The sequence below is a fragment of the Hyperolius riggenbachi genome, chromosome 5, assembly GCF_040937935.1.
Source record: "Hyperolius riggenbachi isolate aHypRig1 chromosome 5, aHypRig1.pri, whole genome shotgun sequence".
NCBI classification, from domain to species: Eukaryota; Metazoa; Chordata; class Amphibia; order Anura; family Hyperoliidae; genus Hyperolius; species Hyperolius riggenbachi.
Genome location: NC_090650.1, coordinates 380,801,479 through 381,027,933, shown reverse-complemented (window position 1 = coordinate 381,027,933; position 226,455 = coordinate 380,801,479). Strand labels below are relative to the sequence as shown.

Here is a 226,455-nt window from a genome sequence, read left to right as displayed (position 1 = left end):
GAATTTCATCCGAATTTGTGAGCATCTCTGCTAGAGTGTTCAAAAACATTTCTATTGATACATTGAAAGTGCAAAAAGAAAGAAAGCAGCCATTCAAAACAGAAACAACCAGTAGTGGCAAAGGTACCACTCTCAGTAACGTGGCGTGGCAACTAAAAAAGAAAAAGGTGTGACTTTAAATTGGGGGGCGGGGCTCAGAGGCCGAGGAAGCATTCAAGAGTCTCACCGCCGTGGGGAAGAAAGTGTCTCTGTGCCTCATTGTCTTGGTGTGGATAGCCCAGAACCTCCGGCCTGATGGGAGCCGATTGAAGAACCGATGGCCTGGATGTGACGGATCCTTTGCAATCATCTTTGCTCTGGATCCAATCCTGGAGTTGTGAATGAGCTCCAGTGGGAGAAGGGGTTTCCCAATTACTTTCTCAGCTGATCTGATGACCCTCTGTAATTCGTACCTGTCACTGGCATAGGCTCCGATGTACCAGACCAGGATGGAGGAGCAGAGGACTGACCCGATAGTAGCAGAGTAGAAGGACTTGAGCAGATCTTGGGCCATGCTAAACTTCTTTAATTGATGCAAGAAGAAAAGTCTCTGCTGGGCCTTTTTTTGGGTTCAGATAGTGTTCGCTTTCCAGCTCAGGTCCTTGGAGATCGTTGTGCCCAGGAGGCTGACCCTGGATACACTTTCAACTTCAGTCCCGTCTATGTAGATAGGACAAGGGGTGGTGCTCTTTCTCCTGAAGTCAATGAGCATCTCAACAGTTTTGGTGGTATTTAGAACCAGCTTGTTCTCCCTGCACCAGTGGCAGATTCTATCCATCTCCTGTCTGTAGGCCTGCTCATCATTTTTGCTTATGAGGTTGACAATAGTGGTGTCGTCAGCAAATTTTATGTCCTTAACAGAGTTTGCCATGGATGTGCAGTTGTTTGTATAGAGTGAGAACAGGAAGGGTGACAGGTCACAGCCTTGAGGGGCACCAGTGTTGGTAGTTCTAGGTCTGGGGTAGATGTTGCCCAGCTTCACAGTTTGGGACCTGTCTGTTAAGAAGTCCGTGATTCAACAGCGGAGGGTGGACATCAAGTTCCTCAAGATTGTCAGACAGTATATGTGGACTGATGGTGTTGAACGCCGAGCTGAAATCCAGGAGAAGCATTCTGGCGTATAAGTTCGGTCTGTCCAGATGGCCCGTGATGTACTCCAGGCAGATATTGATCGCGTCATCAGTGGACCTATTAGATGTTTACGTGAATTGAAACGGATCCAGTCAGTGCAGTGTAGAGTCCTGTGGATTCTGGTAGTAAAGTTCACCATCAGAGAGCGATCTGCGGGTCAATTGAAAAAGAAGGTATTACTCTCACAGGTGGCAGTAACATTAATCAATTTAGAGCTGCCACCGTATTCCTGGTATTCACCTATTACTGTGACATATCATCCTTAATAGTACTCAAAATAAGCAAAAGATGGACATGGGATATGTTATACCAGATAATACAAATTTTATTTTCTAAACTCGATGGCACAAAACAGCTTGATTGCATACAAAAATCAGCTTCGCTTAAAAAGGACCAGTAAAAACTTGCGGATGATCCTATGTTCACATAATGATGCTCTAGAAAACTAGGTAGCACACCTATCTACTCTAAGCCGGCATCATACATGCACTCAAGCTATCACTCCAATGGCGCCCATGCACTCCTAGTCGCCTTAATCCAATAAGAGGTATATTCCTGTTAGCTTGCTCCTCATAGGGGGCAGACAGTCCACCTGCACAGCAGCGATACACCTGGGTTCACACTAAACACAAGTTGCAATTAGGCAGAGGATAGGGCTCTTACTATAAGAGAATTGTCCATCTTACCACCTCCGTTGCAGTTGTTTTCCCATGGGTACCCACTTGGATGTCTGTGCTCCGTGAGATCTCCATGCAACAGGAGCCTCTAAACATACAGGATTTGACCATTCTGCTGTATCAGGCTGTAGGGCCGACCCTCTGTTACTCCCATCCAGGCATGTGCAGATATTTACCAAAGAATAGTGTCATAACGGTTCCATCTATACTGCTATGCAGACCAGGTAACTGCCACTCTCTCACACTCCTCAGAGCAGCTGCAACTTTCAAAGAGAGTGCTTTCAGGACGCCATGAATAGTTCCATCCTCCCAGGCAGCGTGGGCATAACGTCAGTGACACACAGGCACCGATCTGCGAGTCCCCTTGTATCACAGGTGCTGCTACCTGTACAGAACAGTGCTGGATATGAAGACAGAAAGGAGAAAAAGCGCACACTGTGATACTAGGGCTCTAGGCCCTTTAGGAAAGGTTTCACCTGGTTGTCGAGGCTGGAGAAACCTATATAGGTTTGCCAGCTGTCACGCTTGTGTCCCTCTTAGGCCAGGGACCTGGCTTGCATGAATGGTGATCTGGTCAAGATTCCACGGTGGTTATTTGGAATACGCTGCGGTGGGCGTGTAAACGTTTTTCTGCGCTCGGCCGGTACGAGCCTGATTCCCCGCCTATGAGTGTAATAGGAGATAAAAACAGCTAGCAAAGCAAGGCTGTGTTAGCCGCAATGCTATGCAAAGGAAGTGTTTAAAAACTTTATTGCGACACATTTCCCAGGGGAGCACTCTTGCTTAATCAAGCAGAAAAAATGTTGCTTAGTTTTTGTTTTTTTTCTCAATTACATTTTTATTGAGGAGAAGAAGTGTCAGTAAAATACAGACTTTTGAAGTAATTCAGCAAGAAGCATATAACAGATACATATAAGAGGTGATAACATTCTTCATAACTTACGCTGCAGACCAAACTTCAACTATAGCCATAATAACCCAGAGTTTAATTCAAGATTATAAAGTTGTAGCAGAAAGATTGGGAGCAAGGGGCGAATTGAAGAAATTAGTGGTTTTGGTGTAGTACCTCCTGTGTCGAGAGAGGTATGTGCAGCCCAGATGGGAGCGGGAGAGAGAGATGTGAAGAAGAAGGGGAGAAAGAGAGAAAGAAAGGGTAAGAGAAGAGGGAGAGGAAGTAGAGGAGCCTCAGTTCTGTTGGGAGGATTACTCAAGATTGCAGGATAGTTTTGTATTCCTGTGAACATTGGAAGTCAGACCAAGTCGACCAAGTTATGGAGTACTGTTTGTAGATTCACCCTCTCACCACCACTCACCAGGTCAGTAGTCTTGACCTGTCGGCCGGTGCAGGTCCCCAGCAGGTACACCACTCCTGCTAAACCACACTGTAGATCGTTGAAATCAGAGACCGCACTCAGAAGGCTTTTTCAACCACTGTATTCACAGGAAACCAAGCATGACAAAATACACGACATGTTTCGGGCGTCGCCCTTCCTCAAGTGTACCACACCCATTGCCAGTGACACCTATATACCCCACCCACAGGAACAAAAGATAATCACAAAATCTACAAACCAACATTTTTTTAAAAAAAACTTCCAGGGAACTACACATGAGTGTCTAACCCAGCACAAATCACTGAGGTCAGTCCACCCCGGAACATGTATAACACATTAACATTTTTCCTTTTTGTATTTGCACCATATATAACCAATCCAATATTGATTTGTCAACGATACCAATCGTTATATTATGAGTCCCATGTAGAATTTTCATGGCAGCCAAGCAGAGCCTAGGGGAGAAAACACATTACAGAAAGCATTTAAGACTTAAGCATTCATTCAGCCCATTCGGCTGGACACAGTTAAAATACCTAATCCACCTAGCCTCGCGCTGTAAGAGCAATTTTTTTCTGTCACCTCCCCTGGGGGGTGCCATCACATCATCAAGGACAAACCATCTTAACTGTGCAGAGGTATGATGCCTACTCAGAAAATGTCGTGAAACCGAAGTTTCCGACTCCTTCTTGCCTTGCGCAAAATTTGTAATATCTCTCTTGTGCCTCTGTATCCGTTGCTTAACTGGTCGCTCCGTTTTCCCAATGTACACGTACCCACAGGGACACTTAAGCCCATATACAACATATGAGCTCAAGCAGGAATACCTGCCCCTGATGGGCACCTGCACACCAGTCAACGGATGCGACACAGAATTGCCCCTGATGATAGCACTACAGCAATTGCAGCTCAAGCATGGTGTCGTGCCTCTCCTGGAAGCCGGCACCTGATCAACTTGCCTCTTCCTGATGTCGGGTTTGGTTACCCAATTTTTTATCGTCCTGCCCCTGCGATACGCAAAGACCGGCGGATCCATGAACAATTTGCCATATTCTTTGTCTTGGCCCAGGATCGGCCAGAATTTGCGTACCACAGACCGGATTCGCTCAGACAAAGGACAGAAGTCGCAGACAAAGGGCACTCTAGACGAAGTGCGCTTGACCTTCGTTTTCATCAATAATTGCCTATCCATGACTCTTACTTCCCCACTGATCTTTCTTAGCACCTGCTCATCAAAACCTTTTTCCACCATTTTAGAAATCAATTGTTCCGAAGCAGCATCATAATCCTCGACCCGCGACGAAATGCGACGCGCCCGCAAAAATTGTCCTTTGGGAATACCCCTTTTCACTGAAGCCGGATGGAAACTGTCAGTGCGGAGTAAATTATTCCGCTCTGTTGGTTTCTGTCACAGCCGAGTGTTCGAAAGAAAGAATTCATTATCTAGACGTGACGATTTTTGTCGAGAACGGGGAATTGCGGACAAGATTGTTTCAGAAACCAACAGAGCGGAATAATTTACTCCGCACTGACAGTTTCCATCCGGCTTCAGTGAGAAGGGGTATTCCCAAAGGACAATTTTTGCGGGCGCGTCGCATTTCGTCGCGGGTCGAGGATTATGATGCTGCTTCGGAACAATTGATTTCTAAAATGGTGGAAAAAGGTTTTGATGAGCAGGTGCTAAGAAAGATCAGTGGGGAAGTAAGAGTCATGGATAGGCAATTATTGATGAAAACGAAGGTCAAGCGCACTTCGTCTAGAGTGCCCTTTGTCTGCGACTTCTGTCCTTTGTCTGAGCGAATCCGGTCTGTGGTACGCAAATTCTGGCCGATCCTGGGCCAAGACAAAGAATATGGCAAATTGTTCATGGATCCGCCGGTCTTTGCGTATCGCAGGGGCAGGACGATAAAAAATTGGGTAACCAAACCCGACATCAGGAAGAGGCAAGTTGATCAGGTGCCGGCTTCCAGGAGAGGCACGACACCATGCTTGAGCTGCAATTGCTGTAGTGCTATCATCAGGGGCAATTCTGTGTCGCATCCGTTGACTGGTGTGCAGGTGCCTATCAGGGGCAGGTATTCCTGCTTGAGCTCATATGTTGTATATGGGCTTAAGTGTCCCTGTGGGTACGTGTACATTGGGAAAACGGAGCGACCAGTTAAGCAACGGATACAGAGGCACAAGGGAGATATTACAAATTTTGCGCAAGGCAAGAAGGAGTCGGAAACTTCGGTTTCATGACATTTTCTGAGTAGGCATCATACCTCTGCACAGTTAAGATGGTTTGTCCTTGATGATGTGATGGCACCCCCCAGGGGAGGTGACAGAAAAAAATTGCTCTTACAGCGCGAGGCTAGGTGGATTAGGTATTTTAACTGTGTCCAGCCGAATGGGCTGAATGAATGCTTAAGTCTTAAATGCTTTCTGTAATGTGTTTTCTCCCCTAGGCTCTGCTTGGCTGCCATGAAAATTCTACATGGGACTCATAATATAACGATTGGTATCGTTGACAAATCAATATTGGATTGGTTATATATGGTGCAAATACAAAAAGGAAAAATGTTAATGTGTTATACATGTTCCGGGGTGGACTGACCTCAGTGATTTGTGCTGGGTTAGACACTCATGTGTAGTTCCCTGGAAGTTTTTTTTAAAAAAAATGTTGGTTTGTAGATTTTGTGATTAACTTTTGTTCCTGTGGGTGGGGTATATAGGTGTCACTGGCAATGGGTGTGGTACACTTGAGGAAGGGCGACGCCCGAAACATGTCGTGTATTTTGTCATGCTTGGTTTCCTGTGAATACAGTGGTTGAAAAAGCCTTCTGAGTGCGGTCTCTGATTTCAACGATCTAAAGTTATGGAGTACTGGTCATTTTTGTCTTGAGAGAGTAGGATAGATCTCTCCATAGTTTCTATGAAATCTATTCGTACGATCCATGCTTTAATTGAGGGTGGCGATGTTGACTTCCAATTGACAGGGATCAGAGCCCTAGCAGCATTAATCATGTGTATTGTTAATGATTTTTTGTATGTCTTATTTGGTTCTGTAGTGGCATGGAGAAGAAGGGTCTCAGGTGTGAAGTCGAGCTTATCTGATGTAATTTTTTCCATAAGGCGGTGTGTCTGTTTCCAAAAGGGAACAATCAACGGGCATGACCAAAATATATGCATTAATGTGCCTTCCTGTGAGTTGCATCTCCAGCAAAGGTTAGGGAGTGAGGGCAAAATTTTATGAACAGTGGAGCGTGTTCTATACCATCTAGTAATAAGTTTGTATCCCATCTCCTGGGTGTTAGCGCTTTATGATTTATTGTAAAAAATGTTCCCCCATAGATAATTATCTATTTCCCTCCCAAGATCTGTCTCCCATTGAATTTGGTATTTTAGCTTAGTTAGGTCCCTGGACCCAAGGAGCAATTGGTATAGAAGGGAAATCAGATGTTTAGGTTTGGAAATAGTTAAAATGAGATTTTCAAAGACTGTAGGGGTCTTTGTCCAATTAAATTTGTGTCTCAAGGAGTGCAGGTAGTGTCTGATTTGAAAGAATTGCCATCGTGTTAGGGTGGCGTCATCCCGAAGGGCCGACATGTCTGAAAAGGTTTTGACTGCTCCCTGGGATATGAACTCATGAATTCTTGGAGTGCCACCTGACGGCCAAGATTGTAAGAACGGGATGTCCACTGCCGGGGGGAAAGCAGGATTATTAACTAGGGGTGTCATTCTTCCGGGGAAGGACGCCAGACCAAGTGCTGCCAGGCCTTTGCGCATAGCCTTCACTGAGGCTGATATAAGGGGGTTACCCCAAGCCAGCATCTCTTTCTCAGACCTCTCCACCCAACCCAACGTGCCTGAATCCAATCCCACTGAGTTCTGTTCTACCTGTACCCATGCCTTAGGATTCTCTTTGTTAGCCCACTCAACTACACGACAAAGCTGAGAAGCTAAATGGTATTTGTGTAGGTCTGGGAGGGCCATACCTCCTTCATCTTTCGGGAGAATTAGGGGTTGCCTCTTAATTCTAGGGGGTTTGTGGCCCCAAATAAATTTGTTGATATGTTTCTGTAAATCACGGATAAAGGCTGGTGGGAGAGTGACGGGGAGGCATTGACTAACATAAAGAAATCGGGGTAGAAGGTTCATCTTCACCGAGGTCATTCGGCCAAACCAAGACAGACTTGGTTGGCGGCCCCATTTAGTTAAGTCTGATTTTAAGTCTTTACCTATAGCCAGAAAGTTTAGGGTGAATAACTCTTTCAGGTGTTGGGGTATGTTAATACCTAGGTATTTAAGAGAGTCTTTTGCCCAGATAAAGGGGAAGGTTAGTTTGCAATGGTCAACTAGAGAGTCCTCAAGAGAGATATTAAGTGCATTTGATTTGTTGAGGTTCATTTTGAGATTGGAAATAGATCCGAATTCTTTGAATCTTGTTATTAGGTTGGGTAGTGAGGTCAAAGGGTCCTGGAGGTAAAAAAGTAGGTCGTCTGCGAATGCAGAGACTACATGATAGGAAGACTTAATGTGAATTCCCTTGATTGATTTATCCTCTCGTATGGCGTTGAGAAAGGGTTCAAGTGTAAGTATATAGATCAAAGGGGAGAGAGGGCAGCCTTGCCTTGTCCCATTACTAATAGAAAAAGGGTTGGAGAGAAGGCCGTTTGCTTTGACCCGAGCCGATGGGTTCGAGTATAAAAATTCAATCCATCTTCTCATTGATGTACCAAGGCCTAGGCTCGACAAGGTGGCACGCATATAATCCCATGCCACCCTGTCAAAGGCCTTTTCCGCGTCTGTGGAAAGTATAAATGCTTTAGTACCATGTCGCCTAGCATGTGCCATCACCCCCACTGTTCTCATCACGTTATCTTTGGCTTCCCTACTAGGAATAAAACCCGCTTGATCTATACCTTTATGGTTGGGTATAAAGGGAAGAAGTCTGTTTGCCAGCATTTTGGCCAGTAGTTTCACGTCTATATTAAGTAGTGAGATCGGCCTGTAGCTCGGGCAGAGTCTGGCATCCTTCCCCGGTTTGGGTATGACCGATATGTGTGCCTCCAAGAGTTGAGGTGACGGGGTAGTAGATGGTAAGATTTTATTGAATGCGGAGACAAAGGCGGGAGCCAACGTAGATTTAAAAGTCTTGAAGTATTGGGAGGTGAAACCGTCAGGGCCAGGCGCCTTGCCAGGTTTCAGTGATTTTACCGCTACCATGAATTCATCAGTTGATAAAGGGGCCTCAAGATCCTCTCTGTCAGATTGAGATAGATTAAAAGGGTTTGGCATATTTGTGGAGAAAATTAGTAATCTGTTCCTTCCTAGTTGAGGGTGTACAGGAATTGGGGATATTGTACAGGTTTTGATAGTATTTCCGAAATTCCTCTGCGATATCGACTGATCTCGTTAGATTGCGTTGATTATTATCTGTTAAGGAGTGGATATGAGAACGAGTCATTTGTTTCCTGAGAGCTCTCGCTAGATACTTGCCACTCTTGTTACCCAGTTCATAGAATATTTTCTTGCCTGACAGAATCTTCCGTTTAGCTTCTACATAGAGTATATGATTAAGTTTCGTTCTAGCTGAGTTTAAAGCTTCAAGAGTTTGGCTAGCCAATGTTTGTTTGTGGAGTGTCTCTAATTTTAAGATTTCAGCTGTCAGGTTTGAAATGCCTTCTTCTCTTTCCCTTTTGAGTTTAGCCCCCATTCTAATGAAGGAGCCTCTTATCACCGTCTTGTGGGCTTCCCACACTGTCAGGTCTGATACCTCGGGAGTGTTATTTTGCTCAAAGTAGGAGGAAAGAGAATTGGATATCTCCTGGATTCTGCTTTGGTCTGTTAATAGATTAGGATTAAGTTTCCAGGACCAACTTTTCGTAGTGGTCTCGGGGAAGTCCAGGGATAAAAAAATGGGAGCATGGTCTGAGATATTCCTGTGACCAATAGATGTGCTACTAATCAGAGGGAGATCTCGCTGGGACACAAAAAGGTAGTCAATTCGGGAATATTTGTTGTGTATGGGTGAGAAATAGGTATAGTCTTTCTCAGCCGGATGTGCTATTCTCCATGGGTCCATAAGTGTCAACTGTTGTAGGCTCTTTTTGATATATCTAAGGGCTCTGTAGGAAAGGGTCGAGGAACCATTAGAGCAGTCTATCAAAGGGTATAGTGGTATATTGAAATCCCCCCCCCCAGTATTAAAGTACCTTGATAGAAGCCCAACAGCTTGGAGGCCATGGAGGAGACGAAGGAAGGCTGTTTGGTGCATATATCGCTGCCAGTGTAATCTGTTTGGCAGCAATTTTCCCTTTAACAAATATAGATCGACCCTCCTCGTCTCTCTTCACCCCCTCCAGCACGAAGGGTACATCTCTGTGGACAAAGATTGAGACTCCTTTAGTTTTAGTTGTTGGAGAAGTGGAGTGATATGCCCAGGGATATTTGTTGTCAAATTTAGATGGAATGTGTTGAGTTCTTAGATGGGTTTCTTGTAAGAAAGCTATATGGATGTTTTTCTTCCGAAGGAAGTCAAAAACTATTGTTCTCTTTTCTGGGGTGTTTAAGCCATTAACGTTCAACGACATGAAATTCCAGCGAAGTGGAGTGTGGTAGGAATGGTGCATTGTGAATGAGCAATCAGTTGATATTGGGAGCAAAGGGCTGCTTGAGCGTCCAATATAATAGGGGTGAGACAGAAAGAGGACAGGGGAGAAGAGAAAAGAAAAGAAGGTAAGTAGAAACCAGTAAAGAGGAGTCGGTCGACACAGGAGGCGAACCATACACTGAGATACAATCATAAGCGTGTAAAGTGTGCAGAACCCACGTGAGTACGTCGTGGGAGGACGCACTCTCCTACGACGTGGGAAAACTATTCAGTATACAAAAATATACTGTGTGGGGGAAGAGGATGACGTGCGATCAAAAGTAAATAAAAAACACAAAGTATTATTTACTAGAAGGAAACTGTTTCAGATATTGATCTCCTGGTATTCCCCGTCATATGGTGTATGGGGAAGTCCCCAGGCGGGATTTTAACTAGGAGGTTGTGCAACTGAATTGTGAGTGGGCCCGATGGGTTTCTCACAAATGCTTGTCGTCCAGAAGGGGAAAGAGGGGAGAGGAGGGGTAGGAGGGGGGAGGGCAGCCTAGCTGTTTGCTAATGTAAAGTGAAGCATCGGGTGGAAGCTATGTAAGCGTATGAGGGTGTAACGATTGCGGAACTTTCTCCGTGATCAGCGCACAACGCGTGCGCTGACACGGCGGAAATCCTCCACAAGCGTGTAATTGCAGGCACCCAGCAAAAGGTGCTACGCACCTGTAGAGGGAAATTCCTGTCGGCAGATGGCGCTGGGGAGTGCAGAGGAACCAATCCTCTGTACCTCCACAAATGCCAGACAGGAATTGTACGAAGCGCAGAACGCAATCGCAAGACAGGAGATTGCGAATAAGAATGAGCAAAGGGACAGGTTGTATGTGTGTGCGCCAATCCAGTCGCCGCCCCGCGACCGCGCACACACAACAGCAGATATGAAATAGGAACGCGATCGCGAGAGGTGCGATCGCCAGACGTGACACAAGGCAGATCAGAACAGAATACGAGGGTAGCAAAGGCACAGCAAACAATACAATGAGAAGATGCGGAAAAAAACAAACGCTAGCTAACCGCGAACACCGCACTCATTCGCAACAGTGCACGCGGTTATGCGCGGTCTCCACGTGATAAGCACAATAGAGACAAGCACGCCTAACTAACCATCGACAGGCTAACATGAAACAGAGGACGCGAACGCTTGCTTAACGGCTACCTCACCGAGCCTCCAGCAAGCGGTCGTAGCAGACAAGACAGACACACAAAAACAGGGACAAGCGAGAGATAGGATCCACAGCACTAGCGGAAAGTGGCTAGCGCGATCCCAGGAGACAGAACAGAAGGATCCACAGCGCTAGCGAAAAGTGGCTAGCGCGATCCCAGGAGACAGAACAGAAGAGATAGCTGGTAGCAACCGCTGCACCAGCTATACTCCAAGAACAGAGATCAGAACCATTTCCTGTCGACCATCGCTGGGACAGGACAACAGCAACAGAACAAACAACAGATAAACAATCCTAACTGCACTATGGAATCTGCCTAGCAGAGTTTCCAGGAATCACTCTAAGCTGATCTTCAAACCAAGAGCATGGCTGACACTCTCCAGAGTGTTTCACAGGAAGACTCCTTATGAACAGCAAAGCATTGTGGGACACACATAGTACTTATAGTACACGCCTCCAATGAATGTGGCCAGGCAATTTGCATGACAACGTATGCAAATTCCTCAGCAAGCACAAGCTGCAAAACTGACAGAAGCTCTTCTTTCCAGAGTCCTGCAGCATGCAAACCTACACAATGGTCAAAAAGCTACCTGCCTGCACAGGCAGCTGAGCAAATCATCAGCTGAGCAGACACCCCCGTCTAGGATTAGGACTAGGATTGGGACTGGGAGACAAGTAGGTATAGCGTTAACATCCTTTCCTGAGCAAGTCACTGATAAATACTTATAGTATATTCTAACATAGAAAAGTATGAACTTTAATAATAAAAGAATCCCTCAAATACCCCCCCCCCCCCCCTCCCCACCCCCCGCATGGAAAAGGGCAACAAGCTGTAAAACAACAGACTAACATTTTACCATAAATGCAATCTAATCGTCATCAGGATTTGGTTAGCCGATTTGAACATTCGGGTCTAAGTGCAGCCTCCAAAAACAGACAATATGGCATGCGGAGAGAAGAGAATAAGACTACTGCAAAAATCCGGGTAGTTAGGTCATAACGAGGAGTCACCAAACTGGCAAAGGCAAACAGTGCTGTATTAGGGAATATTGAAAGAAACCTCAGTTAGGTCACAGTTATTTTTAAGTGCAGGTGGGTTATATCAGGATCGAAGTCTTGAGAGGACTCCTGGTGTTGGTACATATAACTGTCCGAGGTGTGAGAGTATGCAACAGCAAAGTATAAACTTTTTAAAGAGGAAGTACGAACCGTCTGATGTCTAGGCGAGGTTCCACAGTCCAGGCCTGATAGGGAACCTTAGGATGGAGCCAGAAATTCAGTCTTCATCAGAAGAAGTATGAGTGTCCCAAGAGGCTGAAGGCTTGTCCCCCAAGGAAGGATCCGGGATGGGTATAGTACGATCCCCTTCTCCGTTATTATCCATCTGTTTCCTCGTTTTCGGCGGCCTAGAGAAGTAATTACTGGATGAGGGTTTGCCATCCCAGTCAGGGATGGATGGGGGTGAGATGCCCAGGTCCGTACAAAAGTCTCCCAGGCCTTTGCGATTGCGTAGGGAGAAAATCTTTCCATCTTGATGCACGGTCAGGGCAAACGGAAAGCGCCATCTATATGAAAGGCCTTTTTCTTTTAGCAGTTTTAGCAATGGTTTCAGGGCCCTTCGCTTCGTTAAAGTTATAGCTTAGAGGTCCTGATAAAGTTGGATCGGTGCCTCATTGAAAAGGATGGCGTCTTGTGTTCTGGCAGCTTTCATTATCTCCTCTTTCAGAGGGAAAGAATTCAAGCAACAAATAACATCTCTTGGAAGGTCAGTGTCAGAACCTTTTGGTTTAAGGGCTCTGTGCGCTCTTTCAAAGGTGATCGGTGTATCAGCGGGCCGCTCTAGCAAGTCATTGAATATGGCTGATAAAGCGTGTGTCAGGCGGTCAGGGACTACAGATTCCGGAAGGCCCTTTATTCTTATGTTATTTCTGCATCCGCGATTATCTAGATCTTCTAACTGCCGTGTATGGTCGGTCAGCCAGCCAGTATGGTCAGCGGTAGTGTGGCGCAGATACTGGATTTGTGAAGTACGTTTTGCATCTGCTGCTTCCAGGGAGTGTAGTTTGACACCTAAGGCCGCCACATCGTTTCTAACTGTTGCTATTGCGGAGTGGAATGAATTTTTAATATCTTCGGCCATAGCATGCATGTCCGCTAGTGTGGGGGCAATTTGCCTGGTGTCACTGACCTTCTGCGTGGTTAGCGAGGAATCGACCGGCTGGGCCTGTGCAGGCTGTGTTTCCTTAGTCGGCGCCATCTTGGGGATCTGTGTGCGTAGCTGCTGAGACTGGAATAGCTCCGGTACAGTTTTCCCAATTCGGTTTTTGGAGGATTTCTGCTCGTTGGTGGTAGGTGACTGACGTCGGGAGCTCTTCGTAGCCATAAAAAAGGTGTTGGGGAGTGCTGGATCAGTCGCTTCAGACGGGTGGTAAGCAGGAGCTCTGGATTAGGCAGCCATCTCGTAGCAGCGTCAAGCCACGCCCCCTGTTGCTTAGTTTTTATGCTTGATAAAGCATGGGCGCTCCCCTGGGAAACGTGTTACAATAAAGTTTTTAAACACTGCTTTTGCATATCATTGCGGCTAACACCACCTTGCTTTGCTAGCTGTTTCTATCTCGTACTGCACTCATAGGTGGGGAATGAGGCTCGTACTGGCTGACCGCAGAAATATGTTTACACACCCACCGCAGCGTGTTCCAAATAACCACCGTGGAATCCGAACCGGATCGAAGACCGTGAGGATATCTGTGCTGTTAAAGGAAATAACTTACAACATGAGGCTTCTCTAATTCGTGCCAATGAAAATGAAATCTTTATTTACTCAGCTGAGGACCTTTTCATATACCAGCATTTATTAAAAGGAAAAACAGGCTAGCTGCAGCCTGGCCAGTTACAAAAAGGTGGGGGTCTCCTTCATCTGCTGATCTTTATATCCTAGTTAACATGCTAAAATATTCCTCCCTCTGGGCAGTCTGTTCTGGTATGAGTCCAATCAGTTTCATATCAAGGTGACTCAGTCCTCCTTTGTAGGCAGGGTTACTTGTCCTTCAGAAAACTTCCTGTATTTTAGCTTTCACTTTCAGGCTTAACTTTCGTTTCACTGGAAATGAAACAGTGGTGGAGTTTCGTTATGACCTCTAGCCAGTGATCAGCAAAGACAAATCCGCCCATGAAAATCTGGTTCAAACTGCCCTTCCCAAAGAATTCTCTTTGTGCCTGGTAGAGCGGACACGAGGGGGAAGGGAGATCGTTCTGAAATAGAAACACTTACAAGGCAATAACTGTATTCTGAATACACATTAAGTTCAGTTACATTGTATAATTTCTAAAACAATACTATAATCATATTCTTAAAGTGTCACTCTAGCACACTGGCCTGATTACATTAATGCAGTTCTTATAGCCACGTGTGAATATAAAGGATATACCATGAGATTAATTATAAATCTTAAATTCTTTCCACATTTCCATCCTGTTTATAATTAATACTGTGGGTTGTGGCTTGATTATATATGTATATGAAAATATTTACATTCACTTTCTGTGCTTATGCTTGCTTAAGCCTCGGTTATCTGCAAATGTGTCTCCACTACAGGGATTGGATACTCAAGCAAACACAACCTTCTATTCCCCTATACTGCAAATGGGTATGCACTACAGCAAGTCAGGGCATAGAAGTGAAATGACCAAAAAGAAAATCAGGCTCTGGCCGTGAGCTGGAATAATTGTCTCACACGTTGGCCTGGCCATCCCCTTCCAGCATGTCATCATAATCTCCTCCCAGATCACCGTATGATTCTTCATCATGCTGTGCTAAGGCTGCATACATAGTAGTACTCGTGCTTATCTATCAATCTTGCAAAAAATGTTCTCAGCATTGGGAAAATACAGCAGGCTAGCAGGAACAGAACCATAAGAACAGTTAAAAATGCGATACCAAAACTCTGAAAAAATGAGGTCCAGCTTCCAAACCAGTTCTGTAACCAGTCTGTTATTGGGTTTGAACCACCTGAAGTTCGTTTCAGCTCTTCAGATAGGTCTTTTAACTGCTGAAGAGCCACTGTCACTTTTCCATCAGGGGACGTATTATCTGGAATGTAGGTACAACATTGTTCCCCAAAAAATTCACATAAACCCCCTTTTTCTGCCAACAGCATATCTAATGCAATTCTATTCTGCAATGCTGTTAATGATGTTGCTTTCAGTTGCGCTGACAAACCTTCGATAGCATCTCTAGTATAATTAACAAATCTTTGCTGATTGTAGTAAATGTTAGGGCTGCACGGTTTTTCGGTTTTAAATTGAAACCGCGATTCATTAGAAGACGATCTCCTGATCGTCAGTTTTTTGTGAATCGCGGTTTCGCCTGCCCGTACGGCTCTGTCCGCCCGAATGCATTAAATTATGAATGCAGAGAGAGGCTGGGGGCGGATCCACAGCTGTCATGCATAAGATTGCTGCTGATTGGGCAGAAGCTGCGTACAGCTCCGCCTACCGCCTGTTAGCGCATGCTGCGGGTCATGGGGTGACACAAGTGAACTAGGAAGTACGGAGGGAGGACTCTGCTGCTATAGGAAGTACGGAAGCCCCTGAGGACTCTGCCGCTATAGCGGCTGAGATAGCCGCTATAGCGGCAGAGTCCTTAGGGGCTTCCATACTTCCTAGTTCACTTGTGTCACCCCATGACCCACAGCATGTGCTAACAGGCGGTAGGCGGAGCTGTACGCAGCTTCTGCCCAATCAGCAGCAATCTTATGCATGTGTCCGGCGGGATCGTGCTGATGCCTCCCATGATCAAAGAAGGAGATGAAAGGGCCAGCGGGGAGGATAATTACAGCTATCCCACTTGGAACCACCGGCTGGGGATCACGCTGCTGCTGGGCTAATGCCGGTAACCGGGTATGATCAAAGGGCCACATTGTGGATCATTACCGCGGCTATTGCCGCTTGGAGCCACCATGGATCACGCTGCTGCTGCCGCCCCACTGCGCATCTCATTGGGAACATTTGGACCAGCCTGGACCCCCAGACAGCACCCAGCTACTGCCACCGAGGCTGGTGAGATATCATGTAATATAACTGTAGTGGTTAGTTACTGTAGCTGGGAGGGGGAGGGGGTTTTATGTAATGTAATGCATTGTAGCGAAAAAAAATCGATCGTGAAAAAAATCGAAATCGCAATTACTGAGATAAAAATCGCAATTTCAATTTTTACCTAAAATCGTGCAGCCCTAGTAAATGTAATTAATCCAATCCACATTTTTGTTAACTGTTGGCCATAGGAAAATTGACTCAAACCCTGCAGCAATTTGGTTCCTAGCCTAGAACTCATCCGGCACCCCTCTGGGGACCCCTATTGCATCAATATATACATATGGGTCCAAACTCCCTTTTGGTGCCTCCCTTTTACTCCGGTGTACCTTTTTATCCACCAAAATTTTAAAAGACTCATAGGGCAATATAGTGACATGTTCTATCATCCAGACAGGGGCACACAACCCTTTCCATTCTGGTGGCAACAATGATTCTGCTTTGTTAGGTTCACAAGTCCACCAAGTATCTTCTAACTGCCATTTTGTTCCTAGGCTCAACCCTTCATCATTTGTTACCTCCACTATTTCTCCACTTATCATACTCTGTATCATACATTCTAATTCAGACCCACTCGCCACTATTGGTACCAGAGCAATCTGCGGTCTAGCCGGTGCACATACAATACAGTCAGACACATTCATTTGGTTTGCAGTAAAAGTTGCCAAAGTAGTCCAAAGATTCTACCGGTCACTAGAACCTTGTTACTATTCACGTCCATCTTGTTAGTACTGTTCGGTGGGGATGGGTCAGTAGTCTCTTTGTCTATCCTGTCGTTGCTGTTCAATGGAGTTCAGTCAGTCATTGTCATTCCAGGGCTCTTCTTCTTCTTTTCCCTTTAAAATGCTATGGTTTTAACCCAACTTCTCCTATGTAGCCTTTTAGGTATCTGTTCCCCCTTTTTTATCTCCTTTTCACCATGGTTCAAGATAAAGAACTACTCCTGTGCCTTAGGAAGAATCTTCTAATATCTTCCGACAGCCTTTGAGATCGTGGTCGCACTGAGGCTCAAGCAAATGTTCCCGTCGCCTCAGGATCTCAAATTTCCGCCCCTCTTTTCCCTGTGGTGCTAACTATCAAGAACAGATTGGATCTGGCTACTGTTTTAAAAGGAAATGACCGCTAAGCACTCTTCTTGACCGAGACGCAAACAACATTTCTTTTATTTCAAAACCACCGAAGCTTCATGTGAGTGTTCGTAGTAAGCTGGGCTCTTGGCAGAGAACTACAGTCATGCATCCCTCTCCGCAGTTCGTGATTGGACAAAGCATTGTGGTCAAAATATTTCCATCAAAGTCATTTTACTTAACTTCTTCTAACATATCCATAAATTATAAAAAATTTAATCATGTGACAATCAAACAATCAATCAGTCAATGACAATGACCCATATTCCACAGCAATGCAGCAATCAATTGTTCCCAGAAAAAAAAATATCATCATATTTGCTCTTATAACTGAAAGTAATATTTGCTGGGGGGGGGGGGGGGGGGGGGTTATATCCCGCTTTCTGGGTTTCACAAAATATATATATTTCTTTCAAACAAACCTCTTATCTTGCTACATGCATTCTTTCAAATCACTCTGTTCTGCCTGTACACACACACACACACACACACACACACACACACAATCCACCGTCTAGCTGGGATTAGTAGTCCATGAGACTTCTTGCCCCCTCCTCAGAAATGTGGGCGTAACCCATACTTTCATACAGATCCCAGGCAGAAACTCCACTCGAATTTTACAGAATTTAACATTACAAACACATTCCAAGTAACCGACATTCACAGACAGACAATTGCAGGCAGTCTGGAATCACACAAACAACATACAAGGGGCTCTGGTGGTGAGATCTCAGAGCTCCTGTATTCCAGCTTTACATATCTACACCTTAACACTCCATTTTCACATTCTTGTGTCCATCGATAAATTCACTTACACATTTACCTTCTACTAGGGAACTGGTTAGTACCCTTAACCACACTTCGTCACTTAGTAACCTTGGTGTCTGTCAGGACACTGTTGGACTAGATTATCCTTTTTTCCACATAAAAAGCATTCTCCGCGTCGTTTGCGACCTTTATAATCCCTAAATCTGCGCCCTTGTGGGCAAAGTGTATGCCCATTATCATTCATATAACAGTCACTTTCATCATCATTGCAATCATAAACATATGCAGCAGCTTTCTTCCCTTTCTCTTTGATCACACGTTCAGTGTGCCGGGCATACTCTAGAAAGTCAGTCAGTCTGCAAGTTCTATGATTAACCATATACTTTGTCACAAACCTGCCTATACCTTCCTTCAAAGCTCTGTGTATAGCCATTTTAAAGAGTAACTGTCAGGCTGCAGAAGCTAATTTAAACCTCTATTCTCCTGTGTTAAACAGTTTAGAAGGAAGCCAAAAAGGCATTAGTGAAGATAAAAATCTCTCTTACCTTTGATGTGTGCTTATCAGCAAAGCTGTTAGACCCAAGAGGACGCAAGCCGCATACTATACTGCAAAGCATTCTGGGGCCCTCCCCTCGGCTGCTAATGAGACGTTACAGCAGCTTGTAATCAGTCCAGTGCGTAGCACTGATAAATCTCAGGGCAGAGTACACTGCAGGAGTCAGCTATTGTTCCTAGCCACATGGCTCATTAATATTCACTGCACACTGTTATTCAGTACGAGCTTTTCTGTGATCAGGAAGCAGGCATGACATGACGACACAATTGGCTTCATAGAAGACAGAAAAACATGGAACCTGCCATGAGCTGTCAGGAGCATCATTCTCTGCATATACTATATAAAAATTCTGTGAAGTACAAACGTGGACAGTGAAATGCATATGTAATGTAAGTACAGCCAATCTTTAGCTACTGATATATGTGTTTATTTTCTCTGAGACCTTATACCTAACAGCTCCTCTTTAAGCTTTTGTTCATATGGGGAATCTGCTGTTCTGTCAACAGGGGGAGCTATGCCACTATGTCTGTTGAAAGCCTCCACCATTCTGGCTACTAACTCATCTACTCCCTCCCCATCTTTTTGGGTGATGATGGAAATCTGCCCCCAATCTGGTGACGTCTTATACATCTCCCTAGCCCTGTCAAGTACAGCATCATACCTTTGAACCAGGTCAGCACTGTCCCAGACCAGGGGTTTAGGGAGAACAGGTGGATCTTTTGTTGGATCCCCTGCATCAAAGGGGTTCCAGGTACCAGCTACCATGTGCCAGTCTGTTTGGAACTTCCCTCTAAGGACCCTCTCACATTCCAACCCGTCTAGGCCATAGCTGATATGGAGGTTTTTCATATCCCTTATACATGTAAGTATGTCCTCACGATGTGAGGGTATGCCCTGTAGGGCTTCCTTTACATCATTGTCTGTCCATGGCCTATAAACCCTCACAGCCTCACCTCCCGCAGGATTTGGCATCTGAATCATGGGCATAGTAGTTGCCTCATAGGCAGGGGCTGTAGCTCGCAGGTGCACATATGGCGGGGGAAGTGGAGGATGCACTTGTGAAACATGCACCCCTGCCTCCCCTTTTGCCTTCTATGCACAGAGATATAACAATTCCTGCATTTACAGCGCAAAGATCTTACAATTCCCGCTGAGGCAGCGTGCCTGCACTAAGATAGAAACTTTCCTGCTAAGGCACATCCGGGGGGTGCAGCTGGGGACCTGACCCAACTCCGCGTGTGGAACTTTATGTAGGGGCACACACTCCAAGATACTCTAATTTTGCGCAGCCCTGTGTTTGAAAAGTTACAAAACTAAAAAGTAGTACTTACAATTAAGAAGACAAAGACAAGACAAATAACATTTATATTGCGCTTTTCTCCTTGCGGACTCAAAGCGCCAGAGCAGAGCAGCAGCCACTAGGGCGCGCTCTATTGGCAGTAGCAGTGTAAGGGAGACTTGCCAAAGGTCTCCTACTGAATTAGTGCTGGCTTACTGAACAGGCAGAGCCGAGATTCGAACCCTGGTCTCCTGTGTCAGAGGCAGAGCCCTTAACCATTACACCATCAGCCAACTGCTGTCAGGACACCCGAGAACTTTGTGTAGAATCCTAAGCAGGCGATTTCACCGACCTTGGCTGAAGAAGTCTCACGGTTCGAAATAAACCGTATGTCACAAGGACATGAGACCTAGTTGCGTTTGGCCACCTTTTGGAAGGGAACATTTGCCCCGGTGGACTTTCACTGGCCTGCTATTAGATTGATCGCCAGTCACAAACGCGCTCCTAGGCCTAAATTCTTTGTGACGATAGGTTCCCGGTTCGACTAGGACCAGATGTTAAAGGAAATAACTTACAACATGAGGCTTCTCCAATTCGTGCCAATGAAAATGAAATCTTTATTTACTCAGCTGAGGACCTTTTCATATACCAGCATTTATTAAAAAGAATAACAGGCTAGCTGCAGCCTGGCCAGTTACAAAAAGGTGGGGGTCTCCTTCATCTGCTGATCTTTATATCCTAGTTAACATGCTAAAATATTCCTCCCTCTGGGCAGTCTGTTCTGGTATGAGTCCAATCAGTTTCATATCAAGGTGACTCAGTCCTCCTTTGTAGGCAGGGTTACTTGTCCTTCAGAAAACTTCCTGTATTTTAGCTTTCACTTTCAGGCTTAACTTTCGTTTCACTGGAAATGAAACAGTGGTGGAGTTTCGTTATGACCTCTAGCCAGTGATCAGCAAAGACAAATCCGCTCATGAAAATCTGGTTCAAACTGCCCTTCCCAAAGAATTCTCTTTGTGCCTGGTAGAGCGGACACGAGGGGGAAGGGAGATCGTTCTGAAATAGAAACACTTACAAGGCAATAACTGTATTCTGAAAACACATTAAGTTCAGTTACATTGTATAATTTCTAAAACAATACTATAATCATATTCTTAAAGTGTCACTCTAGCACACTGGCCTGATTACATTAATGCAGTTCTTATAGCCACGTGAGAATATAAAGGATATACCATGAGATTAATTATAAATCTTAAATTCTTTCCACAGTGCATAAGGGGGACACAAGCATGACAGCTGGCAAACCTATATAGGACACTTTATAGAGAATTTATGTGTGCATCAAACCAAGTAACACCTGACAAATCTGGCTTTGCAAAAATTGGCTATTCACGGGACATAGCTCATGCAAATATGCATTTGCTTTCGCATGCCAAAGTTTGCAGGGTTAAAACCAATACCGCAAAGCGTTTGCCCTGCGGGAATTAGTTGTATTAGTTTCCACTCACTAATACAAGTATCATCACAGTCCTACAATACACACTGTTAGCTATGATGCTCCTGGTAGCGCGTGTAGCACAGTACAGGTTACTTTCACTTGTACTGAAGATCAGCGCAAGTATACTTGCTACAAAACTAAGGAGAGTGGAGAGGAGAGTGCCAAGTCCTGCCTGCAGCAGTATTGGAACCACTCTCATTATAGATGTGAGTAGTTTATCATGATGAGAAGCTTTGTGATTGGCTCAAAGGTGACATTAGAAAGTTTTGTAGGACACATGCTGCACGTCCTTATATGTCCATATATGTACACTGCCTGTGAGCTGGGCACAGGGTGAAGCGAAAGATGGCTCACCCAGCTGCCCTCCAAATTCCCAGCATTGTTAAATACTATTCCCGCTCAGAGTTGTAGTAACTTGGAGGAAGAAGTCATTTGGAGTCTGGCGGAACCCCAAATTACCTGCGTGGGCTGCAGACTATAGCGACACCATGGGCATCCGCAGAAAATTTTTGAGGGGTGGGGGCAAGTGGGTGGAAATGAAAAATGGGCGTGGTCATGGACCAGAATGTGAGTGTGGTCACAGGTGGAGCCAAATTTACATGAACTTATCAATGGTGGGACATTAGACTAGGACTATGGTAGGGGTTGAATTGTGAGCGCCTCCAACACAGGTGCTGGTGACAGGTGCCTCCCCAATTTAGGTAGTGACAGGGACGCCCCTAGTTTAGGTGGTGACAAGTGCCCCCCAATTTTAAACAGGCAGCACGGTGGCGTAGTGGTTAGCGCTCTCGCCTTGCAACGTTGGGTCCCTGGTTCGAATCCCAGCCAGGTCAACATCTGCAAGGAGTTTGTATGTTCTCCCTGTGTCTGTGTGGGTTTCCTCCAGGCACTCCGGTTTCCTCCCAAAACATACAGATAAGTTAATTGGCTTCCCCTAAAATTGGCCCTAGACTAAAATATACATGCACTACACAATACATACATAAACATATGACTATGGTAGGGATTAGATTGTGAGCTCCTTTGAGGGACAGTTAGTGACAAGACTATATATACTGCAGAAGAGGTCGGCGCTATAGAAGTATGAAGTAATAATTTTAGGTAGTGCTGGGCTCATTGCCTTGCAGGGCGCTGCCTGCCTATGCTAGTAATCACAGACCTCAGATCAGGGTGACCGAGAGGAAGAGCAGGACACACACTATCCGCCCGGACCCGTACACTTCACATGCGAAAGTGACCAATGACGTCACTTCCGCATTGAAGCATGCACTCTGCTCTGCTTCTCGCTGCCTTGATCTGAGGTCTGTGAGTTGCGACGGGGACAGAGAGTAAATTGTGGCAGCTGGTGATAACAGGTAAGGAAGGAGGGGGTGTTTGACCCCTCTTGCCCTATGCTGCGGATGCCCATGGGCGGCACCCAACTCAGGCGCTATGTGGCCAATGCACAGCACTGAAGCCACCTGCTTCGCTGAAAGAAGCCCCAGGTAAGTTAAACTGTTTTATTCAGTACTGAACTTAATATATTAATACTTCTCTACACAACAGGCTCTCTACCCCTTATGTTGTGGCGTGTCTGCAGGAATAAACTATGGCACAAGTGGAGCTATTCCTCAGGGTAGCCAATCAGGATGAAATGCAATTAGCTGCTCTGAGCAACCGCTCCACACCTTCCCTACAGCCCACTGCCGCCATTCATCCCATCCATACAAGCCTCTCGTCGGGTCATACTGTCTGGCAGGTAGGAAAATACGCCAGGTAGTCTATTTGGAAGGAGCACCGGTTCTTTATCAAACGTGAGAGCTGGTCGTACTAAGTAGTATTGTGTCAGATCGTGCTATTCTGTTTTACCACGCATGCGCAGTGGAAGTCTCAGTCTGCGCCAACAGCGAATCCTGCAATAACTTCCGCCCATGGAGGATGAAGTGCGCACGCGCGCTCTATCTGTCGCTCAGCGATTCGCCGGCAGCCGGCTAGTTTGATTGGCTGGGCGCGGGCGTTTCCGCTGACGTTACAGCAGAAGCTTCTAGGAGACGAGCAGGTGGCGCGCGCCATTGTTGGTCTGAAGAGAATTGGCAGCGCGGTTTATCGGTATTCATCCTTAGGTGCGTCGTGTGGAACGCTTCTGGTAAACGGGGGCGGGATGTGGGGGGAAGGGTGGCTGAAGTATGATGGACGCCAACCTGCTTCTCTGCCGTTACGTCACACTTCCACGTTTGTAGCTTCTGCAGATCTCCATTTCCTTCGGACATTATCCGGCCTTGTCTGTTTAGCGGCTGCAAGGATAGTAGCCGGTACAGGAGCGGGTGGAGGTGGCTGTGTGTTGCAGTTATGGTTAGACAGTCAGGAGCTGATGCAGATTTTATGCACTTGAAAGTAGTTATCAGCCGAAAATAAAAAAACTCACCTGGGGCTTTCTCCAGCCCCTTGCTGCTGACTGTCCCATGCCGACCTCTCCGCTGCTGTTGTTCCAACTAACTAGCATACATTGACAAAACAGCATACATTTAAAGTGAAGATTTCAAACTGCCCTATGAAGTCACCATGGGGCTTGATATAACAGATGGTTACACTGTCTGCTCCTGCATTTCTCTTCAGGGACCTCCAAATCTATAGAAATCTTGAAACTTGAGCTGCAGTCACTTCAGCGTAGGGATGATCCATGAGATGCATTATGCAGAATTGTGCAGTTTTTTTAGTGCAAATATATGCAGTTTACCTTTATTTGGCCCATTTCAAGCTGCATACATTTGTATAAATCTATACAATTTTTGTATGCGTACAATGCTTCAGATTGTTTACATCTCCTTGATCATTCCTACTCTTTGCTTATTATTATTGATGATGATTTCTTTAGCCCCATCATCTTCATTGGCGCTGTACTACATGGTCAATGCGATGCTGGTAATTCTGGCTTGCTTGGAATTGACCCAAGATGCATGTGATTTGCATACAAACTAGAACTAATAGGATCTCACTATCCATCTCTACTCACTAGAGAGTATACATTATTCAGGATACCAACTTTTACAGTCATTTTCCTGGTTTCAGTATCAGAAACACTTAGGCCTCGATTCATAAAGCATTACCTCATGCGGTAATGCTGAAAACGGCAGACTTTACCGAACACTTAGCAAAATGTCAATTCATAAAGGCTGTTACCGCATGAAAAGCTGACATTACCGACCAGGGAGATAAATTACCGACTTGGCTGCAGTTACCGACAACACATGTCAGTAAATTGTCAGCAAATGTCAATTCATAAAGCCTTCAACAAGCGGTAAGCCAGGCGGTAGTTACCGACACCTCTGGTGAGGTCTTAACAAGTTACCGACAGCTCTGATTAATGCAAAGTGCAGAGATCCGAAAGTCTGTTTGATTCATCTGTGGAGAGAGCCGGAGAGCCCTCTGTGTGAATCATTTCAGCAGGCAGGGAAAGACTGTGTGACTCATCTGTCTGAGTCATCAGTGGAAAGAGCCATCTGTGTGAGTAATTTCTGCAGGCAGGGAAAGACTGTGTGACTCATCTGTCTGAGTCATCAGTGGGAGAGCCAGAGAGAGTCGTCTGTGTGATTCATTTCTGCAGGGCAAAGAGGGAATCGGGACTCTGCTCTACTCTACCACTCAATGGGCTGTGGTAATTTACCGACCTCCAAGGGCAGCTGGGGAAATCTTTATGAATTAGCACAGGGACCGGGAAAATACAGAGTGCGGTATTTTCCCGACAAGATTTTTGTTATCGCACTGCTGTTTATGAATCGAGGCCTTTGGCCTCGATTCATAAAGCATTCCCGCATGCGGAAATGCTGAAAACAGCTCACTTTACCGACCACATAGCAAAATCTGTATTCATAAAGGCTTTTTCCGCATGAAAAGCCGACATTCCTGAGAAGAGCGATAAATCACCGCCTTGTGTGGTGATTATCTTAACAAAAGTAACAAAATGTCAATTCATAAAGATTAGAGGAAGCGGTATGCAGACGGGGATTACCGCTACCTCAGATGTGGCGAGAAGCTTGCGGAATACATTGCAGTGAATGGGACATACCTCCCAAGCAGCAGCAGAGAGAATACCGCACGGAGGGACTCGGCCAGCTTCTCCTGTTTCCGCATGCCTACCGACAGCCTAACACTAGCCTACAGCGGAATATCTCCGCACTCCTATCACAACTAGAAACATTTTTGTGAATGACCACCCAGAAGGCTGAAATACCGACAGCGGTGTTTCCCCGCACGGATTTACCTTACCGACAGCACTTTTATGAATCGAGGCCTTTGTAAACCTATGTATTGCTGTATATTTGTGTGTAGTGCTGCTCTCCCAGTGATGTCAGTCACAGCCTATGCTGTTTATGTGGAATTCTCTTCCCTGAGTATTCTGGTAGACCAGGTATATTTTGTACTGGCTTTGGAATTCTTAGTAACTAAATATTCCACGGAGGGAGGGAAAGACAAACATGCCTGAAAGAACAGGGCAAAACAAACGTCAGCTCCTTGCTCTCCTGTGCAGGCTACGACATTAGTGTTAATTGAACACCCAGGTATTCGGGCTCGGGTCGGCTCGGCCGAACTTGGTCCAGATGTTCGGAATATTCGGCCGAACACAAAGCCTAATTGAAGTCAATGGGGACCCGAGCATGCCTGCTTTGCAGGCCTGAAAAACCTTGCAAAATGAGGGAAGCTTCTGCAAAATGGGTTTTTTATGGGCACAACTGTTACCAGCTGGCACTGATAGTACTGAAAGCACAGTGGCTGCTGGCAGTGGTGAGGCTGGGGCACTGTGGCTGCTGCTGGCAGTGGTGAGGCTGGGGCACTGTGGCTGCTGCTGGCAGTGGTGAGGCTGGGGCACTGTGGCTGCTGCTGGCAGTGGTGGTGAGGCTGGGGCACTGTGGCTGCTGCTGGCAGTGGTGGTGAGGCTGGGGCACTGTGGCTGGCCTGGATGGCAGTGCTGTCTCCTACCTACCCCAAGCTAAACCCCAATGCAAATGGCGGAGCCAGCCGCGCGTTCTGGTATTTCTATACCCGAACACGTGACCCGCTCGGCCAATCACAGCTATGGTCATGGCCAGCTAGGCTGTGTGACCATAGCTGTGGAAACCGCATCGTCGCTGCTTGCAAAGGCGCCACTAAGCGAGGGGAGGAGACTGAACAGCGCTGCCGAGCACCATGCTGTGCTCGAACCAAACCCGAACACCCTAATGTTCGGGGAATAACTAATAATAATAATGCTCAGCACATAAATGCAGGGAGGGAAGGATGTTTTAATCCACTCACAAGCTTTGAATACCGCTTCACTGTGCAAGTTTGTGTGGACAAGTTTCTAACATTGTCAGATTGGACAAGATTAGCTGTATGCTTGCTTCTGGTGTGATTCAGACACTACTGCAGCCAAATAAATCAGCAGGTCTGCCAGGCAACTGGTATTGTTTAAAAGGAACAAAAAAATATGGCAGCCTCCATATTCCTCTCACTACAGTTGTCCTTTAAAGGGAAGGTTCAGGGAGGGTGGGCAAAAAATAAAAATCAATTTCCACTTACCTGGGGCTTCCTCCAGCCCGTGGCAGGCAGGAGGTGCCCTCGCCGCCGCTCCGCAGGCTCCCGGTGGTCTCCGGTGACGCGCCCGACCTGGCCAGGCCGGCTGCCAGGTCGGGCTCTTCTGCGCTCCAAGGCCCGGAACTTCTGCGTCCCACGCCGGCGCTCTGACGTCATCGGACGTCCTCCGGGCTCTACTGCGCATGCGCAGAACTACTGCGCCTGCGCAGTACAGCCCGGAGGACGTCCGATGACGTCAGCGCGCCCCCGTGAGGCGCATTTTGAAACGCAGAAGACCCAGGTCGGGTCGGCCACCGGAGGGGACCGGGAGCCTGCGGAGCGGCGCCGAGGGCACGTCCTGGCTGCCCACGGCTGGAGGAAGCCCCAGGTAAGTGGATGGGCATTTTTATTTTTTTAAGAGCCACCCTGAACCTTCCCTTTAAGTCAGAAATAATGCGCCCCTTTTTCTTTGTGAATTTAGTATTTTTGCGGGAATTACCGCCTTTTGCGGACATTTTTCCGTATTATTTCCTGGACTTTTACTGCATTTTTTATGCATGTGGTAAACCATGCATAAAATTTTATGCACTCAGGGAAAAACGTGAGTGTCAAGATGGTCTTATTTCAGTCGGGAATTTACCGCAAGTGCATTTCGGCATTTGGAAAATGATTGTGAATAGAGCCCATTGGTTTGTAAGGCTGGGGCCATTGGACAGGTTTGGCTCATCCATTTCACCCAGTACAATATATGTACCCTTGGTTTTATCTTTTTTTCTACATAAACTGCTTTTGGCAGGATGGTGGATGGCACCCTTGCTTTGCAGTGCTAGATTCCTGGTTGCCAGTTACCTGGCTGTCCTGTTGAGCTCTTTGACTGAAACTAGCATGCAGCTTATCTAGCCAGACTTCAGTCAGAGCACCTGATCGGCATGCTTGGTTGGAATCTATGGCTTCATAGACACAGGTTCAGCAGGATAGCCAGGAAATCTACTAGTTGGCTGATGGTGTAATGGTTAGGGGCTCTGCCTCTGACACAGGAGACCAGGGTTCGAATCCCGGCTCTGCCTGTTCAGTAAGCCAGCACTAATTCAGTAGGAGACCTTTGGCAAGTCTCCCTTACACTGCTACTGCCAATAGAGCGCGCCCTAGTGGCTGCTGCTCTGCTCTGGCGCTTTGAGTCCGCAAGGAGAAAAGCGCAACATAAATGTTATTTGTCTTGTCTTGTCTACTTTGAAAGCCAAATCCTAATAGCCCAGCGCACAAACCGTTCCAATACAGGAAGAATGGATGCACTCCGGAGCTGCTCCCTTAAACTTCTTGGAAAGTGGGGTAGAGCAATCTGTGTGATAAAGGTAGTGCTCTATAGTGTATTAAGAGTAGTTTATTTTGCCGTAAAACATATAAAAACGTACTAATGTCAGATGAGCGTGTAACATTGTAGGCAGGCTCCCCTCCTCCTCACGCTGTCCCCCAGCTCGCTCCATGGCCGATGGTGCAGACATAACAGAGCTTGTGGGCGGGGCTTAGCTTCTGTGTGCCAGCAGCATCCTAGCCTCTGTGCCATCAGCATCCTTACACGTTTCGGCGCGTCTCCGCCTTTGTCGGATTGATCTGACGAAGGTGGAGACGCGCTGAAATGCGTAATGATGCTGGCACGCAGAGGCTAGGCCTCGCCCACAAGCCCTGTCTGTTACTTTCCCTATCCACGGACATCTGGAGCCCGCAGCGCTGGCTACGGAGCAAGCTGGGGGACAGCTTGAGGAGTAGGGGAGCTTGCCTACAATGTTACACGCTTTTATCATATGACATCTAGTAAATTTTTGTTTTACAGAGAAACTACTCTTTTACTGCACTATAGAGCGCTCCCTTTATTACACAGGAAATTTTCGTTGTTGAAAATGAAATATGTTAGACTCCATATCCCTCTCAATTCAGGAGTGCTTAAATTTACAGACCCCATTCTGTTTGCCTGCATTCTCTGTTGTGCAGCTATATATCCACCACCAAGTTCCAGCTTACAGCCTTGGCATCCAAATCACGCCACCATGATTAGGGATCCAAGTGAAAACCTGTCTTCAAACACAAATGTTCTCTAGGCCAGACTTCCCCAACCCTGTCCTCAAGTACCACCAACAGTACATTTTGCAGAAAACCACAAACATGCACAGGTGAGGTAATTAGTGTCTCAGCAGAGCTGATTAACTACCTCTGGATTTCCACAAAACATGCACTGTTGGTGGGCCTTGAGGACAGGGTTGGGGAACACTGCTCTAGGCACTTGGAACAAAAGTACACAACATGAGCAAAGGTTGAGGTAACATCCCTCCTTATGTGGGTTGTTTAATTATAATTTTTGTTTGTTTTTATTTTACAGTTAGCATAAAGAAAACTCAAGAAATTTGAGAAAAACGTGAGTACACATTTGCATGACTGTGGCAAAATTAACCATACTATGACATGCCTTTTTATGTGCGATACACAGTAATATTACTACTGCATTTATTATGGAGGGTTTTAAGTTTTCCTTGTGGGAGTTGGGTAAATGGGGCGCCACCATAATGCGAATTACGGCTATAGCAGTGTTCGGTGAGTAATTTGGGCACCGGCCCAAAAAATGGAGCCCAAATTATGATGAAAACAGCATAATTCGTCTGCCTGCAATAGGAAAATTGCAGTTTTCTTCATCCTACGCCCAAATTTCCTGGCGTCTTTACATGTATGCTTGTGGGTTTACATGTATGCTTCCTTGTAGGATCTCTGTTGTCTCTTTGAAAGTGAATTTACTAACTTTACAGGAATCTGTAGAAATCATGAAGTATGAGGAAAATTGGCACTTCGGAGGTCATTTAGAGGACAGTGCAACAGCCTTAAAGGGAAGGTCCAAGCTCCAAAAACAAAACAAAATCCACTTACCTGGGGCTTCCTCCAGCCTCTTGCAGCTGTCCTGTGCCCTCGCCGCAGCTCCGATGGCTCCCGGTCTTCTCCGCTGCAGAAGCCGACCTTACCGAGTCTGCTTCTTCTGCTCTCCACCGCACTGGTCACGTGGTCCGGCCGACGTCATCAGCATTGTTATGCGTAGTAGTTCTGCGCCTGCGCAGTACAATCCTGATGTCAGCCGGACCATGTGACCCGTGCCGTGGAACACAGAAGAAGCCGACCTGGCGATATTGGCTTTTGCAACGGAGAAGACCGGGAGCTACCAGAGCTGCGGCGAGAGCACAGGACGGCTGCTAGAGGCTTAAGGAAGCCCCAGGTAAGTGTATTTTCTTTTTTTGGGGAGCCTGGATGTAACCTTTAGAGACTCTGTAACTTTAAAAAGATCCCCTGGGGGGTACTCACCTCGGGTGGGGGAAGCCTCCGGATCCTAATGAGGCTTCCCACGCCGTCCTGCATCCCACGGGGGTCTCGCTGCAGCCCTCTGAACAGCCGGCGACAGGCCCGACTGTAATTTCAATATTTACCTTTGCTGGCTCCAGCGGGGGCGCTGTGGCTGCATTCGGCTCGGAAATAGACGGAAATACCCGATCTCCGTCGGGTCCGCTCTACTGAGCAGGCGCCGGAGACTTGCGCCTGCGCAGTAGAGCGGACCCGACGGCGATCGGGTATTTACGCCTACTTCGGAGCCGACAGCCGTCAGAGCGCCTGCGCAGGAGCCAGGAAGGTAAATATTACGTCACCGCTGCACGGAGGGCTGCAGCGAGACCCCTGATGGATGGAGGACGGCGTGGGATGCCTCATTAGGATCCGGAGGCTTCCCCCACCCGAGGTGAGTACCCCCCAGGGGACGTTTTGCCGTTACAGTTCCTCTTTAAAGTGATCTCACACAACCCCAACCCCCCCCCCCCACACCTCAAAGGAACCTCCTCATAAGATGTTTATAAATGGTGTGGGCTGTTGGTGGGGACGTCAAGCATTTCGTTAGCTTTAGAGAGCTGCTTGTGATCCTCGTCAGCTGCAGATGGAACAGGCAGGATGAAGGCCCACATACAGACAGGCTAATTAAATGCTTGAGTTTGTTCGAAATTCCCTCTCAAATTCAATGAATTGTAACCACTTCTGGACCTTGGTAATTAAAATGTATGCCCTGTTTGTGTCTTGTTCCTGCCAGGGTGTAAATTTCAATCACACTTGCCGGGCAGGCCCCTCACTCTTGTCTTTCACGGCACTCTATCGTAGCAGCTCGCTCTACTGGGCAGGGGGCTATAGCGCAGCAGTAGGGAGGCAGAGAGCGGCGGTGGGGGAACACAGGAATGTCATGAGGCAGAGAACATGCCTCTGTGTCCCATCTGCCCCCTCAAGAACAGCCTCTGGTTTTCTTTAAGGGACTGAGACCTGCAGACCAGCAAGTGGTAAATGCCAAGTTTAAAAATTGAAAACTGCACATGAAAAATCATGAGTGAGCTGTAAACTGTCATTATGGCAAAACTATTTTTTGCACAAGTGTGTGCCCAGCCTGAGTTAGAGGTTTTGTGTTGCCGTTAGCATTTCAAAACGTGCTAAGGGGATATTTATTGGATTCTTGGGATGTGACCACTAAGGATGGTAAGTCTTCTACACCCCTGCTAGTCCACCATCTGTTGCCCCTGGCTATGAGTAGACTCATGCTAACTAGGGCCGTGGAGTCGGTACAATAATCATCCGACTCCTCAGTTTATGAAACCTCCGACTCCAGGTACCCAAAATGGCTCTGACTCCTCGACTCCTTAGTTTAATACTTACTAGGGATGTGGGATCAAGTCCCTATCCCGTTGTGCTACAACCATTGTATTTATGTAAATTTGGAATATGTTAAAAACAAAATTAAAATTGCCAGGTCCATTTTAAAAACTCTGTGTTGGTAGCTTATTTTTTCCTCTCTTCAGGTTTCTGTTAACCACTTGAGGACCGCAGGCTTTACCCCCCCCCCCCCCCCCCCCCCAAGGACCAGACCCCACTTTCTGTGCTGACATTTTTCAAATAAAGTAAAATTTCTGTATACATGCAGCACGAAAAATGTGGACAAACATGTTTTTGATTAAAAAAAACCCATTCAGCCTATATTTATTGGTTTGGGTAAAAGTTATAGCGTTTACAAACTGGTGCAAAACGTGAATTTTCCCATTTTAAAGCATCTCTGACTTTTCTGACCACCTGTCATGTTTCATGAGGGGCTAGAATTCCAGGATAGTATAAATACCCCCCAAATGACCCCATTTTGGAAAGAAGTCATCCCAAAGTATTCACTGAGAGGCATAGTGAGTTCATAGAAGATATTATTTTTTGTCACAAGTTAGCGGAAAATGACAGTTTGTGACAAGAAGAAAAAAGTTTCCATTTCTGCTAACTTGCGACAAAAAAATGAAATCTGCCACGGACTCACCATGCCCGTCTCTGAATACCTTGAAGTGTCTACTTTCCATAATGGGGTCATTTGTGGGGTGTGTTTACTGTCCTCGCATTTTGGCTGGTGCTAATTTGTAAGCACCACTGTAAAGCCTAAGGGCCTGTACACACTGAAAAACGCAGGCAAAAACGCAAGCGCATGCGTTTTTAAAGTGCCTGTAGTTTTAAAAACGCATGCGCTTTTGCCTGCGTTTTTTGTGCGTTTGAGTTTTTCTTGTAATTGCTGATTGGCTAAAGAATCCTTTGTTTTTTTTCTAGTTTACATTTCAACAGGAATCAGGAGATTGCAGAGTCTCCTGGGATACTGACTTCTGAAAAACGCAGGCAAAAACGCAAGCGCATGCGTTTTTAATGCGTTTTTCATGCGCTGCGCTTAAAAAAGCGCAGCAGGCACTGCGTTTGCGTTTTTTTAAAAACGCATCGCACCAGTGTGTACAAGTCATCACGATTTTCATTCTTTTTCAAAAGACCTTGCGTTTTTAAAAACGCAACGCAAGCGCAGCAGTGTGTACAGGCCCTAAAGGTGCTCATTGGACTTTGGGCCCCTTAGCGCAGTTAGGCTGCAAAAAAGTGCCACACGTGGTATTGCCGTACTCAGGAGAAGTAGTATAATGTGTTTTGGGGTGTATTTGTACACATATCTATGCTGGGTGGGAGAAATATGACAATCTTTTGATTATTTTTTTTTACACACAATTGTCCATTTACAGAGATATTTTTCCCACCCAGGATGGGTATGTGTAAAAATACATCCCAAAATACATTATACTACTTCTCCCGAGTACGGCAATACCACGTGTGGCACTTTTTTGCACCCTAACTGCGCTAAGGGGCCCAAAGTCCAATGAGTACCTTTAGGATTTCAAGGGTCATTTTGCGGCATTTGGTTTCCTGACTACTCCTCACGGTTTAGGGCCCCTAAAATGCCAGGGCAGTATAGGAACCCTACAAATGACCCCATTTTAAAGACACCCCAAGGTATTCTGTTAGGAGTACGGTGAGTTCATAGAAGATTTTATTTTTTGTCACAAGTTAGCGGAAATTGATTTTTTTTTTTCACAAAGTGTCACTTTCTGCTAACTTGTGACAAAAAATAAAATCTTCTATGAACTCACGTACTCATAACAGAATACCTTGGGGTGTCTTCTTTTTAAAATGGGGTCATTTGTGGGGTTCCTATACTGCCCCATTTTAGGGGCCCTAAACCGTGAGGAGTAGTCTGGAAATCAAATGCCGAAAAATGACCTGGGAATTCCTAAAGGTACTCATTGGACTTTGGGCCCCTTAGCACAGTTAGGGTGCAAAAAAGTGCCACACGTGGTATCGCCGTACTCAGGAGAAGTAGTATGTGTTTTGGGGTGTATTTTTACACATACCCATCCTGGGTGGGAGAAATACCTCTGTAAATAACAACAATCTTTTGATTTTTTTTTTTTACACACAATTGTCCATTTACAGTGGTATTTCTCCCACCCAGCATGGGTATGTGTAAAAATACACCCCAAAACACATTGTACTACTTCTCCCGAGTACGGCGATACCACGTGTGGCACTTTTTTGCACCCTAACTGCGCTAAGGGGCCCAGAGTCCAGTGAGTACCTTTAGGCTTTACAGGGGTGCTCAAAATTTGGCACCCCCCCCCCCCACTTGCCAGGACAGTTAACAAACCCCACAAATGACCCCATTTTGGAAAGAATACACAAGGTATTCCATGAGGGGAATGGTGAGGTCATTGAAAATTTTTATTTTTTGTCACAAGTTAACAGAAAATGACACTTTGTAAAAAAAAAAAAAAAAAAAAAAATTCTGCTAACTTGTGACAAAAATTAAAATCTTCTATGAACTCACCATGCACCTTACAGAATACTTTAGGGTGTCCTCTTTCCAAAATGGGGTCATTTGTGGAGTCCTCGCATTTTAGGGTCTCTGCAATCATTACATGTATTAGGAGTTTCTGCTATATTCCTTATATTGGGTATACGGGTAATGCACTCTGGGCTGAAAGGAAAAATGAACGGCAAACCTACCTTGCTCCACATCAATGGCAGATCTTCCTCCACATCAATGGCAGTGATAACTTCAGGAGAGAGACACACACCGTGCCACCCTGCACTCAGGGTGAGCCACCAACTTATGTGACTAGGCCTCAGAACTTTAGTATACAGCATTATGCCTGTAGTATACAACAAAATGCCTGCCAATATAGATGACTCTGTGTGGCATTAAAGTATCATCATAGGCCCAAAGTAAATCACATATAAACCGGGGGTGTCCACACTCAAGGGAAATTCAAACATGCCGTCTTATATCGCCAACCTAGCACAGATTAGCAATATCAAGCATGGAAACCGATCCTTCTTCTGACTTTTATGCTTACCTGTTTGTTTGGTTTTCAAGCTTACCTCTTCTCCCCCTGGGACAATGTGCGAAATACCACTGAGTGTGTGCCTACTCCTGTGTCTGGAGTTCCCTAGGTTCTAATAGTGTACCTGCTCATGGTACCTCTCAAAACACTCCCCTAGGCATAGGCCAGGCTGGTCAGGACATTTGGTACAATAAAAACTGGTGTCAGACCTTCTTCTAGCACTGCTGCAGACACGACAACGTTTTCTTCGGATGCCTTGACCTGGGGTACTCGGAAGCTGATAGGCATAATGCCTTCCATGCAGTCGGCTAGTTGCATTGGGGGGGCTGGCACCTTCTGGATACAGGAGGTCCAGAACGATCTGTTCCTGAAATTGAAGGAAAGATCCAGTTCTCCCAGCCTTACCGTAGAGAACAAAGCTGTTGTAAACTATACTGCTAGAAAGACACTTTCTTATACCAGCGTCTTTTTTTCTGGGTAATTAAATAGGGCGCTAACCTGGTCATTGAAGTCCACCCCTCCCATGTTAACATTATATTCGTGGACGACAAGGGGCTTTTCAATGACCTCAGTTGCCCGTTGAATTTGGACTGTCGTGTCTGTGTGAATGGTGGACAGAAAGTAAACGTCCCTCTTGTCCCTCCATTTCACCGCGAGCAGGTCGTCAGTACGCAAGGCGGCCCTCTGCCCCCGTTCAAGCCTGGTGGTAACGAGCCGTTGGGGGAAGCCCTGGCTACTAGGTTGCGCAGTGCCACAGCATCGGATTCCTTCTAACTTTAAAGAGACTCCGTAACAAAAATTGCATCCTGTTTTTTATCATCCTACAAGTTCCAAAAGCTATTCTAATGTGTTCTGGCTTACTGCAGCACGTTCTACTATCACCATCTCTGTAATAAATCAACTTATCTCTCTCTTGTCAGACTTGTCAGGCCTGTGTCTGGAAGGCTGCCAAGTTCTTCAGTGTTGTGGTTCTGTGATGCATCTCCCCCATCCAGGCCCCTCTCTGCACACTGCCTGTGTATTATTTAGATTAGAGCAGCTTCTCTCTTCTCTCTTATCTTTTACAAGCTGGATAAATCCTCCTCTGAGCTGGCTGGGCTTTCACATACTGAGGAATTACATACAGGCAGAGCTGTCTGCACTCTGCAGGAAGAAACAGCCTGACACTTCAGTGGAAGATAGCTGCAGGGGGAAAGAAACACACAAATGATCTCTTGAGATTCAAAAGGAAGGGTGTATACAGCCTGCTTGTGTATGGATGTATTTTCTATGTGTGGACATACTGTACATCAATCTACTTCCTGTTTTGGTGGCCATTTTGTTTGTTTATAAACAAACTTTTTAAAACTGTTTTTAACCACTTTTAATGCGGCGGGGAGCGGCGAAATTGTGACAGAGGGGAATAGATGTCCCCTAACACACTGGCATGTTTACTTTTGTGAGATTTTAACAATACAGATTCTCTTTAAGTGCTGATTGAGGGCCACACTTGTGTAATAGTTGTCCACATAAAGATGGTACCCCTTCTGGAACAATGGTGACACCAAGTCCCACAAAACCTTTCCACTGCTCCCCAGGTAGTCAGGGCATCCGACCGGCTCCAATTTTGAGTCTTTTCCCTCATAGACCCTAAAACGACATGTATAGCCTGTGGCCCTTTCACAGAGCTTATACAGTTTCACCCCATACAAGGCGCGCTTGCTTGGGATGTACTGTTTGATGCCAAGGCACCCGGTAAAGCGTAAGAGGGACTCGTCTACGCAGATGTTCTGTTCAGGGGTATAAGCATCTGCAAATGTTGACAGGTAATCTATGAGGGGCCGAATTTTGTGGAGCCGGTCATAAGCAGGGTGGGCCTTTTTTACGACTGGTTTTGTCGTCATTGAAGTGCAGGAAGCGCAGGATGGACTCAAATCGTGTCCTGGACATGGCAGCAGGGTACAAGGGAACATGATGTACTGGGCTCGTAGACCAATACGACCGCAATACATTCTGTTTCATTAGTCCCAAGTGAAGGATAAGGGCCAAAAAGATTTTAAGTTCGGAAACTTGGACTGGTTTCCACCGGAAAGGCTGGGCATAGTTGCTATCCGGGTTCTCGGTGATGAATTGTGTGGCTTTACGGTTGGTCTCAACCACAATTAAGTCCAAGAGAACCTGGGTGATGAACAGCTGCAAAAAGCCTAGGGCCATTCCTAGATGAGCTGTCGCCACCTGGACTCCAGACTGGGCGGTGAAAGGGGGCACTACAGGTGCGGCGGAATCGGGATTGCCAATCTGGATTTGCCAGCACCTCTGGGAGTCTATGGGTACTACGGGCCCATCTTCTTCTTGGTGGCTGCGACAGGGGTACTACTGCACGTGCCACCGTACCAGTTTTAACTTCCATGCTGGCGCTCACCACTTCACCAGGGTCTACGGAAGTACTGGTACTAATTCCAGGAGATGCTGCGCTGCTGGTGCCTGCCTCACCAAGAAAACTCATCAGCGCTAGCACCACCCTGCTGCCCTTGAGGCGGATCCTGCGCCACCTGCGGTCTAACTACATGGGGTCTGGTACGCCTGGCTCTAGCCGGGACCAAAATCTCGTCATCCCTTTCGGTCAGAGAACCACTGCTTTCCACAGATTCAAATTCGGACCCGGATGATTCGTCGGCTGAGTCTTCCCAAACGCTCTCATCCGACTGGTCCATGTACCTGTATACCTCCTCATCGGAAATTCCCCTTCTTGCCATTGTGGACTGCTAAATTTATGGGGTTTTCCTCCGAGACTACCCAGAAAAAAAAGAGCACCTACCTAGCAAAAGGGAGTATTGGAGAGGTAGAAAGCTGTGGTCACTGAGTTTTGATAAAAAAAAAAAATAAAAAAATAAAAATCAAAACTGATCTTTACAGCGCCACAGCTAGTGTACAGTGTTTTTGCAGTGATCAGAAAAAAAAATCTGTCACTACAGTGGGGCGGCTGAATGCAAGTGCGGGCGAACAATCAGGCCTGATCGGGTAAACACTGCGTTTTTAGTGGAGCCTACACTAAGGTGACCCTAATGTACTGCTATAGATCTGTCTGCGATCAGGAATGGGGGGGGGGGGGGGGGCTGGGGTTGGTGGGAAGTGGGGTCTCAGAGGCAATCAAACAATCACGGGACAATCAACGCCGATCACGGGGCAGTCAAATACAATTACAGCACAATCAAATCCAATCACAGCACAAGCAAATCTGATGCACTCGGAAGGTGGTGGTTGGGGGGAGGGTGGGGTTGGGGGTGGCGGGAAGTTGGGTCTCGGAGGCAATCAAACAATCACTGGACAATCGAAGCAGATCACGGGACAGTCAAATACAATGCACTCGGAAGGGTGATTAGGGGGGGGGTCTGAGGGCGATTTGAGGGGGTGGGGGGTTGATCAGGAGTCCGCACGGGGCAGACTGAGTCCTGATCTGATGAGAGGCAGACACGGGGTTACTGATCGAAGATCAGTTAGTGATTGATGGAGAGGTCAGATGTAAACAATGCGCAGGGGATGTAATCAGGAGGGGGGTCTGAGGGCAATCGAGGGTCTGGACAGGTGATCGGTTGCCCCCGCGGGGCAGTTAGGGTCTGCTCTGATGGGTGGGGGTGCTGAGGGGTGATGGACAGGTGATCAGAGGGGGATCAGGGGGTAAGCTAGCTGTATACAGATGTATACAGTATACAGGGGGGGTAGTCTGGGATGGGGTCTGGGGGTGATCTAAAGGTAGGGGGGGATCAGGGGGGATTAGGAGGCAGTTAGGGACCTAATCTAGGGGATAGCGTCGATAGTTAGTGACAGGTGGGGGGGGGGTTAGAGGGGTGCAAGGGTGATGGCAGGGGTCGGCTGGGGTGGGAGATCAGGGGGGCTGTGTAAAAAAAAAAAAAAAAGTGTGGTGTATACTCACTAGTGCTTCCTCCTCGCTGGTGGTCTCTGGAACAATGAGACCACGAGGCGAGGAGGATGCGTGTATAAAGCACTTTGTTTACCTAACAAAGTGCTTTATACACTGTAATTTGGCGAATTTCTGTATTCCACCGCCCGCCGGTGCTGCTAATTGGCCGGCAGCTGGAGGCTAAATGACCAGCCATCGATCCCCGGCGGAGGATCCCGTCACGGATGACGCGATCGCTCCGCCCATGCCCCTAAAAGGACCACCGCCTCTGTGCGTATGCTGGTCCTTAGGGCTTCCACTTTCCGACCGCCCCTGTGCAGTGGGTGGTCGTTAAGTGGTTAACTATAGTGCTATCCAGTTTGCTAATTAGCACAATCTGTTCGACTACTACACTAAATTCAGTCATTCTTTAGATCTTGCTTGGAATCTCCATCCTACTAATAGCAGTAAAATGGTTGTATAGGTTTTTCTTTCAGGTGGGTGCACACCATGCAGTGGTGGGTTCATCCAGTCGATCGATGATTTTCATCATGTCTGATGGAGAGAGAGATCAATTTTGTGCAGTGCTGATTTCAAAATTGATTCCTTTGTTGATCAGAAGCAAATTGGACATGCTGGAAATAAACGATCGATCAGTCAATCTGACTGGACAATTGCATGGTGTATATTATTGCCAGTGCACAAAAAATTATTTCTGATATTCCCCATCAATAATGGGACCGATTTTGAGCAGTAATGATCAGGGCTTTGGAGTCGGAGTTGAGGAGTCGGAAAAATTTTGGAGTCGGAGGTTTCAATAAACTGAGGAGTTGGATGATTTTTTTTTTTAACCAAATCCATAGCCTTTGTAAAAATTTAGACTAAGGAGTTGAGGAGTTGGAGCAATTATGGGTACCTGGAGTCAGTGGTTTCATAAACTGAGTCGGATGATTTTTGTACTGACTTCACAGCCCTGGTAGTAATTTTCAGATTTGACATGTCTGATAGTTTCCACCTGTTGCTCTGCTGGGAAGTTGTATTGTGTACCAGCCATTAGCCTTTGAATGTATGATATATTGGCTCTGAGATCCTTTTGTTGTCATTTTAATGTAGTGTATAAGTCTTTAGTACCTTAGTTCATGTTTTTTTTCTATAAGTAATAAGTAGAATGTTATTTTAAAGTTGTTATGGTTTCTTTATGTAGCTTTTGCCAGCAAAAATTGAAAATACCAGCTTTACCGCTTCATATTTCTATTGACTTGGTTACTTACACCCAACAAGTCGGCCTGAAACGCTCCCCCACGAGTACGTGAAGGGTAGGGAGTGCTTGTTCTGTCTGCTTGAAGTCATGCGTCTATTGCCGGCATCTAATGACTTCAGACCAACTGGGAAGGGAAGATGGTGGTCATGAGCAGGAAGTCGATCATTGCTGAAAAAGAAGGGAGGAGTTGTGAATTAGTGGTGCAGGCATTTTCCTTTCTGTTTCGCAAAGACTACTTGCAGCATTTATTTTTAAATAACTTTTATGCAAACTTCATATAAAGCAATGTTAACCTGTGCCCGAAGTGACATGAGATAAACGTGTATGTACAGTGTAAAACATAACCAGGCCGTTTTACTTGTTTTCATTTGCTGCCTGAAAGAGGTACCGTATTTTTCGGACTATAAGACGCTCCGGACCATAAGACGCACCTAGGTTTAGAGGACAAAATTCAAGGGGAAAAATAATTTACTAAACCTGGTGTGTCTATGGTGCATGGGCGTCTTATGGACCTTTTCCCCCCCAATTATTATTTACCTCTTGTACCTTCCTTGAACCTTCTGTGTCCTCTGTCCTCCTAGGTCCCCTGGTGTCCCTGTGTCCTCTTTCCTCCTTTCTCTGTCCCATGTTCTCTGTCCCTCTGTCCCCGTACTCCATCCCCCTGTGTCCTGTTTCCTCTGTCTTCTACCCCTGCGTCCTCCGTGTCCTCTATCCCCTCGTCCCTTCTACCTTCACCATGTCCTCTAGTGTGTTAAATACTTTGTCTGGCATCTCTATCCCTGTGTCCTCTATCCCTCATCTCCCTTCTATTTCCATGTCCCCCTCCTCCATCCTCATGTCCACCAGTGAGTTACATACATACAGTACATGTAGCAGGGCATCTCAATCCCTGTATTCCACTGTGTCCTCCATGTCCCCTGTCACTCATCTGCTGGGCATCTTAATCCCTCTGTTCCTGTGTCCCCATCTCTTTTTTTCTGTTCTATTGCTGATGTCCTCCTCTGTCCCCGTGTCAGCCAGTGCATGTAATACTGTACATACTTGTAGCTATTCCCGTTCTTCATGTCCCCATGTCTTATGTATCGTCTATTGCTGGTGCTCGTCGGTACACCTGGCCGTTGTCCTCCGGCGCCCCACGTGTCATCCAGCGTTTCAGATTCAAATTGGCAGCCGCGCAGCTTCCTCCATTCAAAAGTCACAGGACAGCTTTGCTGATCTATGGGCGGGACAACAGCTCCATCAGTGGGGCCAATCAGTGCACTCCCTGCTACTGAGGGAGTGCCGTGATTGGCTCCAAAGACAGACTGTGCTCCCGCCCTCGGGACTATCGGGTGCTGTTTGATTAGAGCAGAAAACATCAAGCAGCGTGATTGGCTGGCTGGGGCAGCGCCCCCCGCCTGATTGGCTCATAGATCGCAAAGCCGTGCACGTTAATGTGGGGAACTGTGCGCCTTCTAGTTTGTGTCTAAAACGCTGGCAGGCACCGGGATGGAGGAGGACATCGAGATCGGGAAATACGTGATGGGGACACACAGGACACCGCGATCAGGAAATAAGTGATAGGAACATGCAGGACACCGCGATCAGAAAATAAGTCATGGGGGACACGGAGTACACCGCAACACAGCCCAGCTACAAGTATGTACTCGAGCACACTGGTGGACACGGACGGATAAGTAGGACATCGGGGATAGAAGGGAGAGGCGGGAAAGGGGACAAATAGGACACAGGAACACAGGGATTGAGATGTGCGGCTGTCTATGGCGGACACTGACTGAGGCACAGATCCAAATATGTAGTATTCGGACTATAAGACGCACTGACTTTTCTCCTCCACTTTTGGAGGAGAAAAAGTGCGTCTTATAGTCTGAAAAATACGGTAATTTCTAGGCATGGAAGTGACCGCTTCTGTCTTGTTGGTAGCTTGTCCAGAAAATAGTAAACCTCACTGATTAGGAAATTACAGCCATAAAAGTTTTCCTGGCAGAATACAACTTCTAAGAGCAGGGAGATAAAATGCATGAACTATTGACTGGCACTGAGCACAGGCAACAAAACATTCACTCTGTTTTGTAAATGTTTAAATATAAAATAAAACCATGGCAGGGGCGTAACAATAGACCCTGCAAGGGATGCAGCCGCAGGGGGGCCCATAACACACAGGGGGCCCCATCCTGAGAGACTGACAACTAAGGGCAAGGAGAGAATAAACTTTCTGCTCTCTTCACAATTATTCTGACTGACTCTGCTCAGACGCTGATAAGGAATCATACAAAGTTTTGCAGACAAAGATTGTAGATTTGTTTTGGCGGGAGGGGGCCCCATCCAAAGTTTTGCAGGGGGGCCCAATTGTTTCTAGTTACGCCCCTAAACCATGGGATATCTAAAAAAAATTGAGGGGTAGGCACATAAATACAAATGTTTATTTCATCAGTTTATTTTTTTTCCTCGGGTTCACTTTAAATGCATGCAAAAGAATATTCTATTAAGAGTGTAAAAACAAACTGGGTCTGAGCCTTTAAGTATGGGTGCATATGGTTTTTAATACAGGTGTAGATTACAGATATTGTCTTTCTTATGATTTGCTAAATGCAATTGCTTTTTTTTATATTTGCAGGTGCTACTCAGTCACGTAATTGTTTTTTTTTTTTTTTTATATTTGCAGGTGTTACTCATTCAGCATCTAAAGAATGGCAGTAGTAATCCGCTTACATGGCCTTCCAGTTACTGCTGGTTCTAGTGATATTCGCCAGTTCTTCATTGGACTGACTATTCCTGATGGAGGTGTGCATATTGTTGGTGGTAAACTTGGTGAAGCCTTCATTATATTTGCAACGGATGAGGATGCCAGGCGTGCGATGAGTCGTACTGGTATTATCAAGACCTCCCGTATTCAGCTGTTCCTTAGCAGCAAGGCAGAAATGCAAAATACTCTTGAAAAGAGTCGCAAAAGTAACAGAAAACATCCAGCGATACCCCCTGGTAGAGAAGTAGACCAAATGCCTGTGAACATAAAGAGGGGGAACGTACAGAATAAATTTGAAAATAATAATTTGGAACTGAATGCACATCCAGCAAAATATGACCGTAAAGAGATGAAGCCTTCCCAAGATGTCGATGATGTTTATGTGTTTTTGTATGGACTCCCATATAGCGCAACTGAGGAGGACATCAGGAAGTTTTTCAGTGGCCTGGATGTGGTTGACATTGTATTTCATTTACGTCCAAATGGTTTTAAGAATGGAAATGGTCTAGTTAAGTTTGGAAGTAAAAAGGATGCTACTGCAGCAGTGGAGCGCAATAATGAATATATGGGCCATAGATTCATATCTGTAAAGAAAACATCTGAAGAGCAGTGGGTTAATTCTGGTGGCCAGGTAGGCGGAAGCCATTCCAAGCAACAGTTTAGGAAGCAAAGAACCAGGTCCAGATCCCCACTAAGATCCAGGTCCAGATCCCCACAAAATCAGCAGCTTTATTTACACCTGAAGAATTTACCATATAATGTGGATGTGGAAGATTTTAAGATGTTTCTGGGACTTCCTGACCTCCCTAACTCGCAGATAAAATTCCTGCTTGACGGGTACCGACAAAGAACAGGAGAAGGCTTTGTTATGGTAAAAAGTCATTCGGAGTATAGGAAGTGTCTTTCTTTAGACAAACATATCCTTAATGGTCGCCCCATATTCATATTACCAATTGAACGGAAAACAATGTTGGACTTAATAGAGTCCTCCGAAACCCAGAGTCAACCAACACGGGAGCGTTCACCTCACAATCCTCCAACCAGCACCTATTCTAATGCTAAAAGATGTATATATGTGAGAAATTTTCCCTTTGATGTTACTAAAAGTGAAGTTCTGAAGTTCTTTACTGGATTTGCTGTGCGTGAAGAAGATATTTTCTTGCTTTTTGACAGCAAAGGGGTTGGGCTGGGGGAAGCATTGGTGAAGTTCCCCTCTGAGCAACAGGCATTTCTTGCTGAAAGCTTGAATCGACAAAGTTTCTTGGGCACAGAAGTCCTTCTGAGACGCATTTCTGATGATCAGGTGAAAGAATTCGGGGTCTACATTGAAGCTCCAGTGGAAATCATTCTGGCCAATTCACCAGTGTATAGAGAAGATGTCGGTTTACGTGGGCAGTCTTACGGCTTGCCTAATGACATGAAGTATGGACGTGGAGAGTTTAGAGGTTCTCCAGAAAGGTTTCGTGATTCTAACCCAATGAGGATTGGGGGTCAAGAGGAACTTGTTGATAGGTTTGATATGGGAAGTAAACACAGTGCAGATTACCATCATTCTTTACCAGTTCAAGAGAGAGATTTTGAAAAGCCTGCTGGTGGCCTTGTATATATGAAGAATTTACCATACAAAGTTACTACTGCAGAAATTTTAGATTTTTTCTACGGTTATAACATTACTCCTGATTCAGTTGAGGTCAAATTCGACAGAGATGGAATGGCAAGAGGACTTGCCACAGTCTTCTTTGAAAGCTTTGATGATGCAAGGGCTGCTGTTCATGAACTCAACGGAAGGCCTATTGGAGAACGTAAAATCAGTTTGAATTTCGCAAGAGCGTAATTCTCTGTAATGGAAAGTTCTGTTAATTCACTATGTCCCTGTATGGTGTTGTAAAGTAACACTTTTACATTTGAATGGACTTCATAATTGTATTTTTTTTCCTTTTATCAGTCTCTGAAGACTAATGTGTTAACTGGCATTCCTAATTCTCCTAAACTATGTATATATTTAGTGACCTCATTGATTTGGTTGGCTGTATAGTACTCATTTTTTTTGGATTAAAAAGTTTTATCCATAATGAAGTCCGGATGTCTCATTAGACAAATGCTCCATTCTAAAATATATTTATGGTATAACGAAACAGTCAGTGGGTTACGTTTAATTTTGATCTTGCTATGACTGTTGGTTGTAGTTTTGGGACATTTTCGTATACATTTGTAAAGCTGGTACTATGAAGGCTGTACTTTCCCTCTATAATATTGCTTTGACTTGAGATTCCTGCATGGTGCAGACTTGCTGATGTTTCTTCTACTACGGCTGACTAAAGTTTTATTCTCATATGTACAAACGCATCTCAGGCAGTTCAGAATAACTACATGTGAAGTGTCTGCTGGATCACCCACACTATGCTTTTAGGTAAAGCCAATCTCAACCCAACAGCTCAAGGTCTATTGGAAAGTAGAGAGATTACCATGCTATCAAATTGGTTATCACTGTTTACTTCTTTTTCTATGCACTGTCTTTTGGCTCAAAAACTACTCAGGCTCCTCAGCCAGTGTACCTGATGGACCCCTAGGAACAGCCAACAATTTGTATGATCTTTGGCATGTCCCCTGAGCTCTTTGACCTGAAGAAAGGCTTTGGTGCTGTACGACTGTTCCTGAATGGATCTTGTAAAAGCTACTCCCCCATGCCAGAAACACTATCTGGTTTAATGGTGAGACCTAAATATATGACATATTAAAGTGATTGTGCAGCGTTACTGTATACATAAGGTACTCCGTATTGCTTATAGTATAAATCTGTCTTATCTCAAGCAAGTACAACTATTAAGAGATTGTAAGGATGTGATTTGTCTTGTCTACTTTTTGTGTGGTCATATCCTTGGGGCATTTTAATGTTCTGTGAAGTATTTTTTTTTCTTTGATTTTCCTTGTAAGGTTTTGTGTAGCAGTTTTCTATAAGGTCTACAGTCTATTTGAATCTCTAATGTATTAACAGGCAAGGTGTGTTGGACTGTATCATTTTACTAGATTTTTTATATATTTTTTTTGGCTTGTCTTGCGGGTATTCTGAAATAACTGCACCCTGTGAAGGTAAAGGCAATATAGTGTTCAGTAAATGCACTTTAAGGATATATTAAGAGTGGTGTAAAGGCATAAGCTGCATTTGTGATTTAATTGATGTGTTGGCTCAAGATTTTGGAAAGAAGGCTGCATCTGACTGCATGTTCTGGTTCTTAATTATCACACGTTTCATACTTGTTTGTTGGTGATGGAATGTGATAAGGCATAGTGATAGTTTCCTGAATTGAAATTTGTGAATTGGAGTTTTATCTTGAAGGCCTCACTGATGAATGAATTGCAGTTGGAAATTACCATTTGATATAACCTGTGATGAAGAAAAGGCAGTCTCCTTTGCATGGGAGAGGTGCTTGAAGTTATGCTTCATGCTATACTGAATGATCTTAGTCTATATTCCTGGAGATCTGTCTTTCTGCCCTATTCTGCATCCAGCTTTAAGACAGCAAATTCATATTTTTTTTTATGTGTTCTGAGCAACAAGTCTCTTTATAGTGATGGTACCTGACTATACATGTGCAAAAAAATGTGGTCAAGATTATTAGTGGGTTTGTGTTATTTTGGTTTTCTCAATAAGAAAGGAGCAGCTGGCCAATTCAGCCTCTAACAGTAGCATGGCCACAAGTGGTATATTGATGTGTATTGACTTTAAGGGTTTTTTGGTGGTTGTTTTTCAAATTTTCAACTTTTAAAATCTATACTTTTTTGGCCAACAATCGCCATTATTCGACTTTACCAGAGTTCAGCAATGTGTTAGCATGGGGGAATCAACAATTACTCAAGGATCCCCTCTATAATACTTCCCTATTACATTGCTTTTTAGCAAAACCCTGCCCACTAGTTAATAGTATAGACTCCTTTCATCAGACTCACAGGAGAGAGGGGAGGAAAAGTTTTCAGACTAGATGAGTCGAGAGGGGCGTGCCTCTGACTCTCACCATTCTTCTATGCTGCGCAAGCAGAAATGAAGGTCATGGTACCAAATGAGGCAGTTGTACAATACTTTTTGGATTGTAATATCAGGACATAATGAAAGCAATTTATATTTCACATTTCTTAAACTGGAGTTACTCTAGTGCAGAGCGAGGAATGCAAATCCGTTTCCCATCCTTAAGAATGCACAAGTTTGGTGACTGAATTCTACCGATCAGAACCATGATGTGATTTTCTGTGGGCTTGGTAAACCAATTTTTAAAGGATTGGAAAAAGTTGTTCGTTCTGAGGATTATTAGTTTCTGGTGTCTTGTCCTACTGGGAAGGACATGGTGCATGGATCCCACCTATAAGATGTTATCGACTTAGAGGTTGTTTTGTTAATGTATGGGTTCTTTATTTTTCCATACATTCATATCCCTTTGATACAAGTCTATGAAACCAACAACACTGCAGCTATCAGCAGCTTTGACGGACCTTGATAGGATAAAGGTAGCCTTTACCTCGGGCCTCACAGTGCCTTGATCTAGTGAAGCCTATGGAAAAAGTTGGAACATGCTGAACCAGTCTAACTCCCAGCAAATGGTTTGTATTGTTGGCATGGACACAGACCTAGTGTGGGTCCTGAAGTGATCAGAAATATTGGGTAATTTCTTGTTCAAATTGGGAAATTCTAGTCCATGGCCTAGAGGAAGAGAGTTTGAAGAGTTTTCGTGAATTTTCCCCATTACGAAAGCTCAGATTCTCCTGTAAGGATTACTGACTGTTTTTGACCATTTGCAATGATGTTGGCTTTTGGCTACTTCATTGGATCTCTGGGAAAATCTATTTAGAGAGTGATCATATGAAAAGTGTTTTTTTTAGTATGTAGTCTCAAAGTGTGTGTATATAATGCAATTTGTGGCTATTCGGTGATCCTGAGCTGCATATTGGATTTCATTATCTGTTAAATATACGATGACACTTGTCAATGGAAGAAAAAACCCATTCTTGCACTTTTTTTTTTTTTTTTTACACGAAAAATCTGATAACCAGTTCTATGGAGTGTTACATTGCCTTACAAAAAAAAAATCATCACACGTATAGGTGATCAAGACTAGGACGCCACTAGGACGTGTTCTATAGGCAGTAGCAGTGTTAGGGAGGATGAGCCCAAGGTCTACTGAATAGGTGCTGGCTTACTGAACAGGAAGAGCCAAGATTGGAACCCAGGTCTCCTGTTTGAGGCAGAGGCATTATCAGCTACCAATTTTCTATGTGTATTTAGTGTGGATGTGCAAAGAATTTGTCTTGGGATTTTGTGTGCTTGCTGGTATGAATCGGCTGTGGCCGTTTGGTCCTCTGTTCTTCTCTTCTTTCAATTCTTTTCCTGGAAAGGGTTTGCCTGGTGTAGGAGAGGTTGAGCTGAATTAGTGGATGCAGCCAGTTTTTGTCTTGTGCATAGTATTTGCAAGGTTAGCACTCCACACAGCACTGTACTTTTGTACCAGGACCAACTAGGGCGTTTGACTACCATGGTCTCATGCTCAGATTTAGATTGTTTTGCTACATAGCTGGGCATCTCGAGACCGTTCCAAAGAACATTTAACATAACAATCGAAGGGATGGTGCAGAAGACTGAAGAGGAATTTTCAGAGTTAACATACAACTTGGTGAGAGGTAGTTTTTCTAAGGCAAAATAAAAATATTTAAATACTCAATTGTCTCCTTTTCAGCTCATGAGGTTAACAAAATCCAACGATCCTCATGTTTTCAAGGTGGTTGTAATAGTATATATAGTGTATCACTTTTTCCACATTTTATGTTGCATTATTCCAAAATGGGGTAATTTTTTCCCCCCTCAGAATTCTACACACAACACACCCCATGATGACGATGTGAAAAAAGTTTAACGTTTTGTAAAATATATTAAAAATAGAAAAACTAAGCACATGTACAAGTATTCATAGCCTTTGCCATGAAGCTCAAAATTGAGCTCAGGTGCATCCCGCGTCCTCTGATCATCGTTGAGATGTTTCTGCAGCTTAATTGTCCACCTGTGGTAAATTCAGTTGATTAGTCATGATTTGGAACACACACCTGTCTGTCAGGTCCCATAGTTGACAGTTTTTGGAACTGATGATTTTGAAGTTGATGATTTGGAAAGGCACACACCTGTCTATATAAGGTCCCACAGTTGACAGTTCATGTCAGAGCAAAAACCAAGCATGAAGTCAAAGGATTTGTCTGTAGACCTCTGAGACAGGATTGTCTCGAGGCACAAATCTGGGGAAGGTTGCAGAAAAATGTTGCTGCTTTGAAGGTCCTAATGAGCACAGTAGCCTCCATCATCCATAAGTGGAAGAAGTTTAAAATCGCCAAGGCTCTTCCCAGAGCTGGCCGGCCATCTAAGCTGAATGATCAGTGGAGAGCCTTAAAAGGACACAAGCCAAATTTAAAAAATGAGTTTTACTCACCTGGGGCTTCTACCAGCCCCCTGAAGCTGTCTGGCAGCCACTTCCGGCGACAGGAGCCGACAGGCCGGGATCGCGAGTGATTCTTTGCGTTCCTGGCTGTAATAGCGCCCTCTATGCTGTTATAGCATATAACAGCATAGAGGGTGCTATTATGGCCAGGAACGCGAAGAATCACTCGCGTGTCGACGAAACCGGAAGTGGCTGCTGGCGGGGCCAGGAGCATCGGAGCGAGTCCACGTGGGCACCGAATAGCTTCAGGGAGCTGATGGAAGCCCCAGGTGAGTAAAACTCATTTTTTTTAAATTTGGCTTAAAGCGGAATATAACCCTGCATTTCAACTTTGCTCTAAAACATTATTTACAGCATATTATATGCAAAAAGCATTTTTTTTACTAGACCAGCATTGGAAGGGTTAAACACAGAGGTTTAAGGTTCTGGGAGAGATATGCAGAAGTTCAGATTGTTACATTCTATTTAGTTATATGTATCTATTGAGAAATGTTACACTCTTTGGCTGTCCTCCAGCTCCTGAGAGTGAGTCACATTCAACACTTAGATACATTTATGTAAACAAAATGTATCTTTGTCAGCTTCGGATGCGTCTGCAGAAATCTCCAGGAACTTATAAGCTGTGTGTAACCCTTCCAATGCTGGTCTAGTAAAAAAAAAAAATGCTGGTTGCATATAATATACTGTAAATAATGTTTTAGAGCAAAGTTGAAATGCAGGGTTATATTCCGCTTTAAGTGACCCTTTAAGCACTTAAAGGGAAGGTTCAGGGAGGGTGGCTAAAAAATAAAAATCAATTTCCACTTACCTGGGGCTTCCTCCAGCCCGTGGCAGGCAGGAGGGTCCCTCGCCGCCGCTTCGCAGGCTCCCGGTGGCCGACCCGACCTGGCCAGGCCGGCTGCCAGGTTGGGCTCTTCTGCGCTCCACGGCCCGGCACTTCTGCGTCCCAAGCCGGCGCGCTGTCGTCATCGGACGTCCGCCGGGCTGTACTGTGCAGGCGCAGAACTAAAATTGATTTTTATTTTTTAACCACCCTCCCTGAACCTTCCCTTTAAGATCCGGGCTTGTGTGCGCTGATCTGTGCCGCGTGGGCTTTCCAGCCCACAGCACAGATCAGCAGGCAGCCAGGGTGACCAGACTTTCCACCCCCCCCCCTTTTTTCCCCACTAGGGGGATGTCCTGCTGGGGGAGGGGGGGGGGTCCTGATCGCCGCCGGCTATTTTTGTTCAGGGGGGGGGGGCTCCTCAAAGCCCCCCTCCACAGCGAGTTTCCGCCTCATTCCCCTCCCCTCCTTCCTACGAGCGGCACAGGACGGCGATCCGTCCTGCGACGCCTCTGATAGGCTTCAGCCTATCAGATGCCGGCGATTCCTGGCCAATCAGAGGCCAGGGATCGTCAATCTCCTTTACGATGTAAACAGCGTGTGTTTGTTTAGCCTGTGAGCTGCAATTGGAGGCTCGTAGGCTTTTCAGGGAGACTCCCTCCGTGAACTGACATGGAACAGCCGCTCGAACCATGCTAACACCACTTCGACCTGCTGACGCCTATCGGCGTTAGGCGGTCGTTAAGTGGTTAAAGGATAACTGTAACGAGAGAGCTATGGAGGCTGCCATTTATTTCCTTATAAAAAAAAAAATAATTGCCTGGCTATCCTGCTGTTCCTCTGCCTCTAATACTTGTAGCTGTAGACCCTGAACAAGCATGCTGCACATCAAGCTTTCTGACATTGTCAGATTTAAGATTTGCAAGCTTGTTTCTGGTGTGATTTAGACGCTATTGCAGCCAAATAAATCAGCAGGGCTGCTGGGCAATTGGCTTTGTTTAAAGGGAAATAAATATGGCAGCCTCCATATCCCTCTCGTTACAGTTGTCCTTAAAGAACTAGATGGTCATTCTGTCAGAGTTCCAGAGGTCCTCTATGGAGAGGAGAACCTTCCAGGTGGACCACAATCGCTGCAGCAATTCACTGATCAGGCCTGGCAGCCTGCCTGTTTTGGCAAAAAGCACCTGAAGTACTGTTAGACCATGAGAAACAAAATTTTCTGGTTTGATGAGACAAAAATTGAACTCTGGTGTGAATGCGTAGCGCCACATTTGGAGGAAACCAGGCACTGCTCATTACCAGGCCAATGCCATCCCTACAGTTAAACATGGTGGTGGGAGCATCTTGCTGTGGGGATGTTTTCCAGCGGCAGGAACTGGGAGACTAGTCAGGTCAAAGGGAAAGATGACTGCAGCAATGTACAGAGGCGTCTTGGATGAAAAACTGATCTAGAGTGCTCTTGAATATCCATATTTCAGCAGGACAACGACCCTAAGCACACAGCAAAGATATATCAAAGGAGTAGCTTAAAGCGGATCCGAGATGAAACTTGTCTATATATATTCTCTAAAGTTTAGATAGTTTACACAGCAAATCTAGTTGCAAACAGCTTTACTAGAAAATGATTTTCTTCCTGTGATACAATGACAGCAGCCATGTTATTTGTAAACATTACACAAAGGTAGGCTTATCTGTATCTTGAGCAAAAAAAACCTAATCCCCCTCCTCCCCTCTGCCTCTGAAATCAATGGCTAGTAACACCACCTCCTCCTGCCCAGACTGAGCTCCCATGAACCCTTGCTACTGCCAAGGCTCTCTGAAAACCTGTGGGCGTGGTTTTAGTTTATAGGGAATTAAGAGTATTAAAACAAAAACAGAAAAGTGTTTGGTTTGAGGAATGCTCTATAAACAATAAGAAAGGAACACAATTATGCAATGAGTAAAAGTTCACCTCGGATCCACTTGGGCAACTCTGTGAATGTCCTTGAATTGCCCATCCAGAGCCCACACTTGAATCAGATTGAACATTTCTGGAGAGATGTTAAAAAGGCTGTGCACCAAGGCTTCCCATTCAACCTGGTGGAACTTGAGAGGTGCTGCAAAAAGGAATGGGCGTAACTGGGCAAGAATAGGTGTGCAAAGCTTTTGGCATCATATTCAGACTTGAGGCTGTAATTGCTGTCAAAGGTGCATTGACTTAGTATTGAGCAAAGGCTGTAAATATTTATGTACATGTGATTCCTTCTATTTTCAATAAATTTGCCAAAACCTCATGTAAACTTTTTCACATCATCTTGGAAAAAATGAATTTAAGTTTGGAATGAGTCTAACAAAATGTGGAAAAAGTGATGTGCTGTGAATAATTTTCAGATGCACTTTATGGCCTCAGTTCACTAAGCAGCTTAGACTAGTCTACTGATCAGATGCATCAAGAGGGAATTCACTAACAATTACCAAATGTTTTAGTCCTGTTTTTAAAGGTCCGTACACACGCCGGACTGGAGGCAACGACGGGTCCGTCGTCACCTCCCGCTGGGTGGGCGTTCCAACGACAGTCCGGCGTGTGTACGCACTGTCGGCGGACTGATACGGCTGTTTCTGAGCGATCCGCCCGGCGGATCGCTCAGAAACAGCCGTATCAGTCTGCCGACAGTGCGTACACACGCCGGACTGTCGTTGGAACGCCCACCCAGCGGGAGGTGACGACGGACCCGTTGTTGCCTCCAGTCCGGCGTGTGTACGGACCTTTAAAAACAGGACTAAAACATTTGGTAATTAGGTTGGTAAAGCAGGGGAATTGATCAAAAGATGCAATTCACAAAACCAGTAGCTATGACTGACATCTTTCTCCTCTAGCATCTTGCTTCCAGAGTAGGAGGCTATATAATGTTTAATTTCATCAGTAGATTAGATGCAATGAAATAACGAAGTTAAGCAACAATCTATTAAAACAAGGGCATTTTTATTTTTTCCCCACAAATTTTGATTGGTCCATTAGCAAGCTGCATACAAGCTGCAATAATTAGCATCTCATTGACCATGTCTAATTAGAATGCAAAAGGTGTCCAACTGAATGTGCATTTAGAGAAAAGGATTGTCAGCAGATCTGGTATCAGTTTTTAAGCGTACATGAAGTCTAAAGCCTGGTACACATTTTGAATTAGGATTGGCCAATAACTGACCAATTATACCATCTCCATGTAATATGAGGATCAACAGATATTGAATACTATGGGCAGATTGTGTAGGAAAACCTATGATTTGCCAATCCTAATTGAAAGTGTGTATCAGGCTTTAGGCTCTCTTTCAATCTGCTGTCGGCCAGCGCGCAGTTCCTGTCTGAAAGAGGCCTTAAAATAAAAACTAGATACCTCAGAGAAGCCTCTGGACAGTCCAGAGGATTATCACTACTTGGGTATGTATCTAGGTCCCCCCCCCCCCCCCCAAAAAAAAATTCTCCAAGGCCGGGAACACTTGCAGGGGCATTTTTTTCCCCTGCATTTTCCATGTTCATCAGAGCGGTCATGTTCTCTGCCCATGATTTAGGATGCAGCTGAATACATGAGCATTCATACATATTACATCACATACAATACATTGACTTCAATGGCCAGTGCTGCTGTGAACATTTTTTTTTCCCCCAGCTGCGGCAAAACCTGCACAATTTCAGCAAGTGTGTTCCCTGCCTTACAGGTTTGTGTTAAGTTCCTGTTCTCGTCTACGTGAGGGATGGTCAGTGAGATTGTAATAATGAAGATTTTGTTAATTTGTATGCAGCTTGAAATTGGACCAATCAAAATAAAGCAGTTACAGTTTACATCTCATTGACTACTGTGATTTTTGGCTTCCTTAAAAAAAAAAAAAAAAAAAGGTACATACCAAGAGCGCTTCTTAGCGCTACGGTTGCACTTTGAAAAGCACTTGGCTAATGTTTTTGAATGGGATGGATCACACCAGAGCGATGAGCGGTTTTCCCAAATGCAAACTCGGTTCTGCAGCATTTTTGCTGATTTCTGTGGCGATTCAGCCTCAATGTTAAGTATAGAAAAGTGGAAAATCGCTCTGAAAAGCGCTAGATCAGAGCAATTTTCCAAGTATTTTTGTTACAGAAGCTGTTCAGTTACAGCTCTACTGTAGTAAAAAATAAAAAATGCTACACTAAAATGCTCCAAAAGTCACTAGGCATGATTAGAAAATCGCTAGGCACATGCCTAGAATCACCTAGAAAAAAACACTTCAAAAAGCACTCTGCGTTTGAGATTACGTTAATGCTTTTTTGTGTATGCTGGCCCAAATTAGAAATTGTAAATGACATGCAAATAATTCCAGCTTGCATGCACCTTTAAAGGGAACCTGAACTGAGTCAAAATGTTTAAAATAAACACATGATATGGCTGTAAATGAATATTACATACTTTTCCTCGCCATCAGTTATTCTCAGAAGCTCACCATTTTCATCTTGCGATCCCTTCCAGTTCTGACAAAATTTTGTCAGAACTGAAATATACAGTATCAGTTATATATAAGTTGCTGTCAGTTACAGTGGAGGAAATTATTTGACCCCTCACTGATTTTGTAAGTTTGTCCAATGACAAAGAAATGAAAAGTCTCAGAACAGTATCATTTCAATGGTAGGTTTATTTTAACAGTGGCAGATAGCACATCAAAAGGAAAATCGAAAAAATAACCTTAAGTAAAAGATAGCAACTGATTTGCATTTCATTGAGGGAAATAAGTTTTTTTGAACTCTCTAACAATAAAAGACTTAATACTTAGTGGAAAACCCCTTGTTTGCAAGCACAGAGGTCAAACGTTTCTTGTAATTGATGACCAAGTTTGCACACATTTTAGGAGGAATGTTGGTCCACTCCTCTTTGCAGATCATCTCTAAATCCCTAAGGTTTCGAGGCTGTCTCTGTGCAACTCTGAGCTTGAGCTCCCTCCATAGGTTTTCTATTGGATTAAGGTCCGGAGACTGACTAGGCCACTCCATGACCTTAATGTGCTTCTTCTTGAGCCGCTCCTTTGTTGCCTTTGCTGTATGTTTTGGATCATTGTCGTGCTGGAACACCCATCCATGACCCATTTTCAGTTTCCTGGCAGAGGGAAGGAGGTTGTCGTTCAGGATTTCACGATACATGGCTCCGTCCATTTTCCCGTTAATGCGATTAAGTTGTCCTGTGCCCTTAGCAGAAAAACACCCCCAAAGCAAAATGTTTCCACCCCCATGCTTGACGGTGGGGACGGTGTTTTGGGGGTCATAGGCAGCATTTTTCTTCCTCCAAACACAGCGGGTTGAGTTAATGCCAAAGAGCTCTATTTTGGTCTCATCAGACCACAGCACCTTCTCCCAGTCACTCACAGAATCATTCAGGTGTTCATTGGCAAACTTCAGACGGGCCTGCACATGTGCCTTCTTGAGCAGGGGGACCTTGCGAGCCCTGCAGGATTTTAATCCATTGCGGTGTAATGTGTTTCCAATGGTTTTCTTGGTGACTGTGGTCCCTGCTAATTTGAGGTCATTCACTAACTCCTCCCGTGTAGTTCTAGGATGCTTTTTCACCTTTCTCAGAACCATTGACACCCCACGAGGTGAGATCTTGCGTGGAGCCCCAGAGCGAGGTCGATTGATGGTCATTTTGTGCTCCTCCCATTTTCGAACAATCGCACCAACAGTTGTCACCTTCCCTCCCAGCTTCTTGCTAATGGTTTTGTAGCCCATTCCAGCCTTGTGCAGGTCTACAATTTTGACATCCTTGGACAGCTCTTTGGTCTTTCCCATGTTGGAGAGTTTGGAGTCTGCTTGATTGATTCTGTGGACAGGTGTCTTTTATACAGGTGACCTTAATGAGGGTGACTAATTGAGTAGAAGTGTCTAACCACTCTGTGGGAGCCGGAACTCTTAATGGTTGATAGGGGTTCAAAAACTTATTTCCCTCAATGAAATGCAAATCAGTTGCTATCTTTTATTTAAGGTTATTTTTTCGATTTTCCTTTTGATGTGCTATCTGCCACTGTTAAAATAAACCTACCATTGAAATGATGCTGTTCTGAGACTTTTCATTTCTTTGTCATTGGACAAACTTACAAAATCAGTGAGGGGTCAAATAATTATTTCCTCCACTGTATAGCTGTGAGGACAACTGATGATCAAGGTAATGTCCATGTTACAGTTTAGTGTGCTGACCAGGAAGCTGTTATGGGGTAATGATAATGTTTAAAATGGAGGATGGCGAATACCACTGAACAAAGAGGATGCAGGAGAGGAGAAAGAGATGGATGAGTAGACTGCACAGGTGGTAAGTATGATGTATTTGTGTTTTGACTTATAGTTTTCAGTTCAGGTTTTCTTTAATGCAAATTGATGCAGCTTGCAGCTGGGCCAATCAGCACTAAGCACACAAGTTACTTCCAAGCTGGAAATATTTGCATGTCATTTACCATTTCTAATAACCTTAGGCCTTTTCCATGGACGGTTGATAAGCAGTGAGATGCCTCTCAAACGCACACAACTGCTTGTTACTGACTGGTGATTGCTTGCTACTGCCAGATAACTGCTTGCTGAGTACACAGTTCAACTGTCCTTGAAAAAGGGGCCTTACCCAGCTAGACTGAGGATGTAGTAAGGACACCATAGGCACCCAGACAGGACCCATTCAATTGTGCTGTCACACTCTACATGTGCTCTTTGATGGGACAAGTGTAGGAAAATCTCAACAGCCTGTTGATGCTGATAATTGATTATAGGTTGTTATTGATTTGTAAAGCGCCAACATCTTCTGTGGGGCTGTACAAACAAACATGGGGTACATTATAATAAAATGGTGTAAACCAATTATAGACCCTGGTAAAAAAAAAAAAGTGACATGATGAATAAAATTATAACATTGCAAGACAAAATGACAATTTTCTAGACTCAAAAGGGTGAGAGAGACCTGCCTCTGTGAGGTTTTAGTCTTAAGCCCCGTCTACACTATAAGATGTTGCAGCGATCCGGCGCTTGATTAGCCGCCGGATCGCCTCTTCCGCGTCCCCGCTCGCCGCGTGTGCGCCGCATTCGAGTCCCCGCCGGCGCCGCTTACCTTCCGCTCGATTCCCTGCCATTGTCTCCTCGCGGGGAGTGAGCAGGGAATCGGCTGTGCGGAGATCCGTTCTGTCGGATCTTATCAATCGAGCTGCATCAGCGGCTCGATTGATAAGCAGCATCGCGGCCGCATCTACTCATGTAGATGCGGCTTAAAGGTTTAGTCTCTGTGGCCAATCACTGACCAATGTTACCACCTCCATGTCGTATGAGGTTTTACCTGCACAATCTACTCATGGTATTTAATATCTGTTGACCTTCATACTGCATCGAGGTGGTCAGTGATTGGCCAATTATGATTGAAAGTGTATATCAAGCTCTAGATTGACAATTCCTAGTTTGAATGTATATATGTTTGCCATCTGCGGGATTTGTAAGCAATCTCTGGGGATATCTGTACACCTACTACAATGTTCTCCCCAGAATTTTTTCCCAGCTGGGTGGAATGAAAAAGTAGCCGGGTGGGGTGAGATGAAGGCATGCAGGGCCAGTGCTTCTCTGCACATTTCTGCCTACAGCAAAGGTGGAGTTAAGCGGATGACAGCCGGGTTGTAATCAAAACTAGCTGGGTGGAGCACCCGGCTAAAAGCCTGGGGAGAACACTGTACTAGATTATTGGCCAAGATGACCCTGAATAGCTGCCACAGCAGAGTTCCATCTAGCATGTGTATGAAGATTAGGAAACACATCTGAGTGCAAAATTAAAAATCTGTCCTTATAGAAGCTGAATGACTTAAAGGAATACTGTAGGGGGGGTCGGGGGAAAATGAGTTGAACTTACCCGGGGCTTCTAATGGTCCCCCGCAGACATCCTGTGCCTGCACAGCTACTCACCGATGCTTCGGCCCCTCCTCCAGATCACTTCTGGAATTTTCTGACTTTAAAGTCTGAAAACCACTGCGCCTGCGTTTCCGTGTTCTCGATCCTGCTGATGTCACCTGGAGCATACTGCGCAAGCCCAGTATGGTCTGTGCCTGCGCAGTATGCTCCTGGTGACATCAGTGGAATCGAGGACATGGCAACGCAGGCGCAGTGGTTTTCAGACTTTAAAGTCAGAAAATTAAAGAAGTTAACCGGAGGCGGGGCTGGAGCATCGGTGAGTGGCTGCGCAGGCACAGGATGTCTGCGGGGGACCATTAGGAGTCCCGGATAAGTTAAACTCATTTTTCCTGAACACCGCCCCCCCCCCCCCCCCCCCCCTCTACAGTGTCCCTTTAAGTTTTAGGTACATGATTTTTTTTTTTAATTTACATGGGTAGACCTATTTAGGATTAGGGCTATAGAAAAAAAAAAGATTTATTTTCAGTTAATTTAGCTTTGAGGGGGTTGGAACACACTAGGCAGAAATGCTAGTGTTGCGTAAACCATGAAAATACCAGTCTATTACAAATGACTGGGAATACAAAAGCTGTGTTACGTTTATCCACCTACCATTTTCCTGTACTGCATGTGAGCGGAGCCACCATGGACGGACGGATGAAATGGAAAACTATTGGGAGTATTTTTCTTTCTCCTTTGTAAATACACCAGCGTTCATATGTTGTAAGTATGATCAAGTGACAATTTACTGATTGAAGACGCACCATCTAATAGTAAAAATGCAAATGAGGAATGTGCAGAATTGCACTGAAAATGCACCAACCACGAACAACCAAGAAAGCCAAATGAACACACAAGACCACAATTATTATTAATCATAAATCCCATTTTATGAACCAGCTCAGGTCTGACTGTAATTAATCACGCAACACTTGTCTGCCTAAAGCTACGTACACACTTGAAATTTAATGAAAGATCACAGACCAATTTCACCACCTTCCATGTAGTATGAGAGCCATACGTACACAGTCTATTCCATTGAGCTGAACTACCGTCAGATAAAAATCTTTGCAAGATCCTGACTGTACACAAAGATGCTGTACACATGCAACAGATCAGTATCTGCAAAAGATCAGTTAGTGTAAAATGCATTCATAGTCTATATCTGCAGATCTCATACACACCTTGTTTAACAGACATTCATCTGCAGATCCACCAGGATGGATCGTCAGATGATTGTATGATCTGCAGATGAATGTCCATTAATCAAGGTGTGTATGAGATCTGCAGATATCACAGACTTTGAATGCATTTTGCAGGAACTGATCTTTAGATTTTTATCTGATGGGGAGTTCAGCTCAAATAGAATAGACTGTGTAGAAATGCTCTCATACTACATGGAAGGTGGTAAAATTGGTCTGTGATCTTTCAAGTGTGTATGTAGTTTTAGCCTGATGTGTAGTGTTAACCACTTGAGGATCGTAGGCTTTACCCCCCGAAAAGCCGCATCTACACGCGTAGATGCGGCTTCCGATCCGGCGGCTCGATTAGCCGCCGGATCGCCTCTTCCGCGTCCCCGTTCGTGCGTTGGTTTCGATTCCCCGCCGGCGCCGCTTATCTTCCGCTCGATTCCCTGCCATTGTCCCCTCGCAGGGAACGAGCAGGGAATCGGCGGAAGCAAGATCCGTCCTGTCGGATCTTATGATGCGGCTTGATTGATAAGGAGGATCAGAGCCGCATCTACGCGTGTAGATGCGGCTTAAGGACCAGACCCTTTTTTTCCATTCAGACCACTGCAGCTTTCACGGTTTATTGCTCGCTCCTACAACCTACCACCTAAATGAATTTTGGCTCCTTTTCTTGTCACTAATAAAGCTTTCTTTTGGTGCTATTTGATTGCTGCTGCGATTTTTACTTTTTATTATATTCATCAAAAAAACATGAATTTTGACAAAAAAATGATTTTTTTTAACTTTCTGTGCTGACATTTTTCAAATAAAGTAAAATTTCTGTATACACGCAGCACGAAAAATGCGGACAAACGTATTTAATAAAAAAAAAAACCATTCAGCCTATATTGATTGGTTTGGGTAAAAGTTATAGCGTTTACAAACTATGGTGCAAAAAGTGAATTTTCCCATTTTGAAGCATCTTTGACTTTTCTGACCACCTGTCATGTTTCATGAGGGGCTAGAATTCCAGGATAGTATAAATACCCCCCAAATGACCCCATTTTGGAAAGAAGACATTCCAAAGTATTCACTGAGAGGCATGGTGAGTTCATAGAAGATTTTATTTTTTGTCACAAGTTAGCGGAAAATGACACTTTGTGACAAAAAAAGAAAAAAAAAAAGTTTCCATTTCTGCTAACTTGCGATCAAAAAAAAATGAAATCTGCCACGGACTCACTATGCTCCTCTCTGAATACCTTAAAATGTCTACTTTCCAAAATGGGGTCATTTGTGGGGTGTGTTTACTGTCCTGGCATTTTGGGGGGTGCCTAATTGTAAGCACCCCTGTAAAGCCTAAAGGTGCTCATTGGACTTTGGGCCCCTTAGCGCAGTTAGGCTGCAAAAAAGTGCCACATATGTGGTATTGCCATACTCAGGAGAAGTAGTATAATGTGTTTTGGGGTGTATTTTTTCACATACCCATGCTGGGTGGGAGAAATATCTCTGTAAATGACAATTGTTTGATTTTTTTTTTTACACACAATTGTCCATTTACAGAGATATTTCTCCCACTCAGCATGGGTATGTGTAAAAATACACCCCAAAACACATTATACTACTCCTGAGTACGGCGATACCACATGTGGCACTTTTTTGCACCCTAACTGCGCTAAGGGGCCCAAAGTCCAATGAGTACCTTTAGGATTTCACAGGTCATTTTTGTTTCAAGACTACTCCTCATGGTTTAGGGCCCCTAAAATGCCAGGGCAGTATAGGAACCCCACTAATTACCCCATTTTAGAAAGAAGACACCCCCAAGGTATTCCTTTAGGAGTATGGTGAGTTCATAGAAGATTTTATTTTTTGTCACAAATTAGTGAAAAATGACACTGAAAAAAAAACAAAAATCAATTTCCACTAACTTGACAAAAAATAAAATCTATGAACTCGTCATACACCTAACGGAATACCTTTGGGTGTCTTCTTTCTAGAATGGGGTCATTTGTGGGGTTCCTATACTGCCCTGGCATTTTAGGGGCCCTAAACCTTGAGGAGTAGTCTTGAAACCAAATGTCGTAAATGACCTGTGAAATCCTAAAGGTACGCATTGAACTTTGGGCCCCTTAGCGCACTTAGGGTGTAAAAAAGTGCCACACATGTGGTACCGCCGTACTCAGGAGAAGTTGTATGTGTTTTGGGGTGTATTTTTACACATACCCATGCTGGGTGGGAGAAATATCTCTGTAAATGACATTTGATGACAATTGTTTGATTTTTTTTTTTTTTACACACAATTGTCCATTTACAGAGATATTTCTCCCACTCAGCATGGGTATGTGTAAAAATACACCCCAAAACACATTATACTACTTCTCCTGAGTATGGCGATACCACGTGTGACACTTTTTTGCAGCCTAGGTGCGCCAAGGGGCCCAACGTCCTATTCACAGGTCATTTTGAGGCATTTGTTTTCTAGACTACTCCTCACGGTTTAGGGCCCCTACAATGCCAGGGCAGTATAGGAACCCCACAAGTGACCCCATTTTAGAAAGAAGATACCCCAAGGTATTCCGTTAGGTGTATGGTGAGTTCATAGAAGATTTTATTTTTTGTCACAAGTTAGTGAAAAATGACACTTTGTGAAAAAAAAAAAAATCAATTTCCACTAACTTTTGACAAAAAAATAAAATCTTCTATGAACTCGTCATACACCTAACGGAATACCTTGGGGTGTCTTTTTTCTAAAATGGGGTCACTTGTGGGGTTCCTATACTGCCCTGGCATTTTACGGGTCCAAAACCGTGAGTATTCTGGAAACCAAATGTCTCAAAATGACTGTTCAGGTGGATAAGCATCTGCAAATTTTGATGACAGGTGGTCTATGAGGGGGCGAATTTTGTGGAACCGGTCATAAGCAGGGTGGCCTTTTAGATGACAGGTTGTATTGGGCCTGATCTGATGGATAGGAGTGCTCGGGGGGTGACAGGAGGTGATTGATGGGTGTCTCAGGGGGTGGTTACAGGGGAAAAAAGATGCAATCAATGCACTGGGGAGGTGATCGGAAGGGGGTCTGAGGGTTTGGCCGAGTGATCAGGAGCCCACACGGGGCAAATTAGGGCCTGATCTGATGGGTAGGTGTGCTAGGGGGTGACAGGAGGTGATTGATGGGTGTCTCAAGGTGTGAATAGAGGGGGGAACAGATGCAAGCAATGCACTGGCGAGGTGATCAGGGCTGGGGTCTGAGGGTGTGGGCGGGTGATTGAGTGCCCTAGGGGCAGATAGGGGTCTAATCTGATGGGTAGCAGTGACGGGGTGATTGATGGGTAATTAGTGGGTGTTTAGGGTAGAGAACAGATGTAAACAATGCACTTGGGAGGTGATCTGACGTCGGATCTGCGGGCGATCTATTGGTGTGGGTGGGTGATCAGATTGTCCGCAAGGGGCAGGTTAGGGGCTGATTGATGGGTGGCAGTGACGGGTGATTGATGGGTGATTGACAGGTGATCAGTGGGTTATTACAGGGAAGAACAGATGTAAATAATGCACTGGCGAATTGATAAAGGGGGGTCTGAGGGCAATCTGAGCGTGTAGGCGGTTGATTGGGTGCCCGCAAGGGCAGATTAGGGTCTGATCTGATGGGTAACAGTGACAGGGGGTGATTGATGGGTAATTAGTGGGTGTTTAGGGTAGAGAACAGATGTAAACAATGCACTTGGGAGGTGATCTGACGTCAGATCTGCGGGCGATCTATTGGTGTGGGTGGATGATCAGATTGCCCGCAAGGGGCAGGTTAGGGGCTGATTGATGGGTGGCAGTGACAGGGGGTGAGTGACAGGTGATCAGTGGGTTATTACAGGGGGGATAGAGGCATACAGCAGTGTTCTCCCCAGGCTCTTTTAGCCGGGTGCTCCACCCGGCTGGATTTGGTGACCACCCGGCTGTCATCGGCTCACCGCCTCACCTCCTCCTATGCTGTAAGCAGAGTTGCCCTGCATTTTCATCTCAACCCACCCGGCTACTTTTTCATGCCACCCGGCAACTATTTCATTCCACCCGGCTGGAAATAAATTCTGGGGAGAACACTGTACAGTACACGGGGGGGGGGTGATCAGGAGGGAGCAGGGGACAGTTTAGGGCATAAAAAAAAGAATAGCGTTTACAGATAGTGACAGGGAGTGATTGATGGGTGATTAGGGGGGTGATTGGGTGCAAACAGTGGGCAGGGGGGGGTCTGAAGGCTGGGGTGGGAGATCAGGGGGGCTGTGGGCAAAAAAATAAAAGTGGTGTATACTTACTACTGCTTCCTCCTCGCTGGTTGCCTCTGGAACAATGAGGCCACGAGGCGAGGAGGAAGCGTGTATAAAGCACTTTGTTTACCTAGCAAAGTGCTTTATACACTTAATTTAACTCGCTTGCGGATTTCCTCCGCCTGCCGGCGCTGCTAATTGGCCGGGGACTGGAGTATAAGTCCCCGGCCATCGATCCCCGGCGGAGGATCGCGTCATTGATGACTTGATCGCTCCGCCCATGCCCGTACAAGGACCGCCGCCTCTGTGCATGCGGCGGTCCTTACGGAATCCACTTATCGGCCGCCCCTGCGCAGTGGGCGGTCGTTAAGTGGTTAAAGGGTACCCGAAGTAACATGAGATGTACAGTGCCTAGCACACAAATAACTATGCGGTGTTCCTTTTTTTCTTTGAAAGGGTTAAATATCAGGTATGTAAGTGGCTGACTTAGGGTCACACTGTAGTCACTTCCTGTCTGAGTCAGCCACTTACATGATATTTAATTATTTCAGGCAGAGAAAGAAAATGGAACACCGCATAGTCATTTGTGTGCTAGGCACTGTACATACACATGTCTATCTCATCGTGTCACGTCACTTCGGGTATCCTTTAATGCCGGCGGCTCCCAAGCATGGGACGCAATAGCCTGTCTCCGCCGGCACAGATCTACAGTTCCGTGCATTGGTCAGGAGGCATTTTCATTGGCTCCTGACCGCTTGATCACTGTGAGCAAATCGCAGTGATCAGTAAGTGGGGGGGGGGGGAGACTCTGGTCCTTAAAGTGTACCTGAGGCGAATCTCTGTTACAAAAACCACATACTTAAAGAGAATCTGAAGCGAGTATAAAACTCGCTTCTTCTCTTATATTCAGCAGGGGCATGTGTTTCGGTTGAGTGGGCAGGCCGAAATCCAGATTGCAGTGGGTCTAGCAGTGAGTTGGCATTCAGGAACTGGGTCAGGCATTTGTGAACCAGATGCTCAAGAAGTTTTGAGGCAAAGGGGAGGAGGGAGATAGGACGGTAGTTGGAGGGTAGCGAGGGGTCGAGGGAGAGTTTCTTAAGCAGGGGTAGTACAGTGGCCTGCTTGAAGTCTGAGGGGAAGGTGCCTTTGGATAGGGAGAGGTTGAACAGGGTAGTGAGGACTGGGGCCAATTCCGTGAAGTGAGGGTGGAGTAAATCTGAAGGGATGGGGTCAAGGGGGGGGGGGGGGAAGTAGTGGTATGGGAAGTCTGCAGTAGGTGGATGACTTCCTCGGTGGTAGTAGGAGTGAAAAATGTGAGGGGAGGATAGGGTGGAGGAGGAGCTGGTTGGGAGGGGGTGGGAGGTGAAGATTTGAGATTGGATATTTCCTGGCGGATGGAGACAATTTTGTTGGTGAAGTGGGTGGCTAAATCTGTGGCAGAGAGGGAGGAAACGGAGGGTTGGTAGTTGATTTTAAGCAGGGAGTTGAAAGTGGCAAAAAGACGCCGGGGGTTGGAAGCTTGTGCTCCGATGAGCCTGGTAAAGTATTCCTGCTTCGCATGAGCAAGGGCAGTGTGGAACTGCAGCAGGTTGGTCTTGTACTGTAGGAAATCCTGGTTAAGTCTAGTTTTCCTCCATTTCCGTTCAGTGGCATGTGTTTTCCTCTGGAGGTTGCGAGTATGGGTAGTGCGCCAGGGCTGGGGGTTAGGGGGTCGGTTGCGGCGAAATATTGGTGGATCAGCTTTCTCTAGGGCTGATGAGAGAGTTTGGCGATACTGAGCTGCAGCAAGATTAGGGCAAGTTAGGGTGGGGAGAGTGGAGGAGAGGGCATGGAGGGGGTCAGCAAGGACGCTAGGGTTGAGCTTGCATAGGTCTCGCTGCCATTGACCAGGTGGGTGGGCGGGTAGTTTGGAGGTGCCTTCTGTGAGGAGGTAGAAGGTGATGGTCTGAGGGTGGAAAGGGTGCGATGTCAAGGTCTGCAATGGTGGTGGATTTAGTGAATATAAGGTCGAGAGTGTGACCTGCAGTGTGAGTGGGGGAGTTGGTGTGTTGTACTAGTCCAAGTGAGTTGGCAATGGTGAGTAGCCGGGTCACAGCGGAGTTCTTGGCTTCATCGATGGGAATATTGAAATCCCCAAGGATGATGGTGGGGAGGTCAGAGGAAAGGATGTGAGGGAGCCAGGAGGCAAGGTCATCGAGAAATTGTGGGGTGGAGAACGGTATAAGACCGCAACAATGGCAGGGAGGTGGTGGTAGAGGCGGATGGTGTGGGTGGTAGAGGCGGATGGTATTCATTGAGACTTTTAAGAGATACATGAGGTGACCTAAGAAAGAAAAGTTTTACTCACCCAGAGCTTCGTGCAGCCCCTAGAAGTCTATCGGGACCCATGCCCGAGTCATAGCCTTCTGTGCATGCGCGCCTCTCTTGGTCTCACGTTTCTGTGAACTGAACAAGTGCAGAACCATGAGAGGCACCTGATCCAGCTACAGGTCATGATCTTACGGAGGGGACAGTGTCATGGTACCAGATAGATTTCTAAGTGCTGGAAGAAGCCCCAGGAGAGAAAATATTTTCTTTCTTAGGTCGCCTCATGCAGAGGCGTAGCTAGGGCTTTCAGCGCCCGGGGACAAAGACTATTAATGCGCCCTGTAAGGAGGCCAAAAAAGAGGCGTGGCCATGAAACATAATGTGGGCATGGTAATGGGTGGGGCCAAATATACATGACCTTAGCAGTGGTGTAAAAGGTCTGGCAGGGAAGTTTGAGCTTTGCCATAGTGTTTCCCCCCAAAATACATGTAATCAGACAGCATTTCACCAAAAATACATGTAATTTGGCAGAGGTTCCTCCAAAATAGACATAATCTGGCAGCAGTGGTTCCCCCAATATACATATAATCTGGCAGCTGTTCCCCAAAATACACTTAATCTGGCAGCAGCGGTTCCCCAAAAATACAGTTAATCTGGCAGCAGTTTCCCCAAAATAGGTGCCCCCCAGTATAGGTAACCAGGTATATAGGTGTCCCTAGTGGAAGTAACCAGGTAAATAAATTAAAAAAAAACCACAGGTCACAGCTGGGCGCCCCTAGGGACCCAGCGCCCGGGGGCACGTGTCCTACCCCGCCCACCCCAAGCTACGCCCCTGGCCTCATGTATCCTTTAATAGCTTATGATCCTTATAAAGTAAATCTTTACTAAATATAAATTAAAACAATTTCTTATTTTGTACAGTGTTCATTTGTAAAGTATTTAGTGTTTGCCAGTATCACCTCATCCTGAATGCCATTATTGAATTTATAAATGGTGCCAGCATCTTCACTAGTAGCGAGCAGCAATGTCAATTGATCTCCCAGAGTGCCGAGTTAGAAAGCTGTATGACATCATTAAAGAGAACCTGTAACAAAAAAAAAACGTTACCCTGGGGGTACTCACCTCAGGAGAGGGAAGCCTCAGGGTCCCAATAAGCCTTCCCCCTCCGCTGTAGCTGCAGGCAATTCAGCGCTGGCTTCCCCGAAGTGTCCAGCGATCCTCCCTCCACAAGCCTGATAAGCGCTGATTTATTTACCTTTCCTGGCTCCAGCAGGGGTGCTGTTGCAACTCTCAGCACGGAGATTGGTGAAAATAGCCGATCTCTGTCGGGTCCGCTGTACTGCGCAGGAGACTTGCGCCTGCGCAGTAGAGCGGCCTGACAGCGATCAGCTATTTCCGCCTATCTCCGAGCGGAGAGCTGATACTGTGCCTGCACTGGAGCCGGGAAGGTAAATATTTACATCCCCACTGTTTGGGGAGCTTAATCGCCGCCGTGGGACTGAGAAGGACAGGGGAAGCCTCAATAGGATCTGGAGGCTTCCCCCTACTGAGGTGAGTACCCCCAGGGGAGGATTTTCTGTTTACAGGTTTTCTTTAAACTATACAGCACTTCCACATATATAAAGGATATCCCAGAAGAACAAACTCTCAGCCCTTTTTTTGCCAAAAATCAATGTTAGTCTCTATAAGTAGGACTGACAGGTAAGTTCAGTATCATACACATCCAGAAGGCAGCAGGTTAAAGGGGAACTGAAGAGAGAGGTATATGGAGGCTGCCATGTTTATTTCCTTTTAAGCAATACCAGTTGCCTGGCTGCCCTGCTGATCCTCTGCCTCTAATACTATTAGCCATAGCCCCTGAACAAGCATGCAGCAGAACAGGCGTTTCAGACTTTAAAGTCAGATCTGACAAGACTAGCTGCATGCTTGTTTCTGGTGTTATTCAGATACTACTGCAGAGAAATAGACCAGCAGGGCTGCCAGGCAACTGGTATTGATTAAAAGGAAATAAATATGGCAGCCTCCGTATACCTCTTACTTCAGTTCCCCTTTAACCTGCAGAAAACTGCAAGACACAAAGACAAAGGTGGCTCTTACAGCGTGAAAACTTTTAATAGAAAACACACACATATGCTGTACAAGTTGAACGAACTCCTGGATGAAGAGTGGGGTTTTCAGAGAAGCCGGGTTGTAGGTCTGGAGTGGAACACCATGGCCAGCAGTTCAGCGAGAGCTTACTGCCACAAACTGGAAACGGACACCTGCAAGCTCAACACGTTTTAACCACCTCCAGCAGGAGATCTGATCATCACAATGAGTTTCAGAGGCCTTCCCCTTCATCAGGCTACTAGGGATGATCACAGATATGCAAATTAGTCAGAGTTGATGCACATTTTTATGTAAATCTGCAGCTTGAAAAGGGACCAATCAGTTTGAATCCAGGTTTAAATTGATTGGTCCTTTCTCATGCTGTATATACTTGCATAATAATGTGCACAATAAGTATTTGCATCTTATTGATTATCCCTACAGGCTACTGCACTACAGCTGCAGTGTGATTTATAGGAGGTGTACATAAGCCTCTATACAACAAATAGGAGTAATGCCATCTAGTGGCAGGAAAACAAAATACAGAATCTCCCAAATATAAAACATTACATTCTTACAAGTAATAAAAACAATATCAAACAAATAAAATGGCAGAAATGTGCACTGTTATCCTAAATCACAAGTAAGCTGTTTCTGATTAACTTCATTTCAATATCACTCATCTTTCCTTATTTTTATTTTGATATTTGAGCTGAACTCGTCCAGAGACGCCGGAGGCTACCACTCAGGCCCTGCTGGGCCGATTTAAACGAAATAAAAAGGAGCACACGCAGCCGGCACTTTGCCAGCCGCGTGTGCTACCTGATCGCCGCCGCAGCGCGCCGCATGCAGCGGTGAAAGAAGGTCCCACCAGCCGCCCGAGCCCAGCGCAGCCGGACCAAAAAGTTCCGGCCAGCGCTAAGGGCTGGATCGGAGGCGGCTGACGTCCATGACGTCACTCCGCTCGTCGCCATGGTGACGAGAAAAGCAAAACAGGAAGGGCCGCTCAGGCCGGAGGCGATCAGAAGTGCAGACTAGGAGCGCCCTCTAGTGGGCTTTCATGCAGCCAACTTTCAGTTGGCTGCATGAAATAGTTTTTTTTTTATTAAAAAAAAAACGTCCGATCACCAGCCTGGCGATCTTAATAGAACGCCAGGCAGGTTTTTAAAGTGAATGTTAAGCCTAAAAAAAATAGTTTTACTCACCTGGGGCTTTCCTCAGCCCCCTGCAGCTGATTGGTGCCCACGTAGAGTCGCTCTGATGCTCTTGGACCCGCCGGCGGCTACTTCCGGTTTCGCCGTCACCGGTCGTCAGGCTGGGAACGCGAGTGATTCTTCCCGTTCCTAGCCACAATATTGCCCCCTATGCTGCTATTGCGGCAACCAGTGTCAATTCTTACTTGCATCAGAAAAGTTGTCACCATCCCTGATGGAGTTCTGTAGACTCCTGCTGAATTGTAAGTAGGATTCAGTTCATTTAAAACAGAGCCAGACATTGGAAAAAAAAGTTTTCCAAGAAAGGATATAATAACGCTTCAGTTATTGCTGCTAGGGATGAGCTTTTCCCCAAGTTTGGCCCTTGCGATGATAAAAGTGGGATCGGGCCCCTTGATAGTAACAGCAGAGCCAGTAACAGCTTTAGTTTTGCACCACTTATAATTAGGGGTGATCACTGATATGCATTTTTTTCTGAGTTTATGCACATATATGCAGCTTGAAAATGGACCAATCAGTTTAAACGTGGGTGGGACTTGATTGGTCCATTTTCAAGCTGCATTTATTTGCATAAACTCTGAAAACTTTTCATATCATTGATCATCCCTACTTATAATGTGAGTTGCAGACAGATTTGTAACATCCTGAATAAAAACTGGAGAATGCTTTTAGAGGATCCCGTACTTAACTACTTGAGGACCGCAGTGTTAAACCCCACTAAAGACCAGGCCATTTTTCTCAAACTGCACTGCAGCTTTAAAGAGACATTGAAGCGAGAATAAATCTCGCTTCAGTGCTTATATTCAGCAGGGGCATGTGTGCCCCTGCTAAACCGCCGCTATCCCGCGGCTAACCGGGGGTCCCTTACCCCCCAAATCCCCCCCTGCAAAATCTACGACCAACTTGGTCGTAGATTTTGCTGCTGTTGAGGCAGGGCTAAGGGCTGCAGCCCTGCCTCTCAGCGCCGTCTATCAGCGGCGCATCGCCGCCTCTCCCCCGCCCCTCTCAGCAAAGGAAGACTGAGAGGGGCGGGGGAGAGGCGGAGATACGCGCTGACAGACGCGTGTGAGGCAGGGCTGCGGCCATTAGCCTTGCCTCTATGCGGAAGAGATCCCCGCAATGAACGAAGGGGATTTGGGAGGTAAGGGACCCCTGTTTTAGCAGCGGCGTTTTTGCTAGCGTTTTGCGGTTCAGCACACTGTAACAAAATTAAAAATAATTCACAGGACCAATCAGGATAAAAACGTGAAACGCAAAACGCTACACAACCGCTGAGCAAAAAAATACACTGTTGCAAAAAGCGACCGAAAACGCGCATAAATCCGCTTGCAAACCGCTCAGACAAAACGCTAGCGGTTGCGTTTCGCGTTTGCTGATTTCAGTGGGTTCCAGGCCTTAGGCCTCGCTGCAGGGCCACACAACTCAGCACACAAGTGACCCCCCCCCCCTTTTCTCCCCACCAACAGAGCTTTCTGTTGGTAGGGTCTGATCCCTCCTGCGTTGTTTATTGTTTTTTTATAAATATGTATTTATTTTTTAAATACCCCTTTTTTTAATTTAAAAATTATTTGTTTTAATTACCCTCCCGCCTTCCCCCTGCCAGCCAATCACCGTGATCGGCTGTCATAGGCTTTAGCCTGACAGCGGATCACTTTTTTTCCTCCCAGGGGACAGCCACATCACACGGCTGTCCCCAGTATAGCGCCGTAGATCGCAGTGCTGTACAATGTTATTAGTTGGCGGTTTCAGCGTCTAACAGTCTCCTAGCGGCGATTTCCGCTGGGAGGCTGATGGCGGAGCAGAGATAAGTCATTGAAGCGGGAATGTGTGCACATCGGCGCACGTGATCCCCTTCAAACTCCACCCCAAGGACTTTACGCCAATCAGCGTTAGGCGGTCCTGGGGCCATAATCTCTACTCAAGACCAGACTAGCAGCACACAGATCAGCGCCTCCTCCAGTGGCTGTAACAGCGGTAAGGGCTCTTTCACATCAGACAACGCGAACAGGAGCCGTTCTCCTGCACGCGTTGTCTGCCTGCGGCGTGTCATCGGGTATCTGCGGTGCGACGCAATCAGCGGCGGTAGCTGGTAATTAAACCCGACGGAAAACACTGGCTCGCGGGTGCGTTGGAGGAAAAACTGCGCCCGGGTGAGGCGGAACCGCAACGCATCGAAACGCAGCATCGAGTGTGAAAGGTAAAATGAAAGTCTATGGACTTTCATTCCACCTTGGTTAACGCAAACGGCTGCCGTTTGCGTTAACGCACAAAGTCTGCCCTAATGTGAAAGAGCCCTAAGTCCCCGCCCGCTGTCAGCCGCTGTGCGACCTTTACACATTGCGGAGGGGAGAGCCGGGAAGGGGGGGGGACTTCCCCCCTTCTCCGCTGCTATGCCCATCGCCCTCTTTCACTGGCTACCTCCCCTCCTGCTCAGGGTTCTCTGGTGGGCCCCCCCTGACCACGGGCCCTTGGTCCGTGCCCGAATGGTCAGTCCGCCCCTGGACCCACGCAGTGGAGCGCAGAAGAAGCCAATCCAGAACCCGACCTGGCTGCGCCAGCGGAGAAGACCGGGAGCCACCGAAGCTGCAGCGAGGGCACAGGACGGCTGCCACAGGCTGGAGGAAGCCTCAGGTAAGTGGATTTTTTTTTCCATGCTTGGACCACTCCTTTAAGTCTGCTTTGCCCTTAACCCATTCGCGTTCCGTCGTTTTCACGTGAGAAATGTTCACCTCCCATTCATTAGCCTATAACTTTATCACTACTTATCACAATGCACTGATCTATATCTTGTTTTTTCCGCCACCAATTAGGCTTTCTTTGGGGGGTACATTTTGCTAAGAGCCACTTTACTGTAAATGCATTTTAACAGGAAGAATAAGAAAAAGATGGAAAAATTCATTATTTCTCAGTTTTCAGCCATTATAGTTTTAAAATAATACATGCCTCCATAATTAAAACTCACGTATTGTATTTGCCCATATGTCCCGGTTATTACACCGTTAAAATTATGTCCCTATCACAATGTATGGCGACAATATTTTATTTGGAAATAAAGGTGCATTTTTTCCATTTTGCATCTATCACTATTTACAAGTTTAAAATAAAAAAAAATATAGAAATATTTTATCTTTACATTGATATTTAAAAAGTTTAGACCCTTAGGTAAATATTTACATGTTTTTTTTTTTTTTATTGTAATGGTTTTGGTTTTTTATAGTAAACATTTTATTTGGGTAGTTTTGGGAGGGTGGGAGGTAAACAATAGATTTATAATGTAAATGTGTGTTAATTTTTTTTTTTTTTTCTTTCAGGTGTAGTATTACTTTTTGGCCACAAGATGGCGGCCATGAGTTTGTTTACATGACGTCACTCTAAGCGTGGAACACGCTTACAGTGACGCATCGGGGAGGGAACAGCCAGAAAAAGCACAGCTTCCGAGCTTGTCGCTTTTTCAGCGGGGGAGAGGAATCAGTGATCGGGCACCATAGCCCGATACATTGATTCCGTGGCTACCGAATCCGCGGCCGGGAGTGCGCGTGCACGCGCGCGATCAGCCGCGGGAGCGCGCATGGTTCCTGGACGTAGAAACTATGTCCAGGAACCAAAATAGGTTAAGGTACATACACTTGTCGGATTTTTCCAAACCATCATTTAGACGTCAAATCGGGCGTGTGTACAGTCGGTCGTTCAGCTGATAACGCTGATTTTAGCCATAGACCCTGAACAAGCATGCACTAGACCAGGTGTTTCTGACATTATTGTAAGATTTGACAGGATTAGCTGCATGCTTGTTTCAGGTGTACTTTAGAAACTACTGCAGCCAAATAGATCAGCAGGGAAGCCAGGCAACTGGTTATGTTTTAAAAGAAAATAAATATGGCAGCCTCCATATACCTCTCATTACAGTTGTCCTTTAATTTAAGTGTCCATTGTAACACTTCATAGCACTGCTACCTGTGACAAATCTCTGTTTCATGCGGTGTTCAGAACGTTATGCAGGATGGGACTTTGTATTCTGTAACTGCAATGCACGTTTGAATGAAATCTATGGTTAACATAGGATCTGTCAAAATGTGCGTAGCAGTAAACGATCCTCAGCTGTAGTGTGAGCCTAGTCTAACAGGAACTAAAGGGCTAGTTGACATAAAAGTTATGACAAAACATTGACATCACTATTGATTAGAAGTCGGTGTAAATTGAGGAGCACTGTGCTGCAATGGCCAAATCTTTGTAACCAGACACCCAGTATAGGAGGTCCCATTTACTTATTTGGTGCATTTGGGGGGAAGAGGGCGAAAACACAAGTATACTCGTGTGTTAATAGAGTTATGCTGTTAAAGTAAAACTGATGCCACAAAAAAAAAAAGTTAGATACCACTGTAGAGGGAAGCCGCCTCCCTTCCATGTTTGAGCGTGGCCGTACTGCTTATTTCTGGACTATCTAGTACAGTGGTTCCCAACCTTTTCCAGGTCGTGACACATCACGACAAACATTCAGATATCCGGGACACGTCACATCATGCCAAACATTCAGATATACATGACACGTCCCGTATGATAGAAAAGAGGTGCTCAGTAACAATCTGCTGATGCTGCAGGCACAATGAGGGGCTCAGTAACAATCTGCTGATACTGCAGGCACAATGAGGGGCTCAGTAACAATCTGCGGATGCTGCAGGCACAATGAGGGGCTCAGTAACAATCTGCGGATGCTGCAGGCACAATGAGGGGCTCAGTAACAATCTGCTGATACTGCAGGCACAATGAGGGGCTCAGTAACAATGTGCTGATGCAGCAGGCACAATGAGGGGCTCAGTAACAATCTGCTGATGCTGCAGGCACAATGAGGGGCTCAGTAACAATCTGCTGATGCTGCAGGCACAATGAGGGGCTCAGTAACAATCTGCGGATGCTGCAGACACAATGAGGGGCTCAGTAACAATCTGCGGATGCTGCAGACACAATGAGGGGCTCAGTAACAATCTGCTGATACTGCAGGCACAATGAGGGGTTCAGTAACAATGTGCTGATGCAGCAGGCACAATGAGGGGCTCAGTAACAATGTGCTGATGCTGCAGGCACAATGAGGGGCTCAGTAACAATGTGCTGATGCTGTAGGCACAATGAGGGGCTCAGTAACAATCTGCTGGTGCTGCAGGCACAATGAAGGGCTCAGTAACAATCTGCTGATACTGCAGGCACAATGGTGGGGAGCTCAGTGACAATCTGCTGATACTGCAGGCACAATGGTGGGGAGCTCAGTGACAATCTGCTGATGCTGCAGGCACAATGAGGGGCTTAGTGACAATCTGCTGATGCTGCAGGTACAATGAGGGGCTCAGTAACAATGTGCTGATGCTGCAGGCACAATAAGGGGCTCAGTGACAATATGCTGATGCTGCAGGCACAATGAGGGGCTTAGTGACAATCTGCTGGTGCTGCAGGCACAATGAGGGGCTCAGTGACAATCTGCTGGTGCTGCAGGTACAATGAGGGGCTCAGTAACAATGTGCTGATGCTGCAGGCACAATAAGGGGCTCAGTGACAATATGCTGATGCTGCAGGCACAATGAGGGGCTCAGTAACAATCTGCTGATGCTGCAGGTACAATGAGGGGCTCAGTAACAATGTGCTGATGCTGCAGGTACAATGAGGGGCTCAGTAACAATGTGCTGATGCTGCAGGTACAATGAGGGGCTCAGTAACAATGTGCTGATGCTGCAGGCACAATAAGGGGCTCAGTGACAATATGCTGATGCTGCAGGCACAATGAGGGGCTTAGTGACAATCTGCTGGTGCTGCAGGCACAATGAGGGGCTCAGTGACAATCTGCTGATGCTGCAGGCACAATGAGGGGCTCAGTGACAATCTGCTGATGCTCCAGGCACAATGAGGGGCTCAGTGACAATCTGCTGGTGCTGCAGGCACAATGTGTGGCTCAGTGACAATCTGCTGGTGCTGCAGGCACAATGAGGGGCTCAGTGACAATCTGCTGATGCTGCAGGCACAATGAGGGGCTCAGTGACAATCTGCTGATGCTGCAGGCACAATGAGGGGCTCAGTGACAATCTGCTGATGCTGCAGGCACAATGAGGGGCTCAGTAACAATCTGCTGGTGCTGCAGGCACAATGAGGGGCTCAGTGACAATCTGCTGATGCTGCAGGCACAATGAGGGGCTCAGTAACAATGTGCTGATGCTGCAGGCACAATGAGGGGCTCAGTAACAATCTGCTGGTGCTGCAGGTACAATGAGGGGCTCCGTGACAATCTACTGATGCTGCAGGCACAATGAGGGGCTCAGTGACAATCTACTGATGCTGCAGGCACAATGAGGGGCTCAGAAACAATCTGCTGATGCTGCAGGCACAACGAGGGGCTCAGTGACAATCTGCTGGTGCTGCAGGCACAACGAGGGGCTCAGTAACAATCTGCTGATGCTGCAGGCACAATGAGGGGCTCAGAAACAATCTGCTGATGCTGCAGTGCCCCAGTATAGCTAGTATAGTGCCCCAGTATAGCCAGATTAGTGCCCCAGTATAGCCAGAATAGTGCCCCAGTATAGCCAGAATAGTGCCCCAGTATAGTGCCCCAGTATAGCCAGTATAGTGCCCCAGGATAGCCAGTATAGTGCCCCAGGATAGCTAGTATAGTGCCCCAGTATAGCCAGTAAAGTGCCCCAGTATAGCCAGTATATTGCCCCAGGATAGCTAGTATAGTGCCCCAGGATAGCTAGTATAGTGCCCCAGGATAGCCAGTATAGTGCCCCAGGATAGCTAGTATAGTGCCCCAGTATAGCCAGTATAGTGCGCCAGTATATTGCCCCAGGATAGCTAGTATAGTGCCCCAGTATAGCCAGAATAGTGCCCCAGTATAGCCAGAATAGTGCCCCAGTATAGCCAGAATAGAGTATAGCCAGAATAGTGCCCCAGTATAGCCAGTATAGTGCCAGTATAGTGCCCCAGGATAGCCAGTATAGTGCCCCAGGATAGCCAGTATAGTGCCCCAGTATAGCCAGAATAGTGCCCCAGTATAGCCAGAATAGAGTATAGCCAGAATAGTGCCCCAGTATAGCCAGTATAGTGCCCCAGTATAGTGCCAGTATAGTGCCCCAGGATAGCCAGTATAGTGCCCCAGGATAGCCAGTATAGTGCCCCAGTATATTGCCCCAGGATAGCTAGTATAGTGCCCCAGGATAGCTAGTATAGTGCCCCAGTATAGCCAGTACAGTGCCCCAGGATAGCCAGTATAGTGCCCCAGGAAGGGAAGAGGACAGTCCTGCGGCCCAACTGGGAGCGTCCCGCGGACCACAGGCAGGTTGGGGATCCCCGCCCTAACTCACCCCTCCATAGCCACCACTCCGCCCCTTGTTCTCCTCCCTGAGCCACTCATTCGCACCGTGGCTCCGTCCTCGATGCGCTGCCTCCGTCCTCTGCCTGTAGTTAGTGCAGATCTACAAGAAAATGGCCGCCGCATGTCTGCAAATGTGAACGGCGGCGGCCATTTTCTTGTAGCCCTGAGAAGGGCGATCTGCGGGGGAGACGAGCAGGGGGAGCAGAGAGCGGCGACACATAGCTGGTGCTGCCACGACACATGAATGTGTCGCGGCACACCGGTTGGGAACCTCTGATCTAGTATCTAGATTATAGAACATACAAGTCAGACTCCAGCCCACGGGCCAGTAGAGCCATCAAATTTGGCCTAAAAGTGGTTACCCCACTTTGCATTGTTTGGCCCACTATAGAACACCAGGGAAGCTACATTAGAGGTGAAGCTCTAGATCACTCGAGAAGCCATATGGGGGAGGGAGGGGGAAAGCACTGGACACCAGAGAACTGTACAGAGGGAAGAGGGGATTCACTAGACTCCAGGAAACTATTTATATGGGAGGGAGGGGGAACCACTGGACACCAGGGTACTCTATACAGTTAGGAAGACCACTAAACACCAGGGAACTGTATAGGGGAGGGAGTGGCACTAGATACCAAGGAATTGTATGGGGGAGGGAGGGCCACTAGACACCAGGGAACTGTATAGTTGAGGGCCACTAGATAACAAGAAACTTTATACAGGAGGGAGGGGTGCCTCTAGATACAAGGAAACTGAATAAAGGAAGGATGGGGGCCACTAGACACCAAATAACTGTACAGGGGAGGGAGAACACACTGGACACCAGGAAACTATATAGGGGAGGGAAGGGTGCCATTAGACACCAGGGAACTATTATAATGGAGGGAGGTGGCCACTAGACATTGACCATTGGTTGGCCCGCGATTTGGTCCAAGTGTTCAATTTTGGTTCCATTTGTATTTGAGTTTGACACGACTGATCTAGAGGCTTCCCTCTACTGAGGCAAGTATCTAACTTTTTTTTGTCTTGCTTCAGGTATCCTTTAAGTACGTGTTTTAAACTCTTATCGCCATGCCAGAATCCCTTAGGCCAGTGATTCTCAACCTTTTTAGCATGTGTACCCCTTTGTGAGTAGGGAGGGATGGCCCTGCTTAGGAGAACTCATGGAGAAGCATGTGATCAGTTTGGTCAGCTGATAGATTTATAAGGTTCTGATTTGCTGGTCCTGATCATGTGTTAAACCAGGAAGTCATCACAGCAAAGCAGAACCTTACAAATCTATCAGCTGGTCAAACTGATCACATGCTTCTCCATGAGTTCTCCTACTCAGGGCCATCCCTATTTGTGAGTCATCCCTAGGCAAATGTACCCCCTACCAAAAAAACTGAAGAAGTGGGCGTGGCAATTACATGATGTGGGTGGAGCCAAATACTAGCGAAATACAGGTAGTCCATGGTTAACAATTGAGATAAGGACCGTGTCCATTTTTAACCCGAATCTGTCACCTCTGTTCCCCCTGCCTATTTTCTCCCCCTCTGTTCCCCGTGCCTCTTTTATCCGCCTCTAGGTCCCCGTGTCACCTCTTGACCCCCTGTTATAGCTAGGTATAGGTGCCCCCCATGTAGGTATCCAGGTATAGGTTCCCCAGAATAGGTAGCAAGGCATAGGTGCCCCCAGTATAGGTATCCAGCCATAGGTGCCCACAGTATAGGTTAGCAAGTTACAGCTATATGTGCCCCAGTATAGGTAGCCAGGTACTGATGCCATTGTGTAGGCAGAGAGCTATAGGTACTCCAGTATAGATAGCCAGGTACAGGTGGTGCCCCAGTGTAGGTAGCAAGCTATAGGTGCCGCAGAATAGATAGCCAGGTACAGGTGGTGCCCCAGAATAGATAGCCAGGTACAGGTGGTGCCCCAGAATAGATTAGCCAGGTGAAGGTGGTGCCCCAGAATAAATTAGCCAGGTACAGGTGGTGCCCCAAAATAGATTAGCAAGGTACAGGTGGTGCCCCAGAATAGATTAGCCAGGTACAGGTGGTGCTCCAGAATAGATTAGCCAGGTACAGGTAGTGCCCCAGAATAGATTGGCCAGGTGCAGGTAGTGCCCCAGAATAGATTGGCCAGGTGCAGGTAGTGCCCCAGAATAATTAGCCAGGTACAGGTGTTGCCCCAGAATAGATTAGCCAGGTGCAGATGGTGCCCCAGGATAGCCAGGTACAGGTGGTGTACCAGCGTAGTTAGCGAGCCTATAGGTGCTGCAGTATAGATAGCCAGGTAGTGCCCCTGTATAATCTTACGTAGCCCTGTTCCCGTGCAGACTCCTCTCGCCGCATCTTCCCGCTATGGTTACTTCCAGCAGCAACTCTGACGTCATGAGAGGCTGCCGGGTAACCATGCCGACAGGACGTGAGGCGGCGACAGTAGTCCACGCAGGAACGGGGCTAAGTTGCTGCTCCCCACCGACACTGTCTGCCACTTCTCTCCTGGGGGCGAGATCCGCCATTTTGTCTGTGGCCCCTGGGGGACCCCCTGACAGCTGCCGATGTACCTCCAGGGGTCCGCAGACCCCAGGTTGAGAACCACTGTATTAGGCCACACTCTTTCCCTCAGGAAAAGACAACTGATTGCAGTGTTGTGATAGAGGAATAGTGTAACAGGAGTGGGCATGTGAAAGATTCACTCCTGCATATTCAATGAGACATACTTTTTTGACTGGCTGTAATAGGGCATGATCTTTTTTCATCAGGTATGTTGAGATCTGCTGGATGTGTGTGATTGGATGTGTGTACGCACCTTTACACTTCATATGGTGCCGGCCTTATTCTTTCTTCAAGCAGGATGATTGCTGCTGGTTCATCAGCCTGGCACATTGACTGAAACTATTGGATGGGTCTCCTTGGTAAGTTACATGAGATATAACAAAGCATGAGGTAAATGTAGGACTTCATACACCAGTATTGCTCAACATTATTACAGAAGAGAGGGAAAAACCTCAGGATCCTATTGTGGCTTCCCTCACTGGTCTGAAGCCCCCTATTGCTGAGGGCAGGGCCGCGCAGCTTGTCTTACTGGATTGTGGCCGCGGCTCCGGCTTACTGCGCATTGGCAGGCTCACGCGGCTACTGCGCATCCACGATCCAGGAAGAAGAGCGACGCAGACCCGATGTGGTTAACGACAATGACTTATTGCTTATCTTGCGGAGGACCGCGTTCAGCAACAGGGGACTTCAGAGCAGAAAGGGAAGCCTCAATAGGATCTAATTATGTACCTGAGCTTACTGTATACTAGGTATACTGTAATAACTATGCTGGCCAAGTGCCTCTGTTGTGAAGATTATCGTAACCACCCCTTAACGTATATATGCTAAAAGCGCTTCACAATTTTGTATAAATACAGTGATGCTTTTAATAACTACATGGGTCATCGGGAAAGTAATAGCCATTTTTCAATTTTTTTTTAGAATCTTCTGATTATTTTATCACATGATCACCTCCTTTAAAGGAGTCATCAGGCAAAAATAAAAAATGAGTTTCACTTACCTGGGGCTTCTACCAGCCCCATGCAGCCATCCTGTGCCCTCGTAGTCACTCACTGCTGCTCCAGTCCCCTGCCACCAGCTAGTTTCGTCTTTGCCAACCTCAGGGTTGGCGGGCCGCATTGTGTACATTTTTACGCTTTCCCGCTAGTGCAGGAATATTAACGCATACATTTTTCGCGTTAGCAGTGCAACACTAAAAAATGTTCGCGCTAATGCTAATATTTATTAGTGTTGCACTGATAACGCGAAAAAATGTATGCATTAATGTTCCTGCACTAGAGGGAATGCGTAAAAATGGACACGCACCGCCAACCCTGAGGTCGGCAAAAACGAAACTAGCTGGGACTGGAGCAGCAGTGAGTGACTACGAGGGTACAGGATGGCTGCATGGGGCTGGTAGAAGCCCCAGGTAAGTGAAACTTTTTTTTTTTTTTTTGCCTGACAATTCCTTTAACTTCCCTGCCGTTCTAAAAATTAGCTGCGCACGGCAGGGAGGGTGTTTTTTCGCATTTTTTTTTTTAGCATGTAGCTAGCCTAGCGCTAGCTACATGCTTCCCCCCTCCCTGCGGCGTCCACCCGTATGCGCCGATCGCCGCTGGCGCATATGCCCATCCGGAAATCCCGTTCTGAACGGGATTTCCATGAGGGCTTCCCCCGTGGCCATGGCGACGTGCGCGATGACATCACCGACGTCATAGGGAGTCCCGATCCACCCCTCAGCACTCCTGGCACTGATTGGCCAGGCAGCGCACGGGTCTCGGGGGGGCACCCTCTGAGGCGGCGGGTAGCGACGAATCGGCGGGGATCGTAAGTGACAAGCAGCTAGCAAAGTGCTAGCTGCATGTATATAAAAAACAATTTATGCAAATCGGCCCAGCAGGGCCTGAGGAATCCTCCGCGGCAGGTTACCCCGAGCTGAGCTCGGGATAACCCGCAAGGAGGTTAAAGGAATACTAGCGATTGAAACGACTTTTTTTTTTACTACTCTATATTAGTGTACACATTACCACTAGTGCTAGGGGCACTTTATTTATTCACCCAGGTCTCTCTCTCGCTATCCAGGTTTAGAAATTTATTTCTCACACAGCTCATAGTAGTTTGGGTCACCATGAGCTGCTTGGTTGCTCACAAATATATTTCACTGTGTCAGTCACAGCATGCAGGAGACATGAGGAGAAACAGGCTGATCTGAGATGGTAACAGGTAACTAAATGAGCTGTAATATTGCTGGAATATAACTAGCTATAACACTAGTCTGTGTTTACACTCAGACTGGTTGCCTGGCTGCCTGATTGTGGTGATTCACTCCAGGCTGCATCCACTTTACAAGCTGCTGAGAGGGGCAGACCACTGTCTACAATTAGCATTATTAGTATCTTTATCAGTCAAGAGAAGCAAAGATAATAAACACACATTGCTAGAATCTTTAACCCCCTTACCACCATATCAATAAGATTCTTTCAGCAAGGTGATAATTAAACTATAAACTGAGGAGTTGATAGTCCCTCATGTGCGCTCCCCCTGCAGCTTAAGCGGGTAGGAAGGGGGTATTGGGCACATCGGTGGGGAGAGGGGTCGGACCCCCCCCTCCCTCACCTGGGTCCCCCATCTGCGCTCCGCCTCTAGCTTAAATTCAGCAGCAGTCGCCGCTATTAGTAAGAGGCAGCAGGCGGGGATGACTGTATTGTAAGTGGACGGCATTGCAGGAAGTGACAACAGTGAAACGCACGCTGGAACGCAGAAGAGGTGAGTCATACCCGCCCACTGCCTCTTACTAATCGCGACGGCTGCTGCTGAACTTAAGCTAGAGGGGTAGCGCAGATGGGAGCCCCAGGTGAGGGGGGGGGGGGGTCCAGCCCCTCTCCCCGCTGATCTGTCCAATACCCCCTTCCTGCCTGCTACCCCCTCCAGCTCGGCGGCAGGTCTAGGACCGCCCCTGGGGGCAGGGCGCTACTTCTTCTTGCTTGGACCTGCCCTTTCTTCTTGCTTGGACCAGCCCTGGGGGCAGGGCACCACTTCTTCTTGCTTGAAGCACTTATTCTATTATATATATATAGATAGAAGATAGATGAGTGTGTGTAGTTTGCATATGTGACACAGGGTTCTTCTGTGCATTATGTAGTGGGTTTACTCCATGACGATTCTAGCCAATGGCCTCAATTCATAAAGCATTACCGCATGCGGTAATGCTGAAAACAGCAGACTTTCCCGAGCACTTCGCAATGTGTCAATTCATAAAAGCTGTTACTGCATGAAAAGCTGACATTACCGAGCAGTGAGGAAAATTACCGACTTGGCTGTAGTTACCTCCAACATATGTCCGTAAATTGTCAGCAAATGTCAATTCATAAAGCCTTCAACAAGCGGCAAGCCTGATGACAGTTACCGACACCTCTGGTGAGGTGTTAACAATGCAAGTGCAGGGAGCGAAAGTCTGAGCAGGGTGCCGAAGTCTGTGAGTCATCTGTGCAGGGAAAGTCTGCGAGTCATCTGTGCAGAGAGCCGTCTGTGTGAGTCATCTGTGCAGGGAAAGTCTGCGAGTCATCTGTGCAGAGAGCCGTCTGTGTGAGTCATCTGTGCAGGGAAAGTCTGCGAGTCATCTGTGCAGGGAAAGTCTGCGAGTCATCTGTGCAGGGAAAGTCTGCGAGTCATCTGTGCAGGGAAAGTCTGCGAGTCATCTGTGCAGGGAAAGTCTGCGAGTCATCTGTGCAGGGAAAGTCTGCGAGTCATCTGTGCAGGGAAAGTCTGCGAGTCATCTGTGCAGAGAGCCATCTGTGTGAGTCATCTGTGCAGGGAAAGTCTGCGAGTCATCTGTGCAGGGAAAGTCTGCGAGTCATCTGTGCAGGGCAAAAGAGAGCTATTGCCACACTGCTCTACCGCTCAATGGGCTGCAGTAATTTACTGACCTTCAAAGGCAGCTGGGAAAATGTTTATGAATTAGCACACAGAACGGGAAAATACCGAGTGCGGTATTTTCCCTCCCAGATTTTTTTATCGCACTGCTTTTATGAATCGAGGCCGTTTTCTTATTTTCATGAGAGTCATGTTGTTGGAGCACATGGGACATGTAATAATAATAATGAATTGATTTTATTAGCAATAATCACATTTAATTCTGTCAGCTTGCTTAAATTTAAAGGACAATCAATCTGTCCATTTTAATCTGCTGTACATGGCAATAAATGCAGGAAAGGAAAAGGTATTATGGGAACTGGCCCAAAAGCCTCATGTAGGCCCAGTGCACACCAAAAACCGCTAGCAGATCTGCAAACCGCTAGAGGTTTTTGAAGCAGATTTCAGAGCGATTCTAGGCATGTTTAGAGATGTTTTCTAACCATGCCTAGCGTATTTTGGAGCATTTTTGTGTAGCAGATTACAAATATTGTTACAGTAAAGCCGTTACTGAACAGCTTCTGTAACAAAAACGCCTGGAAAACAGCTCTGATGTAGCGTTTTTCAAAGCGGTTTTGCACTTTCCTATACTTTAACATTGAGGCAGAAACGCCTCAAAAATCTAAAAAATGCTGCAGACCCCGAATTTGTGTTTGTGGAAAAAATGGACCCGCTCTGGTGTGCACCATCCCATTCACTTTCATTAGCCAAGCGGTTTCCCCCTGCGTTTTAATAAACCCTTCACAACCACTCTGGTGTGCACCAGCCCATACAGAGAATCTAGTGTGTGTGTACAGCTACCCCAATACATTTAAAGGACAACTGAAGCGAGAGGGATACAGAGGCTGCGATATTTATTTCCTTTTAAAGGACACCTGAGGCGAAAACTAATGAAATAAACAAGTGTATCTATCTTCCGTCTCCTAAAAATGACTTTTTAAGATATCTCAGTTTTATTTTGTTTAAATCTACTTTTTAAGTTTTAACTGTTTTATTGGTTTTGCTCAATTACACATTCATTGAAGTAACAAGTAGGTGAAATCCGCTGCACCCTGGAGACTAGGATAGTGCTGAACAAGGCGACTTTAACCCAAGTAAACAGCGAAGGAAGGATGGAAGGAAGTTCCGCACAAAATCCTATGTAGAATGTAGTCCCAATTTTATTGAAGAATATAAAAGCTGAACAGCCTGGTAGCTGACATATTTCGGACACACAGGTCCTATGATCAAGGTCCGAAACATGTCAGCTACCAGGCTGTTAAGCTTTTATATTCTTCAATAAAATTGGGACTACATTCTACATAGGATTTTGTGCGGAACTTCCTTCCTTCCTTTGACATTCATTGAAGTATGCCAGAGCTCAAATGTATTACCTATTGACCCTTTTTATCGCTTTCCTGCTCTCAAAAGCCATTTTCTGCTAGGAAAGTGTTTTATAGTTGGAATGTCTTATCAGTGAGGGTCACACTGTAGCCACTTCATGTCTGAGTCAGGACTGAGTCAGCCACTTACATACCTGATGTTTAACTCTTTCAGGCATAGAAAGGAAAAAAAAGGAACACAGCATAGTTATTTGTGTGCTAGGCACTGTACATACACATTTCTATCTCCTCATGTCACCTCAGGTATCTTTAAGCAGTACCAGTTGCCTGACAGCCCTGCTGATCTATTTGGCTGCAGTAGTGTCTGAATAGTACCAGAAACAAGCATGTGGTTTATATCTTGTCATATCTGACAATGTCAGAAAATCCCTGATCTGCTGCATGCCTGTTCAGGGTCTCACTCTAGAGCAGTGATGTGCAAACTTGGCTCTCTATCTGTTAAAGGGAACCAGAGACGAAGCACCCTTGTGTATTTTACCATATATATCAGTAAGAACATTAGAGAAAACACTTACCATGCTCTCTGTTGTATCCTCACTGCTAAAAGTGTCTGTTAACAGCTGTGATAAGGATCCCGGACTGAGCATTCAGTCTGGTTTTGCACTGAATAATTATAGCAGAGCCACAAGGGGGCAGGCTTGAAAAGACACCAGAGAAGACAGACTCAGCTATAATCTTTCCGTAGCAAAGCCAGACTGAATGCTCAGTCGGGGATTCTTATCAGAGGTGATAACAGTCAGATTAAACAGAGAACAATGAAACAAAGAGCAGATTAGGTGTTTACTGTCATGTTCCCACAGATTTATAAAGGTAAAATACAACAGGGTGCTTCATCTCTGGTTCTCTTTAACCTCCTTGGCGGTAATCCCGAGCTGAGCTCGGGGTGTGCCGCCGGAGGTCGCCGCTCAGGCCCTGCTGGGCCGATTTAAGTTCTGAAAAAAGCAGCACACGCAGCCGGCACTTTGCCAGCCGCGTGTGCTGCCCGATCGCCGCCGCTCCGCGGCGATCCGCCGCGTGCAGCGGCGAAAGAGGGTCCCCCCAGCCGCCCGAGCCCAGCGCAGCCGGAACAAACAGTTCCGGCCGGCGCTAGGGGCTGGATCGGGCGGCTCTGACGTCAGGACGTCGACTGACGTCCATGACGTCACTCCGCTCGTCGCCATGGCGACGAGGAAAGCGAAACAAGATAGGCCGCTCATTGCGGCCTATCTTGTTACTTTCGATTGCCGAAGGCGATCGAAAGTACGCTTCCGGAGCGCCCTCTAGTGGGCTTTCATGCAGCCAACTTTCAGTTGGCTGCATGAAATATTTTTTTTTTAATTTAAAAAAAACCCTCCCGCAGCCTCCCTGGCAAAATAATTAAACCGCCAGGGAGGTTAAGGAACTACAAGTCCCAAATTTTACTGACGCTGCCACACTAAAAACTGTGCTGCTTGAGCAGTGTAGCTTAGTGAATCAACCCCTCCTGATTTGTCAGTGAGCCAGATGTAGCCATCAAAAGAGCCACATCTGGCTCCAGAGCCACAGGTTCCCTACCCCTACCCTAGGGCTAAGACTATTCAAGGCAGAGGTTGTGCAGGACAGCCAGGCAACTGGTATTGCTTAAAAGGAAACAAATATGCCAGCCTCCATATACCTCGTTACAATTGTCCTTTAAAGTAAACACAAGGTAAAAAATAAAGTGATGAGAAACAATTGTATCCATCTTCCTTCTCCTAAAAATGACTTTTTTTTTTTATATGTACCTGAGACGAATAGATATAACAGTTTTATACATAACGGGGCTCCCTCCAGCCCCCTCTGCTCCACCACTCCTCGTTCTCCCGGTAGAAGCCATTAGTTTGGCCAGTAGGTGCATACAGACCCCCATCTCGCTCCTGCAGCTGGGAGCGTTCTGCCACGTGGCAACGCATGCGCTCCAACTGGCCAAGCTAACGGGGGTTCTACTGGGAGAATGAGGAGGCAGAGGAAGACGGTGTGGAATCGATCGATGCCGAGGGGGTTGGAGGAAGCCCCAGGTATGTATAAAACTTTTATAGCTTTTTGTCTCCTTTTTCCTTTAATAGCACATTCATTGAATTTTGCCAGAGCTAAAATGTATGAACTATTGACCCTTTTTATCTCTTTTTTGGTCGCAGAAGCCATTTACTGCCAGGAAAATGGTTTATGGTTATAATTCCTTATCAATGAGAATTACACTATAGTTCAACTCAGACAGAAACTGTTATTTATTACCTGATTTTTAACGCTTTCCAGCAGAGAAAGAAAAAAAAAAAAAAAGGAACACGGCATAGTTCTTTGTGTGCCTTGCATTGTGTATCTTGCATCGTATATCTCATCATGGCTAACTGTCCCACTGACTGTTTTTAGTAATATTTCTAAAATGTTCTAGGCTACATTTTTAAGTGTATTCAGGATACTTCATCCATTTTGTGCTTTTTATTAGTATTTTTCTATTGTACATATGTGATGTGTCACTGAGATTTGAACATTCAGCATGATGTGTCACAACATCAAAAAGGTTGGGAACCACTCATTTAACCTCTTGAGGACTGCAGGGCTAAACCCCCCCGCCCCCCAGTGACCAGGCCATTTTGAGTAAAATTGGCCACTGTAGCTTTAAGGCCAAGCTGCAGGGCCGCACAACACAGCACACAAGTGATTTCCCCCCCCCCCCCTTTTCTCCCCACCAACAGAGCTCTCTGTTGGTGGGGTCTTATCGCTCCCCCCATGTTTAATTTTTTATAGTAAGTATTATTGCTCCTGTTTTTTTTAAAAAAACAAACTGTTTCTTTAAACCCTCTCCCTCCCTCCCCACAGCCAGCCAATTACGGCGATCGGCTGTCCCCAGTGCAGCGCTGCTGCTGATCGACAGTCTAAATAGACGGCGTTCACGCCGTCTAACAGTCTCCCGAGTGGCAATAGCCGCTCGGAGACTGAAGGCGGGGCAGAACTCCACCCCCCAAGCAGGAGATGCGCGCGCAACCTGCGCGCGATCTCCTGCAAAACAGAGCCCCAGAACTTTACACCAATTGGCGCTAGGCAGTCCTGGGGCTGCCGCCGCAGCCACGCCCATCGGCGTGACGCGGTCTGCAGAAGGTTAAGCCAAAGACCCTGAACAAGCATGCAGATCAACTGCTCTGCCTGAAGTCTAACTGGGTTAGATGCTAGTTTCAGGCGTATGAAATGAGTTCAGGTGTACTTTCAAGATCTAGCGTATGATTTGTGGAGAAATAAAAAATCTAGCATACCCGTTCTTGAGACTGCGTGCGTAAGAATCTAATCCACACTTGTTGCTCTCCATTTCTGATGCGGTGTAGATTCTACACAGGCGGTTTTCCACAGTCCGGAGCTGATCATTGCTTGCTGCGCCTATTGATTTGGCTGTCACATGACAGCAGAGCTTCCTCCTATGGATAAGGAGCCAAGCCAGTTTTATCACAGTGATCACAGCCGGCCGAATGGAGGAAAAAAAAAAAGCGGCTCTGGTCTTTAAAGGGACACAGAGAATCTGTATTCACAAAATGAAGTATAAACAAACATCCCTGCCTGTTTGGGGTCATCTCCTAGCCCCCTCTGTATTTTTTTTGGCTGCTCTCCGCTGCAATAAAGAGGGTAAAAAAACTGTTTTATAAACTGTTTTGTAAACAGAAAAGATGGCCACCAAAACAGGAAGTACATCAGCAGAGCAGTGAACTCAGTTAATACATAGTGAGTACACAGAGAATTCAGTGAGTTACACATTGAATTCAGTCTCCAGAGGTTATGTGCAAGTTTTGAAAGAGCTCTGTGTCAATGAAGCATGACAAGCTGTGTTTTTAGAGCCTGGAGTCTGGCTCTGCATTGGTGTCAGCCTGACAGGCAGCTTCCTCATCAGCCAGCTATTCTTTGTTCAGTTTATCAGTCTGTGTTTATCAGCCTCACAGATAGCAGACAAGCTGACAGTGAGAGCAGGGACATTGTCTGTGAGGAATAATCACAGGAGCACTGGAGAGGCTTGGAAGGAGTTAACTTGTTCACATTACTGAAGAGTTGGCAGCCTTCCAGACACTGCCGACAAGTCCGACAGGGGAAAGATAAGTTGATTTATTACAAAGACCGTGCAAGTAGAAAGTGCTGCAGTAAGCCAGAGCACAATGGAACATCCTCAGGAACTTGTAGAATATGATAAATACTGCTAAAATTTTTGTTACGGAGTCTCTTTAAGTCGGGATTAAAAAAATAATCCGTTTTACGTGCCTGGTGCTTCTACCAGCCCCCTGCAGCTGTCCCACGCCCCCACAGTCACTCACAGAGCCTCCGGTCCCCGGCACAAGCTAGTTTCATTTTCGCTGACGGAGTCAGTGGGTTTTCTGCACAGGCCTCACCACGTATAGCCTTCTTCATGTTCCATTCCTCAATAGCACCCTGCACAGGCGCAGGACGCTATTACTGATGGAAACGCAAAGAAAAATATGCGTGGCCAGGCCTGTCAGAGAAAATGAAAGCAGCTGGCAGCAGAGGACCGGAGTCTCCATGAGTGACTGTGAGGGCACGGGACAGCTGGAGGGGGCTGGTAGAAACCCCAGGAAAGTAAAACTGATTTTTTTATTCCTGGCTTAAATATCCCTTTAAAGCAGGGGTCTCAAACTCGCGGCCCTCGATACAATATTTTGTGGCCCTTCGCCGGCAAAAGCTTCCTTATAGTTCGCTTCAGTGCTCCCAAGTAATCTGCCGCATCCCCGCCGCTAAACGAGGGCTGCAGAGCCCCCACATCGCCCGGGGGGCAATCCGCCAGCATTTCCTGGAAGGGGCAGAGCTTTCAGCTTCAGCTCTGCCCGTCCTGACGTCAATCGCCGCCTCTCCCCGCCCCTCTCTGTGAAGGAAGAGTGAGAGGGGCGGGCATAGGCGGCGATGTGCCGTGATTGTGAAATTCCTTATGCGGCCCAGCCTCATCCTAACTTTGCCTCGTGCGGCCCCCAGGTAAATTGAGTTTGAGACCCCTGCTTTAAAGGGACTCCTAGCACCTCTCATGGGCATGCCTTTAAGCCAGACGACTTCCAACAAAGTCGTGCTATGACCCCTCTGGAGAAGCCTCTTGCAATGGCCATGCGTGTCACTTCCTCTTCCTGCTTCATTCAGTGATGCACTTTTCTAACAGTGGCGACCCGGAAGTTATAACATAACCAAGATGGCAGCCATGATTTTTACATTGAAATCGACCGAAAACTATTTGCCGTAGAAGAGGAGAGCACACGCTACAGAAAGCCATGTATCTTTAAAGTTAACCTTAAAGAGAACCCGAGGTGTGTTTAAAGAATGTTATCTGCATACAGAGGCTGGATCTGCCTCTACAGCCCAGCCTCTGTTGCTATCCCAAACCCCACTAAGGTCCCCCTGCACTCTGCAATCCCTCATAAATCACAGCCCTGCTGTGAGGCTGTGTTTACATCTGTAGTGTCAGTCTCAGCTGCTCCCCCGCCTCCTGCATAGCTCCGGTCCCTGCCCCCGTTCCTTCCTTCCAATCAGCAGGGAGGGAAGGGATGCAGGCGGGGACTGGGGTTCTGCAGGAGGCGGGGAGAGCAGCAGACGGACACTATAGAGATAAACACAGCCAGCTCTGACAAGCTGTTTGTCAGCAGCGTGGCTGTGATTTATGAGGGATTGCAGAGTGCAGGGGGACCTTAGGGGGGTTTGGGATAGCAACAGAGGCTGGGCTGTATAGGCAGATCCAGCCTCTGTATGCAGATAATATTCTTCAAACCCACCTCGGGTTCTCTTTAAGTCAAAAACAAAAAATTAGTTTTACTCACCTGGGGCTTCCCTCAACCCCCTGCAGCTGATCAGTGCCCACGTAGTCGCTCTGATGCTCCTGGACCCGCCGGCGGCCACTTCCAGTTTCGCCGTCACCGGCTGTCAGGCTGGGAACGCGAGTGATTCTTCACATACCCAGCTACAATAACACTCCCTTTACGGCTATTGCGGCAAGGAAGGCCGCAATAGCAGTATAGAGGGTGCTATTGTAAAGCAAATGGGGCTCGCTTTTTTTTTTTGGAAGAAAATAAACCAGATACCTTCCCCATCCACTCTCGGTCCAAAGCTGGCTCTCCTGTTTAAATCCCGTGCCGCAGGGGACTTCGGAAGTCTGCGGGAGAAGAGTCCTCCCCAAGACAGACAGCTCCATGCTGCGCACACGCGACAGAGAGCACTCAGGCTCCCGAAGACTTTCCGAAGTCATCTTCGCCAGTGGAGCGAGCAGTATTTGACCAAATTAGTCAAATACTACTCCGAGGGACCGCGCTGCACCAAGGGCACTGGGAGAGGAGAGGGAAAGCTTGTTAGAGCCCAGAGCTTTCCCTCTCCTTAAGTATCTTTTTTTTTTTTTTTTTTTTTTTTAAGTTTAAGGACCAGTTCCCATTTACTTCAATGTTTTCAACAAAGTAAAAAATTTTTAGATTTCTTCATATAGAAATTGTGTATTTTATCTCAGAACTTTGTAGAATAGAGTGCCCATGGAAAGTTCAAGTACCCAGTGAGCCCAACTTAAAGTGCACCTAAACTGAGAGGGATATGTAAGCTTCCTTATAAACAATGCCAGTTGCCTGGCAGTCCTGCTGATCTCTTTGGCTGCAGTAGTGGTTGAATAACACACCTAAAACAAGCATGCAGCTAATCCAGTCGGACTTCAGTCAGAGCGCCTGATCTGCATGCTTGTTCAGGGGCTGTGGATAAAAGTATTAGAGACACAGGATGAGCAGGAGTGTCAGGCAACTGGTATTTAAAAAAAAATGCATATCCTCAGTTATGCTAAAATGTATTAACTATTGACCGTTTTTATCGATTTCATGCTCTCTGAAACAATTTTCTGCAAGGAAAGTGTTTTATGGCTGCAATTCTCCATCAGTGAGGGTTACACTATAGTCCGACCAAGTCCAGACTGGACAAACTGTCACTTGCATACCTGATGTTTACTGCTGTCAGTCAGAGAAAAAAAATGCAGTTATTTGTGTGCTTGGCACTGTACATAATACACATGCATCTGAGGTCACCTCAGTATTCCTTTAAAGGGGAACTGAAGTAAGAGGTATACGGAGGCTGCCATATTTATTTCCTTTTAATCAATACCAGTTGCCTGGCAGCCCTGCCCTGCTGGTCCACTACCTGTAATACTATTAGCCATAGCCCCTGAACAAGCTTGCAGCTGATCAGGTGTTTCAGACTTTAAAGTCTGATCTGACAAGACTAGCTGCATGCTTGTTTCTGGGGTTATTCAGATACTACTGCAGAGAAATAGACCAGCAGGGCTGCCGGGCAACTGGTATTGATTAAAAGGAAATAAATATGGCAGCCTCCATATACATCTTACTTCAGTTCCCCTTTAACCTCTTCGGGACCACGTGCATTAGATTCTACGCCGCACTTGTGGCTGTTCTAGCCTGAAGCGGCGTAGAATCTACGCCAGCCCGCAATTTCCGCTCCCGGCGCGATCGTGCACACCCGGAGGGGGAGATTAAGCTGTCATATGACAGCCGACATCTCCCCTGAGTGATCAGCAGCCATCGCGTATGGCTGCTGATCACTATGATCGCCGTCGGATCGCGGTGATCAGTGCGACAGCTGCGGCAGCAGGGGGGGAAAAGAAGAGTATCCACTCACCTCCCTACCGTTCCCGCAACGATCGGCACCCCCCTCCGCTCTGGCCGGCATCTCCGCTCCGTCTGACGTCAGCGCCGGATCCCGGCTTGATGAAGTCATCAAGCCGCGACCCGGAACTGATCATCAGACAGAACGGAGATGCCGGCCGGAGAAGAGGGTCCTGTGCAGCTCATCGCTGGAGCCTGGAAGGTAAGTGAAGGCTGCTGGCAGAAGGGAGGGGGGGGGGGGGCCCAGGCCACCATGGGGGGGGGGACACAAATCCAGGCAGCCACAGACGGGATCCGGCCGCCTTACCCCCCCCAACGCGCGCACCCCCTTCCCGCGCAAAATGCCTGGTCCTTAAGGGGGGGGGGGGGGTGTAGATGGCCGGTCCCGAAAAGGTTAAAGAGAACCCGAGGTGGGATTTAATAAAGTTAGTAGGCTGGTTGTGCACACTATCACCAGCCTCTGTTGCCCTATTGTGTGCCCCCAGGACCCCCCTGCGCTCTGCTGTCCCCTGTAACAAAGACCACTGAGCTAGGGAGACACAGCATGTCGCCAGCAGGCCGTTTACCTGTGACAGACGCTCCCCCACCTCCTCTATATCGTCGCTCCCCGCCACATCCCTTCCCTCCAATCAGCGGGCGGGGAGCACCAATATAGAGGCGGGGAAGCGGCAGTGACAGACACTCACAGTTAACAGCCTGCTGGCGTCACGCTGTGTCGCTAGCTCGGTGGTTTTTTGTTACGGGGACAGCAGAGCGCAGGGGGGTCCTGGGGGCACACAATAGGGCAACAGAGGCTGGTGTTAGTGTGCACAACCAGCCTCTGTGCCCCACTAACTTTATTAAATCCCACCTTGGGTTCTCTTTAAGTACCCCCCAGGATATGTGTACAATGTGTCGAGAACCTACGGGGTAAGCGAAAGTGGCTGCACCCTGTGTAGCTACCACCAGGCTGTCCTGCTGACTCTAAGGCTGCTTTCTCACCAAGACGTTGCGTTTAGGGGACGTTATAGGGCACATAACGTGCCCCTAATAACGCCTGGTGGTGTTGGAGCAGGACGCTACCAAGAGCCACGTTACAAGCAGCTCTTGGTGCGCCTGCTCTGTCGGAGGCACTGCGGAGACCACGTGAGTCCCGCCAGACAATCAGCAGCCACTCCAAGAAGTAAACACTGCAAGTGCAGTGAATGTCAAGTAGCAATGTGCCTGGCTACGTAGCGGCCTCTCTCCGCCTCCTCTTTGCCCCTGAAATTTAAAAAAAAAAAAAACAAACATACTGAGCTTAAGCCGCTAGAACGCACGGTATGCTGCACTTCAAACGAACGTGCAGCGTTACTGTGTAACGCAACGTGGGCACTGCGAACAGCCCATTGATTTTTCATTGCTGTGCGTTGGGGTGCGTTACAGGCTGCACTAACATGTGCCTGTAACGTCTCACTGTGAAAGCAGCCTAAAAGTACCCATTAACGGTACAATTTCTATTGAACTATATTTTCCATTACATTATTCAGATCATATGGTATGTAAACAAAGACACTAGTGGGCCCAATTAATCCCAAATGATTGCATTAGCATTAGTTTCCTTAAAGGAGTTATCAGGCGAAATTGAACAAAATAAGTGCTACCTACCGGGGGCTTCCTCCAGCCCCAAGCTCCCAGCATGTCCCTCGCCGCAGCTCCCTCCCGGTCCCCAGCGATGACGTCATGCGCCTACGCAAGTGGCGCTGTCAATCACCGCCACGTGGAACGGAACAGACTGCGGAGGGGCATGCTGGGAGCTTGGGGCTGGAGGAAGTCCCGGGTAAGTAGCGCTTATTTTGTTCAATTTCACCTGATAACTCCTTTAAAGAACTGGTAGATCGACTTAACCGGTTTTTTTTTCATAGATATGACTGCAACAGGTTAGATATCGGGAATAGTTTGGATTATTTAATGTTGAGGATCGATCTATCCTTTCGAAATGAATGAGCTTATCAAAAATACGATTGTTAAAAATTGCACCGTTAAGGGAAACTCAATCGCAACAATTGAACCTGACGAAATGTAATTTCATCAAAACGTATTCTGCCACCAATCTGAAAAGAAAACAAATATTCAAACCAAACCAAAAGCGAACCTAATGCAAAAAAATGAGATACTTACCCATGAAGAAGGAAGCCTCTAGATAAGAGTTCCCCAACCATGTCCTCAAGGCCCACCAACAGTACATGTTTTTCAGAAAACCACAAACAAGGTAAGGTAATTGGTGTCTCAGCAGAGCTGATTAACTACGTCTGATTAACTATTTCCGCAAAGCATGTACTGTTTGTGGGCCTTGAGGAGAAGTTTGGGGAACACTGCTCTACATCCTCCAGAGCCTTCCGGTATCCTCGATATCACTGCTGCCTAGGACCCACTTTGAGTTTGCCTCGCTCCCCGCTGTGCACAAGCGTGGCCAAACTGCACCTCTTGGAGTAGCTTGGGCTTACGGGGTAGACACGGCTGTACTCGTACAGTACAGCTCCACCCGTACACAACATGGAGCTCGGCCACGATAATATATTCAACAATATATGTTCTGGGAGTATATGCACGGCAACAGTGGTCTGCAAGAAGATACAGGAAGCCTCTAGAAGATAATCTTTTTTGCATTAGGTTTACCTCTATACACTAAAAAAAAAAAAAAAAAAAACTAAAGTATCCAGTGTTCTCACCAGAATTTTTTCCAGCCGGTGTGGCATGAAAAAAAATAGGCGGGTGGGGCGAGATGAGAATGCAGGGCTGGCACTTCTCTGGAGGAGGAGGGGAGCAGATGACAGCCGGGTGCTCACCAAAACTAGCCAGGTGGAGCAGCCGGCTAAAAGAGCCTGGAGAGAACACTGATATACAGGGGAAACAAATGATTTGGTTCCTAAGAAAAACTTAAATGGAGTCACACTTTATTGAAGAGGCATTTTCCAAACAGACAGTCTGCAAGCTACAGCCATTTCACACAAGTTCTCTTCAGGCACAAGTGCTTCACATCTCACCAGTGTTCGAGACTTGAACAAATCTTTATTATAAAAACAAAAATAGCAACATAAAGACCAGGGCACACCTCTCACTCTGCTGTACACTAAAATGTTTACTTTTAGTTGGTGACTTAAGTCCCATCTTCCTGGCAAGCTCACACGTCAAACAAAACCACTGACTGCTAACATCACTAGGGTAGAACAGTGGAATGGATAACGAAAGAAGAACGTGTAAGGATCCAAGCTGGCAAATAAACCAGAGCTTTATATAAAAAAAAAAAAAAAAAAAAAAGTCAATAGCTGCAAAAGAAAGAAAAATTAAAGTAGGCATCAGCATTAATTTTTATTTACGTACTTGCATAACAGCTGTTATGACTTGTCCTTTTCTGAAGTGGCCAGTATGCCGACTCAAGCAACCGTTGATGGTCTGACAATATGACATTAATGGCACAATAGAGAAGAAATGGGAACTTTTTAACCCACAAAATGTCATTTAACAGTGCACAGAAATGCCTTTGTCCTTCGAAATGTTGTTGCATTAGAACGTTAAGCAAAGTATCTTAAAAGGACAATGGTTCTCAGATGAACAGATTTGATAAAGAAACTTCAATATCACCAAAGTAAAAAGTTTGTGAGATATAAAAGAAGTCTGTACAGGATTCTCTGTAAAATTCAGGTTAGTTTCCCTGTTGATGTGGTTCTATTAATGGATCTTCTTCTTTGATGTTCTATGAAGAGGGTGATTCATCCGCTTCAGCAATGCATTCCGGTATGTTCTCTTCTTTCTTCATGGAGTCCACTTCTGGTGTGTCCTCCTCTTCTTCATGGGTGTTAACTTGTGCCACCTCTTCTTCATCAGAGAGGTCATCTTCGTGAGTTACAAATTCATTTAGATCTACTGCCTTTAAGTACAATGCGTTAGAATGCATAAATTCTGCAAAACTATCTGGGTAGATTCGCTTCATTGTTATTCGTCTATCCTTGAACAATCTGCCGTGTAACCTTTCAACTTTGGTCGTTTCTTGTAATGATGTAAATCTCACCACTGCTTCTCCTAGGGTGGTGCCGCTTTTATCAAACAGCAGAAATATATCATCGTCATCCAGAGCAGAGCAATCAAATAATTCTTTAACATCACGCTTAGAGACATCCAGAGCGAAGTTTTTAACATAAAGGTACACATGAAATCTGCTTCTTGAAAGCAAATTTTTCATGCTCGATTTAGAAATCGGCAATAGGTACAGCACACTTCCCTTAAACAGAACTTTGTCTAACTCCAGAGCCTTCTTATAGTGCTCCTCACTTGTGAATGTGATTAAACCAACTTTTTTCCTGTGGTCTTTGTCATCGGACTGCAATACAATTTCAATTTCAACATCGTTGAACAGACTTTTTACATCACTTTTTTCAACACTGCTGCTTAGGTTTAATATCTGTACATAATATTTGTTTGTGTTCTTTGAATCATGTTCATCTGAATGACTTTGGGAAGATCTGGAATCTTTTGCTGAAGTTTTATTGGAACTTCGGGGTGACCTAGAACGTTTCCGTGGAGACCTCCTTCGTGGAGACCTAGACCTCTTTTGAGGAGACCTTGACCGTCTCCGTGGAGACCTAGACCTCTTTTGCTGAGACCTTGACCGTCTCCGTGGAGACCTAGACCTTCTTTGAGGAGACCTTGACCGTTTTCGTGGAGACCTTGAACGCCTTCTTGGAGACCTTGAACGCCTTCTTGGAGACTTTGAGTACTTCCATGGAGACCTAGAATTTGCTCCCCTTGTACTATGTTCTGATGTGGTTGATAAACATTCCCTGTCATCATAATCAACTTTGCCACCAAATTTTACCCATTCGATTTCATTTGAACACATTACGCTTATAACCTTGTTGTTCCTAAACCTATGGAATCCCTCATATGCATCAGCGTATTTCCCAAACTTAACTATTGAATCTATTTTCCTAGGTGAATCTTCATCTTTAGAAAATGTCATGCCACAGATATCAAGTCCATCAAAGTAGTGTTTGATATCTGATTCAGTTGCCTCATAATCGCTAATCTGTACGCGCAAATATAAAGTTCTATCACGGCTTTGCGCATTGCGAGGTTTCACAACGCGAGCAGTAGTATCAGTTTTCCTTTGTGTGCCATTGCTTCCATGTTCAGACTCTTTCTCCTTGGTGCAGTTTTCCAATGCTTGTTGCTTTTCTTCAGGGGAGGCAACTGAAATATCTATTATGGAATTCCTTATTTGCTGGCCACTCATCTGAAGTGCTTGGTAAGCAACATCCCATGTTGGAACATCAACAAAGGCTTCCCCATTTGCCCCACCAGTGATAGTTACCCCTCCTTGGGGGATGTCCAAATTAACAAAAAATTTCCGAATGTCATGAGCACTTGCCCTATTGGAAAGGCCTTGTAACCGAAGAACAACACTCATTCTACCTGTTGAAAAAGAAAAAAAATTACCTGCATACACTGCGCAAATAAATTTAAAAAAGTCATAATATCCATCATCACAAACTTGTTGCTGCAAATGTTATGCATTATTTGCATTAATAAGGAATACATACCTGCTAAAATCTTCCTTCTTTTAAAAGGAGTTATCAACCTAATAATGCTTCCATCCCCCCCCCCCCCCCCCCACACACACACACACTTATCCGGGGCTTCTTCCAGCCCCTAGCAGCCAGCACGACCCACGCAGCATCTCCACTCGCAGCCGCCGGTTCTATGTCTCCACCGGTGCAGAGGCCGATCTCCTCTACTGCCTGCGCCGCTGTCAATCCATTCCACGTTGTCCGCAGTGTACTGCACAGGAGTACACTGCGAACAACGTGGACTCGATTGACAGCGGTGCCGGCACAGGTGCAGTAGAGGACGACCCCAGGCTGGTGGCTGCGAGCGGAGATGCTGCATGGGGCTAGGGGGGGGAGGGTGTGTGTGCAGCATTATTTGGTTAACAACCGCTTCAAGTTCCCGTCTCTCTTACCTACCTTAAACATGTCTGGTCTTCCCAATCTCCACTTTACACACACACACTTCACCACAAAACATCCATAAACACACACCACACATACACTGAACCATGCTCCCACACTACTTGTACTTCTGCATTGGGCTGGAAAGAAGTGTCAGAATAGCCTGACCGTTTCCTCGATGTCATGCTCGAGTATTCATGTGTAACAAAGGAGAGGGATAGGAAGGCCAGGGTGGGGACATTTATAGTGCATCCGTAAAGTATTCACAGTCCATTACTTTTTCCACTTTTTTTTTTTTTTTATGTTACAGCGTTATTCCAAAATGTAAACCTAATAAGAGAACAGGAGACGCCCAAAAACTATTTGACTTTTGGCGCCAAAGCCACTCTCTTCCTCCTGGCACATTTACTGACCCGATGAAGCGGTTTATGTCGCAAAAGTCATCAGTTCTGAATAAGTCGAATAGATGTCAATTTTTTTTTTTTTTTAATGAAACCTACTGTGAGCCAACTCCTTAAAGAGAATCTGTAACGTCAAAACGTCCCCTGGGGGGTACTCACCTCGGGTGGGGGAAGCCTCAGGATCCTAATGAGGCTTCCCACGCCGTCCTCCGTCCCTCAGGGGTCTCGCTGCAGCCTTCCGTATAGCGGCGACGTCAATATTTACCTTCCTGGCTCCTGCGCAGGCACTCTGACGACTGTCGGCTCTGAAGTAGGCGGAAATACCCGATCGCCATCGGGTCTGCTCTACTGCGCAGGCGCAAGTCTCCGGCGCCTGCGCAGTAGAGCGGACCCGACTGAGATAGGGTATTTCCGTCTACTTCGGAGCCGAAAGCAGCCACAGCGCCCCAGCTGGAGCCAGCAAAGGTAAATTTTGAACTGACAGTCGAGTCTGTCGCCGGCTGTTCGGAGGGCTGCAGCGATACCCCCGTGGGACAGAGGACGGCGTGGGAAGCCTCATTAGGATCTCGAGGCTTCCCTTACCCGAGGTGAGTACCCCCCAGGGAATCTTTTTGATGTTACAGTGTCTCTTTAAGGTAGGATTTGGTTTTTTTTCCTCTTGCATTAAGCTTTGCAGTGGTAAAAAAAAAATAAAAAATTGTGTTACAAATTTTTGGATGCCTCCCGTTCTCGTTTAATTGATTGTCCCATTTTGAAGCTGCATATATTTGCATAAACTCAAATCTTTGCATCTCATTGATCATACCTAATGCCCATAGGAGTGGTTGCATCTTGGAGCAACCCACACTTGTGAGTATGTTTTCTACCTACTATCTTTTCTCCATCACCTGGCGGTATTACACCAAAATGTGCTCCCGGTGTCCATGTGTCCTGTTTTTGTTTTGATTATTCCAAAAGTGGATTAAATTCATATTGTCCTTCAAAATTCTACACACAACACCCCATAATGACAACGTGGGGAAAAAAAAGAAAAAAAAACCCTTGGTTTTGGCAAATGTATTTAAAAAAACCTGAGAAATCACGTGTACATAAATATTCACAGATCTTTGTACAACACTGTCAATGCACCTTTGGCAGCAATCAAAGCTTTAGGTCTTTTTGACTAGGATAACTTGCTGTACACAACCATATTATTTGTCTTGATTGGTGCTCAGACTAAACTGTGTACACCTCAACTGTATTTCAACAGATCAATCACTGGATGTCAGCACACCAAAGTTTTGCAAATGGTTTATTAAATGTCGAGATGAAAATCCAACGTTTCGGGATGTGGAAGCATCCCTTTTTCAAGGACAGAAAAAGTGAACCAATATCTGGAAAATAATGAACGTATACCCATCAGTCAAATGCAGTAACAATGAAAGTAGCGGTCAGGAGAATTCTGAAGCAGGGTATTCCGGTGCGTGGCGCTAAGCGCCGTCATAGCAATAATGTTATGCTACGAGTCCCGTGTAGTGGTAATTCGGTACTCTGGTGGCTGCCAGACCCAGAGTTATATCTCCCGAGTTGCGGCAACTCGGAGGGGAAATAGTGTTTAACGCCGCCTCAGAGTTTAGCGGCAGCAGGGAGAGCCGGCATTCGGCTCAGCTGGCACCAAACTGAGCGGCGCCACCATAATATGTGCCAAGAGAATTCTACTCAGGTAACAGCCCCTCATGAAGAGAAATAAATGATCATGAAGAGGTAATTCACGTGACATCACATGCACATAGGATCACCAAGTCACCAATATGTACTGTAGCTTTAACTCTCCAGTCTAAGCACCAACTGTATTCTATCCCAAAGCTGGAAAACAGGCAATGACAGCTGCGTTTAACCTCATATAAATCAAACAACTTATATCAAAGCATTGCGCTAGTCCAGTGATCTGTAAACTCGGCTCTCCAGCTGTTAAGGAACTACAAGTCCCACAATGCATTTGTCTTTATGAATCATGACTGTGGCTGTCAGACTCCTGCCATGCATTGTGGGACTTTTAGTTCCATAACAGCTGGAGAGCCAAATTTTCAGATCGCTGTGCTAGCCAACTACCGTACTTTCTTCGGTATAAGACATAGTTTTTCTCCCAATTGGACTCCAATTAAGCCGCAGAAACATCTCCAGGTTGATCAGGGGAAACAGGATGCACCTGAGCTCAATTTTTCTTCACTGCAAATGCTTTGAATCAGGGCTGTGGAGTTGGAGTACCTGGAGCAGTCTGATGATTATTGTACCGACTTCACAGCCCTGCTGTGAATACTTATGTACATGTGCTAATTTTTTTTATTTTTAATATATTTGCAAAAATCTCAAGTAAACCGTTTTCATGTTGTCATTATGGAGTGGTGTTTATAGAAATATGAGGAAAAAGAAAATTTCATGCATTTTGGAATAAGGCTGTAACATAAAATGTGGAAAAAGTGATGTGCTGTGAACACTTTCCGGATGCACTGTATGATCACATGCAGAGGGGGAAGGGAACAGTAAAAGCTCACTCTTGGGCAGCCCATTCTCCACCCTAGTGCAACATTATGAAGTGCTGGAACAATCAGCAAAGGGATGCTAAGGAGTACAAACGGATATTTTGCAAATCAAGAGGGACCCTTTTCTAAGTACTCTTTTTACCATATTCCGCAGCTAGTTTATCTTTATAGGTACAGAGTAAAAGCTTTTACTGTATATACCGGGGGTGGCATACCGGATCTAAAAATGTGGCACCAACACTCAATAGGTAAAAAGAAAATGTTTATTATGTACAGTACTCATAATGTGTATTTGAAGTGGCTGCAAATTTTGTAAGTTTTTTTCTTGTACTACATGAGATCTGTACAGATCTGACCATTTGTAGCTAGCCATAGTATCACGTCTATGGATACCTTAAAGTGAACCTGAGTTGAGTGATCTGGAGGCTGCCATATTTTTCCTTTTAAACCAGCCCTGCTGGTCCTTCATGTATCAGTAGTGTCTGAATGCAGCTAATCTTGTCAGATCTGACAATGTCAGAAACACCTGATGTTCTGCATGCTTGTTCAGGGGCTATGGCTGAACGTATCAGGATCAACAGGATAGCCAGGAAACTGGTATTGCTTAAAAGGAAATAAATATGGCAGCCTCCATATCATATCACTCTCACATCGGGTTCACTTTAAAAGGACAATTACATTTAAAAGACATAAAATGTATATTTCTCCCAGAGTAAAATGCACTATAAATTACTGTTTTCATACGTTGCTGTCTCGGCATGAAGTAAAAAGCCGACAGATTTTGGATTAGTCCATCTTCTCATGGGGGTTTCTCAGCATTACCTTTATTCTTTAAAGCCAACACCTTTTTCCTACTTGGCAAAAATTGATGCGTTTTCTGCATTCCTGTGCACCAGCCGGAGCTCACTGCTCACAGTTCTTCATTGGATCCCATAACAATGCACACAGTCACTTTAAAGGATACAAGAGCCTAAAGGATCTGGTGAAAACTAAGCTGTAGTGGGTAGGGGCAATAATCAAATACTCACCGCGCCTCCCATTCACCTCCCTCCCCACCAATCTTCACCGTCAGTCCCGTTCTAAGAGTCTCCAAACCCACACATACTGCACTGCGCAGTATGTCCTTTCTGCTCCCCTGTGGCCGTGTAGTAATGTCACAGGACTGGATCGCGCTCGCTCCTGCGTCCCAGCGTGAGCGCTGAATGGAGGAGCAAGAGTGCGAGGGTGCTCCTGTCTTGTGACATCACTCGGCGCAGCCACTGGGGAGCAGAAAGGACATACTGCACATGCGCCGCAGTATGTCCGGGTTTGGCGTCACTAAAGTCACCCAGGAGGGAGCCCCAGGTGTGTATATTTTATATATATGTCCCCATCTCAAGGTCGCTTTAAGTTACATAAACTTGGGAAAACCGCTTAGAAAACATTGGGCTGCTTGCTCTTTGCATTCTGTCCTATGGAGAAGCCCCACATATTTTTTCCTCACAGACTGCTTGGGGCTGGAAGAAGCCCCAGGTGGGTTAAAGGGAACCCGCGATGAGAAGCGTCTCAGGTTCCATACTTACCTGGTGCCTCCTTAAGCCCCCTTAGGGACGCTCGTTCCTCACCGTCTTCCCAGGTGGCTCCAGGTCCTGGCAATTCAGCCCAAAAGCCTGGCCGAGTTAAACTTCATTGCGTATGCGCAGCCCGGCCAGGTGCGCTCCCGTCTCTGGGAGCGTTCTGCACAGTACTGATGTGCAGGCACAGAACGCTCATAGGGATGGGAGCGCGAAGGGAAGCGCGCCTGGCCACGCATGCACATTGCCAGAGACCAGAACCACCTGGGGAGACGGCGAGGGACGAGCGGCCCTAAGGAGGAGGGCTTAAGGAAGCCCCAGGTAAGTATGGAACCTGGGAGGTTTCTCGTCTCGGGTACACTTTAAGATTAACTTCTATCTTTCAGCTCAGATATCCTTTAATCTTGCATGTGTATAGGACTTTATTATAGTAATGTTTCACACAAAGGGGATTGTGCACACATTAAATTTCTACTTTAGGCACAAATTAATTGATATTATCTGATACCCTGGTAAGCAAAGTGATCAATTACTACCACTTTGTGTCAGATGAGACTTCTGCAGCGCAAAAAAAAAAAAAAAAAAAGTCTTAAAAAAGCCCAAGCGTTAGTAGCAGGCTATGTGGAAGGACCACAGCTTGGCTGGGTATCACTGTATTTTACACAACTACAGGGCAAGGCCCAAACAAAGCTGTGTGAGGTCACAGGCCGCAGCTCTGATGCAGGCGATAGCTGGAGAAGAGGGCTTCTGACATCAGCTAATACAGCAAATTACACATGCAAACAGTTACAGAGTTTACAAAGGACCAGTAAAACAGTGTTTGGGGTGGAGATGTAAGCTAGCTCTGGGGCCTGACAAGTCCATCAGCTGCCACATAATGAGTATGCTGCAGAGTCCTGGACACTGGCCCCTGCCAGTGCACTAACCACAGGTCACATGGCACTACCTACCTTTTGTTTGCAAATAGGACTGCAGAAAATTTCCACCTTTCTGTATTGTTCAACACTCACATTAAAGATGACACGTCTATGGGGGAAAAAAAAAAAAAGTATATAGTGAACACACTGCAAAGTCAACGTCTACATATCAGCTTATAACCAAAAATACATCATAAATACCACCAAAATAAAAATTATTCAAGGTGTCCATACATTACTCGATTTCAATCATAATGATCGAATCTGCCAGAGATGGTTGCTGCGACGGGGCCACTCGATCGTAATTTCAATCAAACTGCACCCAAAATCAATTGAAATGATTAATCTGGCATGCTGAAAAGATCTTCCTCAAAAGGTCTTGGTTAATTGTGCGGCAGTAGCGGTGTTTAACCAACTCACAACTGAGGGGTTTTACCCCTTCAGCATCCAAGCAATTTTCACCTTTCAGCTCCTTCCATTCATTTGCCAATAACTTTATCTCTACTTATCAGAATGAAATGTGTTTTTTTTTATCACTAATTAGGCTTACTTTGGGTGGTACATTATGCCAAGAATTATTTTATTCTAAATGTTTAATGGAAAAATAAGAAAAAAATTGGAAAAAAAATCCTTATTTTTCAGTTTTCGGCCATTACAATTTTTAAATAATGCATGGTACCGTAGTTAAAATCCACGTAATTTATGTGCCCATTTGTATCGGTTATTACACCATTTAAATGATGTCCCTATCACAATGTTTGGCGCCAATATTTTATTAGGAAATAAAGATGCATTTTTTTTCAGTTTTGCATCCATCATTAATAAAAAGCCCATAATTTATAAAGTAACAGTATTATACCGTCTTGACATACATATTAAAAAAAGTTCAGACCCTAAGAAAACTATGTATTTTTTATAATTGTATTTTTTTTTTTACAAAAAAAATAAATGTTGGTAACTATTGGGGAGTGTGGGAGGTAAGGGGTTAATTTAAAATGTAAAAACAGGTCTTTGCATTTAAAAAAAATACTTTTAGATGTAGTTTTACTATTTGGCCACAAGATGGCCTCAGTCTTTTTTTTTAATACGTCCTGTAAGCAAAATATGTATGCTTACAGGAAGTGCACTGAAGATGGGAAACTTTTATTTATTAGAATGATCGTGCAGCTTCTCATAAAAGGCGCCTATAATTGCTACGGGGACTTAGATCAATGATTAGGAATTGCTTTCCCATTCATTGATCTCCTGGCGGGCAGATGGCAACATGAACGAGCGCACAAATAAGCGGGAGCGCTTTCAGCAGTGGTAGCAGCGGGAGTACGTATATTTACTCCCCTGGGTGGTTAGATGAAGTCTGCAGGGGAGTAGATATACTGTACTGAAGCTGTGAAGTGGTTAATATCCCAACGACCGACAGGCCCCTGGTTGGTCCCCCCCCCCTTACTGCTGACACACTCATCTATCATCTCTCCATCGCAGACAGGCACCTGTACCACGCGACCTGACATGCTGGACACAAGCACCCCAGTGGCAATGTAGAGAAGTCACAACAGGATGTGTGCCAGCAGACAGGTTGAGGGGTGAAATTCATGGGGGAGATCTGGGCAACACGGCAGGTGGAAGCAGCTGCTCAGATTTCATGCTTGAATATATTAGAAATCTGTGTGCACTACACTGGTACACTGGCAGCAATAGATCCCTCTATGATCTAAATAGGCTGAATTGGGGCGTGACACAAACGGCACATATTCATATTAACCCATAAAACTGACATTCATACTGCAACAGTTTATTCCCACAGACACTTGTTTGCCGAGTTGTACGGCCCTGCAGCGAACCTTTAAAGCTGCAGTGGCCTGAATTTTAAAATACAGCCTGGTCACTGGGGGGGGGGGGGGGGGGGGGGTGTCTTAAGTGGTTAATCTGCAGCATTATCAGTCCTCACTGGCCCAGATTGCCCCATAATACCTACCTTTGCTTTTACGGCTTCAGGTAACTGCTACCTTCTTTGCTGAATGGAGGTCACAATAAAGATGACGATCTAGAGGGAATGGTGAATCGTTAGCACCCAAAGCTATCTTCAATAGATAAAACAGAAAAGTATATTTCAAAAATACTACACAAGAACACAAATGAGTCTTCCTAATACAGTCACGCTTTACAGAGCAGAATGTACTGACCTATGGAAAAGACAGGGAAAGAAGAAGCCGAGGTTACCGGGAGCGTCCAAAAAGAAAAAGGGACCGGCTGACGTACGTAGCCCAACTGCTAACTAATAGCCTGCAATAAAGCCTTGTGCACACGCTACTTGGTTCTCAGCTGAGGCGGCCTGTGGCTTTAAGTATTAAGAGGCATGGGCCCATATTCAACTTTTTCTCCTAAGTTTTCTCCCAAGTTAAATCTTCAAACGTGTCAATAAAATGCCACCAGCATGCAATAAAACACTTAACAAAATTTTGATAACACTTTCCCACCTACTGTTTGGTACTTTATCAATTGGAAAATGCTGAGAAGTTATTTTATATAGAGAATGAAAATTATCTCCTAGGAGGAAACTTAGGAGAAAAAGTTAATTGCATATGGGCCACAGGATCAGCAGGAGAGCCAAGCAATTGGCATAGTTTAAAAGGAACAAAACAGCCTTTTTCATCTCTTTCACTACAGTGTCCCTTTAATTCATTTTTTAAAGTTTTTAAATGGAAAACCATGAAAAAAATAAGTTTCCAGATTTTAAATCCAGTTCCTGAACTAACCCAAACATTAGGACTTAGTTGTCTGATATGAAGTGGGTGTGTCTTATATGCAGAAGATACGGAATAAAGTCATGCAGAGTGCACAGGTAGCACTTATCACATGCAGCACCGCGCTACTCTCCCCCTCTTGTAGATACGCTCCTTTTATCCCTTCTTGCAGCAGCGATATATCGGTACACTGCGGCTGCCTGCAGCTATTCACCTCCTCCGTCGTCCCTGGTTCCTTACTTCCACATCAGTGGTCTGTTACAATAACACCAGCGACACACGTCATGCATGACCCCGGCGCAGGTGATTACTGTAACAGACCACTAATGTGGAAGTATGGGATGATGGAGAAGCTGTATAACAGCAGGTGGCAGCAGTGTACCAATATATCGCTGCTTCTGCAAGAAGGGGAGAAGAGGAGCGTATCTACATAAAGAGAACCGGTGCGAGGGGGAAAGGAGCGCAGCGGCAGGATCAGGTGCCCTATTGTAGTGTTGTGTTAGCATCAGGGCTGTGGAGTCTGAGTCAGAGAAATTTTGGGTGTCTGGAGTCGGAGGTTTAATAAACTGAGGAGTCAGATGATATTTGTACCAAATCCACAGCCCTGGTAAGTATTCGACTAAAGAGTCGGATTCGAGGAGTCGGAGCTTGAGTCAGTGGTTTCATAAACTGAGGTGTCGGATGATTTTTTTTTTTACCGACTCCACAGCCCTGGTTAGCATGGTGTTGTGTTAGCATAGTGCTAGTGCAGTGTAGTATAGTATAGCATTTTAGTGCAGTGCTGTGTAGCTTTGCTGGTGGGGCAGCAGGGGTTAGTGTAGTGTAACTGTTGGGTGTAGGAGGGATTAGTGCAGTGACAACTAAGGCCCATAAGACGCCCTTACACCATAGACCACCACCAGGGTTAGTATTACCCACAACCAAGACCCCCCCCCCCCCCCCAACCTAGTACAACTTATATTCTGAAAAATATGGGTATGTTTCAGATACAGTGGTTTGCAAAAGTATTCGGTCCCCTTGAAGTTTTCCACATTTTGTCATATTACTGCCACAGACATGAATCAATCTTATTGGATTTCCACGTGATAGACCAATACAAAGTGGTGTACACGTGAGAAATGGAACGAAAATCATACACGATTCCAAACTTTTTTTTTAACAAATAACTGCAAAGTGAGGTCTGCGTAATTATTCAGCCCCCTTTGGTTTAAGTGCAGTCAGTTGCCTATAGACATTGCCTGATGAGTGCTAATGACCAAATAGAGTGCACCTGTGTGTAATCTAACGTCAATACATATACAGCTGCTCTGTGACGGCCTCAGAAGTTGACCAAGAGAATTTTGGGAGCAACACCACCATGAAGTCCAAAGAACACACCAGACAGGTCAGGGATAAAGTTATTGAGAAATTTAAAGCAGGCTTAGGCTACAATAAGATTTCCAAAGCCTTGAACATCCCACGGAGCACTGTTCAAGCGATCATTCAGAAATGGGAAGGAGTATGGCACAACTGTAAACCCACCAAGACAAGGCCGTCCACCTAAACTCACAGGCCAAACAAGGAGAGCGCTGATCAGAAATGCAGTCAAGAGACCCATGGTGACTCTGGACGAGCTGCAGAGATCTACAGCTCAGGTGGGGGAATCTGTCCATAGGATAACTATTAGTTGTGCACTGCACAAAGTTGGCCTTTATGGAAGAGTGGCAAGAAGAAAGACATTGTTAACAGAAAAGCATAAGAAGTCCCGTTTGCTGTTTGCCACAAGTCATGTGAGAGAGACAGCAAACATGTGGAAGAAGGTGCTCTGGTCAGATGAGACCAAAATTGAACTTATTGGCCAAAATGCAAAACGCTATGTGTTGCGGAAAACTAGCATTGCACATCACTCTGAATACACCATCCCCACTTTCAAATATGGTGGTGGAAGCATGCTCTGGGGGCGTTTCTCTTCAGCAGGGACAGGGAAGCTGGTCAGAGTTGATGGGAAGATGAATGGAGCCAAATACAGGGCAATCTTGGAAGAAAACCTCTTGGAGTTTGCAAAAGACTTGAGACTGGGGCGGAGGTTCACCTTCCAGCAGGACAACGACCCTAAACATAAAGCCAGGGCAACAATGGAATGGTTTGAAAACAAAAGATATCCATGTGTTAGAATGGCCCAGTCAAAGTCCAGATCTAAATCCAATCAAGAATCTGTGGCAAAATCTGAAAACTGCTGTTCAAAAACGCTGCCCATCTAATCTGACTGAGCTGGAGCTGTTTTGCAGAGAAGAATGGGCAAGGATTTCAGTCTCTAGATGTGCAAAGCTGGTAGAGACATACCCTAAAGGGGACTGGCAGCGATAATTGCAGGTGGTTCTACAAAGTATTGACTCAGGGGGCTGAATAATTACGCACACCCCACTTTGCAGGTTTTTTTTTTAAATGTTTGGAATCATGTATGATTTTCGTTCCACTTCTTACGTGTACATCACTTTGCATTGGTCTTTCACATGGAATTCCAATAACACTGATTCATGTTTGTGGCAGTAATATGACAAAATGTGGTAAACTTCAAGGCGGCCGAATATTTTGCAAACCACTGTATAGTAGTACTGCATACTGTAATTATATAAACAGTAAACCCAATGTAATTATACATTAAAATCAATTGAATTTTATGAGATAAGTTTTATAATCATGTGGAATTGGTCTTAGAGTTGACAATAATTACACGTGTTTACACTCAAATGAGTTGTTTAACCACTTCAGCCTACAGCGTGGAAAATCTTATGCATCCGAGCAACGTTCACCTCCCATTCATTCGCCAATAACTTTATCGCTACTAATCACAATTAATTGATCTATATCTTGTTTTTTTCGCCACTAATTAGGCTTTCTTTAGGTAGTACATTTTGCTAAGAATTATTTTTTTCTAAATCCATTTTAACAGGAAGATTAAGAAAGAAATGGAAAAAAAAAATCATTTCTCAGTTTTTGCCCATTGTAGTTTAAAATTAATACATGCTACCGTACTTAAAACCCATGTACTTTGTTTGCGTATTTGTCCCGCTTATTACGCCTTTTAAATTATGTCCCTATCACAATTTATGGCGCCGATATTTTATTTAGAAATAAAGGTGCATTTTTTCAATTTGCGTTCATCACTATTTACAAGCTTATAATTAAAAAAAAAAAAATGAATAAGATGCTCTCTTAACATGTATATTTTAGGTAACTATGTATTTTTTTTTATTGTAATTTTTGTATTTATTTTTTAATTAAAAAATGTATGTGGGTAATTTTAGTTTGGGAGGTAAACAGCTATTTTAGATGTAATATAATGTAATTCTTTATTTAAAAAATGTATGTGGGTGCAGTTTGCTATTTGGCCACAAAATGGCCACAGCCAAAAAAGTTCCTGGAGCGTACCAGGAACTATTAGGAGGCTGTAAATGTTTTTTTCCGGGCAGAAATACTGCGCTCTCTGCTTAGAAAGCGTCGGTATTTCTCCGGGGGGCTTAGATCACTGATCGGGGGCTAGCGGCAGGCAGCGGGAGCACGCCCGATCGCGCGCACCACGCTGCAGGAGCAGCACAGTCTATCTGGATGGATATATTCGTCCAGATAGAGAGAAGTGGTTAAACATATTACAGGTAAAATGCAATGAAACTTTTTCTAATGTACTATAATGCAGATTAAATTGATGTATTAATATGTTGCTGGATGTCATACTAGTAAAACTACATCAGCAGTGTCCTCCCCAGAAAATTCTTCCAGCCCGGGTGGCATGAAAAAAATACCTGGGTGAGGCGTGACGGGGGAATACTGGACTGGCCCAACTCTACCTACAGCATAGGGGGAGGATGAGGTGGTGAGCCGATGACAGCCGGGTGCTGACCAATATTAGCCTAGTGGAGCACTAAGCTAAAAGAGCCTGGGGAGAACACTGCATTAGAGTTTATTATTACAGCAAGATGTACTTTATTTAGACTTATTTGTAAAATGACAAATTTTATATAATCTATACAGGATCAGCACCCTCCCAGGCCAAGGGCTGCTGTACACACACTGAATTCTCGGCAGAGGCAGTCGTCTAGCATGTATACTATCGCAAAATAAGTAAGCAGTTAAAATCTGACAGACCCGACAGGCTTTGGGCCAGTCCATCTCTTCATGGGGCGTTCTCAAGGGTTTGTTTTCAACGGCATTTCCTGAACAGTTGCAAATCTAATGGTGGCCACTAATGAGCCAATCTTTTTCATCCAATCTTACCATTTCTATGTAATATAAGGGAACTGCCTGAATTATCCATTCAATAGATTCACTCAATTTACCCTTATACTACATAGATTTGGTAAAATTGGATGAAAAGGATTGGATCGTTAGTGGCCACCTTTAGGCAGGGAACACACTTGACTTTCAGTTTTCCGTACGCATTTTTCTGCATACTTTTCTGCACACTGTGTGTTTCCATGCAGGAAAATGTGCGCGTTTTTTTCACAGCAGCTGATGTAATTGATAGAGAAACTTGACAAAATGTGCAGAATCATGATGCAGAATATCAGTTTTTTTCTGCGCGCGAACAACACAGTAAGTGTGAACTAGCACATTGATTAACGTGAGTTCTCAGTTTTTTCTGTGCAGAAAACGCGCACAAAAACAGTCAAGTGTGTTCCCAGCCTCACTGACATTAAAGGGAATGTCCAAGCAAAATAAAAAATGAGTTTCACTTACCTGGGGCTTCTACCAGCCCCATGCAGCCATCCTGTGCCCTCGTAGTCACTCACTGCTGCTCCAGTCCCCCGCTGGCCGCTTGCCGACCTCGGGGGTCCGCATTGCGTACATTTTTACGCATTCCCGCTAGTGCAGGAACATTAACACATACATTTTTATGAATTACTGGTTCAATGCGTAAAAATTTACGCATTGAACCAGTAATGCGTAAAAATGTATGTGTTAATGTTCCTGCAATAGCGGGAATGCGTAAAAATGTACGCAATGCGGCCCGCCGATGCCAGCGGGGGACTGGAGCAGCAGTGAGTGACTACGAGGGCACAGGATGGCTGCGTGGGGCTGGTAGAAGCCCCAGGTAAGTGAAACTCATTTTTTTATTCTGTTTGAACCTTCCCTTTAAAGAGAGTCTGAAGCGAGAATAAATCTCGCTTCAGACCTCATAGATAGCAGGGGCACGCGGCTTACCGGGGGTCCCTGATCCCCCAAATCCCCTCGTTTCAGCGGGGGAGCGCTTCCTGGTTGGGGCAGGGCTAACCACCGCAGCCCTGCCCAACGCGCGTCTGTCAGCGCGTATCTCCGCCTCTCCCCCGCCCCTCAGTCTTCCTTCACTGAGAGGGGCGGGGGAGAGGCGGCGATGCGCCGCTGATAGACGCGACTGGATGCAGGGCTGCAGCCGTTAGCCCTGCCTCCAGGAGCGACCAAGTGTCGCAGTGGGGGGTTTGGGAGTGAAGGGACCCCCGTTTAGCGGCGCTATAGCGGCGGTTTAGCAGGGGCACACGTGCCCCTGCTAACTATGAGCTCTGAAGCAAGATTTATCCTCGCTTCAGAGTCTCTTTAAATAGTGTTCAAGTGAGTCGGGAGGCTGGCATCTTACTATTTTGGCAGTTAAACTGCTGTTTAGGAAATGCTGTTGAAAACAAAACCCTGAGAATCCCCTACGAGGAGATGGACTGGCCCAAAACCTGGCAGTTCTGTCAGATTTTAACTGCCTACTTTTTTCGCGATAGTGATCCTTTAAGGGCTCGTTTTCCTATGCGCACTTATGAAAACACAATCGCCGGGACATCAGACAGTGCATAGACTGCACTCACTGATTTTTCCATACATGCGCTGCGATTTACTTCTGAATTGCAGTGCACGGTTGCCTGTATTTTGGGCGATTGCGCCCGCGATCCCATTCGGTATAATGAATGGGTTTGTAAGCTCCGCCCCTGGGAGTGACGCGCAATGCAGAGCTGCTCTGCGTTGCAATAGAAACAAGTCCTAAGGGCCGAAGCACACTTGCGTGCTTCTGCGCATTTTTCAACAATGCATATCAGTCTGTAACATTGATGTGTAGCTGATGCACAGAAGCGCAGTGTGCACAGGCCCTTATATGGCATGTAAACATTGCTTTTTGGGTACTGTTATCACATTTTTTAGCTAAGTTTTGATTATTTTTGCAGCACTTTCTGCCTGGAAGACATTTATAATGGCATTTCAACACATTTATGATTAAGATAATAGAATGAATGTTGCTGATCATAGATGGAATATACAGATTGAGTGGCAAGGATGGAGTGACACATGCACATCCATGTCTAATATATAGTTGCTCTCAGTGAGAATGGACAAATAGGACTGCATGTGCTGAATATTTTTTGCTGCAATGTAACTATATCAGGTAGAGTATGTTTGCCTGCTATGACTTTATTGCCTGTGTCTAACTCCAACTTCATCGCCTAAAAAGTGCCCAGTGATAATGGGAAACGTTCACACGTGTAACCAAGTGACCTTCAATTACAGGAAAACCACCCAGTATATTCCAGTGGGTCCCAGCAGCAGATATGATGGTTGAAAGTGTTCCTTTTCATTGTCTGCACAGTGGGGTAAGTGTTTTGGGCCACAGTATGCTACACATTTCTGGGATTTAATCTTTGATATCACACAAGTAAGAACTATGATCTGTCACAAAAAAGGAGGGAGGAGAGGGCAGTGTAAGCAATTTGCAATATCTTGATACTCCCAGACAATAATTCTAAGGTGAGCCCAATGCCAAGCACATCTTCATATACAAACTTCAGTACACACCCGAGGTAAGAGGGATATGGAGGCTGACATGTTTATTTCCTTTTAAAGGACAGCTGTAGTGAGAGAATACTTGCAGATCTCATCCTACAAATGCTGCCGAAATGTGAACAGCAGCACATATAGGCCTCAATTCACTAAGCTTAACTCCTGTCCTTAATAACTCTTCTGAGCTGTTTTACAGTTATCACAATGATATCACCATGGTGATAACTGTAAAACAGCTCAGAATAGTTATTAAAGACAGGAGTTAAGCTTAGTGAATTGAGGCCATAGTGTGAACGAGGCCTTAACCTCCTTGGCGGTAATGACGAGCTCAGCTCGTCCATTACCGCCGGAGGGCGTTGCTCAGGCCCCTGCTGGGCCGATTTTGAGAATTTCATTTTTAAAACACGCAGCATGCAATTTGCTTGCTGCGTGTTTACACCGCTCGCCGCGTTATAGCCCCCCCCCCCCCCCCCGAGCACAGCCTGGCCAATCAGAGCCAGGCAGCGCTGAGGGGTGGATCGGGACTCCCGATCACGTCACGACGATCATCACCATGGCGACGGGGGAAGCCCTAGAGGAAATCTGTTCAGAACAGGATTTCCTTATGGGAGGACACGCCGATGGGGATCGGAAGGGTGGGAGGAATGCCGCAGGGAGGGGGGAATCATGTAGCGAGCGATAGGCTAGCTACATGATTTAAAAAAGAAAATAGTGCTGCACCGCCACCCTGGCACATTTAATAGAACGCCAGGGTGGTTAAGAGAAGACAAACAGGCCTGGAACTCAGGAGGGGGCAAATGTGTGCAAGTCACCAATATGTCCGTAACACAGCGGGGGAAGGGGGATATGTTGGTGGGGTGCTGGCAGACTCTTGGGGGTCCCTATGGATGCTGGTGCAATTGACCCCATTTGCTCATATGGATAGCACAAGCCCAGTTTAAATCCAAACAAAATAAATTGAGCACAAACATACATCCAATTTTACCATCACTTTATACCTGTGGTCCCGATTTGCTCAATAAATAAAAATATTTCTCTAACCCCAGCATAAGTCAGACAACAGACAAAGAAAATTCCCATTGTCCTTTTTACTTAATGGACTTCTAAAATATTTTCATTGTGAAAGTGTGAGATAAAATGGGATGAGAAGCTATGGGTAATCCTATATACTGTATATGTGTGCTCATATGCTCAACCGCCATTCACCCCTGAGCAGACAGCAGCAGAGCAGGCCCCACACCCGAGGCCGCGTCCCCCGACCCTCCGCGGAGTACTATGGATGTAGCATCGCGCTGGTTACGTTCATCACACGCGCCGATACGACACAAACACAGCTCACATTCATTATTACCAGTGCAGAAGCGCCATCATCCTAGTCCTACGGCAGCTCTAGCAGGTTAATGGCGGATCACCGCGTACTGCAAGAGGCGGGAGAAGCGCGCATGCGCAAAAGCTGTTTCTTCCGGGAAACTGCGCATGCTCAGAGCATATTTCTCCTCAGCCGGAGCCGTAAACCTTGTTTTTTTTTTCCCCGCAGCCGGTTACATATCACTCCGCCGCCATAATGCAGGAGCGCCGAGTCCCATGTATGTGGCAGCGGTAATAATATGCTCATGCATGGGCTCCTGTGCTCACTCACTGTACCGCCGAGCCCCGCCCCCATTAAAATGGCCGCTTCCTTCTCCTGCCTTTCCGCGTGGAGAAATGGATAGGCGGAATGCGTCCAGTGTGAGGGGTGCATTACCTGGCAGATCGCCCAATCTGACCTGATAGCAGACGTGGGCTGTTGGAAATGAGGTTGAAATTCAACTTGCTTGCGGATTTTTACGGATTTAAAATTAAAGGCATTGGAGAATGGTTTATTAGATAGGTTCATATTCAGATAGGTGGAAATATGCACAGTAACTGATTTGATACAGGGCCGTTCTAGACAGGCACATATGAAGGACATCGAGCAAATTTTTTTCCTGGAAAGAAATGGCGGCATACTGATGGGTTAGCCCCGCCCCTGACCCCGATTGGACAGTTCATAATATAAATTAAAAGAGCCCGCCCCCCCTGCCATTCTCTTTTTTTCTGTCCTCGAATGGACAGTTCGGTTTTTTTTTGCTTTTCCTTTTTTCCTCTATTGCGCCTATTTTTTGTTTATAAGTTACCTTTTCTGGGCGTAAGAACGGGTTTTTCACTCACCCGTTAGGCGGCGGGCATTGCGGCCTCTAAATGGGGCTTAGGTATGCGCCAGATTCCTCCCTCTGGTAGCTGCCTCTGTGCTGGTGGCGGCGGCGGCGCGGGGTTTGCTAGCCGCCGCTATTGTTATTGTTCCGGCTTCCTCTCTGGTCTGGTCGCACGGCATAGCGAAGTCTCGCATGAAGCGAGACTTCATGGGATATTCATCAAAGAATGGAGCAAGGTTGAGCAGAAGACATCATTATCTAATAGGTTTGCAAAACTGTACCCATTGGGGAATGAGGATGCGAAAATTATGGACTCTGCACCTATAGTAGATGCCTCAATCATGAGACTGGCCCGCCACGTCACTCTGCCAATGGATGACGCAGTCTCCTTTAGTAATCCTCTTGATAGGAAAATAGATACCGATATCAAGAAAGCTTTTTTACACGCAGGTGCAGCATGTAGGCCGGCCGTAGCTCTCACCTCTCTTGCTAAGGCCATTAAAGTGTGGGTAGATAACATTGAGACAGCCCTCAGTTCAGGGACTGATAGGAATGAGATCATCAAGGCCCTGGATGAACTTAAATTGGCAAGTGATTTTGTGGGAGAGGCGGCGATAGAAGATCTGCCTCCAGAGCAATGTTATGTAATGTGACGGCAAAGAGAGCTCTTTGGCTTAAACCTTGGTCAGCCGATCAGTCCTCCAGGAACAACTGGTGCAAGATTCCATTCGACGGCAAACATCTCTTTGGTCCAGAGATGGATACTGCAATTGCCAAGGTTACAGGAGGAAGATCGGGCCTGTTACCACAGGATAGAAAACCAAAGCAGTCTCGACAACAGTCAAATACAAGACAATCCTCTTCCAGATTTCAGCAGGCTCGTTCCTATAAGCCCGCCAGGAAGTTTAATAAAGACTGGAAGGGTACTCAGGCGTCCTTTCTTAGATCCGGAAAATCGCAAAAAACATTTTCCGGACCTCTGCAAAATGCAAAGCAGTTCTGAAGATGCGTCCACTCAGACGGCTCAGGTGGGGGCAAGGCTACGCTCCTTCTGGAACGTCTGGGTGGAGTCAATCGAAGATTCCTGGGTTCACAGAACTATTCGCAGAGGACATTCATGGAAATTCAGCAGACCTATGCTCAAAACAAGATTTGTTCAGACAAACCTACCCCAAGGCAGACAGAAAAAGCAGTTCCTGTTGGAGTATGTGAACTCTCTAGCCGAAAGCAATGCTATAATTCCAGTGCCTCATCAAAAAGAATTTACAGGAATTTATTCTCCCTTATTCTTGGTCAAGAAGTCGTCAGGAGGATGGCGACCGGTCTTAGACCTCAAGTTCCTGAACAGCCACACAAAGCTTCGTCATTTCCGGATGGAGTCATTACAGACGATAATAAAGGTCATCAGACAAAACGATTGGATGACAACACTAGACCTCTCAGACGCTTATCTGCATATCCCAATCAGACAGAGCTTCCAGAAATATCTCAGGTTTTCAGTAGACGGGAAGCATTGGCAATTTCAGAGTCTACCGTTCGGCCTCTCAACCGCTCCCAGAACTTTCACGAAGGTTCTTCTTCCAGTAGTTGCCTCTCTAAGGAGGAGGGGCCTAAGAATCTTCCACTATCTGGACGACATACTGTTAGTCAGTCAGGACCGGGAAGTTCTGTTGGATCATCAGAGACTAGTGCTGTCAGAGCTGCAGAAACTAGGATGGCTAATAAACTTTGCGAAAAGTCAGTTAGTGCCTTCACAGGACATGGTCTTCCTGGGGGCCAGGTTTATAACAACACAAAACAAAGTTTGTCTTCCCGACCAGAAAGTTATAGCAATACAGCAAAAAGTTGCAGCAGTGATATGCAGCAATCACATATCAGCAAGAACGTGTCTGAGTTTGCTGGGGACTTTTTCCTCGGCAATCCCAATGGTCAGGTGGGCGCACTGGAATTTGCGGGCTCTGCAGATATTCTTCCTCAGTCGCTGGAACAAAAGAAACCTGTCACAGAAACTCTGGGTTCCTGTCAAGGTCAAGGTTTCACTACAGTGGTGGATGCAGGAGAAGAACTTGAGATCTTGTCATCAGATTCAGCCTCCGTTGCCAGTAGTGATTACGACGGACGCAAGTCAAGCAGGTTGGGGAGCCCATTGTCAGAACTCTCAGGTACAGCAGAGGTGGAGGCTTCCATGTGCACAAGTGCCCTCCAATATCCTGGAACTCAGAGCAGCCTTTCTGGCGTTAAAGGCTTTTCAACACCTGATAAGGGGGAGGGCGGTACTGCTGCAAATAGACAATGTTTCAGCAGTCGCCTACATAAGGAGGCAGGGGGGTACGAGAAGCCAATCTCTCCTCGAAGAATCCTCTCACATAATGAGATGGGCTCAAAGACACCTGGATCATCTTTCAGCTATTCACCTTCCAGGTCCTCAGAATCAGTTAGCGGACCAGCTGAGCAGACAGTTTGCCAGTCCGCACGAGTGGACATTGAACAACGAGGTATTCAGCATGATTATGCAGAGATGGGGTATTCCCCAGATAGACCTATGTGCTTCAGCAGCGAATTCGAAATTGCCGAGATTCTACTCCCGATATTTCCATCCGGCAGCAGAGGGCACGGACTGTCTGACGACACAATGGAACTTTCAACTGGGGTATGCGTTCCCTCCATTTCCACTAATCCTGAGGCTACTACAGAGGCTCTTGCTGGAACCATGCACGATCATCCTTATTGTGCCATATTGGCCTCGGAGACCTTGGTTCACTCTCTTGTTAGAGTTGAGTCTGGAACAACCGATCAATCTTCCTCAAATTCCGGATCTTCTCTGCCAGGGTCCTATACTATACCCGAATGTCAACAATCTCAATTTAACGGCCTGGAAATTGAGAGGCAAAAGTTCTTAGCATTGGGATGCTCCGACAAAGTCACTTCTACACTACTGAAAGCCAGGAAAGTTTCTACAAATTCAACATATCATAGAATTTGGGGAAAATTTGAGAACTTTGCGAGAATTAATAATTTTGAATTTCTTCAGCCGAAAGTTCAGAATATACTGGCATTTCTTCAAACAGGGGTAGACTTGCAGTTAAGTCTCTCAGCCATAAAAGTTCAGGTATCAGCCCTATCAGCATTAACCAATCATAAGTGGGCAGAAAACCCTCTGGTCATCCAGTTTGTACAGGCGGTGCAAAAATTAAGGCCACCTAGAAAGCCATTCTTCCCGCAGTGGGACCTCTGTGTGGTTCTGGAGGTATTGTCAGAGGATCCTTTTCATCCGATAGAAAGTGCTTCTCTTGTGAATCTGACGTTGAAGACTATCTTTTTGATTGCAATTGCTTCTGCAAAAAGAGTATCTGATTTACAGGCACTAAGTTGTGCGGAAAATTTCCTGCAGTTCTTTCCTGACAGGGTGGTGCTTAGACCAGTACTTCAGCACATTCCAAAGGTCTCATCTGCATTTCATATCAATCAGGAGTTAACTTTGCCAACATTCTTGTCAGAACAGGAACATCATCCTTTAGACGTAGGCAGGAGTATTAGGGCTTATTTAGAGGCTACAAGCTCCTTCAGGTCTTCTGACCGTTTGTTCGTGAACATTGTGGGCCCTAATAGGGGTAAACCGGTTACATCAAGGACTTTGGCCAACTGGCTAGTGAAAGTAATACAACTTTCTTATAAATTGAAAGGTTTACAGATACCTTCAGAGATCCGTGCTCACTCTACAAGGGGCATGGCAGCCTCCTGGGCATGCTTTGCTAAAGTTTCTATGGACACTATTTGCAAGGCAGCCAGCTGGTCATCACAGCATACTTTCTTGAAGCATTATCATGTTAATCCAGCAGCACTAACCTCTTTGAAATTTGGTGAAGCAGTTTTGTCTACTGTTAAAAAATAAAATGTTTGTTTATGCATCTTCCCTCCCTCTCTGACTGATTTTGTATATCCCATCAGTATGCCGCCATTTCTTTCCAGGAAACAGGAAAATTGAATTCTTACCTTCCGGTAATTTTCCTTTCCTGGAACAGAAGATGGCGGCATACGAACCCACCCTCTCGTCCATTCGAGGACTGATTTTCATGAGAATGGCAGGGGGGGGGGGCGGGCTCTTTTAATTTATATTATGAACTGTCCAATCGGGGTGAGGGGCGGGGCTAACCCATCAGTATGCCGCCATCTTCTGTTCCAGGAAAGGAAAATTACCGGAAGGTAAGAATTCAATTTTCCTGTTTCTAGACATGGGAAAATGGGCGTGGTCATGATGCCATGTGGGTGGGGCTAACTGTAATGTAGTTATACCAGCTAATGTAATTACATTTTTAAAAAAATGAAGTAAATGCGCATAATGACAGACCGCGTTTCACCAGTAAATGCACATAAGAGACAGCGGTTCATCAGTAAATGCAGGTAATGAGAGACAGTGTTTCCCCAGTAAATGCACATGATGACGGACAGCCTTTCACCAGTAAATGCATGTAATGAGAGACAGCCTTTCACCAGTAAATGTATGTAATGAGAGACAACATTTCACCAGTAAATGCATGTAATGAGAGACAGCGTTTCACCAGTAAATGCATGTAATGAGAGACAACATTTCACCAGTAAATGCATGTAATGATAGACAGCGTTTCACCAGTAAATGTACATAAGAGACAGCGTTTTACCAGAAAATGCACATAAGAGACAGCGTTTCACCAGTAAATGCACATAATGACAGACAGCATTTCACCAGTAAATGCACATAATAACAGACAACAGTCCCCAGTATATGTAGCCAGGTTCATGGCTGTCCCCAGTATATGTAGCCAGGTCTATAGGTGTCCCCAGTATATGTAGCCAGGTGTATAGCTGTACCTAGTATATGTAGCCAGGTGTATAGGTGTACCCAGTATATGTAGCCAGGTGTATAGGTGTCCACAGTATATGTAGCCAGGTGTATAGCTGTCCCCAGTATATGTAGCCAGTTGTATAGCTGTCCCCAGTATATGTAGCCAGGTCTAAAGATGTCCCCAGTATATGTAGCCAGGTCTATAGATGTCCCCAGTTTAGGTAGCCAGGTGTATAGCTGTCCCCAGTATAGGTAGCCAGGTCTATAAATGTCCCCAGTATAGGTAGCCAGGTCTATAGATGCCCCCAGTATAGGTAGCCAGGTCTATAGATGTCCCCAGTATAGGTAGCCAGGTCTATAGATGTCCCCAGTATAGGTAGCTAGGACTAACCGTGTCCCCAGAATAGCCAGGTGTATAGCTGTCCCCAGTATATGTAGCCAGGTGTATAGCTGTCCCCAGTATAGGTAGCCAGGTCTATAAATGTCCCCAGTATAGATAGCCAGGTCTATAGATGCCCCCAGTATAGGTAGCCAGGTCTATAGATGCCCCCAGTATAGGTAGCCAGGTCTATAGATGTCCCAAGTATAGGTAGCCAGGTCTATAAATGTCCCCAGTATAGATAGCCAGGTCTATAGATGCCCCCAGTATAGGTAGCCAGGACTTATCATGTCCCCAGTATAGCCAGGTGTACAGATGTCTCCAGGAGGGGTGGCAGCGCAGAGAAGAGGGAGCAGTAAGCGCAGTGGCGGGGAAGGGGGGACGTCTCCCCCTCTTCCCTCACCTGGGGCTCACCCTTCCTCGCTCCCCCTCCAAATTTGAGCGTCTGGCAACAGGCGGCGGCAGAACACTTTTTATTCCTGGCATGAAGGAGATCTGTGCGCTGCTACTCTGGTCTAGTTAGTGATGTCACTAGAGTAGCGGCACACAGATCTCCTTCGCGCCGGGAATACGAAGTGTTCTGCCGTCATCCGCTGCCAGACACTCAAATCTGGAGAGGGGAGTGAGGAAGGGGGAGCCCCAGGGTTTTTCTTATGGTGGGCAGTACGGTGGCGTAGTGGTTAGCACTCTCATCTTGCAGCGCTGGATTCCTGGATCGAATCCCAGCCAGGGCACCATCTGCACAGAGTTTGTATGTTCTCCCCGTCTCTGTGTGGGTTTCCTCCGGGCACTCTGGTTACTTCCCACACCCCAAAAACACAGATAAGTTAATTTGCTTCCCCCTAAATTGGCCCTAGACTATGATACATTCACTGCACAACACATACATAGACATAGGACTATGGTAGGGATTAGATTGTGAGCTCCTCTGAGGGACAAGTGAAGTGACAAGACAATATACTCTGTACAGCACTGCAGAAGATGTTGGTGATATGTAAATACTAAATAATAATAATAATTATGGTGCCCATACACGGTACAATAAAAACGTTTGATTTTCCTGTTTATTAGATCAAATCGAAAATCTTTTTTTTTTTTTTTTTTTAATCAACGATTATCCTGTTTTTTTTTTTCAATAAAAATCCGATCGGAAAAATCTTTATATTCCATCTAACGGAATGATCAAACAAAATTATCTAATAAAAAAAAATTAAAAAATTGTGCCATGTATGGGCACCATTAGAAAGATTTATTCAGCACGATTATAAAAAGTCTTATTATAATCGTGCGGAATAAACCTTTCTAATGGTGCCCATACATGGCACAATTTTTTCTTTTTTTTTCTTTTTTAGATAATTTTGTTCGATTATTCCGATTTTTTCAACATGTCCGATCGGATTTTTAATGAAAAAACAGGATAATTGTTCATTTTTTTTTTTATTAAATAAAAAGATTCTCTTTGAATTTCATTCGATTAGATCATTTTGGTTGAATAAACGGGAAAACCAAACGTTTTAATTGTACCATGTCTGGGCACCATAATGGTGGCCACACGTTACAATTTTTCTGTTCGACTTTACCCCTATTCGATTTATACAATCGTTGTGTGAAAAAATCGAGAGAAAATATCTTTTCTATCTATAAATTGTATCAAAATTGTGCTTTTCCTCGATTAAAATTGATCGGAAAGGTTGGAAAAATCATATCAGTTTTGTCAGAAATGTAATGCTATGTGGTGGGTTGTATGAAAGTCATTCGGCCTAATACATTTTACGTTTACATTCAAGAATAAAGAAACTTATATGTATCAAAGTGACACAATAGATAGAATGTATTTCTTCAATGTAGTAAATGTAGTGTTGTTGATTGAAATAAACTAGCCAACCGCCGCATAATTATGAATGCCGGTCCTACACTTGCCGCTAAGCTGGAGGGGGTAGCGGGCAGGAAGGGGGTATTGGGCAGAGCGGCGGGGAGGGGGGTCGGACCCCCCCCCCCCCCCTCACCTGGGTCCCCCATCTGCGCTCCCCCTCAGCAGCAGCCGCCGCTATTAGTAAGAGGCACTGGGCGGGGATGACTCACCTCTTCCGCGTTCCGGCGTGCCTTCCACTGTCCTCACTTCCTGCAATGCCGCCCACTGTATTGTAAGTGGACGGCATTGCAGGAAGTGACGACAGTGGAACGCGGAAGAAGTGAGTCATCCCCGCCCACTTAAGCTAAGGAAAACAAAAGTTTGCTTTCTTAAAACAGAAAGAATTTGCGATAATTCAGGTTGGAGTGAGCTTGAGATGTCTCCCAGTGCATCACTGCTGAATATATGCAAATTAGCCATTGTTACCCTAAGGCCCGGTTCACATTAGCGTTCCAGGTCCGGCTTCCCCGGACCCGGAATGCTCCGTACACAGCGGATGGTGAATGGATAAATTGTTAATCAATGTATCCATTCACACTCGTGCGACCGTCCGGATCCGATCCGGGAACGCAGCTCCGGGACGATCCGGCTTTTTTCCAACATGCTTCCAGCACCGGTCCTATGCCACTTGGGGGTCCGGACTACACGCCGGTATCCCCCATGCTTGCGGTGCCTTACTGGCACTGCAATGTATCTAGTTCCGGCTACTTTATTGTAGCCGGAACTGATACATTCCGGATCCGCAACTTGTGGCCACCGCAGAGACCTGTACGGTCTCTTCGCGGGACCCGGACCCCTGGACACTTGGGGACTCGAACCGCAAGTATGAACGGGGCCTTAGAAGCTAAACACACCTCCAGAACCGCTGGAATGCAATGATGTGTCAGCTTGTTAATTTGTACAGAGCCATAATAATCCAACATGCATACAGACTGTTTCGAATTGTTTGATCCTCATCAGTGCATGGCATGGATTAATTTGGCTCTATGGAGTAGGGCTTGTAACACCGAGAGGTACAGACTAACCAGCAAGCTCATGGTGAACCAGAGCTCATTGGCTCATAACCAGAACTCATTCTCATTCATAAAGCATTCCCGCATGCGTTAATGCTGAACACAGCTGACTTTACCGACCACTTTGCAAAATCTCCATTCATAAAAGCTGTTACTGCATGAAAAGCTGACATTCCCTAGCAGAGCAATAAATTACCGCCTTGTGCGGTGATTATCTTAACAAATGTCACTAAATGTCAATTCATAAAGATTAGAGCAAGTGGTATGAGGACGGAGAATACCGCTCCCTTGGATGTGGCGATAACCATGCTAAGTTAATGGAGACAGACCTCCCAGGCAGCAGCAGTGAGAGCAGAGCACGGAGAAAATGTATCAACTCAGGCAGCTTCTAGTGTTACCGCCAGCCTAGAGCCAGCCTAGTTAGGGAAATCACCGCACTGCTATCGCAACTGTACACATTTTTATGAATGAGCACACAGAATGTGGTATTTTCCCGTCTGGATTTTCTTTACCAAACACACTTTTATGAATGATAGCCATTGGAGTGTGTAAGGGACTACAATGGTCCTACAAGCCCCCATACTAAAATACTAAGGAAAACAAAAGTTTGCTTTCTTAAAACAGAAAGAATTTGCGATAATTCAGGTTGGAGTGAGCTTGAGATGTCTCCAAGTGCATCACTGCTGAATATATGCAAATTAACCATTGTTGCCCTTAGAAACTAAACACACCTCCAGAACTGCTGGAATGTAATGATGTGTCAGCTTGTTAATAGAGATGGCCCATCAGAACCAGCGTTGTTGCACCAATGGGTTTGGCGTGCAGAGACCACCCCTGGAGTCACAGGGAATCCACAGCAATCATCAAAGGTCCGCACCATCCAATATTTAAGTTTCAAGTTTCTTTATTTATAGCTCTTGTAAAAAGACATGATTAAAAGCAAATCTGCATGATGATGACGCACAGGCGTTTCGATACTTCTTTCTCAAATCAGATGCTGCAATGATTTGAGAAAGAAGTATCGAAACGCCTGTGCGTCATCATCATGCAGATTTGCTTTTAATCATGTCTTTTTACAAGAGCTATAAATAAAGAAACTTGAATATTGGATGGTGCGGACCTTTGATGATTGCAATAGAGATGGCCCAAACGGTTCGCCGGCGAAGTTCCGTGGTTCGCGGAGAACCGCGAACTTTTCTGGAAGTTCGATTCGCCCCCATAGTGCATCATTACGGTCAACTTTGACCCTCTACATCACAGTCAACAGGCACATTGTAGTTGTAGCCAATCAGGCTACACTTCCTCCTGGAGCCCCCCTCCCCTTATAAAAGGCAGGCAGCGTCAGGCATTTCACTCACTCGTGTGCCTGCAGTAATTAGAGAAGGGAGAGGTCTTCTGCAGAGACATAGGGAAAGCTTAGTTAGGCTCTTGTTAGTCTCTTTAGCTTGCTCCTTGCTGATTCTTATTGCTAAAAAAGCACCCCTCAACAGCTCTTTTGAGAGCTAATGTTGTTCTTGTGATCTATTTTTTTTTTTGTGTGGCCTAGCTAACTACTGGGGCACCTACCTACCTATATAGGGACACCTACCTATGCCTAGCTAACTACTGGGGCACCTACCTATGCCTAACTACCTATACTGGGACACCTACCTATGCCTAACTGCCTATACTGGGACACCTACCTATGCCTAGCTACATATAAGAAGATAATAAGGTTGTTGCTTCATTGTGGACAGACCAAATTCAATCAGCTGGACAGTCAGTCATTGCTGTTCTGTCATTTAGCTACCTCAGCCCGACCATATGGGCTTGAAAACCGCCATGGCCTGCACTCTCGCCATGGTGCAAACCAGTCCAGCAAGGCCGTCACCAGGGATGCTCAACTCTGAATTCGGGTGAAACCCGGATAGTTGCTATCTGGATTGCACCCTGCTAATTACAATCACCTGTGCGGGCTGGGCTGGGGTCAATCTTACCTATCTGCCCCCCAGCTACCAAGTCAATTATTAACTTCCCTGAATAACAAAGGACCCACTAAGGCGGCAGGAGGCATATCTACATGGTACGAGACCATCTTAGCAGGAAAGGATACAGCATTAAGAAGATTTGCACTAGCTTGGTCAAACGACCTACAAACAAACATAGCGGAGCAACAACTTCGCAAATCTACTATTAAAATACTCAAATTTTCAAAGAACAACTCACACTGGGAACTATCCCGTAAAATTTTATTTAGGTGGTACCTAACCCCTAGAAAAATGTCCCTGTTCGCAGCAGATAACTCCCCGCTATGCTGGCACTGCAAGGCCTCGATAGGGACATTACTCCATATGCTATGGGAATGTCCCATTATCGCGCGCTTCTGGAACCAAGTGGAATGCTTAATTAAGAACTTCTTCCAGCCCAATATGTGTTTAACACCTAAATTAGCTTTATTAATGGTAGGGGTGGAGGAGCTGCCTCTAAACATCCAGCCCCAGATTATGCATATCCTGTTATCGGCACTATCACTAATAGCCACCAATTGGAAATCAGCCGACTCTCTGTCGATAAGACAACTAAGGTCCCAAGTGTTTTCGAACCTCGACATGGAACACAAAATTAGAATAAGAACTTCAGGAGATCATAAGGCCTTCTCTCTACCTGGTACCTGGCTAGATTAACCCATTTAGATACCCCGTATATATCCTATAATCCCTGGGTGTACTCTACTACTTAGCAGAGTTAATTTCATTATTTAGCTCTCACTTGTTTTTCTCTTTTCTTTATTTTCTTTTTTTTCTTTAGTGATTTCTAGTTAGAAGGTTTATAGATGAAACATGAACACGGTACAATGTCAGTTGAATCCTCTCTTCTTCTCCAGCTTTAAAACAGCTAGGTCATAAATCCGCACTCTAGAACCACTATATGTTAACATGCAAGTATCTAGGGCAAAACTAGGCCCACTGGATAGATACATTTTGGAAAGGTCTGAGTTCCTGGTAGGTACCTAATATAGGTTATGTGAAAACTACCAGTACGAGACCAACACACTAGGAGTGCCCCTTGCACTAGCTTACCTTTAAGTTCAAAGGAATAAGATAATGTACCTATGTAAAAGACTTGTATGACTATTAGTATTGAGTAGATTTCCTATCACCATGCTCTGTATGTTTGCATTTATGGTTTTGTATCACGCATCAATAAAAATTTATTATGAAAAAAAAATCTTACCTATCTGCCGTCTTCTTTGGTCCGTCCCTCGGCGCCTCCCACGATGCGGTCCACGCGGCGGTCACATAAGTACAAACACCTCCTCCTTCCAGGTTGAAGGAGGTAGTGTATAGTCACGTGACGGCGGATTGGACTGCATTGTGGGAGGTGCCAAGGGACAGACCAAAGATGTCAGATAGGTAAGATTGATCCCCCCAGCCCAGCCCGCACAGGTGATTGTAATTAGCAGGGTGTAATCCAGATAGCAACTATCCGGGTTTCACCCGAATTCGGAGTTGAGCATCCCTGGCCGTCACTACACAAACAGCTGTTTGCGGTGCGTTACACAGTGAGTTTGGTCTGTCAGTGTGAAGCAGTACTCTAATTACACTCCCTGATTGATGTATACACATGCAAGATGTTTTAAAGCACTTTAGGCCTCCAATTTAGCATGCACTGTGATTTCAGCCCGCTTTTCCTCCTCTGTGCCGGGCTCCTGTCCCCCTCCTTTACAAAGTCAGATCCCCATTCAGTTTATGCCGGGCATAATTCAAACCACAGATCAGCAGTGACGTCAGCTCGTGTAGCCCAGTAACAGTGCCGCCCTGTACAGGAAGTAAACAGAGATCACTTCCTGTATACGGCAGCGCTTACTGGATTGCATTAGCTGCCTTCGCCGGTCGCTGCTGATCTGCAGTTTGCATTATGCCCAGCATAAACCGCAAGGGGATCCAACTTTCTTAAGGAGGGGGACAGGTGCCGGCACAAAGGAGGTAAAGCGGGCGGGGGGAATCTGCCTATATACACGGGGGGGGGGGGGGGGGTCTGCCTATATACACAGGGAGGGTGGGGGGGCTTGGGTTCTGCCTATATACACGGGGGGGGGGGGGAATCTACCTATATACACAGGGAGGGTGGGGGGGCTTGGGTTCTGCCTATATACACGGGGGGGGGGGGGGGGGTCTGCCTATATACACAGGGGGGGAATTTGCCTATATACACAGGGGGGGGGGGAGAAATCTGCCTATATACACAGGGGGGGCGGGGGGGGGGTCTGCCTATATACATGGGGGGGGGGGGGGTCTGCCTATATACACAGGGGGGGAATTTGCCTATATACACAGGGGGGGGGGGGGGGGGGGTTCTGCCTATATACACGGGGGGGGGGGGTGTCTGTCTATATAGATGGGGGAATTTGCCTATATATACAGGGGGGAATCTGGCTACCCCCACAAAATATAAGACCTCCCTGAGAATAAGCCCTAGCACATATTTCGGAAGAGAAATTAATATAAGACAGTGTCTTATTTTCGGGGAAACACGGTAGGTGATCATGGATCCTCATTGAAGAGAAACCACAGTGACCACTTTGCGCAAGGCTAACAAGATTTAGAAACAAATGATTATTTAACCACTTGACGCCCATAAGCTTACACCCCCCTAAAGACCAGGCTATTTTTTACAATACAGAGCTGTGCAACTTGGTCAGGGTGCTGCACAGCCCTGCAACTCACCACGCAGACAAACTTTACCTTCTTTTAGTGTCCTTAATAGGACACTCTGCCGGAGGTATCTGATCGCTGCTGCGATCTTTGTTTTTTGGGGTTTTTTTTATTAGAAAGGGGAGGCTCTTCCCTCCCTCCTTCCTCTCTCTGACTCCCACCCCCCTGTGCTGGCCAAATCGCTATAGGGAGGCGATCGGCACTTATCCCCGCCTCTCATAGGCATCAGCCTATGAGAGGGCTCCAGCTGCAAGCCAATCTGGGGGACAGCCGTGTGTCAGCCGTACAGCGCTGCAGGAGATCGCAGCACTGTACATAGGTAAACAAAGGGGAATTGCTTCCCCTTTCGGCAGAAAACAGCCTGCTAGCTGCGATCGTGGCTAGCAGGCTGATCACGGAGACCCGCTCCGTGAAACACGCGTTCCCTGCCAAACTGCAGCTCCAGGACTTGACACCAATTGGCCACGGTCACGCCCATTGGCGTGAGGCGGTCTTCAAGTAGTTAAACATAGACTGAAAAGTAAAGCATTAAGGGCTTGTTCACACTGCAGGCGGTTTTGGTCTTTTTTCACCTGTCTGCGCTTTTTAAACAGCACACAGATAATCGCTGGGAATTAAAAAAAAAAAAAAAGCCACAAAACCCGCCCAACGTGGATGGCCACGCGAACGGAATGCAATGGCTGCTAGAAACTCCCTGGCGTTAATGCTTGAGATGAATTGGATCATTCATCTCGCAGCATTTAATCAAGCATCGCGGTTTAAGTTTTCCTGGACGCTACATGGAGCTCTCAGAGTAAGCTGCGTTTATGGTTACATTGTACTCTCCTAGGGCTATTAAAGAGGAACTTAAAGGGGAACTGAAGAGAGAGGTATATGGAGGCTGTCATGTTTATTTCCTTTTAATCAATACCAGTTGCCTGGCAGCCCTGCTGGTCTATTTCTCTGCAGTAGTATCTGATTAAAACCAGAAACAAGCATGCAGCTAGTCTTGTCAGATCAGACTTATAAGTCTGAACCACTGAAACACCTGATCTGCTGCATGCTTGTTCAGGGGCTATGGCTAATAGTATTAGAGGCAGAGGATCAGCAGGGCTGCCAGGCAACTGGTATTGTCTAAAAGGAAATAAACATGACAGCCTCCATATACCTCTCTCTTCAGTTCCCCTTTAAGTGAAAATAACGGAATTAATAAAATTGCTTACGTTTTACAATATTCATTTATAGATTATTTAGTTAGTGTTTGCCCATTGTCAAATCTTTCCTCTCCCTGATTTACATTCTGAAATGTATCACTGGTGGCTACATCTGTAGTCCTGCCAGATGATCTGTAAAGAATGTTTGCTACTGAGAGTTCTACACTAGAGGCCTGCGCAGGTCCACTTTATCATACCCGTACCCGACCCGTGACCCGCTTTCTGGTGAATTTGATACCCGCAACCCGACCCGCTACCCACACCCGACCCACTTTCTGGTGAATTTGATACCCGCAACCCGACCCGCAGAACCGCTACCCGCACCCGACCCGCAGGCCCGCTTTTTTACATTTTCTTCTAAAGTGCACATTTAAAGTAACATTGGGTAGCTGTAAAGTTAATAGAACCTATTTTTATACACAAACCAAAGCTAAAGAAGGTTTTTAGCTTGCTTTCACTACCCACGACCCGCAGACCGCTACCCGCACCCGCAGCTTAAATCAATTCGGGTACCCGAACCAGACCCGCATTTCGGGTTACCCGCGGCCGCGGGTACCCGACCCACTGCAGGTCTCTACCACAGAGTGAGTTATTGCTTGTTTGGCAGTTGGAAAAAGCCGTTATTTCCCACAATAAACACACAGCAAACTGTCAGGACCTTGGTCATGACATCACAGTGTGGGAGGGGTTTCACCACATTTTCCGCCACGCAGAACCCCCTTTTTTATGTTATTTTTGTTTCAGCTTAGTTGCTGTTCATGAAACATAATAATAACAGTGGCCACACATATTTATTTTTAGCCATTTTACCATGTTAAAAGAACATAAGGTGTTTCTTGTAAAACATTGTGCTTCAAACTACTGCTGGGCTTGGACGAATCGACACCCCTCTACTTATATTACCAACAGACAAAACATACCTCACAAAGTTTTGAGATACGAAAAAGAACGCCCAACAGACCCTTCCTCCAGAGATCTGTTCCTATAACGCATGCGCAGTTAGATATGAGCTCCGGGAACACAGAAATGACGCAGCCTGAAACGAGGCTATGACGCGCTTGTGCTCTGCGCATGCTCGCCCTGCATATTTTCGCGTCCCAGGGATCTGCGCATGCTCCGCAGCAGACGCGTCTTTTTCCTTTGGAGTTCGGAGCAGAAGTCCAGGTGTGATTGAGTAGGTTACGCAGTTCGTCAGTTATTGGGGCGTCCTGTTTGTAGAGGAGGTCTGACGAGGGCTTGTTGTGGTTGCTGCAGGCAAGGTGGTTGTGGTGTGTTCCCCCGAGACCCCCTCCCTTCACAGAGCAGTATTCCTGGGTTAGGGGGGTGATCGGCTTGGCTAGCACAGATGGAGTCCAAGGATCAGGTGAGAATGTGTGATAGCCTTCACTAGAGCAGTGGCGTACCTAAGGAGCTTGGGGCCCCAGAACTTACCAAGGACAGTTGTAGTGTCTGAGGGGTGTATTTAGAGCTAGGAAACAGTTTGTTGAGGATGACCACTATGCAATGCACATATAGAGGTGTTCATTACCAGGCATGCTCTCACAGTAATAAGGAGCGTGTAAACACTCGAATTAGTAATTTAAATGAGCATTAATTAGCTCAGGTGTGTGGCGAGGACATAAAGGGTTAGTTACCCAGAATTCTGCGTCCTCCCTGCGCTCCAATTAGCTTGCACGCGACCTTTTGGATGCGTTGCAAGCCTCACGGTGGGCACTTCCTCCTTCCTTCAAGCAGGAAGGAGGAAGTGCGTGGTGATGAGGCTTGCAATGCGTCCAATAGGATGTGTGCAAGCTATTTGGAGCGCAGGGAGGACACAGAATTATGGGTAACTAACCTCGCCGCACACCTGAGCTGAATAATGTTCATTTCAATTACGAATTTGAGTGTTTACACACTCGTTACTACCCGTGAGAGCATGCCTGTTCATTACTAGCATAGAATAAAAAACCTAATAAGATGGATGAATGAGGCCCCTAATGGGACCCTCTAATCCAGGGGCCCCGGTGCGCTTGCAACCTTTGCATCTCCTATTGCTACGCCACTGACTAGCAGGGGACTACTCAGGAGTTTCCTGGAATAGGGTCTGTTTGCTGCTGATGGGATTTGAAAAGGCTGCTGTTATCTGTACCTTCCAAATGAATGCCACACCATGTGCTTTTCCCATCATATCGATTGGACATTTCCTGTTGTTTGATTATCTCCATCATGTCCGAACTGCTTCTGATAAAGGGAGGGATCGATTTTGAGATCGGTACTGCACATTGATCCCTTTTTCAAAAGCAGATGGTACATGCTAGAAATGATTGAATGATGGAAAAGTACCCATTGATCTGATGGGGAAATTGCTTGGTGTGTGTGTAGCCTTAGTTCATTCTTTCCCCAAATTTATATACAGGCAGATTGAACAATTTCCAGTTATGGACTCCTTATTTCTGTATCATGTAGTTATATAAGCTGCCAAGTTCAAGAAAGATTGTCCAAATACTTTTAGCCAGGTGGTGTTTATAATTCTGATAATGTGACTTTGGTTTTTACTTTTGCTGAGTCATTTCTGTTGCAGGAGTACAGGTTTATTGACGCAGCCCCAGGGCTCTATGGGAAGTTGTGTGCACTTATAGGGGCTGGACCTAGACTCGCTGTGCAGGATCAGAAAGACAGAAAATGATTGTCAGGGAATCCGGCCTTTTTCAAGTGTATCTGCATGTGTGGGATGGCCCCAAATGGGTATTCACTAGGCCTGAAAGATAAATCGAATTTAAACCGAAATCGTGATCACCAAGATCACAATTTCGGAATCCTCAAAGCGGCGATTATTGCAATCACATCTTTTCCACATGGGGGAAGTTTGAAGAAGTGGCTTCAAACTTCCCACAAGTCCTGGGGCGTGTGGCCTGCAGCATTGGACATGCCTTCTGCGCGAGTCCAACGCTGTCCATCCTCTATCACCATCTGCTGGCTCTTGTGCTTGGCAAAACCCCGGGTTACTGTATGTCACATGACATTACAGGAAGTATTCCGTGCATTAGAGCCTGCAGGAGGCGAAGTGGATAGATGGGCATCGCTGGACTCGTGCTTGCAGTGATGTCCAGAACTAATGCAGCTTGGGGGACAGAGAAGGCACAGAGAGAGACAGAGCGAGGCTGGAGAGAGGCACAAAGACAGAGTGGGCACAGAGACACAAAGGGGTCAAGAGAGAAACCCAGAGGAGGCATAAAGAGGCAAAGGGAGCACAAAGAGAGACAGTGGGACAGGGGGAGAGCAAACAGGCACAAGGGGAGGGGAACAAAGCTTGATTTGAAGGAAATTGTGAATCGAATTGACATCGCAATTTTGGACAGAAAACGCTCAATTCAATTTTTTACTAAAATAGTTCAGGCCTAGTATTCACCTTATGTAGAAGCTTCCCCCATCCTTCTCCATCGGCGGTTTCCAGCGCTGCAAAACTGTCAACAAACCCTAGTCAATGTGCAGTAGCACTAACCTGATCAGGCCCAGCTTTTTCCGCTAAAGCCCATGCAAGTTCATGCTTCTATGCTTCAGGGCTCTCCGGTTTGGAACTTGGAGGTGGAAGGAGGCGGGGCAAACCTCTGGAGGACCCTGAGGCTTTCTTCTCCTGAGGTAAGTATCTAACTTTAATGTTCTACATCCTCACAGGGTTACTTTAAGGGCCTTTTCACACGAGCAGTTGATAAGCAGTAAAAAGACTGTCGATCTCTCGCAGCTGCTTGCTGCTGTTTGGTAGCTGTTCACTGCTGCTTGGTAACTACTCACTTAGCACGCAATTCAACTGCCCATGTGAAAGGGCCGTAAAGGTGAATTGAAGTGAGAAGAATATGGAGGCTGCCATATTTCCTTTTAAACAATATGAGTTGCCTGGCAGTCCTGCTGATCTATGTGGCCGCAGTAGTGTCCAAATAACACCAGAAACAAGCATGCAGCTAATCTCGTCAGATCTGACGACAATGTCAAACACCTGATCTGCTGCATGCTTGTTCAGGGTCTATGGCTAAAAGTATTAAAGGGCAGAGGGTCAGCAGTATAGCCAGGCAACTGGTATTACATATGGCAGCGTCCATATCCCTATTGCTTCAGTTGTCCTATTCAGCCAATTATTCTTCTAATGGCCTAGTTTCCCTCGTGCTTGCGCAGTAGCCCACACTGATCCCCACGGAGCCTATTACCGAGGCTCAACGGCAGACCGTGGGAGGATGGTGAGGGACTCGCACATGCTTATGGACCGGGAGGAAGCTCCAGGTGAGTATAAAATCCAGGGCTGTGGAGTCGGGGCAATTTTGGGCACCCGGAGTTGGAGTCTGAGTCATTGATTTCAGAAACTGAGGAGTCAGGAGTCGGATGATTTTTGTACAAAATCCACAGCCCTGTTAAGTATTAGACTAGGGAGTCGGAGTCGAGGATTCAGAGCTATTTTGGGTACCCGGAGTCGAAGTTGGAGTCGTGGTTTCATAAACTGAGGAGTCGGAGTTGGAGTCGGAAGATTTTTGTACCGACTCCACAGCCCTGACAAATCTTTAGCGTCTCTCAGCTCTGGTACACTTTAAGAAATACTAAAGAGGAGTGGAGCCTCTGGATCCTGAGGCTACCTACAAGTCCTCCTGTCCCCCGCTGTGGACCCTCCAAAGACAAAGGCTTGTTGGCAGGCTGATTGGGGCTGTGCTCCTCAAGTCAAGCATGAGCACATCTGTACTGCGCCTGTGTGGTTATGGCCATGCCTGCGCAGTAAACTGGAGCCACTCATGCATCAGTTATTTCAGTTCATTTTTGAATCCTATGGGAGAAAAGCACTATAGAAATGTTGTTGTTATTTTTAAACAGGTTTTTTTTATATTTAATAACTAGTTTACTTATTTAAAATGTATTTTTTCCCCCTAATAAGTTAATTTTGCTTTGGCCTTCTTTTAACCCTTTTGGGATTGGATGGCTCTGGCCCCTTAAAGAGAACCCTTAGATGAAGGGGGTAAAAGAATTGATACTTGTGGCTTCCTCCAGCACCATGACTATGGTTACCTCCCTCACTAACCTCCCGGGTGGCACCAATTGCCTGCTGCTGGCCCTGGTAATCCTTATTTAGTTGCGCCAGTCAGACTCTTCTGTGCATGCTGGCTTGGCCCATTTGCCTGTAGTTTTCACGTTGCCGGCAGTGTTCTGTGCCTGTGCAGGTAGTACTGCACAGGAGCAGAATGCTCCCGCCGACGGGCAAGCGGCCAGACCCGGCATGTGCAGAAGAGCCCAACTAAACAAGGATTACCGTGGGCTGATGGCAGGTGAATGGAGCCACCTGGAAGGGCGGCGAAGGAGGCGGCGGTGGTAATGGGGCTGGAGAAAGCCTCAGGTAAGTATCAATTCTTTTACACCTTTTGTCTCAGCTTCTCTTTAAGGACCATTGCCGTCCTTTCCCTATTGTGCCCTGCAATTGGCTCTCAGTAATCACAATCAAAGATATTGGCTCCTGACCGAGATGTGGAAGCTCTGCTGTCAATTGAGACAGCAGAGCGAGCATGTGCAGCGAGGGAACAGTGGCAATGATGGAGTATGTGCGTGGCAATGATTAGTTGCAATCTACGTCTTGTCAGAGCTGCATAGCCACCAGCAGGACATAGCTTCCAACCACGTTGGTTTGGAAGCAGTTAAAGGGAACCTAAACTAAGGAGGTTATGGATTTTTCCTATTTAAAATAAGTTGCCCGACTATCCTGCAGATTCTGTGTCTATAATACTTTCAGCCACAGCCCCTGAACAAGCATGCAGATCAGGTGCTCTGACTGAAATCTGACTGGATTAGCTGCATGCTTGTTTTAGGTGTGTGATTCAGCCACTACTGCAGTCAAAGAGATCAGCAGGATTGCCAAGCAACTGGTATTGTTTAAAAGGAAACCGCCATATCCCTCACAGTTAAGATTCCTTTTAAATGACTTAGTAGGAGTTGGTTCTTTACATCTTGTTGTAGTAACAAAGGAAAGCAATGTGTCCCAGGCAGAGTCAGTTGTTGTTCAAGGTGGCTTTTTACCTCTTTTTTTTTTTCTAAATATCTCTGTTGGTCTGCCTTGTTTCTCCTTGTACATGGTCTGAAGCAGTCTTTCATACCTATATGGCAAAAGTAACATCTACATGGCTTGGAGGAAAACCTGATTCATCGGGATGTCTTCTTCCAATTGTCTGGTTCTGGTGCCAGTAGACTCATCATAGGTGCATTTGAAAGTGAACAGGGGGCTGTATAAGCACTGTGACAGGTCTGACACACACACACACACACACACACACACACACACACACACACACACACACACACACACACACACACACACACACACACACACACACACACACACACACACACACACACACACACACACACACACACACACACACACACACACACACACACACACACACACACACACACACACACACACACACACACACACACACACACACACACACACACACCAATTTATTACTGATACCATCAGTGACACATGCATTTTTTTTTTTTTTTTTTGCGACAATCTAGGCTTTCTTTGGGTTATTTGTTGAAGTATTGTTTGGTTTTTTTCATGCTTCACCCTTCCTAATTTTTTTACATGGCAAGTGCCACAGTTTTAAAACTCCACCCGGTCCAGGTTAGACCGATACCATATATGCCATATTTCATCTCTATTTGGGCATACCAGTATTCCCTAGCCTGTGCAATTGCATGCAATCGATAGGGCGCACAGTCTGGGGACCCCAGTGCTTTATAGGTGCATTGCTAGACAAGACAGAACATTTATATTGCTTTTCTCCTGATGGGATCAGTGCTAGAGCAGCAGGCACTAGGATGCGCTCTATAGGCAGGTAACAGAATCAGGGAGTCTTCCCTAATGCTGGGAAAACACAATTAGGTTTTTTTTGGGAGGGGGGACAGATTTACTTTCCGATCATTTTTCTGATCGATTTCCATTCACTTTTATGAGAAAATCAATCAGAAAAACAATTAAAATCAGAACGGACTTGTCAGACATAATCTATCTAGCCATCTATCTGCCAAAAAAACTCATGATGTATTCCCAGCATAAGGCATCCTTACTGAATAGGTGCTGAGCCCTTAACCAGTACATTATCAAGCCACTGCTAGGCAACAACATAGCAATGCATCTATACAGCATTGGGTCTCCAAGCTGTTGTCCTAGTGATCACATCTGATTAGCCATTATAGGTGCCCATGGATATGAAGACCAAGTATAGGTGACACAAGAGGTTAATTAGCCTGGTCGGGGTTAACACTTATCAACAGTGGTGGTTTTTAGTGCTGGATGTAAGTTTTATGTCCAGGAAACTTTACAATAGCTAATTTGGACATGAGACTCCTGTCATAGGCCTAGTGCGCACCAAACACCGTTAGCAGATCCACAAAACGCTAGCGGTTTTTGAAGCGGGTTTTTCTTCTGAAGCATTTTGCTAGCGTTTTGCGGTGTTGTGTAGCTTTTTTTTTGTGTAGAAGATTACAGATATTGTTACAGTAAAGCTGTTACTGAACAGCGACTGTAACAAAAACGCCTGGAAAACCGCTCTGATCTGGCGTTTTATCAAGCGTTTTGCATATAACATTGGAGGCAGAAACGCCTCCGAAATCCAAAAAATGCTGCAGCCCAGAAGTATGCGTTTCTGCAAAACGCCTTCCGCTCTGGTGAGCCCCAGCCCATTGAAATACATTACCCAAGCGTTTCCACATCCGCAAGCGGTTCTAAAAACGCCACCAAAACCGCTCGGTGTGCACTAGGCCATAGAATGGAAAGTGGTTATATAAAAGGAATGTGGTCTAACCTCATACCTTTTTTGTTTCTGTGAAGTCCCATTCCTTGGGTATTCCCACTTCCTGATTTTCTATGGACTGCTTTTCACAGCAATGGCCAGCCCTCTCCACTGCCCCCAAGTCAGATACAGATGTAATTTTTACAGTTTGCAAAAAGCAATATGAAATTTCCTTTCCCATGACTATGGGCCTGTTTCCACTACACGTGGATTCTGGGTGCAGAAAAACTGACTCCAATGAATGGCTATGGGCCTGTTTCCACTAACATTTGCATTGTATGGGGAAACGGAAACATGATGCAGAAATCTGCATCAGAAAAATTGTGTTTAGTGGAAACAGGCCCATAGACATACATTGTAGTTTTTCTGCATCCAGAATCCGCGTGTAGTGGAAACAGGCGGGACATGGCCACATGCAGAAAAACTGATGCAGAACTAGTGGAAATAGGCCCTTACATGCAATTGTGATTGACAAATGTTTGGCCAATTTTGCCACCACCTTGCAGTATGAAGGCCAACAGATTTGGAATACAATGAGCAAACTGTGTGGTCAAGTCCTATTTAGAAGCGATAAAATTGGACATTCCTGGCAATCCAAAATTGGATCCATATGCACCCTAATGGTGTGTACACACTTGAAAGATCTTAGACCAATTTTACCCCCTTCCATGTAGTATGAGAGCCATACTCTACACAGTCTATTCTATGGAGCTGAACTCCCCATCAGATAAAACTCTTTGAAAGATGCTGCACACCTTCAAAAGATCAGTATCTGCAAAAAATCTGTTCCTGCAAAAGATCCGTTCCTGCAAATTGCATTCATAGTCTATAATATATGAAGATCATCATACACACCTTGTGTAACAGGCATTCATCTGCAGATAAGATCCACCAGGATGGATTTTTAGATCTGCAGATGATTGTCAGATATGCAGATGAAGTCTGTTAAACAAGGTGTGTATGATGGTCTGCAGATATCAGACTATGAATGTATTTTGCAGGAACTGATCTTTTGCAGATACTGATCTGTTGCATGTGTACAGCATCTGTGTGTGCAGCAGCTTGCAAAGATTTTTTTCTGATGGGGAGTTCAGCTCCATAGAAAAGACTGTGAAGGTATGGCTCTCATACTACATGGAAGGGGGTAAAATTGGTCTGTGATCTTTCATTTATCTTTCAAGTGTGTACACACCATTAGGATGGTCAGTGAGATGCAAATAATTCCAAGCTGATGCAGGAATATGGAGATATATGCAACTTGAAATTCACCAATTAAAAACCTCTTTGGAATTTTATTGGTCCATTTTCATGCTGCATAACTTTGCATACGATATTTGCATTATTCTGCATCAACTAGGAATTATTTGCATCTTATTGACTATCCCTACCCATTACTCAGAGACAAAATATTCTAAGCTCTGAGCCACCGAAGTGAGCAAGCAATGTTAAGTAATAAAATTATATTTAGGTGTTTAAGAGAATCTGTTAAAAAAAAAAAAAAGGCTGCGGCGAGGGACGTGCTTGGAGCTGGAGAAACCCCCCGGTAAGTAGCGTTTATATATTTTATTACAATTTGCCTGACAACTCCTCTAAGAACATGGCAAATATGAGATGAAATGAAGGAAAGTATAGTGTAGGCTTGCTACAGGGCTCCTTCAAACTGTCAGCATATTTACTGCATGTCAGTTGCTCCAGTTTTTCTGCAGTGTGTATAGCCAGCTTCAAGCGTCCAGCACAAGTCATGGAGAAACGCCCGTCTCATTCTTGTACGTATGAGTGGGCCGCAGCTGCCCGCTAGATGTAACATGGCAGAGATTTACTGGTAGTAACTGCTTTCTGCAAATTCTAAAAATATCACCTGCATGTGACTTTCTGACACTAAGGGCTCTTTCACACCAGAGCCCTTTTTCCGCGTTTTAACGCAAAGTCTATACTTTGCGTTAACCAAGGTAAAAGGAAAGTCCATAGACTTTCCTTTTACCTTTCACACCCGACGCTGCGTTTCGATACGTTGAAGTACGATGCGTCCCGGCGCATTTTATCGTCGGGAATTGCCGTTTCCCCTTCGGGGTAATTAACTACCACCGCCGCTACTCAGCGTCGCACCGGAGTTTCCTGACGACACGCCGCAACGCGTGCAGGAGCCGTTCTCCTGCACGCTTTTGATGTGTAACGGGCCTAAACCATTCATTTCTGTCCCTAGGCATCAAAATAGACAGTGGAGAAGAAGATATGGTAGCTCAAAAAAAATATTCGAGGCAGGGAACACACTTGTCTTTCAGTTTTCTGCGTGTGTTTTCTCTGCATACTTTTCCTGCACACCAAGGGTGTTTCTATGCAGGAAAACGCGCACGTTTCTTCACAGCAGCTGATGTAATTGGTAGAGAAAACTGACAAAATGTCGAGAGTCATCATGCAGAATGTCAGTTTTTTTTTTTCTGCACCTGAACAACATATTAAGTGTGAACTAGCCCATTGATTAACATGAATTCTCAGTTTTTCTGTGCAGAAAACGCGCACAAAAACAGTCAAGTATGTTCCCTGCCTCATAGTTGCATAGTTATTCGGCTTGGAAAAAAGACATGTGTCCATAGCGTTCAACCAGGTGAGACATCACAGATGCAAGCTACTGTGTGTGTATATATTCCTAGCTCAGAGGAGAACACTGAAGTAGTTATATTTGGTAAAAAAATCAAACAAAATAAAACACATGAACGAATGGGAAGTACATAATGTGGAACATGAGGTAAGTATAACTGCGTGGTTGCCTCTCCATATGTTCTGCATCAGAAGCCAGAGATTTAATGAGTTGTATGTGTAGTACAGCTAATAAATACAACATTAGTAGCACAAGTGAGTCTCCTATTTGTTTCCAGTACAGGAAGAGTTAAGAAACTTTACTTGTTTTTTATGCAAAAGAGCTTCTCTGAGCTAATTTAGTCAGAGAGCAGTGCTATTTCCTGAAGCACTTATACATCAAAGAAACCGTGAAAGACAACTTCAGATAACATTTTACTGCCAGGAAGTTCAAAGGGTCGTTAGCTCTACTCTGTTTCATAGTTTAAAATGCAGTGTAGTTTGTAAACTGCAAATGTTAGAGAAGGATGTAGTGTTATTAAAAAAAAGCTATATAACTGAAAATAAAAATGACTTTTTATCTGTGCTACACATACAATTCACTTGTCATAAGTCCCCCCCCCCCCCCCCTTCAGTGTCACTTTAAGATATGTTGGGTAGAAGACTGTTAGCTGAAATGATGGTGGACAATTGTTTCAACAGCCAAATGTCTGTAGAGGCCATTAATTAGTGATACAAGATCAATAGAATGGCTAGTGAGGTATCCTTTTGAGTGAAAGTGGCATAGATTCATGGTTGCTGAGTGACACTTAAAGGGATGAAAAGTACCATACATAACCTAGCACGGGAGGTAAGTATAATTGGGTGGTGGCCTGTCCATATGGTCTGCATCAGAAGGCAGAGGAGAATGCTACACCCTTGACCAATAAAGCAAAATATGTTCTTTTTACAGGTGAATTCCTACCGTTCGCATTTTATAAGCAGTGAATCTAAAATGGAAGAAGCAGTTCTTGTACCAGAATCGGCATCGGATGAGGAAGGGTCACAGCAAGCTACGAAGGAAGAGGAGGGATATGTCTTTGTAACCGGGTTTGTAGACAATGAATTAAACACATGTTTCATTAGGTCTTTCTTCTCTGGCCTTGATGTGCTTGATGTATGTTTCTGCCTTGAAGAAAAGACTCGTCTCAGGAATGGACAGGTTGTTGTGAAATTTAGAAGTGCAAAAGAGGCAGCAGCTGCGCTAGAATACAGTTATAACGATGGTACAGATATCCTTGTAGAGCGGACGGATGAAAACAAATGGACTGAAGCTGTTTGCCAGGCTCAGTTTAAAAAGAAAATTAGGAGAAAAAGGAAGAAAAAACCCAAAATGAAAGCGAGAAAAGAACTAGCAAGTGTCTCCGGGGGTATTTCTTCTTCTTCTTCCCCACATTATGTTCACCTTATGAATCTACCATACTATATGACAAAGGAAGATGTTAAGATGTTTATTGAGAAGGCAGAGATGGATGACAAACGCATTACTTTCTTTGACAGAGGAAAGATCTTCAAAAAAGATGCTTTTGTTAAGCTTAACAGCCTAAAGCAAATGCAAGAATGTCTCAAATTCCACAAAAACGTCTTCGATGATCGCACCATCCATATTTTTCCCAGTTCCAAACTGAAATTTCAGAAAAAGTTGAAGGAATCCAGAAGTGAGGAACTGCAGAACCATAAAGCAACTTCTAGCAAGAATTCATCAAAGGGACTTTCCAAGTTGAGATGTATGTATGTGAGAAACTTTCCCTCGCATGTTTCGAAGTTGGACATTCAGACTTTTTTCACTGGGTTTAACGTGAACCTCGAGGACATATTCTTGCTGTACGATGACAATGGAGCTGCCATGGGGGAGGCACTTGTGAAGTTCTCTACGGAACATGTGGCCATGTTTGCCGAAAGTCTGCATCGGCGGAACTTCTTGGGGTCAGAGATTCTACTGCTGCGCATCTCAGAGGAACAAATGAATGACTTTGATGGGGTGCGCAATTGAATAAGGAAACTGTGGGACTTATTACATTTATGTTGGACCTTTACAAAAAGAGAACATGGACATGAGGGAGATGTTGGACTCTTCAATGCTTTGGACTGTTTTCTTGTTCATAAAATGCACAGGTGTTTTTTTTTTTTGTGTGTGTGTAATTCAATGCAGATATACGGTAGTAGTGTTTGTTTGAGAAGTGCCTGGACCTACCTACCTACCTACGGTACCTACCTTTCTTCTTAATATCGTTATTTGGTGCACCCTGTGGTGAAGCTTAAGCTAAAGTACCGCATGAAGATTGGGCTTAATTTTTACTGAAGTTCACACATAGCTGGAGAACTTAAGTGATCCAGCAAACCTGGACTGGATCTTTAATAAAAAGTTTCTTGTATATCTGACCGCAATAAAGTTTACTGAAAGGTTAAGGTGGCCATACATCAGGTGACTTGGCAGCTGATCGACCAGCCAATTTGATTATTATAATTGGATGAAAATCTGTGCTACCAAGAGCATGCCTGATCGATGATGCAACCAATGTCGGGTCGAAATTGGTTGCATGCATCGCTCAGACATGCTGCAAGATGTAGGGTTGACTTGTTCGGGTGACGGCGTGAGATATCAGGATGAGCGACAAAAGCCTTGGTGGTGCTGTCGTCCTAAACCCCCCCCCCCCCCCCCCATTTCAAATGTTCCAGCCTGGAGCAATATACTTTACCTGTCTGGCTCCATCCGCATACATGCACCCCACGCTGTATCTATTATTGGGAGAGAATTAGTGCTACAACATGGCTGCTTGATTGAACTTTTGATCGATTTCATGACAAAATGGGTCAAAAGGATTGGTCGGGAATGTTATTAAAATCTCGATTGCAAAGGGCCCGATCAGGTGCGCAGTGATGACGGTGTTCAATATTGACTTCCGCCAGGTTTACCCCTAGGTCCACACGAGGTCCGTGACAGATCAGATCCTCAAACCCCAACCCCCCCCCCGGTTTTACTTTTTGTGCAGTTTTGGTGTATACCTTTCCATGCCGTGGAAATGTATTCCCAGGAGGAGGCCGCTATGGCTGGATGGTGATAGCAGCCAGGACAGGGGTGATAGCGGTTGCTGCAGGGGTAGCGAGGACGGTGGAACCAGGTTACGGGGGGGGGGGGGGCGTCTCCGCTGACCGCTGTCACCCCAGTCCTGGCTGCTATCACCCCCCCCCCCCCGTGTTCAGTTTGAAAGCAGGTCCCTGCAAACGCAGGCAGAGCCGTTTTTTTTCTTGGGTGAAGACGGCTGCTGTTTTTAACATTAGTATTTGCAGCACCGTTTTTCAATCGGGGCTGAAAAATTGAACCATGGTTACGTTTCCGGACCTAGTGTGGACTAGGCCTACCTGTATGTATCCTATTTAACATGCTTTCGTTGTAGGAGGATCAACTGAGTATATATACCTTTGAGGGCTCAGACACACACTATAAGCGATTTTATTTTTATTTTTTTTTCCGGCGCACTTTTTGGCCTCCAAAGTTCTCGGAGAGCTGTTTAAAAAACGCTACCATTGACTTACATTAAAATTGTGGGCTTTTTTTTGTTTTTTTTACCGCAATTTTAATGTAAGTCAATGGGAATGTATGTATTTTTTTTTTTTTTTTTTTTTTTTTTTTTTTTTTTTTTTTTTTTTTTTTAGTAGCTCTCAGAAAGCTCTGGGGGTAAAAACAAAGCGCTCAGAAAAGCTCTTAGGCCCCATTCCCACTAGAGTGTTTTGCTGCGATTTCGGCAAAATGCTCAAACGCTAGCACTTTTTAAAAGTGCTAGCGACCTGAAACCCTATGGGCCTGTTCTTACTTGGGCGATTTGCGCAAATCGCCCAAAAACGGGCAAAAACGTGAAAAGCAAACGCGTTGCCTGCACCATTTTCAGGTGATTTCCCGGCAATCGCGATTCAGTGCTATAGAAGCGCTAAATGCAATCACGGCAAAATCGCCGAACTGTTAAGTGATTTTTTTTTTTCGCGTGAAATCGCGGAAAAATCACTCGTGCAAAACGCCTGAAAACAATCTGTGGCATTCTGCGTTTTCTAAGTGTGAATGGGGCCTTATAGTGTGTCTGAGCCCTTAGTTGTAGGAGGATCAACTAAGTAAATATACTTTAAAGCAGGGGACTCAAACTCGCGGCCTGCGGGCCATTTGCGGCCCTCGATACAATATTTTGTGGCCTGTGCCGGCAAAAGCTTCCTTATAGTTCGCTTCAGTGCTCCCAAGTAATCCGCCGCATCCCCGCCGCTAAACGAGGCTGCAGAGCCCCCAAATCGCCCGGGGGGCAATCCGCCGGCATTTCCTGGAAGGGGCAGAGCTTTCAGCTTCAGCTCTGCCCCTCCTGACGTAAATCGCGGCGCATCGCTGCCTCTGCCCACCCCTCTCACTCTTCCTTCACAGAGAGGGGTGGGGAGAGGCGGCGATGCGCCGCAATTGACGTCAGGAGGGGCAGAGCTGAAGCTGAAACCTCTGCTCCTTCCAGGAAACGCGGGCGGATTGCCCCCCGGGCGGTTTGGGGGCCCTGCAGCCCTCGTTTTGCTGCAGGGACACGGCGGATTACTTGTAATGGGAGCACTGAAGCGAACGATAAGGTAAAATAGGCAAAATAGTTCACGTCAGTGTGAATTTGATTTTGAAATAAAAATCAACGCGGGGGGGGGGAAGCTGCTGATTGACTTTTTTTGTGCAATCCCTTATGCGGCCCAGCCTCATCCTGACTTTGCCTCCTGCGGCCCCCAGGTAAATTGAGTTTGAGACCCCTGTAAATTTAAAGGATACTTTAGGTATTGCATCATATTACACAGATATTGTAAGACTGTACCATCAAGATTTGAGCATTAATGCTCACCTTTAGGTATGCATGCAAGCTTTCGGTAACACTGGTTGCTGAGCAGCAATCAACCACATGGTTACCGTGGTCACATCTATCACATGTAAGCTTCTCTGGTTGTACATGATTAGCATGTTGTGCTAAATGCTTTATTGCTGCAAACTTCAACTGCCCATGAATACTACAACAGACAGGAGATGCTGACTAGAAGTGCAACGAGTGATAACCTCCAAGTGAACAAAACCTAAAGCACACTATTATCGCCTGAGTGATTGTGATAATTTCTGGTGACAGTCTAGTGTGTACCTCCTCTTTAGCCATCTGCGAAGTTGAATGATTTACCCACCTCTGTGCACTGGGATACCCCCCCACCTCCTGTAGACAACCAGTCAGTCCAGGTTTGCCAGAACACTTAAGTTCTCCATCTTCCTAGTAACTCATGTCTTTCGAATTGTACCTGTGGTGTGAAGTTGTGGAACTTCCAGCAGACCGTGTGAAGCAACTTTTCTTTATAGGCTTGTACTGGTAGACGGGTGCATGCTGTGGAACTGGGGTGCAGGGGTGTGTCACATTGACTTGCTTTGAAAGGCAGTATTTATAGGTTGCACATTTTATTGAAAAGAAAATGTATGTCAAGGTATGTGTTATTTTGGAATACTTAATGTTGGGGTTCCTTCAAATTGAGCTGGCACTGAGGGATTAAGAACGTTGCCATTGCTGACTTATTGCTCTCCGTAGTTTGATAGACACCTAGAACAAGCATAAAGTTAGCTTACATGCGTGGATTTAACACCCGTTCCCCGTCCTTGCTCTAAGGCAGTGACTAAGGGCATACCACAGTGCCAGAACTGTGGATGCCTTTGCTATTCTTCATAATGAATGGCACAGTGCACAGGAAATTAACATGCAATGTTGCACACAGTCAAATTGTCAACGGAATCTTTACGTGTTAGTTAGTTTGTTTTTCATCTCGGATCTGCTTTTAAAAAAAGTAAATACCTGTAATGATGCATAATCCTTCGGGGACGCGAACTGCAGCCTTGTTTTCTCCCATATTGGGCAAGATTCACAAAGCTTTTTCACCTGTTTCCCTCTGTTTTCACCTTCTCTGTTATATTTTTAACCTCCTTAACAATATGCCCGGCACTGTGTCGGGCATGCGGGCACTGCTAAGGTTTTGCTGCCGATCGGGATCCCCCAGAATTAATTCATTAGTTTAAAATGTGTCCTTTTGATACTAGCTAGCCACATTAATCGCAAGAAAAATCACTCCCGCAAAACGCTAGCAGCAATCGCTAGCGTTTTGCAATTTTAGATGTGCTGAAAGGTGTGTGTGTGTTGTTTGTTTTTATCAATTAGGTGATAAGGCCTTTATGAGAAGTTTTGTGAATGTCCATTGCCTCCAATGCGAACAGTCTGGACTGGGCCCCAACTGACTGTGAACAGACCCACAGGAAAGCATGGGTCTGTCTTTTCTACATGTCTGTTGCCACCGATTCTGGAAAACTGTCCTGCAGTTGACCTTTTGTGAACCAACCTTTAAAGAGAGTCTGAAGCGAGAATAAATCTCGCTTCAGACCTCATAGATAGCAGGGGCATGTATGCCCCTGCTAAACCGCCGCTATCGCGCCGCTAAACGGGGGTCCCTTCACCCCCAAATCCCCCTCCGTGCAGCGCATCCCCACTTCCTGGTTGGGGCAGGGCTAACCGCCGCAGCCCTGCCCCACGCTCGTCTGTCAGCGCGTATCTCCGCCTCTCCCCCGCCCCTCTGTCTTCCTTCACTGAGAGGGGCGGGGGAGAGGTGGCGATGCGCTGCTGATAGACGCGACTGGAGGCAGGGCTGCAGCCGTTAGCCCTGCCTCCAGGAATGACCAATTCTACGACCAAGGTTTGCGGGGGTGGGTTTGGGGGTGAAGAGACCCCCGTTTAGCCGCGGGATAGCGGCGTTTTAGCAGGGGCACACATGCCCCTGCTAACTGAGCTCTGAAGCGAGATTTATTCTCGCTTCAGAGTCTCTTTAAGCCTCTTTCACAGTGCGACGTTAAAGTCGCACGTTAGAAAATGTTTTAACGTGGACTAACGCACAGCAATATTATTCAGTGCACACGTTGCGTTGTGTGTAACGTGTAGCAATATTTAGAAAGTACTGCATGCTTTGCGTTTAGCAATAAATCTGCTGCGTTGTGTATTGCACATGCTCAGTAATATTTTTTTTTTTATTTAATGCATGTGCCGTTTTCGTTCCATCACTGTGCGATGAAAACTGCGCAGCAAATGCAGGGCTAAAGAATGTACTATAACGTCCAAGTCATACTCTTTTCAATGCGTTGCATTAGAGGCACGTTATGCGACCTGAACATTGCATCAAACGCAATGTCCCACTGTGAAAGAGGCCTTAACCACTTGCCGACCGCACGCTTATACCGTGCGTCGGCAAAGTGGCAGCTGCAGGATCGGCTGCAGGCTAATTAATCAGGAAGCAGCCGCTCGCGCGAGCGGCTGCTTCCTGTCAATTCACGGCGGGGGGCTCCGTAAATAGCCTGCGGGCCGCCGATCGCGGCTCGCAGGCTAAATGTAAACACAAGCGGAAATCTGCTTTGTTTACATTGTACGGCGCTGCTGCGCAGCAGCGCCGTAAGGCAGATCAGCGGCCGGGGATCGCCGCCATGTGACAGGGGACAGCCTGTCACTGGCTGCACAGGACGGATAGCGTCCTGTGCAGCGCGGATCACCGGGGGTGGACAGGTAGAGGGAGGGGAGGAATCTCGCCGCGGAGGGGGGCTTTGAGGTGCTCCCCCCCCCCCCCCCCCCCCCGCAACACCCAGCAGGCAGGAGCGATCAGACCTCCCCCCAGCACATCATCCCCCTAATGGGGAAAAAAGGGGAGCGATCTGGTTGCTCTGCCTGCACCCTGATCTGTGCTGGGGGCTGCACAGCCCACCCAGCACAGATCAGCTAAAACAGCGCTGGTCCTTAAGGGGGTGTAAAGGGTGGGTTCTCAAGTGGTTAAAGTACTAAAGCAATCCTCGGGGCATTGCTACAATTATAACCTGTGGGAAGAACAAATATTCCCTCAGGAAAATTACTACATGTTCCCAGGTTTTTTCTTTGTTGGTCCTGGCACCTTGACACCTTCATCGCCCCTTTTCCTCAATCCCGGGACCACTGTGTAACCTGAATTTTCTCCAGATTTCTCTTCATAATTGGTTGTCTTGTCCCACCTTTTCCGTAACTAATAATGTGGAAAGTAAAATTCACTAAGGAGACTTTTACACAGTTGGTTTTCTCATTTCTGGATGTGTATGGGACAAAGCTTTCTGGGAACAGAGTGTTGGCAGCAAACATTAAATATGTAAATCTCCACTGAACCATGGAGGGAATTAAATGTAGTATGCAGCTATAGATTTGGCAAGGGGAATTTGGGTAACAGATCCAGATGAGTAGAGTGTCAGCCATACTCTAGTTTCATTTTTTTTTTAAATGGTTTTTGTAGATGTCTTCTTTTGATCCCCCTGACAGATCGAGCTAAGGTCAAAAAAATATTTCTACCTAACGCCTCCCCCCAGCGTGCATACGCTCACACTATATTGCAGTGTTTACCCCTTTCTGGCTTTTAGACTCCCTCATCCTAATATTAAATCTAAGTAGTAACCTTTCCTGATCAGAGCCGGATTAAGACTGATTGGGGTTCTAAGCAGACTTACAGATTGCCCCTCCCCCCTGACATGCAGCCAACCAAGAAGCAAGCATCTTATCTACTATCAGCCACTCCCTGGCTGGAGCTCCTCCGTGCTGCAACTCCTCTCTGAACTCTGCTGACTCTGTAGCAGCACGTCATCCAGCCCAGATGAACGAGCAAGCAGTGTCTGTTGCTATGGTGATGGGGCCACATGCGAGCCCTGCTCTCTTCAGCCCAGCCTGTGCAATCAGACAGACTGATGTCAGCCACGTTGCGCACACTGACTGCACAGTCTGGGCTGGAATGAGCAGAGCTGGCACGCGGCCATCACCATAGCGATGGCCGCTGCTTGTGCGCTCATTCATCTGGGCTGGATCACATGCTGATGAAAAGTCAACAGAGTGCAAAGAGGAGTTGCAGCATGGAGGGGCTCCAGCCAGGGATCGGCTGATAGAATGTAAGATGCTGGCTCCTCAGTTGGCTGATGGGGCCCCTTAGACTCTTACTGGGGCCCCAAGCTAATGCGTCATTTGCCTGGTCGGTAATCCGACCCTGCTCCTGGTTACTTACCCGCCATCTCCCACCACTATAAATCCCTTCTTAAACCCTAACCTTAACTTCCCTCCAGTGCCAAATCCCCTTCCTTATGCATAACCCAAACCGTAATAAGTAACACAAACTTCTACCATCCTAAACACTAACCTCCCTACTCTTAGCTCCTAATGTATAGTGTGTGTAGCTTCATGACAATGGCCTCAATTCACTAAGATCATGCTAGAGATAAGGCAAGAGAAAACTTACCTCTTCATTCCTTTAGTTTACCTCCTCTGTAGTTAGTTTACCTCCTCTGTAGTTAGTTTACCTCCTCTGTAGTTAGTTTACCTCCTCTGTAGTTAGTTTACCTCCTCTGTAGTTAGTTTACCTCCTCTGTAGTTAGTTTACCTCCTCTGTAGTTAGTTTACCTCCTCTGTAGTTATTTTCACATGCAGCTAATTAACAGCCTGTCTTTAACTCTGGAGTTATTTTAAGGATTGGAGAGTTAATTTAAAGACAGAAGAGTTAACTTTAGGTTTGCCTGAGGTAAAATGTTTCCTGAATACTACATGCCTTATCACCATGGTAACAACTCTAGAAGAGTTATTAAAGACAGGAGATAAGTTTAGTGAATTGAGGCCAAAGGCCTTATAGTTACCTAGCTGCCAGATAATGAGCAGTTGTTGCCTTCCATAGGCTTTGTTTCCTTTCTGGGGTTAGGTAGCGAATAACTGCTTTTCTCTTTAGGCTGGGTTTCCATTTGTGCGGCGGCATGCGTCTTGTGAGATGCGATGCCGGCACAGCTGTTGCCTCTCACAGCCGAATCTCTCTAGCTGTGCTATGCGTGGCTATAGGGTTCGAACAGCTACGCACAAATTTATGCTGCAGGGCCTCAGATTTTTCCTCGGCCACGAATTCGGATGGCTCTTATAGACTTCTATAGGCTGCTGAAATCCATCCGAATTCCTGGGCGGGGAATCGGCCTGGATTTGCAGCAGTGGAAACCCGGCCTTACAGGTTATTATTAGTTACTTTCTGGAGAGGTTCTTTCAGGCAGGGGTCACACTTGTCTTTCAGTTTCTACACCTTGCAGAAAACTGAAAGACAAGTGTGACCCCTGACTTACAGCAGCTAATGTAATTTATAGAGAAAACTGACAAATTGTGCAAGATGTCAGTTTTTTTTTCTGCATGCGAAATCTGCATTAAAGTGTGACCTTGCTTATTGATTAACATGAGTTCTCAGTTGAAGTCAGTTTTTCTGTGCAGAAAACGCGTACGAAAGCCGGTAAGTGTGACCCCTGCCTCAAAGTAGATCATCATGACAGCCAGGCAATGGTTCCTAATCTCTCAGTTTAGATCTGTTTTTAAATGAAGCAAGAACAAGTCTCACAGCAGCTCCTACCTTCATTTGTGTCCAGCAGCTATAATCTAATTTATTGTACTGTAAAATGTATTAAAATCAAATAACCTTTGTGTTGGAGGCTGCCATTGTCACACTAACAAGCTGCATGCTAGTTCCAGGGCAGAGTTGCATTTGTTCTCATTACTAGGATTAGGGATTGTTGTGGAATTTGCAGCTTGTGACTTTGGACTGTGACATGTTTTGGCAAATGGGTATTTATTTTCAAAGGCAGATTTCCTATTGGGAACCCGTGAGACCTGACCTTTCTTCTGCCTGTATTGTACTGCTCTGTGTACAGAGTGTTGTATATGTCCCCTAAAGAGCACATAAAAACTGTTGCCAAAATCTGATACTTATACATAGTTTTATTTGCTTCCTCTCTGCTCAGATCGTTCAGAAAAAGCCTCATCAGTCCGCCGATAGTGCGTACACACACATACTGTCGGCTACAGACCGCCCAGCGGGAGGGTCCGGCACACCCATCGTTTCATCTTGTAGTGTGTGTGTGTAAGCACATTAAATCACACACCTAAAACAAGCATTCAGCTAATATTGTCAGATATTTGCATTCCTGTTCATAGTCTATTGCTTAAAGTATTAGAGGCAGAGGATCAGCAGGGCAGCCAGGCAATGTGCATTGTTTAACAGGAAATAAACATGTCCACTTCCATATCCCTCTCACCTTGGGTTCCCTTTAAAGGGAACCTAAAGTAATAGAAAAAAGCAGGAGACTAACATGGGGCTTCCACCACCCCCTTGCAGCTGCCCTGCGCCCCCACTGTCACTGAGCATTCCTCCAGTCCCCCTCTCGGTTCTGGCGAGTCAATGGCCACTGCATGGCCCTGGCCGTGCACATTCTCAATCACACTGTTGCAGTAGCCTTTAGGGGGATTCAAGGGAGCCCACAGATTTAAATATCACTTCCCCATATGGTTATTTCAAAATAACGCATGTGTGAGAATAATCAGACAACCACTATTCAGTCTATGCAGATCCTTCTGCTTTTGAATACTTTTAGAAATGTATAAACTGTATACCAGAAAATAATTCACAGTCAAAATGATGGCAGGCTTTGAAACTACCTGAAGATTTCTAATGAATCGGTATGCACTGATCATTTTGTCCTGGAGAGAGCACAGGCAGCAATGGAGGTAATCAGAACTGATTGCTTCCTAAACCCTGGGACCCATTGGCTTTTTTTTAAGGGCTATAGCCTACTACAGCACTTTTAGCCACACTTTAGAATTGCCAGCGATCAAAAGCGCAAGGCTAACTAATGTGAATGGAGCTGAGGTCTGGTGCGATTCCTACAGAATTTTTTGAGCGATCTAATAGGGGAAAGAGATGGTCCAATATAACTTACCTCTAAATTGTTCTGGAATTGTTTTATAGTGCAAAATCACTGTTTTGAGAGTGATTTTGCAAATACAAATGGGCGTCCAGCCTAAGCACTTGTGATGTGTAAAGCTCGTGTTGGGGTTGATATTTAAACTTGCTCAAGTGAAAAACAAACACATAGGATTACATTAGCATGAGCATTTCAAATTACAAGCACTTAGAAAAGTGCTGCCAGTGGGCCCCAGGTACTAGGCCACATTTAGTGGGACACTGTTGTGTTCCCTGTATAAGAGGATTGCAACGGAACAAGAGTCCTACCAAATGTTACAGCCGCGTTGCATACAGTCACGGTAGAAACACATTGGGCAGAATCACATATGCGTTCTCAACTATGTGCTGTGGAAAATGTACAGTATATGCGATTCTACCTAGTGTGTGACTACCCTTAATGAAAAGTATGCGTCTCTATATCTGTTAATGCGGGCATTCACCATAACCACAATGCTACTGCAGCACTGTGAATCACATAGGTGGTGTATTGCAGTGCGGTAAGCTGCATTACAAACGTGGATGCTACACTGCAACATACGACTGTAACCGTGGGCTAAGGGCTTGTTCACAGTTTAGGTGCATCGCACATGGGGTGTATGCAAGAAACTGCATGAAGCAGAATCAGTGGGGAAATGCTGCCTTTACCACCTGAATCGCATTGAGGTGTGGTTTACACGGCATGCTAAATTTTACAGCAGCACGCATCCAAATCACTACAGCTGAGCGTGGCATGGCTAGAGGGATTCAGATGCACACTCACCACTGCAAGACACACCAGCTCAGAGAAAACTGGCCCTCAGGCCTGGGACCCACTACAAAGTGCTATTACAATTACTAGCGATTTGTGGTAATGCTTTGCAAGTGATTTTTGGGAGTGATTTCCCTGCTCCTATACAATACATTAGAATGGAAACGCTCCCTAAATGCTGCATGTCCTGCGATTGTGATTTGCCAGTGGAATCTGTCCCATCCATTTACATTGGAAGAGCATTTGGGGAGCTCGCTAGCGATTTAAAGCGATCCCTAAAAGATAAAAAAAAGTTCTAGTGGGTTACAGCCCTTAGTGCGGTTCCTGGACACACTAGTTTCCCGTACGTTTCCTCTGCACAATTGTCTATCGCACGTGGTGTAACACAGATGAGTGTTTGCGGTGTGCAGGAGAGATGTAACTGGTTCCCACATGTAAGTGTGAGCCCTGCCTAACTGATCAGAGGGCACCCTAGTGTCTACATAGGTTTGATTTTACTGGTTTGCAAGGAAACAAAAATTGAAGGACTGACCACATTATTTTATCAGTAAATAGATACAGTAAGTTTATCTCCACAAATTGTAACAAACCAGTATAACCTTTCCAGTAAGCCTCTTCTTAAACTCCCACGTGGTCTTAAAACTACAAGCAATTTAAATGTCCCACTAATGTGACAGTGGGAGCAAAGGCTGTAACCTCAGCATGCTTTTCCACTAGGGCCCTTTTCCACTAGCGCGTTTGCGCTAGCTGAATCGCAAAACCGCAAACCGCTAGCGATTTTACAATCGCTACAGTTTGCTTTTTAACATAGGAATCGCGGTAGGTCATTTCCACTACTGCGATTCGTTTTTTACTTAATCGCGATCGCGCAGCGGAGCGACTTTTGCCGCGATTTTGCTATGCAGTGCATAGCAAAATCACGGCCGCAAACGTCGGGAAAACGGCGGAATTGCGATTCAGCAATCGCTAGCGTTCAGCACGAACGCTAGCGACTGCTAGTGGAAAAGGGCCCTGAGGCATACATTTCTGCAAAGGTAGCTTGTGCTGGGCTTACAGGTGTGCATATATCGGAGACTCTCCACACAATTTAAAAATGTTAACATTTTATTAGTGTCAGTTACAAGTATAATACACAGCCACAATAAAAAGACTGTAAAAACACAACAGACAAACCTTTACAGCCACAGAATATAATATAATAACACGACTGACAAGACATGAATTGTTTTAGACCTGGATGGTTGTAAATCAAGACTTCACCTAAACCAGATGATTGCTTGGGGGGGGGGGGGGGGGGGGGTGTATTTAATAACTGCCAGCGAGTCCTTTTCTCTAGACCAAATATTTTTCTTAAAGGGGAACTTCAGCCTGAACAAACATACTGTCATCAAGTTACATTAGTTATGTTAATTAGAATAGATAGGTAATATAATCTCTTACCCATACTCTTTTAAAAAAACATGCAAATGTTTGTGATTCATGGGGGCTGCCATCTTTTTTGGTTGAAAGGAGGTGGCAAGGAGCAGGAGACACAGTTCCAACTAGCCTGTGTGCTGATTACCCCTCCCAGCTGCACACACTAGGCTTCAAATGTCAAATTCAAAATGTAAAAAAATTGCACTAAAACAGCAGAACGAGAACAACAAAATCAGAAATCCCATCATGCTTTGCACAGCATCAGGGGAAAAAAGCCCGGGCAGTTTTCTTCTGTGCAGCTAAAAATGAGGCTTGTATAAGAGAAACAAAGTTCTGATGCTGTGAAACTGTTAAAGAAACACAAAGCCTTTTCAGTGCTGCCGAGTCGATTTTTAGTCCGGAGGTTCACTTTAACTATGGAGAGAATTGAGCTGGGTACAAGCGATATCTACAGTATACTGTCGCAGGCCATGCCAAACGTAATACTCCAGTGCCCCTGTATCTGCACTGTAACACTGGCAAAGCTCTGGGGTGGTGGTTGTTTATATGAAGGCTTTACAATCCCTGTGCAGAGGAAATGTTAATTATTGAGTATTGTGCATTTGAGCAGACCCAACCTACAAACAATCATGTAACTACTGTCCATAATGTCACAGTTCATTCATCCCTTTCCTTCTTACCTGCTGTATCCTGCCCTGCCAAAATATCAATAAAGAGCAAATAAGAATCCAGCACTTGTTATTGTGTGTTCATGTTACTGATCTAATTTAAACACTTTATAAATTGTATATACAAGTTTGGAAAATGAAATGTGTAATAGGTCAGTAGGGATGGTCAGTGAAATGCAAATGAGTTTAAGTTGATGCACAATTATGCAAATATATGTATACTAAAAAGTCAATGGTCCATTTTCAAGATGCAGAAATTCACATAATCCTGCATCAACTTGGAATGTTTTGATTTTATTGACTAACACTACAAGTGAGTGATGTAGCGCATATCAAAATTCCAACTAAGAACCCATCTCCACAGGCAGTTGAACTGTGTGCTCCACAAACAGTTGCCAGGCAGTTGTGAGTTTGAGAGGCTTTTCACTGCCTATCAACTGCTAGTGGAAATGAGGCCTAAATGTATTTTCTTGTTCAACTGAAACTACAACTTGCAGTGATTGGATTAATCAAGCTGATGGTCAAATAATTAGCATTTTTTTATCGTGGAGGAGGATGAGGTGAAGGTCTAATGCAACAAATCTGTAGTGGGAATGACTGATGTATAGGCTTCAAAATTCCAGTATAAGCACTTTTTCCATTCATTTACAGTATATGCTAAAAACAAGCATTAGCTCTGACAGCCCAAGTTGTTCTGAGGTTTTCTTTATCTGTTGGTTTCCAGATGCTATGCACTTTTTTTTTATTAATTACATTGTGCTGTTAAATGTATGACATTTTCTATAAACAAGCACACATCTTGTGCAAACAACTGCATGTAAATGCATACTGGCCAGTGAAAACGAGGTCTTTAGGTTTTCAGTTTGAGCAAGGATAAGATCAACACTCCCCCCCCCCCCCCCCCCCTCTCTCCATCTTCTTGCTGGCATTCTACTTTAAAGGGACTCCGAGCACCTCTCATGGGTATGCCTTGTAGACTCCGACCAGTACTGGTACAAGTACTTTAAGTTGCATACCTTTCTGTAGCTTGTGCTCTCCTCTTTCATTTGATGAAATCAGAATCGCCGTTCTACACCAAATAGTTTTCATTCGATTTAAATGAAAAAAAATCGCAGCTGCCATCTTGGCTATGTTATAACTTCGAATCACCCCTGTCTTCTCTGTTAGAGAAGTGCATCACTGAATGAAGCAGGAAGAGGAAGTGACACGCATGGCCATTGCAAGAGGCTCCTCCTGAGGGGTCATAGCATGACTTTGTTGCATGCCCATGAGGTGCTCAGAGTCCCTTTAAATACAGGTAAAATAAAGGACTTTCTTCTGAACTACTGGAAAATCCCTTCACCTACATTTGTCAGCAGCAGGAATGGTCAGTTTAAAACAAGACAAAGAGGCGGACAATTAGTGATGTTAGGTTGGGATTCATTTAACAAAGGGCCAGGTAGGTCAAATTGTTGCTGCAAACAGCAGAGTACAAGATACACATTTTCATCCAGAGCAGGATGTCCCTCTTATCACACCACTCCCCACAGCTGGAACACTTATAAATGGAAGGATAAGCCTAACCCCTTTCTCTGTATGTGGCTTTACACTTGGGGCCAGTTTCCAAATTGGCTGCAGCACTCGTGCTGTTGAGAAGCTCCAGTCAAATGGGGATTTGAGATGCAATCCGTATAAAACTGCAACCAGAATGTTTTTTTTTTGGGGGGGGGGGCTTTCCATAGGCTGTGATTACAAAGTCTAAATGGAAAAGAGTGATTCGTGGTTAGTGGAAATGGGCCCTTAAAACCAAAACAGGACAAAAGCACGTCAAAGCTCACAAGAATAGGTCAAATAGTCCTGTCCTTGGACTTTACTCACAAGGCATACTTTGCTATTTGCCTCTTTGGAATGCAGGTGGGTTAATCATCAATGGAACCAATGAGCAAATGTTCCAGTTCTCTCAGAGCCACCATAAAAAATGCAGCGTTATTGAGGTGTGATGCCAACTATAGACATGATAGAGTATAATCCATTTATAGTAAACTCCAAAGGACAAGTGGTTTACTATACTAACCTCAATTCACAGAGCTTTATCAAACGTTTGATAATTTACCTCATGGGTAAAATCTAATTTTGAATTCACTAAGGTGTTATAGATTTAGCGAATGTTTTATCGATGAAATGATCAATAAATCTATAACACCTTAGTGAATTCAAAATTAGATTTTACCCATGAGGTAAATTATCAAACGTTTGATAAAACTCTGAATTGAGGCCACTGTATCAGAAATTGTCATTTTCAAGCATATAAAGTACACTATAGTACTGAGCATGCAGTAACATGTTCTATGTCCATTAAGTACCCAGATCTGGCTGATGGTTGCTAAACAAAGCTGCCTTCAAGCCGAGAGGCATGGGTGTACACTCTACATCTGGGGGGACTACATGGTCCAGCATGCCCAGGTGCATCACAGACAGGCTGCATCTACAAATGATTAGAGTCTCTAGACCCCAGGGTTCCCATCTACCTAGTTTTACACCATGTGGCACACAATTTGGCTATTGAGAGATCATTTCACACAAACACTCTTCAGCAATCCATTACACCAGCTGCTGTGAAAAAAACCCTCAGCCGTTTTTCTGCATACAAATGCACATAGAGTGCAGAGAAAAAAAACACACTCCGAAACAAAGATGTGTGGCCCCTGCTCCTATTTTTCTAGTGAAAAGTAATACTGTGACATGAAAGTAATTCATATATGCAGACTTGGGAGGTTTGCTTGTGGACATGAAAAAGGCGCCTGGAAAAAAAAAAAAAAAAGGGCGAGATTGCCACTAATAGAAAATCGTTAAAAATTAGCAATAGTCTACTACTGAATTCCAATTTTAAAGTATTGATAATCTTTAGCGATTCTCTTACTATGACTAAATCTAACCCTCTCACACAGAAACCTCCTACCGATGTCTAACCCTTGACCCTCTCCCAGTGGCGCCTTGCCTGGCCATCCTGCTATTACTTTGCCTCTAACACTTTAAGCCACACACCCTGAACAAGACCACATGAAGAAACAAGCAGCTGGCACTAGAGACGTCAAGCGGTGGTGTCCAACATGCCCCAATACGTGTGCTCACGGGGAGGCGGAACTTTGAACAATAGAGTAGAGAGCCAGGCATTCGGTTAAATACAGGCTTTATTAAAGGACAACTGAACTGAGAGATATATGAGGCTGCCATATTTATTTGCTCTTAAGTAATACCAGTTGCCTGTCTGTCCTGCTGATCCTCTGCCTCTAATACTTATAAGCCATAGACCCTGAACAAGGTGGCAACAGATCAGGTGTTTCTGACATTGTCAGTTCTGCCAAGATTAGCCGCATGTTTGTTTCTGGTGTGATTCAGACACTACTGCAGCCAGAGATCAGCAGGGCTGCCAGGCAGCTGGTATAGTATAAAAGGAAATACATATGGCTGCCTCCATATTCTCACTTCAGTTGTCCTTTAATCCAAAAGATCAATGACACATCAATGGACAAACATTACAGCAGTGAGGGTACACACGCGGCCTGACAGCCGTTTCGCAGACTTTCGCTTCTTCAGATGCAGAGCCGCTCTGCATTAATGCCTCTGAAGAGGCAGAGGTCCGCCCTTGATCTCTGGAATGAATTGAGCCTGGATTTTACAGAGTGCCCAGTTCTCTACTCTATTACACCCCGAACAAGCATGCAGATCTGAGGTCTGGATAGATAAGCTGCATGCTTCTTCCAGGTGTGTGGTTCACACACTACTGCAGCCAAAGATCAGCAGGATAGCCAGGGAAATGGTATTCTTTAAAAGGAAATAAATATGGCAGTCTCCGTATACCTCACTTCAGGTTCCCTTTAAGTTTTGGCACAATTCTTAAATTTGACTTACAAGTACAGAAGATCCACTGCAAGAGCTCACAATCTTAATACTGAGATAAAAACTTTTAAGGCACAATTACATTTTCCTACTCAGAATATTCACAATGTAATGTACATACCTTTTATAAAAAAAAAAAAAAAAAGACTTGAGTCAAGTTAAAGTTTTGTACATGTATCTTAATTTATGCCCGTTTTGTCAGCATGACTGGCATGTTTCGGGATGTCTGTGTCTGGCCAAACACTACTGAATTCAAGGTCTTTCTCATCTCACACAGCAATGTGTTTACAGTAGAGTATTGTATCGTATTAGCCATGGCTAACGATGTGCTTAAAATGATAAAATGAGGCACGGCACTTTCTCACAATCTTTAGAGAACACCAGGCTGTAGGTCCATCTGCTGCTGGAGAGAATTTCCTCTTCGGGCGAGTCCACACTATGCACATTGTGGAGCTTTATCAGATAATTGCACAACAATACGGTACAATGGTCTATTTACATCTGTATTGGGTCAGGTTCATGGTATAATTGGGGGGGGGGGTGCGTGTGTGTGTGCATGGTCCAATGGGTCCACTCACATCTGCATATTGGGTTCATGGTACAATGGTCCCATAATGTGTCCATTCACATCTGCATATTGGGTTCATGGTACAATGGTCCCATAATAGGTCCAATCACATCTGTGTGTGGTCAGGTTCATGGTACAATGGGTCCACTCACATCTGTGTGTTGGGTTCATGGTACAATGCTCCCATAATAGGTCCAATCACATCTGTGTGTTGGGTTCATGGTACAATGGTCCCACAATTAATCCATTCACGTACGCGTGTGTGGTCAGGTTCATGGTACAATGGTCCCAGAGTGAGTCCATTCACATCTGTGTGTGCAGTCAGGATCCATCATAATAACACGACAGGAGCTGTGCACTACTGCACAACACACATTTTACACCTGCATTTAACAAAATGAATGGCAAAGAGCTTCCGTGCATTGTGATGTGTGTTGCCAGAAGACACAAATTTTTAAATCCGTAGCAAAGTGCCGCATGCACATCACAAGGGATTCAGTGTGAGCTTACTCTTAAGCAAACCCAACTGATAACTGCAGCTAAGTTATTTGTAGAGATATACCTACATCGTGTGCACATTTATAAGTCAGCAGTTTGCAAAATTAAGGTTTAATAAAAACTCTATTATTCTGAAACATCAGTTTTCCTCTTCTGTTGACTCTTCATCGTCCTCCAGATCATCTTCCTCTTTCTTTTTCTGCCGGCTCACTGAAGATTGCTGCAATTCAGAGAAAGAACATTCAGCAGAGCATTTGGGGATTTCTTGCCTTTAACCTAAGCCAAGGCAAGGCAAGTTTAACGATACTTGCGGTGATGTTACCAGCCATTAGGCAACATCATTTAACATGAGGTGGTGAGTACATATCTGGTTAATCCAGTCAGAATCTGCATGCTTTTTCAGGGTCTATTGCATAAAGTATTAAAGGCATAGGATCAGCAGGACAACCAGGCAATTAGCATTGCTTAAAATGATATAAATATGTCAGCCTCCATATTCCTCTCACTTAAGACGTGCATTAAAGAGTAACTGTCGGGCATAAAATCAAAAATCAATTCTTTATTTGTATCTGGTAAACAAGTAATACAGATGCTAACCAGGCAATCCAAAAGTTCAAATCTCTATTACTTTTCTTGTTGATAAATGTTCATTCCCCAGTGTACCTGACTCTTATTTGGTTCCCCCCAAATTTCGGTACACAAAAAGGAAGTTGCAAGGCATACTGGGTTATCCTTTTTTGCTTCTCTACTGCCCCTCAGACTTCACTAATGCAGCCTGATTGGCTGAAGCCTCTTTCCCTCCTGTTTTCCCCTCCCACACCTCTGTTCCTCTCGGATTGGCCAATATTTCTCATTCTGAGACAAGGCACTTTCTATAGTGAAGGGTGGGCAAATCAGGCAGAGCAGAGTAAGGGAGGAAATTACATCAGGATTGGCTTCAAAATAGCCACAGTTAAAATGGGAAATGCTAAGGATTTTCTATTTTTTTATTGTAGAAAAATCACTCAAATCGAACCGTGGATAGTACAATACATATGTTATGTATTGGGCAGCACGGTGGCGTAGTGGTTAGCTCTCTCGCCTTGCAGCGCTGGGTCTCTGGTTCGATTCCTAGCCAGGGCACTATCTGCAAAGAGTTTGTATGTTCTCTCCGTGTCTGCGTGGGTTTCCTCCGGGCACTCCGGTTTCCTCCCACATTCCAAAAACATACGGATAAGTTAATTGGCTCCCCCTAAAATTGGCCCTAGACTACAGTACTTACATAATATAGACATATGGCAATGGTAGGGATTAGATTGTGAGCTCCTTTGAGGGACAGTTAGTGACAAGATATATATACACTGTACAGCGCTGCGTAATATGTCGGCGCTATATAAATACTAACTAATAATAATAATAATAATAATAATAATAATATGTAGTAGAGCAAGTATGTATCTACTTATATATGTGTTTTTTTCTGAGATAGTATGGCTGACAGCTCCTCTTTACGGAGTCTTTCACAGAGGAGGCCAACCTACGCATTTGAAAGAGATTGGAATAAAAGGCGCTCTGACTGAAGTCTGACAGAATTAGCTGCATGCTTGTTTCAGGTGTGTAATTCAGACACTGCTGAAGCCAGAAAAATCAATAGGACTTTCAGGCAACTGGCATTGTTTAAAGAGGCTCTGAAGTCTCATAAAAATCATATTTTTATATTAAAAATCTCTTTAAAATGATAGCCCTAACTAAAACGCCGCATCCCCGTGGCAGAACTCTAACTAAATCCCCCCCAAACTCCCCGGGGCACACTGCGGGGAGCGCTTCCGTGAGAGGCAGAGCTTTTGGCTGTGGCTCTGCCTCTACACGCATCTATCAGTGCGGATCGCCGCCGTTCCCCGCCCCTCTCAGTCTTGTTTCACTGAGAGGGGCGTGGGAGGCGCGGATTGACACGCATGGAGGCAGAGCTGCAGCTGAAAGCTCTGCCTCCCAGGGCAGCAAAGTCCATAACAAAGAAAGTTGTGGATTTTGCGCGGGGGGTGAGTTAGAGTTCAGCCGCGGGGATGCAGAGTTTTAGTTAGGGCAATCATGTTAAAGAGATTTTTAATATAAAAACATGATTTTTTTTATGAGACTTCAGAGTCTCTTTAAAGAGAAATAAATATGGCAGCCTCTCACTTCAGTGTGCATTGTGTTACCCTGTTTTACCACAAAGTAATGCAACGGCAATGTAAGTCAATGGGCTTAGCACAATTACCACGTCGCGCCATAATTTTCCAAATCACTGCTGAGCCAACGCAAAGTCAGCACTGTATGACTTTGGTGCCGACACAGAAGTCTTGGAGTCAATCATCCACACATGAATTTCATAGATGGGAGCGTGGTGCATTGCAGCACGCATGTGCAGACTGACAGGAATCCCAGTGATGCACATCTTGACCAGCAGGAATTACATCACTGAGCGGAAGGCAGCGCTATGCATGTGACCTTGTTGGCGCACTCTGCCACAGGGTAATTTTTTTGTGTTGAGTGGAATACAGCAAGGTGCATCATTCCTCAACGCAACATACAAAAAACAAAACAAAAAAAGAAGTGTAAAACCGGCCTCAAGAGCAGCCATGGGCTTTCGAGTCCAGATTGACACGAATTTGGAATTCTAATGAAGTTAATGACTTAAAGTGTAACTGTCGGGCATAAAATCAAAAATCAATTCTTTATTTTTATCTGGTAAACAATTAATAAGGATGCTTATCATGCAATCCAAAAGTTAAAATCTCTATTGCTTCTGTACATTGGTTAAGTCTGAGGGGAAATAAAGAAGCAAAAAAAGACAACCCAGCATGCCCTTCAACTTCCTTTTTGCGGCAACGTACCAAATGAGAGTCAGGTAAACTGGGGAATGATCATTTCTAAATAAGAAAAGTAACAGAGATTTTAACTTTTGGATTGCCTGGTTAGCATCCGTATTGTTTACCAGATAAAAATAAAGAATTGATTTTTGATTTTATGCCCGACAGTTATACTTTAAGCTGTGACCACGGGATGGGGGGGGGGGGGGGGGGTCAACTTAGCCAGAAGTCTTCGGGACGTCGGTGTTTCATTATGTGTCATAGGTATAATGAAAGCCGCCTTGCATGACTCACTACCGCGCTTCCTCTTTCAAGCTGGAAGGAGGGAGCGCGGTAGTGAGTGGTGGAACGCAGCTTTCATTATGCCTATAATGCGTAATGAAAGGCAGACGTCCCGAAGATTTCTGGGTAAGCCAACCACCCCATCGCGCTGGTCACACCTGAAGTCATTAGACTTCGAGTCCATCCGGACTCGAAAGCCCATCGCTACTCAAGGGCAACAACAGTGCCCGCCACAGTAATATATGGGAGGTAGTAAAGGGCTTACAGGATGAGTGATATATAATGATCGGAGCATGCACAGAGGTGAATCTCACCAATAAGGATGACGACAATTGTTTTGTGGATCCTGTCCTTGAATTGGCACGTACTAAATCTAGTCGAGACTGATAATCTGGTGGATGCAGTGAACTTCTAAACACCTAAAAAGAAAAATGGTCAAAATATGATTTTTATAGTCTTTATTACATAATACAGCAGTCCAACAATACAACAGGCCTTGTTAAGCAATAGAAGTAGCTGTATAAAAGGTTAGAGAAACAAACCTGCTTGAATGATGCATAAGATGCTTACTTGTAAAATTCTATACACATGGCAGCATGTGATGATATCGAGTTAAGACTGCCAAACTGCAGCGGCTACCACCCCACCCGCTGCACTAATCTAGAGGGTTGGACGAGGCATCATGTAGGTGGAGAGGACTGTGTGCATTGGTCATGATGCAGCTATTGAGATGAAGCACGTTCTTGGCACCAGCACTCCAGAGCCTGAGCTACACTATTAATTCTAGGCAGTGTGTGCGGCGTTATTTTTAGATTGTATGCTTTCCATAAAAAAAAAACCAAAAAAAAAACCTAATTTGGGCAAGTCCTGAGTAGGCCACCACTGCCCTGTACTGCTTACCTCCCACCCCTCCTCTCCCCAGCCAGGACTGTGGTATCTCTTCTATTTCCTTTTGCTATGGTGCTATGATGACAGATTAAAATTAGGGGATTTATGCTTACTAGCTTGAAGTCAGTGCTTAAAGTGTACCCGAGGCGATATGTGACATGTTGATATAAATATGTGTATGCACAGTATAAAATATTAATAACCAGGCTCTTGTATTGGTTTTATTTTGCTTCCTAAAAGAGTGAATTTCTAGGCATGAAGTGACAGCTTCTGTCTTGTCGGTATCTTGTCAGGATTATAGTAAACATACAGATAAGCAAACTACAGCTATAAAGGTTTTCCTGGCAGAATACAGCTTCTGAGGGTAGAAAAGGGTCAATAGTTCATGTATTTTAACTCTGGGACACTTAACAGGCTGCCACTGATTAGAGACAGTAAAACATTCAACCTACCTTGTAAATGTTAAAATATAAAAGAAAACCATGGGATACCTAAAAAAGTCTTTTTTAGGAGCAGGTGGATAAATATAATTGTTTATCTCATCAGATTTTCACCTCTGGTTCACTTTAGGATTCTGCCCCTGCTGATTACTGCCATATTTGTGTCAAGTATTACTGACATCACCTTTAAATGTGATCATTTTACAAACATTAATAATAAATGTTGAGGCTCGGCAGCAGACAGGATGGGTCTGAGCATAAAATCTACAAGTACAGCATCAGGACTCAGATGCAAGCAAAGAAAATGACTAGCACAGTTTTCTCCATTCAGCAATAACTTCACTGTGACAGAAGGTTCAGGATGGCAGTTCAGATTCTTGCCAAGGACCATTTGTGACTTTCAGTCACATCTACTGTATAGCTGATAAGCTGAATATCTCACCTTATACCAAATACAACATCCCAGGCTTCACAAAACAGACACTCAAACCATAATGTTACTGCTCCATGTAATTTTACATATGTATACAGTATGTGCTTATTGCTACTACAAGGATATAATCTTACCTCCAGGTCCTCCTCTTCATCAATATCTTCAATATGCTGGAAGGCTGTAGTTAGAACCTCCAGAGCTTTTGCATGGAACACCATCTCAATTGTGACAAATTCACCAAATATTTTCTATAAATAAGAGATAGAAATAAAGACGATTTCTCAAAGTAAACCTTCCACGTGCATACAACAAACTATGGCAATACTATAGAAACAAACTTGAATTTTGTCACTTCAAACTGACATACGTGATTATTTGATGTGACAATCTGTCCATAAGCATCTGCCATAGTTTTTCTATTCAACTTCTTCCATATTGTACGTGTATTGTTTTAAACATTTAAAGAGACTCACTAAAAAAAAAAAAAAAAAAAATCCCCTGGGGGGCACTCACCTCGGTAGGGGGAAGCCTCCGGATCCTATCGAGGCTTCCCCCGTCCTCCTGTGTCCCACCGCGGTCTCGCTGCAGCCCACAGAACGCACAGCTGTCAATTTGTCAGGCTGTGCAATATTTACCTTTTCTCGCTACAGCGGGGGCGCTGTTGCGGCTCTCCACTCGGAAATAGTGGAGAGCTACTACTACGCCTGCGCTGGAGCCGGGAAGGTAAATATTTACATCCTCACTGTTCGGAGGGGCACAGCGAGACCGCCATGTGACACAGGAGGATGGGGGAAGCCTCGATCGGATCCAGAGGCTTCCCCCTACCGAGGTGAGTACCCTCCAGGGGATTGTTTTTAGTTACAGATTCTCTTTAAAATGACACTGAAGCAAAAATAAACGTTAAATATAATGAATTGTATGTGTAGGAGGCATAATTAACAGAACATTAATCGCAAAGAAAAGAGTTCTTTTTTTCAGTTTTATATATTTTTTTTTTATAACACTGCATCATTCCATCATATTTGCAGCTTAGAAACCACTCTGCCTTATAAGCTATAAAAACAAAGCAGAAGTAATGACCGTTTGAGCTTTCCTGCAGTATATGTTTGTGGAGGAAATCACTAAGTCTACTATGTACGTTCTCCCAAAAATCCATAAGGGTGTCATTCCTCCACCAGGTCGCCCGATTATTTCAGCTGTGGCAGGTCCATGTGAAGCCGTTGGCAGATATTTAGATCAAAAATTACAACCGCTCGTAAGGAGGCTACCCTCTTACGTGCGAGATTCAATGGAGTGCTAAATAGAATTAATGGCTTTGTAATGGAGGAGAACTGTATATTGGCATCAATAGATGTTGAGGGGTTGTATACTTCCATTCCGAATAATATTGGACTAGAAGCCCTAGAGTACTTGCTGTTTGAGAATTTCCCACTCCATGATGAACACAATTCATACTTGGTGGACCTTATGTCCTTTGTCCTGCACAATAATTATTTCATGTTTGAGGGCAAATATTACCATTAGTTGAGGGGTACGAGCATGGGGACGGCATGTGCTCCAGCGTACGCCTGTCTACATCTTGGCGTATGGGAAGAGCAGGACGTTTATCCGAGTGGGCGGTCCCGTGGGGGTGTGTCCCTCTGGTTGCGTTACATCGATGATGTGCTCGTCGTGTGGAGGGGTGCCGCGGAAGGCTTCGCAGACTTTGTGTCAGCCTTAAATCACAATAAGCGAAATATACGCCTGACCTTTGTAACAGACCCAGAGAGGATTACCTTCCTGGATCTTGAAATAATAAAGGTAGGAAATAGGCTGACAACAAGGACGTTTCGGAAGCCAATAGCAAGTAACTTGTTACTCCACGCGGCGAGCCATCACCCGGTGTCTGTGATCGGGGGGATCCCCACGGGGCAGTTCCTTAGAATCCGGCGTAACTGCTCAGACATAGAGCAGTTTAAGCGCGAGGCAAGGGAGATGCATAAAAGGTTCAGTGAAAGAGGATACTCAGAAAGAACCCTGCGTCGGAGCTATAATCGTGCGCTCCATACTGATCGTGAATCTCTACTCCGCCCCCGTGCTCGTCCCTCCACTGGTGGTGATAGTAGAGGGTACACTAGAGTTGTCACTCAATTTAATTTGCATTGGGGTGCTTTGAATTAAGCCCTCAAGGGATGCTGGAGGGTGCTACAGTTAGACCCTAAGATAAGGGAGATTGTGGGTCCCAGGCCTTTGATTACTGCACGACGGGCCAGAAATCTACGGGACATTCTGGTCCAATCGGAACTTCCAATGAAAGAGGGTGGTACATGGCTTAATCGTGTCCCGACCCCTGTTGGAATGTTCAGGTGCGGGTCTTGTAAGGCCTGCCCCTTTGTCATGCGCACTAACAAGTTTAAACCCCAAGACCAAACTAAAGAATATAAATTGAAGAATTTCCACAATTGCAACTCAACCTGGATTATATATTTAATCATCTGTCCATGTAATAAGTATTACGTGGGGGGCGCGGCCGGAGCTCAGCGTGGATGGCAGCAGTGTGAAGAGCTCCTGATCCCAGCCAGCCAAAGCGACTTTACACAGCATGCCAGACGGGGAAATTCAATCCCAAACCCCAGCGGAGGAGGAGATGGAAGCCTCCTGCACCTCACAGCAGGATATCCAGCGTCCACAACGCATCCCCGACATGTTTAAGCGGAGAAGACCTGGGCCGCATGGAGAGCAAGATGGCGTCGGCTCCTCCGGGACGCGTAAGTCCGCATTGCCAGTACGCATGACGAACGCATCCCATAACAATAAACAGGCGGCAAGCGTACAAAATTCCGCATCCAGCCGCGGAGGGGCCTCACAAATACCCACAAAGCAGGCATCCAATGTAGCCCTTCCCCGCAGTCCATCAGCCTCAGAGTCCTCTGATTAGGGGGTACCCTCCCCCACCTTTCTTAGCCCAGCCAAATCTAAACCCAGGCTGTCAGGCCCGGCAGACTCACAGGCAGAAGCTCTCTCCCTGCTCACAGCAGTCACAGGCCACAGCAGTGCATTTGCAGAGATCCCTGACTCCAATCAGCCAGTAGACCGTGCTTTTCTTAAGGATATGATGATTGCTCTGGAAACCTCCATGTCAAACAAGATACTGACTATAGCAAATTCTATGCAACAGTTCTATGATGATCTGGGAGCTCGTGTCTCACTCACTGAAGACAGTGTCTCCATGTTAATTGAGGAACACAATAAGACTGTTACTGAGCTTGAACGCCATGATTCAGTTAATGAGGCTACGCAGCTGAAGATTGCTGACCTAGAGGACCGTAATCGCCGCTGTAATCTCAAATTCAGGGGCATCGATGAATCGATAAACAGCGCACAATTGAAAGGCTATTTGATAGAAATGGTTAGGTCAGCAGTGCCTCAGTTTTCCAGCATTGAGTACACCATAGAACGGGCTCACAGACTGCCTAAGCCCGCCTTTCTACCTGAGAGAATTCCTAGAGATACCATAGCATGCTTTCAGTTTTACCACGTTAAAGATGCCTTTTCTTCTTACATGCGCCAGAATAAACAACTCCCGGACCCATACAGCAACATCAAAGTCTTCACCGACTTGTCGCAGTTTACATTGCAAAGACGCAGGTCCCTGGCTCCTCTAACAGCCTTTCTCAGAGAGCAACAGTTACAGTATAAGTGGGGATTCCCCACTAAACTTCTACTTTCCCGTGACGGCAAAATCCACGTTATATCTACACTGGAGCAAGGAGTTTCTCTTTTGAACTCACTAGGCCTACAAGTCACTCTTGCCCAACTGGAGAAATATCGTAAACAACCATTGAACAACGCTCCCCGCTCATGGCGCTCTAATACCTAAAATGGCAGGGAAACGGTCCTTCACCGCTGCCCCACTTTAACTGTTTTCTACCCATTTTGGGACTAGTGATACGAGTATTACCCCCCCCCTCTCAGTGTGGTCCGGGTTAAGCCACTGAGAGTTTCTGGGCCTACTAGTCGTGGGACAGTTAGGAGTGATTGCCCAGAGATAATGTTAATTTTATGTCTGTTTTATATGTTTGGTTTAAGTAACTATGTTCCTGCAATCTTAGGATACTTGAGTCTCTTTTTTCATTCCACAGGAGTCCTGTCTATTCTAAAAGATAATAAGCCACTAAGTGTAAATGCTATATTCTTCATCATCACAGTTCTCTCATGCCTAGAATGTTCAATATGATAACACATAATGTCCAGGGGTTAAATGAGCCAGTCAAACGTAGAAAAGCATTCCAACATTATCAGAGCCTGAAGGCCTCAGTCTTGTTTTTACAAGAGACGCATTTCATTAACTCTAAACCACCCACTTTTTCACCGGGCATATAATAGGGCCTATTATGCCTCATTTACCAAAAAAGCCAGAGGAGTTGCAATAGTGTTCCATAATTCAGTCTCATTCACACACATTGACTCTTTCATGGACCCGGAAGGCAGAATTTTAATTCTCAAGGGTATTCTTGAGGGTAAAGCTGTCACACTGATCAATTGTTATGCTCCCAATGCCTCTAAAACTGCCTTCTTACAACTTTTATCATCCCAACTGGATAGACTGTCCTCAACACACTTGATAGTTGCAGGAGACTTCAACGCGGTAGCTAATCCACTTCTGGATAGATCGGTTCAATCCCCTTTCGCACAAACTTTTCCGAGAAGACTCACTAGCTTCCTTTCTAAAACTAAAGTTATAGATATATGGAGAGCCCATAACATCGGCTGTAGGCAATATACCTTTTTTTCTCACCCTCGTCAGTCTTATGCCCGCTTAGACTACATTTACTTGTCCCCAATAATTGCCTCTAACTCTACCTCCTCTGATATTATTACTTGTGGTTGGTCTGACCATCATATGGTTCAGTCCATCTTGACTGGTTTCGGTATACCCTTCAATCCCGGCAACTGGAGACTCAACGACTCTTTTGGCTGAGGATTCAGATAGACTCGCTGTGATGGGAGAGTTGGAGGAATATTTTTTATTTAACAATGAGGATAACACCTCCCCTATTCTAAGATGGGCAGCACATAAACCAGTTCTGAGAGGTATCTTTATGGCAAAAGCAGCACGAGCAAAGAAACTAAAATCACAAAGAATTCAGGCATTAACCGCCGAGCTAGACTTACTATATAAACGGCATTATGGCACAACAACTAGAGAAATTTTACATGAAATTAATCTGAAAAGAACCGAATTAAACTCTATACTAGATAACTCTCATGCTAAAGCGTTGAAGTTCTCCAAAGCAAAGTTCCTCTTACGAGGCAATAACCCTTCTACTCAGTTTGCACGTAAATTAAACCAATACTATAAACCCCCACATGTTTATAAATTAAAAAGCCCTGGAGGCAGAGAGGAGGTACTACCTCCTAAAGTCTTAAAAATATTTGAGGACTATTATAAAAATTTGCTAGGAACCGAAATATCATCTAACAATACGGAACTTAAAGCATGGTTGGATACTTTGCAGTTGCCCTCCCTCTGACCAGATCAGCTGCAAACTCTTAATGCCCCGATCACCCCCATAGAAGTATTAGCTTCAATTAAGTTGCTTAAATCCTCTACAGCTCCGGGCCCGGACGGATTTTCACCCTTATATTATAAAAAATTTGCTGATACACTATTGCACCCTCTGACCTCAATGTTTAATGCTGTTCTCCAAGGTGAAAAACTCCCCCCAGATATGCTATTGGCCAATATGACCCTGCTCCCTAAACCGGATACTGATCACTCTACCCCGGCAGGATTCAGACCTATATCTATCCTCAACAATGATATCAAACTTTTTGCTAAAATTCTAGCTTCTAGATTAGGCTCTATGGTGCAAGATCTTGTCGCTCCCACTCAAACTGGATTCATCCCAGGTAGGCAAGGCTCTGATAATGTTAGGTTAGCTGTTAACATATTACAGGATGCTGAACTTAAAAACTCTAAATTTATGATGTTGGGTTTAGACATTAGTAAGGCATTCGATTCAGTGGGTTGGCAGTATCTGACCGCTGCTTTGGAAGGCTTTGGTCTATCTGGCCCTATAATTACAGCGGTTTCAGCATTGTATGACTCCCCATCTACAGTGATCCGCATCCCTGGTGCATCATCTGCTCCTGTTCAGCTCAAACGTGGAACCCGTCAGGGTTGCCCTCTCTCCCCATTGCTATTCGCTCTCGCTTTAGAGCCTCTGGCGGTGGCGATTAGACGACATCCTGACATCCATGGTTATGGAATTGACAATATCAAATTAACTCTGTATGCTGACGATGCTCTCCTGTTCTTGACTAGACTTATAACAACCATGCCTAACTTATTCCAACTATTAGATAAGTTCGCCCAATTTTCTGGCCTTAAAGAGAATCTGTATTGTTAAAATCGCACAAAAGTAAACATACCAGTGCGTTAGGGGACATCTCCTATTCCCCTCTGTCACAATTTCGCCGCTCCCCGCCGCATTAAAAGTGGTTAAAAACAGCTTTAAAAAGTTTGTTTATAAACAAACAAAATGGCCACCAAAACAGGAAGTAGGTTGATGTACAGTATGTCCACACATAGAAAATACATCCATACACAAGCAGGCTGTATACAGCCTTCCTTTTGAATCTCAAGAGATCATTTGTGTGTTTCTTTCCCCCCTGAGGGGGGAGTGCATAGCAGAACCACAACACTGAAGAACTTGGCAGCCTTCCAGACACAGGCTGACAAGTCTGACAAGGGAAAGATACATTGATTTATTACAGAGACTGTGATAGTACAAAGTGCTGCAGTAAGCCAGAACACATTAGAATAGCTTTTGGAACTTGTAGGATGATAAAAAACAGGATGCAATTTTTGTTACGGAGTCTCTTTAAGGTAAATCCCGCTAAATCCACAGCCCTCCCGATTAATCTTTATCCACATACAATTAAATGGTTAGACTCTACTTACGGGTTCAAATGGAGTAAAACGAAATTTAAATACTTAGGAGTCTTTCTTACACCCAACTATGGGGATCTATACGGAACTAACTTCTCACATACGGTCAATAATATTACTCAACTTCTGAAAACATGGTCCTCATTTAAGGTTTCATGGCTAGGTAGATGTGTAGCATGTAAAATGATTATTCTCCCCAAATTGTTATATTTGTTTCGCATGCTCCCAATAACTATAACTAAAAAATCGTTATCTAGCTTACAGTCACAAATTAATAAATTTATTTGGGACAGCAAACCAGCTAGAATTCGAGCACAAGTCCTGTACAGACCCCCTTTACAGGGTGGTATCGGTCTACCCAGCCTATGACATTATTACTTAGCCTCTAAGCTCAGTCAAATCTTAGATTGGGGAATAAATTCTAACCCTCCCACCTGGTATCAATTTGAATCTACTACAATCTTCCCATTTTACCTATCTACATTGGTCACGGTTGTAACTAAAAGAGACATATCAACTCTTGCTAGCAAGAACAGGATTGTTTCGTCACTGACTAAGCTATGGTTCTCGATTGCCTCATCATATAAGCTTATGACCTTTCCCTCCTCCAGGATCTCAATTTTTGGTAATCCCCGCTTTATTCCGGCTTTTAGAAACCCACAGTTGTTTTCCTGGTGGAGGGATAAAGGCCGTTCAACTGCCAATAAATTTTGGATTAGAGTTGTTCCAATTACATTTAATATGCACAGATTTAGTCAAGATGCCCCCCCAGAGGAGGTATTTCGGTTTTGTCAGATAAAACATTACTTCTCCTCCATCTTTTCTTCACCCCCAGAGTTTGAACCCACAATGTTTGAATCACTCTATTTTGGATTTTCACGACAAAAAGGATTAATCTCATCCCTATATGCCCAGTTGATAGGTTGTGAGAATAAACTAATATATATGAGAGCTTGGGAGCGCGACTTAGGAACTCAATTTGAGCCATCAGATTGGTCTTATATCCGAACCGCTGTCTCTGGTGTAGTCAAATCTAATATGGTCAAGGACACGGCACTCAAGATCTTGTTTCGCTGGTATTACACCCCGGCTAAAATTCACAAAATTTATCCCTCAGTTCCATCGACTTGTTTTAGAGGATGTGGAATGGAAGGAACGATACTGCATGTCTTTTGGGACTGCCCCAGAGCTCAGCGGTTCTGGGACTCATGGAAATCCATGATCCGAGAGGTGTTTGGCTTTCCGGTTTCGTTATCTGCCTCCCAGGCCCTGTTATATACTTTTAATGATGATGTGCCAGGTAGATTTAGGCCTTTATATAGATACATGCTACTAGCCGCTCAGTGGTCAATAGCCTTCAAATGGAAAACCACAGATCTAGAGTTATCACTAGTTACCCAACGTCTAGACCTAATGATGATAATGGATCGGATTTATTTTTATAGCATTGAGAATATGACAAGATTTGATCTCATTTGGGAACCCTGGAAAACATATAGGAGTGCTTAATTTCCCTCGGACATATGTGTTTATTCATTATAGTATGATGTACAGGATTGAAATTATTCAGGACTCTTGATACCAGACACCTTAAGCAGGAATGTATCTGGATTGCTCGTTCCTTTTTTTTTTTTTTTTTCCTGTCTCTTGCTTTTATGTATGTTGTTCTTTTTTTTCTTTTTTTTTTTTTCCTTTTAGCTTGACGTATGTGTTAGAGGGAGCAATATATTTTTACACTAAGATCAGATAGGATGGACTGACCCCTGGGATCTCAGAAGGAGGTTCCAGGTACCCCATTTCCCAGGCCGGACGGCCCAACTATCTGTGCTATGTCCTTCAGATGCTCCCCCATATATTTATTTTATTTTTTTTCTTGTCTTCTAGTTGGTATGTTAATACCCTATGTTTTATTTGTTCTGCTTTTAAAAGCTTTGTATAATTGTTGATCTGATCAATAAAGCTTGTTAATATAAAAATAAGTATTACGTGGGCATGACGACACGAGCTTTCAAGACTAGACTCCTTGAGCATCTTGGTAACATCACCAGCGGAGAGAATAAGTCACCAATTGCAGAACACTTCCAGGAAGTACACAATAGCTTGATTGTCGGACTTAGGGCAATGTGTATAGATAACCTGGAAGCTTCGACACAAAAAGAGTGAACAGAAGCAATGTTGTTGCAACGGGAGGCAATGTGGATGTACCGATTAAGATCGAGGCACCCGCAAGGCCTAAATGTGGATTTCTCCCTTAGGAGTTACCTATAGATCCTTGTAGATCTTACTCCCTGGAGTTCTCATTTATGTACTCACTCTACAATGGTGGTGTTTGCAAAGGAAAGATGCACTAAAAGCAGTGAAGGTGTTAGTGTTGGGGTGATGAACCCAGACAGGTTGGGTCTGTCCTCAATGTGGAGAGTTAAATTTTAAAACACATGATGCATTGGTCCTCAACAACCTGTCTTCTCCCCTCTACAACCACGCCCCCCCTTCCCCCCCTTCCCTCCCCTTTATTCACCCCTCCCCCGCCTTTTTTCTGGCCTACCGATGACACAAAAAACTGTAAAGTGCATAGATAGACAATGATTGAATAGATCTGTGTAAATTGTGTCCCTGGAGGGGATTTTATAGTGAGCACCCAGCGAGTTTTGTTGGGGATTGCCTCGCTTTGCTGCTTACCTCCACCAGTTGATTTGCTGTGCCGTTTGTGATAATGCTGCAGCGGAACAGTTAAGCTTGGTTAGGGTTCCTTGCCCGGACAAATATGTCAGTAACACCTTTGGTAACCAGCGTGCAACGGGAGGAGCTAGAGGGATATTTATTCTCAGCCCCCCGTAAGCAAGCCACGCCCTGATGAAGACCGGAAGTACCGGTCGAAACTAGTCGGCTTAACTGCGTCTTGCTGCCTCTCGGACTTGCCACGAGTCCCTCTCCGGGTCTCCCAGCATATGGATTGCGACATAGCCGGATGGTAGAAGTGGATAGGCTCGCCTGCCTGCCCGTATGTTTTACCCACAAGCCTGATGTGAAGCTGCAAAACCGGATCCTCATTTGCTATTGGATGATGGATGTACGGGGGCGGTGTGCGCTCCTGTGCCCGGAGATTTAAAATCATCAAGCAGCTGGCAGTGTGGGCATGCTCTACGGATCGGGGATTGGAATCCTATTTGCTGTGAGTGTTGCCCGAAGAGAGGTGACCAAATGTGCGGACTACACAGGGGCCCCTGATGTATGCATCTGTAAGGATGGGATCTCTTTATCCCCAGGAATTGGTCTAGGACTGTGGAGTCGTGAGTATGCTTAAGCCCTGACAAATTGCAGCTTGGGAGACGGAACTGCTTTGCATGTGCTTGCGTACATCTATGCTTTACCAACTTATAAGCTCTATTGCATGGTACAGGACTTGATGCAATGCACGTTACTGACATCAACCTCCAATGTTTTGAGCCCAATGTGACTCTACCTGGGTGTTTATAAAGTCTATGCTAACTCTCCTTTATGCCCTCAGGTTGGCCAGTGTGTGTGTCAGCACAATATGTGGTGAGTCTGGTGGGCGCCCCGACGTTTATGTGGACAACAGCGCTGTTGGTTTTAAATCCTGTCTTGCACACTGTTTTTATGCTTTGATGAGTCACATAACTGATAAATTACTACCTTTTTTCACGGCAACTAGGTCACGGCTCACTAATTGATGTACAATTGTGGCGGTTGGGTTGAAAGTAAGGTCTCTCCCCCTCCCTCGTCCCCCCTTTGACACTGCAGTAAAACCTTCTCTTAAAGCTGTTTCTTGGCTGTTTAAGTGCTTCAGAAAACAGGACAGAGGAGCTCATTTTAAGTTTTTAACTCTTCCTGTAACTGGAAAACAATATGAGACTTTTCTTTGCTGATTATCTATTTCTTAGCTGTACTACACATACAATTCATTATCTCATAAGTAAATTTTCGCTTCAGGTTTGCTTTAGACTAGCAGTATAAAGGATTAAGAGCGGTTATACAAAAAGCCACACTAACAGCCACCAATGGCCGGAAGCACTCGCCACCCTGCATGATACCCAGAGGTACCAGCCTCTAGATCAGGGGTAGGGAACCTATGGCTCGGGAGCAAGATCTGGCTCACTGACAAATCAGTCAGGGTTGATTCACTTAGGTGTACTGCTCAAGCAGCGCAGCTTAGTGTGGCAGCGCAAATAAAATTAGGCACGCTACTGCTGTAGCATGCACTACCAACTTACTCAAACTACCCCAAAACGAATGGCTGCTCCAATTGTCCCGTTCTAGACCCTTTCAGGTCCAGAGACTTTGTAGGAAGAGATCCCCGCACTTTAGCCCAATTGGCTGCCTGCCAAGCGACAGGCAGCCTATTGGGCCAATCAAAGTGCAGGGATCTCGTCCTACAAAGTGAATCAACTCCCAAGTCAGCTGGCTAATTGTACAAGCTGTTAGTGGGTATTTCTCCTGGCTCTCAGGGAAATTGCTGATGTTGATGAAACTCGAGAAGCTGAAGACGTGTCTGACACTTCCACTGCCCAGCGGATCAACTGTATACACATCACCATGGCAACAGGGATGTGAGCCCTGCTGTCCCAGTTTGAAACATATTGTATGGATCTCACGGAATTACATTTTAAAATATGTTGCGTTTCTGGCTCTCAGACAAAAAGGTTCCTGACCCTAGGTCTAGATGGAGCTACCAAGTAAAAACAGATAATTGAAGTCAGTGGAAAGTAGAGTTGGCGTTTAAATTCAGCACCACCTCCTTCAGAGCCCAAACATGCATTCAGCAGGATAGGGTTTGTTTCATTTAAGCCCCACACTTCCTCCTTCCAGTTTGGAAGGAGGAAATGGAGGAAATATTGTAATGAAATGCACCCAGCCCTGCTGTTATGTTCTGAATGCCTGCATTCGGGTTCCGAATCAGGTGGTGCCGAATTTGAACACCAACACAGTCTCACCTTGCTACTCAGCAGCAGATGGCACGGCCTGAGAGGATCAGTGGTGGGCCAGTATACCAGGTAAACAGCAGAGATGCCATTCTTAACAAGACTTTGGCTTTACAGCCAAATATATTAGCTCCATTATTTTTCAAATACCAGTAAATATTTACTGACTAAGCACTTAAAGGGGTTCTTCCACGAATGAGGAAAAAAATAAAGTGGTATATGCATAAACTATTAAACATCCTTGTAAAATAGTGTAACAAGTTTTTTTTAAAAAAATGAATGGTTTCATCAATATAACATGTATTGTAAATAGTGACAGATGACGGCTGGGAGGCTAATCCATTTGTTAGGGGTGTTTTTTTTTTTTTTTTTTTACTTTCTTTTCACAACCATACCTGCTGCCTACATAGTTTTCAGTGGTATAACCCACTTCTAGCAGGAATCTCCGTTATAACCCTAATAGCTGAGCTGCTGAATATATGTTTACATTGTTGCTAGGCAACCAGACCCTGGTGCAGAGACTCCTTTTGTGAAAAGGGTCATAAGCAGCTGGGAGAATCAGTCCCATCTACACCATGATTATTTGTCAGATTCGAATCAATTTGATTCGATTCATTGATATGATTTGATTCAATCTGACATGTCTGATTCATGATTCAATTCAATTAGATTCAAATTGAATCGAATCATGAATCGGACATGTCAGATTGAATCAAATCAAATCAATGAATCGAATCAAATTGAATCAAATCTGACAAAGAATCATATGGTGTAGATGGGACTGATTCTCCCAGCTGCTTATGACTCTTCACAAAAGGAGTCTCTGTACCAGGGTCTGGTTGCCTAGCAACAATGTAAACACATTCAGCAGCTCAGCTATTAGGGTTAAAAAGGCTATTTCTGCTAGAAGTGGGTTATACCACTGAAAACTATGTAGGCAGCAGTTATGGTTGTAAAAGAAAGTAAAGAAAAAACACCCCTAGCAAATGGATTAGCCCCCCAGTCCTTCATAGGTCACTATTTACAATACATCTTATATTGATGAAACCATTCATTTAACCTCCTTGCCGGTTTTCCCGACCTGAGCTCGGGGTAGAAAAAAGCAGCTGCTATCGGTGATCCCGAGCTCAGGTCGGGGTAGGCATTGCAGAGCTTTAACTGTAGTTGTGGAGTCCCGCGCGCGATCTCGCTGCGCAGCGGGACTCCAGCCTCTCTCCCCGGCAGTGTGGGGTCTTTCCCTGGCCGCCGGGATCCCCCATGTCCCCGCTATTCTTCCGGGGACCCGGCAGCCAGTTGGAGCAGCGCAGCCGTGGTGGTGGCAGCAGAGCGGTGGTGGCAGCGTGACGTCATCGGGGGCGGGGCTAACATTGAAAACGAACTTCTCTATATTAGAGAAATATAGAGAAGTTCGTTTATATGTATATTAGCGCCATCTTGTGGGCAAAGATAAAACTGCAGCCCAGGAGCCCAGGAAGGTATTTTTTTTTTTATTTTGCTGCAGATCTCCCTGCCAGAATGATTTTTTTCAGGTTTTAGGGTCTGAAAGAGTGAAAAAAAATTGCACCGCTTTTAGACCCTAAAATCTGGAAAGAATCAGACTGCCAAGGAGGTAAAAAAAAAAAACAACTTAACACTATTTTAGAAGGATGTTTAATAGGTTATGCATAAATCACTTTATTTTTTCCCTCATTCGCGGAAGAACCCCTTGTGACGCCGTCGATATGACATATCGAATGCGTCATGGAGTTACCAATGCTAGTTCTTCGCAAACCACCCAAACTGACAGTTTTTGGTTTAAATACACTTTTTTTTCCCTTCACCAAAGGACTGGAGAAATCTTTTCATGGTCAGTTAATTAGCCTCCTGTGAAAAGATTCTCTACCAGCACAGGGACCCCCAACCAGGCAGAAAGAGGGAAATCTCACACCTCCACTGCCTAACCCAGACTTGGTGGCTCCTCAGCTCCGTACATGAAAAGAGCAGCCACAGGAGGTCCTGCTAACATCCTGCAGAAGCCACTTAGAGACTACAGCTGGCTTTCTCAGTCACTAGTAGGAAACCTATCTGTGACCTCACAAATATGAAATCCATCTTTTATCATAAAGATGACTTTCCAAATAGGCAACGGCCTTAAGAACCCGCTCATTCTGAAATTCGGAACCAACCACATGATTGGATGTTTCTGAATTCAAGGTAAGCCCTGCCAAAGCAGAGATATGCATTTTGGGGTCACCGTTCACTCTAAACCCCCCAAGTTTGGTATCAACGTTCTTGATAAATTCTGACAAACCTAAAAATGTTATTAGATTTAACATAACTTGTACGGTTTGCAGATGAGCACACTTATCATGATTCAGGTAAATTCTTGCCTCTATAAGAGGGGCAGAGACCTCCTGCTGCAAAGAGGTGTGTGATCCACGCCCCCTAACCCCTCCTTGCTGGAGTGGGGGCTATAACCAGACAGAGCCCAGAAAGCTCTGAGTCCTTTACCTTCAATCTGATGCCTAGTAACATCCTGGCAGCCTGCAGGGACACGGGCCAACCTCCATCTTTGAACTTTCTAACAAAGGCCTGTTGGCCGCATGGCAACCGCCATTTTGGGACTTTCGCCAAAGACTTGCGATTGCTGCATGGACTACCAATAACGGTATTTGAACTGTGTATATTCAGACATTCTGTTTCTCTTCCTCTCTTCTCTCTGTCCAATCAATCTGTTCTAAAATAAGCTGTGTGTATGTAGTTTAGAAATAAACTAACGATTTTATCGTTCAGTTGTGTGCCTTTTCTGGTCATCTGATTGCTGCTATAACGAATCTGCCCTCTGAAGAGTCAGTCATACTACCGCATTGTTTTATGATTTGCTTATAAATTGTTGATTTGCTAGCTAGGTTGTAAATAACCGTTTCTTCCTTCTAGGATTAGCTAGTACCAGATTTCCTGTGCGAAATCGATAACCTTCGTTTCTCGATTGTAAATACAATTCGGGATTGCATCATATAGGGACCCAGTAACCTTTCTTTAACGTCACATTGCTCACAGTCTTTAAGCCGTCGGAAGTGATTATTCCCCGAACGGTGACTTGAGCGTGTTGAACGTGATTGGGCTGGCTACCGTATTATGATAGCGCGGGAGTCTCTTTCCTCCCTGAACTTGAGAGAGTGGTGGCAGTTTACTTTATTTACCCGATTTCCAGCGCGAAATCGATATTTTTAGTTTACCGATTGTATATACAATCAGAATTGTACATGTATGGGCACCTCCAACCAATCTTAACCGTTTACTACGCACACAGTGAATTTGCCTCCAGCAGTCTCTAGTGCATGAGACCTGCATGGCAACAGTGGCCTAGTAATACGGGATTGGTGGAGGTTTGTCCCATTACATATTGTCGGCAGCTGCGCGACCACTCTTTATTGTCAGTCTGTTCACCGTACTTCCTGCGTATGCTAATGGGAGCAGATTAGACGGGATTGGCACGCTCTGTCGCCTCTTTCTTCTTCCCTCTGACGATCCAGCAACTGGTCTCGTTGTCCGTCTGCGCCCGTACTTCCTGCGTACGCTAACGGGAGCAGATCTCGACGGGATCGCGGGGCTGGATTGTCACACCCCTAAGGACAACTGAAATGAGAAGAATATGGAGGCTGCCATATTTATTTCCTTTTAAACAATACCAGTTGCCTGGCAGCCTTGCTGATCTATTTGGCTGTAGTAGTAGAATTAACACCAGAAACAAGCATGCAGCTAATCTCATTAGATGTGACAAATGTCAGAAACACCGGATCAGGGTCTATGGCTAAAAGTGTTAAAGGCAGAGGATCAGCAGGATAGCCAGGCAACCGGTATTGTTTAAAAGGAAATAAATATGTCAGCCTCCATATCCCTCTCGCTTCAATGGTCCTAAAAACACATATTGGGGTCAATTCATAAAAGGCTGTGCAAAAAAAAGAATCTGGTCAGAAAAATACCGCATTCTGTATTTTAGACTTGTGTGCCTATTCATAAACATTTTTACAGGTGCGGTAGAAGTGCGCTAAATTACCGAAGCCAATTGACAAAAACCTTTGCGTAACAGGAGAGCAGTGTGGAGTGTCTCTGTTACAAGCTGAAATTTCCAATACAAGGATCGCACACACGTCGGTAGGTAGGCTGGTGCTGGACCCCCAGGCAATGTGCAAGTCATTTTCATGAAGGAGTCCGCACACAAACCGTAGAAGCAATAAACGTGAAGTATTTATTCTCCCATCACATACATGTGCAGACACGGTCTGACCTGCTTAGGTCGACGCACGTTTCGGGGCCACGCAGGGTCCCCTTTGTCAAGACAGATAGCAGATAAGACATACACCTGCTATCTGTCTTGACAAAGGGGACCCTGCGTGGCCCCGAAACGTGCGTCGACCTAAGCAGGTCAGACCGTGTCTGCACATGTATGTGATGGGAGAATAAATACTTCACGTTTATTGCTTCTACGGTATGTGTGCGGACTCCTTCATGAAAATTATCTGTTACAAGCTGTTCCGTGCAGTAAGGGCATTGCGAGGCATCCCAACAGCCCTTTAAATGTACATGTTTTGTTATACTGCTTCTGCTTGCTCTTAATCGGTCTATTAGTCTTTCATTACATTCTATTTAAATTGCCACAGCTTAGATTAACTTCCAAGAAACTTCAAACATGCCATGCTTAGGTGTTTTTCCCCACTAGCTCCTACATATCTTTAACAGGTACCCAAGAGGTTGAACAGCCACACAGTCTAAGGTATTCAGGGGATGCCTGTTTTGTTCCAATCTCACTCTGCTGCTGCTTGGGGGGGATGAAAAGTTTGTCCTGCCGGCAAAGGCTGCAGGTCCAATCAGCACATCAGCCAGGACTTGCAGGAGAACAGGGGTTGTTTCTATTGGCTCCCTGCTCCTGTCAGTGACAGCCATCACTGCTTCTGCTTGTGAGTCACGCTCCCAGCACAGTCTTCTGGCACAGGTACTGCATTATTTTCACCACTTCAAAGCAGACATATTGCTTTGTGGCTTTACTGCTTCTAGTAAGCTTTATGAATTGACATTTACTGACATGTGTTGAGGTATTTACTGCACAAGTCGGTAATTTACCTCACTGCTCAGTAATTTCAGTTTTTCATGCGGTAACAGCCTTTATGAGTTGACATTTTCCTAAGTGCTCCGTCAAATCAGCTGTTTTCTGCATTACCAAATGTGGTAATGCTGTATGAATCAACTCCATTGAGGTAAAAATTAAAGGACAACTGAAGTGAGAGGTATATGAAGGCTGCCATATTTATTTACTTTTAAGCAATACCAGTTGCCTGGCATCCTTGTTGATCATCTACCTCTAATACTTTTAGCCATACCCCTGAACAAGCAACAAGCAGCAGATCAGAGGTTTCTGACATTGGCCTCAATTCACTAAGCTTATCTCCTGTGTTTCTATAGTTATTGCCATGGTGATAAGGCGTGTAGTATTCAGGAAAGATTTTACCTCAGGCAAAATGTGTGGAGGTAAGTTTTCTCTTGCCTTATCTCCAGCATGATCTTAGTGAATTGAGGCCAATGTCACATCTGACGAGCAAGCTGCATGCTTGTTTCTGGTGTAATTCAGACACTACCTTAGACAAGTAGATCAGCAGGACTGCCATGCAACTGGTATTGTTTAAAATAATATAAATATGGCAGTCTCCATATTCTTCTCACTTGAGTTGTCTTTTAAATGTATTGCTTGAAAATCACAATTTCATCTTCACAAAAGTTGGCACATCTCAGACAGGAGGAGGATGCAATATGACATTCTCTTCTCTGTAGCTTGGAGAATACTAAACTTGCCTTTATATCTTTTATTTTCTGTTTTTCAAAACTGTCAATAGTTTCCTCGAGTTGGCGACTTATTCGAGCAGCATCCATGGTGGCTCTTTGTAGTTCTGTTTCAGCCTTCAAAGCAAAAAAAAGTGAAGTAGGTTGAAATGTTTCTAAATAAAAAAAATAAGCTTTGAGGTGTAAAACAGAGTTTTCATTGCAAAAGCAGATATGCCAAACAGTATGTTCAAAACGGTTAATCGGTAATTTGAGAGATACACAAGTGACAACACAAGTAAAATATACAGTTTACTGGAAGCTTCAGAAACAAGTGATGTACAAACATCAAATGACAGTTGTGCAATCTGATCTGATCTTAACAATACGGTATTGTCCCCTTTAGATTAACTTGCCTTCCTACACTCCTGGTTTGCTCCAGCGTCGCTCTGGTTCTCCGTTCTTCTCAATTCTATTTTTAACTGAAAAGCCAGCAGAATAACTCTGACTGCAAGGTTCTCAATCTCCAGCCGCAATCCTGCAGCACAGACATGGCTGTGAACGAGCATACTTTCACTGAGCATGTGCAAGTTCGTGAACCGCCCCTGCCAAGTAAAAGTATGCCTGATCATGGCCATGTCTGTGCTGCGGGGGCATGACTGAAGACCAAGGTGGCTTCCGGAAGGATGGATAAGAATCGTCAAGAAATGAAAACTGGAGCGACACTGGAGTGAGGCTGGGAGTGCAGGAAGGCATGTTGATCTAAACGGGACACCATATTATCAAATTTAAACTTGAATCATCAATTTATGCATTTTTTTCCATAGTTTAATTTTTTAAAACTATTTCTGTTTGGAAAGAGGAAGGATTTGGTTTGAATCCTGGGGATTTGCTTTAATTCTGTTATCACCAATCTTTGCCATGAGAGTACTGTATATGAAGATGAACACTTGGCCTGGCTGAGGGGAAGGGAATCAGGAGAGGACCACCCATTTCCCTGACCCTGAGCAATATACAAGATTCTCTCTCCAGCTATAAAAGGATTAAAGGGAACCTGAAGTGAGGGGTATATGGAAGCTGCCATATTTATTTCCTTTTCAACAATACCAGTTGCCTGGCAGTCCTGATGATCTTTCATGCGCCAGTAGTGTCTGAATCACACACCTGAAACAAGCATGCAGCTGAATTAGACTCAGCAAGACAGCCAAGCAATGTGCATGGTTTAAAAGAAAATAAATGTGGCAACCTCCATATGTCCCTCACTTCCGGTTCCCTTACAGGCTGGGTGCACACATAACATGAAAGGCTGCGTCATGTTTTCATTTTATGTTGTGTGTGTTTTTTTGTAGCCTTTTTACTGCATTTTCGTTAGCGTTTTGCATGTGTTTTAATGCATTTGCGGTTCGCATATACAAAACGCATACCATTGCATTCCCATTGACTTTCATTATGTGCTTTTTTCATACATTTTTGAAGATAATAATACCTTTTTTTGTATAGCGCTTTTCTCCTGTCGGACTCAAAGCGCTTGCGAGGCAGCCACTAGAGCGCACTCAGTAGGCATTTGCAGTGTTAGGGAGTCTCGCCCAAAGAACTCTTTACTGAATTACTGACTTACTGAATAGGCAGAGCCGAGATTCGAACCCAGGTCTCCTGTGTCAGAGGCAGAGCCCTTAACCAGTACACCATCCAGCCAATTATGCAACAAAACCAACATTTTTGAAAACGTAAGCATTAAAACCGCATGTGTTTTTGATATGCGTTTTTTCCTGCGGCCCATAAACTTCCATCAGCGGCAAAAACGCAGCATTTTCCGCAACCCTATCGTTTCTGCTACGTGTGCACCTAGCCTAAATTGGGTGATAATTTTATGTCTGTACATACCGTGTTTCCCTTAAAGTAAGACATCCCCTGAGAATAAGCCCTAGCAGGAATTTTGAAGAATGCTTGGAATGTAAGACATCCCCGAATTTAAGCCCTAGCAGCATCCCACATGACACCAGCAAGTCACGCTGAATACAAAGCCTGGATACAGGATAGCAGCAGTATAATGTGAGTTCTACACAGTGCTATATATGGGTCAGGCAATTTGTGTTTTTGTTGGAGCCAGCCCTCTTGATCTGTTGTGATAAGCATCAGCAGCACTTCACCTCTTCCCAGGACACACACAGCTTATCCTAGCATAGCTCTGGGGAGCCTGACAGAGTTCTCTGCCTGCAAGAAATAATCTTACTCACATGATCAGCAGAATCAATTTCTTGTAAGTGAGAGCCAATATCTACAAACCACAAGCTCGGTGTATGTTGCACGTGTTTCAGCAAGGCATACAGTAAGTACATTTTGTATAGGAAAACTACCAGTGTTGGCCTAAAAATAAGACATCCTCTGAAAACAAGCCCTAGCACATCTTTTAGAGCAAAAATTAATATAAGACTGTCTTATTTTCGGGGAAACAAGGTAGCTTTAGGTCAACTGATCAGTAAACTTGCCTACAGTATATAGACTTCAGTTGTAAAGCAGTAATAAGAGTTAAAACAGCAGCTTTAGTAAATGTAACGATTTTACCAATCCACCTGTTCCCAAGAGTTCATGTCAGCAATGTTCATACCTGTGACTTGTAACTGATTAAGGAAAAAAATACGTTCTATTTGAAATAAAATAACATAAAAACTTGTGGTTCAAACCAAATGCAACAATCTTGTCATTTAGACCATTCATTCCCAAGTTAAAAGGATACAATAATCTGCCGATCTGATGGATTTCTCTGGCGAGTTTTCTCCAGCTGAGCCAGTTGTTTGGCTTCTCTGTTCCGAGCACTTAAGGTCACTTTAAGATCCTCCTAAAAAACACATTTGAGATAATGGTTTATTTTCTTGAGGTCTTTTACATTTTACCCATTACAGCTGGCCCTGACAGTCCAACTTAGGACAGGTATCTCTGTCATTCAAAGCTATGATTAAACATATATTATTATTATTATCATCATTACTATTATCATCATCAACTAAAATGATAGACAAGGAGGAGAGAGTGCACCAATCTGCTAGATGAAGTTGTATATTGGTTGTGCAATGACAGTCTTGCTGTCCAATCAAAAGCAATGACGACTATTATTTAGTATTTATATAGCGCCGACATCTTCCGCAGCGCTGTACAGAGTTTATTGTCTTGTCACTAACTGTCCCTCAGAGGAGCTCACAATCTAATCCCTACCATAGTCCTGTGTCTATATATGTATCGTGTATGTATCGTAGTCTAAGGCCAATTTAGGGGAAGTCCATTAACTTATCTGTATGTTCTTTGGATGTGGGAGGAAACTGAAGTGCCCGGAGGAAACCCACACAGACATGGGGAGAACATACAAACTCTGTGCAGCTAGTCCCCTGGCTTGGATTAGCACCGGGGACCCAGCTCTGCAAGGTGAGAGTGCTAATCACTACACCACCGTGCTGTCCATTGCATACCTGAGTAGCACATTTTCCTGTTGTGAAGTTCTGAACTGCTGATTCCAGCCATGTTTATGTGAAAGGATTTGTGCATCGATTCAAATAATTAAAGTGCCTAGCCAGTTTTGCCAAAATATTTGCACAAATATTGTCGGCATATTTAAATCATTGTTTTGCGCAATTTATTCCGTTTGAACATGGGAAACCAATCCTGGGCATTGTCAGTAGAACTTCCCAACATGAAAACCTGTACTGAACACCACCAACCTGAAGAGCAACACTAGTCTGTTCTACTCTGAAATGTATCGTCTGGAAAATCTGATATGATAATACTAAAATGTACAAATGGCCCCAAAAAGAAATGATAAGACCATCAGACTGGAGGGAATTCACCCAGACACTTCAAGCAGGAAAGCAAAGTCCCAAACTAAAAGATTATATGAGTTATTATTGTGCATTTAAACAACATGCATCTACTACAGTACTGTACCGAGTGTCTATAGGCATGAGAGGGAGGAACCGCAGGGGGGCATGGGCAGAGTTTAAGAGTCTAATGGCTGCGGGGAAAAGCGTGTTCCTACGCCTTGTGGTCCTGGCGGGGAGGGGGCGAAGTCTCTGGCCCGATTTAAGCCGACTGTAGAGTCTATGGTCTGAGTGCGAGTTGTAACCAGCAATTTTCATCGCTCTAGAGCAGTGGTCCTCAAACTACGGCCAGCTGGACGGCAGGTTGTCACCTGGTTATGCTTCACTGTCTGGTGCACAAATATGTTCTTTGGGCGGCGCATGACTGAATGGCTGCTGCTGGGAGTTCTCCTACTTAGATTCAATGTCATGTTTTTCAGCATCATTTTATGTATGCTCTGGCCCCAGAGCAGTTTGAAATATGTTGACCCGGCCCTTGACCAAAAAAGTTTGGAGACCTTTGCTCTAGAGCGCAGTGCGGTGTTGTAGATTTGGTCTAGAGGGGGAAGGGGTTTGGAGATAAATCTCTCCACTGTGCTGATGACCCTCTGAATTTTGTATCTGTCGCTGGCAGAAAAGCCAGCATACCAGACCAGGATAGACTGACAGAGGACCAATTCAATGGTGGCTGAGGAGAAGGGAGAACATACAAACTAATTCCCAGACTAGTTGTGCTTTGTGATCTTCTTTAAGCCACAAAACACTATATTGTGTACATACCCTTTTGAGCTTTACAATAGAGCCATAACATTTCAGAGGTTCAACCACTTTTGCTTCAAGTCTTTCAACCTGATAAACATAAGAAATAGAATTATGAATACAATGAAAAAACAAAAGCTATTTTGCAGACACATTTACAGAACAGTACAGAGGAAATAGAAGATCAGTTAGGAAAATGCAAATTCAGATTCACTTAACCTCCTGAGCGGTATGGACGAGCTCAGCTCGTCCATTACCGCCGGAGGGTGCCGCTCAGGCCCTGCTGGGCCGATTTTTATCAAATAAAAAGCAGCACACACAGCCGGCACTTTGCCAGCCGCGTGTGCTACCTGATCGCCGCCGCTCTGCGGCGATCCGCCGCGAGCAGCGGCAAAAGAGGGTCCCCCAGCCACCCGAGCCCTGCGCAGCCGGACCAATCAGTTCCGGCCAGCGCTAAGGGCTGGATCGGAGGCGGCTGACGTCAGGATGTCGGCTGACGTCCATGACGTCACTCCGCTCGTCGCCATGGCGACAAGGCAAGCAAAACAAGGAAGGCTGCTCATTGCAGCCTTCCTTGTTAATGAATTACGCTTCAGGAGCGCCCTCTAGTGGGCTTTCATGCAGCCGAAATAGTTTTTTTTTCATTTAAAAAAACCCTCCCGCAGCCGCCCTGGCGATCTTAATAGAACACCAGGGAGGTTAATGCTAATCTCTGCTTCCATAGCAGTAATGACATTGTACAAATAAGAGACCTTTGTCAAGAAAGGTATGCCAAAATATGGGCATCCTGTACAAATCAAGCAAATACACAACATTCCACTTTATGGAATGCTTTGCAAGTACGGTAAATACTGTACATTAAAGGACAATTGAAGTGAGAAGAATATGGAGGCTGCCATATTTATTTCCTTTTAAACAATACTAGTTACCTGGGGCTTCCTCCAGCCCGTGGCAGCCATCCTGTGCCCTCGCTGCAGCTCCAGTGGCTCCCGGTCTTCTCCGCTGGCGCAGCCGACCTCGCCACGTTGGGTTCTGGGTTGGCTTCTGCGCTCCACCGCGTGGGTCACGTGGTCTCTCCGACGTCATCAGGCTGGAACAGCGCAGTACAGCCCTGGTGACGTCGGCGAGAAAGGGCATGTAGCCCAAAACGTTGTGCTGTTTGCTGTATAACCGCACAATAATGAAAATAAACTCAGAAGATTACTTTTGCAAGGGTTGAGTCCGAGTCAGATTGCTTGTGTATGGACAGAACTTAAAATAAGTTGCAATTTGGCAAGACTTAAAGATCTCAATAGCTAAAGAAGCGATACTTACCAGGGGCTTCCTCCAGACCCAGAAATACATGCGAGTCCCTCGCCGTCCACCCGCGGTCTGCCGCTCAGCGGCAATAAGCTCTGGTAACAGGCTCAGTTAGGTCCAGTCTGTGTCTACTGCGCATGCGTGGACCTCCTGTACATGCGTGGACCTCCTGCACATGCGCAGTAGATTCGGACTGGCATGACTGAGCAAGTGACCTTGGCTGATCACGGCTGAACGGCAGACCGCGGGAGGACAGCGAGGGACTCGCATACATTTCTGGGGCTGGAGGAAGCCCCTGGTAAGTATCACTTCTTTAGATATTGGGATCCCTGGTTTACTTTAAGCCTCTTTTCCACAGGTAGCTAGACTGCTCGTTTCTCAAGCACGTCAACTGGCCAGCTGCTGGCCACAAGCGCCATTCGGCTGCAATTACATGGAGCCAAATGGCAGTGTTTAGTAACACCATAGTGTTACATTTGACATGAAGCAGTGAAAAACCATGGTGTGTGCGTGCGTGCCTGTCTCCCTCATGTGCAGAACACTAGCAAGTGACCAGGCAGTGGATGGGAGCAGATAACAGGTAGCAATTTCCCCGCCTTCAGCTGCTCATGGAAAAGAAGCCTTACTTTTGCCATTGGTGCATATAAATGTATCTATTATTCTCCAGGCCCAACATTTGCATGAATGACAAATACACTTGTTTACATTTGGCGAAACATAAAAGCACCTACATTCTGAAAAATGAAGCAAAAGCCAAGCATAATTCATTAGAAAGATGATACTTGTATGGTTTATGTGGCAATAGCTTCCTTCTGCTGCTCTTGCCATATAAACAGATGGTCTATACGGCACATAGTATGTGAGGATCCCATTACCTCCGCTTGTCGGTAATCTTGAAGCTTGGCAAGTTCATCAGCAAAGCACTTCAGCCCATGTTTCAGGTTTGGCGTTTCAGTGTCTGCATAAGCATTGACCTCCCTCACTAGAAGATCTGCCTTGTCCCGCAATCTGGCGGTTTTACGCACGTAGCCGGCATAAATTTGGCACAGTTCTCCAAAGTGCTTCTCCACATTAGTGACGGTGTCTTGAATTTGCCTCGTTTGATTGTCCCTAAGGTGAAAAAAAAAAATATATCGTTTTAGAAGGCATTACAGATTTATGTATTGGTTCAGATCTTGAGTGGAAAAAGCATAAAAAAACCGACGTTACAAGACTGTCATTAGCATCAAATGAAGCTTTAGTCTTTGTGTGTGGTCAACTCTTATAATGAAAAAAATTATATTGTATTATTACTGTTCTGAGAACTAAAACAGTTAAAGCGCAACTACAGTCCGACATGGGGTAGTACCAATCTCAGTGCAGCCTGGCTGAGATCCAATTCTCCATTAGTTTGGTTACAACATGCTACTTTTGTCCACAAAGCCTTGTACACACACTCTGTCCAAGGTACTGCTCAGAAACCACTAATACTGGTTTTAAGTGATTGCTGTCATTAGTGATCATTACTGAAGAGGCGCTGCATCATGTCCCATCCCTGCTCCTCACACTGTTAAAGCATTGTCCCTCTCGTAACTGTACCGGACTGCTCCCACATCATTTCCTGCTTTTCCTCAAATTAAGCTGTGGCAGTTGCTCAAGTTTCTGGCTTTTTCTGCTCTCGCAGCAATCTTCTGCCAGCTCCCATCTATGATGTTTAAAGAGAACCTGTACTGAGTAAAAATATTTAAAATAAACACATGAGGTAACTTCAAATGAACATTACATAGTTACCTTGCCATCAGTTTCTCTCAGAAGCTCACCATTTTCTTCCTACAGTGATCCCTTCCAGTTCTGACAACATTTTGTCAGAACTGAAATAAATCAGTTGCTGTCAGTTATGTATCAGTTGCTGTCAGTTACAGCTGAGAGGAGAACTGATGTGTCCATGTTTCCTTATGGCTCAAGTGGGCGATGTTACAGTTGAACAGTGTGCTGACCAGGAAGCTGTTATAGGGTAATAGCTATTTTCAAAATGGAGGACTGAGAATTCCCTTGATCACAGTGGACAAACAGGAGGCAGGAGAGGAAAAATAGATTGAGGAGTAGACTACACAGGAGGTAAGTATGACTTGTGTATGTTTATTTTGACTTTTATTTTCAATTCAGGTTTTCTTTAAAGAGGCACTATGGCGAAAAATTGTAACATTTAAAATATGTGTAAACATATACAAACATTTTTTCCAGAGTAAGATGAGCCATACATTACTTTTCTCCTATGTTGCGGTCACTTACAGTAGTAACTAGTTCATCTCTTTATATGGGATTCTCAGGGATTTATTGATTTTCAAAAGCACTTAGTGAATGGCAGTTGCTCTCTCAAACTGCCAAAAACACTGTAGCGAGCAGGCAGGCAGGCCAGCAACATTGTTTAAATCCTTTTTAGGGAATATCTTTAGAAAGAATAAAAGCCTTGCTGAGAATCCCCTATGAAGAGATGGACTAGCCCAAAACCTGTCACTTCTGTCAGATTTCTACTACCTACTGTTAGTGACAGCAACATAGGAGAAAAGTAATTTATGGATCATTGTACTCTGGAAAAACATACTTATTTATGTTTGCACATATTTTATATTTTGCAATTTTTTCGCCATAGTGCCCCTTTAACATCACGGACACACGTACGGATTATACTCAAATTGCACCTTTGGTCTAAAGCATTAAACACAGCAAAAATGAATAGCTAAAACCATCTGTGTTGTTTCAGAGTTACTGGAATTGAGCTCAGATTGCAACTACTTGAAGTTCTACTCTACAACACAAAGAAAAAAAAATCTATCCTTATGGGAGATATTTACTCCCACTCACTGTGCTTGCTACATCTGTCTCCTGGACAGAAAATAAAGAAAATTATCCACAAATATATATACGAAAAGTTAAAGTTCATCTAAATCCAAGTATCCACTAAAGAGCTATTGCTGACTAGTTCAACACCATCCTGTCCTAAAAGCCACAACACTCACGTATTTTTCATAATGATGTGGGATGCTGACTTTCATTGTGAGGTGCCATCAAGACTTTTGAAGCTAGGACCATATTTGTTGCTAGCCAATATAAGCGATTCCTAGTTTCTATAAACTAAGCCGGTTTGGTTGCCAGGTATGTAAAAGAACACGTTTCTGCTCTGCATTAGCAATTCTTTTCATCCACTGGAGAAATACAGCCTCTAATGAATAATTTGTGTTTTTAAACAATGGCTTCAACAGCACTTAAAGACTTCCATCTAATAGATATTTTAGGGCAGTTCAAGTCTCATTATGGAGTTTACTTATAAAACAAAATGCACTTTTGCCTTTAACAGTTCTGACAATGAAAAATAAAAACTGAGTGGACCAGACCTCTTGCACAGGACAGAAGGAAAACATAGATAAATGCACCCTGTATGTATTTAGAGAGTTTAGCCTCTCTAGTTCCTCTTCATCTGTGTCTAATCACAAGTTGTAATTTGATCTCTCCCCTGTCACATGACTGCCACGGCAGATAAGTTCATTTGAAAGTACAGGATGTTAATGTTTACTTCCATGAAAACACCGGTAGTAGAAACAGTGCAGATTTTTTTCAGGATTTCTATCAGCTGAAACAAAGAAATGTTTTTCTTTAAAGGTTATTATGTTGTTGCATATCTTTAAGAGCAGAGAGGACGTTCTGAGTTCAGGTCCACTTTAAGTATTGGAGTCACTACCCTGAAGGTGTCGATTTTCCATGCAAGGCAATGGGCCAAAGTGTAATGTGATCATTTCTTTCAGCTCAATGCACACTTTTGTATTGGAAAAACTATTTGAATGCATCAGAAGGGCTTTTGCCTGTCTTGGGGCTGGTTCTTCTGTTATCTGAGGTATTTTTTATCTTTTTCACTTTAGTTTCTCTCTTAAATTGCTCTAGGAATCCAATTCAACATATAAGAACTTACTACTATTATGTGGTACATTTATTTTTTACAACTATTATGTGGTATATTTTTTACAACTATATCCATAATCTAATCGAATGCCCTAAACTGAATTACGGCAAATACAATTTTCACAAATATTATCAGGGCTGTGGAGTCGGTCCAAAAATCCACCGACTCCGACTCCTCAGTTTAGGATTCCACCGACTCCGACTCCACGACTCCGACTCCTCTAATTTGCATATTACAATTTTGTTGATTAAAAGTATGTAACATGAAATTCGTCTCTTAACTGCCAACGCTTAGGAATTTTACAAGACAACTGAAGTGAGAAGGATATGTAGACTACTATATTTATTCCCTTTAGACTAAAACTAGTCCTTGGTAAGAGTACTTGTAAAAGGTACAAACCGGAACAAAGAACATCTATCAGGCCCTAGGCAATGTAAGTGTGGGTACATGTAAGAATGATGTGCAGGTACTCTGCAGGGGAATGAGGAGATTGTAAACAGACAACATCTCTGTGTTCAATGTGCACAGCATTCTCAGTGGATTCCTTGCAGCTCTGTGGGGAGTGCATATGTAGAGTATAGTACTACTGTGTAACAAAGTAAACCTGAGACAGATGAAATTAAAGTTTTATACATACCTGGGGCTTCCTCCAGCCGCCTTCAGGATAATCAGTCCCTCGTTGTCCTCCTCCACCACCTGGATCTTCTGCTATGAGTCCAGGTACTTGAGCCAGTCAGGCGTAGTGCGCATGCACACACTCCGCCGCCAGGAGCATACTACACCTGTGCAGCACTATTGCGCAGGTGCAGAATGTTCCTGGCTGTGGGAGCGGCATGCGGCCGGACAGCGCTGACTGGCTGAATTACCAGGACTCATAGCAGAAGATCCGGGTGGTGAAGGACAGCGAGGGACTGATTAGCCTGAAGGGGGCTGGAGGAAGCCCCAGGTATGTATAAAACTTTACTTTTCATCCGTCTCAGGTACCCTTTAATTTGTAGTCGCCAAACCAAATTTTAACAACATATCAAATTATTTGATTTCATCAGCAAAGGGAGTGCATACATTTGCATAAATCAGCATCAATGCAGAATTATTTCCATCTCGTTGATATTAGTGACACAGCTACACATCAGGCTTTATTCTTACAGCATAGATGTTATTTAGTATATATAAGAGATTCCTGTGTACACATCATATATACAGTCACAATCAGATATGTATATCTGACCTTAAAAATACGGGGACTGCTTTATTGAAGCAGCACAAGTAACTAATTTTGATTGGTTTATTTCATTTTTGTGGACTAAGCACAGCTATTACTGTATATATACTGTATATATACATTATTTTTAATGACTATTATCTGAGAAATAGAACATTTTATCATATTTTCTATTTTAATTACAGTTACAAATTCATTAGGAGTCGGAGTCGGTGCATTTTTTCCCGACTCCGACTCCAGGCACCCAAAATTGCCCGACTCCACGACTCCGACTCCGAAGCCCTGAATATTATAACCTAATTTTGGCATTCTATATACACAGCACAATATTTATTGGTTTGTGTTCTAGAAGGATGTACAGTATTAATTTCCCCCCACGGATAAATCACGAGATTCAAATGAGCTCCAATTATTGCAGCTGAGCGGCTACATGCGGCAGGGTTAATTACCCACAATGCCGCTCTCCGCCCAACTTTTCAGAGGTGCAAGTGTCCAAAAGGAAGCGTTGCAAGCCTCGCTATGGAGCACTTCCTCATTGCTCCATAGTGAGGCTTGCAACGCGTCCTTTCGGACACTTGCACCTCTGAAACGCTGGGCAGAGAGCGGCATTGTGGGTAATTAACCCTGCCGCATGTAGCCGCTCAGCTGCGGTAATTAGAGCTCATTTGAATCACGGGTCACCACCGTGGTTACTCGTGATTTATCCGTGGAGAGCAAGGCTACCTCCTTGATTGTAAGCCTGATTGTGCACTGGTATACTGGTTTATCATCTGCATACCTCATTTACTGTTCAGTGCTACATACTGTTGATGCTTTTACGAGTAAAAGACAATAGTAATATTTCCACTTAAAGGCGCACTACAGCAAAACACTATAATGTAAAATATATACAAATAAGAAGTACATTTTTTTCCAGAGTAAAATGAGCCATAAATTACTTTTCTCCTATGTTGCTGTCACTTACAGTAGGTAGTAGAAATCTGACAGAAGTGACAGGTTTTGGACTAGTCCATCTCTTTATAGGGGATATATTTATTTTCAAATTTTTTAATTTTTTTTTTTGCCATAGTGCCCCTTTAAAGAGACTCTAAAGCCATCTCAAATTCTACTTTTTACGGTTCATTTAGCTTTAGCAATATGAGCATCAGTGAAATGCGCACTCCCGTGGCAGAACGCTGTACTTAAACCCCCCAAATACCGGGGCAAAATTCCATGACTTTCCAAGTCGTGGATTTTGCTGCCCGGGGAGGAAGAGCTTAGCGATGTAGCTCTGCCTCCATTAGCGTCAATCCCTGCCTCTCCCCTGCCCCTCTCAGTGAAAGAAGACAGAGGGGCGGTGAAAGGCGGCGATCAGTGGGGATTGACGCTAATGGAAGCAGAGCCATAGCGCTACGCTCTCACTATCAGGAAGTGCATCTCACATTTTGCCTAGGGGAATTGGGAGGTTTAAATACAGCGTTCTACCGCAGGAATGCAGTGTTTCACTTATGCTCATATTGCTAAAGATAAATTAATAGTAAAAAGTAGAATTTAGGATGGCTTCAGATTCTCTTTAACTATGGCTGGTTAAAGGACATACGAGGTGAAAATAAACTAATGAGGTAAACAATTGTATCTATCTTCCTCCTCCTAAAAATTACCTCCTAAGCTATCCTACAGTTTTATTTTATATTTAAATCTACTTTAAGTTTTTACTGTTTCATGGCCTCTTTTTAAAGACACATTCATTGAAGTATGCCAGAGCTAAAAATCAATGAACTAATTACCCTTTTTATCTCTCTCCTGCTTTCAGAAGCCATTTTCTGCCAGGAAAGTGTTTTATGGCTGCAATTCCTTATTAGTGAGGGTTACGCTATAGTCTAAACCCAGACAGAAACTGTCACTTCCATACTCTTTCAGGAACACAGCATAGTTATTTGTGTGCTTGGCAGTGTACATCCACATGTCTATCTCATATTGTCACTTGTTACCTTGGATGTCCCTTTTTTTGTGTGTGTCAATTTCATGTATTACTTTTAGCATTTGTTTTTCTTTTAGTTGTACAATACTTCCCTGCATTTGTGTACCTACCTATACAGGGGAAAAGTCCATTCAGCTTGCCCGCTTCCCCTTCAGAAAGTGGTGTCTTGAGATCGCACCTTTTTGAACTACAAGTCTACAGCAGTTTAGGCTAGCATGGTGACTGCCAGTGGCATAGCTAAGAAGCTATGGGTCCCGGTGCAAGTTTTGCATTGGGCCCCCAAGCACTTTCTACACAACAGCTGATACGGTGCACCACAACCTGCCAGGGATAACCAAAGTGAGTACGAGCGGTATCTGTGCAGGAGACTTGGGCGCAGGATACAGCCGGTATATGGATGATCCTGCTGCTGCACAAGTTCCCGGCTGTGTTAAATACTATCCCCCCTCCAGGCCGCCACGGATGGTGGGGAATGAAACAATTCGGCTTCCAGCAATTGCTGGAAGCCGAATTATTGTGTTCTAAAAGTAACTTCAGCTCCGTCTTCTGACGGTGCCGGAGTTACTCCCTGTGTGCTGTTATAGCAGTAATTCCTATTACGGCCTATGGTGGCGCCGGCTGCTCCCAAGTCTCCTGCGCTGGATTAACAGTGTTTGTACCACAGTGTCAGAGGTGCAAGAAGGGGATGGGGAACAGTTTGTTAATGATTACACTATTCAAAGCATCAATAGAAGCGATTATTACCAGGACAGGACCTATACAGAGCTAATATTATGGTTGAGGGAGGTCTCCTCAGGTCTAAGGGCCCTGGTGTGGTCATAGCCTCTACACCCCCTATAGCGCCACTGGTGACTGCTACAAGCTTCCACTCATCTCGTGCATACAAATAAATATGGACGAGGCAGGTGGTAAATTGTGCATCTAAAGAAACAACTGGTAAAGCTTTCTCCATACTCCACCCTAGTTACTGCCTCTGACACTAGCCAATCCCATCACCCATGTTTTTTCTACTGTAAAGCTGAGGAATACGATCGGGCCTCTGTTGCTATTACGATTTCCAGAGTCACATGATCCCACCTGACTGACTCACCAAACAGTAGGATTTGCAGAGGGCACAAAACAAGCTGTAGTATGCAGATATGCAGATTTGACTCATGAAAAGGTAGTTTGTCCGCCATTTTGCTTTCGTACACAGTTTATAATCACAGAGACAGAAGAAGCTAAGAATAGTGTAAAATTTCAACCAGTCATATCTTTATTCACCTATCAGTGCAGCAACAAAGCGAGTGTATGCAGGAGGTGAATGCGCACGTCAGATGGGTGCATGGGACAACAAGTTATGTTACAGCTGTGTCTTACAGTGTACCTGAGGTGACATGTGACATGATGAGAAACGTGTATGGACAGTACAAAACATTAATAACCAGGCTGTTTTACTTGTTTTATTTTGCTGCCTGAAAGAGTTGAATAAAAGCAGAAAAATAACATGAAAGCAGGAAGTAGACACACTGCAGATTTATTGCAGTATTTGTGTCAGCTGTAACAAAGAAATATTTTTTCTTTAACCATTATTATGTTGTTGCTTATCTTTTCGAGCAGAGAGGACATTCTGAGTTCAGGTCCGCTTTAATGGTTCGGTTCTTTATAGCGAGCTTTCATGCGCGCTTATGGAAACGAGATCGCGGGGGCAGCAGACAGTGCATAAACTGCACTGTCTGCAGTTTCCATTCATGCGAGGCGATTCAGCGCTGAATCACCGGAATCACTGCATTTCGGGGAGCTTCAGCCCGCAATCCCATTCAGTAATGAGCAAGAGCAATTATTTAAATCACTTCCAGACGTCCATCAGGAAGGGATTACTTTGCACCCCGGAAATGAATAAATACAATGTATTTATTCATTAAAGCGCTGGGGAAATCGCTATACAAAGCGCTTTTTCAAGTGCTTTGCAATTTTCCTATACCTTCCATTGAGGCAAATCGCCCTGAAAATAGTACATGCAGCGCTTTTGTCAGCGGCTAGCAAGCGGAACACCCCAATGAGAACTCTCATTGGAAAGCATAGTGCAAGGGCTTTTAGGGCGATATGTACAAATCGCCTGCGCTTAAAAATTCCAAAAACCGCCTCTAGTGTGAACGAGCCCTAAGAGAATATCTATAAGGCCCAGTGCAAACCAAAAACCTCTAGCAGATCTGCAAACTGCCAGAGATTTTTGAAGCAGATTTCAGAGCGATTCTAGGCATGTTTAGAGACTTTTCTGCCTAGCGTTTTTGGGAGCGTTTTTGTGCAGCAGATTTCACATATTGTTACAGTAAAGCTGTTACTGAACAGTTTCTGTAACAAAAACACCTGGAAAACCGCTCTGATGCAGCGTTTTTCAGAGCGGTTTTCCACTTTCCTATACTTTAACATTGAGGCAGAAACACCTCAGAAATCTAAAAAAATGCTGCAGCCCCCAAGTTTGCATTTGTGGAAAAAACGAGCCACTCTGGTGTGCACCATCCCATTCACTTCCATTAGCCAAGCGGTTTTCCCCCTGCAAGCGTTTTAAAAAACGCTTCAGAACCGCTCTGGTGTGCACCAGCCCTAAGACCTATATGTGCAGTTTTCAACAGGAGATAAAAGGAATAAGGGCCTGTTCAGACTATCTGCGTATGATGAATGCGTTTAAAATCAAAGAAACGCAAGTTGAAAAACGCATGCGTTTTTCTTGCGTTCTAATGCGTATTCTATTGCGTTTTGCACACACACGTGACCCAGGGGAAAAAAAAGAATTATGGGAACAGCAGAGGAAAACGGACGCTAAAAATGCAATAGTACGCGTTTTTGATACGCGTCCATAGACTTTCATTGCGTCCGTTTCTATGCGTGACGCACAGAACTGCGTGCAGCAATGTGGATGAGAAACGTATGCGTCTCATACGCATACATGTGAACTAGGCCATTCAAAAGCATTAGGAGCCGTTTCTATGCATTTTTGGTACCCAGACACGTTCCCTGAAAACGTCTAGGAACGCGCATAGTCTGAACAGGCCCTTAGACTCTTCTACATATTAACCTCCTTGCCGGTTATCTCGGGGTAACCTGCGCAGGAGGATTTCTCAGGCCCCGCTGGGCCGACTTGCATCATTTTTTTTTTTCCTACATGCAGCTAGCACTTTGCTAGCTGCGTGTAGTACGCGATCGCCGCTGTGCCGAACCGCCCCCCCCCTGCAGACCCCTGCGCAGCCTGGCCAATCAGTGCCAGGAAGCGCTGAGGGGCGGATCGGGATTCCCTGTGACGTCCATGACGTCGGTGACGTCATCCCGCCCGTCGCCATGGCGACCGGGGAAGCCCTGCAGGAAATCCCGTTCTCAACGGGATTTCCTGCTTACTCTGATCACCGAAGGCGATCGGAGTGGGTGGGGGGATGCCGCCGCTCAGCGGCTATCATATAGCGAGCCCTGGGCTCGCTACATGATTAAAAAAAATTTTTTTTTAAAAAAGTGCGGCGCTGCCTCCTTGCCGGATTTATTACACCGGCAAGGAGGTTAAGGGCTCAAACCCACTAGCAGCCTTTTCTAAGCGCCAGGGATTTGAAAATCTCTTGCTAATGCAATGCTATGGGGGATTTAAAAACAAAAAAAAAAAACCTATCCCTGAAGTGGGATCACGCCCATAGCATTACATTAGCAAGAGCTTTTCAAATCACAAGTGCTTAGTAACGGCTTAGTAACAAACTGCTAGTGGGTTCCAGGCCTAAAGCGCACTTGAGCCGACACTAAATAAATAAATCTGCACACGCCACATGTGTAGTATAGTACAGTAGTACGGGGTCCTTACACTAACCTCTCTTCCGGTTTGGATGTGGTCCCCTCCGTTGCACCACTCAGCCCAATGTTCCATGATGACCGGTGTATGCTCTGTCCACTTTGCACTCCCTGTAATTTCGCACTCCCGCCTGACTGAGCAGCAGCTATGACAGTTAGCATGTTGGAGACGTGTACTGGAGAAGAGCCACCGATGCATGAGCATGACTTCTCAAGTGTGCATGCCCAGAATGGCCAAAGTAAACAGCTGAACAGCAGTACTAAAATACAGGGAGTGCAAGTGGACAGAGCCATGAACAGAAGCCAGAGCAGGGCAATGGAGGGGACCCTATCCCTCACTACTTCCCTTGGCCTCTCCCAACACACCAATTCCCCCCACCCACCGCGCTGGCCACACTCTCGACCTGATTCTCTCAAAATCAGCCACCCTCCCAAACCTGGACATCACACCCTTCCCCCTCTCCGACCATCACCTTCTCACTTTCTCCATCTCCCCATCATCCTCCCCCAACCCTCCTCCACCCTCAGGTCGTTGGCAGAGAGATTTGCATAACCTAGACCCAACTGCACTAGCCAACCCCCTCCACTCCCTCTCATCCACCCTCCCTAACGTTACCTGCCCAAACCAAGCTGTGGCCAAATACAACCAGGCCCTTTCAGCAGCCCTAGACATTGCTGCACCCCCCACATTCCGCCCCAGCCGTCCCATCAACCCCCAGCCCTGGCACAATGCACACACTCGCAACCTCCAAAAACAGACACGCACCTACGAACGCAAATGGAGGAAATCCCGCAGCAACTCCGACTTCTTGGCGTACAAGGCCAACCTGCAGCTGTTCTATACCGCATTAACTGATGCTAAACAAAAATACTTTGCTGCCTTGATCGGATCCCAAGCCTCCAACCCTCGGCGCCTCTTCGCCACCTTCAACTCCCTCCTTAACCCCACCACTCCTCCCCCCACCTCCGCCCTCTCAGCCACTGATCTGTCCACCCACTTTACCGACAAAATAGCCAGCATCCGACGGGAAATCTCATGCCTCCACTCCACCACCTCTTCCTCCCCCACCAATACCTATTCCCCACCCCACCCTCCACTCACTGCCTTTACTCCTATCACAGAGGACCAAGTCAGCCGTCTCCTAGCCACTTCTCCTGCCACCTCCAGCCCCCTAGACCCTGTGCCATCCAAATCCCTCCGTCCTCACTTCCCTGTTCTGGCTCCTGTCCTCACCACTCTGTTTAACCTCTCCCTCTCTACGGGTACCTTCCCCTCTGACTTCAAACAGGCCACTGTACTTCCCCTACTTAAAAAACCCTCACTAGACCCCTCACTTCCATCCAGCTACCGTCCTATCTCCTTACTCCCTTTTGCATCTAAACTCCTAGAGCGTTTAGTCCACCAACGCATGACCCATTACCTTGACTCCAACTCCCTATTTGATCCCCTACAATCAGGATTTCGGCCAGGTCACTCCACCGAGACTGCCCTCACCAAGGTCGTCAATGACCTCACGCTTGCCAAGGCCGAAGGAAAATACACTATCCTTCTCCTCCTAGACCTCTCATCTGCATTCGACACTGTTGATCACTCCCTGCTACTCCAGTCACTGCAATCTGTGGGTATCCAAGACCGTGCCCTAGCATGGTTTTCCTCCTACCTCTCAAATCGCTCCTTCAAGACCTCCTTCAATGGCTCTTCCTCAACCTCCTTCCCACTTTCAGTTGGGGTCCCCCAAGGCTCTGTTCTTGGTCCCCTGCTGTTTTCCATTTACACCGCCTCCATAGGAAAACTCATCTCCTCTCTGGGTTTCAACTATCACCTATATGCAGATGACACCCAGATTTACCTCCATACCACTGACCTCTCCACCACCACCATGGAGAAGGTATCCTCTGGTCTCTCAGCTATTTCATCGTGGATGTCTGCCAGGTTCCTAAAATTAAACCTGGATAAGACTGAGCTCCTAATCTTCCCGCCCCGTGCTGCTTCACCCCCCACTGACCTCTATGTCACTGTCAATGGCACAATCATTCATCCAACCACACAAGCCCGCTGCCTGGGTGTCACCCTAGACTCGGCCCTCTCCTTCACCTCCCACATCCAAACCGTAGCTAGAGCCTGCTATTTCCACTTACGCAACATCTCCAAGATCCGGCCTTTCCTGACCCCAGACACTACCAAACTCCTTGTCCATGCCCTCATCATCTCCCGCCTGGACTACTGCAACTCCCTCTTGTCAGGCCTTCCTCAAAACCGCATCGCCCCCCTAAAATCCATCATGAACGCAGCAGCCAGACTCATCTACTCCTCCCACCGCTCTGTCTCCACAACTCCCCTACGCAAATCCCTTCATTGGCTTCCAATTCACTTCAGAATCAACTTTAAGATCCTATGTTTGGCATACAAATCCTTACACAAGTCCTGCCCAACCTACATCTCTGACCTGGTCAGCAGATATACACCTGGCCGCCCACTTCGCTCCTCCAACGACCTCCTCTTAACCACCCCACGCATCTCGCACTCCCATGCCAGACTGCAGGACTTCACTAGAGCTGCCCCTATCCTGTGGAACTCTCTCCCGCTGCCCATCAGGCTTGCTCCCACCTTCAACACCTTCAAAAAAGCACTCAAAACTCACTTCTTCAAGGAGGCCTACATCAACTCGACACTACCCTAATCCTTTCTGCCAATAACTTCTTGATGCACCCCCTCCTTTTGTGTCACCAGCCCCTCCCTCTAGATTGTAAGCCTTTGGCAGGGCCCTCTTCCCTTGTGTATCATACTTGACTGTGTGCACTTTACCCAGAATTTGGAACTGGTAATTTTTTACCACTACCATTCCAGTTTATGATCTGGCATTGTACTATTATCTGCATTGTGTTGTGTATCTTATTGCTATTACCTGTATTGTTGTATCTATGGTCCGTTACCTGTATTGTTCTGTCAACCCTGTTATCATTGTCTGTAAGCCTATTTATTGTACAGCGCTGCGTAATATGTTGGCGCTATATAAATCTAATAAATAATAATAATCATAATAATAATAATAATAATATCCAAACCAGAGGGCAGGTAAGTGTAAGGAGCCCATGCATTACACATGCTGAAAATACAACAATATTACCATATACCACTGTTGACAATATCTGGTAAGTGGGTTGCTGTATCAAATTCAGGCTACCGCTATCTTAAAGATGCAAAAATGTATACAATTTTTCTGCGTTTGTGATTCACGGTCAAAGTGGAAAAAAAAAAAAAAAGTCAAAACTGGGTTGCACTGCAAACAACATGCAATTCCTTTATTCAGCATTAAACATCTAATACAGCAGAGAAACAGATTGAAAATCACAGTCACTACAAAAGACACAGCACAGCTTAACCCATTCGCGTTCTGTCGTTTTCACTGGAGAAATGTTCACCTCCCATTCATTAGCCTATAACTTTATCACTACTTATCACAATGAACTGATCTAGATCTTGTTTTTTCCGCCACCAATTAGGCTTTCTTTGGGGGGTACATTTTGCTAAGAGCCACTTTACTGTAAATGCATTTTAACAGGAAGAATAAGAAAAAGCGGGAAAAAAATCATTATTTCTCTGTTTTCAGCCATTATAGTTTTAAAATAATACATGCCTCCATAATTAAAACTCACGTATTTTATTTGCCCATATGTCCCGGTTATTACACCGTTAAAATGATGTCCCTATCACAATGTATGGCGACAATATTTTATTTGGAAATAAAGGTGCATTTTTTCCATTTTGCATCTATCACTATTTACAAGTTTAAAATAAAAAAAAAATATAGAAATATATCATCTTTAAATTGATATTAAAAAAGTTTAGACCCTTAGGTAAATATTGACATGCTTTTTTTTTTAATGTTTTTTTTTTATATTAAACATTTTATTTGGGTAGTTTTGGGAGGGTGGGATGTAAACAATAGGTTTATAATGTAAATGTGTGTTGATTTTTTATTTTTTTTTACTTTTAGTTGTAGTATTACTTTTTGGCCACAAGATGGCGGCCATGAGTTTGTTTACATGACGTCACTAAGCGTAACATACGCTTAGAGAGACGCATGGGGGAGGTAATAGCCAGAAAAAGCGCAGCTTCCGAGAGAAGCTGTCGCTTTTTCAGCGGGGGAGAGGAATCAGTGATCGGGCACCATAGCCCGATTCACTGATTGCCTGGCTAACGAACCGCGGGTCGGGTGCACGCGCGCGATCGGCCGTGGGAGCACGCATGGTTCCTGGACGTAGTTTCTACGTCCAGGAACCAAAATAGGTTAATGTCACAGGAGAAAATATGCCCATCATTTGCCATGTTACTCCCATCCCATCATAACATTCATTGATTAAATCATACCAAGAGATGCTGGATAAAAATCTATGACAGCTGTTGATCAGAAACTTCAGTAAACTTCCATTGATTGGCTGATGGGTAAATAAGTGAATCCTGAGATTTGTATTGCATGCTACAGCACAATACTAGCAGTGCCACCATAGCTGCTGCTTGACTAGTCCATGTCCAAGCTGAATACATTTGCATCAACTGAATTATTGGCATCTCATCGACCATCCCCGATCTAAAATCTCTCAAGGCTATGGACCATACTAAGCCAAATAGAGTGGGGATGCCAAAATGGCAAATTGTGAAAGCAGGAATCATACTTTGTGGGCAGATAGGTGCATTTTACGTATGGGTCCTGTTCTATAGGACCCCAATGTAAAGGACAACTGAAGTGAGAAGAATATGGAGGTTGCCATATTTATTTCCTTTAAACAATACCAGTTGCCTGGCAGCCCTGCTGTTCTATTTGGCTGCAGAAGTGTATGAATACCACCAGAAAACAGCATGCAGTTGATCTTGTCAGATCTGACAATGTCAGAAACCCCTGATCTGCTACATGCTTGTTCAATATTAGAGGCAGAGGATCAGCACAACAGCCAGTCAATGGGTGTTGCTTAAAAGGAAATCAATAGGGCAGCCTCCATACCCCTCTTGCATCAGTTGTCCTTTTACCTCCTTAGCGACACTGTGTCAGGCATACTGCTCGCTGGCCCCAGGAGTCCCTCAGTATAATTTTAAAAGATTGCAGCTTGTAAAACCTTTAGCTAGCCCTAGGGTAGCTACTACATGTGGCCGGCGTCCCCCCGTTTGCTGCTGATCAAATCTCTCCGTCTCCCCAGCCCACGTACAGATGCCACAGCTCCACTAGGACATTGATTGTTAGAACACAGCGAATTGGACTGAAAAACACGCTAATGGAGTGGAGCCGTGAGTATCGGGAGATAGACTACTATCGAATGCGCTGTTCTATATAAACTGTGCGAGATATGAAACCGATTTAGGATTGCCAAAATACAAGTGGATTTCGATGTCTTATGCCATCTACACATGGATATTGGTGTTTGTATACATTTTATCTTGATTTAGGAGCCAGAAGGAAGCTCTATCTACAGGAACATTGCAGAAGCAATCCCTGTGATCTGTCCAATTATCTGTGCGAGATCTCGCAGTGTGTATGGTGGCGTGGATGAGGTGTGAGATTGCTCGCAGGATATTTTGCTAGTGTGTTTTCTAATGTTTGCTAGAGACATCTTTAACCATTTTTTACTGTGAATTTTATTCATTTAATTGATTTTATTCGAATAAAGCAAAGAATTTCTCTTTGCATAGTGCGCAGGAGTCCATGTATCTATATATTTCTCCTATTTTAGTAAGACTGTCTGCGTTTGTTTACTATCTCTCCTAGCAGCCTAAACACATTATTTGTACTACAGAGGAGCTCTGCAATTGTCTGATTTTACAACATGTACTAGCTAGCCTAGTGCTAGCTAAAGGTTTTACAAGCGTGCAATCTTTTAAAATTATACTGGGGGACTCTGAGGCAGCAAAACCTGAGCGGCGTAACGCTCAGGAGGTTAAGTAATTTGTAATCTGTCTATGGGAATATCCATTAAAGTGGCCTGTCAGTTGAGACCATTCTTTCTCCCATATTTGTGTGTCCAGTCCTCCTCAAATTGCAGAAGCACTTCCTGCTGCATTTTTCTGGGCGCTATTCTACTTTAAGGGACCCAGCAGGAAACCTCATTGGGAAATTCAGCTAATGTGATTGAGTGGACAGCACCCTCTAGAGCTGCTATATTTCCAATAAGTTGTAGTAAACTATGCCCACACTATTCAGCCAATCGCAACGCTTTGTGCTTTAAGAGGGTGCTGTCATTGGACAACTATTCCCTATGAGGTTTGGGGATGTAGGTGAACCGTTCGCCGGCAAACCCCTATGGGCTGCTACTACTTCGGGGTCGCTATGACCTGGAGTAGTACGGCTGCGCTGGGCTGGCGGTGTGCGTCTTTAATCGTGCGCCTGGTGCCGGCCACTCTCTGTGCATGAGCGTGACGTCACGCACATGCGCAGAAAGTGCCTGGCAACAGGCGCGCGATCAAGGACACGCACCTCCGGCCCAGCGCAGCCATACTACTCTGGGTCATAGAGACCCCAAAGTAGTACAGGGTGAGTTGTTCGCCGGCGAACGGTTCCCGAACCGTTTGCCGACATCTCTAATGAGGTTTCCTGCAGAGTCCACTAAAGTAGACCATCGCCTTTTTCTGTACAATTCCATTTCTGCTCTATTTAGTGAAACTGAATGAGACTTTGCAATCGAAAAAAAATGAAAATTGTATAGTAAGTGCACAGAAAAAACAAACAAAAAAAACCCAACTACATTACAATTTCACCAGCACACTTTCAGTTTCATTGTGTAAACAGCCTAACATTGAAAATGCAGCACTACCCCAGGTGATTGTTCCCTGTGGGCCCTGGGGTACATTGAGAGCTGGATTTTGTAGGCCTAATTGGGATGAGCGGGAGATGGTATACAACACACATGATAGGTGCAGCCATGTGTATGATCTGCCTTTTAGTTAGACACTTAGGCCTAGTGCACACCAAAAAACTCTAGCAGATCCGCAAAATGCTAGCAGATTTTGAAACGCTTTTTCTTATTTTTCTGCAGCGTTTCAGCTAGCGTTTTGCGGTTTTGTGTAGCGGTTTTGGTATAGTAGATTTCATGTATTGTTACAGTAAAGCTGTTACTGAACAGCTACTGTAACAAAAACCGCCTGGCAAACCGCTCTGAAGTGCCGTTTTTCAGAGCGGTTTGCGGTTTTCCTATACTTAACATTGAGGCAGAAACGCATCCGCAATCCAAAATCTGCAGCAGCCCGGGAGTATGCGTTTCTGCAAAACGCCTCCCGCTCTGGTGTGCACCAGCCCATTGAAATACATTACCCTAGCGGATCCACACCCGCAAGCAGATCGCAAACCGCAGCGGAAACGCTCCGGTGTGCACTAGGCCTTACTGTAGGTTTGGGCTTATACATTGACTTATGTCTCGTGTCCATGTTCTGTTTTATACCATGTTCGTGTTATCCTATTCTAGCAGCGTTGGTCTAAAGCCGATTTTGTGTTACTCCATGTACCTCTTTGCCACAGTATAGTGTCTTGTTTATATGTTGGTTTTCAATTTCTCTGGGGGAAAAATTCATACATACCTGGGGCTTCCTCCAACCCCCTTTAGACCTTTGGCTCCCACGCCATCTTCCTGGGCCACCTCAGTCTGGCGCTTTGATCCTCTGAAGTTTCTCCAGTCCGGGCCAGTCGATGCATGTGCAGTTCAGCTGCACATTCCTCGCCCTCGGCTGAGCCGCACATGTGTAGCGTTCCCCAACCGGAGAAACTTCAGAGGACCCTACTGGCGGATACAGGCGGCCTGAGAGGATGGCGATGGAGCCAAAAGGTCTGAAGGGGGCTGGAGGAAGCCCCGGGTATGTATGAGTTTCCCCCCCCCACCACCACCATTCTCAGGTTCCCTTAAAGAGGAACTCCAGTGAAAATTATGTAATAAAAAAAAAAGTGTGCTTCATTTTTAGAATAATTATGTATAAATGATTTAGTCAGTGTTTGCCCGTTGTAAAAGCTTTCCTCTCCCTGATTTACATTCTGACATTTATCACATGATGACATCTTTACTGCTATTTCCCACAATGCAATGAGGTTCACAGACAGGAAACTGCCAGGAAAAGTCCTCACAGTCTCCTGTGGGAGGGGCTTCACCACAATATCAGCCATACAGAGTCCCCTGATGATCTGTTTGAGAAAAGGAAAAGATTTCTCATGGGAAAGGGGGTATCAGCTACTGATTGGGATGAAGTTCAATTCTTGGTCACGGTTTCTCTTTAAAACAAAAAAAAAAACATGAAAATTCAGCACTAGTCTAGTTGAGGAGGTCCCAGCGGGAAACCTCATAGACCAACAGCCACAACTTGCTCATGGTGAACCCAGCGCAAAACAATGCTAAAATTGCAGACAAGGACTCTCGCCTACGACCTCGGGCACAGCGCTCGGCTCAGCTACCGTCTCCAATCACGCAACTTTACTATACTTGTTCGGTAGATGGTGTGGATAGTGGATCCCACTGTGTTCCCTACTTCTTACAAACTAGTAGACACGTTCATGTTGCCGTGAGCAGGAAGCAGACGTGGGTCCCCTCAACTAGACTAGTTCAGAAAATCCCATCTGTGTAATGGTCAGGGCTGTGGAGTTGGAGTCAGAGTCGAGGAGTTGGAGTCGGGGCAATTTTGGGCACCCGGAGTCAGAGTCGTGGTTTAAAAAACGGAGGAGTCGGAGTCGCATGATTTTTGTACAAAATCCACAGCCCTGTTAAGTATTAGACTAAGGAGTCGGAGTCTGAGCAATTTTGGGTACCCGGAGTCGGAGTCATGGTTTCAGAAACTGAGGAGTCGGAGTCAGAAGATTTTTGTACTGACTCCACAGCCCTGGTAATGGTGCCCATACATGGTACAATAAAAACAATCCATTTTCCCATTTATTCGACCAAAGCAATCAAATCGAAAATAATCTTATTTTCGATCAAGAAAAACAAACAATTATCCAGATTTTTCAATAAAAATCCAATCAGACATGTTGGAAAAAAATCTTTATATTCAATTTTACATAATCGAACTAAATTATCTAATCAAAAATTAGACCATGTATGGGCACCACAAATGTGCCATAATGGGAAAATTTCTATATTTGCCCAAATAGACCTCCAGACAAAAACATCTCAGAGCAAAAATGTTGTTTTCCATCAGCAGGGCGATTGACATTACATGATTGAGAATGTTTGTACTTGGTGATGCCAATCAGCGGTGCGGTTGTATAGTGTATGGCCAGCTGATAAACAAAGGGAAAAAGAATAGTGTAGATAGGGTTTATTGAATTCACAATGAAAAATAATGATGATAAAAAAAATAACAGAAGAAAGAATGAAAAATAAAAGAAAGCGTGCAAACATGCAGTATGGAGCTCAGCAGTACAGACCAGTCCAGGCACAGCAGCAGCATGCATTTGCACATGCATCACCCCCGTACAAACCTGGGCAGGAGAAACATTGTTTCCTATGTAGAATGTGATGAGTGTTATCTAGATACGGATCTCCCCTCCTCCGGGCACAGAGGAGACACAGCACTGACCAGCTCTATAGCAGCAGCACTCACACTACCCCGACCATCCCATCCAGCCAGCTAGCGGCTTCTTCTCACCTAGTAGTGTTGTCCGGATCATGAACGATTCGGATCTTTGATCCGAATCTATTTTATGAGTCGATCATCCGAATCATCAAAATGAACGATTCGGATCGCAAAGGGGGCGGGGCCAGGAGCGACACGCCCCCTCTCAGCGGGCAGCGGGGTCCTGGAAGCAGGGATCGCTCTGTTGGAAGGGAGGCAGCCTTGCAGGGAGACAGGTAGATGAGAGAGAGGGGACATGGGTGCCACTGCCAGATATGTGTAGAGCACACAGACTGGCTATAACGTGCTGCCCATTATAGGCTGTCTGTTCCGTAGTTCTGCACAGTGATCACATTGGAAACTTTTGGCTCAGCTCAGCACAGCTCAGTAACTTTGCAGACAGTGTGATTGAAAGGCAATATAATCCTCCTGCACTCGGCACTAAACAGCTGCACTTATCTTCTGGGAACGCTTTCTATCACTGTGCGACCTTTTCTTTCAAAGTGTACAGATGAACATATAGGTGAAATATATGTAAAGCATATGACTTCAGCATGTGGGTATTACGTGCAAACATTTCTGCTCTCACTCTGCTCGTCCCTCCTCCTATCTCTGTCCACTCCCTGCCCTCTGTCCATCTTCTCCCCTTCTCTGTGTGTCCACCCCCCTCCCCTTCTCCTGTCCACAGACCTGTCCTGCTGTTCATTTCACCCCCGAATGCTTCCTGTAGTAAAACGATCCGAGATTCGGATCAAAGATCCGGATCTCTTCAATGATCCGATTCGAATCATCCGGATCATTGAAAAGATCCGAACTTCCCATCTCTATCACCTAGCCCTGGCCTCCGGCGTCTGGCTCATACTGATGATGGCGCGTCCTTCGGCTTCCCCGCTTTAGCTCCGCCCTCCTAGCCCGTCGCCCGGGAGACCGGTTGGTATAGAAACTGAGCGGCGCGTTAGATGTGACGTCACGGGTGGGTGATAGCGGAATTTGGTTACTGAAGCTGGCTGCAGGGGTTGACTTGATATAGCGCGCCAGTCTTTCCCAATGTCTCATGTACAGCCTTACTAAGCTCGGGCACAACATATATCTAATCCTACAATCAAGCACTTTGTTGTAATCGAAAAATAATAAATATATTCTTTTACAGGTTATTGATCCCCTTGTATTGATAAGCTTCCTTGTTATTAGTATGTGAAGAGAAACAAGGCAATCATTTACAGAAAGGGCATAACATTTAGCGTTTGCATACCTTCCAACTGTTTGAAATGAGAAAAAGAGAAACTTAAAGGGATACTGTAGGGGGTCGGGGGAAAATGAGTTGAACTTACCCGGGGCTTCTAATGGTCCCCCGCAGGCATCCTGTGCCCATGCAGCCGCTCACTGATGCTCCGGCCCCGCCTCCGGTTCACTTCTGTAATTTCTGACTTTAAAGTCAGAAAACCCCTGCGCCTGCGTTGCCGTGTCCTCGCTTCCCCCGATGTCACCAGGAGCATACTGCGCAGGCACAGACCATACTGGGCTTGTGCTACACACTCCTGGTGACATCAGCAGGAACGAGGACACGGCAACGCAGGCGCAGGGGTTTTCTGACTTTAAAGTCGGAAATTACAGAAGTGAGCCAGAGGCGGGGTCGGAGCATCGGTGAGTGGCTGCGCGGGCACAGGATGTCTGCGGGGGACCATTACAAGCCACGGGTAAGTTCAACTCATTTTCCCCCGACCCCCTACAGTATTCCTTTAAGGCACACCCCTGATCACGCATACCGTAAAGATTTCATAATAAAAATATGTTGTTTTATAATTCAAACCACATATCCTGGTTCATTTACCTTCATATTAACATTTTAAAATTAGTAATATATCAATTTAAAGGTTTCTTTAACATCAATATTCTATCCCCTCCCCTTCTCGGTTTGGGGATGTGATCAATAATCATAAATTTAAGAACAACGTCTTTGTGACCGAATTCCCTACAATGACGAGCCACAGGTAAGTCAGAGTTGACATTCCTGACAGAGCTCCTATGCTGTGCAATGCGATCCCTCACCCTTTGGGTGGTTTCCCCTATGTAATTTAATCCACAGGGGCATCGCAGTAAATACACAACATAGGAGCTCTGGCAGGTTAAGTGAAATCTGATACTAGGGTTATGCAATGTTTTATATGTTAAATATATTTGAAAAGTTCAATAAAATATATTTTCAAAAAAAAAAAATCTGTCACCAAATGTCGAGCCTTTTATGACATGGCGACACTCACTACAAAATAAACAAGGGAAACTTCCCACTCGTGTCGGACCCAAAAAAGTAGATAGACTCTTGGGGACAGGACCCAAACCGAGAAGGGGAGGGGATAGAATATTGATGTTAAAGAAACGTGAGGTATTATGGATAGATAGGTTGGGTAGTCTACACCCAGGAGGTCTCAATCATGACTTTGACCTTCATCTCTTTTTATAACTTTCAGGTCTGGACTTTTCCTAGAAAAATCAATAGATAATCTTGGGTCTGGATAAGACATTATTCTACATAAAGTTGTCTGCGATCAGATAAGTGGATCATGCATTATGGACTGCCATATGTGTATTTGCAATTTATTGCTTCCTTATTTTACTTCCTGGTTGGGAGATCATGTGATATAATGATTTCATTTCCTAACAGGTATAAAAGTGATCATGTGATTTGTATTAATTAGCATTGACAAAGGCTGTGGACAGCCGAAACGTTTGCTGCTGTAAGCTGTATTGTTTGCTCAATAAACTGAGCTTGTGTGCTGCAATTCTCTGGACTTTTTGTTGTACTTCAGGGGAATTGGGCACCCCCAATTGCGTGCACACCACCAGGAGAGTGTTCATCCGTTTGTTGAGCTGCTGCCCACCTCTGAACTATATATAATATATATATTGTATTGCGCAAATAATGGAAAATGTCTAGTGAGCATGATCCAAGGACATGAATGAGAAAATTCTGTGTGGAAATGCGAAAATTCAAAGCAAAATGAAAACTTATTGTAAGCATATATTCGCACTAACCATATGTAACCTTATGGTTAGTGCAAAAACATATTCACAAATAAATTACCATTTTTGCGACTTCCCTGTGCAAACTCAGGAATTTATTTGGAATTTATTTGGAATTCCGTGTGGAATTTGGGGTTATTCAGCAATTTAGACTATCCCAGTTGAAGCAGTTAATTTGGGTGCCATATGTTAATAGGCATGATTAACCACTTGCCGACCGCGCACTCATACCGCGCGTCGGCAAAGTGGCAGCTGCAGGACCAGCGACGCAGTACTGTGTCGCCAGCTGCAGGCTGATTAATCAGGAAGCAGCCGCTCGCGCGAGCGGCTGCTTCCTGTCAATTCACGGCGGGGGGCTCCGTGAATAGCCTGCGGGCCGCCGGTGGCGGCTCGCAGGCTAAATGTAAACACAAGCGGAAATAATCCGCTTTGTTTACATTGTACGGCGCTGCTGCGCAGCAGCGCCGTAAGGCAGATCGGCGATCCCCGGCCAATCAGCGGCCGGGGATCGCCGCCATGTGACAGGGGACAGCCTGTCACTGGCTGCACAGGTTGGATAGCGTCCTGTGCAGCCCCGATCCCCAGAGGAGACAGATAGGAGAGGGAGGGGGAGAATGTCACCGCGGAGGGGGGCTTTGAGGTGCCCCCCCCCCCCCCGCAACACCCATCAGCAGGAGCGATCAGACCCCCCCCCAGCACATCATCCCCCTAGTGGGGAAAAAAGGGGGGTGATCTGGTCGCTCTGCCTGCACCCTGATCTGTGCTGGGGGCTGCACAGCCCACCCAGCACAGATCACCTAAAAATGCGCTGGTCCTTAAGGGGGGGTAAAGGGTGGGTCCTCAAGTGGTTAATAGCTGTTACAGGTAATTTGGGTGCCGATCAAATGGTGGGCACCGGGACCGCCTGCCTCCAGGAGTCCAATAGCGGGAGGCACAGTGGTGAGGCTGGGTGCACACATGGCAGAAACGCTAGCGTAGCGGAAAACACTGCGTTTTATGCAGCAATGTTAGTCTATGGGGCGCAGAAGAAGCTGCATTTCACTGCGTTTGTACAGTAAGCGTTTTGCAAACGTTTGTATTGTTGCATAATATGCAGGCTGGCTGCCAAAACGCACATAATGAAAGTCTATGGTAACACATATGCATTGTGTTTTTCATGCGTTTTTTAAAGCATTTTTAATTAGAAAGTAAAAATCTCTGATTTGTTTCCGCTTCCTGTTGTCTTCCTAGTGATTAGCATAAATAAAATAAAAAAAAGCATATGCGTTTTACATTAGCAAACTGCAAAAGCATGAAAACGCATGCAAAACGCATCTGCATTTAAAAAAAAACACGCAAATGCAAAACGCACCAAAAACGCCATAAAAACGTAATAAGAAATCACAAATGCATCATCCTAAAATGCTACTTTTTCACGCTATGTCATATGTGAACTCAGCCTCTGGCTATTTTATCCACTACAGATTTTTGTGGATAAAATAGCAGCTGGAATAGTGATGTAGAGGTTATTTTATCCATTACAGGTGAGGATAGCAGTGGTGCTAGAGTTAGATGTAGATAGGGGATACATTAGTGTTATGCGTAGGTAAGGGGGGTTAGTGCTACGCCGTAGATAGAGTTAGGTTAGTGTTAAGCATGGGTAGGGTAGACGGGGGCCAACTGGCAGAGCATGCTGATCAGAAAAGTGCTGCAACAGTGGAACCCTATGGAGGTGGTTCTATCTGCAGTTTTGCATGTAGCATTTTGGGACAGATCAAGTTAATGGCTGCAGAACCAAATTGTGATCAGTTCAGGAATCGCAAGCCATTTTGCAGTCCGGAAAAGCATTGCCAGTGAGCCCCAGGCCTGAGTGTTTGCTCCATTAATGAGGACCCTTTCACACTGGCGCGGGGGGACAAAATTGCCGCACTGCTACCCCAGCCTAATGTATCCCTATTAGGGAGCTCACACTCCCCACGTTGCGGTACGCTGTGCCGGAAGTGCCCGATCGAACGATAGCGCAAAACTATGTTACCGCGCGTCTTCTGCAGCGATATGCGTCGGCCTGGAAGTCATGTTAGTCTATGGCGACACGGGTTTTTTAAACAGTTGACGTTGCGGCGCACATGCGTGGAAGCGTATTTTTACAATACTCTTCCGTGCACTTCTGTATACCCTGAAGCAGGAAGTGACCGCAAGCGAGCGTCACTTCCTGCTTGGCTGGTGGCCAGATAGGGAAACACCGTGCACTAACATGGTTTTCCCTGAGTACCTGTTTTGTGCGGCGGGCGCACTACACCGCTGACACTGGTTTACAGTGTGATACTGGCGTGAGACACAGATGCAGGGAAGGTTAGTGAGACTGGGATAAGATAGGTGAGACTCTCTGGAGTCACATGTATACGCTTCTATTTTAGCAAATGGGAGACAAATTCAATTCTTCTATATTCTACGCCAAGCTTATCTTACCTCACTTAGGCTCTCTAGAATCAGGGTTGACCCCCAGTCCTTACCCCCCCCCCCCCATCCTAAGTGTCTGGCAGGATTTTAGGCACATAATGTGGGGTTGCGACTGCATGCAAAGCTATTGGAGGCAAGTTACCTGCTCATTGGCAGATGTCACAGGACAACCGCAGCTGGTTTGTCCTAAAGTTTGTCTGCTAGGGATTCTGCCCCAAAATCAATACTCCAAATTTGAAAGTATTCTGCTAAGTGAATCGCTACTTTATGTCAGAAAGGTCATAACTATGAGTTGGATCACCCCAGCTGTTCCTAGGATCACAAAAAGGCTATCACAGGTGAACAAAATATTACTGGTACCATTTATTAAACTAGTCTATACACATAGAGGTTGTCCTGGGAGAGTCAATAAGGTGTGGGCCAAATGGGTGATGTCGCCTTTAACTGTCACTTCCTGATGTGCACTTTTGTCCAATATGACCGTGGATAAAACGGTTCTTTCTTAACCTATCCTTTCTTCCCTATCCTTAATTTAGGCAAATGATGTACTTTCAGACCTCGTTCACATCTAAAATCGTAATCGCAAACTCAAGCATTTTGCGATTTTGTGTGGCGTTTTTTTTAACCCCCTCCCGGCGCTCCACTGCACCCTGCGTTTTTGGTAAAAGCGCTTTTCTAAGCGCTTTTCCAGAGCGGTTTTGTCATTCACTCCCTGACGCAAGTCAGGAAGTGAACTCTTTGACCCGGAAAAGGATAAACACAATGTATGTATACTAAAAAAACGCAATCGCCGCATAAAGCCATTTTGTGAGCGTTTATCGCTCTTCCTATACCTTCCATTATAGTAAAAACACCCCAAAAATGGTACAGGCACCGCTTTGCGGACTGCAAAGCAGACGCAACATGCTGATATGAACTTTCTCATAGAGAATCAATTGCACAAACGTTTTATGGGGATTTTGAAAATCACCTGCGCTGGAAAAAAGGGCAAAAACTCGCCCTCACAGTTTTCATTGCACAATTGTTAATGGTTATTGTTGCAATGATGCAGAGGTGTATCTAGAGGGGTGCAGGCATGGCTTGTGCCATGGGCGCCACAGCACCATGAGCGCCATGCCTGCCCCTGTGCTGCGCCACCATGCCTGCCCTGGGACTCCCCGGCCGTCACTCAGACCTCAGATCGGATTCTGTTATCTGGGAAACATGGCTACTTAATTTATGTATGTAGGGCGCACTTGGCTTAAGGTGTTAGAAAAGAGGACAGAGAGGGAATAAGAAGAGATATTTCCAAAAAAGTAACTTCAGCAATGTTCCAAGCTACAAAAAAACCAAGGTAACCATAACACATGTAAAGAAAGTATGCTGCTTTTTAGAGAGGAAGGGGGCTCTGACGGGGTGGGGGGCTCGGTTCGCAATTTCAGTGTTTGCCATAGGCGCTATAACCCAAATATGCCCCTGCACTAATTTTACCGAAGAATCTTTTATATATTGGTTTGCTGCAAAAGTCAGCTCAAATATGTATTACATTCTCTGCCATTGCATATTCGTCTGATTTATTTGACTCATGTTCTGTATATTACCCGGCTCATTACTGTCTTATACACCTTGAATACATTTTATGTATACTGTAATTTGTGTAGCTTTGCTAATAAAACTTGTTTAAAAAAAAAAGATAAGCGAGACTAGGTTAAGATTAGAGATGGCCCGAACGGTTCGCCCGCGAACGGTTCCAGGCGAACTTTGGGTGATTTGCGTTTGACGGCGAAGGTGAACTTTTGCGGAAGTTCGATTCACTCCATAATGCTCCATTGAGCACACCTTTGACCCTCTACATCACAGTCAACAGGCACATTGTCGCCAATCAGACTACACTCACTGCTGGAGCCCCACACCCCCTTATAAAAGGCAAGGTTCTCCTGCCGTTTTACTCACTCGTCTGCCTACAGTAATTAGTTAAGGGACAGCTGCTGACAGACTCTGCTAGGGAAATCTTAGTTAGGCTCTTGTAGGCTTGTTAGCTTGCTCCTGGCTGATTGTTATTCCTTATATTGCACCCTCCTCCCTCACTCCCTCCTGATCCGGAGGAGGGTCTTGTCTTCCAGGGAATTCTAGGGTTTCAAAAGCCAGCTCACATACATTGGCCGGGAGTTGAACCCAGGTCTTAGTGCTTGGTAGGCAACTCTCTTCACCTCTATACCACCACCAACACTACATGCTGAAGCCAGCACTTTTGATGTCTATTCCACTCAACCATGTCTTCCTCCAGGTATTAGACCCCTTGAAACATCTTTTCCATCACTTTTCTGGCCACCATGAGTGTTTCCAGTTTTCAAAGTTCGCCTCCCCATTGAAATCTATTGCGGTTCGCGAAAGTTCGCAAACGGGGTTCGCAAACCGAAAATCGGAGGTTCGCGACATCTCTAGTTAAGATAGTTGAGTTTTAGCAACACTATTGATATTCTACTATCGATAACATGAATATCGGTAAAATTACCTATTCTACTGTCAGCAATATCTCGCGCCCATTTCTCCTCACAGCACTTTCAAATGTACACAACTGAATTGCTCCTTGATAGCAGCAAAGAGTTTTTAAATAAAGAGGTTCAGCTATTAAGTGATAGATGGGCTTCCTATGACCACATCTTTAATGACAAGCTTAGGACTTCCACATAATACAATTCTCCCTCTTGTAACAGGTGGTGAAGGCTAATGCACTGGAAGAAAATGTAGTGTATTTACTTGCAAGCATGTGCACCAGGTGTGCTTTATGTATCAGTCATTCGCTTGATGTAATTTGTTAGGTCTCTGTATAAAGTAATAGACCTTAGTATGCTTTTTCTGATTGCCTATTCAGTATGAGCCATACAATATAAACTTACACCTCAAAGAGTTTATTTATTTATTAACGCTAGGTATGCATTATTGCCTTTTAATAGTCGTTGATTTGGATGGACCCTAATGCTTTTTAGTAAATAAAGGCGTGCTTATGTTTTCTGAAAGCTCCTCGGGCAAAATAGCTAAACAACATGCTTGCCGTCACTTCTTTCGCTAAATGCGTTTAAGTGGTTTGTAGGCCTCGGTGTTGAATAGCTGTCCGTTATTAAAATGATTGAGAAAAAAGCTATATCATTATGCAATGTTCTATAGCGTTACACATAATAGAATTGCACTTTGTGTGGTTGTGTTTGAAGTGCGTGCCGGCGTGTATATTGATGGTATTTAAGTCTGGTGATCGCATGGTTGGATTGTCCTATTTACTAAAACTACCAGCAGACTCATTCTTTTACGTAACCTGATGTGATTTTTATAAAGACCCTATTTACCAGCACTTTGGTCTATACTCTGAAATGAATAGGAAATGCACAGAAATTTTAAAGATTAAATACAATGGATAAACGTGTGTCCGTGCTTGACGGACTATATACCTGCTGCTGTTCCGCTACTGAATTAGCTTCAGTTTTAATGACCGTGGGGTAATGGTGTGCCTGATTTTTGAAAACTCCTCACACAAAGACAAAAGACAAACACTTATATAGTGCTTTTCTCCTGGCAGACTCAAAGCGCCAGAGCTGCAGCCACTTGGACGCTCCCTATAGGCAGTAGCAGTGTTAGGAAGACTTGCCTAAGGTCTCCTGCTGAATAGGTGCTGGCTTACTGAACAGGCAGAGCCATGATTCGAACCCAGGTCTCCCATGTCAGAGGCAGAGCCCTTAACCATTACACACCCAGCCACAAAAGGCTACTAAACATATTCGGTACTTAGGGCAGACTAAGGCCACATACACACATCAGACCATAGTCTTTTGAAAATGAAAGATCACAGACCAATCTTACCACCCTTCATGTAGTATGAGAGCCATACTCTACACAGTCTTTTCTATGGAGCTGAACTCCACATCAGAAAAAAATCTTTGCAAGATGCTGCACACACAGATGCTGTACAGACACAAAAGATCAGTATCTGCAAAAGATCTGTTCCTGCCAAAAATCCATTCCTGCAAACAGGGCCGGCCTTTGACCTGAGCGACCGGAGCGATCGCTCAGGGCGCCGGCTTCCAGGGGGCGCTCCTGCCACCTGGCTGCATGTGGCTGCTGCGGCCCCGTCTGGGTCCGTCTCGCTCCGCCCCCTGGTGCCGCTGCTGGGGAGCAAACATGCGGCCGCCGTGATGGAGGGGGGAGCCGCGGGGAGGGCAGCCCGACCTCTCCCTCCCTTCCTCTCCGGGCCGCCCTCCGTGCTCCCCCCTCCGATGCAGACTCAGCAAGTTATGCACAGAGAACTCACCTTCCTGGTTCCGATCGCCGGCGCCTCTCACTTCCCGCTGTTCGCCTCTTCTACATTAGTTACTGATACACACTAAACTTCCTGCGAAGCAGGAAGTTTAGTGTGCATCAGCGGCTATGTAGAAGAGGCGAACAGCGGGAAGTGAGAGGCGCCGGCGATCGGAACCAGGGAGGTGAGTTCTCTGTGCATAACTTGCCGAGTCTGCATCGGAGGGGGGAGCACGGAGGGCGGCCCGGAGAGGAAGGGAGGGAGAGGTCGGGCTGCCCTCCCCGCGGCTCCACCTCCAGTATGAGGGGGGGGGGGGCACCTACCTACCTACCTACCTACCTACCTACTCTAATCTATACTGGGGGCAGCTAACTATCTAACCTATACTGGGGGGCAGCTAACTATCTAACCTATACTGGGGGGCAGCTACCTATCTAATCTATACTGGGGGCAGCTACCTATCTAACCTATACTTGGGGGGCAACTACCTATCTAACCTATACTGGGGGGGCAGCTACCTATCTATACTGGGGGGCAGCTACCTATCTAATCTATACTGGGGGGCAGCTACCTATCTAACCTATACTGGGGGGCACCTACCTACCTACCTACCTACTCTAATCTATACTGGGGGCAGCTAACTATCTAACCTATACTGGGGGGCAGCTAACTATCTAACCTATACTGGGGGGCAGCTAACTATCTAACCTATACTGGGGGGCAGCTACCTATCTAATCTATACTGGGGGGAACTACCTATCTAACCTATACTTGGGGGGCAACTACCTATCTAACCTATACTGGGGGGGGGGGCAGCTACCTATCTATACTGGGGGGCAGCTACCTATCTAATCTATACTGGGGGGCAGCTACCTATCTAACCTATACTGGGGGGCAGCTACCTATCTAATCTATACTGGAGGGCAGCTACCTATCTAACCTATACTGGGGGGCAGCTACCTATCTAATCTATACTGGGGGGCAGCTACCTATCTAATCTATACTGGGGGGCAGCTACCTATCTAATCTATACTGGGGGCAGCTACCTATCTAACCTATACTGGGGGCAGCTACCTATCTAATCTATACTGGGGGCAGCTACCTATCTAACCTATACTGGGGGCAGCTACCTATCGAATTTATACTGGGGAGCAGCTACCTATCTAATCTATACTGGGGGGGCAGCTACCTATCTAACCTATACTGGGGGCAGCTACCTATCTAACCTATACTGGGGGCAGCTACCTATCTAACGTATACTGGGGGCAGCTACCTATCCAACTTATACTGGGGGCATTTACCTATCTAACCTATACTGGGGGCAGCTACCTATCTAATCTATACTGGGGGCAGCTACTTATCTAATCTATACTGGGGGCAGCTACCTATCTAATCTATACTGGGGGCAGCTACCTATCTAACCTATACTGGGGGCAGATACCTATCTAACCTATACTGGGGGGCAGCTACCTATCGAATCTTTACTGGGGGCAGCTACCTATCTAATCTATACTGGGGGCACCTATCTATCTAACCTATACTGGGGGCACCTATCTATCTAACCTATACTGGGGGCAGCTACCTATCTAATCTATACTGGGGGCACCTACCTATCTAACCTATACTGGGGGCAGCTACCTATCTAACCTATACTGGGGGGCAGCTACCTATCTAACCTTTATTGCGGGTACCTACCTATCTAACCTATACTGGGGGCAGCTACCTATCTAATCTATACTGGGGGCAGCTACCTATCTAGCCAATACTGGGGGCACCTACCTATCTAATCTATACTGGGGCAGCTACCTATCTAATCTATACTGGGGGCAGCTACCTATCTAACCTATATTGCGGGTACCTACCTATCTAACCTATACTGGGGCAGTTACCTATCTAACCTATATTGCAGGTACCTACCTATCTAACCTATACACTGGGGGCACCTACCTATCTAACCTGTACTGGGGGCACCTACCTATCTAACCTATAGCTGGGACAAATGCCTACCTAACCTATACTGGGGCAAGTATACTGGCTACCTATACTGTGGGCACCTACCTGGCTAACCTACTGTATACTGGGGGGGATCTATAGCTGGCTACCTTTACTGGGTAACCTATGCCTGGCTACCTATACTGGGGGGACTTATAGCTATATGTCAGAATCAGGATGGACGGAGGCGCGCTGAGCCTCAGGCTGCTGCAGAGAAGCGTGCAGCATGTCCTGAGTGACGACGAGTTCTCTCCTGCTCCCAGGATCCTGTCACCTACACTGACACTACGTCTGCAGACTGCTCTGCAGACAGTAAGAAGAGAAGACTGACCAGCAAGAAGTAAGGCTCCCCAACCTCCCTACGCTAAAGGGGGGAATATGCTTATGCTGCTAGAGTAGATACACTAATGGGGGGTCGGGGAGGATCTGCTGCCTAAATACACTAAAAGGGATCTGCGACTGCAAGACTAGTAGCCTAAGCCTATATACACTAAAGGAGGGATCTGCCCCCCCCCTCCCCCCCATTATGTGTGTGTGTGCTCACACGCGAAGAGGATAAATGTGGGGGGGGGGGGGCACCAAAATCTGGTTACGCTCAGGGCGCTGTGAAACCTAAGGCCGGCCCTGCCTGCAAATTGCAATGATAGTCTATGAGATCTGCAGATCATCATGCACACATGATTTAACTGACATTCATCTGCAGATCAGATCCACCAGGATGGATTTTCAGATCTGCGGATGATTGCTTGATCTGCAGATGAATGTCAGTTAAATCATGTGTGTATGATGATCTGCAGATCTCATAGACTATCATTGCAATTTGCAGGAATGGATTTTTGGCAGGAACAGATCTTTTGCAGATACTGATCTTTTGTGTCTGTACAGCATCTGTGTGTGCAGCATCTTGCAAAGATTTTTTTCTGATGTGGAGTTCAGCTCCATAGAAAAGACTGTGTAGAGTATGGCTCTCATACTACATGAAGGGTGGTAAGATTGGTCTGTGATCTTTCATTTTCCAAAGACTATAGTCTGATGTGTGTATGAGCCTTAAGTGTGCAAGGACTACTAGTAGACAAAGTACACACCCTGCATTCAAATGAGATGCACCTGACTACCACTGGAGGATGCATCGTGCTGGTAGCCATATGGATGCAGTCTGCCCTAAGTAGTGCTGTCAATTGTTCGCTGTGCACATAAACTGTAAGGTTTTTTTTTTTCCAGCTAGCTGCTCCCATCTTAGGCTGCATTTCCACTTGTGCGATGCGAATCGCCGCGGTACAAAATTCGCATGGAAGACGATGTATGCAAATTTATGGCAGTGCTGGTGTGCTTTTCCATTGTTCATACCCAAACCTCATGCGAATTTCCTATTAAATACATTGTATGCAATTCGCATAGCGGTATGCGATATGCGAATTCTGATGGCTCTGTCATGCGATTTTTTTCTGCACAGAAAAACGCAAAGTGGAAACAGTCCCATTCACTTGTATTGCTATGCGAATTTGCATGCGAATTCGCGATAGTGGAAATGGGCCCTAATAGTTTTGCATTTAATGTTAATGTATATGCACATCTTCTGTTTTGGGTACAAGGTGCGTTTGTTATCTCAGCCCCCCTGCGCATCTCTGTAGGTATACCAATCTTAGGCAGCCTGGTGATGCGCTGATCTACCTTCTTTTGACTCTTGTATTTTGAATTTCATTTCATGTCTCACCCAGGTTATGCATATGCATGGTTTTAATTTAGTTAGAGCTTGGCCCCCTCCCAGCGGAGGATGACCTCATCACGGTGGGAGGGTCGAGTACTTGATAATTTGCATGCAAGCTATTATGGACACTAACATCCTCCAGCGGTAGTCAGGTGCATCTCATTTGAATGCAGGGTGTGTACTTTGTCTACTAGTAGTCCTTGTACACTTCGTACTGGTAGTAATATGGATGCAGTCTGTCCTAAGTAGAGCTGTAATGCTCTGGTCTACCTTCATTAACCACTTGAGGACCGCAGTGTTAAACTCACCTAAAGACCAGGCCATTTCTCACTTAATAGGCCACTGCAGCTTTAAGGCCTCGCTGCAGGGCCGTCCAACTCAGCACTCAAGTGATTCCCCACCCCTTTTCTCCCCACCAACAGAGCTTTCTGTTGGTGGCGTCTGATTGCCCTCCAGATGTTTATTTTTTTTTATAAATATTTATTGTTTTTATTTTTGATTAAACATACCTATTTTTTTTCTTTTTACAGTCCCCCCTCCCTCCCTCCCCCGCCAGCCAATCAGCGTGATCAGCTGTCATAGGCTTCAGCCTATGACAGCCGATCACTTCCCTGCTTCTGGAGGGGACAGCCGTGTCACACGGCTGTCCCCAGTACAGCGCTGCCTTACATCGCAGCGCTGTACAGCAATACAAGACGGCGGTTTCGCCGTCTAACAGTCTCCCAAAGGGGGGATCGGCGCGCGATCGCCCGCAAACCACGCCCCAAGGACCTTACGCCGATCGGCGTTAGGCGGTCCTGGGGCCGCCGCCGCGTCCACGCCCATCGGCGTGACGCGGTTGGAAAAAGTTAAACATATTCTGTGTCTATGAAATGTATTTATGCTTGTAAATATTTTATCCGGTAACAGAAAAGATTCAGGATTGCAGTATAGCATGGATTGAAGAAATAGACATTTCCTCCCAAAACACATTATACAATAATATAATACAATAACATTTGTAAAGCACTTTTCTCCCATAGGACTCAAAGCACATAGATTTGTCTCAGATCAATACATCGTTCAAGTTGGACTTGGGTGTATGGCTAATATTGTGGTGATATTCATGACCATGGTCCTGACAGTTTGCCGTCTGTGAACCTTGTTGCATTGTGGGAAATAACATCTTTTTCCAACTGACAAGCAATATCTTCCTCTGTGCATAGAACTCTCAGTAACAAACGTTCCGTGCAGATCATCTTACAGGACTAAAGATGTCACCACCAGGCAGGGCCGGATTTACAGCTCAGGAGCCTATAGGCACAAAAGCTTTGGCGCCCTAAACCCCACCCCTTAACTTAGGCCACGCCCCTCACATCACGTCCCCTTTTTCTTATTCGATAAAACCACAGAGGATAATGCATAAATTACCAAAAACAAGTATAGAATACCAACAATGCGCAGATATTTCCAATGACACATAGAATTAATGAAATATAGGATGATATTTCCAACAACAAGCAGATAATACATGTCACAACGACTAAATACAAATCTAACTACTACGCCACTGTGCTGCCCACTGAAGATTTAACTTAGCAGTTATACAGTAGTTTCACCTGAGTGGTGCAGATGATGCTAGGAGCTGCAGTGCAAGTCTAGCAGCCTGAAAAACATCCAGCTGTTGGAGCACTAGAAGTCCCACACAACACAAAAAAAATGTCCATATATCTACCCTGAAGCTACAGGTTTCTGGTGTCAGAGTCAGAGGGATGCTTGCCAGAAGAGACTTCAGGGAAGTAGCAAGCCTGCAGTGCTAAACCCATTTGCTCAAATTCACAATTAGCATCCTGCACCCCTTGAAAGTAAGCTGGGCTAATATATACTATAGGGTGCTCTGCAGCCAGTCTCCATTGTGAAAACTAGACATGGCCATAAGAAAGCTGCTGCTACTCTTCCCCTCCCTGTGAAAGCAGAGCCCCTCTAGTAGCTAGGAATGTGAGCCCCCCTCCTCCCTCTCACCACCTCTGCTTCTGGAAAGCGCACAGCCGCTGCCCAGTGACTCTGAACTGTCCTGTGCAGGAAACAGAGCTGAATCCCTGCCGCCTGAGTTGGAGAGGAGATCGCTGGAAGTCGCTGTTTGTTTTGTTTTTTCTTACAGTGCAGGCTCATCTGCTGCCCCAGCGGCTCCCTCTCACATACACAAGCCTGGAAGAAGGGGGCCGCTGCACACCAGCCCACACTTGTCTGCCTCCATACGCACACACATCTTCCCCCTGCACTCGCTCCTTTCCTTGTCACGGGAGGCGGAGTCTGCGGAGTCTGTTATCACGCAGCTTCAATATATGATCTAGAGAAGGAACATGCAGGCGGCTAATAAGCCGCCTTTCAGATGCTTTCCGCCTGTAGGCACGTGCCTACTGTAATCAATGGTAAATCCGGCCCTGCCACCAGGGATACATTTCAGACTCTACATCTTAGTGTTATTAAAATGACCTGTTTCAATCTGCAGCCAGCAATCCAAAATGGACTTTAAGCTCAAACGGCACTTACATTTCTAGCCTGGAATCTGTGCTTTGCATTTCAGTACAGACAGTCCTGGTATTTCCTCCTCCTGCACAAGATCAAGAGTCATCCATAAAGTAACAGGCGTTTTATTTTATCTCCCGCGTAAGGAATTCTTTCAGTGTAATTTAACTTGCAATGTTTTGCACAGAAAAAAAAGAATGGCAGTGCTCTTAGACCAAGTTGCACCTGACTGACACTGTTTGCATAAGGCAGCAAAACCTCTTAAAGGCACAAATTTAGGTGCTGAAAATTAATCTGACTCACTACTACAACTTATTAACCTTTTGGTGTGTCTCCCCCAGCCTCCCAGCCTAATGCAGAGCAAGCGCAGGGAGCAACTATATACTTACCTGCTCTGGATGCAGGATTGTCTCACCTCATCCCCCACCGCGCTCTAACGCTATCCTCCTCCTTTAGGTCCCAATCACATGTCGCATCATGTGATTGGGACTCGGAGGAGAAAATCAGCATCCCTTGGTGGGGGAAGAAGAGAGCTGTTCCTGTGTCCAGAGCAGGGAAATATCAAGTGCTCCATGCACCCGCTCTGCATTAGGTACATACACACGCCAGACTTTTTCAAACTAAGGGCCGTCAGACCCGCCCCTGGGACGTTCGTCCTGACGACAGTTGCACGTGAGTACAAGCTGTCGTCACACTGATAAGGCTGGCTTTGACTGATCCGCCGAAAAGATACTGATACTTGTCTGTCGCCTACCTAAACTCGGATTGTGACCTGGATACTGATACTGATACTTGCCTGCCGCCTACCTAGACCCGGTTTGTTACCTGGACACTGATACTTGCCTGCCACCTGCCTTGATCTAGATTGACCTCTAGTACGTTCTCTGAATTCTCCACAGCGAGGTGTCACTGTTCTCTCAACCACTACCTGAGACTATTCCAGTTGTGACCTGGTGGGCTCTAGGCCGCAAAGTCCATCATTCCTTGCTGAGTGCGCTGGTGAAGACCGGTGGTCACTTAGATACCACATCTGTGTAACCCCTTAACCTTAGTGGAAGGGTCAACAGTGTCTGAAGACCTAACTGGATTGTAAGCTCAAACTGCACTTGAATTTGTAGCCCAGAATTTGTGCTTTGTACTTCAGTACAGACAGTCCAGGAATTTCCTGCATTTGAAAGTTTGAGGGTCATCCAGAAAGAAAAAGTCACTTTCTTTAACCACCCTGGCGTTCTATTAAGATCGCCAGGGCAGCTGCATGAGGGTTTTTTTTAAATTAAAAAAAAACTATTTCATGCAGCCAACTGAAAGTTGGCTGCATGAAAGCCCACTAGATGGCGCTCCGGAGGCGTTCTTCTGATCGCCTCCGGCGGCCAAAAGTAACACGGAAGGCCGCAATGAGCGGCCTTCCGTGTTTTGTTTACTACGTCGCCATGGCGACGAGCGGAGTGACGTCATGGACGTCAGCCGACGTCCTGACGTCTGCCGCCTCCGATCCAGCCCTTAGCGCTGGCCGGAACTATTTGTTCCGGCTGCGCAGGGCTCAGGCGGCTGGGGGGACCCTCTTTCGCCGCTGCTCGCGGCGGATCGCCGCAGAGCGGCGGCGATCGGGCAGCACACGCGGCTGGCAAAGTGCCGGCTGCGTGTGCTGCTCTTTATTTGATCAAAATCGGCCCAGCAGGGCCTGAGCGGCACCCTCTGGCGGTAATGGACGAGCTGAGCTCGTCCATACCGCTAAGGTGGTTAATGTCCCACACAAGGGGCTTGATTCACAAAGCGGTGCTAACCTACTTAGCACGTCTAAAGTCTTTAGATGCGCTAACCAGGGTGCTAAGTAGGTTAGCACCGGATTTCTCAATCAGATCGCGCGCTAACTTTGCGCGCATAAAGTTTTACGCGCGCAAAGTTTTTCGCGCACTAAGTGCCATAGGCTTTAATGGGCACTTCGCGCAGTGCGCCCTGCGCTCTGTGCAATACGCGCGTAAATTTTTTTTGCGCATAAAGTTTTGCGCGCGTTAAGTTTTATGCGCGAAAAGCTTGTTTAGACGTGCTAAGGGGGTTTTCACAGGCGTGCTAACAGTTAGCACCGCTTTGTGAATCAAGCCCAAGGTATTCTTTTAGTGTAATTTAATGAGCATTTGCCAGGCTAACCTCTTCTAGCTCTTCGCACTGCTTGTCACGTGACTGCAGAACGCCAGTAGCTGTTTGTTCGGCTGCATTAGCCCCAATCCCTGATTCCTCCAACCCATAGGTGAGGAATGTGATGCTACTACAACATCCCTTTTCAAACAAAGGGATTAGAAACTTTGAAAAAAGATATGACAAATTCTTAAATAAAAGAGGAAGCCCCAGGTAAGTCCTAATTTCATTTTTATGCAGAGCTCAGGTTCCCTTTAGGTGAAAACAGCTGTTACTTTCTAGGTCATGTTAGTTTGTTTTTGTTTTCACCAATGGATTGGGATGTTGGCAGCGACATAGAGGCTCCCAAGTTGACAGGCTATGCTAGGATCATGATGGAGGAGCTATGAAGTGTGACTCAGACTATGGCGATGTGCCACTTGGATGCAGCATGGAATGTTGCCAAAATAGGATAGTTGTAATTTTACCATAATGGAGAACAGTCTAAGATACCAGTGGTGCCATGTAAATGTCTCGGGGGCTGCAATTCGGCACAGAGCTAGATCGGGGGCTCCCCTCCCTACCCTGAAAATTTTGGGAATGTAGGAGGTGTGTAAGCAGAGATATTTCAGGAAAATAATGTCTAACTTCCCACTGAGCATGCGTGATACTCAGTGAGGAAGGCTGCTCCCTGCTGCACTATCTGATATTACACCAGCATCTCACATCTGTCAGAAGCCAGTGATGTAAGCGGCAGGACCGCCCACCGCACAACATCACTGAGTTGGTGGGGATGGCGTGCTGACAGCAGCCAATGGGAGACGTATCCCATGTAAACGCATCACACAGCTAGTTCCCCATCAGGTCCG

At 45.4% G+C, this 226,455-nt stretch overlaps 4 protein-coding genes across 8 annotated transcripts; 2 read left to right on the top strand and 2 right to left on the bottom strand.

Moving 5' to 3' along the window:
- Positions 1-23,312: 23,312 nt before the first annotated feature.
- RBM12B (RNA binding motif protein 12B) lies at positions 23,313-158,853 on the top strand. Of its 3 annotated transcripts, XR_011020950.1 has the most exons (4): positions 23,313-23,405; positions 29,207-29,242; positions 112,076-112,158; positions 158,753-158,853. XR_011020950.1 is itself a non-coding variant. In XM_068237650.1 (3 exons), the coding sequence occupies exon 3, from the start codon at positions 42,412-42,414 to the stop codon at positions 44,299-44,301; it is 1,890 nt and encodes a 629-aa protein (XP_068093751.1). In that variant the 5' UTR covers positions 23,313-23,405; positions 29,207-29,242; positions 42,387-42,411; the 3' UTR covers positions 44,302-48,293. The 3 variants fall into 3 exon arrangements, 2 of the variants coding, with proteins under 2 accessions (XP_068093751.1, XP_068093752.1); XM_068237650.1 differs by lacking the exons at positions 112,076-112,158; positions 158,753-158,853 and adding an exon at positions 42,387-48,293; XM_068237651.1 differs by lacking the exons at positions 112,076-112,158; positions 158,753-158,853 and adding an exon at positions 42,387-48,294 and having other exon boundaries at positions 23,327-23,428.
- LOC137519040 (RNA-binding protein 12B-B-like) lies at positions 94,485-129,558 on the bottom strand. 2 transcript variants are annotated; one of them, XM_068237653.1, is made up of 4 exons: positions 129,453-129,558; positions 104,806-104,874; positions 102,867-102,942; positions 94,485-96,904 (listed from the first exon to the last, which is right to left on the bottom strand). In XM_068237653.1, exon 4 carries the CDS (start codon positions 96,897-96,899, stop codon positions 95,190-95,192), a length of 1,710 nt encoding a protein of 569 aa, XP_068093754.1. In that variant the 5' UTR covers positions 96,900-96,904; positions 102,867-102,942; positions 104,806-104,874; positions 129,453-129,558; the 3' UTR covers positions 94,485-95,189. The 2 variants fall into 2 exon arrangements, with proteins under 2 accessions (XP_068093754.1, XP_068093753.1); XM_068237652.1 differs by lacking the exon at positions 129,453-129,558 and adding an exon at positions 113,697-113,820.
- On the top strand, positions 129,633-141,365 carry LOC137519042 (RNA-binding protein 12B-like). Of its 2 annotated transcripts, none has more exons than XM_068237659.1 (2): positions 129,633-129,706; positions 139,870-141,365. In XM_068237659.1, the coding sequence occupies exon 2, from the start codon at positions 139,912-139,914 to the stop codon at positions 140,947-140,949; it is 1,038 nt and encodes a 345-aa protein (XP_068093760.1). In that variant the 5' UTR covers positions 129,633-129,706; positions 139,870-139,911; the 3' UTR covers positions 140,950-141,365. The 2 variants fall into 2 exon arrangements, with proteins under 2 accessions (XP_068093760.1, XP_068093759.1); XM_068237658.1 differs by lacking the exon at positions 129,633-129,706 and adding an exon at positions 129,738-129,895.
- On the bottom strand, positions 158,670-208,452 carry CIBAR1 (CBY1 interacting BAR domain containing 1). The gene is made up of 9 exons (XM_068237660.1): positions 208,365-208,452; positions 187,897-188,131; positions 185,744-185,812; positions 183,853-183,954; positions 183,724-183,729; positions 181,149-181,253; positions 163,580-163,693; positions 161,999-162,103; positions 158,670-158,794 (listed from the first exon to the last, which is right to left on the bottom strand). The coding sequence occupies exons 1-9, from the start codon at positions 208,391-208,393 to the stop codon at positions 158,714-158,716; spliced, it is 846 nt and encodes a 281-aa protein (XP_068093761.1). The 5' UTR covers positions 208,394-208,452; the 3' UTR covers positions 158,670-158,713.
- Positions 208,453-226,455: the final 18,003 nt, after the last annotated feature.

What these genes read in the sequence shown, in the direction of transcription:
- RBM12B (XM_068237651.1), top strand. Translation starts at nt 42,412, where the DNA reads ATGGCAGTAGTAATCCGCTTACATGGCCTTCCAGTTACTGCTGGTTCT.
- LOC137519040 (XM_068237653.1), bottom strand. Translation starts at nt 96,899, where the DNA reads ATGAGTGTTGTTCTTCGGTTACAAGGCCTTTCCAATAGGGCAAGTGCT.
- CIBAR1 (XM_068237660.1), bottom strand. Translation starts at nt 208,393, where the DNA reads ATGAGCCAGACGCCGGAGGCCAGGGCTAG. An exon ending in CTATTGTAAAGCTCAAAAGG is followed by an intron (nt 183,955 to 185,743) that starts GTATGTACACAA and finishes TGTGTTTTTTAG; the next exon opens with GAGGATCTTAAAGTGACCTT. An exon ending in AATTGTCGTCATCCTTATTG is followed by an intron (nt 158,795 to 161,998) that starts GTGAGATTCACC and finishes TCTGAATTGCAG; the next exon opens with CAATCTTCAGTGAGCCGGCA.